Source organism: Scyliorhinus canicula, chromosome 10 (genome assembly GCF_902713615.1).
Source record: "Scyliorhinus canicula chromosome 10, sScyCan1.1, whole genome shotgun sequence".
Classification (NCBI taxonomy): domain Eukaryota; kingdom Metazoa; phylum Chordata; class Chondrichthyes; order Carcharhiniformes; family Scyliorhinidae; genus Scyliorhinus; species Scyliorhinus canicula.
In genome coordinates, this window is record NC_052155.1 from 116,536,044 (window position 1) to 116,824,401 (window position 288,358).

The 288,358-nt window shown below is 45.6% G+C and overlaps 3 protein-coding genes and 1 pseudogene across 11 annotated transcripts; 1 reads left to right on the forward strand and 3 right to left on the reverse strand.

The window, feature by feature from the left end:
* Positions 1–1,257: 1,257 nt before the first annotated feature.
* On the reverse strand, positions 1,258–121,356 carry flj11011l (probable ubiquitin-conjugating enzyme E2 W-B). 7 transcript variants are annotated; one of them, XR_005462119.1, is made up of 7 exons: positions 121,271–121,356; positions 118,091–118,182; positions 72,751–72,895; positions 61,886–62,051; positions 31,895–31,970; positions 7,359–7,461; positions 1,258–5,858 (listed from the first exon to the last, which is right to left on the reverse strand). XR_005462119.1 is itself a non-coding variant. In XM_038809623.1 (7 exons), coding segments are annotated over exons 1-7 (606 nt in total). In that variant the 5' UTR covers positions 121,346–121,356; the 3' UTR covers positions 1,258–5,857. The 7 variants fall into 7 exon arrangements, 5 of the variants coding, with proteins under 5 accessions (XP_038665551.1, XP_038665550.1, XP_038665554.1 ...); XM_038809623.1 differs by having other exon boundaries at positions 61,896–62,051; positions 72,793–72,895; XM_038809622.1 differs by having other exon boundaries at positions 61,896–62,051.
* Positions 121,357–184,693: 63,337 nt separating this feature from the next.
* LOC119972621 (elongin-C) lies at positions 184,694–221,968 on the reverse strand. 2 transcript variants are annotated; one of them, XM_038809628.1, is made up of 4 exons: positions 221,858–221,968; positions 207,435–207,494; positions 190,473–190,616; positions 184,694–188,012 (listed from the first exon to the last, which is right to left on the reverse strand). In XM_038809628.1, the coding sequence occupies exons 2-4, from the start codon at positions 207,436–207,438 to the stop codon at positions 187,822–187,824; spliced, it is 339 nt and encodes a 112-aa protein (XP_038665556.1). In that variant the 5' UTR covers positions 207,439–207,494; positions 221,858–221,968; the 3' UTR covers positions 184,694–187,821. The 2 variants fall into 2 exon arrangements, with proteins under 2 accessions (XP_038665556.1, XP_038665557.1); XM_038809629.1 differs by lacking the exon at positions 207,435–207,494 and having other exon boundaries at positions 221,858–221,918.
* Positions 221,969–245,573: 23,605 nt separating this feature from the next.
* On the forward strand, positions 245,574–252,720 carry tmem70 (transmembrane protein 70). 2 transcript variants are annotated; one of them, XM_038809630.1, is made up of 3 exons: positions 245,574–245,814; positions 251,487–251,619; positions 251,743–252,720. In XM_038809630.1, the coding sequence occupies exons 1-3, from the start codon at positions 245,617–245,619 to the stop codon at positions 252,174–252,176; spliced, it is 765 nt and encodes a 254-aa protein (XP_038665558.1). In that variant the 5' UTR covers positions 245,574–245,616; the 3' UTR covers positions 252,177–252,720. The 2 variants fall into 2 exon arrangements, with proteins under 2 accessions (XP_038665558.1, XP_038665559.1); XM_038809631.1 differs by having other exon boundaries at positions 245,578–245,814; positions 251,517–251,619.
* Positions 252,721–283,372: 30,652 nt separating this feature from the next.
* On the reverse strand, positions 283,373–283,523 carry LOC119972978 (annotated as a pseudogene).
* Between the last annotated feature and the right edge of the window lie 4,835 nt (positions 283,524–288,358).

The window sequence follows — 288,358 nt, forward strand, 5'->3', positions numbered from 1 at the left end:
TATTCTGACTTAAAGAGACAGCAACCATACCTAGATTTAAAGTGGGAAAGTAGACTTCAGAGGTTAATCAAAAGTTTGGTGCCATCTTGACACAGTCCAGGAATCAACAATTAAAGCAATTGTGAAGACTTTGTGCAACAGTTGAGACAAAACAATCCTGGGGAGAGGGGTGTAAAGAATACACCTGGAAGGTAATTTCAACTTGGGCTCGGTTAATTTCCATAGTTCAGTTTTTTATTAAAATATTCCTTCAAATTTAATCCAAGTTTGCTTCAAAACCTCAATTTCCTTTAACTTAGTAAAGGCAAATGGTAAAGTCACCATAGTTCCAGATGGCCACAGGCCCATCAAGAGGGGAGAGCTGACTGGTGATGATTTAACCAGAGGATCAACACACCTCAGGTGAGGGGGAATTTGAGAAGGCAAGGCCTTCATGGATAACCTCAGTTGGTATGGGAATTGAACCCGCGCTGCTGGCCTTGCTCTGCATCACACCAACTGGCGAACCAACTCCGCTAAACTGTCCCCTTTAACTTAGTATGCCTTATTTGAAGTACCTTTCAACCTTCACCATGCAAAATATCCTTCCTATGAATCGTCAATATATCAATCTCTTTTCACCTTATAGTAGTCAATATACTAAATCCTGAGTTTGTGATTAGTATTGCTGCTGACTGGTTTTCTGTGCTTCATCAGCTTGCCTCTCGCACTCGTTTTTCCACCTTGTCGAGGTTCTCAGACAATTTCCCTTTGAGTTTACCAAACAACAATATCTACCGTCAACTTCAATGAGGCAGATGAGAACACATGGTTTTCCTCAGTCTGAAATATCAATTATGGCATTATTATAGCTAACGTGTATATTCTTACACCAGTGAACAAGTAGGGTGATAAGTTATACTGCTGGCTTGATATTACTCTCAAAAGTGAAGCTCTGACCAGATATACTTGTACACATGAACTCGTCACCAGCATTTAAAATAATAATTTGTCCTACCAAAGGTTGACAATTTTCTGCTAATGTCAAAAAGGACATAAAATGAAGATGTCAAGTCTGCAGTTCTTTTGCAATATGACACAAGGTGAGCTTTAAATAGTGCAATGCAAAAACAGTGAGAAACAAGTTCCTTACGTTGTCAAGCATCTTGCCAGAATTAAATTCATCTTGCTGATTTTATTCCTAAATAGTCATTTTCTTTTGCATCAGTGCACTTTACATCAGGTACTCAATAAACAGCACAAGACACCTGGTACCGATAGGATTTTAATGTTAACTTTTATTATTTCAAAACAACTATGTTGAATGTCATTGTCTTTGCATTAGAAATAAACCAAAATTTATTTTAAGGAACACAACTTTGATAGGATTATGAAACTGTCCCAATAGATTGGTGGTGGAAGTGACCAGTAACACAGTTATAAAATATACAGGTGATTAGACATTAGAGAACATGTTCACAGAAGAGATTCTCATGACTGTGTATCACATTTCTTATTTCCACTGAGTAAAAACAGCAAATAACATTTACAGAAATGACAGCATAAAAGATGAAGATTGGAAAATAAACCCAAATCAGAGGAAAGATTGAGCAATATGCAGGAACCAGAGAATGTAGTAATAAAATGGATGCATTCCTTCCCCAACCCAAATTCTCTGCTGTCCTGTTGGGGTCAATTCTACAGTCCCTAATTTTGGGGGCCATCTGAATCAAGCCTCATCCAAAATCGACAGTTTCCAACAGGAGCAATTGATCTGGGAGGGCGCACAGAAACACTATTTATTCCCCTTGCCTCTCCTCAACGAGTACTTAATCTAATTGTTAAATCTCTCCTCCTACAATCCAAAGTGAGATTGGCTAGTTTAGCAGAGATTGGGGATGGAGCCTGGTAGCTTTGCAGTATATATATATTTTTTTTAAATTTTAGAGTACCTAATTCATTTTTTCCAATTAAGGGGCAATTTAGCGTGGCCAATCCACCTAGCTTGCACATTTTTGGTTCGTGGGGGCAAAATCCACGCAAACACAGGGAGAATGTGCAAACTCCATATGGACAGTGACCCAGAGCCGGGATTGAACCTGGGACCTCGGCGCCGTGAGGCCGCAGTGCTAGCCCACTGAGCCACCGTACTGCCCGTCTTCACAGTATATATAGCAAGTTTCACACCAAGCACTGCATTTACCAAGAGTTACATTGGAATATTTAAATGAAAAACACATTTGCAATGCATTTTCATCCTGGAGATCTGCAAGTACTTTGGGAACAGTGTATTTGGGTACATTTGGGCAGCTGGTTTGTACAAAGAACATTAAAAAATATTGCAATTTTAGAATTTTGTGGAAATTACTTCTAATTGAAAGCTTCAGTAATGTGGTGGTAAAGGAGGATTCCCCTATATTGTCAAAATTATTTAATGTTTGAGAAAATTCAGCATTCTTTCTTCTCTTTTGAAGCCAATAACTGATCCTAAAATAGTGTTCATGAACAACCTTTAAAAGCAATTTTGAACATATCTGACAGGTTATTCACCTTTAAAGTCTCATAGCTGGTCCTAATCTGGCTTTGAAAATATCACTAACACCTCTCCATTCGGGGTCACTTGACAGCAAAAAAGGAAGAAGAATCCTCCTGCTAACTTGAAGACAATGACAATCCCTACAGCTTTCCCAACTTAGTGAGTATGATGTTAGAATTTTTAAAAATGATCTTTAGGGTTCCGGACCATGGAGTCACCTGGGATGTTTAGCTGTTGCTAATGAACGAATCAAAGAACCCAAAGCAGAGAAAACAAAATTTAGGCCAGAGATGACAGGGATGTACCGATAGATCCTCAGAGGCACCATATTCAACTTAACACCAATCTCACATCTTCTACTCTTTCTTACATCCAAACAAAACTTAGCAACATTAACACAATATTATAGCTAAAAACTAAACCAAACAGAAGTTGCATAGCAAGAGTCTTGATAAATTATTACATCCAGATTTTCAAAAGCTTGTTAGCATTGGGTAACTGTATTCTGGCACTATTCAGATCATAAGAAATTTAAGTAGCTCAAACACTAACCCAACTTGAAAGTTACATCATTTCTTAGTAGGTACTTTCCTCAGCAGAAAGCAGTGCATTAAATTCTTCAATACTAGGCAAGAAGAACTGGGTCTGATGAATAAAAGGTATCTGAAGAACTAGGTTTCTATAATATGACATGATGAACATTCGACATGCGAAGACCTGCTCAGCACATACTAAGAAATTCCTACTTGATGAAGTTTTCACTAAAAAGTTGTGGAAAATGTGTTCTGAAGTGAAAATAATGCCTAGAAAATCCTTTGCAGAACACTGCAGTTATTTAGAAATAAATGTTAAGTGCTCTACTATATAAAACTAAGAGTTATTTTTACTTTAGCCAATTCATTACCATGTATTTTTCCTCCACGGTACACTCAAATATGGTGCAATTAAACAGTATACAAGTTTGACCTATCACAGTGCCAAACAATCACCGCGAACCATGAGATTATTTCCAGCTCCAATTATGTTAACAGATGGTAAATGCAGCATTTTTAAAAAACTTTTGCAAGTGCAAGATTTGTACAAATATAGACTACATTCAGGCTACATCAAGTCAATTAGCTGGTGTACATTTTAAAAAAGAACATAACATTGGTCCTGCAGAGATTTCAAATCATAAACAGGTGCTTGGGAAATGTTTAGATATTGTATCCTCAGATATTTAAGGTTTTTAGTGACAGAATTTGCTGAGATAAATTTCTCCCTGAATGCTGCAGACTGCAGTGCCCACATCCAAAGACAGTTGGGGAAATACAATGCTTTGATTTAATTAACAGATAAATTGTGGTTTCACACAAAATCATCAATGGTATCTGAAAAACGGTTCTCACAGTGGTCATTTGCGGAGATGTTAAAACTGCTTTAGCTTTAATCCCAGTTTTGTAAATCTATGATGATCAAGCCGTCCCAATTTAAGAAAACTCACAGATGGGTTTGCAAATAATTTAACCCAAAGTTTTAATCATGGGCCTTATTAACATAGCTTTGACTATAATATGGCTAACACCAGGCAATATATAGGCATTTCAGATTGAAGTACAGCAGTGGAAAAATAAATGGAAAGTAGGTCAGTATTTACAAAGTTGTCCAAAATCATCAGGGCTCAGAATCAACTCTGGCTACGCTCTGACTAATCAACTGAACGTGTACATAAACGTTGTTGGTGAATAACTCAATTCAGCCATTGGGAAGTATATGAAAGCTGCCAATCAATGAAACGAAGTTAAAGTATTTGTTTTTCTTTAACATTTTTATATTTTAATAAAATCTGCATATTTTAGAAGGGGATAGCACATACTCATTATTTAACCCTGTAGTTGAGATGCTGCACCACTGAAATTAAAAGTGATCTGACCTATATTGATTGGTCCAATTTATTTGAAGGATACTGCAAATGATAATATGGTTTCTAACATCTCCTAATTTTATATTAAAAATTTACAAAAAGATGTTACCAGTGTTAACAGAAGTCAATTTGTGAATGCTGCTAAGGCAACTCAGTACACAAAAGTTTACATTTCTTACACAGATCAGCATTCCTTTGGAAAAAGTTCACCATCAACTCTGGTCTACCTCAGGTACTTTCTTTGGAGGTTTCAACAGTTGCACCCTGAAATTGTTTTCCACCTAGTTTTCAGCCCTAATTATGCTATTAGGAATATATGTCATAGTGGTGTAGATTATTCAAGTCTCATGTTTTTATAATTACCTTCAAATTCCAACCTACAGAATTTAATTTCATTCATAAATAATGGTATAACAAAGACTAGCTCTATCCTTTTCATAATAATGAGTAGCTAATAAACTATAACACAGCAACATATATGTTAAACACCTTTAAGTAATATGTCAAAACATTAATTGTATCCTTCAAGATGGATAGCAATTTTTATAGCGTAAAGAATTAAAGACAAGGTGTCATTTACAAGTGAAATAATTTACAGGACAATATTATGACAAAACAGCTTTTCATTCAAAATATATTTCATATTAGAAGCTTCAAGTATAACAAAAAAATGTGACATTGGAGAAACAAAAATGAATGCAAAGCAATACATTATGGTTGTGTTCCAGTTCAAATCTGTCTTTTTGGGGTAAAAGGAGCACAAGGGCCCACACTGAAGGCTAGTCAATGACCCTGACAAATACCCACGAAGAATATATTGTTTCGAAGGCAATTTGGCTCAACTCAAGTAAAATAAATTAAATTTATTTTTCTAAAGAGACATTTGGTATTCAAAATTTAATTTAGGATTTTGGAATGCTTCATTGAATGCAATTTGTTGTTGCAGCAAAACATGCCACATTTTTTTGCAGACTTCGTCATGTGACCGCAATGCATTAAATTTAGTACAATAATAAAATTGCAAATGTCAATTAAAAATGGATCCCTTTGCTCTTATTGCACAGATTTATTTTGTTTTAAATCTCCAAGCATGCGTCAATATCCATTTATTGCACAACATAGGAGGGCTTCAAACCTTCTCACAATGTATATCCTCACAGTAAACGAAACAGATGATTTATTGTCGAAACCACAAGATTTTTTCCTAAATGCTGCATTAATACTGTTTAATAAACCAAACAGGGTCAGTTGCAGGAACTTAACCAGCTATCAGCATGTGCCCTGATGTACACTAGTAGAAATGCAGTAAAGGAAGTAGTCTCTAGTGCCTGCAGGCAAGTTTGTGTTAAAGTTCAAAGCTTGACTGATCAAAGTGCTTTTGGACTCAGCAGTACTTTTTCCTCTACTAGGGCCAAAAATCTGAACATCAACATGTATCATCTGCAAAACAAAAACAGAGCTGAATAAGAATACTAGCAGGACTATGGCATATGCAATGTTTTCAGCTATTAGATCACAACTATGACATGGAGGCAGGAAGAGTCTTATGAAGCTAGAAATTATTTTAATTTTTTGGAGTTCAAGAGGCTGATGCAATCAGATCGATGTAGTGATCCATTTATCAGATCGTAAACTATATTCAAATCCATACAACTTTCACATTGTTAAGTTTTCAGGCATAAATACCTCTTTCATTAAACTTTCCTTTATTTTACAATATTACAATGAATGCCAGAACAAAAAAAAAAATCACTTGACAAGAGATTGCAACATCAAAATGTTCATTATGTTTATATTATTGAATTTACTGAATAATTTTACAAGTGTAAAATTCTGCACCTTAAACCATTAATGTGAGCCAAGTGATGGACCGTCACAAAGTTATCAATGATTTCAGTGCTTTACTTTGGCTTGCCCCATGCATCTAGTAGGATGATCCCAACTCAACATAATAGATACAAGATGGCCATTAGATCAATCATGCACTTTAATCATACACTTTGAAAGGAGTAAGGCACTGGAGCTTTTTCGGCTGCCATTTATAATTGTTCAATATTCTCAGATTTCCCATAAGCTTACCTCAGATGAAAAGATTGCTGTCAAAGATAAAGTTGTTGGGTAAATAGTTAACAGTGCCACCAGAGACATTAAAATCTTGGATGGGAAGGGTATGACCAGGCATTTCTAATGGAAAACACCATAGTTGGTAAAATAGTTCCCACTGGGAGCATTTGGCTTTCATCTTACTATTTTACACTGTACATGATTAACTTAAGCCGGTCAATATAGTTAGAAACTTGCAACAAGAACTGACTCAATACCACTGGAGGTGGCTCCCCAGAATAAAGCGGCATGTATCCAGTGATTGACACTAAATAAATATAATAGGTGTGATGTGAAGAAAGCATCATATGGAGCACACTTTAAAAAAAACTTTGAATCAGCAGATAGCAAGGATCCAATTGTTTCTAATTCCTGCCAGTATTTGTATAACCAGCTATCAGTAAAAAGCATTTGTTCAAGGTTTCCAAACTACCATTTCATCTAACCTGTAGAAATAGCTTCTCCAAACATCTCTCAGCTGGCTAAGTTTAGGAAGCTTGCAGGTATGAGAGCAAAACGCTAGTTTTGTTTTATCAACTATGTTCAAAAATAAATTTCTTATGCATAATCTAGTACATTACTCAGTTGCTGTCATTGTATCATAATCCATTAAAAGTATCTAGCTGTTTCAACTGTGTAACAAATGCATGCCACAAACCTAATAAATGCAAGAAGGGCAGCTCGAACAGAGCTGATTGAGAATTTTGTGCTAAAAAAGTATTTACATTTCTTTCCTCCTTTTCTGAAGGTGCTGCACGTTCTATGATATGGAACCAGGAGACAGGTGACTTGCCATTAATTACCGCAATGGCTATCCTGCATCAATGGTTGACTTACCACACATGCACATGCGCAACAGGAATCCTTTGATACCAAGAGTCCGTGCCCCTTATTTTCCCCTTGCTAGTCGACCAGTGCGAGGCCACATGTGTAACTCCAGCTAAGATAAACAAATTCAGCAGCCTGTGTATAAAATTTGCAAAGTTCTCGTCCTTGTAATTCAATATTACCAAAAGGCCATCACAGAATTTGAAGAGAAAAGTTATTATAAGATGCAACGTCAAGATCAAAATGGGACCGTTTCTTGTCCCCTGTCTGAGCTCTTCTTTTGGAACCCTTCTCCGCCCTTTCTCCTTTTGAAATACCCGAGATACTGCTCCTCCATGGCACTCCACTTAGGTTACCTGGTGTGGGTTTTTATGCCATAGCCTTCATGCACAGATGCGCTGGGTCAAAAGAACATAATGATGCAGATCCATTTTGGTCTCATTTTGGCAATCATTGTGCAGGGTAATGTGTTTGACCACAGTTTGCCTGCTAATTCACATATACTCTAACATTCAAGGTTAACATGAGGTAGAAGATAGATATCATAAATTGTTTAATCTTTCTGGCCTTGTATAGTAACATTTATTTTGTTTGTTCAAAACCCGTGGAATCTTGTGGCTTTATTCTATTACCAAGTGTCTTGAATCCCTTTTCACTTCAAATGAAATGTTATTGGTCCCTAACCAGATCCGACCAACAACTTGGGGGTGGTTTGGATAGGATTTGTTTTGTCATGTGTACCGAGGTACAGTGAAAAGTATTGTACATTCACCACACTCTGCATTAAGTCCAGACAGATTGCTCCATTTGGTCAAGGATCATAAGATGTCAAGTTTCCTACACATAATCTAAAGTCATGGGGAGGTTGGTCCTGTGACGATCTTCTGACTGTCTGAAGCAATAATACACATCTTTCCCTTTTATAAACTTTGGAAATGAATCCCATTAGAATGGTCACTTCGCTATGTATTCAAGTAGAAAGATACAAGAGCATATGCAAGAACAATATAGAGAACATTCAAAGTATGAAGTGGATCAAAGAAAGAAGCCAAAAGGGAGGGTCAGTATTCTGACAACCGTGCAAGGAATTCAATACATTCTCCATTATACATGGTACTGAATAGAGAGAATAAATTTACTGCTAAAATCCAAATGCTTTCAATAGGCTGACAGTGAACATTTAAAATTGTAAATCTTGAACGAAAACATCTGATTTGAGTTCATATGTTATTCTATAAAGTTAAGTTAATCCTTATTTTGGTCAATTAGACTTCACCTAATTTGCATGATTGATAAGGCTTAAATAATCAAATTTCACTACACATAATTATTTAATTTGTGTGCGTTATGGAAATGATTTGTGAATTTTGCGGTATGTTGTTAAGAAAAGTCTTAAAGTTGGCATATCTATTGAGCCCAGCTTAGTAAATTGAATTTTGAGCTTGGAAAGCAGGGTCACGGCCGAATTGCAAAGGTGGGCTAGTCTCCCTCTGTCCTTGCCGGCCAGAATTCACTAAAGATGAACATTTTACCACGGTTTCCGTTTTTGTTCCAGTGTTTGCCGGTTTTTCTAATGAAATCCTTCTTTAGGGGAGTTGAGAAATTGATTTTGTCCTTTATTTGAGTGGGTAAAATGTTAGGATTCAGAATACGGTCCTTCAGACGGTGCGTAGTCAGGGGGCTTGGCGGTGCCGAGCTGGATATATTATTACTGGGTGGTGTAGGGATCCTGAGTCTGTCAGGATGCAGATGGAGTCAGGTTCATGTAGGGGGTTGAGGGCATTAGGCAACGGCCTCGCTTCCGTTTTCTCCAGGGAAACACTTGCTGTTGGAATTGGAGGATAGGGTGTGGTGTGAGGCTCTGTAGAGGGTGAATGCTACGTCTTCTTGTGCGAGATTAGGGTTAATATAGTTGAGGTTTGTACATAGGGCTCAATTGAAAAGGTCTTGAGTGAGTAGGTTGTTTGCAAAAGTGGAGGATATGTGTGAGCGTTGTGGGAGGGATCCTGGTCAGCAATTCTGCAAATTGAACTAAAGCCCTGTACCTTGGGAGCCATATTTGAGGTGTCGGACCTGCCGGATCTCCAGATGGGGGCAGGGCTAATGTTCTGGCCTTCACCTCACTGATTGCTCGAAAGCAGCTGCTGATGGTGGAGGCAATTGAGGGGATCTACCGGAAATGGCAGCCATTTATTCTGTACTTTAAGGAGCTGGTTGTTGGGGGGTGGGGGATGATTTTGGGTTGTTTGTTACTGTTCTATTGTTAAGTATAAAATTGAAAATGTTGAATATCTGAGTGCTAAATACTGTGATGTAGCTTTAAGAAAGAATACTTGGGTCCTTTGCGAGAAAACTGAAGTTACAGTAAGGACAATTTTCTCATTCGGGCCCCAGCAATTCTAGCTTAGCAGTAAACAGAAGCCAAAGCTACAATGCTGATTGGCCAGGAAGCTGGCTTGAGGCCTAGATGTTCCAGGATTACCGCAAGAATACAGTACTAGGTATGGTAAGTGACTAAAGTATCTTTTATTATTCATTCAGGGGATGCAGGCTTCACTGGCTTAGGCCAGCATTCATTAACCATCCCTAATCGCTCTTGAAAAGATGGTGCCTTCTTGAACCGCTGCAGTCCATGTGATGTAGGTACACCCACAATGCTGGGGGGGGGGGGGGGGGGGGGGCAGTTCCAGGATTTTGACCCACCAACAGTGGAGGAACGGCAATATATTTCCAAGTTAGGATGGTGAGTGGCTTGGAGAAGAACCTCCAGGTGGTGGTTTTCCCATGTGTCTGCTGACCTTGTCCTTTTAGATGGTAGCGGTTATGGGTTTGTAAGGTGCTGTCGTAAGAGCCTTTGTGAGTTCCTGCAGTGCATCTTATGGATGGAATACATTGCTGCTATCAAGCACAGTGGTGGAGGGAGTAAATATTTGTGGAATAATAATAATAACCGCTTATTGTCATAAGTAGACTTCAATGAAGTTACTGTGAAAAGCCCCTAGTCGCCACATTCCGGCACCTGTCTGGGGAGGCCGGTGCGGGAATTGAACTCGTGCTACTGGCATTGTTCTGCATTGCAAGCCAGCTATTTAGCCCACTGTGCTAAACCAGCCCCGAAGTGTTACCAATGAAGCTGGAGACTTTGTTTTTAATGGTGTCAAGCTTCTTGAGTGTTGTTGGAGCTGCACTTCTCCAGGAAAAGGGAGTGTATTCCATTACACTCCTGACTTGTGCCTTGTAGGTTGTGGACAGGCTTTGGGGAGTTACTTGCTGCAGGGTTTCTAGCCTCTGACCTGTTCCTGTAGCCACAGTATTTATAAGGCTTCCAGTTCAGTTTCTGGTCAATGGCCATCCCCAGGATGTTGCTAGTGGGGGAAATCGGTGATGCTAATGCCACTGAATGTCGAGGAGTGATGTCTTGTTGGAGATGACAACTGCCTGGCTCGTGGCGCAAATGTTACTTGGCACTTGTCAACCCAAGCCTGAATGTTGTCTAGGCCTTGCTGCATTTGGGCATGAACATCTGGACGCAAGTCATCATGAATTGTGCTGAACATTGCAACATCAGCAAATATCCCCACTTTTGACCTTACGATGGAAAGGTCATTGATGATGCAATTGAAGATGGCTGGACTTAGGACAGTGCCGGGAGAAACTCTTGCAGTTATATCCTGAGTTAAAATGACCGACCTCCAACAACCATCATCCTTTGTGCAAGTCCAACAAGCAGAGAGTTTCCCCCTGATTCTCATTTTGCTAGGGCTCCTAAATGTGGCCTTGATACCAAGGGCAGTCACTTCCGCCTCACCTCTGGAGTTCAGCTCTTTTGCCCATGTTTGAACTACACTTGTAACGAGGTCAGGAGCTGAGTGGCCCTGGCAGAACCTAAACTGAGCATCAGTGCGCAGGTTATTGTTAAACAAGTGCTGCTTGATTGCACTTTACTGATGAACCAGAATAAACTGATGGGGCGGTAATTGGCCAGGTTGGATTTAGAACATAGAACATTACAGCGCAGTACGGGCCCTTTGGCCCTCGATGTTGCACCAACCTGTGAAACCATCTGAAGCCTATCTGACCTACACTATTCCATTTTCATCCATATGTCTATTTGTCCTGCTTTTTCTGTACAGGACAGATCTGGGCAATATTTCACATTGCCGGGTATGCTAGTGTTGTAGCTGTACTAGAACAGTTTGGCTTAGGGCACGCCAAGTTCTGGAGGACAAGTCTTCAGTACTATCTTCGGAATATTGTCAAGGCCCATAGCTTTTGTAGTATCCAGTGCCTTGAGCCGTTCTGGAGTGAATCGAATTGACTGAACGCTGGCATCTGATATGCTGGGGAGCTCCGGAGGGAGAGATGGATCATCCATTTGGCACCGCTGGCTGAAGATTGTTGCGTATGTTTCAGCCTGATCTTTTGCACTGATTTGCTGGGCTCCCCCATCATTGAAGATGGGGATTCGTGGAGCCTCCTTTGTGAGTTGTTTAATTGTTCACCACCATTCACAGCTGAATGTAATAACAATAATAATCTTTGTCACAAGTAAGCTAACATTAACACTGCAATGCAGTTACTGTGAAAAGCCCCTTGTCGCCATATTCCAACGCCTGTTCGGGTACACAGAGGGAGAATGCAGAATGTCCAAATTATCTAATAGCACTCTTTCGGGACTTGTGGTAGGAAACCAGAGCACCTGGAAATAACCTACGTAGACACACGGAGAACGTGCAAACTCCGCATAGATAGTGACCCAAGCCAGGAATCGAACCTGGCACCCTGGCGCTGTGAAGTAACAGTGTTAACCACTATGCTACCATGCCTCACAGAAACATGGAATCCCTAAAATGCAAGAGATCATTCACCCTGACCGTGCAGAAGGTGATCATTTGGCCCATCAAGTCTGCACCAACCTTCTGAAAGAGCATCCTACCTTGGCCTACTCTCCTGCCCCTAACCCATAACCCCACCTAACGTTTGGGCACTATGGGGGCAATTTAGGATGGTGAATCCACCTAACCTGCACATCTTTGGTCTGTGGGAGGAAACCGGAGCACCCAGAGGAAACCCATGCAGACACAGGGAGAATGTAAAAACTCCACAGTCACCCAAGGCCAAAATTGAACCCAGGTCCCTGGCGCCATGTTGGAGCAGTGCTAACCACTGCACAGCCACCTGTGGCAGGACTGTAAAACTGATCCGCTGGTTGTGGAATCGCTTAGCTTTGTCTATTACTTGCTGCTTCTGATGTTTGGCATGCAAGTAGTCCTGTGTTGTAGCTTCACCAGATTACCATATTAAGGCATGTCGGATGCTGCGCCTGGCATGCCCTCTTCATTGAACCAGTGTTGATTCCCCGGCTTGGTGGTAATGGTAGCATGGGACATATGCCAGACCTTGAGGTTACAGATTGTGGTGGAGTACAATTTTCTTGCTGCTGATGGCCCACACCACATCATGGAGGCTGTCTTGAATTGTTAAATCTGTTTGAAGTCTATCTCATTTAGCATGGGGGTAGTGGAACCCAACACGATGGACGTTTTCCTCAATATGAAGATGGGACTCATCTCCTCAAGGACTGTGCAATGGTCACTCTTACTGATATTGTCATGAACAGATACATCCACAGCGTGCAGGCTGGTGAGGATGAGGCCATGTATGTTTTCCCCTCCTGTTGGTTCCCTCACCACCTGCTGCAAATCCAGTCCAGTGGCTAGGTCCTTTACAACTTGACGAGCTCAGTTGCAGGTGGTGCTGCTGAGCTACTCTTGGTGGTTCATTGAAGGATCCCAAACAGAGTACATTCTATGCCCGTGCCACCCTTAGTGTTTCCTTCAAGTGGGTTACAATAATCGACAATGATGGAATGTGAAGCATTAATCTTTATTGTACAATAAACCGTGCTAGTTTGCATTCTAAATTAGTTATTGTCCTTTTTGCCAACATGGTTATTCCTCAACAATAGTTTTCCTTTGCTGACAAGTCCAAATTCCTATATCCCTTGTTCATTTCCCTGTACTGTGATGTATTGGCTCTGTAGATCCGTTCTTGGGATGTGGATGTCACTGGCTGGGCCAGCATTGTTACCCATCCCTAATTGCTCTTGAACGGAGTGGCCTGCTTTGCCATTTTAGAGGGCAGTTAAGAGTCAACCACATTGCTGTGGTTCTGGAGTCACATATTGACCTGACCAGGCAAGGACATTGGTGAACCATGTGAGTTTTTATGACATTCAGCAAAGGTTTCCTGGTCTTCATTAAACTTTTAATTCCAGATTTTTATTGAATTCAAATTTCACCATCTGCCGTGGTAAGGTTCAAATCCAGGTCCCAAGAGTACTACCCTGGGTCTTCGAATCACTACTCCAGTGACAATACCACTACGCCACTGCCTCCCTTTACATTTTGTGGATGACTGCCTTAAGGAAACCTGACTGAGGAGTAATGGCACAGTTTCCCTTTATGAGGCCTCCCTGCCTGGCTATATCTTCCATCACTTGCCAACTCAAGACTGTTGCAGTAGCTGTGTGGCAGTTGTCATCTTGGCCTGACCCCCTGCTACTATGACATTTTTCTTCCTTTGATTTTCTCACCTTGTTCTACGCCTCATTCAAAATCACCATTTGTATCACCTACCCAAATAAAATAAAAATGCTCTCCATGATATCTTCACTGCTTTCGTCCTCAGCCTCTCCAAAGACTCCTCAACCTCTTATTCCATCTCAACTCATCATGAGAGTGCACTGCCCTCTCTTGGCCACCCACTTGACCATACCATCTCCTGTGGTCCTGCTCGTCTCACCTTTTTTTGTATGGTTCTCCACCTGCATCCCAACCCTACCTTCTACCGTATCAGTCTTGGAAAAAAAACCTCTAATTCACTTACAACTGCACTTTTAAAATCCCAATTGACAAGTCGTTGGCTCTCTGTTCGTCAAAACATTTCCACAAATACTGATTTTCTCAACCCCATGCGCCTCGAATTTGATGCCTTAGTTCCCAATAAAACCATTACTCTCCCATGCCTTGACCATTACCCCTGGTACGGCCCTCGTATCCATTCTCAAGTTCAAGGTATGCAGACTTGAGGATAGAGTGGACAACTGGTTTATTCATCCATGGATAGATCTGGCTTGCACCACAAAGCACGAATGGGTCCAGGTTTTAACTGCATAAAACTGTTCACTATTCCAGGTTCATCCTGGAATACAATGATAACTCCACTGCAAATATCAAATCTTTCTCCCCCGACCCTGTATCCCCAATCTTTCCCTTCCAACAGCAAGTGTGAGGAGCTCCAGGACTTTTTCTGTCCCTAAGATAGAGGCGTTTGATAAGGTTCCCCACGGTAGGCTATTGCAGGAAATAAGGAAGTATGGGACTGAAGGTGATTTAGCGGTTTGGATCAGTAATTGGCTAGCTGAAAGAAGACAGAGGGTGGTGGTTGATGGCAAATGTTCATCCTGGAGTTCAGTTACTAGTGGTGTACCGCAAGGATCTGTTTTGGGGCCACTGCTGTTTGTCATTTTTATAAATGACCTGGAAGAGGGTGTAGAAGGCTGGGTTAGTAAATTTGCAGATGACACGAAGGTCGGTGGAGTTGTGGATAGTGCTGAAGGATGTTATAGGATACAGAGGGACATAGATAAGCTGCAGAGCTGGGCTGAGAGGTGGCAGATGGAGTTTAATGTGGAAAAGTGTGAGGTGGTTCACTTTGGAAGGAGTAACAGGAATGCAGAGTACTGCGCTAATGGCAAGATTCTTGGTAGTGTAGATGAACAGAGAGATCTCGGCATCCAGGTACATAAATCCCTGAAAGTTGCCACCCAGGTTAATAGGGTTGTTAAGAAGGCATATGGTGTGCTAGCCTTTATCAGTAGGGGGATTGAGTTTTGGAGCCACAAGGTCATGCTGCAGTTGTACAGAACTCTGGTGCGGCCGCACCTGGAGTACTGCGTGCAGTTCTGGTCACCACATTATAGGAAGGATGTGGAAGCTTTGGAAAGGGTTCAGAGGAGATTTACTAGGATGTTGCCTGGTGTGGAGGGAAGGTCTTACGAGGAAAGGCTCAGGGACTTGAGGTTGTTTTCGTTAGAGAGAAGGCTGAGAGGTGACTTAATAGAGACATATAAGATAGTCAGAGGGTTAGATAGGGTGGACAGTGAGAGTCTTCTTCCTCGGATGGTGATGACCAACACGAGGGGACATAGCTTTAAATTGAGGGGTGGTAGATATAGGACAGATGTCAGAGGCAGTTTCTTTACTCAGAGAGTAGTAGGGGTGTGGAACGTCCTGCCTGCAACAGTAGTAGACTCGTCAACTTTAAGGGTATTTAAGTGGTCACTGGATAGACATATGGATGAAAATGGAATAGTGTAGGTCAGATCGGCTTCAGATGGTTTCACAGGTCGGCGCAACATCGAGGGCCGAAGGGCCCGTACTGCGCTGTAATGTTCTATGCTACACAATCTGCTGCCTCTGCCATGTTCCTCCTTTCCACTAGTCCATCAGGATATACTTTCTCTAAAGTAATCCTGCCCTAATCCTGAACCCTTTATCCTTTTCTAGTATCTCTTCTCTCCCTCATGCTCTCTTTGAATTCATCTTGCCCACGAGACCAATCTCCTGCTCACTCAACTTCATTAGCACCAAACTAACTACACAACTTCCTTTCCTGGCCCCACATTATGAAATAACGTTTTTTTTTTTTAAATTCCAACTAAGGGCAATTTAGCATGGCCAATACATTTACCCTGCACATCTTTGGGTTGTGGGGGTGAGACCCATGCAGACGCGGGGAGAATGTGCAAACCCCACATGGACAGTGACCCAGGCGGGATCGAACCCTGGTCCTCAGCACCGTGAGACAGTGGTGCTAACCACTGCGCCACCATGCCACCCACTATGAAATATTGTTAATAATCACATTTGGAGAACCGTGTAGACACAATGGGTCAAATGGCCTCCTGCTGCCCTGTAACAATTCTGTGATTTCTATCACATTTGACCTCAAGTTGAGCTTCCAGCCATATATTTGCACAATCACTAAGACTGCCCAGTTCCACCTATTTAACTTTGTTTCACATCATCTGCTGCCGAAATCCTCATTCCATACTTTGTTACACTAGACTTAATGCTAATATACACCAAGCTAGTCTCCTGTTCGATTCCCGGCTTGGGTCACTGTCTGTGTGAAGTCTGCACGTTCTCCCCATGTGTTCGTGGGTTTCCTCCGGGTGCTCCGGTTTCCTCCCACAGTCCAAATATGTGCAGGTTAGGTGGATTGGCCATGATAAATTGTCCCTTAGTGTCCAAAAAGGTTAGGTGGGGCTGCTGAGTTACGGGGATAGGGTGAAGGTGGGGTGCTCTTCCAAGGGTCGTTGCAGACTTGATGGACCAAATGACCTCCCTCTGCACTGTAAATTCTATGATTCTAGCTATTTGACTAAAATTGCTCTTGGTTAAGCAACATCTTGATTCTAAAATTCTAATCCTGGTTTAATCACTCCACCATTGGTGGCATACCATTAGTTAAACCTCTCTACTTCCTTTGCCTCCCTTAGCATACTCCTGCTGTCTAAGCCTTTGGTTATTTAACCTACTTACGTGGCTTGGCAACCTATTTATATTGAAATGCTTGGGATGTTTTATCATATTAAAGGTGATATACAAATAAATGTTGTTGTTGTTGTTGATTAGGTAGGAGACCTGAGGGGTGAAAGAGCAAGGAGCCCACATACTTCTTTAACAAAGTACAACTAAGATCCAGAACTCTATAGCATGAGAGGATTGAATCAACATCACTGGCATGATGGATTATTCCCCACTTAACCGTACGGGTGCAGCTCAACATCATCCAGGACAAAGCAGCCTTCCTCCAGAATATTCACTCCCTTTGCCACAGGTGCATCATGGCTGCAATGTGCATCATCTACAACAGTAATTTTCAAAGTTGGGGTCACGACCCACAGATGGGTCGTGGGATGTTGTAGAATGGGTCACCAAACAGGATGCCAAAGATCGCCTGACCATTTTTTCCATTTTCTCTCTAGATAAGTTCTCACTGCAGTACAGTGTATGACCACACGAGGCTGATGCAGAAGCTGGTGCCATGGACATCCTTGCATCTCAGGGCCAGTGTAGTTTGCAGCCAGTGACCTGTAAAATTCTCTTTGGGTGGCATTTTCTGCTACTGCGTTCAGCATCAGGATCTATGTTATTTGAGTTCAGTGTGTCACTGGAAAATCCCGTGCGTCCTTTATCATTCTCTCAGTTAACCCTGCCTTTCAGCCTCCTCCACTCCTATAAGCCCCTATTGTCCACTCCTTCCACTTCCGAATTGTCTCTCCACATCGGGGCTCTTGTCCTTAAAGAACGCTTCTTTTTAAAAATCACCTCCCCTCCTCCCTGTTGCTCACAACCTCTTCCTTTGTACTCATCCCAAGCATCCGTCTGTGACCTGTGGCTACATGGACTCCATCAGCTGAATTGGCTCCTGTACCGCAAGGACATTTGCTTCTTGCTTTATCGGGATTTCAATTGTTCACCAACGATGGCATTAGCTGGTGACTAAAGTACAAACTTGTGTATCCAGGAGCCGGTACAATGTTACAGGTGTATGGAATGGAACGTGTCTGCACGCTTTGCAAATTGGTCAGCTGAGTTGAGTCCAACACGGATTTTATTTAAAGCATGTTTTCAGTCTGTTCCATATTTAACTGGGAAACAGTATTGAGAGACATCCAGTGATATTCTGTCTGGCCGTGTTTTTAGTTCATCAGTTATGGCTCCTGTTTCTGAAGTGGAAATTTTAAGTTTAATTTCCTATCTGAGGTCATGTTAGGTTTTGAACAAGTGAACTGTGTCATATTGAGCCTGTTAATCTTTATAGCGCTGCAATGCATGCAATGCTCACAATGGGTCTGAAGATATAAAATAAACAAATAATCCTGAGTTACACCCTTTAAACAAGTGAACTGTGTCATATTGAGCCTGTTAATCTTTACAGCACTGGCATGCAATGTTCAAAATGCTAACAATGGGTGTGAAGATATAAAATAAACAAATAATCCTGAGTTACACCCTTTAGCAAGACGCCAATTTAGAAAAGTCCTTTAAGAACCCCACTTCTTGCTGCATCCAACCCTGGAAAATTAACTATTACCCCAAACTGCACTCTAGAGGTCCTATCTGCCTACCCTTTTACCGGCCATGTCCCATGCAGACACGGGTAGAATGGACAAACTCCACACAGACAATTACCCAAGGCCAGAATTGAACCCGGGTTACACAATTGCTTTGGCCCTTTATCACAAACTGAAAACTAACCTGGAGGACAAAACCAAAGGTAACTTGCAGCTCCTTTACAACCCATTTCTTTGAACCTTTCACCCCTAAAATCCTCCAACAGTTCAAGATGCTTATGGATTTCCTTGTCAATAAGGTGGATTCCATCTGTAATCTGCCTCTTTCTTCCCCTTGCCCACAAACACCTCCCCTCAGGCTCCTCCTTGCCTCAACCACGATGACTACTTTTCCTTCAATGAAGTCCCCGACCTGGCTAAATTTTCGAACATTTGCTCCAGAAAATCACTGGGGGGGGGGGGGGGGGGGGGGGGGTGGATTTGAATAGTATTCTGAACGCGAAGTTGGATCGGTTTAAGCCAAAGTTACTGGCCCCTTTGGGAGTAGCAAGGGAACTGACAGTATTCATCAAGGTGATTGGGGGGGGGGGGGGGGGGGGGGGGGGGGGTCTGCATTTTTTTTTTTTTTTTTTTTTTTTTTTTTGCACCCTGAGGGGCAGGGAATTCTCCTTTTTCTCTCCTGTGTGTGCATAATGTGCATCAACGTTTTGGTGATGGAGAGGTCTACGCTGCCAGGCGTGAGGGAAGCGGAATACTTTGCGAGTCATTTCAGGTCATGCTCCACACCTGGTGGATGTGGCTTTGGAGATGGAATGGCTCAGCGGCCAGCATGGAGCTTGGATGTGGGATTGTTAGCAGATTTGGGATTGCGTGTGAAGATGGCTACGGTGATTGATGAGCATTTGGATTTTGTTTATCGTCATGCGTACCAAGGTACAGTGAAAAGTATTTTTTGCGAGCAGCTCAACAGATCATCAAGTACATGAAAAGAAAAGGAAATAAAAGAAAATACATAATAGGGTAACACAAGGTACAGATAACACCAGCATCGGGTGAAGCATACAGGGGTGTAATGTTAATGAGGTCAGTCCATAAGAGGGTCGTTTAGGAGTCTGGTAACAGCGGGTACGAAGCTGTTTTTGAGTCTGTTCGTGCGTGTTCTCAGACTTTTGTATCTCCTGCCCACTGGAAGAAGCTGGAAGAGTGAGTAAGCAGGGTGGGAGGGGGTCTTTGATTATGCTGCCCGCTTTCCCAGGCAGCAGGAGGTGCAGATGGACTCAATGGATGGGAGGCAGGTTTGTGTGATGGAATGGGCTGTGTTCACGACTCTGAGGTTTCTTGCGGTCTTTGGCCGAGCAGTTGCTATACCGGGCTGTGATGCAGCCAGATAGGATGCTTTCTATGGTTCATCTGTAAACGTTGGTAAGAGTAAATGTGGGCATGCCGAATTTCCTTAGTTTCCTGAGGAAGTATAGGCGCTGCTGTGCTTTCTTGGTGGTAGCACCGACATGGGTAGAGCAGGACAGATTTTTGGAGACGTGTACCCCTACGTAGAGTTGAAGAATAGGGAGGTGTCACCCTTGGTGCTGTGGGAGGTCCTAAAGGCGTTGGTGAAAGGGGAGATAATCTCGCATAAGGTGCAGGTGGATAGGGAAGAGAGGAAAGAGCAGCAAAGGTTGGTGGACAAGAGTTTGGAGGTGGATGGAAGGTACTTACGTGACCCCATTCCCAAGCTTCTGGCTAATAGAAAGAAGTTGAAGATAATTGACTGATAAGTCGGTGCGTCACTGCAGCGCTCGGGGAAGGGGGGGGGGGCTCTTGGCCGGTCATTTGAGATGGGAGGCTGCCTCCCAAGACTTGTTCAGATTCGGGAGGTGGACTGGTGCCTGTGCACTGTGCTTGAGGTGTTTTACAAGAATCTCTCGGTCAGATCAACCTGGGGAGTCAGATATGCGGGAGTTTCGGGACGGGCTAGAGTGTCCTAAGATGGAGGAAGAGGATCAGGAAGGGTTGGAGAAGACTTCCGGTTGCGGCTATGCGGAGCTAAGCCGCACGTTCGGCAGCTCCCGCTACTTAAGGACTTTTGGGCCGATTTGAGGGCCCCAAACGGCGCTGTTTCGACGAATCCCGGTGGGGGAAGGTGTCTAGAGGAGCATTCCCCATAATTTATGGTGCTCACCCGGAGTGGGACAAAGGAAAAAGCTGCAGCAGCTCCCCAAGAAAAGCGGGGGAAGGAGGACAAAATGGCAGCCGGCGGAACACCCGAGGACTGGTGGAAGTGGGCGCAGGAGCAGCAGGCCTCTCTTCTGCGCTGTTTTGCGGAGCTGAAGGCTGAGCTGCTGGACTCCCTGAATGCGACTACCAACAAGCTGCTTGGGACCCAGGCGGCGTCCATTCGGGAGTTGCAGCAGCAGGCCGCTGAAAGGGAGGAGGAGGCCGTGGTCCTCGTGGGGAAAGTGAAGTTCCACGAGGCGAAAGAATTTGAGGATCCTGGGCCTGGCGGAGGGGCTGGAGGGGTCGGATCTCCCGGCGTATGTGACCACGATGTTGAGCTCGTTGATGGGGGCGGGGTCTTTCCATTTGCCCCTGGAGCTTGAGGGAGCTCACAGAGTGCTGGCCAGGAGGCCTAAGGCAAATGAGCCCCCGAGGGCGGTGCTGGTGCGGTTCCATCGATTCAGCGACCGGGAGTGTGTGCTGCGCTGGGCCAAGAAAGAGAGGAGCAGCAAGGGGGAGAATTCGGTAGTGAGAATCTACCAGGACTGGAGTACGGAGGTGGCTAAGCGGCGGGCCGGGTTCAACCGGACGAAGGCGGTGCTGCATGCCAAGCAGGTCAGATTTGGAATGCTGCAGCCTGCGCGCCTGTGGGTGACATACAAGGACCGGCACCACTACTTCGAGTCCCCGGAGGAGGCGTGGGCCTTTGTACAGGCGGAGAAGCTGGACTCGAACTAGGGCCTGGGGACACACTATGGCCGTTGCTGTTTTCGCTGTTGCTGTTCTTTAACTTTGACATGTGTGTTTTTTATGCTGGTTTTCTTTTTGCTCTGTTTCCGGGTGGGTCTGTCTGTTGGGTATGGGTGTGGGGTATGTGGGGAATGTTGGGGGTTTGTATTTTATATGTTCTCTTCAGTACGGGGCTGGGGGTTGGGGTGAAACTGGATTTTGGGGAGCTGCGTCAGAAGGGTGGGGTGTGGCAGTGTGAAAGCGCGGGCGTTCCTCTGGTTTCCCGCGCCGCGGGGCAGGGGGGGCAGAGCTGGAGGTGGGGGCGTGGCCTCTACTGGTTTTCTTTCCCGCGCTGAAGCGGTGCCAAGGAGGTGTGGCAAGAGGGGGATGACCCCATGCCGGGAGGGGATGGGTTTTGGCGGGAGCTGCCGGGGTCAGCAGAAGTCAGCTGACTCACGGAAGTACCATGGAGGGTGCGTCGCAGCTAGGAGGGGTCCTAGCCTGGGGGGGGGATACCGGGTTGCTGCTGGAATGGTCAGGAAGGAGCTGGTGTGGGCCGGGGGTGGTAGAGGAGAGGCGGTATTGCCATGGGGAACGGGTCGGGCGGGGCGAGCTGGCCTGGGGAGAGCAGTCAATAAGCTATGGCTAGCCGGCAGGGGAGGGGGGCGGGTTGCCCTCTGATCCGGCTGATTACCTGGAACGCGAGGGGGCTGAATGGGCCGGTTAAGAGAACTAGGGTATTTTCTCATCTGAAGGGGTTGAAGGCGGACGTGGCTATGCTCCAGGAGACCCACTTGAAGGTGGCGGACCAGGTTCGTCTGAGGAAGGGGTGGGTGGGGCAGGTTTTTCACTCACTATTGGACGCGAAGAACCGGGGGGTGGCGATTCTGGTGGGGAAGATGGTGGCGTTCGCGGCGGCTGAGGTGGTGTCGGACAAGGAGGGCAGATATATTATGGTGAAGGGTAGGCTGCAGGGAGAAGGTGGTGCTGGTTAATGTATGTGCCCCGAATTGGGATGATGCCGGCTTCATGAGGCGCTTGTTGGGCCGCATTCCGGACCTGGAGGCAGGGGGTCTGATCATGGGGGGAGACGTTAACACAGTGCTGGATCCCCCACTGGACCGGTCCAGTTCAAGGACGGGTAGGGACCGGCGGCAACCAAAGTACTGAGGGGATTCATGGACTAGATGGGAGGGGTGGATCCCTGGAGGTTTGGGAGACCGAGAGCGCGGGAGTATTCCTTTTTCTCTCATGTCCATACGGTTTATTCACGAATAGATTTTTTCGTCCTGAGCAGGGGATTGATCCCGAGGGTGCAGGATGCCGAGTATTCGGCCATAGCGATTTCAGACCATGCTCCGCACTGGGTTGATCTGGAGATGGGGGAGGAGCGGGACCAGCGCCCGCCCTGGCGCCTGGATGTGGTGATGTTGGCTGATGAGGTGGTGCATAGGAGGGTCCGGAGAAGTATTGAGGGGTATCTTGATACCAATGACACAGGGGAGGTCCGGGTGGGGATGGTCTGGGAGGGTCTGAAAGCAGTGATCCGGGGGGAGCTGATCTCCATCCGGGCCCATAGGGAAAGGAGGGAGAGGAAGGAGAGGGAGAGGCTGGTGGGGGAGCTTCTGGATGTGGACAGGAGATACGCGGAGGCACCGGAGGAGGGGTTGCTGGGGGAACGGCGTAGTTTGCAGGCCAAATTTGACTTGTTGACCACCAGAAAGGCGGAGACACAGTGGAGGAGGGCGCGGTATATGACTATGGGGAGAAGGCGAGCAGGATGTTGGCGCATCAGCTCCGTAGGCGAGATGCTGCTAGGGAAATTGGTGGAGTGACGGATGGGGGTGGGAATGTAGTGCAGAAGGGGACAGAAGTAAATGGGGTCTTTAGGGACTTCTACGAGGAACTGTACTGGTCGGAACTTCCGATGGGGACGGGGGGATGGAGAGCTTCATGAACAGGCTATGTTTCCCAAGGGTTCAAGAGGAGCTGGTAGAGGGGCTGGGGGCGCCGATAGAGTTGGAGGAGCTAGTCAGGGGATTGGACAAATGCAGTCAGGTAAGGCCCCAGGGCCGGACGGGTTCCCGGTGGAATTTTATAAAAAGTATGCAGATCTGGTGGGCCCCCTGTTGGTGCGAGCCTTCAATGAGGCATGGGAGGGGGGGGCTTTGCCCCTGACGATGTCGCGGGCACTGATCTCTCTGATCTTAAAGCGGGATAAGGACCCCTTGCAGTGTGGATCATACCAGCCTATCTAGCTCCTCAATGTTGACGCCAAGTTGCTGGCGAAGATCCTGGGAACCAGGATAGAGGATTGTGTGCCGGGGTGATACACGAAGATCAGACAGGATTTGTCAAGGGACGGCAGCTCAACACGAATGTGCGGAGACTGCTAAATGTTATCATGATGCCGGCAGTGGAGGGGGAGGTGGAGATAGTCGTGGCGCTGGACGCAGAGAAAGCGTTTGATAGAGTTGAGTGGGGGTACCTGTGGGAGGTGCTGGAGCGGTTCGGATTTGGGGAGGGATTCATCAAATGGGTGAGGCTGCTCTACGCGGCTCCGATGGCGAGTGTAGTTACAAATGGAAGGAGATCGGAGTACTTTAGGCTCTACCGTGGGACCAGGCAGGGGTGCCCCCTGTCCCCCTTGCTCTTTGCACTGGCGATTGAACCTCTGGCTATGGCGTTGAGGGAGTCAGGGAGATGGAGGGGTCTGGTGCGGGGTGGGGAGGAACATCGGGTATCGCTGTATGCGGATGACCTGCTGTTATGTGTGGCGGACCCAGAGGGGGGAATGCCGGGGGTGATGGAGCTGTTGGCGGAATTTGGGGGCTTCTCGGGCTACAAGTTAAATTTAGGCAAGAGCGAGGTATTTGTAGTACACCCGGGAGATCAGGAGGAGGGAATTGGGAGGCTCCCGTTTAAGAGGGCAGTGAAGAGTTTCAGATATCTGGGGGTGCAGGTGGCCAGGAGTTCGGGGACTCTCCATGAGCTTAATTTTACCAGGCTGGTGGAGCAGATGGAGGAGGAATTTAAAAGGTGGGACATGGCGCCGCTATCGTTGGGGGTAGAGTGCAGTCCGTCAAAATGACGGTTCTCCCGAGGTTCTTGTTCCTCTTCCAGTGTTTGCCCATCTTTATCCCTAGGGCCTTTTTTTAGAAGGGTGACCAGCAGCATCATAAGCTTTGTTTGGGCGCATGGGACCCTGAGGGTGAAGAGGGTCTTCTTGGAGCGGAGTAGAGATGGGGGGGGGGGGGCTGCCGTTGCCCAACCTCTCGGGGTACTACTGGGCGGCCAACGTGTCGATGGTGCACAAGTGGGTGATGGAGGGGGGGGGGGGGGGGACAGCATGGAAACGGATGGAGAGAGCGTCCTGTGGGGATACAAGCCTGGGGGCCCTGGTAACGGCGCCGTGGCTGTTCCCTCCTGCGAGGTATACCACGAGTCCGGTGGTGGCGGCTACCCTCAAGATTTGGGGGCAGTGGAGGCGACATAGGGAAGAAGTGGGGGGCTCGATGGATGCTCCGTTAAGGGGGAACCATAGGTTCATCCTGGGGAACATTGATGGGGGATTTCAGGGTTGGCACAGAGCTGGCATCAGACAGCTGAGGGACCTGTTTATTGATGGGAGGTTTGCGAGCCTGGGGGAGTTGGAGGAGACATTTGGGCTCCCCCGGGAAACATGTTCAGGTATCTGCAGGTAAAGGCATTTGCTAGACGGCAGGTGGAGGGATTCCCTTCGCTTCCCACGAGGGGGGTGAGTGACAGGGTGCTTTCGGGGGTCTGGGTCGGAGAGGGGAAGATATCTGATATCTACAAGGTTATGCAGGAGGTGGAGGAGGTGGAGGAGGCGTCAGTAGAGGAGCTGAAAGCTAAGCGGGAGGGGGAACTGGGGGAACAGATCGAAGATGGGACATGGGCTGATGCACTGGAGAGGGTTAATTCTTCCTCCTCGTGTGCGCGGCTTAGCCTCATCCAATTCAAGGTGCTGCACCGGGCCCACATGACTGGGACGAGGATGAGTAGGTTCTTTGGGGGTGAAGACAGGTGTGTCAGGTGCTCGGGGAGTCCAGCGAACCATGCCCATATGTTCTGGGCATGCCCGGTACTGGAGGAGTTCTGGAAGGGGGTGGCGAGGACGGTGTCAAGGGTGGTGGGATCCAGGGTCAAGCCAGGATGGTGACTCGCGATTTTTGGGGTTGGGGTGGAGCCGGGAGTGCAGGAGGCGAAAGAGGCCGGTGTTCTGGCCTTTGCGTCCCTAGTAGCCCGGCGAAGGATTTTGCTACAATGGAAGGATGCGAGGTCCCCAAGCGTGGAGACCTGGATCAATGACATGGCGGGTTTTATTAAGCTAGAGAAGGTCAAATTCGCCCCGAGAGGATCGGTACAAGGGTTCTTTAGGCGGTGGCAACCTTCCCTCGACTTTCTGGCTCAACAATAGGGTACTGGGACAGTAGCAGCAGCAACCCGGGGGGGGGGGGGAAGAGATGATGACTATGTTTGTTTATTTAATTTTAATTTATTTTTAAGTTCTCTTGTTGGGGTTGGGGGGAATATGAGACATGCGTTGATACGGTCTGGGGGGGTGTGACAGTTGTTATGGGTTATTTTGTTGCATTTCATTGTTTGTTGTTATATTTTATATTTTCTGTAAAAAATTCCAATAAAAATTATTTTTTTTTAAAAAGGAAGGGTTGGAGAAGCCATTTGGGGTGGAGCAGGTTTGGACAGCTTTTGCGTGAATGCAGACTGGTAAGGCACCGAGCCAGATGGGTTCCCAGTGGAATTTTATAAAAGGTTTGCTGATTGGCTATTGCTGTTATTGGCTGAGATGTTTGAGGATTCGGTAGCACAGGGGTCTCTTTCATGGACAATAATGCAAGCGTCCATCTCGCTTTTGCTAAAGAAGGACAAGGACCCAGTAGAGCATGGACTGTACAACCCAATATCTTTAAATTTGGATGCAAAGATCTTGGCCAAGATCTTAGCGTTGAGGTTGGAGAAGTGTCTCCTTCAGGTTAATGGGAAGGATCAGACGGGTGAAGGGTCGGCAGTGGTCATTTAACGTGAGGTGGCTTTTAAACATGGCATTGTCCCCGGCAGAAGGGAGAGGTTATTGTGGCATTAGATGCAGAGAAGGCTTTTGATAGGGTAGAATAGAGTGGGGGTATTTCTTTGCGGTTTTGGAGCGGTTTGGGATAGGGCCTAAACTCAAGTGGAGGGCTCGGTTGTTGTACACGGCAGTGTCTGTACAAATAACGCAAGTTCGGGATACTTTTGGCTTCACAGGGGAACAAGGCAGGGGTGCCCCATGTCCCCCCTTTTGTTTGCATTGGCAATTGAGCCTTTGGTCATTGTCCTGAGAGCATCAGATAAGTGGAAAGGGATAATGGGGGGGGGGGGGGGGGGGGGGAAGAGAGAGAAACGCAGGTTCTCCTTGTATTCTGATGATCTTCTTTTGTACATGATGGATCCGATCCGTGCAATGGTTGATATCATGACGCTGCTCAAGTGGTTTGGGGCTTTTTCAGGATATAAATTGAATTGGGAGAAAAGTGACTGTTTTCCGGTCACTTCGCTAGGCAGGGTAGCTGTTCTGGGGGGGTTGCTGACCGTTCTGCTTAACGGGTTCCCATTTTAGGTACCTGGGGGTACAGGTAACTCGGGATTGGGCCCAACTCCAGAAGTTGAATTTTAGGAGTTTGGTGAGCAGGGCACCAGCTGACTTAGAGATTGGATAGTCTCCCTCGGTCATTGGTGGGCAGAATTCAGTCTCAGTAAAGATGAATGTTTTGCCATGGTTCCTCTTTTTGATCCAGGTTACCGGGGTTTCCTGCCGAAATCCTTTTTTTTGGGGGGGGGGGGGGGAGGGAGAAGAGGAGAGAAATTGATTTTGTTCTTTATTTGGGCGAGTAAAGCGGCTGAACTGGATATATTATTATTACTGGGCAGCAGATGCTGAGATTATGTTGGGATCCCGAGGCTGCATCGGTGCAGATATGGTTGGATTTAGCAGGAGATCGGGTTACGAGGTTAATGACTGCGTCGCTGTCATTTTTGCCGGGGAAATACTCAGCGAACCAGGTGGTGGCCTCCACACTTTTGTGGGGTGCGGGCGTCGCAGGCTGCGGCAACATTTACTGCCATCCCTAATTGCTTTTGAGGGGGCAGTTAAGAGTCAACCACATTGCTGTGGGTCTGGAGTCACATGTAGGCCAGATCAGGTAAGGCTGGCAGATTTCCTTCACTAAAGGGCATTAATTATCCAGATGGGTTATTATGGCAATCAACAATGGTTTCATGGTCATCATTAGACTTTTAATTCCAGGCATTTTATTGAGTTTAAATTCCATCACCTGCCACAGTGGGATTCAAACCCTTTTCCCCAGATCATCACCCTAGGTCGCTGGATTACTAGTCCAGCGACAATACCACAATGTCACCGCCTCCCCTACTGAAGATATGGAGATACTTTAGTACGCACTTTAAATTGGGGTGGTAGCGAAGCTGGCGCCGATCTGTGTGAACCACATGTTTGAACTGGAGAGGTTGAATGCTAGATTCAGTGGATGGGATAAGGGGGGTGGAAGGGATGAAGGACTTGTTTTGGAGGGGTGATTTGCGAGCTTGGAGGAGAAATTTGGGCTTTCAGAGGTGGATATTTATAGATGCCTACAGGTTCGCAATTGTGCGAAAAAATCTTTTTGACATTCCCAGTGGTGCTCCCGTCCTCATTGTTGGAGAGGGTTTTGTCACTGGCATCGGGGATTTATAGTAGGATTATGGTGGAAGATGCGGTGTCTGTGGAGGGGGCTAAGGCCAAGTGAGAGGAGAAGTTGGGGTCGGAGCTGGAGGATGCTGTGTGGTGCAAGGCTTCGTGTAGAGTGAATCATAGAATCCCTACAGTGCAGAAAGAGGCCATTCAGCCCATCGAGTCTGCACCGGCCCCTGGAAAGAGGAACCTACTTAAGCCCACGCCTTTACCCTATCCCTGTAACCCAGTAACCCCACCTAACCTTTTAGACACTTAGGGGCAATGTAACATGGCCGATTCACCTAACCTGCACTTCGTTGTACTGTGGGAGTAAACCAGAGCATCCGGAGGAACCCCACGTAGTAACAGGGAGAAAGTGCAAACTCCACACAGACAGTTACCCGAGGCCTGAATTGAACACGGGTCCCTGGAGCTGAGAGGCAGCAGTGCTAACCACTGTGCCACCGTACCGCCCCAAGTCATGTGCGAGGTTAGGGTTGATACAGTTGAAGCTAACGCATAGAGCCCATTTGACCAAATGTAGGATGAACAGGTTGTTTGTGGGAGTGGATAAGGATTGTGAGCGATGTGGGAGAAGTCCGGCTAACCATGTGCACATGTTCTAGTCGTGTCCTCAACTTGCGGGCTTTTGGATCTCCTTCTTTAGCTCCATGCGGCCGATTCTACAAATTGAATTGAAGCCCTTGGGGCCATATATGGGGTGTCATACCTGCCAGAGCTGCAGACACGGATGGTCTGGCCTTCGCCTCACTTGTTTCCTCAAAGGCAGGTGCTGGTGGGGTGGAGGTCAGCATCTCAGTGCGGCTGAGGAATCTTAATGGAGTGAGTTTTTTTATATCTCGAGAAAGTTAAGTACACGGAGGGGGGCAATTGAGGGGTTCTACCGGAGATGGCAGCCATTGATTCTGTACTTTAAAGAGCTAGTTACCATCAGTTGTTAGGTGATGGCTGTTGGGGGCTGTTATTGTTTCACTGTTTATGTATAACATTAAAAAAGTTGAATAGAAATATTTTTTTTAAAATCCTGATGTCTGTGACAAAGGCAAATTAACTCTGCTCACCCTTCGCAAACGATCTGCAGCTTTTGACATGGTGGACTATGTCTTCGCCTTTCAACGCCTCTCCTGTTGTCCAGCTGAGTGGGACTATACTCATCTGGTTCTGTTCTTATCTATCGAATTGTAGCCAGAGTACCTCCTCCATGCTCCTGCACAATTATCTGTGAAGATCGATCCTTTACCCCTTCCTATTTCTCAGCTATATGCTCCTTTACAATCTCCAAAAGCAAATCATTAGTTCTCACTTGCATACAGACAATACCCACCTCATCACTGTCTCTCCTGGCCCCTCCAATTTTGCTAAATTATCAGACTGCTCATCAGACATCCAATACTAGATGAGTGCAAATATCCTCCAATTAAATATTGGAAAGGCTGAAGCCATTGCCTTTGTTCCCCACTCCAAATTCCATTCACTATTTACTAACTCCATGTCACTCCCTGGACACTGTCCAATGTTGAATCAAATTGATGGCAATTTAGGTGTCATATTTGACAGAAGTATGCTTCCAACCACATATCCACACCATCACCAAGAATGCCCATTTCCATAACATTGCATGGGTTTGTCGTGCCATCAGGTCATCTGCTGCTGAAATCCCCATTCATGCCGTCATTACCTCTAATTTTGACGCAATCCTGGTTGCTCTCCTATATTCTACTCCCTGTAAACCTGGTGATCAGAATCTCCACTGCCTGTATCCTTATTTGAGCCAAGGCTCATTCACCTATCACCTTTGCGCTTGCTGACCTACATTGGTTCCTGGTCAAGCAACATTTTGATTTTAAAAATTTCATCCTCGTTTTTAAATCCCTCCACAACCTTATCCTTCCCTATTGTTGTAATCTCCATCTCCACAACTCTGATACGACACCCATCCAATTCTGGTCTCTTAAAATTGTGGATGTTCAATCACTCCACTGTTAGCAGTTGTGCCTTCAGCAATCCAGGCCTCAAATCCTGGAATTCCCTCAACATCCCTCTGACTATCACTCCATTGCTTTCAGATGCTAATTAAAACCTCAGAGCAAACTTTTGGCTACCTTCCTTCATATCACACTCTGTTGTTTGACATTGAATTGTGCTTTTAATGCTCTTGTGAAATATTTCTGGACATATCATTGCTACGTAAAGATATATTTATAATTTAAGACCTAAACTAGATCACCTCTCAACCTTGAAATTAAAGTTCATGTCTTCTATTTTCATTTAATTCTAAGCTTTAGTAGCATTGTGGTGAACATGCATGGCTCTCCCGCCAAACTAAATATATATTCCCTCAGGTTCAGTGCCCAAAACTGAACACTGTATTCGGGATAGGATATGAAAGCCCTCATGGCTCAGCAAGTCTATTTATTCCCTTTTAGATTCAATTACCAGTTTTTAAGGTTAGCTTTGTAATCTATTACATCATCCAACACAAACAAATTTACAAACAAAGTTGTGAAACTGGAAAAGAATTCATTCAAAATTTAGTGTGTCACCTATTTCTACTTAGTCATTTGTTAGTACAAAACTTGAGTATTGCTGAAGAAAGACATGTTGTCAAAGCTTTTTATTTTGCACTCGTCAAGACAATCTCAAGAATATCAATGTCAGAGTAAAAGCAACTTTATCCTGTATGAAAAGAGTACTAATTGGTTGGTAAGTGGACTCAAAGGACTACCATGGAGAGTGCATTGTATGGTGATGACAGTTAACTGCCTAGCATTGTTTGAAAATTTTAACTTGGCTGCTTAACTGATTGGTCAAGGCGTTTCTCTGAAGAATGAATCAGCAAATGGCTATTACTTATTTTGTTTAGCTGAAACAGGTGCAATTTGTGTACATGTTCTTTCTATCTGCAAAAGAACAGGGCCCTGTGTACTAATACATGTAGCTTCCCAGTACACGCAAAGGCAAAACACTACAAGCTTGACTGACAATCTTAAATTGGTTGTCAGCATAACTGTATCAAAATCAAACCAACAGCATATGTCCCTTCTGTTGTTCGCAACAATTATGATACAAACCATACCCAATCAGCCTCTGCCTGCAAAACACAAAACAAGTGCCCAACATTAGGTGTGATTCTGCAATCCTCTGTTCTAAAAATTATTCTGGCAACCAATTTAAGATTGTCAGTCGGGTTCACATGTGTCATATTTGGATGCACTGGGAAGCTACATATTTCAATACAAACGGCCATGCTCTTTGCAGACAGAAATAATATGTACACAGATTGCGTCTATTTCAGCTTAAAAAAAAAGTGATAGCCAATCGCCTCCTGACTTAAATTTTCAAACAATGCTTAACAGTTAACTATCAGTCACCATTAACAGGTGCATTGTCCGTGGCAACGTCTCTACCAATCCGATTCCATTTGTAAACCAATCAGTACTCTCTTCTCATACGGTATAATGCTGTTTGCCCTGACATTGGTATTCTTTAAGAATGTCCTGAGAGGTGCAAGACAAGAAGCTTTAACAAAATATATTTTCCATCAATACTTAAATTCATCTAAACATCATTTAATTTGTATTTAATAGAGCAGAACATTGAGGAAAAACAAATGTTTCACAGAAGAAAAACACAATATTTAACATTTGAACACCAGATCATGCTTCAAGTATCTCTACCTACCATGATACCACCATTTTGTTTTCTTTGGATTTTTATTGCATGTCCTTACATAAAATGAATTATCAGGAGGCCGCCTCTGTAATAAAGCAAATAGGATGTTTTTTTTTTAATGTATTTTATTCCAAACATATTCAAAAGTACAAAAACATAAATAAATCAGACGACATTCTCCATGCCTTCGTTCACCATTTGTGCAAGATTTTTCCCACTTTTCACCCCTCCCCTCCCTCACGACCAACAATTCTTCAAACATGATCATGAACGGTCTCCACCGTATCTCAAAGCCCTCTGCCGATCTCCTCAATTTGAACTTGATTTTTTTCCAGCCAGAGAAAGTCACACAGGTCCCCCAGCCAGGCCGCCACCCCCGGTGGTGATGTCGACCATCATTCCAACAGAATCCTTTGCTGGGAAACAAGAGAGGCGAAGGCCACGTCGGCCTTTCTTCCCTCCGTCATCTCCAGCATTTCCAATACCCCAGAAATCACCACCATAGGGTCCAACCCAGCCTCTACCCTCACAATCTTCGATAAGGTCCCAAACACCCCCTACCAGTATCTCCAACTTCTCACAGCCCCAGAAAATATCTGGGTGATTTGCAGGTCCTCGCGCACCCTTCTGCCATGCCCCGGGAGAACCCACTCATCCTCACACGAATCATGTGCTCCCTATGCACCACCTTAAATTCAATCAAACTCATCCTCGTACACAAGGTTAAATTCACCCTGTGCATCGCCTCTCTCCGCATCCTATACGCCCACCCCCCAGCTCTTCCTCCCATTTCTCCTCGAGCCTTACCACCTGTGCTCTCCCCTGCTCCCCAGCCAACCGTAGGATATGGTTAATACTAAATTCTATCAGACACTTCATTTCACACACTGGATCTGTAATCGCTTTGTCCCAAAGATATTGTCAAGAGCCATACTGCGCAGAAGGAGACTATTGCATCCTTGCTACTCTCAACTGAGTAATCTAGTCAGTTCCATTCCCCCTCTGTCCTCATAGTCCTGTAAATGTATTTCTTTCAAGTGTCCATCCAATTTCCTTTTGAAATAGTTCTTCAAAAGTTAATGTCTGATTGGTGCTCCTTCTACATGTTTTCTAGATTGGGAGATGGCGGCACTAGGTTCTTTATACTGAAGCACATCCCGTGAACCTGGTTTTGTTTATGGTACATTCCTGGCCAAGGACAACCATTTTCACATCATCTCTGCTTCCACTACCCTCATGGACAGCGAGTTCCAGGTCATTAACACTTATAGCATTAAAAAATTCCTCACATTCCACCTCATCGCTTGCCAAAAGGTCCCCCCCCCCCCCCCCCCCCCCCAGTCCTTGTACTATTAGCTAATGGGAACAATTTTTCCTTACCTACCTTCTAATTGTGTCCTCCCTTATCAAATCTCCCCTCAATCTTCTTTGCTCCAAGATAAAATCCAGCTTCTCCAGCCAAACTTGCAGTTAAACTCGCACATCCCTTGAACCATTCTGGTAAATCTCCTGTGAAACCTTTTCAGGATCCAAGCATCCATCCAAACATATGGTGGTCAGATGTGTATGCAACATTCTAGTTATGTCCTAATCAGGACTTTATAAAGGTTCAGTATAATTTCCTTGCTTTTGTACTCAATTTTCTATTTATGAAACCCTAGATCCCATATGCTTTGCTAACCACTCAATATGTCCTATCACCTTCAAAGGTTCATGCATATGCATCTGCTAGATTCCTCTGGTCCTGCACACAATTTAAAACTGTGCTATTGAGTCTACAATATCTTCTCCCTATCCCCCCCCCCCCCCCCCCAAAATGAATCACCTCATACTGCTCTGTTGCACTGCATCTTTCACTTGCCTGTCCATTCTGCCAGCATATCTATGTCCAACTGCAGCTGATTCAATCATCCTCACCGTTTTCCACTCCCAGTTTGGCATAATGGGTAAATGTTGAAGTTTGACTCTATATTCCAATATCCAAGCTATTGATGTGCAACAGAAAAGCAGCAGCAGTTTTAGCACTGGGCCTTGGGGCACAACATTGTTTTTCAGATGGGAGGATGGTAGACAATCATTACCATATCTGTTTTCTATCCATAAACCTTTTGCTTTAAATTTAAGTCGGCACGTACCTTCATGCCATGATCTTACACTGTCAACAAACCTCTTATTTGGAATTTTAAACACTTGCTTAAAATCCATATATATAAATATATATATACACACACACACATCACCCATGCATTACCTTTATCAATCTTCTCTCTTACTTCATTAAACAATCAATTAGATTAGTCAAGCATGATCTGACTTTTACAAATCCCAGGTAGTTATGCTTAAATAACTGCTCATGGACATGTTGATTTTTCCCTGATTATAGGATTGGGGAGCAGGTTTCCACAATGGCTTTGCAATTATTCCAGCAGTTTTGTCACAGAGATAACTTTTTAATTAAATTTTAAGTACTCAATTCTTTCCCCCCCCACCCTCCCCACCAGTCTAGGGTGACTGTTTAGAGTTTGCATGTTCTCTCCATGTCTGCGTGGGTTTCCTCGGAGTCCCACTGTCCAAAGGTGTGCAGGTTAGGTGGGGTTGCAGGGATAAGGGGCATAAATAGGATGCTCTTTCAGAGGGTGAGTCGAGACTCAAAGGGCCGAATGGCCTCCTTCTGCAGTGTAGAGATTCTATTCTATGGATTCACTAGAATAGCCGTTAATCCAAACAGAGAAGATGCAATTATATATTTTAGTCCAAAATCAATTAAATGTGAGGGTGATAGAAAATACATGTTTTATGGTAGGAGAAAATCAATGTTTGAATGCATTTCTACTGTTAAATTTAACTTGGGAAATTTTAACTTTCATTAATGGTGATTAAGCAAGACTCATTGTTCATTTAACTTCATGGCTTTGTAATGCTAGATGCAAGTGACCAGTGTTCCACCAATGCCCCACACTGCTTTTAAGTCTGAGGACGTGTACCTATTTTTTTGAAATATATGTTGACTAAAATTTGCTGTTAGTTCACAGAGAATACAGGCAAACAATTATCAAAGCACTGGACACTGTTACAGAACATAGAATAGTACAGCGCAGTACAGGCCCTTTGGCCCACAATGTTGTGCCAACCATTTATCCCAAACTAAGATCAACATAACACAGAACACAGTACAGAAGGGGGCCATTTGGCCCATCGAGAATGCATTGATCCACGTAAGCCCTCACTTCCAACCTATCTCCGGAACCTAATAACCCCTCCTAACCTTTTTGGTCACTAAGGGCAATTTATCATGGCCAATCCACCTAACCTGAACGTCTTTGGACTGTGGGAGGAAACCGGAGCACCCGGAGGAAACCCATGGCAGACACGGGGAGAACGTGCAGACTCCGCACAGTGACTCAGCAGGGAATTGAACCTGGGACCCTGGAGCTGTGAAGCCACAGTGCTATCCACTTCTGCTACCGTACTGCCCACACGTGCTACTGTGCTAACCTACACCAATTCAATTTACTGCTGTCCACATGCCTGTCCAAGAGTCGCTTAAGTGTCCCAAATGACTGACTCCACCACCTCCGCTGGCAGTGCATTCCACACACCCACCACTCTATTTAAAGAACCTACCTCTGACATCGCCCATTACCTTAGAAATTATGTCCCCTCGTAACAGCCATTTACGCCCTGGGGAAAAGACTCTGGCTATCCACTCTATCCATGCCTCGCATCACCTTGTACACCTCTATTGTTACGTCTCTTCCTTCTTCGTTCCAGTGAGTAAAGCCCTAGCTCCCTCAACCTTTCTTCATAAGACATGCCCTCTGGTGCAGGCAGCATCCTGGTAAATCTCCTCTGCACCCTCTCCAAAGCATCCAAATCCTTCCTATAATGAGGCAACCAGAACTGGACGCAATACTCCAAGTACCGTCTAACCAGGGTTTTAAAAAGCTGCAGCAGAACCTTGCGGCTCTTAAACTCAATCCCCCTGCTAATGAAAGCCAACACACCATACGCCTTCTTAACAATCCTATCAATCTGGGTGGCAACTTTGAGGGATCTATGTACGTGGACCCCAAGATCCCTCTATTCCTCCACACTTCCAAGAATCCTGCCTTTAACCCTGTATTCAGCATTGAAATTCGACCTTCCAAAATGAATCACTTCACATTTATCTAGGTTTAACTCCATCTGCCACTTCCCAGCCCAGCTCTACATCCCGTCAATGTCCTGTTGTAACCTGCAACAGCCTTCAACACTATCTACAACTCCACCACCATCGTGTCGTCGGCAAACTTACTAACCCACCCTTCCACTTCCTTGTCCAAATAATTTATAAAAACCACAAAGAGCAGAGGTCCCAGAACAGATCCCTGCGGACACCACTGGTCACCGACCTCCAGGCGGAATACTTTCCATCCACTACCATTCGCTGTCTTCTTTCGGTCAGCCAATTCTGTATCCAGCCAAATTTCCCCGCATCCCATGCCCCCTAACTTTCTGAATGAGCCTACCATGGGGAACCTTATCAAATGCCTTACTGAAATCTATATACACCACATCCACTGTCCGACCTTCATCAATGTGTCTTGTCACATCCTCAAAGAATTCAATGAGACTTGTGAGGCATGATCTGCCCCTCACAAAGCCATGCTGACTATCTTTAATCAAACTATGTTTTTCTACATAATCATAAATGCTATGTCTCAGAATTCTTTCCAGTATTTTGCTCACCACAGACTAAGACTGATTGGTCTGTAATTCCCAGGGATGTCCCTATTCCCTTTCTTGAACAGGGGAACAGCATTCACCTTCCTCCAATCATCCGGTGGAGAGGGAGGACGCAAGAAACATCGCCAACGACGCAGTAAATGCTTCCCTCGCTTCCTGTAGTAACCTTGGGTATATCCCATCTGGCCAGTGGACTTATCTATCCTAATGCTTTTCAAAATTTCCAGCACATTCTCTTTCTTAATATCAACCTGTTCGAGATTATTAACCTGGTTCATGTTGTTCTCATAAGCAACAAATTCCCTCTCTCGAGTGAATACTGAAGAGAAATATTCATTTAGGGCCTCCCCAACCTCCTCAGACTATAGGCACAACTTCTCTCCACTATCCCTGATCGTCTCTACTCTCACTCCGATCATCCTCTTATTTCTCACATTAGTGTAGAACGCCTTGGGGTTTTCTCTAATCCTTCGCACCAGGGCTTTTTCATGTCCTCTTCTAGCTCTCCTAAGTCAATTTTTGAGTTAATTCCTGGCTATCTTGTAACCCTATAAAGCCGTGCAGGATCCTTGCTTCCTCACCTTGCACTATCTTTCTTAAGGAGGCAACTAATTGATGGATGTTATTTATATGGAGTTCAAGAAGGTATTCATGAGGCTCCACACGAGATTCCTAAAAAATAGAGCACATGGAAATGGAGGCAGCCTACAGACATGATTAAGGAATTACAAGGTAGGAAACATAAGGATAAACAGGTATGTGCTCAAAAAGAAAGGATATAACTAGCGACGTCCACCAGGGATTTGTACTGGAGTCTCAGTTTTTCACTTCAGTTATAAATGACTTGGATTAAAAAATGTAGAACCATCAATCCATGTTTGCTAATTACACTAAGTTAGGTGGCACAGCAAATAGTGTGAATGAGAGCATAATGTTGTAATTAAGTATTACTGATTAAGTGAAAAGGGCAAAACTGTGGCAAGAGGGACAGAAAATTGGTCAATCTAAGCAGCTCAAAATAGATCAGTGAATTGGGACCCAATTTATCAAAATATTCTTCCTATTACAAGTTCAAACTGCTAGTTCCAATAGTTTTTGAAACTCATTCGCTTGTCACTTTTGCAGAGTTTAAAATTCAAAATCTTGGCAATATCTTTCAAGTCAAAGAAAGGTAAAAACTGGGCTGGTGGAAAATTCACTACACGCCAGTTTTGTGCTGCTTGCATTGACCAATTCCCCACACAGTGGGGAAGTGTGTTATGATCCCAGCTGGTGTTATGACTGGACAGTCAGGTCTCAGAATGGAATCCTGGTTCAATAGACGGTATCTTATATTTTTTGTTTAGAGATGTAGATTGATGGGAGTCACAGGGCTGTCGATTAACTTTTACCAAAAGAGTAAAACATAAAGCATGAGAAGATTGACTATAATGTCAGACTCCTACACCCCACCTTTATCTTTACAGCCGTATACAGATTCTTATGGATGATACAAGTTATTAAACATATCTTATACTATAATGTTCTTGTTAAGTACACAGTCCATGTAAACCAACAGGCCAACTGTGCTCAGACACACCACACTCTGAAACGAAGAGCCAGCTGCCACTCAAATGAAACATCTGTAGATTTCTCACCAAATCCCCAGATGCTTGTCACACTGAGGCAACTGGTCTCATGGGACCCTGACTTCCACACTAATGTTTCCAAACGCCACTCTCAAAAAACATGCTGTAGAATTTTCTCTCAAACAAGCTTTCTCTTGGACGCCTTCAACAAGGACTGACTTCCAATCTCTCTTTTTCAGTATTTCTTGCTCTTGGATTATCATGTGCATTCAAGGTACCCAACCATGCCAACTGAACATCATGGCTTCATAGGCTGGATTAAAATGTTGCCAACTTTGGGATTTTTTCCGTTGTCCAGATTCTGCTGGCCGACTTCACCAGGTCTGCACCTACAGCTCTATCTTTAACTTCAGATAACTGAATACTGTTCAAATTCCAGTTCTTTGTCCTGTGACTGTAGTCTTTCTAGGACTTCTCTTTCATTCCCTGGTTTCTAGAACTCTCTGTTCTTTGGCTTCAGGAACTTGTTCTCTGCCCCTTACTATATAGAACATAGAACAGTACAGCACAGAACAGGCCCTTCGGCCCTCAATGTTGTGCCGAGCCATGATCACCCTACTCAAACCCACGTATGCACCCTACACCTGTAACCCAACAACCCCCCCTTAACCTTACTTTTATTAGGACACTACGGGCAATTTAGCATGGCCAATCCACCTAACCCGCACATCTTTGGACTGTGGGAGGAAACCGGAGCACCCGGAGGAAACCCACGCGCACAGGGGGAGGACGTGCAGACTCCACACAGACAGTGACCCAGCCGGGAATCGAACCTGGGACCCTGGAGCTGTGAAGCATTTATGCTAACCACCATGCTACCCTGCTGCCCCTTGGTCTTGCCTCTCTACTCATGGTTTGTGAGATTTGCCTTCTTCTCAGATACCTGGTTCCAATTAACCACAAGTATTTATGCTTTTCAGTATGGGCCCCTGGTTGCTAAGCAGCCAGTTTTTAATCCCTTGATAGTGCTTTTACATCGTAAACTTTTCATTATAATGCAGACACAGTTTGAAATGAAACCAAAACCCATATATTTAACATTAACCCTTTCTTATAAAGAAACACAAATTTAAACTTCCTTTAGCAATCCCAAACCAGACCCCAACAGTGGCTAGAATACTGGACCGAAAACTCTTATTTTATTTTAATTTAATTCTTGGCAACATAAATACCAAACTCAAGGTCCCCTTCTCAAGGAATGCATATTTCTTTTGATGAATATTTAGTTCCGAGAAAATAACCACCAGGCCCTTTCAATTATTTCGTCAGCTTATTCAACAGTACAGAACCAACACCCACATCACTCTGTAGCCACCTGGGTTGGCCACTTCCCGACTCCAAAATGGAAGCCCGCTAAGAATGCAGGGAAAACTGGTCAGGCACAGGGAAACAAGCAGGTACAAGGTTTCCTGTGTATTAAGACTTGCAAAGACCCAGACAGAACCAAAACCAGCAACCATCTGTATATTAATGAGCGATCCCCAGGAACAATTGGAAACATTAAATTAATAGAGACCAAACCAGACACCCTGGCGCCAGCGGGAGCCAGGACAAAGGAAGGCCAACGGACACATAGGAACCGCCCAGCGATCAGGGAACAGCTCCAGTATTGGAGAAATCGATCCAAACGATTGGGACTTGGTCCAATTGATTGGGGCCAGATCCGGGGTCCACCCAAAAGGGCGCGAAACCCCTGGGGACTATAAAATAGAGTCCCCAAGTTCAGTTTGTTCTCTTGGCACTTGGCTCTCAGCGAGGAGAGACCGGCCTAACAGCTTCTTGGCAGGGTCTCTCTTCTTGACCGTGACTCTCAACAACAAGAGACCTGCCTAGCAGCTGCACCAACCAAGTAAGTCTCTAGTCAACGCACACTACGAGATAGGCCCTCCTAGCTACTAGTCTATACCAGCTTGAAGCCTGCAGACTCAGAATCGAACAAAAGGCCATTGTTCCCCATACCTGGTGGGCCATTTCCAAAGCTAAGTATAGGCCTTTTAGTGTTAGAGATAGTCTAGTAAGTAGAGTTTTATGCATGAGTAGTGATTGACTGTGCATATAATAAATGTGTTTTGATTTGAAACTTACTAACTGGTGTATTGAGTTACTGATCAGCACTTGAACCTCGTGGTGGTATCATAAAGATACCTGGTGACTCTAGAGCAAGGTGATTAAACAGAGCAAATTAAGCATAAAACACAATTAGCAACAACTCGCATCAATTGCCACCTTAAATTGCTTGGCATATTAAGTGCCATCAACACTGGTGAAGTGGTCAACAGCTTTCAGACTAATCAAATGCCTTCTGACATTCCGACGGCCACTGAAACGAACAGACTCAAAAACAGCTTCTTCCCCACTGTCACCAGACTCCTAAATGACTCTCTTATGGACTGACCTGATTAACACTACACCCATGCATGCTTCACCCGATGCCGGTGTTATGTAGTTACATTGTGTACCTTGTGTTGCCCCATTGTGTATTTTCATTTCATGTACTTAATGATCTGTTGAGCTGCTCGCAGAAAAATACTTTTCACTGTACCTCGGCACACGTGACAATAAACAAAATCAAAATCCAATCCAACCACACTGCTGAAATTTGGCACTAATTTCTTTCTTTTTTCCCAAGTATTTTATTACAAACTTTTATCAAAGCAGGTTACCGCCAATAATCACCCCGGGAAACATACTTCCCAACAATCAGCTATACAATCTGTACAGATTTTTTCTCTTTTCCAACCCCTCCCCCAACTCCCCATCCGCTGTGACAAACAGCTCCTCAAACATGGTCACAAATATCCCCTACCTTTTCTCAAACTCTCCTGCTGAGCCCCTTAACTCATACCGCAGGAAGTCGTACAGGTCACCCAACCATGCCGCTACCCCCGGTGGCGATGCCGACCACTACTCCAGCAAAATTCACCGGCATGCAATCAGAGAGGCGAAGGCCACGACATCGACCTTCCTCCTCTCCACGAGCTCCGGCTTCTCTGAAACCCCAAATATCGCCATCAAAGGTTCCGGGTCCACCTCCTTCTCCACTATCCTGGCTAAGACCACGAACACTCCCACCCAGAATCTTCCCAAAACATGGGCACGTGATTCGCTGGCCCCCAGCCATACACCTCACACTCATTTGCTACCCCCTGAAAGAACCTACTCATTCTCGCCGAGTCACATGCACCCTGTGCACCACCTTAAACTGTATCAGGCTCACCCTTGCACAAGAGGAGGTCCCGTTTACCCTTCGCAGTGCCTCACTCCATACTCCCCAATTGATCACCCCTCCCAACTCCGCTTCCCATTTCTCCTTGATCTTCACCACCCACTAACCTCCCTGCTCCCACAGCCACTTGTATATATCCCCAATTCTTCCCTCCCCTTCCACAAACGGAAGCAGCAGTCGCTCCAGCAGGGTGTATCCCGGCAACCTAGGGAACCCCCACCAAATCTTTCGCGCAAAGTCTCTAACCTGCAGATACCTGAACTCACTACCTCTCGGCAGCTCTATCCTCCTCCTTTGCTCCTCCAGACTGGCGAATCCTTCCTCTAAATACAAGTCCCTCACCTTGACCAGCCCCACTTCCCTCCACCTCCTGTATACACTAACCAACCCCCCCCCCCCGCGGCTCAAACCCATGATTCTCGCACAGGGGCGACAGCACCGACATCCCTTCCACCCTAAAATGCCTCCTCAGCTGATTCCATATCTTCACCGTGGACTGCACCACTGGGTTCCCTGAATACCTACTTGGAGCCATTGACAATGCTGCCGTCACCATAATCCTTAAACTAGACCCCTTACAAGATTACACCTCTATCCTAACCCACTCTACCCCTTCTCTTTCCCACCACCGCCGCACCTTGTCCACATTCGTCGCCCAATAATCATGAAGCAAGTTCGGCAACGCAACCCCCCCCTGCTGCCTCTGTAGCAGAGTCCTCCCCACCCTCTGCAACTTCACTGTCCATACAAAGTCCATGATGATCGTGTCCACTTTCTGAGAAAAAAAGCCTTTGGCATAAAGATTGGGAGAGCCTGAAAGATGAACAAGAATCTCGGCAGAATATTGATTTTCACCACTTGGGCCCTCCCCACCAACGTTAAGTGCAGTGTATCCCACCTCCTAAGATCCTCCTTCACCAGCTTTAAGTTCCACTTATGGAGTCCCGTCCATTCCCTCGGTACCTGAATCCGCAAACACCTAAAACTATCCCTCACTACCGTAAATGCCATCACCCTAAATTAGCCCGCTGTCCCAGCTCATTCACCGGGAAAACCTCGCTTTTCCCTACATTGTTTGTACCCCAAGAACCCTCCACACCTCCCCAGCAGGCCCATAATCCTTCACATAATCTCCAATGGATATGAAACATACAGCAAGAGGTCATCGGCATAGAGCGACACCCAATGCTCCCTCTGTCCCTTCATAATCCTCCGCCACTCCGCTGACCCCGAGAGCAATCGCCAATGGCTCTATGGACAGCGCAAACAGCAATGGTGACAGTGGGCACCCCTGTGTAAGTCAAAGCTTTGTGAGCTCATATCATCCGCCCTCACCCTCGCCCTTGGTGCCGCATACAGCAACTGCACCTGTGCCACAAATCTTTGCCCAAATCCAAACCGTCCCAAAACTTCAAACAAGTACTGCCACGCCACCCGATCAAATGTCTTCTCCTCGTCCATGGACACCACCACCTCTGGTACCAGAGTCTCCGATGGATTCATAACCACATTCAACAGCCGTCTTATATTACTCACGAGCTGCCTGCCCTTCACGAAGCCTGTTTGATCTTCTGCAACCACCCCCGGGGTAAGTTTTGCAAATTCACTTTTACACCATCTACTATCAATCCAGCCTTCAGTAGTTGATCGAATCATTCCTTAAAACCATTTTTTTTCAGCAACCCATTTTACAGAATGGCCGACTCTCGCGACCCTCGCCATATACACAATGAATCTCGATAGTTACTTTTAAAGACATCTAGTCAATATTGACATTTCTGTATAATTAAATGTAAAAATTGTAAATTGCTTTGCTGGTTCACTTTAAAGAACAGCTCTAATCTGACACTTTCCTAAAGGGTGTAACTCAGGACTATTTGATATCTTCACACCCATTGTTAGCATTTGGAGAATTGCATGCAAGGCTGGCAAGATTAACAGGCTCAATATTACAGTTTTAACAAAGTCATATTCACTCATTCAAAACCTAAAACGACCTCTGATAGGAATTTAAACTTACAACTTCACTTCAGAACTAGAAGTCCTAACTACTGAAATAAAAACATGGTCACACAGAATGTCACTGGACACCTGTCAGTACAACTTCCCAGATAAATTGGTAACAAACTGAAAACATGCTAAAAGAAAACAATGCTGCGCACAACTCAGTTGATCAATATGCATAACGTGCAGACACATTCCATTCCATACATATGCAACTTTTTACCGCCTCCTGTGTACATGACTGTATTTTAGTCACCAGCTAATGCCATCCTTGGCGAATAACTGAAGTCCTGATAAAGCTAGAAGCAAATGTCCTTGTGGTACAGGAGCCAATTCAGCTGATGGAGGCCATGTAGCCACACGGCAGAGACTGATGCTTGGGGATGAGTTCCTGGGAAGAGGGGCTGGATTGCGGTGGGGCAGGTGATGGAATAAAAGTAGTGCTATTGAAGGAACAGAGCCCTGGTCTGCAGAGACAATTCGGAAGTGGAAAAAGTGGACATACGGGCTTGTAGGGGTGGAGGAGTTTGTACGTCCGGGTTAACTCAAGAGAATGATAAAGAACGCTTAGGGTTTGTTAGTGACACTCTGAACTCAAGAAATAATACAGATCCCGATGCTGTACACAGTTGCAGGAAATGCTACCCAAAGAAAATTTTACAGGTCGCTGACTGCACCAACTACATTGTTGCCCAGAGAGGCAAGGAAGTTCATGGCACCGGTTTCTACATCAGCCTCATGTCATCATACACTGTACTGCAGTGAGAATTTACTGAGAGAGAAAATGGAAAAAATTGTCAGCCGATTTTGGGGGTCAATTTTGGTGACCTTTTGGCGACCCATTCTGCAACATCCCGCGACCCATCCGCGGGTCACGATCCCCGCTTTGAAAATTATTGTTTTAAATGGTTCAAAATGCTCCTTCCGTGTTTGACTGCAAACCAAAAAACCTTCAATGTACACTGCACAATTGTTCAGTCTAGAAATTACCTTGTTAGTTAATCTTTGGACTATTGGTGGAGAATCACATTCTTCATTCCAAATGGCATGACTTTAAGACAAAGAGTAGCACGGCGGCATAGTGGTTAGCACTGCTGCCTTACAACAGCAGGAACCCGGGTTCAATTCCAGCCTTAGGTCACTGTATGGAGTTTGCATGTTCTCCCGTATCTGCGTAGGTTTCCTCCGGCTGCTCCAGTTTCCCCCCCCCCCACAGACCAAAGATGTGCAGATTAGGTGGATTGGCCATACTAAATTGCCCCTTTTGTGTCCAAAAATGTGTAGGTTAGATTAAGGGGTTATTGGGATAGGGAGGGGGAGTAAGCTTGGGTGAAGTACTCTTGCGGAGGGTTAACGCAGACACGATGTGCCGAATGACCTCCTTCCGCACCGTAGTGATTCTATGACGATTTCATGATACAGACCATTTGGCATCACAAAAGCCGAAACTCCCCATGCCCGGTCTAATAAAAGTACTTGCCAATATCCTTTAATGAGTCAGGTTTGGTAATAAAATGTGCTTGACCCACCTTTTCAACAGTTTTCCAAATGAAGAATTGGGTACCGAATCCGACTTCGTAGCTACGTCGACTTTTCTATAGTCCACATACAATCGGTGTGTTCCACCCAGTTTGGTACTATCACAACAGGTGAGCTCCAGTCGCTGCAACTCACTTTGATTATATTACTCTTAAACATGTGTCAATCTGCTTTTGCAGATTGAGCCTTGTTTAACTGGAATAGCATTTCCTACATCATGCATAATTAGTTTTGTAGTTCCCAATTTCTTCCCCCATACAGCTCTGTGTGACTGTAATAACTATTTTAGGTCATTCTGATTTTCCTCTGGAAGGTAACTAAATAATTTATCCCAATTTCTTATTACTTCTAGTTAAGGCTAATTACAACAATATTAGGCAGGAACTGAAGAATTTAGATTGGGGGTGGCTGTTTGAGGGTAAATCAGCATCTGACATGTGGCAAGTTTCGGGAACCTTGGATAAAGAGGGATATTGTGATCCTAGTCAATAAGAAAGCATTTGTAATGTCTAGAAGGCTGAGAACAGATGAAGTAGTGAGGAAATTAAACAAGGAGTTAGAAGAGCTAAAAAGGGTCATGAAAAGTCCTTGGCAAACAGGATTAAGGAGAATCCCAAGGCATTTTATACATACAACAGCATGAGCGTAGCCAGGGAAAGGTTGGTCCACTCATGGGTAGAGGAGGGAATCTATGTGTGGAGCCAGAGGAAATGAGCAAGGTACTAAATGAGCACTTTGCATCAATATTCATCAGAGAAGAACTTGGTGACTAGGGGTGGGTATGCAAATATTTGGGATCACGTAGATATCAAAAAGGAGGTGGTGTTGGGCATCTTAAAAAGCATCAAGGAAGATAAGTCCCCAGGGCCTGAATGGATCTACCCCAGAATACGGAGGGATGCAAGGGATGCTGGGGCCTTGACAGAAATCTTTGTATCCTCACTGGCTACTGGAGAGGTCCCAGAGAACTGGAGAATAACCATGTTGTTCCTTTATTTAAGAAGTGTAGAAGAGATAATACAGGAAATTATAGGCCAGTGAGCTTACGTCAGTGGTAGGAAATTATTGGAAAAGATTCTTAGGGACTGGATTTACTCACACTTGGAAACAAATGGACTTATTAGCAACAGGCAGCATGGTTTTGTGAAGGGGAGGTTGTGCCTCACTAACTTTAAAAAAATATATATTTTTATTCTCCTCCTTTTTCATATTTTCTCCCAAATTTACACCCACCGACAATAAACAATAATCAGCAACAAATATGTCAATCCCCATGACAATAACAACAATCCCATCCTCCCACCAACCCACAAACATTAGCCTGCATGTTTACATAAACAACTGACAAAAAAGAATCAGGGATTATCCAGTCATCCTTAATACACACAGCCCCCCTCCCCCAACCCTCCCACCCATCCCCCCCCAAACTAATGTTCGATGCTATCCAATTCTTGAAAGTGCATAATAAATAATGCCCATGACTTGTAGAACCCCTCCGTCCTTCCCCTCAGTTCAAACTTAACCTTCTCAAGGGTCAAGTATTCCAACAGGTCCCCTCGCCACGCCAGGGCACAGGATGGAGAGGCTGCTCTCCATCCCAACAGGATCTGCCTTCGGGCGATCAACGAGGCGAAGGCTACGATATCTGCCTCCGCACCCGTTTCCAACCCTGGCTGGTCTGACACCCCGAGTATGACCTCCCGGGGACCCGGGTCCAGTTTCACATGCACCACCTTGGCGATTACCCTAAAAACCTTCTTCCAGTAATCCTCTAAACTTTGGACAGGACCAAAACATATGAATGTATCTAAACATTTCTCCCTGTTCCAGCCATACTTCGCTTCCAGCTCCTTCAATCCTGCAAACCAACCCCATAGAAACAAATGTTTTAGTGTCTTAATCCCCTTCTCTTCTCATTTCCGGAAATTTCCATCCCACCTCCATGGCTCAAATCTGTGGTTCCCCCGAATCAGCATTTCCCTTGACCCTGCCCCCAACCCGAAGTGTTGGCGAAACTGCCTCCAGATTTTCAATGAAGCTATTATTACCGGACTCCCTGAGTATTTCCCTGGGGCTATCGGAAGCGGCACTGTTGCTAGTGCTTTCAGTCCCGACCCCCTGCACAGACTCTCCTCCATTCTGACCCACTGGGAATCAACCCCTCTGACCTAGCTCCGCACCTTCTCCACATTCACCGCCCAGAAGTAATACATCAGGTTTGGAAGAGCCAAACCCCCTGCCTGCCTTCCCCTCTGTAGCAGCATCTTTTGCATTCTGGCCACCTTCCCTCCCCATATGAACGAGGTAATCCATCCCTCAATCTCTCTGAAAAAAGCCTTTGGCAGGAAAATCGGTAGGCATTGAAAAATAAACAGAAATCGCAGCAACACATTCATTTTAACCACCTGTACCCGACCTGCCAGTGACAGAGGGAGACCATCCCACCTTGCCAGATCGGCTTTCACTCTCCCCACCAAACTAGTGATATTGTACCTGCGAAGCCTCCCCAATTCCCGGGCAACCTGCACCCCCAGATACCTAAAGTGAGTCCCTGCCCTACGGAATGGCAGCTCCCCCACCCCCGGCCGAGACACCACAAAATACTCACTCTTCTCTAGGTTCAGCTTGTATCCAGAGAAAGACCCAAATACTCGCAGTAGCTCCAATATTCCCTCTATCGACACACTTGGTTCCGACACATACCAGCAAGTCGTCGGCATACAAGGGCACCCTATGCTCTATCCCCTCCCCGCACTATTCCTTTCCATGCTACAGAACAGAAATGCTCCCATTTCCATCATTAGCCCAGCCAGCACCTTCGCCCCCCCCCCCCCCCCCCCCCCCCCCTGATGGAACCAGCAAGCGCGGCCGTGATCTGTCCAACCTTGGCTCCTGCACCAAGTTCCAGTCCCCCCCCCACAATCAGTTCATGTGTGTCCAAGTCGGGGATGGCCCCAAACACCTTCTTGATGAATCCCACATCGTCCCAATTGGGACCGTATACACTTAACAGCGCCACTAACCTCCCCTCCAGCGCCCCTGTCACAATCACATATCTACCCCACTGATCTGGCACCACCTTCTCCACCTGGAAGCGCACCCTTCTGCTGACCAGCACCGCTACCCCTCGAGCCCTTCCGTCAAATCCAGAGTGAAACACTTGACTGGCCCAGCCCTTTTTAAGTCTCACCTGGTCCTTCACCCTCAAGTGAGTCTCCTGCAGCATTGCCACATCGGTTTTCAGACTTTTAAGATGCGCAAGCACCCTTGACCTCTTGACTGGACCTCCTAGCCCTCTCGCGTTCCACGTGATTATCCTAACTGCAGGTCTCTCTCCCCCCCCCCCACCCTTCTTATCCACCATCATCATACCACTGGGCCCTGCCCCATAAGCCTGACCCGCCCCTATCCATTGTTAACATCGAACCCCTTCCCTCCCTCCCAAGAACCCCCCCCATACATTTCCCCTTAAAAAAACATCTCCCAGCATTCCCCCCTCTCGCTCGCCTCGTAGTCCCATTAAAGCCTACTATCCAGGCTCCACCGTCCGCAGCCCTCCTCACACCTCACCTCCGTTCACTAGCTAACTTTAGTTAGCTAGCACGAGTGGTGCCCCCTGCCAAGATATATCGTCCCCTTCCACCCAGTCCCAGAGAAAGAAAAAACAAAACTAACAATCCAACCCATACAATTCACCAACATAAGATTTAACCGTCGCAACACAGAAAGCCAATCAACCCAACCATTAACTTGAACTCTGTAGCACTGCAAAGAGAAGTAAATTACAACACACATCAGTAAAAAGAAAGTTGCAGCATTTATTCATTTTCCAGCTGCCCAAACACAGTCCACAATCTCTCTACCAGTTCCGCTCCTCACATCTGTCCCAAGCCTTCTGCCCTCACGAACGCCTCAGTCGCCTCCGCTGTCTCAAAATAAAAGTCTTTGGCGTTACACGTTACCCTCAGCTTTTCCGGGTATACCATAACAAATCGCACCCCCTTCTTGTACAATGCCACCTTCACTCGCCCGAACTCCCCTCGTCTTTTTGCCAACTCCACCATCAAATCCTGGTAGATCCGAACTGCATTACCATCCCACTGCACCTCACGCTTCTGCTTTGCCAAGCTTAATACCTTCTCCTTCATGCAGAACTTATGAAAGCAGATAATTACTGCTCTTGGCGGCTCATTCACTTTGGGCTTCGGCCTTAATGACCGATGAGCTCGGTCTAACTTGTACCGGGAGGGGAACTCACCCTCCCCCATCAGCTCCACCATCTTCTTAGCGAAGTATTGTGTTGGCCTTGGGCCCTCTGTCCCTTCGGGCAAACCCACAATTCTCAAATTGTGCCGCCTTGAGCGGTTCTCCAAGTCCTCGAGCTTTGCTCGGAGTCCTCTGTTGACCTCCACCACCCTCTGCAGCTCGACCCCCATCGAGGTGAACTGGTTGCTGTGCCGTGACACGGCCTCCTCCATCTTCTCCCCTACTCTCTCACCTCAGCCGATGTCTTTGCCACAGCCACCCTCACCGGGGCAATTGCCTCCCCCACCAATGACTTCAATGCGACCGCCGTCTCCTTCCTCAAGGCCTCCATGTGCAAACTGTTTTTCCAGCTCCACCGCCATCACCTCGGTCATCTTCTCCACCGTAAGTCGTGCGGCCCCACCATGCGGTTCAGCTTCCGCCATCTTGTCAGCACTCTTGCTCGTCCTCTCATTCAGCAGCGAACCCGCGTTTCCTCCTTTCTTCGACGCTGCTCTTCGCATCCTTTAGCGGCTTTTTGTTTTTCCTTTCTTTTCTTCCCCCTTTCACCTTCCTATCTGATTTTCAATCAGATTTTTTTGAAAAAAAACAAATTTTCTTCTTTCACACAAAAAAAGGGAAAAAGGAGAGAAAAAAAAACTTTCACCAAACATCTTTAAAATTTCTTTCTCTTCTTCCCCACATTCCCCTAGAGCTCCCCTGGGAGCATACGGCATGCTCACCTTCATCGGTTGGGACATTGAGTATAAAAATTGGCAAGTCGTGCTGCAGCTGTACAGAACCTTAGTTCGGCTACATTTGGAATATTGGGTGCCATCCTGGTTGCCTCACTACCTGAAGGATATGGATGCTTTGGAGAGGGTACAGAGGTTTACAAGGATGTTGCCTGGTCTGGAGGGCATTAGCTACAAGGAGGGGTTGGATAAACTTGGATTATTTTCACTGGAACAACAGAGGTTGAGGGGCGACCTAAAAGAGGTTTACAAAATTATGAGTAGCATGGACAAAGTGGATTGGCAGATGCTTTTTCCCAGGGTGGAAAAGTCAATTACTAAGGAACATAGGTTTACGGTGCAAGGGGATATGTTTGGAGATGTGAGAGGCGAGTTTTTCTTTTTTACACCGAGGGTGCCTGAAATGTGCTGCCTGGGGAGGTAGTGAAAGCAGATAAAATTGAGGCATTTGAGAGGCACCTTGACGAATACATGAATAGGATGAGAATAGAGGAATATGGACCCCGGAAGTGCAGAAAGTTTTAGTTTAGACAGGCATCATAATTAGCGCAGGCTTGAAGGGCCACAGGGCCTGTTCCTGTGCTGTACTGTTCTTTGTTTTTCAATGTCCAATCTAATTTGAGGAATGTGAAATTCAGAATCATCTATCTGGGCTTATCTATTCTCCGAGTTACAAGGACTAACACCTCCTACTTCTTTCCTTCTCTATCAAAATTACTTTTCAGCAGATTAACATGCTGCCTGGCGTTCTTATCAAATAATTCACCTCACTTAATTTTCTCTTAATTTGTTAAGGCCCACTAAATCTAGCTTTTAATGGTTCACCTACAATTGAGAACAATGCTAATACTTTCTACTCACTAACAAAACTACGAATTTTTTATTTCTTATCTGCCTCTTTTCTCATCACATGTTGTAATAATTTTAAATGTTCCCTAGCCAACTCACCAGCCCTATTTAATCTCCCTAAAATTTGACACAGTCCAACAACCTAGTCTCCAAACACTGACTCACCAACTTCTCTTTGATCAATAAGTGGTTCTCTCATCTCATCACCAAAAAGTCAATTCAAATGTACCAAATTCAGTGCATCCCTAATTGCAAATAGCACAAATGGAATTCCTTTATCCTAATCCTCTGGATAATCCTGACTACATGCCCTCAACATTGTCTTTAATGTTTGATGCCATCTTTCTAATGCCCCTTGTGATTCCGAATGATACGCAGTTGAGTTAAATTGCTGCACTCCTAAACTACCCATAACTTCCTTGAATAATTTCAACATAAAATTGGATCCCTGATCTGAAGTCCATATCTAGTAAAATGATTTGTTAATTCCTCTACAACCCACTTAGCTGTAATGTTTCTTAATGGATTGGCCCCCAGATATCTAGTTGACACATCCATTATGGTCAACAAATATGGATTCCCACTTTTTGTTTTGGGCAGGTATTCCACACAATCAATTAGGACCCTAGTAAAAGGTTTCTCAAATGCTGGAATGGGTAGTAACGGTGCTGGCTTGATTACAGCTCAAGGTTTCCCTGATACTGGACAGTGACACATACGGCAAAATTCAACTACATCCTTGTGCAGTCCAGGCCAATAAAAATGTTTTTGTATTTTTGGTTTAATTTTCCTTATTCCTAAATGACTCCCCTATTGGAACCTCATGCGCTACCCGCAAAACCTCCTTTCCATAGCCCACCGTTAGTACCAGCCCATTGTTCATCTGCTTGAATATGTAACGGTCTCCATTTTCTCAGTAATACATTATTTCTATTATAATAACACTCTGGTACACACTCAGATTCTATTTCCGTATATGCTTTCTGATACAACTGCTTTATATCTGAATCTTTCTGTTATAATTCAACCAACTTTCTTAAAGTAAAGATATCGGCTTCATCCACCACCTTGCTCTTGTTCTTAATCAACCATTTGATCAAACATGGTTTCTGACAAGTGAACGTCACACTTGTGATCCAGCTGTATCATTATCCAGGATGAACTGTACCCATGAGAAAGGTAATTTTTCTATTACTCCAACCACTTTTCACCGTAATCTCGAACCTTACCTTGCATAGTGGTGCACTACTCCTCTCACCACCAATTCCACATATCACCACCTTTTCTGGCAATGCTCCTACCAAACTACATATCTCCTCATTTCTCACCATTAAAGACCGACTTGCTCCTGTATCTCTCAAGATTAAATCGCCTTACCTACTCCACACAAAGAGCATACCCTCACAAATAAAATCCTTAAATCTCTGACACTTTATTATTCCCCTACTCACACGAGTAAACCTTACCCTCACAAATAAAATTCTTAAAGTTCTGGCACCTGCTTACCCACCAATCTCTGAACAGGCTGAACACTTTGTTGCACCTTCCCCACTGGGACAATGGTTTTTCTTCCCACTTTAATAAACCCCACTGGCTTCTCATTTTACATACCGTCTTCCCAGTACTTTTCTTAAGCCACTGCGACTTCATGTGTCCAACTTTATTACAATGAAAACACCTTTTTTATTTCCCTTCCACTCTCAACTGTTTAACTTGAGGCAAATTCTCTTTAACATCACCAACTAAACCTTCTTTGCCTTGACTACCTGAGAATTTCTCAGTTCCCCAGTTTCTGTCCTTCACAGATTGAAATTGATGTCAAAAACCATGCTTTGTGAACTAATTCAAAATCATTGGCCATTTCTGCTGCTAGTCTAGTAATTTTAACTCTTCGCTCTCTCACCCGAGTTCTCACTGCGGGAAATAAATCTTAATTACTCCAAAATAATTGTTTCCCCAAGAGCGTCATACTCTCATCTACCTATCAAAATTATTGTGTTTAATTCTTTTGAATTCTATACAAAACTTTGACAAAGAGCCATCGGACTCGAAACGTTAGCTCTTTTCTCTCCCTCCAGATGCTGCCAGACCTGAGATTTTCCAGCATTTTCTCTTTCGTTCCTTGGATCGAATACTGTCCCTAATTTCCCTTGAAAACCATGGATTGGCCACCTTTCCCATTTTACTTCGGTGCCAGATAAGAATAAACAATTGTTGCAGTTCCTCCATGCGCTCTTTGAATGTTTGCCATTGCCTATACACGGTCATCCCTTTAAGTAACATTCCCCAATCGATCATAGCCAACTCACACCTCATTTCATCTTGGTTTCCGTTGCTAAGATTCAGGACCCTAGTCTCAGAATGAACTACTTCACTCTCAATCTTGATGAAAAATTCTATATCATGATCGCTATTCCCAGCATTACCACTGCAATTTCCTTTAATGTTCCTTCACCGGTCACTATTTTTTTTCTTTAAATACAGTGTCATTATGGCTTGATTTCTCTGCGTATCACTTGTCTTATTCTGTTTGTTGTGCTTTTCTTTTGTTATTGATTCCCCTGCACTGAATCCGTACATAGGTTCCCATCTGCCTGTCATATTAGTTTAAACCCTGCCAACCCCGTGTCATATTAATTTAATCTCTAACTCGTCATCGTCCGTCCCCCCCCCCCCCCCCCCCCCAAGTCCTGATCCTGCCCAGGTGCAACCCATCCAGTTTTTACAAGTCCCACCTTCTCCAGAATCTGTCCCAATGCCTCAGGAATCGGGGACACTCCCACTTTGAGGTCCAACTTCTCAAGCCCTATATTCTGTTTTCAGGGTCTCATCCCTTTTTTAAAGACTCATGTCATTTGTACCACAACCACTGGCTGGTCACTCTTCCCATCCAGAATGTGCTGTAACCGCTCAGATTACCTTGGCCCTAGCACTAGGGAGGCAACACATCATCTATTCCCTTACAATTGAATCCCCACACTTTTTACTTCTCCCCTCTGCAGCAGAACCAACAGTGCTTCAACGGATTTGGCTGCTACTACTTTCCCTGGAGAGGTCATTCCCCTCAACAGTATCCAAAGTGGTATATCTGATTTTCAGGGAAATGGCCACAGGAGATTCCTGCACTGCCCAACTAGAACATAGAACATAGAACAGTACAGCACAGAACAGGCCCTTCGGCCCTCGATGTTGTGCCGAGCAATGATCACCCTACTTAAACCCACGTAAACCGTCAACCCGTAACCCAACAACCCCCCCATTAACCTTACACTACGGGCAATTTAGCATGGCCAATCCACCTAACTAGTTCTCTTGCTCTGCCTGGTGATCACCCATACCCTTCCTGCGAAGTCTGAGCCTGCAATGTGACCACATCTCTATATGTGCTAATCATTATATTCTCTGCCTTGCCAATTCCCCAATGGCCCCAGTTGCCACTCCAGCTTTGAAACTCGGGCTTCCAGGAGCTATAGCTGGAGACACTTCCTGCACACATGATGGTCCTGGGAACTGGAAACATTGTTGGTCACCTGCATGGAGCAGGAAGAGCAGACCACGCTTTGGAGCTCCACTGCCATGTTTTACCCTTTAAATTAAATTAATACTTTTATCAAATAATATTAACTAGTATTAACTTAGGCTCTTCTTCTCTGCCCCTTGCTATTATAAATTATCTAAATGTACTCACGCATGCAATCTGCCCTTTTGATTTCCTGGTTCGGCTTTCATATTCACTTCTCCTTTATCCTCCAAGCTTGGTTCCCTCCCTGTTATGTTTTTCAGTTAATTAAGTTGCAGCTATTTAGAGAATCCCCAATATCAGTTACTCACCAACCAGCTCACCACTTTCCTGTGGAATACGGCTGATTTTTATTCTTCAAACACAGAACGCAGCTTGAACAATATAAAAAGGCCCCCCGAGCCTCGAGAAGGCTGTCGCTCGCAGGTCCGGTGCTCTCTCCTGCCTGAAGGCGAGTAAGGGCCCAGTAGGCTGCCCCTCACTGGTCCTGTGCTCTTTGCTGCCTGCACGAGTCCATCAACCAGTTCTCAATCCATGCCAATATATTCCGCCAGTATCATGTGCTCTAATTTAGTTTATTAACCTCTTATGTGGGACCTTATCAAAAATCTTCCTGAAAATCTAAATATACCACATCCACCAATTCCCTCTCATCTATTCTGCTAGCTAAATCCACAAAAAACTTCAACAGCTTTGTTCAAAGTAATTTCCCTTCCAGAAATTCATGTTGACTCTGCTAAATCCTATCATTATTTTCTAAGTGTCCTGTCATAACATCCTTTATAATTTCACTATGACTTATATTAGGGTAACAAGTCTGCAGTTGCCAGTTTCCTCCCTCCTTCCTTAACAGTGGGGTTACAATTGCCACCATCCATCTGCAGGAACCATTCCAGAGTCTACAGAATTTTCAAAGATTAAAAAAAAAATAAATGTAAGAGTACCCAATTATCACGACAACCATCCCTTTCAACACTCTGGGAAGTAGATCATCAGATCCAGGATTTATCTACTTAAGCTCCATTAATTTCACAGGTATTTAAAAAAAATAATTAATATCTTGCAGTTTCTCGTTTACACTCATCCCTTGATTCTCCATTATTTCTGTTTTTCTGTGAGGCTGCACTTGGACTAGGTACAAACACAGTCAAATAAATAATTTGTGGACCTGTACTCATATTGCCAATACGGCAGCTACTTTAAGAAATTACTCACTCAGCCAGATGACTGAAATCATGCGAGTTAACAAAGCAACAAGGTAAATTATCTGCATACAGAAATGTATTGTTGGAAATTTCTGACACGACTCAAGATGCATTTGCATGACAAACACATTATTGTAAAACAAACAGCTATGTCCTTAACCTTAATATTCTAGTTTAATGCCAATACCTGAAGAGAATTGTGACCATTCTAGCTCCGGAGTTGATTTATAAGTAGGATTCATAGGTTTTCAATGACAAACCAAGTGCTTTTTGACCCAAATATTATCCAGTATGTGACAGGGGTGTCTTTTTGTTCCAGTTTACCATTCTGCAGGGTAGGGAAGCTATTTTACAGATCATTTTACAAAGCCATAGAAAACTGCATTGTTCCCATTAATTTTCCCCACTTCTACTCTGAAGAAATATAATCTCTGCTGAGTGTAGACTTCTTAGTGTCTTTCACAAGTAATCATTATCATTGTGCGAACCTCAGCATTGATGTGATGGCAAGTGGTAGCAGAGACAAGATTGATTCTATGCCATCCAATATCCTCTTCTGCATAGGAGCAGAAATCCCAGCTTTTATTTTTCCCAGACCCAAGAGCATCCATGCTAGATACAGTACACCCATGAACATCTTGGTACAGATTGGAGATCAAATCAGTGACCTTCTGCACAGTTCAGCTAGTCACAGCATTCAACAGCTGAGCTACTGCAATAATTAATTGGTTTTGTTTTAAAATAAATTCAATACCACAGATTTCAAACCATTAAATGCTCCTGTCTAAATATTTTAAATCAAGTATTTGGAGGTGGGTATATAGACTTCAAATTATGTTGTCAATTTCTAATCATTAGATTAATTATATACAAGACTTGATTTAAATTGTATTATAATTGGAGGACTCAACAAATTTTAACGATGTACACTAAAGCAATTTGGGATTTCAAGTTCATCCGGAAGATCTGGAAGAAGGAACTGAGCGCGTTGTTGCTAAGTTTGCAGCTGATACTAAGATATGTAGAGGATCAGGTAGTATTGAGGAAGCAGGGGGGCTGCAGAAGGACCTAGATAGGCTAGGAGAGTGGACAAAGTAGTGACAGATGGAATACAGTGGAGAAAAGTGAGAGTTTGTGCACTTTGGTAGGAATAATAGAGGCATTCCCATTTTTTCTAAATGGAAAAAAGCTTTAGAAACCTGAAGCACAATGGGACTTAGGAATCCTTGTTCAAGATTCTCTTAAGGTTAACGTGCAGGTTCAGTCAGCAGTTAAGAAGGCGAATGCAATGTTAGGATTCATGGCGAGAGGGCTAGAATACAAGAGCAGGGATATAATGTTAAGGCTGTATAAGGCCCTGGTCAGACCCGATTCGGAATATTGTGCGCAGGTTTGGGTTCCATACCTACGGAAGGATGTGCTTGCCTTGGAGAGGGACCGAAGGGGGTTCACAAGAGTGATTCCCGGACAGCCTCAGACTGAAGGGACGATCCTTTAAAACTGAGATAAGGGGGAATTTCTTCAGCCAGAGGGTGGTGAATCTGTGGAATATTGCCGCAAAAGGCTGTGGAGGCCAAGTCACCGAGTGTCTTCAAGACAGAGATAGATAGGTTCTTGATTAATAAGCGGATCAGGGGTTATGGGGAGAAGGCAGGAGAATGGGGGTGAGAAACATAGCAACCATGAGTGAATGGCGGTGCAGACTCGATGCGCCAAATGGCCTAATTTAGCTCCGATGTCTTCTAATCTTCTAATTCTGATGGATTGCCTTTCACTCTGGTTTCATTTCGGAAAGTGGATCGCAACTTCATCACTCATCCTGTCACTTAATAAAACAGATTTTCATCTATTTATATCACCATTCATAAGACATGAAGAACATTATAAATCCACAATGTTTAGAGGAATAAATACATAACTACCTGACAACAACAGCTACTTATGGCAAATAATAGATTAAACACAACCTCATGCCAAAATATTCCATTGAATAAAGGAAATTTGATTTGTACAATCACAATTGAAAATTTTCTTCAGAGAATGGTACTTTTAAAATACTTTAAATACGTGAGGAATTTAATTCACATAAATGCTACATGAGATTGACTCAATAGAAATCATACCAAATAAAAGATACTATTCACTAAATACTTCTGTGCCCCTGCTTGACAATAAGCTCAGTGGATATTAGAGCAAAGACTATAGGCCGACAGCAAAGGATGGGCTACAGATTTCTTAAGTGCTGAAATAATGTTTGAAATTGTTCGTTAAGTTTAACACAGAGGGCAAAAAGAGCTGGGTGGATGGGACGCTCTGGATTCTGTGCTCTCCTTCTGCTGCTTAAGCTTGGCCTCCGCATGTTTCACTCTGCGACGCTCAAGGTGATTGGCACCTTCGTGGATGCGTCTCCTCCAGCATTTGTGTTCTCAGGCAAGTGATTCTCACGTGTCAATGGGACTATTGTATTATTTAAGGAAGCTTTCAGGGTGTCCTTGTAACGTTTCCTCTGCCCTCCTATGATCTCTTGCCACTGCGGAGCTCAGAGTACAGCACTTGTTTCAGGAGTCTTGTGTCAGGCATGCAGGTAATGTGGCCGGCCCATCTCAGCTGGTCGAGCGTGACCAGTGCCTTGATAATGGGGATGTTGGTCTGGGAGAGGACGCTCATGTTGGTACACCTATCTTGTCAGTGGATTTGCAGCATTTTGCAGAGGCAACGCTGGTGATATCTCTCCAGGGATTTGAGGTGCCTGTTGTACATCGTCCATGTTTCGGATGTATACAGGGCCAGGGACCACAATTATTCTGTAAACCATAAGCTTGGTGCTAGATTTGAGGCCTCTGCCTTCGAACACTGTTCCTCAGGTGTTCGAGGATTGCACTGGCACGTTGGAGTCGATGCTGGACTTCATTGTCAATGCCTGCTCGCGCCGTTAAAGGGCTGGTTTAGCTCACTAGGCTAAATCGCTGGCTTTTAAAGCAGACCAAGCAGGCCAGCAGCACGGTTCGATTCCCGTACCAGCCTCCCCGAACAGGCACCGGAATGTGGCGACTAGGGGCTTTTCACAGTAACTTCATTGAAGCCTACTCGTGACAATAAGCGATTTTCATTTTCATTTCATTTCAAGAGGCTTTGAGGTTTTGGAAATAATCCACATTGTCCAGGGAATTACCGTGGATCTGGATGGTCGGGGGACAGTTTTGCGCAGCAGAAGCAGGCTGGTAGAGTATCTTTGTTTGCCGGATGTTTAGTCTTTGGCCCATTTTCTCATATGCCTTGGTGAATGTGTCGACAATGGTTTGTAGCTCGGCCTCACACAGGCGGTGCCTGTGCACTGCAGCTCGATGACAGAGGTTGGGGTGGTTTTGGTTCTGGCCTGGAGGCATCGGAGGTCAAACAGTTTCCCACTTGTCCAGTAGGTTAGCTGCAGTCCAGCGGGGAGCTTCAGGGTGATGGGGTGCTGGAGAAGAGTATTAGTGCGATGACACAGCCCTGTTTGACCCCAGTTTGCACGCGTTTTGGGTATGTCAAGGTTCCATTGGTGAGGATCTCAGTTTCATGTTATCATTGAGCAGACAGAGAATGAAGATGAATTTGAGGAGGATGTTTCGCAATCCCCCTTGGTTGACAAAGTTGAAGATCTTAGCGAGATCGAAGGCCATGTACAGAGGCTGGTGCTGCTCCCTGCACTTTTCCTGGATTGTCGCACTCTGAAGATCATGTCCATTGAGCCTCTTGATAAACGGACACCACACAGACTCAGGGAGGAGCTCTTTAACCACAGGCACAAGCACCCTCGACCTCTTCACTGGCCCTCCCAGCCCCACATAACTAACCTAACCGGGGGTCTTTCTTCTTCTTCCACCCCCCCCATCCAATCCACCATCATTTTAGCACTAGGCCCCGCGCAGTAGACCTGACCCACCCCATCCATTGTTATCATCGAACCCCTCTCCCAGTTTCCCCTATCCACTTCCTCTCAAAAACACCTCAACCAGTATCAAAGCTTCCCCCCCCCCCCCCCTCTTTTCATACCTCCTAGGCCCATCAAAACCTGCTCTTCAGGCTCCAATGTCCGCAGCCCCCCCCCAACTAACTTAAGCTTGCGGTGCGGGGTAGCCCCGCCCATGCCTCCCCCCGCCCAGTCCCAGGAAAACAACCAGAAAAAAACATATCCACTTAAACAAACATATCCTGCGCAACATACAAATCTCAGAAAAGCCGTCGCTATATAAACCAAAGACCCATATAACAGCATGAAGTGAAAACATAAAACAAAACTCTGTATACACTCTTCCAACTCACTTTCCCACGGTCCATGACCAATACTCCATCTCATTCCTCACTGTGGTGAATGTATAACCTATAAATCCACACTGTATATTACAGTGTCCCTGTGGGCTCCATCTGTGAGCCGTTGCGCGGCTCTGCCCACAGAGGGAGATGAGGAGCATGTACAGGCGCAGGAAGCATAAAGTGCTGCGGTCTTATGACTCCGCCCTCAGTTCAGTTTAGTCTCAGGCAGGCTCAGTTGTAAGCTGATTAAAGCCACAGTTTACTTCATTCGTGTCTTTGAATGAATGGATGGTCACATCACTCACTTCTGCCCCAAGCCTTCCGCCTTCACAAATGCCTCCGCCGCCTCAAAGTAAAAGGCTCTGGAGTTGTAGGTCACCCTCAACTTCACTGGCTACACCATGCCAAACTGCTCCCCACTGTTACACAGTGCCGTCTTCACTCGGCCGAAAGCCGCTCACCTCCTCGCCAGTTCCACAGTTAGGTCCTGGTAAATGCACACACCAGCTCCAACCCACTGCACCTCCCGTTTCTGCTTCACCCAACTCAGGACCTTCTCCTTCACATGGTACGTATGGAAGCAAACAATCACCGCTCTTGGCGGCTCATTCGCTTCGGTATAGGCCTCAACGACTGATTAGCCCGGTCCAGTTCATACTGAGAGTGATCATCGCCCTCCCCGCCAACATCTTGGCAAAGTACTCCGCCAGCTTTGGGTCCTTCACCCACTCGGGCAGGCCCACAATCCTCAAATTTTGCTGCCTTGATCGATTTTCCAAATCCTCCAACTTGTTAGCAGCCCTTTGTTGGTCTTGACCACCCTCTGCAGCTTCTCCCCCATCGAAGTGGGCTGATCACTGTGCTGCGACATGGCCTCCTCCACTCAATGCATTTTCTCACCCTGCTCCCGCACCTCGGCCGATGCCTTCGACACAGCCACCAACACCTACAACGCCACCGTCATCCCATTCCACAACACCTCCATGTGCTTTGCGAACTGTTTCTCCGATTTCAAAGCCATCACCTCGGTCACCTTTTCTGCCTTAAGCAGTGCGACCCCACCGAGCGAGCCGGCCTCCGCCATCTTGCCATCTTCTGGGCTGGCCCTTTCACTCGACGGTGAATCCTCACTCCACACCGTTCTTAACGTCGGCTTTGTTCTGATTTTTCTGACATTTTCCACCTTCCTTATGCCTTCCAACACTCGATCAAAAAATTGCCCCTGGGACCAGGCTTTAAACTCCAAAACAAGCCTTGAGCAGGAGCCACCAACATGAGACACGCACACACACACACACCCCCCCCCCCCCCCCCCCCCCCCCCCCCCCCCCTATACGCCGCACTGGAAGTCACATTGATCCATTTCTAATCAACTTAATCCTTCAGTAAAGCAATATTTAGTTTTTAAATAGAAGCTGGTTAAGTAATCTGTGACCTTTCACAGCCATCAGGGGTCATGTCTTATGAGACAGAAGGTAGCAAACGTTGGGTCCGGTTGACTCATTGACAAAGCTGCTTTGACAAAGTATCATCCAGACTCGAAATGTTAGCTCCCTTCTCTCCCCACAGCTGCTGTCAGACCTGCTGAGATTGTCTGGTATTTTTGGTTTCAGGATCCAGCATCTACCGTAACTTGCTCTCAACATTTTTTTGAATTAAACTGTCAAGTTGCTCATTTTGTTCGCTGGCCATAGCAATAAATAAGCAGACAATTCCCAGGTTTTAGTCTGCCACTCTCAATCAACCACTATCACCTGCACAAAGAGTGGTTAATGCATTCTCCTGACTTTTCAAGAGGAGAATCTAAAAAAAGATTCACTACTATCTATGATAATGAAGTCAACATGTGCAGCTAAATGCACATCATATCTGCAAAATGCTCTCCTGGTATTCTTCATATATGCACAAGGATAGGTAATTTCTAATCTTTCTTTCTTCGAATTAAAAAAAAAATAGATTTGGAAGGGGAAGAAAATTTTATTTGATAAATTGCAACTTTGACTCTAACCTTGGATTACCTTTTCTTTGCAACTGGAAAGCATGCTGATGATGCTAAGACAGACTGATTGCACAGACAGAGCTGGAGACCAGTCTTCTGTCAGAATGGAGAGACAAATATGTCCGTTGCTGTAAACGTGAGGATGAACTGGAACATTGTCACCAGTGAACATAACCTAAAAAAATAAGGAAAACAATTTCAGTATTTCACAAAATTGAATTACATTTCTGTTTATAACTTTATTACCTGCTGACTCTATTTTCCCATCTTTGTTATTACGTGATTGGCACATTTCCATGTTTTTAAACTGGATTACTTAGTCTATGTATAAAATTTATGAATTTCTTGATGCAAATCGTACTGGAATTTGGCCTGTGAACATATTCTTTGAATAAAATACTATTATAATAACTTTCATGAAAGAAACTTTGGTGATCAGATTACAAAGTTCGAATTAAGAGAATATGCAGCTAATCACATGGAGTTATTGATAGATTGGCAGAACTTTTTTTCTTGTATGTTAGATAGCATAAAAGGTGCAGTTAAGGGAAAACTATAATGCACACAGACTTTGATTTATTCTTTCCTGTTATTTCACTGTACAGATGATGTGACTGGATCATGGGAAAAACGATTATGATCCATCATCTCATGAAACTTACACGGGCTCATCATAAAGCAGTGCTAAAAGTAAAAGCACCCCTGCAACTGCTCAAATGGCAATTGTCTAAACTATTCAAGTCTGTTGGAGCAACCCATTGTGAACCAACACGGCACAGACACAGTGAACTGGTTTTAAATACCCTGACAATGATTCCCTCATCCTTCCCCACTGGACACCCGGCAATACAGATTCAGTATTAACACAAAAGTATAGCAAATGTTAAAATACTGCTTGCCTTTGATCCATGTCATAATTGAAAACTACTTCTTTCATCACTTGGCTACTGCTATATTTCCATTGTACTTTTCAATTTTTCATTGGATGAGCCTCTGACTTGAGTTATTGCTAGCAGCCAAAGAATTTGCAACAGAGCAGCATTCACTGCATCACTAGTCATTTTTCAGACCCCTGCGCATCTAAATTATCCTATCATGACATTTGTAAAGAAAGATAGGGTTGATTACACAAAGATCTGTTTCAGTAATGGGCTCAGAATCAAAGAAACACATAGCAGTGAACTTTAAAGTCAAAGTATTGATGTTTTTACAGCTGTTTAATACCCAAGGACATCCTTTTTGTTCAGGGCAAGAGGGGAGGAGTTTTTTTTGGGGGGTGCAAGGGGAGAGGGAGGCCGAGGGAATCAGAGGTGAGGAAAAGACTGCAAAGGTGAGAAGCTGCCCAAATTACTCACTTGCTCTGGGCTGATTGAGGAGATAGTAAAACATTGCCTCACTGCCTGTTCATCAGGATTGGTGAGTGCGCGGTGCGCTGCCTGCCTGCGCACGAGGTGCTGGCAACAGATGACCAGAGCTTAGGTGCCTGCCACCCCTTTGAACACTCCTGCTGGCCTCTTCATCTCAGGCTCAAAGGAGTTAGAGGAGAGGTTGCAGGCGAAGGAGAGACAGAACACTTTTAAACCAAAAGTATGCTCAGCTAACTGGGAGCCAAGAAAATTTGAAGTCACTGAAGTATAAACACCTTGCAAATTATTGCACAGTTTCTGGCTTAAGGTTGCAAATGTTCAGCAGTTCTTTTTTGCATGTTTGCACAAAGGCTTTAATGAGGTTAGGATCCGAGTGGCCCTGACAGTACCCAAACTGAGCTAGGTTAATGCTAACTCAGTGCTGTTTAATAGTACTGTGGATGATCCCTTCCATCATTTTACTAAGGATCAAGAGTTGACTAATGTGACAATAATTTGCCAGGTTGGATTTGTCCTGCTTTTTGTGTACAAGATATATCTATGATGGTAGATGCCGGTGTTGCAACTGTACTGGAAAAGCTTGGATAGGGGTGCAGCATTTTCTGGTGTACAAGTTTTCAATGCCATTGGTAGTATTTTGTCAAGGTTGCAGTATCAAGTGCCTCAGCCGTTTCTTGATATCACATGAGTGAATGGAATTGGCAGAAGACTGGCATCTGTGATGTTGGAGACATCGATCATCCAGTTGTCACTTCTGGCTGACAATTGTTGCAACTGCTTCACCCTTACCTTTTGCACTGATCATAGATACATAGAAGATGGGAGCAGGAGGAGCCTTATGGCTCTTCGAGCCTGCTCCGCCATTTATCAAGATCATGGTTGATCATCCAACTCAATAGCCTAACCCTGCTTTCTCCCCATAGCCTTTGATCCCATTCTTCCCATAGCCTTTGATCCCATTCTCCCCAAGTGCTATATCTAGCCGCCTCTTGAATATATGCAATGTTTTAGCATCAACTACTTCCTATGGTAATGAATTCCACAGGCTCACCACTCTTTGGGTGAAGAAATGTCTCCTCATCTCTGTCCGATATGGTTTACCCCAAACCAGGCTTACCTTCAGCGACTGGTACACAAGGATACTCGGGTCCCGCTGCACACTCCCCTCTCTCAATTTACAACCATTCAGGTAGTAATCTGCCTTCCTGTTTTTGCTTCCAAAGTGAATAACCTCATACTTATCCAAATTATACTGCAACTGCCATTGATTTGCTCACTCGCCTAAACTGTCCAGATCATGCTGTAGGATCTCTGCATCCTCGTCACAGTTCACCCTCCCACCCAACTTGGTTTGAGATGTTACATTTTGTTCCCTCATCCAAATCATTAATATATATTGTGAATAGCTGGGGCCCCAGCACCGATCCCTGTGGCACCCCACTAGTTACTGACTGCCAATTTGTTTTGTTTGCTCTCTGACAACCAGTTTTCTATCCACCTTAATACACTTCTCCCAATCCCATGCGCTTTAATTTTGGGCAATAATCTCTTATGCGGGACTTTGTCAAACGTCTTCTGAAAGTCCAAATATACCACATCGACTGGCTCCCCCTTGTCAACTGTGCTGGTTACAAAGAATTGATATGCTGGGCCCAACCATCATTTGAGGATGGGGATATTTGTGAAGCCTTTTCCTCTATAAAGCTGCTTAATTATTCATCATCATTCATGACTGGATGTGACACTACTGCATAGTTTGGATCTGATCAGTTAGGTGTTGAAGGACTGCGCTCTGCCTATCATTGGACTACTTGCATGTCAAACAGCATATGTTGTAGCTTCAGCAGGTTGACGCCTCATTTTTAAATATGCCTGCTGCAACCTTTGGCATGACCTCCTTGGTGGTAACGGTTGAGTGGGGGATTTTCTGGAAAATGAGGTTACAGATTGTGGTCAAGCACAGTTCTGTGGTTGCTGATGACCCATAGTGCCTCATGGCTGCCCAGCTTGGCGTTGCTAAATCCATTTGAAATCTATCCCATTTAGCATGATGGGTATGTCTCACAATAAAGCACAACTCTGATTGTGATTGAATATTCTCCACTGACTGGATAATTGCAACGCCAATACTACTCAAGAAGCTCGACACCATGGAAGACAATGCAGCCTGTTTGACTGGTATTCCATCCACCATCTTCAACATTTACTCCCTCCACCACCAAGTGACAGTAGTGTGTATTGCATACAACAGGCTCAGTAGCAACTCACCAAGGCTCCTTCAACAGCACCTCCCAAACCTGCTACCTCTACCACCTAGAAAGACAAGGGCAACAGATGCATGGAAACACCATCACTGCATGTTCCACTCCAAGCCATACTAACTACTATTGCTTGTTCAAAATCCCAGAATTCCCTTCCTAACAATGTGAGTGCATCTACACCACATGGACCGCAGGAGTTCAAGACAACGGCTCACTATCCCCTTCAAGCACAATTACTGATCAGCTATAAATGGCTTAGTCAGCGAGTCCACATCATGTAAAGCAGTAGTCTCCAAACGTTTTTAACAATAAATTTAAGAGTATTCAATCCTTTTTATTCCAATTAAGGGGTAGTTTAGCGTGGCCAATCATTTTGGGTTGTGTGGTTTTGGGGGGGGGGGGGGGGGCACGCAGACATGGGGAGAATGTACAAACTCCACATGGACAGTGACCTCGGGCTGGATCGAACTCGGGTCCTCAGTGCTGTGAGCCAGCAGTGCTAACCACTGTGCTACCGTGCTGCCCTTTGTCTCCAGCCTTTTTAAACAGACGATCACTTTTAGAAGCTAAATGCTGCGCAAGATCCAATCTTAAAAATGTGACTTTACGGTGACTTCCGGTAGCGACATGAAGGTGGAGGTCGCACATTGGGTACCTTGCGCCAGAGTTCTCGTTTTTTTGGCCCTTTCCATCCAATAAAGTCGTGGGAATTAGAGGATGTCGAAAACTCAACAAAAAAATACGGCACGAAAAGAGCACGAGCCCACCTGCAGGCCCAAGTTCGGTACGGTTTTCTGAGAGGTAAGATGGCAGGAGCAAGCTCACAGGGTGGGGTACTGCCCATTACAGTGGACCAGCTAGGTGATGGCGGTGGAGTCTGAGCAGCAGTTTGCCCAGCATTTTGAGCTCGGGAGGAGATTATGGGAACGCTCAAACAGTTGGTGCAAGATACGCTGACCTCGATAAAGGAGGCTCTTGGAAAGACAGTGCGGGTGCATGGTGACGTGTTGAAGGGGGTGGAGGAGGCATCGTCATTGTTGTGGCACAGCCTCCAGCTCGCCTTGCTGGAAGAGGAGCTGTTGAAGGTGGAGGAAAGCAAGAGAGCCCAAGTGGAGGATCTGGAGAATAGGTCACGGTAGTCGAGTCTTGGATTGAGGAGCTGGAGGGCCCAGGGTCGGAGTACTTTTCAGGAATGTTTGCCAAATTGTTGAGGAAGGAGGAGGACATCTCCTTTGAGCTGGATAGGACTAATCGGTCGCTCCAGCCGAAGCCAGAGGCGAATTTTTAACCAAGAACCGGAATAGTCTGTTTTCATAGCTATCAGATGAAGGGGAAGGTCTTGCGATCTTCCGAGCCTTGTGTGGACAGGTTCAGACAGGCCTGGGATGTGTGAATACTGGGAGATAGCAACCTTCAGTTGGAAGGTTTCTGGCTTTTTGGGAGGGGGGGTGGGGGAGATGATGGTGGGCCCAGGAAATTTAAAGAACTTTAGAGTTGATGTGCTGCTGCTGCAAGAGACCCAACTGAGGGTGAAGGACTACACACGGCTTCGGAAGGGCTTATAATATATATTCAAGGATTAATTTCTTTATTATGGGGAAGTCATTGGTGTCGGGGGTGAGGAAAGCAGAATACTCTGTGATTGGTATTTCATATTAAGCTCCACACTTGGTGGATGTGGTCTTGGCATGTACCGAGGCCGGAATGGAGGATGGATGTGGCGTTGCTTGCAGATGGTGTGGGAACATTAAAAGTGATTGTTGCCGATTATGCGGGGTTCAATAAAAATGGAGAGGTCGCGACGTCAGTGGTATGGGAGGCGCTGAAGGTGGTAGTAAGGGGTGAGATGATCCTTTATAAGGCGCAGGTGTACAGGGAAGAGAGAAGTGGCAGGTAGACAACATTGTGTCAGTTGATGGGAGGTTTGCGGAAGATCCCATTCCCATTTTGGCAAGGAGAAAGGAACTGCAGTTTGACATTTTTTCCCAGAGGGAAAGCAGTATGCCAGTTGAGGAGGGAAAAGGGTGTGGTGTATGAGAAGTAGGCCAGTTGCTTCGCTTGCTGGCGGGACAGCTCCGCCAGCAGGTGGCCTGCCAGGATATTGTTTGGGTCCAGGATTTGTTGGGGGGGGGGGGATATGATGTGCTGTGACTGCGACAGAACAAGAGAATAAGGCCTTTGAAGAGTTTTATACTGGTTGTACAGGTCAGAGGTCAGAGTCCCCAGGGGATGAGTCAGATATGAGGGAGTTTTTGGAGAGGCTGGAACGTTCCACAGAGGAAGAGGATAGGGTAGGGTTGGAGGAGCCAGTGGGGGACTGAGGAGGTTCAGACAGCGAAAGGGAAGATGCCTGCAGGTCAACTACCGGGGCCAGATGGGTTCCCAGTGGAATTTTAAAAGAAGCTTTTGGACGTTCTGGCGCCGCTGTTGATGGAGAAGTTTGAGAATGCGGTAGTGTTCCAGATAAGGATCCAGTGGAGTGGGTCGTAAAGGCCAAATGCCTGTTAAATATGGATGCCCAGATTCTTGCCAGTGTTGGAGGAGTGCCCCCCCCCCCCCCCCCCCCCCCCCCCCCCGTAGCTGGAGGGGATCAGACAGGGTTTCTCTTGGTTTCTGTGGCTATGACTCATCTTTCATTCCCCTACCCTACAGTATAAACATCTCCCACTTTCCATGTCTTCTAGCTTTAACAAAGGGTCACCTGGACTCGAATCGTTGGTTCTTTTCTCTCCCTACAGATGCTGCCAGATCTGCTGAGATTTTCCAGCATTTTCCCTTTTGGTTTCAGATTCCAGCATCCGCAGTAATTTGCTTTTACGAGGGGAACAGTAGTGGATGGGGGGGAAACGATATTTTGTTGCATGGTGGGGGATATAATGGGGCTTTTTCGGTATTTAAATTGAATTAGAAGAACGAGTGTTTTTTGGTCTCCCGCCAGGGACAGGAGCTGGCATGGTGTTTCGTGTGGCCACTTCTTCAGCTATCTGGGGGTGCAGGCGGCTTGAGATTGTGCCTGGCTCAATTAAGTGAATTTTACAAGCCTGATGTGCAGGGCCAAGGCGGATTTGTTGAGGTGGAACAACCTCCCCATATCGTTAGCAGGCCGGGTGCACGCAATAAAGATGACCATTTTGCACGTTTTAATTTTTATTCCAGTGTTTAACGGTCTTCTTGCCGACAGCGCTTTTTATGAGGGTGGAACGGTTGATTTAATCGTTTGCCTGGACAGGTAAGGTAGCAAGGAGTCAGAAGATGGTGCTTCAGACATGGTGAGTCAGGGGGTTTGGCTCTGCTGAATCTGATATATTATAATTGGGGGGCAAACGCCCCAGGGCTGGGGTAGGGAGCCCAATTCACAAATTAAAAAGTTAACATGCAAGTAATTAGGCAACAGCATGTTGATATTTATTGCAAGGGTTGGAGTGCAAGAGTCAGCAAGTCTTGCTACAATGATACAGAACTTCAGTGAGAGTACACTTCATGTACAGCACACAGTTTTGTTCTTTGTATCCAAGGAAGGATATACATATTTTAGAGGAGGTAACAAAGGTTAACTAGATTGATTCCTGAGATGAGAAGATTTCCTCTGAAGAGACATGTCTTATGCATAAAATGGGCCTAAACTCTCAGCAGTTTAGAAAAATGAGATGACCTCATTAGTACATAAAGGGCTTGACATAGTGGCTGCCAAGATGCTGTTTCTTCTGGCTAGAAAGCTTCGAATGAGTAGCCAGTTATTAGGACGGAGATAGACATTATCATTCTGAGGGTTCTGAATCTTTGGAATTCTGTGGCCTAGAGCGCAGTAATGTTCAGGCAATGATTATAGTCAAGACTGATACCATTTTTGGACACCAAAGGAAACAAAAAAAAAATGGAAACAGGACGGGAAAGTGCAATTGATGGAGAACGTCAGCCAATATTTTACTTAAAGGCAAAACAGTATGACACATGCTCCTATTATGTTCTTACCTTGTTCTGTAGATTTTTTTCTGTTAAATTATTTCCAATCTGCCATTGAAAATGATTGAATCTGCTTCTACCAGAGTAACAGGCAGTGCAATCCACGGCATAACTAGTTCTGTATTCGTTTGCCTTATCCCACCTCAGATGGTGTCCTCTGCTTAATGTCCCTCGTCCCTGGAAGCCATTCTACAGTGACTACCAAAATCCTTTTTTTGAACACCTCTATCAAATTTCCCTTTCACGTTCCTTGTCCAACAAGAACACATCCAGTTTTTCTAGTCTCTCCACATAAAAATATTTTTAAAAAGCTTTGGCATCCTTCCCGAAATATAGTGCCTAGAATTGGTTACAACACTAACTGGTGTTTTCGAAAGATTTAGCTCAACTCCCTTGCTTTAGTTCCACTATTTACAACAATTCTGTATGCCTTTTAAAAAACAGGTTGCCTTTCAGTCTGTGTTTTCCTCCTCTGCTGGCCTGCTTTGTGGATAGGATTTTCTTTAGGGTTCTGGTGCTTGCACAGGAGGGCAAGAGAGAGGCCGGAGCCAAAGGCCACTCACCTTCACATTACCCACTGGTCCTCCGATCACAGAATGTTTCTCCCCTGCATTTGCTGATGATTGACTTGACTTGCTTGCATAGGCGGGAGGAAATGGCCTGTGAGTGGGTAAGCAGCCCTTGTAGATTTGTCGCTTTCATTTCAGTGCATTTTGAACCGAGATTGCACAGGCCAGATACGGAGGCATGGCAAGCCAGATTCTGGCATGTTAGACAACCCTGTTTTAGATTATATTGCCTCTCATTCTGCCGACATGAATGAATTGTTTCACACTTCGCTGCACTACATTTCACCAGCCACATGTCTGTCCATTTCACCAGTCTATGACCTTATGAAGTAGTCTGTTAGAACCTGCATCACTATTTACTACATTGCAGAGTTTCACATTTTTGGCAAACTTTAAAATTATGCCCTGTATACCAAAGTCCAGATATTTAATAAATACCAAAAAGAGCAACAGTTCCAACGCTGAGTCTGAGAAACACCACTGCATATTTTCCTTGGTTTGAAAAACAACCTTTCCCACAACGTTCTGCCTCTTAGCCAATTTTATATCCCCACTGTCACTGACTCTGATTCAAGGGTTGCAATTTTGCAAAGTATATTATGTGACACTTCATCAATTGCCAAGTCTACATACACATCAGCCCTCTCCATAACTTCAAGAACTCAAAACTAGTCAAATACAATTTGCCTTCAACAATTTTTTTCCAAGTCCCAAATAATTTTACCTTAGATTAATAGAGCATAGAATCCCGACAGTGCAGGAGGCGGCCATTCGGCCCACTGAGTCTGCACCGACCCTCTGATAGAGTACCCTAGCCAGACCCACTCCCCCACCCTATCCCTATAACACCATCTAACCTTTGGACACTAGGGGGAAATTTATGCTACTGCACCCAGGTAGATTTAACAAAATGACATGTTAAATTTCAATTTATTTTATTCCTGAGCTGTTCTGGAATCCTTCATTATGAATGGAATCCACAACTATTCTCTCCTCTGAAAATCATTTGATTTTAACTCAGCTTTAAGGTCCTGTATTATTAATACCATATTACATTTCTCATCTTTCTGGCTTTCAAAATGTGTTTAAATGAATTCCAGATTCACATAGAATTGCATTGTTTTTATTTTTCTTATTCCCAATTGACTTCATCTCACAGTTTCTAATCCTCCTTCCTATTTCTAATAACCTTTCATTATTTTCTGCCCCTGTTCAGTTTATTGGATTTCACTCTCTTCTCAGGTCCGGATATTTCCCACCCTCCAGACACATCAGTTGATGTCTTTCCCACTGCTCCATTCACCTTTTCTGAAAAAACATTGTTGTTGCTGGATTCAGATCATCACCATCCTTTTCTTTCACCCTGAACTCACTAGTGCTTCAAGAGTCACTGACTATCCACATTCCAGTCCCAAATACCAGGAACCTATTGGACAGTTCCAGTATGCAGAGGCTCCCTCCACCTGCAACTGTGATGTTTAAGTGGTCAATCACTTCCCACTATCATCCACTGTTCTGTTCCCTCTTCCTTGCAGGTTCTTGCACAATATTTGGACCCTTCATAAATTATGTGAATATGTCTCTAAGTTTCTCCTTCACCAGCATTAGGCTGAGTGGCCTGTATTTGCTGGATTTATCTTTCATAACAAAAACAGGGGTATAACATTTGCAATCCTCCAACCCCATGACAGCATTCCCAAATCCAAGATGGATCGGAAGATTTTGCCAGAGCCTGTAATTTCCACCCTTAGTTCCCTTGTGATCCTAGGATGGATCCCACCTAGACCAGATGACTTTTTTATTTTCAGCCGTGCCAAATTTCGGTTTTTATTCAATCCACTTTCTTGACATCCTCCTCATGTTTTTACAACATTACATCTGTCTTCGCTAAAGAAGAGAATGCTGTCAAAGTGCTCATTTAGTACCTCAGCCATGCCCCACTGTCTCAAGATAACTTTCATCCTGAATAAGCCACACCCTTCCATTGACTTCAACTGATGTGTCTGGAGGGTGGGAAATATCCAGACCCGAGAAGAGAGTGAAATCCAATAAACTGAACAGGGGCAGAAAATAATGAAAGGTTATTAGAAATAGGAAGGAGGTTTAGAAACTGTGAGATGAAGTCAATTGGGAATAAGAAAAATAAAAACAATGCAATTCTATGTGAATCTGGAATTCATTTAAACACATTTTGAAAGCCAGAAAGATGAGAAATGTAATATGGTATTTATAATACAGGACCTTAAAGCCGAGTTAAAATCAAATGATTTTCAGAGGAGAGAATAGTTGTGGATTCCATTCATAATGAAGGATTCCAGGACAGCTCAGGAATAAAATAAATTGAAATTTAACATGTGTAATTTTGTAAAATCTACATGGGTGCTGTAGCATTATCAATTGCATTTATACAATTGTCTTCCCTGCTATTTTCTTTACCCCTCTTATTTCCTGTACTTTCTGTAATCAGCTTGGCTCTCAACGGAATTAAGAATCAACATTTATCATGGCATTTATCATATATTAGTATAAATTTAACAAAATTTGATAAATAATTTTTATCAGCTACTGATTTCAAGTTAGCTTGGTAATATGTTGGTCACCAAATTGTAGAATACAGATAATAAAGCATGGGGTTATGTGGGTTTCCATATAGCTCTAATTTATTGTTATTTTATATTAATTTTACCAGTTGCCTATCTTAAACATACACTTACAGGAATAATTATTGCAGCCATCAGGTTCTGTGTAAGTATTACCTGAGGTGAATCAAAAGGGTAACGGCCGCTGAACTTGAAGAGAAGCTGAAATTTCTCTCCTTCGTATAATGTACCTGGAGCTCCTTCCATGTCTACAATCCACCTGCAAAAATCAAATAAATTATGTGGTCTGTATAAAAGTGCAACTATTTATCGCATATCCATGTTAACATAGCAACATTGCCACCTAGTTAACTTTCTGTTGAGGAAAATAATGAGATAATTTGCAACATAAAGTGATGGGACATGTAACTCCACCTTTAATAACCCACTTGACCAATACTATTTCTATCATATGCAGAGGGAAGAACGCAGATCTGCAAGAAATAATTAGATATCACTCTTGGGGCAAAAGTAATCAAGGCATTTTTGGCGGGAGGTGGGGGGGAAGAGAGGACGAAGATGTGGGATCAGAGTATTGAACTTGATGATCAGCCGCGATCATAATAAATGATAGAGCAGGCTTGAAGGGCCGAATAGCTTCCTCCTGCTTATTTTCAACTTTATCAATATCCCACAGCAGAGGGGGACAGTAACAGAGTTATCACTAAATGAGTAATCCAGAGACCCAGGATAATCCGTTGGGGGCTGGGTTTGAATCCCCATGAAGGTGGATGGCAAAATTTGAATTCAATAAAAATCTGCAATTTGAAGTCTAATGGTGACCATGAAACCATTGTTGATTGTTGTAAAAAAACCCGTATGGTTCACTAAAGCCCTTTAGGAAAGGAAATCTGCCATCCTTACCTGGTCTGGCCTACATGCGACTCAGGATGCCCTCCGAAATGGTTTAACAAGACACTCAGATGTGTCAAACCTCTAAAATGTCTAAAAAGAGTGAAGCCGGATGGACTACCCTGCATCAACCTCAGCACCAGATATTACAACAGCAAGCTCAGTCCTGTTGATCCTGCAGAGTCCTCCTTACTAACGTGTGACATAGGTGGGAGAACTGTCGCACAAATATGTTAAGTAGCAGCCAGACATAGTGATGCTTATGAAATCATACCTTACAGATAATGTCCTATCCTACCATCAGGATAGACCCAGCAAATTGGCATGCAGTCAGGAGGGATACTCAGCAGACTCTGGTACCAGTGATTCATTAGCAAGGATACCTCCTGTGGACTACCATTTCGGATGAAGAATCAGTAGTTCCCCATGTTGAACAACACTTGGAGAAGCAGGGAACGTGGCAAGAGTGCAGAATGTTGGTGGGAGGGACACCTCAATGTCCATGGTTGCACCACTATTAGCAACTAGACTGGGTCTGCAGCGGATGGTGAGAACACAAAAGGGAAAAACGTATTTGCCCTTCATCCTCACCAACTTGCCTGACGCAGATGTATCTCCTCCAACAGGAGTGACTACCGCACAGACCCGTCTTCACATCAAGGATACCCTCCGTTGTGTTGTATGGCTCTATTATGCTAAATGGGAAAGATTTTGAACAGATCTAGCAACTCAACATTGGGCTTTCATGAAGCACTGTGGGTCATCAGCAGCAACAGAATTGTATTTAATCACAATCTGTAACCTTATGGCTTGTCATTTCCCCATTCTACCATTACCACCAAGCCAGGGGATGAACCCTGGATCAATGAGGACTGCAGGAAAGCATGCCAAGAGCAGGATCAGGCATACCTAAAAATGAGGCTTAACCTGGTGAAGCTATAACACAGGACTACTTGCACGGGATCTCCATCAAAGGGATTATCTAATCACCTCCAATTGACATTTAATAACATAACCATGATCAAATCATTCAGCATTACCATCTTGGAAGTTGCCATGGATTTGAAACTTAACTGAGCTAGCCACATACTAACTAGCAGTTGGGGCTGGGTATTTTGTGGCAAGTGATTCACCAAAGCTGTCAACCACCAAGGCAAAAGACTGCAGTGTGATGGAGTACACTCAACATCAACACGCAAGCATAACAATAGGGTAGCACAGTGGTTAGCACTGCTGCCTCATGGCACCGAGGACCCAGGTTTGATTGCGGCTCCAGGTCACCGTCTGTGAGAAGATTGCACATTCTCCCAGTGTCTGCATGAAACTCACCCCCACAACTGAAAGATGTGCAGGGTAGGTGGATTGGCTACGCTAATAATAATCTTTACTGTCACAAATAGGCTTACATTTACACTGCAATGAAGTTACTATGAAAAGCCCCTAGTCGCCACATTCCGGCACCTGTTCGGGTACACAAAGGGAGAATGCAGCATGTCCAAATTACCCAACCCCACGTCTTTTGGGACTTGTGGGAGGAAACCGGAGAACCCGGTGGAAACCCACGCAAAGGGACAATGTGCAGACTCCGCAAGGAAAGTGACCCAAGACGGGAATCGAACCCGAGACCCTGTTGCTGTGAAGCGACAGTGCCAACCACTGTACTACCCTGCTGCCCCTCGTTACATTGTCGCTTAATTTGGAAAAAACAATTATTTGGTACTCTAAAACTTTTAAAAAAGCATAACAATATCAGGGCAAAGTAGCCTTCTTGATTGACATCCTATCCATTACCCCAAACTCTCGCTCCTTTCACTACCTGCACACTGTGGCTGTAATGCGTACCACTCTACAGCACACGCTGCAGCTTCTTCGGCAACACCTCTTAAACAACGATTTCTACCATCTGGAAGGCCATGGTCAGTGTATACATGGAAAAGGCACCACCTCCAATTCACACATCTTCCGGACTTGGAATTACATCACCGTTCCGCCATCGTCACTGGGTCAACATTCTGGAGCTCCCTACTGAACAACAGTACAAAAGTACTTAATCACAAGGATAGTAAGAAGTCTTACAACACCAGGTTAAAGTCCAACATGTTTGTTTCAAACACTAGCTTTCGGAGCACTGCTCCGAAATTCACCCAAGGAGCACTGCTCCGAAAGCTAGCGTTTGAAACAAACATGTTGGACTTTAACCTGGTGTTGTAAGACTTCTTACTGTGCTCACCCCAGTCCAACGCCCGCATCTCCATATCACCACAAGGATGACAGTGGTTCAAGGACAGTTAGGGATGGGTGATAAACCCTGCCCACATGCCATGAACTAATAAACCTTTTTCAAAAATCTTACAAAGACGTCCATGAGTTCCTTGCATTTGTTGAAGGCTGCGAGAGCCGAAGCTGCATGGGAGTCAGGTTTAAGGAATGGCCAAGAGTGCAAGAAGCCAGGCTAACATTACTAACTTGGGTTTAAAGTAATAGTCGAAATGCATACTCAAATGGACACAAAAATGTCATACTTCAATATGCTGCCTCAGCTTTATAAATATCTCTAGGAAGTGTAATTCATATTATAGAACCATAGAAACCCTACAGTGCAGGAGGCCATTTGGCCCACCGAGTTCACACCGACCCGCTAAAAAAGAGCACCCTACCCTACTCTCCCACCCGAAGTACAAACATCATAACCAAATCTAACCTGTACATCACTGGACACCAAGGTGTAATTTTATCATGGCCAATCCACCCAACCTGCATATCTTTGACAACCTATACGGAACTGAAATGTAAATTAGTTTTCTGGGTAAAGTCCAATCATTTTCAGCATTATTTCTTAAATGTTATAGAATCATAGAAATGTTGCAGCTCAAACAATGATCATTCAGCCATGTCAGCACTGGCAAAAAGAGAATAAAGAAACAAGCCACTCATTTTAATCAGACTTGCCAGTAACTGGTCCATAGTCTTGCAGGTTACAGCACATCAGGTGCAGGATCAAGGATCTTTATAAAGGAGTTGAGTGTTTCAGCTTCAATTTCCAATTCGGGCAGTGAATTCCCGTCACCCTCTGGCCAAAAACCCTTTTATTTATTCCCAGTCTAATCCTTCTACCAATCGCCTTAAATCTATGCCCCTTTCAAAGCGACCTGCGTTAGGGGAAACTGATCTTTTCCGTTTACCCCACCTTACGTCCCTGAAATTTTGACAACTGCTGTTAGTTCATCCCACAGCCTCCTCTTGAGGAAAAACACCCGAGCCTATCCAATCTTTCCTCATTTGCAATTTACGTCCTGGCAACATTCCTGTAAATCTCTTCTGTACTCTCTCCAGAACAATTATGTCCTTCCTGTAATGTGCTGACCAGAACTGTACAATTTCCAGCTGTGGTCTAAGCAGTGTTTTATACAGTTCCAGCATTACATCCTGGCTTTTGCATTCAGTATCACATCCAAAACATGAAAGAATTTCCTATGCTTTCTTCATCACCTTATCCACCTGTCCTGTCAACTGCAGGAACCCAGGATATGCACTTAAGGTCTCCCACTTCCTATACTCCTCTCAATACACTCCCCGGAGTATTCCCTTGCTTTATTTGCCCTCCCCAAATGTATTACCTCACTTCTCTAGATTGAATTCCATTTTCCACCCACTCAACAAACCATTGATATAAATCTGGAGACAATAGACATCCCCTTCAATATCACCTACACAGCCTGTGGTGGTTTAAAATATCTGCTAATTCTCATGAAAATATTAACTAGGAAAGCTGCATGAATAAAACATTAACTTTAACGTTTTGTGGAAACAAATACTCAATGGCAATTCAATATCGAATAGGAATGCCGAGTTACAAGATTCAACTTTGGCAGCACAGTGGTTAGCACTGTGGCTTCACAGCACCAGGATCCCAGGTTTGATTCCCTGCTGGGTCAGTCTGTGCAGAATCTGCATGTTCTCCCAGTGTCCGAGTGGGTTTCCTCCGGGTGCCACAGTCCAAAGACATGCAGGTTAGGTGGATTGGCTATGCTAAATTGCCCTTAGTGTCCAAAAAAGGTTAGATGGGGTTATTGGGTTACATGGATACGGTGGAAGTAAGGGCTTAAGTAGATCGGTGCAGACTCGATGGGCCGAGCGGCCTCCTTCTGCACTGTATGTTCTATGTTCGATCTCGTCACATATACTAAATTCAGTCGTGGCACACAATTTTTAATGAAAACGAATTTCACCTTTCTACCATACTTGTTATTCCTGTATATGGCTCTTTTAATCTTCAAGTATCATGCTTCCCTTCACAGCCTGTGACACAAATTGATCTCTTCCCTCTGCCACAGACTTTTTTATCACTTCTTGGCTGACTGCATCAAGATACTTTTGAGAAGGCTGTCACATTAAGGAACGGACACAAACAGGTTTTATTTAAGTTTAAAAATCAAAAGGAAGGTTAAACATTTATTTCTAGAACATCTGAAATGTATGCAACAAACACCCACTCCACAAACAAGCTGTCACACATAAGGGATTATTTAGAGAGATGTAACATGCACCTAGATTATCAAAGTGACAAGAAACAAGTCAGTTATTCTTAACAAGCCTTTGAACTGGAGGTTGAAAGGCAGTGCAGGCCTGAAACGTTCTCTCTTTGGATTCTTTGAAGACAGATGAAGGTTGAAAGTTTCTGCTCTTTTCGGATAAAAGCTCCCGTAGTGAAGAAAAATAATTTTGCAGATAAAACAAATTAGCCACACTTTCTGCTGCCATGCATGATCCTCTCTAAGGCAGGTTTATTTTCTTCTTCATTGGGTGTGATTCCTCTATGCTGCTGGTCCAAGACTGCCTTGCTGGCTCCCTCTGTGGATTAATAAAGTGTTGACCACTTCTCCAATTAGTTTCTGTCCAGTGATAGCAGTATTACTATCCCATTGGCCACACAATAGGTTGGAGCTTGAGGTGAATGACACACAATGGGGCATGATTGATATCCCATTAACATTCATGTTAAAATCCACTGAAAGACATTATTTGACTCCACTCTTCATGGAGCCAAAAGGTTTAGCAGCCTTAGTCTTAAATCTTTTCCATTGAAATTGTGAGCGGTGGTGAGTTTACACCTAGAAAACCAATCTTCATTTTTAAGTAACTTCCAGACCAATTTTCCAGGAACAGATGTCACCTGACTTTCCGGAATCCATTTTGAGAGGGTACAGTGTCCATTATTTCATGATGTGGAGATGCCGGCGTTGGACTGGGGTGAGCACAGTAAGAAGTCTTACAACACCAGGTTAAAGTCCAACAGGTTTGTTTCAAACACGAGCTTTCGGAGCACGGCTCCTTCTTCAGGACATTATTTCATGGTGCTTTATTTAAATGGTGTCCTCTGTCCAATCATCTTTACAGCCATGACATTACCATCAGATCTCTGCGAAATTAAAATCACCCAGGGTCATCCTGGTTCCATACTTTTGATCAAACTCTTTTGGCATAAGTTAGTTTATTTTATTTTAATAAATATTCTTTATTATTTACACGACTGGACGGTTATAGAACATAGAACAGTACAGCACAGAACAGGCCCTTCGGCCCTCGATGTTGTGCCGAGCAATGATCACCCTACCTAAACCCATGTAACCCGTATACCCGTAACCCAACAATCCCCCCATTAACCTTACACTACGGGCAATTTAGCATGGCCAATCCACCTAACCTGCACATCTTTGGACTGTGGGAGGAAACCGGAGCACCCGGAGGAAACCCACGCACACACGGGGAGGACGTGCAGACTCCACACAGACAGTGACCCAGCCGGGAATCGAACCTGGGACCCTGGAGCTGTGAAGCATTGATGCTAACCACCATGCTTCCAAATAGATACCACTAAGAACCAGTGTTTCAGTTTATTCTTCAGGGTTTTGAGACACTCTCGCAGGTAACATCAGCAGAGTTCTTAACAACAAAGTGTGAAAGTTGCTTTTAATTGTATATTACAATAATGCAATTGAATTAATTCCCCAAAGCATCAGAATTACAGGCAGCCTGTAGAACATAAAGGATTCTTTAAGGGGCTTGACAGGCCAAATGCTTGAGAGGATGTTTCCCCTCATGGAAGCGTCTTAGACCAGAGTGTATAGTCTCAGAATAAAGGAGTACCCCATTTGAGATTGAGATGAGAAAATATTTCTTTCTCTCAGATGGTTAAGAGTCTTTGGAACTCCTTGCCACAGAGAGCTGTGAGGTTGAGACTTTGTGTACATTTACGGCCGAGGTAGATAGATTCTTGATCAGTAAGGGAATCAAGGATTATGGGGAAATGGCAAGAAAGTGGACATAAGGAAATCTCCGAACAGCCATGATCCTATTGAATGGCGGAGCTGGCTCGAGGGGCCGAACCGACTACTTCTGTTCTAATTTCTTATGGTCTAACAGCACATCTGACAGTAATTTCTGGATTCCTACATTTAAATATATGTACGTAAATGCTGGAAGTTGCTGTATGATTTACTCCACAATAACAGCGAGTAAGTACTGTTAGTCTTATTATTAATTTAAAGTCCAGAAAATTGATTAGAAATATTGTAGTCAACAGTTAACTGATGAAATTAATTGAACAAAGTATGAAATAAGATGGGAAATAATGTATCGCACTATTATCTCATTCCTAGAAACACCCAATAACCTGAAGAAAGTCAGAGTGCACACAAGGAAAGTCTGAGTAAGCCAACATGTATTATTTTTACACTTGAACATAATAAATAGAATAAACAAACTTTCATTATTCCCCATTTGCTTAGGAATCACCCCTCAATACTTTCAAGAAGTACTGGTCTTCAGTTTGATTATTTTGTCCCAGTGTGCTCACTAGTTAGTAGTATCTTACATTTAGGCTGAAATATTAAAAGGCTAGAATATCAAAACGATAATTGAAAAGGCAACATATTTTAAAGCTGGAGTTTCAATGATATCACATTCATCAAATTATATCCATTTCAGTTAACATGCTATTAAATGCAAGGAAAGCATGCAATCGATTTTTACTTTGGTCAGCTAACTTCTGATACATGAAAATCCATCATACTTAATAGTCTTTAAATCAAGCAGAGACAAGACTATTTACTAGGGAAATTAGGTGCTGACTGCCAACTCGATTTTAGAGCTCCCAGGGGTACATCTAATACTGATCGATTTTATCTGATTGAACTTCAACTGTCCACTAGCTCATTTACATTTTCCACCATTTGCCCAGCCATGATCATCTCACCCACTTGAGGCACTGGGGAAAATCCGACGTCCCATTAACCAGTCTATTCCTTCAGGTCCCATGGATGGTTTAGTTTCCAATGATCAAGAGAATCTCAGATTTTGCTAAGAATTAATGTGTTAACCAATAAGAGTATATACAGTATTAATATTTTAAAAGTAACACTAGCTTGAAATTTTGATTTTAACACCTTTCTAATTTTGTAAAAGAGAAACTCATATCCTACCCCCTTTAATTCAACTCCACTAATGCACTCTAGGAAAATCTGCAAGCCACAGTTTTTAATGTAGATCTTTTTAGTTAAGAGAAAGTGTCAAAGCCTAATCTTACAAGATTGAGGTTAAGAAATGGAAGGCAATAAAAAGAAGAGACAATTTAAATCTATTACTACAAAATGCATACTTTTAAAGCATTACTTTGGACATATATCCGGCATGTGCAATTCGAAGTTAGACATTTTAATCAGTATTTGGTTCAGTTCAAACCATAGTATTTAAATAATCCTAGGAACAATTTTTGCAGCAAACCATTTGTAGTGGTGAACAAATTTCTATAGTCTAGATAAAATGTGTTCTCATATAATAAACATTCGACATCACATGACACAAATTTTAAGGTTCAAGTTATGAGGCAGGAAAAGTACAAGTCAGGCAAAAGGGAGAAGAGTAGAAAAACTGCCAATGAAGAATTACTGACAACTACTTATATTTATTGTAACAATGAAACATCGCAAGTTCCTGTGTCCCACAGGAACATAAAAAGAAAATAATGACTATATTCAGGAGATTTAGGAGATTTTAGGCAACGTGACATTGGTCAGAGGTAGGTTTTAAAACGTGCTTTAAAGGAAAGAAAATTAAGTAGAAAGGCAAAGAGGTGCAGGGAGGGAACTCCAAAGCTTAGGGCCTAGGCAACTGAAGTGGAGGCCAACAATGGTGAAAAGATTAAAATCAGTGATATTCAAGACCAGAATTGGAGAAGCACAGATCTTTCAAGAGGGGGCTGTGGGACTGGTGAAGATTACAGAGTTAGGGAGGGGTTGAGGCAATGGAGGGATCTGAAAACAGAGTTGCGATTTGCAAAATTATAACAGTGCTTGACTGGGAGCTAATGTCGGTTAGCAACCTAGGAATGATAGGCGAATGCAATTCGGAGGTGTGCTAAGGCTCAGGCAGCAGTTTTGGATTGCGGTGGGTAGAATGCGGGAAGCCAGCCAGGGGTGCATTGGAATAGTCCTGAATAGATAAGGATTGAATGAGGGTTTCCGCAGCAGGTGAGTTGAAACAGGGAGCAAAGTCAAGTGATGGTACAGAGATAGCAAAGCTGGGTCTTTGGTCATGGTGTGAATGTGGTCATAAGCTTATCTTGGTGTCAAATATCATCAGTTGCAAATAGACTGCTTTAGTCTCAGATAGTTCCGAAGGAGAGGGATAGAGTCAGTAATTAGGGAATGGAGTTTGAAGTAGGGACTGAAAACAATGGTTTACAAACAAAGGACACATAGAACAAGGACAATAAAAGCATGCACAGGTTGACAGAACAAAGTACAAAGAGTAGCTGAACAAAACAATGCTCCAGTCAAATCCAAATCTGTTTGGCCATCAACTTTGCTTCACCACTCAGGGAACATGGTGGCACAGTGTTTAGCACTGCTGCCTCACGGCATTGAGGACCCAGATTCGATTCCGGCCACGGGTCACTGTCTGTGTGGAGTTTGCACATTCTCCCAGTATTTGGGTGGGTCTCGCCCTCAACACAATGACAGGCTAGATAGATTGGTCACGCTAAGGATTTCTAAATTTTATTTATTTATTTTTAAAAACTTTGCTTCACCACTCATGGGCATTTATTACTCAAAATAAAACTTCATACCATGATTCATTTTAGAATTATACACACAAATTGATATTTCTGTATTCAAAATATTTTCACAGAGGCCTGTACGTTAGTGAGAAACGTAAAATAAGGGATCAAGGAGGTTCCCAGATAAATCATGATAGCTGGAGATTCAAGTTAATAGACTACAGTCCCCATGCTCCTATGTGTATAATTTCTTCAATATTTTTGCACCCAAATGATGGACAACAAGACTTAGTCAGAAAGCACGTTAAGACAAGCTAATGGAAATTGATGAGAATCAAAATATGAGCAAATTTGTAAGGCAGAAATTAGCCAGAATTTTTTTTTGTATGTAAAAACATCAAAATGTGAACAGTTTGTAGGTATATTCAGAGAATTGTGTAATTCTACATGGCTACAGCTCATTTTTAATATGTTAAGCTGGGAACTCAAAAGCATAACAATGCCAGGGATCCGTGTTCAATTCCGGCCTTGGAGAGAACATGTAAACTCAACACATGGAATTCCTCCGGGTGCTCCAGTCTCCTCCCACAGTCCAAAGATATTCAGGTTAGGTGGAGTTATGGGGATAGTGCGGAGGAGTGGGCCTGGATGGGGTGCTCTTTCATGGGCTTGGTGCAGGCTCGAAGGGCCGAAAGGCCTCCTTCTGCACTGTCAGGATTCTATGAACAGTTGACACAAACATCTGGAAGGACTATACCAACACTAAAATTGAAGGAAGGTTCTGAATAGAGATCTTCGGCTGGATTTTCCGCTCCCCGACACCGAAATAGTGTTCGGAGAATTCGTTTTGATGCTGTCAGGTACGGCACCATTTTTTGTATTCTCTGCCCACTGAAAAGCGGTATACTCTAGGAGTACGCTGCGCCGATTATCCACGGCTTCAGGCCATTACCTGTGGCCCGCCCCGCGATGCTCCGTCCCCGACCTGCCGAGCTCCTGATGACGTGGGTTACATGTGCGCACACCGTCCGGGCGGCTGCGGACTTCATCTGGCGACGCCACAGTTGGGGGGACCTATTCGCGGATGGGGGGGGGCTTCATTCGAGGCTGGGGACACGGTGGGTGAGCGGCCGAAGGGGGGCACTACTTTTGCAGGCCGGGTCTGCAGGCCGATCCGCCGTGACGCAAGGCGCAGCCGCTGCAGGCAGCCACCTTGCGCATGCACGACCACGGAACCAGAAATGCCCATGGCCGAATTGGCAGCTAGAGTGGAGGGCTCTACGCTGCCTCCCTGCTAGCCCCCAGAAAAACAGGGAATTGGTGGGCATTTTGTGCTAGTTTTCTAGCGTAAAAGACCACCATTTTTACACCGGCGTGGGGACTCAAGTCTCCCAAAACAGAGAATCCAGCCCCTTGAGTTTAAACTATTTAATTAAAAGTTTCAGGTAAAATATATTAAGCATTCATGCAGGGACAGGGCAGACCCAAATAGAGAAAATAGCAAATTCTCCTTGGTCTTCTTTATTGTAAGCAAAAACTTACATCAGATAGTAAATCATGTGCTATCAAATTGGGTTTCTAAAGTTTCAGATTTCTGAATGTCTTCATTTACTAATGTGTCATGTGAGAGTACCTTTAAGTTCTGGGTGTTTACCACTGCAGTGATGTCAGAGTGGGTGGAGCTGGGCAGTCGGTCAGCTTTTTACTTTCATTTAAGGCTGTTTGCTGCAGGGTGTGTTTTAGTTTCGTTTTCAGAGCTGGATATCTGCAGTCACAGCCAGAAGATGTATGAATTTCTCCCTGTAATCTAAAGAATGTAAATTGATCCTTTGGTGATTTAAAACTAATCACTGCTCTCAGTAGTGACTTTAACCTGATGTGCTTCTGTTAAAGGTTTTGTTTTTAAGTCTTATGGATGTTGAAAGGAAAGCTTAAAGGATTAGTGTTGTATTCTTTGGGGTTGTATTTGAATTAATGGTTGCTAAGATGTTCACAACATGTTTTAAAAAGGTTAACTTGAGTTCATAGAATAAACATTGTTTTGCTTTAAAAAATACTTTTCCATTTCTGCTGTACCACACCTGTACAGTGGGCCGTGTGCTCTCCATACCACAATCTATTAAAAGTTGTGGGTCAGGTGATACACTTTGGGGTTCTCTAAACACTGGCCCAAAACAAATGCATCATTTAACTTGCCTTTATGCTTTCTGCAACATAAGCTTTTCCTTTGATTAGTTGATGCTACTTTTTGGTAATTTGTCTTGGTATCCTCAGGACGTTGCCAATACTCAGAGAAAGTTTGAAAAGAGTATAAAGAACTTCAATCTCAGAATACATGCAAACATTTACAGTAGATATCAGCTTAAGGCAACCTTTGACATCTTCAAAAACAATTTCATAATACATGCAGAGTTTAAAATGGGAACTACCATTTTGTGATGTGAAAAACACTGGTTCACGTTAAATTAATGTTGCAGTTTATTGAATAAATTATTTGTACAAAATACCTTTAACCACGCAAGACTATTTTAAAACCTGTCAAATTCATAATTTTGAGCATCCTACATAAGAGTTCATGTCTCTTTGGTAAAGGCATCATTGTAGAGATTTCAATCTAGATCAGATGCAACACTTTTGCTTTCAGAATATCTCTGCAAAAAAAATCATCTTTCGCTCCATCCACTGAACTGGATATTCTGCACTTATTGAACGATCAAATGACAGTTTCCACACTTGTAACATCCCATCATTTGATGACAAAACCACACAAAACATCAAGCAGGATAGCGTTCATGCTTTCGCTCTTTATGAAGGTTTTTTCCTTATTCGATAAACCAGCTATTCCATTCGGCTCAAACATGATCCTTCAATAGGATCTGCATGCGCCCCCACAAATAAGTTGCACTCTTCATGTAGGCCACTGGGACACCTATTCCACACATTAGCAATCCATAAAGTCACTCCATCCTCATCCATTCAACTGTTATGGACAGGTACAAAAACCCTGCAGGGAACTTGATTTTCGATATGGTTTTGCATTTGAAAATTACCATCAGCTTTAATTTCATTCCATCAGTAAATGAGGCTAGCACCATGAATCTTGTCTTTGTGCGTACTGCGGTTTTCACTCGAACTAGTTTCGAACCTGTCTACTCAGATTAGAAGATAAAGACTGTGGCGGAAAGGGAAAGCCAGAGAGATCCAACATATACCAACTATCATGACATGAAGCTTTTTTGAAGCTACCTCTCGACCATGCTGAAATGGACAAAATTCCCTTTGCTCACAGAATGGTGCTTCTTTCATTAATAATGAAGATGTCAGTCAATACTGGAAAGAAATGAACTATCCCCCAGCAATCTATGATCAAATCCATGGGTGAACCACCATTATTCGGAGAGCTGCAATAAGCAATCAGATTAAGAACAAAACCCGTGGAGCCAATGGTATTCCAGTTGAAGTCTTCAAAGCTAGCAGATCTTTGCTCAGATCAAGGCTCCATACACTCATCCTATGGATTTGAGAGGGGGGAAAAAAATCCCCCTCCCCGACTTCAGGAATGCAACAATCGAGGTAATTCCCTCTTGTCCATAGAAAGGAGGATGACCAGCATTTTCCTGAATTGCCTACTGCCTGTGGCTGAGAAAATCCTCCTGGAGATTCAGAGCAGCTTTCGACCTTCCACTAGAACCTCTGACGTGGCCTTTGTTGCCTGACAATACCCATCAAAAACGTCAGAAATACCAGGAACCCCTTGTCAGACTTCACTGACCTGACCAAAATATGTGACTCAGTAAACCATGAGGCTTTGTGAACTGTGCTCCAACGATTTGGATGTCCAAGAACTTTTATCACAATCCTTCAATAGCTTCACGATGATATGAATTGCAATTGCCTTGAGTGGGAGATGAAACAGGCATCTTCAAATCTAGACCAGGGTCAACCAAGACTGTGATAGCCCCCACCCTACCTACAATCTACCTGACATTGGTGATTCACCTCAAAGTTCAACTGCCCTCTGGTATGAGTATTAAAGACAGCCTGGAACATTATAACCTCAGTTGCCTCCAGGCCAAAACTATATAAAAGGTATAGATGATTACAGTTTACAGATGACTGCAGCTTCATTGTACAACGGCACCAGATTTACAAGCCATTCTTGACCTCTTATTATACAAGAAAAACAGCCTGTCTTTGAATGTTGCCAAATAAAATTCAGATCAACCCACAGCTAAATACTCCATCCCCCATATGTATTGAAAGAGATGCTTTTGAATCGGTTGAATACTTTCCATACCTCGGCAGTCGCCTCTCTCAAAAAGCAATCACTGATGAGGAAATCCAACACAAGATCAGCTGTGCCACCTCCTTTGTAATGCTCTACCCCAAAGGGTGGTGGATTCCCCACTTGTGGCATTTGTTTAGCAATAACCTGCTCAATTTAGGTTCCGCCAGGCCCACTCGGTTCCTGACCTCATGACAGCCTTAGTTTAAACATAAAGAGCACAGCTTCAGAGTTGAGGCCAGAGTCACCACCCTGGATCTCAAGGAAGATGGTTTTAGTTGTTGGAGGTCAGTCATCCCAGCTCCAAAACACCACTGCAGGCATTCCTCAGGATAGTGTCCTAGAGGCAGCTCGGTGGCGCAGTGGTTAGCACTGCTGCCTCATGCCACCATGATCCCGGGTTTGATCCCAGCCCCAGGTCACTGTCCGTATGGAGGTTCCACATTCTCCCTGTGTCTGCGTGGGTCTCATCCCAAGAGCCCAAAGATGTGCAGGGTAAGTGGATTGGCCAAGCTAAATTGCCTCTTAATTGGATTGTTTTTTTAAAAAGGAAAGTGTCCCAGGCCTAACAATCTACAACTGCTTAATCAATGACCTTTCTTCCATCATAGTCAGAAGTGGGGATGCTTGCTGTTGAGGGAGAACACATAGGAGGGATCTTGTAGTGAGGCATTACGGGTGGAGCTCGGGAATGAAAGGTCAAATCACAATGCAGGAAGTGTACTATAGACCTCCCAACAGCCCGCAGGAGACAGAGGAGTTATGTAGTCAGATACTGAAATGGTGTGAAAAAAGCAAAGTAATTGTGATAGGTGACTTTAACTTCCCCCATACTGACTGGGAATTCCTCACAGCCAGGGGCCGGATGAAGAGCAATTTGTTTGGTGTGTCCAGGAGGGCTTTTTGACACAATATGTTGACAATACAACCAGGGAGGGGGTCATACTAGACTTGGAATTGGGGAATGAACCAGGCCAGGTGACTGATGTTTCCGTGGGGGAGCATTTTGGGCTTAGCGACGATAATTTCAGAAGATTTCGAGTAGCAATGGATAAAGACAATGGCCCACGGGCGAGGGTGCTTAATTGGGCGAGGGCCAATTACATCCAAATTAGACAGGAACTGGGGAATGTGGATTGGGAGCGCCTATTTGAGGGCAAATCCACGTCTGACATGTCGGAGGCTTTTAAAAGCCAGTTGATTGAAGTGCAGGACAGGCATGTCCCCACAAAAATGAAAGATAGAATTGGCAGGATTTGGGAACCATGGATGACATGGGAAATTGTAAGCTTAGTCAAAAGGAAAAAAGCATACGATAGGTCTCGGCATCTAAAAACGGAAGCCCTTGAGGAGTGCAGCAAAAGTAGGAAGGAACTTAAAACGTGGAATTAGGAGGGCTAAAGGGGCCATGAAATGTCTTTAGCAAACATGGTCAAGGAGAAACCCCAAGGCTTTTTATGCATATATTAGGAGCAAGAGGTTAGCAAGAGAAAGAGTAGGCCCACTCAAGGACAATGGAAGGAAGTTATGTGTGGAACCGCAAGAAGTGGGTGAAATCCTCAGAGTACTTTGTATCAATATTCACCAGGGGGAAGGACATGATGGATGTGGACATCAGGTATAAGTGTGTGAACTCTCTGGAGAACATCAATATATCAGAGGAAGTGTTGAGTATCCTAAATTGCATTATGGTAGACAAGTCCCCAGGCCCGGATGGGATCTATCCTAAGTTACTGCAGGAGGCAAGGGGAGAAATAGCTTGGGCATCAACAGATATCTTCACATCCTCTTTGATCATAGGCGAGGTTCCGGAGGACTAGAGAATAGCCAATGTTACTCCCTTGATTAAGAAAGAAGCAGTGAGCTTGACATCAGTGGTAGGGAAGCTTTTGGAAAAGATACTGATGCATGCACATTTGGAGGAAAAGGATTAGTTAGTAGCAGGCAGCATGATTTTGCATGGGGAAGGTCATGTCTCATCAACTTCATTGATTATTTTGAAGAGGTGACAGAGAAAATTGATGAGGGAAGGGCTGTGGATGTAGTTTATATGGAATTTAGTACGGCATTTAACAAGGTTCCACATGGCAGACTGGTACAAAAACTAAAATCACATGGGATTCGGGATGGCTAGATGGATACTGAACTGGTTTGGTTATAGAAGACAGAATAGCGCTGGAAGGGCTTTTTTCTGAATGGAGATCTGTAGCTAGTGATGCTCCACAGGAATCAGTACTGGGACCTCTGTCGCATATATAAATGATCTGGAGGAAAATGTGGGTGGTCCAATTAGTAGGTTTGCTGATGACACAAAGATTGGCAGAGTTGCTGGTAGTGCTGAGGAATGTCAGAGGATACAAGATATAGATAGATTGGAGACGTAGGCACAGAAATGGCAGATGGGAGTTTAATCTGAACAAATGAAAGGTGATGCATTTTTGAGGATCAAATCTAGGTATGCATTATACTGTAAATGGTAGACTTCAGAACATTAACATATAGAGGGATCTGGGTGTGCAGGTCCACAGTTCCCTAAAAATGGCAACAGAGGTGCCCACGGTTATTAAGAAGGCATAGGGCATGCTTGCCTTTATCAGCATGGCCACTGAGTACAGGAGTTCGGAAATCATGTTGCAGCTGCATAAAACCTTGGTTAGGCTGCATTTGGAGTATTGCGTACTGTTCTGGTCACATTATCAGAGGATCATGGTGGTAATTAGGTGATTGGCCATGATAAATTGCCCTTAGTGACCAAAAAGGTTAGGAGGGGTTATTGGGTTACGGGGATAGGGTGTAAGTGAGGGTTTAAGTGGGTTGGTGCAGACTCGATGGTCCGAATGGCCTCCTTCAGCACTGTATGTTCTATGTTCTAATGCAAAGAAGGTTCACCAGGATGTTGCCTGGTCTCGAGGGTGTTAGCTAGGTGGAGAGGTTGAATAAAATTGGATTGTTTCCACTGAAAAGACAGAGGCTGAGGGGAGACTTGATAGAGGTCTACAAAATTATGAGAGGCATAAACAGGGTGGATAGTCAAGAGGCTTTTTCCAAGGGTGGAAGTGTCAATTACAAGGGGGCACAGGTGAGAGGGGGAAAGTTTAAGTGAGCTGCGCGGGTTAGGATTTTCATGCAGAGATGCCTAGAACACACGACCAGAGGACGACATTAGCAACAATTAAGAGGCATCTGGATGGGTACATGTATAGGAAGGAAATAGAGGGATAGGGACCGAGTAAGGGCAGAAGGTTTTGTTTTTAAATTCCGGCATCATGATCGGTACAGGTCTGGAGGGCCGAAGGGCCGGTTCCTGTGCTATACTTTTCTTTGTTCTTTGATAATTGCACGATTACAACACCATCCACGACTCTTCAAATACTGAAGCAGTCCATATCTAAAGCAACACGATCTGAACAATCTCAAGGCCTGCGCAAACAAGTAGTAATATTCGCACCACACAAGTGCCAAGCAATTACCTTCTCCAACGAGAGAATCTAACCATAAGCCCTTAACATTCAATAAAATTGGGCAGCACGGTGGCAGTGGTTAGCACTGGGACTGTGGCACTGAGGACCCGGGTTCGAATCCCGGCCCTGGGTCACTGTCCGTGTGGAATTTGCACATTCTTCCCGTGGCTGCGTGGGTTTCACCCCTACAATCCAAAGATGTGCAGGTTAGGTGGATTGGTCACACTAAATTGGGAAAAAAAAATAATTTATAGAAAAAACATTCAATAAAATTACCATTGCTGAATACCCCACTATCAATATCCTGGGGGTTACCATTGACCATAAACTGAACTGGACCAGCCATATAAACTGTGGCTATGAGAGGTCAGAGGCTAGAATTCCTGCAGCAAAGTAACTCATCTCCTTATCCCCAAAGCCCGTCCACAATCTAAACGGCACAAGTCATTAGTGCAATGGAACACTCTCCCAACCCGCCCTTAAGTTGAGATACAGAAAAACCCTTAATCCAAGTCAGATACCTACCCCTTCCCGGCCTCCCAATAAATCTGAAAAAAGCTTTCCAGAGACATGACTCCATCCCCCCGCCTCCAAACAAATAATCTAGGCTCACTGAACCTTGCCCAAGCAGGTCCAACAAGCTGCAACCCCCCATCACTCCCGTTCACCGGCGGAAACTTTACAGCTCGCAAAAGTAACCCCCCCACCCAGGGTGTATTCTCAAAGAAGAAAAATGACACTGCCCAGCCCATTCCAGCAACAGAAGGTCTAACACCCTTACAATACTTACCCCAGGGGCCATATATTCCCTGACCACTTCCATCCGACAACCATAGCCTCCTCAATCCCAAACATGCAGCAAATACAAACTACAAAACATCTTAAACTAACCTCTCCCAACCATCCCCATTAAAGTCCCAATCGAATCCATCCAATCAAGCCCAACACCATGCTCCTTGACAAAAGGCTCCGCCTCCTCCAACGCATTGCAAAAAATTTTCTCCCAAAAAATCACTCCGTCTCGCTGGGTGCACTACTCCAACCTGACTCCACTCTTCAATAGCGCTGACTTTGCCTTATTAAAAAACGCAGGTCATTTGGCTAATTCCGTTCCAACATCTTGGCGTCCTGATGATGCTTTCTTCCGAGCTCGATTCCCGCTTCACCCTGGCCCATTGTAAAACCCACTTCGTCTGAAAGCTGTGGAATCCAATATTCCCCCGCCCGCGATGGTTCATTCATCCAAGGCTTTCGCTGGATTACCCAGTGGGACCGATGCAACTCTGGAGGTTGAGTACTCAGTGGGATTGATGCAACTCTGGCGGTGCCAGTCGTCCATACCCATCCTCCAAAAGCTTGACGAACATCGCAGAAAAGTACTGTTGGCTTCGGGCCCTCCACCCCTCCGATAACCCCATGATTCTGAGGTTTTGTCTCCTCGACCTGTTTTCCAAGCCATCCATCTTTGTCCTCCAGCAACTTGTTCCTCTCTTCCACCAGCATTATCTCAGCTTCCAATGAGGTGACTCGATCACAATGGCGTGACAAGGCCACTTCCACACTCTTCAGCACCTCTCCATGCTCATTCACTGCCTTTAATGGTTTTTTTCCAGCTTCGCCCGAATCAAGCCAAGTGCCTCCTTAATTGACTGCTTAAAGGTTTTCATCATCACCCTGCCCTGCTCCTCAAAATGTTTCAAAAACTGTTTGAAAAACTCCTCCACCATCACCACAGTCAGTGTTTCCACCATGATACAAGCAGCCACACCCAAGGCCGGGTCCACCACCTTGTCTCCTGCTGAGCTTCGTGGGCTTTCCAGCTCCCAAGGATCACCCTGTTATCTTCTTACCGTCAACCCTCTTCAAAGAATTCAACGTATTTTCACCGACTAATTCCTTACCCCATACGATGGGCTGGTTTTGAAACACAAAATCCCCGGGAGCCGGGTTAAAACCTTCAAAAACCCAAGACCTTGGTGGGAGCTACCTTGAGACCTACTCCCATCTGTCACCACTGGAAGTTCTAGCAGCTCGCTGGATTGGTACCCCAACCATGATCATTCACTCCCTCCACCACTGATGCACGATAGCAGCACGTTGTGGAATCTAGGAATTCACCATGGCTTCTTAGACAGCATCTTCCAAATCCATGATCACTAGCATCTGGAAGGATAAGAGCATCAGATACATGGGAACACAACCACCTGGAAGTTCCCCTCCTAGCCACTCATCATCCTGACTTAGGAAATATTTTGAAATCCTGAAACTCCCTCCCTAATAGCACTCGGTGTACCCTTGCTTCAAGAACTGCAACAGCTTAAGAAAACAGCTTGACACAACCTTTACAAGGGCAATTCATAGAATTTACAGTGCAGAAGGAGGCCATTCGCCCCATCGAGTCTGCACCGACTCTTGGAAAGAGCACCCTACCCAAGGTCAACACCTCCACCCTATCCCTATAACCCAGTAACCCCACCCAACACTAAGGGCAATTTTGGACACAAAGGGCAATTTATCATGGCCAATCCACCTAACCTGCACACATCTTTGGACTGTGGGAGGAAACCGGCGCACCCGGAGGAAACCCACACATACACAGGAAGGATGTGCAGACTCCGCACAGGCAGTGACTCAAGCCGGAATCGAACCTGGGACCCTGGAGCTGTGAAGCAATTGTGCTATCCACAATGCTACCCTGCTGCCCTATGGGCAATAAATGCTGGCCTTGCCTGAGAAGTCCACATCCTTAGAAATAATTTTTCAAATTATCAAATACTCCACAAGCATTCAGGCAAAATTTCCTGCAAAATCAACTGCGATGGACAGTGTCTGAATCCATCTACCCTGCCAGGTCCTGTTTTCTCAAATGTTCAATGTTTCAGGGAGCAGAAAAAAACCTTACAAAAACACTCTGAAGCTCTCCCTTAAGCATGGTAGCACTGACCTTAATGACTGGAAGCAGCTTGCTATCAATCATTAGGAATGGTGATAACTTGTTCACCAAGCTGCATCATGCTTTGAGCCACAATATTTTAATGAGGTAGAGCAATAGCAGAGAAGGAAAGGGAGCAAATCCTGTACTCCGGAATCCACCACTCAATCAGACATATTGCACCATGTGCCCAAAGATCTGTAGGTTGAGAATTGGCATGTTCAATTTCATGAAGCTCCATGGAAAAATTTCATCACCCTGAGTAGATGTTATCCTCAGACGGTTGGTGATACGTAGAAGAGAAATTGAAAAGGATATTGAAGAAAAACAAAATAATATTTCAAAATTATGATCGAGTTAAAGTGTTTATATGCAAAGATGAAAAACATTACCATCAAGCTAGCAAAATCGAGGTATTAAAATAAAGCAAGGGAACAGAAATTGAAGAGCGGGATATGAGTGCTCTTCAGATTAGCATGATATAGATAATAGTGTACTCGATGGAAAGAAAAAAGAAAACCAAGTACTATATAACTTCAGGGTAGCATGGTGGCGCAGTGGTTAGCTTTGCTGCCTCACGGTGCCAAGGTCCCAGGTTCGATCCTGGCTCTTGGCCACTGTCGGTGTGGAGTTTGCACATTCTCCCAGTGTTTGCGTGGGCTTCACACCCACAACCCAAAGATGTGCAGGGTAGGTGGATCGGCCATGCTAAACTGCCCCTTAATTGGAAAAAATGAATTGGGTACACTAAATTTATTTTAAAAATATAATTTGTAAACCCCTTATAGCTAAAGGGACAAACCAAGGCATTTGGCGATTCAAAAATGCTCCTGCTTTTAAAAATCTTTTATCTGTTTAAAAGGCCCAAAATATACTAAATAGGATTCTGTGTTATTGATGGAGGGTCAGCAGGAAATTATGTTGACTTTGTACAATGTTTGACTAGGTCAGCATTAAATTAATGTGCACAGTTCTGGCCATGCTGCTTTTAAAGCCATGCAACAGGGATGATCCACTACATTAGTTTACAGTTTTGAAGATAGGCGCGTGGAAATTTGGAGCATTTTTACAACTGGAACAGAGAAAGTCAAGAGGTTTCCACATTTCTGAAAGAATTCAAAAACTCTCAATAGCCAAGATTGCTTTCACTATCTATCCTCTCATCAACAATTTGTCAATGAGACTTCCGGTGGCTGTGATGAAGTAGGAAGCCACACATTTGGGAGCTCCCGTTTTAAACGGACTTTTCGGCTCTTTTTAGAGCCCAAAACGGAAATTTTTCGAGGTCTCCCAGTGGGGGAAGGTGTGCTGAACTACTTTCCCCGCAGTCCATGACTCGAACTCGGAGTGGAAAGGGGGAAAAAGCAGCAGCAGCTCCCCAGAAAAAACGGGGGAAGGGATCCAAGATGGCCACCGGCAGAGCTCCAGAGGAGTGGAAACAATGGGCCCAGGAGCAACTAGCTGCTCTCCTGCGCTGCTTCACAGACTTCAAGGCTGAGGTACTGAGCTCTCTGCAGGAAACAAACAGAAGGCTGTCGGAGATTCAGACCACCCAGGGTGCTGCCATCAAGGAGTTGCAGATGCAGGCCACTGAACGAGAGGAGGAGGCCGTGGCCCTCGTGAGTAAGGTGGAGGGGCACGAGGCACTCCACAAGAAGTGGCAGGAACGCTTCGAGGAGCTTGATCACCGCATGAGGCGGAAAAACCTGCGGATCTTGGGCCTTGCGGAGGGGCTGGAGGGGTCGGACTTGACAACCTATGTGGCTATAATGCTGAACTCGCTAGTGGGGGCCGGGTCTTTCCATCTGCCCTTGGAGCTGGAGGGAGCACACAGAGTACTGGCCAGGAGACCTAAGGACAATGAACCCCCGCGTGCAGTGCTGGTGAGGTTCCACCGGTTCAGTGATCGGGAGTGTATGCTGCGCTGGGCCAAGAAGGTGAAGAGCAGCAAGTGGGAGAATGGGGTAGTACGGATCTACCAGGATTCGAATGCGGAGGTGGCTAAGCGGCGGTCCGGATTTAATCGGACGAAGGAGGTGCTTTACAGGCAAAAGATAAAGTTCGGAATGTTGCAGCCCGAGCGCCTGTGGGTAACTTATTCGGACCGGCATTATTATTTCGATTCCCTGGAGGAGGCGTGGGCCTTCGTGCGGACGGAGAAACTGGACTTGAACTAGGGGTTTGGGTTGCGGGGACGGTTGTAATATCTTAGCGCTGGATTCTGCTGTTGCTATGTTCTTTTTTTTGTACTTTTGCAATTTTGATATGGTTATTTATGGGGGTGTTGTTCTGCTATGTTTTTTTCTGCTGTGGGGCATTGGTTGAGTTGTGTATCTTGCGGGGAGGGTCGGGGGGGTTTGTTGTATTCTATGCCGGGTTGGGGGTATGGAGTGGGGCTGTTATTTGGGAGCTGCGTCAGAAGGGTGTTGTGGGGCAGTGCAAAAGCGCGGGCTTTCCTCTGGTTTCCCGCGCTGCGGGGCGGAGACGGTGACGGGGGAGGCGGGGCCTTAACTGGTTCTTCCCCGCGCTGGAACGGTGCCTGGAGGAGGGATAGATTGGGGGATGATCCCACTTTGGGAGGGGTCGGGTTATTGGCGGGAGTTTCCGGGGTCAGCAGAAGTTAACTGACCCACGGAAGTACAATGGAGGATGGTTCACGGCTGGGAGGGTTCCTAGCCTGGGGGGGAAGGGAGGGGGGGAAAGGGGAATACCGGGTTGTTGCTGGTAGGGTCAGGAAGGAGCTGGTGGGGGCTGGGGGGACAGAGGAGAGGTGTTGTCGCTGTGGGGACTGGGTCGGGCAGGGGGTGCTGGCCTGGGGCGGGCAGTCGACGGGCTATGGCTAGTCAACGGGGGAGGGGGGCGGGACGCCCTCTGATCCGGTTGGTCACCTGGAATGCGAGAGGGTTGAATGGGCCGGTGAAGCGGTCGAGGGTACTGGCTCACCTGAAGGGGCTAAAGGCAGATGTGGCAATGCTTCAGGAGACCCACCTGAAGGTGGCAGACCAGGTCCGCCTGAGGAAGGGATGGGTGGGGCAGGTTTTCCACTCTGGGTTGGATGTGAAGAACCGGGGAGTGGCGATTCTGGTTGGGAAAAATGTGTTGTTTGAGGCATCGGAGGTGGTGGCGGCTAAGGGGGGTAGGTATGTTATGGTTAGGGGCAGGCTACAAGGAGAGAAGGTGGTACTGGCTAGTGTGTATGCCCCAAATTGGGACGATGCGGGCTTTATGAGGCGTATGTTGGGACGGGTCCCGGATCTAGAGGCGGGAGGTCTGATCATGGGGGGGGGGGGAACTTTAATACGGTGTTGGATCCTTCACTGGATCGGTCCAGCTCTAGGACGGGTAGGAGGCCGGCGGCGGCCAAGGTACTGAGAGGGTTTATGGATCAGATGGGTGGGGTGGATCCATGGAGGTTTGTGAGGCCGAGGGCACGCAAGTACTCTTTCTTCTCCCACGTACATAGGGTCTACTCTCGGATAGATTTCTTCGTGGTGAGTAGGGGACTGATTCCGAGAGTGGAGGAGGCCGAGTATTCGGCCATTGCAATCTCCGACCATGCTCCGCATTGGATAGAGTTGGAGATGGGGGAGGTGCGGGACCAACGTCCGTTGTGGCGGTTGGATGTGGGGTTGTTGGCGGAGGAGGAGGTGTGTAGGAGGGTCCGGGCAGGTATTGAGGGGTACCTCGAGGTGAATGATACGGGGGAGGTTCAGGTGGGGATGGTCTGGGAAGCCCTGAAGGCAGTGATTCGTGGGGAGCTGATATCCATCCGGGCACACAGGGAGAGGAGCGAGAGGAGTGAGAGGTATAGACTGGTGGGAAAGATGCTGGAGGTGGACAGGAGGTATGCAGAGGCACCAGAGGAGGGACTGTTGGGGGGAGAGGCGCAGCCTGCAGGCTGAATTTGATTTGCTGACCACTAGAAAGGCGGAGGCACAGTGGAGGAAGGCACAAGGGGCAGTGTACGAACATGGTGAAAAGGCGAGTAGGATGCTGGCTCATCAGCTCCGCAAGCGGGATGCGGCTAAGGAAATTTCTGGAGTGAGAGACAAGAGTGGGAATGTGGTGCGTAGAGGGGGTAGAGGTGAATGAGGTCTTCAAGGACTTTTACGGGGAACTGTACCGGTCGGAGCCAACGGGGGAAGAGGAGGGGAATGGAGAGGTTCCTTGACGGGCTTTCTTTCCCGAAGGTGCAGGAGGAGAAGGTGGAGGGGTTGGGTGCGCCGATTGAGCTGGAGGAGCTAGTTAAGGGGATCGGGCAGATGCAGTCAGGGAAAGCACCGGGGCCGGATGGATTCCCGGTGGAATTTTATAAAAAGTTTGTGGACCTAGTGGGCCCCTTGCTGGTGCGGACACTCAATGAAGCGTGGGAAGGGGGGACTTTGCCCCCGACGATGTCGCGGGCACTGATCTCGTTAATTTTAAAGAGAGACAAGGACCCCCAGCAGTGTGGTTCATACAGGCCCATATCTCTCCTCAACGTGGATGCTAAGGTCCTGGCAAAAATCCTGGCCACCAGGATAGAGGACTGTGTGCCAGGGGTTGTGCACGAGGACCAGACAGGTTTCGTGAAGGGAAGGCAGCTGAACATGAATGTGCGGAGATTGTTGAATGTCATCATGATGCCGGCGATTGAGGGGGAGGCAGAGATAGTGGTGGCACTAGATGCGGAGAAGGCCTTCGATAGAGTAGAGTGGGGGTACCTATGGGAGGTGTTGGGGAGGTTTGGATTTGGTGAAGGGTTCATTAGATGGCTAAGGCTGCTATATGAGGCCCCAATGGCGTGCGTGGCCACGAATAGGAGGAGGTCGGAGTACTTCCGGCTTTACCGAGGGACCAGGCAGGGCTGCCCCCTGTCCCCCTTGTTGTTTGCACTGGCAATCGAGCCGCTGGCGATGAGGGATTCAGAGAGGTGGAGAGGCTTGGTGCGAGGTGGAGAGGAACATATGGTGTCGTTGTGTGCCGATGACCTGTTACTGTATGTGGCGGACCCGGTGGGAGGGATGCCGGGAGTGATGGAGTTGCTAGCTGAGTTTGGGACCTTTTCAGGTTATAAATTAAATTTAGGCAAGAGCGAGGTGTTTGTGGTGCACCCTGGAGACCAGGAGGAAGGAATTGGTAGGCTCCCGCTTAGGCGGGCAGGGGAGAGCTTTAGGTACCTGGGGGTGCAGGTGGCCAGGGACTGGGGGACTCTTCACGAGCATAACTTCACCAGACTTGTAGATCAGATGGAGGAGGAGTTCAAGAGGTGGGACATGCTGCCATTATCGTTGGCAGGGAGGGTACAGTCCGTCAAAATGACGGTGCTTCCGAGGTTCTTGTTCCTCTTTCAGTGCCTGCCCATCTTTATCCCCAGGGCCTTCTTTAGGAGAGTGACTAGCAGTATTTTGAGCTTTGTGTGGGCACATGGGACTCCGAGAGGGTGTTCCTGGAGCGAGGGAGGGATAGAGGCGGGCTGGCGCTGCCCAACCTTCTGGGGTACTATTGGGCAGCCAATGTGTCAATGGTGCGTAAATGGGTGATGGAGGGGGGAGGGGCGGCGTGGAAAAGAATGGAGATGGCGTCATGTAGAGGTACGAGCCTGGGTGCCATGGTAACGGCACCGTTGCCGCTCTCCCCTAAGAGGTTTACCACGAGCCCGGTGGTGGCGGCGACCCTAAGAATCTGGGGACAGTGGAGACGGCATCGGGGGGAAACAGGGGGGTCGATGGAGGCTCCACTGGGTGGCAACCATCGGTTCATCCCGGGGAACAAGGATGGGGGATTCAGGGGGTGGCAAAGGGCGGGCATCAGCAAATTGAGGGACCTGTTTATTGGCGGGAGGTTTGCGGGCCTGGGGGAACATGTTCAGATACTTGCAGGTAAAGGCGTTTGCTAGGCGACAGGGAGAGGGATTCCCTCTGCTGCCGTCGCGGGGGACGATGGACAGAGTGCTTTCGGGGGTGTGGGTCGGAGAGGGGAAGGTGTCTGGCATCTATAAGGTAATGCAGGAGGTGGAGGAGTTGTCAGTGGAGGAGCTGAAGGCTAAATGGGAGGAGGAACTTGGGGAGCAGATAGAGGACGGGACTTGGGTAGATGCCTTGGAGAGAGTCAACTCTTCCTCCTAATGTGCGAGGCTTAGTCTCATCCAATTTAAGGTGCTGCACCAGGCCCACATGTCCGGGACTAGGATGAGTAGGTTCTTTGGGGGTGAGGACAGGTGCACCAGATGTTCGGGGAGTCCAGCGAACCACGCCCATATGTTCTGGGCATGCCCAGCACTGGAAGAATTCTGGAAGGGGGTGGCGGGGACGGTGTCGAGGGTGGTTGGATCCAGGGTCAAACCATGGTGGGGACTCGCGATTTTTGGAGTTGCGGTAGAGCCGGGAGTGCAGGAGGCGAAAGAGGCCGGTGTCCTGGCCTTTGCGTCCCTAGTAGCCCGTCGAAGGATTCTGTTACAATGGAAGGATGCAAGGCCCCCAAGCGTGGAGACCTGGATCAGTGACATGGCGGGATTTATAAAATTGGAAAAGGTCAAATTTGCCCTGAGAGGATCAATACAAGGGTTCTATAAACGATGGCAGCCTTTTCTGGACTTCCTGGCTCAGAGATAGGTAACTTGGTCAATAGCAGCAGCAACCCGGGGGTGGGGGGGGGGGGGGGGGGGGGGGAGGGGGGGTGTTCCTTATTGTAGTGTCTATTCTGTAACTTTATATTGTGTTAATTTGCGTTGTTGTTAAAATGCTGTGTTGTTCATGGAGGTGGGGTGAATGTTTATGATTGTTAATATTATTGTTATTTTTGGTATTTTACTATGGTGCGTTATTGTTGTATAAATTCAAAAATTTTCAATAAAAATTATCTAAAAAAAAAACAATTTGTCAATGATACATATCAGTAGAAAGTTCCTTTTTTAAATTCACGCGGATCATGGGAACATTGAATGCTTTATTACAAGTGGCTCTGAAGGACAGCATGGTGGCACAGTGGTTAGCACTGCTGCCTCACAGCACCAAGAACCCGGGTTTGATCCCAGCCCTGGGTCACTGTCCATGTGGAGTTTGCACACCTTCACAATCCCAAAAAAAAAGATGCACACGATAGGGTAGGTGGAATGGCCGGGCTAAATTGCCCCTTAATTAGAAAAAAAAGAATCGGCTACTCTAAATTTGAAAAAAGTGGCTCTGAAGCAATAACCTTCGTCTATATGGCATCAAAATATAGAAAACACCCAAAGATACTATAGATGGAGAAACAGAAAGTAGCACAATGGTAACAATATGAATAAAGGAGTAGATGCCAAGCCATGGTATCACCCTTATGAGAAAGGTCCAAAAACTGACTTGAAAAGGTGGATATGAAATGAGGAGAACATTTCTTCCAACTAAATACTGGGATAACCAAAGCTATGGTCTTTGATTCACGCCACATATCCCATTCCCAATCCAGCAAATCCATCCCTCTCCCTGGCAGTTGTCCGAGGTTGAACCAAATCGTTGGAACTTTACTGTCACATCTGACAGAGGCGAGTTTCCAACTGCATATTAGCACCCATCACCAAAATGACCGACACATACCTCTGTAACATCACCCAACTCTGCCCCAGCTTCAACTCAGCTTCTGCTGAATCCCTCATCTGAATTTGTTACCTCTAGACTTGACTACTTTGATATCTACTGGTTCACCTCCAATCTTTAACCCTCCATAAAGTGAGCTCATCCTGCATGCCAACTCACATCAAATTCTATTCACCCATCACCCCGATGACCTACATTGATTTCCGGTTAAGCAACAACTCAATTTTACAGTTTTTTGTCCTGGTTTTCAATTCCTCAATGGTTTCACCCCTACCTCTTTCTGTAACCAGTCCAACTCACTTGGTCTCACCCCTACCTCTTTCTGTAACCTACTCCAACTCACTAATCCTCGGGTCTCTGCATTCCTCCAATTCTGGCCTTTTGTGCATCGTCTACTTTAATAACTACACCATTGGCAGCTGTGATTTAGCTGCCAAAGCCCTTAACTGTGGAATTCCCTCCGTACATTTTTCCATTTTTAAGGAGCATCCTTGAAGATGCTCCTTAAAACCTAACTTTTTACAAATTTGACTGATATTCCCTTGCTTTAGCAAAATACTATGAAAACTAGAAATCGGAAATAAAAATAGAAAATGTTGGAAATACTCAGCAGGCAGACAGCATCTATGGAAAGAAACAGAGTAACATTTCAGGTTGATAACTTTTAATTCTGATTTCTACTTGGATGTGGCACAATATCAAATTTTGTTCAATAACACTTCTGAAATGCCTTGGGAAGTTTTACTACATTAGAAGTGATTTATAAATGCAAAAGTGCAGATGGATATCATCAACGCACATATGGGAAATGATCCTGTGTCTAAAATCAATGTCACTGATGATAGCATGTAAATGAGGAAGAGGTTTGGGCAATGTCGATTTTCATTTATTGGTTAATTTATTTGTGCACCAAAAACAGAGAATATTTAATGCACAGATAGCATAAAATACTAAGTAGAAAAGCAGATTTTCTTTTTAAAAAAAAGATTAAAACCTTTTTAAATGTTGATAGCCAGAGAGACTTGTCTGTAGTCATACGTGGAACACAAAAAATAAACTTGCAGGTACTGCAAGCAATAGGAAAACAAATGGCATGCTGTTGCAAAGGGATTGAATTACAAGAATCGAAAAGTCTTGCTGCAATTGTACAAAGCTTTATTGAGATCAAACCTGGAACAGTGTGTAATTTTGGTCTCCATTTTAAAAGGATATATTTGCATTGAAGGCAGGACAGCAAATGTTCATTACATTGCTCCTTGGGGCTAAAGGGTTGTCTAATGATGAAAGGCTGATTCTATATTCTCTGGAGTTTAGAAGCATGGCAGGTCACCTCATTGAAACATTCAAGATTGAGGGAATTTGACAGGGTAGACACTAAAAAGTGGTTTCCCCTAGTCGGGTCTAGAATCATAGAATTTAGAGAGCATGAGGCCATTTGGCCCATCAAGTCTGCACCGGCTCTTGGGAAGAGCACCCTACTTAAGCCCACACCTCCGCCCTATCCCCGCAACCAAGTAACCCCACCTAACCAAAGGGCAATTTAGCATGGCCAATCCACCTAATCTTTGGACTGTGGGAGGAAACCCACCCAGACACGGGAAGAATGTGCAGACTCCACACAGACAGTGGCCCAAGCCGGGAATCAAACCTGGGATCCTGCAGCTGTGAAGCAACTGTGCTAACCACTGTGCTATCGTGCCAGCCACAACAACCTCTAGAACAAGAAGGCATCTTCAGGATAAGGGGTTGATCATTTAAGATATTTCTTCACTCAAAAGGGTTGCAAATCTGGAATTCTCTACTCCAAAGGATTGTGGATGTTCTATCACTGAATATATTTAAGGTTCAGATGACAGATTTTTGCTCCATCAGGGAATCAAGGGATATGGGGAGTGGGTGGAATAGTGGAGTTGAAACCCAAGTTCAGCCCTGATCATATTGAATGGTACAGCAGACTTGATAGGTTGTGTGATTTTCTCCTGTTCTTATTTCTTTTGTAAAAACAGCAGCAGATTACAGAAAACACTAATCTCTGAAAAGTATAAACATGATTTGAAAAGATCCTACACGACACTTATTATCCCCATGTTTGAAATTCTAGGCCCAATTTATGCACCAAATAGACTCAATCACCAGTCAACTTATATTACCTTCATACTGCAAATGGTGCAGGTGTAGCATGAAATAATAAATACACATCAGTGCCATTCATAAAACAAAATGAAAGAAATGGATCATACGGATTCCATATCTACACCGACTGGAATACTAAACTCACCAAGGTACCCGAGACAGCACCTTCCAAACCCACGACTGCTACAATCTTGAAAGACAAGGGCAACAGCACATACATGGGAACACCACCACTTGGAATTCTCTCTCCTTCTCCTTTCCCTCCCCTCCCCCAAAGTCACTCAACATCTTGACTTGGAAATATATCATTCAATGTCACTGGGTCAAAATCATGGAACTCCCTCCATAACCGCAGGTGGACTGCAGCAGTTCAAGAAGGCTGCTCGCCACCACCTTCCCATGGGAAATTAGGGATCGGAAATAAATGCTTGTCTAGCTAGCAACATCCGATGAACGAATAAAAACTAAAATGCTGGACATTTGCTGTACTCTTCTTTCTGATTAAAAAATGGATATATATATATATATATATAAAATTGGTTTACAGTTATTAAACATCATACCTGAAACAAAGCAGAACTTTGTAAAGATGGGTAAATCTGGCCTCCAAATTTCAGTGAGTGGGTAGTAAGATATGCCAAAGAATTTACATTTTTGTCAGCACCAAGGAATGCAGCCTCTGAATTACAATATACATGCACGTCTTCCAAATTCATTCCTTAAATATAAAAATCTAAATTGTCCAGCTTTCTACAAAATACAGCTGAAAGTATAACATCCAAATTTAATAATCAATGGAGCTACGACTTATAGATGCACACAATAACATGTTATAATGCACAGCAAGGAGGAAATAAAAACATACCTCCAACATGTACTAACTCCTGGTCTTGATTACACAAATTAGGTCTGTTTTTGCTGGAATTTAGATGGTTATGGGGTGATCTGATCAAAGATTTCCAAGATATTAGCAGGAAAAGACAGTGTGGATAAAGATAAACTATTTCCACTGGTTTGAGATTCTAAAACTAGGGCAGAGTCTAAAAAATTAGGACAAGACCATTCAGGATAGATGCTACGAAGCAATTCCGCGCGCAAACGGTTTGGAACTCTCTCCCACAAACAGCAGTTGAAGGTAGAAAAGTTATTAATTTTAAATCGAAGATGGACAGATTTTTGTTCAGCAAAGATATTAAAAGATATGGCCAATGGCAGGTATATGGAGTTCGTCCATTGAATGGCAGGACAGGCTCGAAGGGCTGAATGGCCTACTTCTGTTCCTATGTTCCCAAGTGTTTATAAAGAGTAGCTGTCTATTATACAAAGTGTTACTTTATTGTACTAAAACTCTGCTTTCACATCACTTTCACGAACTGAACACCAAAATCGCGGCCATAACAAAGAAGCTGAAATCAAGTGTACAAACATCACAACTGCCAAAAGTTTAATTGTGTCACTATTAAAAATGTAATTCCCTAAATTTGAAAATCTAAAATTAGAAAGTGAAAATTGGAATTAAGGATTTTATTCAAAAAAAAATACAGCCATCCATTCCAGGGCAACTGCAATTAGAAAATGCAAGGATTAACCCTGTAAAAAGGAAACATGGAAAGCATCAATGTAGCTACAACTTATAGATTCACAAATAGGTAATTTCATAAAATAACACATTATAATACAATGTTCTACAACAATATGCTCTTATTAATAAAAAAAACTTATTTTAGTAAATTCTAGTCTGCAGGTTTAATAAAATTGTACATAACTTGGTAAAATCATGAACAGGTCACAACAAATCACGGGCATCCGAATCAGTATTCAGATGAGGAATGTTCAAAACTGTCTTGCACTTGGGCAACAAACTTGCAAATAAAGATGATAATTAAAATAAATAATTTCTGTGCTCATTCAAAAGTTATAAAGCTTCAGCAGATTAAGAGGCTTTACTTGTCAAGTTCATCGGAAATGCAAATATTATAAAATTACAAATCAATACTTAATTTCTATTAAACCCTTTGGAATATTTAAAAAATCTAAAATACATGTTTCTTAAATTTTCAGACTATTACATAAATTTGTCAAATGCTGATCTAGAACTATCAATTTACCAATTGTGCATTAGTTATGGAATCTATCACCAACAAGAATGAATGCACACTCTGACAACTATGAAGAGTAAGCGTGGATTTGTGAAGGGAAGGTTATGCCTGATTTACATAGTTGATTTTTGAGCAAGTATTTAGATGACGACTAGATTAGCAAAAATGAAAAATTATGGTAGTTGTTGCGCGAGTAGGGATAAAAGGAGTGTCCTTCGATTAGTGGATTGTCACTATTGATGTTTTCCAGGGATTTGAATGGAGACCTCAACATTTCATCATATATATTAATATCTCCATTGAAGGAAAGGAAGTTGTATATTTAAGTTGTATATTTGACACCAAGTTAGGAGGTAAGTTCTGTGAATGGAAGTAAGATAGCACAAAGGCAGACCAAGTGAGTGGCCCAAATTATGGCAAATGGAGTGCAGTGTGGAGTCATCTACTATGGATCAGAGATATAAACCAGAATTTTTTTTAACGGTGAGAGACTAGGAGCTGTCAAGGAGCAAAGGAATTTGGAAGTCCACATGCACAAATCATGAAAAACTTGTTCATAGCACAAAAAATAATCAAGAGGACTAATGGAATTATGGCCCTAATCTCAACAAGGTTGGAATTTAAAAGTGAAGTGATGCTCCAGCTCTTCAGAACAATGGAAAGACCCAATCTGGAGTTTAGCTTTGGGGACCAAATTTCAGAAAAAGGTAGACTGGCCTTGCCAATCATACAGCACAGCTTCATCACGATGACACCAGGATTAAAATTCAAAACAGTTTGCATAAACATGACATATCTTCATGTCTATAGAACGTTGACAGTGAGCCAATCAGGTTTACAAATGATAAAGGGATTTGACAGGGGAGAAAGAGAAATGATAACCTATATCCTCCATTAGGAGAATCCAGAACAAGAGAGCATAATCTTAATTCAGAATTAGGCTATTTAATAAGGAAGCATTTTGTACACTCCCACAAAAGGTTGAGAATACTAGGTTAAGTGAAATTATCAAGGCCAAGATCAATGGATTATTTATTTGTTGGGTAATGTTATCAAGAGGAATGGAACAAAACATGATAAACGGAGTTAAGGCAGAATGGATTTGTCAGGTTGAATGGTATATTCTTGTTCCTATGTCCTCATAAACCCATGATCATTTATAAAATACAATTCAAGGTCAGAATTATTAGTTGATCTGCAATGGACAGCACAGTAGCACAGTGGTTAGCACTGTTGCTTCACAGTGCCAGGGTCCCAGGTTTGATTCGCAGCTTGGGTCACTGTCTGTGTGGAGTCTGCACGCTCTCCCTGTATCTGCGTGGGTTTCCTCCGGGTGCTCTGGTTTCCTCCCACAAGTCCCGAAAGACGTGCTGTGAGGTGAATTGGGCATTGCGAATTCTCCCTGTGTACCCGAACAGATGCCAGAGTGTGGTGACTAGGGGCTTTTCACAGTAACTTCATTGCAGTGTAAATGTAAGCCCACTTGTGACAAAAATAAAGGATTATTAATTAGTTTAAATGGTACTTTTGTTAAATTGCGTATCAAAGTTTCAAAAACAATAATGGCCAATGCGGAATCTTAGACTGCACCATCGTACTTTAAAAACGGTTTTAACTTTGTGAGCTTTAACTCAAAGAAATGATCCAAACCCTCTTTAATTTTCTTATTTTACTTACAACAGCAGCCAAATCATTCAGGTAACACCATTAGCAATTAAGACAACTAGCACATTGGGATATATACGTTAAAAAAAATCATTTTCATTATACATTATGCAAAAAACTCTCGCCACATATGAGACAACAAAAAGTAACGCATTTTTATCATGGAAGAGAAATCTTGATACTCAACACCCTTAATTAATGCTAAGGAACCAATTTTTCCTCTGTATTACAACTAATCTACACGTTTTCTTAGGGGGTTCACAATTGATCACGAGAACCAAGTCGAGGGCCCAAGGCCAACAGAATACTTCGCTAAGAAGTTGGCAGAGCTGATGGATGAGAGTGAGAACCCCTCCCAGTACGAGCTAGACCGAGCTCATCGGTCATTAAGGCCGAAGCCCAAAGTGAACAAGCCGCCAAGAGCAGTAATTATCTGCTTCCATAAGTATTGCATGAAGGAGGTGTTAAGCTGGGCGAAGCAGAAGCGCGAGGTGCAGTGGGATGGTGCGGTAGTTCGGATCGACCAGGACGTGACGGTGGAGTTGGCAAAAAGACGAGCGGTGTTTGGGCGAGTGAAGGCGGCACTGTTCAAAAAGGGAGTACGATTTGGTATGGTATACCCGGCGAAGCTGAGGGTAACGTGTAACGCCAAAGACTTTCATTTTGAGACAGCGGAGGCGGCTGAGGTGTTCGTGAGGGTAGAAGACATGGGACAGACGCATGGTGCAGAGCTGGAAGAGACTGTGGACTGTGATTGGGGAGCTGGAAAATGTATAAATGCAACAGCTTTCTGTTTTCTGATATGTATTGTAATTTACTTATCTTTACATTGTTACAGAGTTCAAGATAATGGTTGGGTTGATTGGCGTTCTGTGTTGCGACGGTTATATCTTATTTTAGTGAATAGTATGGGTTGGATCGTTGTTTTTGTTTTTTCTTGCTCTGGGACTTGTTGGGAGGGGACGATATATCTTGGCGGGGGGAGCCACCCGCGCTAGCTAACTAAAGTCGGCTAGTGAACGGAGGCGAGAGGGGGACTGCGGACATTGGAGTCTGGTTAGCAGGTTTCCATGGGCCTACGAGACGAGGGGGGGGGGGGGGGATTGATGCTGGGAGATGTTTTTTCGAGAGGAAATGTAGGGGGGGCTTCTTGGGAGGGGGGTTGGGGAGGGAAGGGGTTGAATGTTAATAATGGATAGGGGCGGGTCAGGCTTATGGGGCAGGGCCTGGTGGTATGATGATGGTGGATAAGAAGGGTGGTGGGGGGGGGGGGGGGAGAAAAGAGACCCCAGTTAGGATAGTCACATGGAACGTGAGAGGGTTAGGAGGAACGGTCAAGAGTGCCTGCGCATCTTAAAAGTTTGAAAGCCGATGTGGCAAAGCTGCAGGAGACTCACTTGAGGGTGAAGGACCAGGTGAGACTTAAAAAGGGCTGGGTTAGTCAGGTGTTTCACTCTGGATTTGACGGAAGAGCTCGAGGGGTAGTGGTAATGGTCAGCAAAAGGGTACGCTACCAGATGGAGAAGGCGGTGGCAGATCAGGGGGGGTAGATATGCGATTGTGACAGGGAAGCTGGAGGGGAGGTTAGTGGCGCTGTTAAGTGTATACGGTCCCAATTGGGACGATGTGGGATTCGCAACGGTGGTGTTCGGGGCCATCCCCGACTTGGAAACACACAAACTAATTGTTTGGGGGGGGGGGGGGGGGGGGGGGGGGGGGGGGGGGGGGGGGGGGGGACTGGAACTTGGTGCAGGAGCCAAGGTTGGACAGGTCATGGCCACGCTCGCTGGTCCCATCGTGGGGGGGGGCGAAGGCGTTGGCTGGGCTAATGGTGGAAATGGGAGGGGTGGACCCTTGGAGGTTTCTGCACCCAAGGGTACGGGAGTACTCGTTTTTCTCAACAGTCCATAGGGTATACTCGCGGATCGACTTTTTTGTGGTGGGGAAGGCTCTGTTGGCTGGGGTTAAGGGGTCGGAATACTCGGCAATTACAGTGTCAGATCATGCTCCGAATTGGGTGGATATGGTACTGGAGAAGGGGATAGCGCAGAGGCCGGGGTGGAAACTGGATGTGGAGCTTTTGGGGAACCAAGTGTTCTGTGAGAAAATTGAAAAGGTAATCAAGGAATATGTAGGTTTCAACTACGGGTGAGGTGTCGAAGGCAGTTGTCTGGGAGGCTCTAAAGGCGGTGGTGAGGGGTGAGGTATTTTAAGGCCAGGGTGGACAAAGAGGAGAGGTTGGAGCGGCAGAGATTAATAGATGAGACGTTGTAGGTAGATTATGCAGAAGATGGGGACCCAGCGAAGCTGGAAAAGAAGAACTACAGGTGAGCTTCGACCATCTGTCCACCAGGAAGGCGGTGCGCCAACTGAGACGATCAAGGGGTGCAGTTTATGAACATGGAGATAAGGCAGAACATGCAGCTCCGGAGGGAAGCAGCGGCAAGGGAAATTCTCCAGGTGAGGGATAGGGCAGGGAAGTTGGTGGTGGCCCCGGAGCTGATTAATAAGGTTTTTGAGGAGTTTTATGAGAGGTTGTACAGGTCAGAGCCACGCAAGGGAGACCGTGAGATGCAGGAATTTCTAGATGGGTTGGAGTACCCGAGGCTAGGGGAGGGGGACAAGGCTACATTAGAAGCAATAGTGGAGCAGGAGATAAAGGATGCGATTGGGAGGATGCAGTCGGGGAAGGTGGCAGGGCCGGATGGGTTTCCAGTGGAATATTATAAAAAATTCAAGGATAAGCTGGCACCCCTGATGGTGGGGATGTTTGAAGAGGCGATAGGGAAAGGGGTGTTGCCACAAACCTTGGGGCAGGCATCGATTTCACTGTAGCTAAAAAAAGATAAGGATCCGACGAATGTGGGTCGTATAGGCCCGTATCACTTCTGAATGTGGACGCAAAGGTACTGGCGGGTAGGCTGGAGGAGTGCCTCCCGAAGATGATAGGCGAGGATCAGACGGGGTTCATGAGAGGGAGGCAGCTTTTTTCGAACATTAGGAGGGTTTTGAACGTCGTTACGGCACCAGCGGAAGGGAACAGAGGTGGTTGTGGCATTGGATGCCGAGAAGACGTTTGACCGGGTAGAATGGGGGTACTTGGATGGCAGTTCTGGAGCGGTTTGGGATTGGACCAAGATTTGTGAACTGGGTAAAGCTACTATATAAGGAGGCGAGGGAGAGTGTCCACACAAACAACATCAGCTCGAGATACTTTTCTCTCCTCCGTGGGACAAGGCAGGGATGTCGGATGTCCTATGTCCCCCCTGCTGTTTGCACTTGCGATCAAGCCGTTGGCCATCGCATTAAGAAGTTCGGATGCATGGAAAGGGGGGGGGGGGGGGGGAGGGGGGAAATAGAGCATAGGGTGTCCTTATATGTCGACGACTTGCTGCTGTATGTGTCGGAACAGAGTGTGTCGATAGGGGGACTACTGGAGCTACTGCGAGTATTTGGGTCTCTCTCGGGGTACAAGCTAAACCTGGACAAGAGTGAGTATTTTGTGGTGTCTCGGCCGGGGATTTGGGGGGGGGGGGGGGGGGGGGGGGGGGCTCACTTTAGGTATCTGGGGGTGCAGGTTGCCCAGGAGTGGGGGAGGTATCGCAGGTACAATATCACTAGTTTGGAGGGGAGAGTGAAAGCCGATCTGGCAAGGTGGGATGGTCTCCCTCTGTCACTGGCGGGTCGGGTACAGACAATTAAAATGAACGTGTTGCCACGATTTCTTTTATTTCTCAATGCCTACCGATTTTCCTGCCAAAGGCTTTTTTCAGGGAGATTGAGGGAAGGATTACATCGCTCATATGGGGAGGGAAGGTGGCCAGAATGCGAAAGGTGCTGCTGCAGAGGGGAAGGCAGGCCGGGGGTTTGGGTCTCCCGAACCTGATGTACTACTACTGGGCGGCGAATGTGAAGAAGGTGCGGAGCTGGGTCCGAGGGGTTGATTCCCAGTGGGTCAGAATGAAAGAGAGTTTGTGCAGGGGGTCGGGACTAAAAGCACTAGCAACAGCGCCGCTCCAGATAGCTCCAGGGGGAGATACTCGGGGAGTCCGGTTATAATAGCTTCATTGAAAATCTGGAGGCAGTTTCGCCAACACTTCGGGTTGGGGCAGGGTCAAGGGAAATGACAATTCGGGGAACCACAGATTAGAACCCGAGAGGTGGGATGGAAGTTTTCGGAAATGGGAAAAGGGGATTAAGACGCTAAAAGATTTGTTTCTTAGGGGTCGGTTTGCAGGATTGAGGGAGCTGGAATCAAAGTATGGGATGGAGCAGGGAGAAATGTTTAGGTACATGCAGATTCGTATGCGTTCATATGCATTGGTCCTGTCCAAAGCTAGAGGAGTACTGGAAGGAAGTTTTTAGGGTCATTTCCAAGGTGGTGCACGTGAAACTGGACCCGGGTCCCCGGGAGGCCATATTCAGGGTGTCAGATGAGCCAGGGTTGGAAACGGGTGTGGAGGCAGATATCGTAGCCTTCGCCTCGTTGATCGCCCGAAGGCAGATCCTGCTGGGATGGAGAGCAGCCTCTCCACCTTGTGCCCTGGCATGGTGGGGGGACCTGTTGGAATTCTTCACTCTTGAGAAGGTCAAGTTTGAACTGAGGGGAAGGATTGAGGGGTTCTACAAGACATGGGCATTATTCATTATGCACTTTCAAGAACTGGATAACATTGAACATTAGTGGGGGGGGAATGTGTATTAAGGGTGACTATGGATAATCCCGGATTCCTTTTTGTCATTTGTTTATGTAAACACGCGGGCTGATGTTTGGGGGTTGGAGGGTGGATGGGATTGTTGTTATCGTTATGGGGATTGACATATTTGTTGCTGATTATTGTTTATTGTTGGTGGGTGTAAATTCGAGGAAAAATGTGAAAAAGGAGGAGAATAAAAATTTTTTTTTTTTTTAAAAAGAACCAAGTCGAATACACAAACCATGGAGAACTGAAAAAAGAAACCAAGAGCAGCAGAGAGTGTACAAAAAGAGTTCAGCAGGTAAAATAAATAAAAATCCAAAAAGTATGTGTGTATTGGTGGGACATGGGGACCAAAGGAAGATGATATTCTGGAGGCAGAGGGTTTGGCTCAGGTACTAAGTGACCACTAAATTTCACCTATTGTTACTAAAGAAGATGCTGCCATTGTGATATTAAATTAGAAGGTAATAAAGAAATTGGATACGATAAAGACAGAAAAAGTAGTACTAAAAAGGTCGACAATGCTCAAAAGTAGGAGTTTCACATGTTTGGAAGGCAGTGGTCTCATCAGACAAAGTCAGCATGGATTTATGAACGTTAAATTATGCTTGCCAAATCTACTAGAATTCTTTGACAATGTAACTAGTAGAATTGATCAGGAAGGCTTTCAACAAGGTCTCACATAGCAGATTACTGTGTAAATTTAAAGCACATGGGATTGCTGGTAGTGTCTTGAGATGGATAAAAAGCTGGTTAGCTGACAGGAAGGCAAACGTTGGAATAAATGGGTCTTATTCCGATTGGCAGGCAGTGACTAGTGGGGTGCCGCAGGATCTGTGTTGTGACCCCAACTGTTCATATTATATATTAATGACTTGGACGAGGGAACTAAAGGCAGTATCTCCATATTTGCAGAGGATACAAAGTTGGGTGGGAGGGCGAGCTGTGAGGAGGATGCTTCAGCAAATTTGGACAGACCAAGTGAGTGGACATATGCATGGCAGATGCAGTATAATGTGATAAATGTGAGGTTAACCACTTCAGTAGAAAAGAATAGGAAGGCAGATTATTATTTGAATTAATGCAAATTGAGAGGTGGATACTCAGTGAGACCTTGGTGTCCTCATGCATCAGCTGCTGAAAATGCACACGTAGGTACAGCAGGCAGTAAAGAAAGCAAATGATATGTTTGCCTTCATCGCAAGAGGATTTGAGTACAGGAATAGGATGTTTTACTGCAATTGTACAGGGCATTGGTGAGGCCGCACCTGGAGTATTGTGTGCAGTTTTGGTGTCCTTATTGGCGGAAAGATATTCTTACTGTGGCAGGGGTGCAATGAAGGTTTACTAGGCTGACTACCGAATGGCGGGACTGCCATAGGAGGAAAGACTAAGTCGGTTAGGATTATGTTAATTGAAGTTTAGAAGAGCTAGAGGGGATCTCATAGAAACTTACAAAATTCTAACAGGATTAGACAGTGTAGATTCAGAAAGAATGTTCCCAGTGTTGGGGGAGTCCAGAACTAAGGGTCATAGTTTGAGGATATGGGGTAAAACTTTTAGGACTGGAGGCGAGGAGAAATTTCTTCACCCAGAGAGTGGTGAATCTGTGGAATTCACTACCACAAAAAGCAGTTGAGGCCAAAAACTTGCATAACTTCAAGGAGTTTTTATGCAAAAACTCTAGCCACATATCAGACAACAAAAAGTAACCCATTTTTACCATGGAAGAGAAATCTTTATACTCAACAGCCTTAATTGATGCTAAGAAACCAATTTTGCCCCTGTTATTACAACTAGTCTACATGTTTTCTTAGGGGGTTCACAATTGATCCAGAGAACCAAGTCGAATACACAAACCATGGACAACTGAAAAAAGGAACCAAGAGGAGCAGTGTGTATACAAGAAGCTCTTGGGCTAAAGGGATCAAGGGATATGGAGGAGGGGGAGGGTGATCAGAGTATACAACTTGATGGAACAGCCATGATCATAATGAATGGTGGAGCAGGCTCAACAGGCCGAATGGCCTCCTCCTGCTTCTATTTTCTATGTATAAGTCAGGATGCACCCAAAGGTTGATATGGGAACCAAGGTTGGCAATTGAGGGGTCACTGGAGGGAAATGTGTAGTGTTATAAAAATATTCATATATGGTCTGATCTTGCCATCATTTCAAATTTTTCAGATGAACATAAACTGAGAAGTGCACTAAACAGTGAGGAACATACATAGAGGTCACCAGAAAGAGCAGAAAAGTGTGAAAGAATATAAACTAAATGGTGCAATTTTTAAATAAAGGTGCAGGGACAGACTGACCTGGGAGCACAAGCGCACAAAGTCTTTGAAAGTGACAGGACAAGTTGAGAAGGCTTTTAATGGCAGATAGGATTTTTGGTTTTATAAACAGAGGCATAAGCTACAAAATCAAGGAAGTTAGGCTAAATCTTTACGAGTCAGTGGTTGAAGTATAAAGACAATTGTGGGTGCTGCCTTTAGGAAGGATGTCAAGACCTAGAGAGGTGCAGAGGTTATTTCTAAAAATGGTTATCAGGGATGAAAGATTCCAATTATGTGTAGAGACTAGAGAAACTTTATTTTTCTTAGACCCGAGAAGATTTAGTGATTCAATAAAGGTGTTCACTTCATTTTAACAGAGTAATAAGGAGAAACAGCTTCCAGTGACAAAAAAATCTGTAACCAGAGGGCACATTGGCAATAGGTAACGGTAATGGGAAAAATATCCAGCAGTGATAAGAGGAAGAAAAAAGTATGCTAGTTCTTATTTGAAATGCACTGCCTGAAAGGGAGGTGCAAATATTAATAATAATCTTTATTAGTGTCACAAGTAGGCTAACATTAACACTGCAATAAAGTTACTGTGAAAATCCCCTAGTCGCCACACTACAGCTCCTGTTCGGGTGCACGGAAGGAGAATGTTCAATTCAACTTACAAACAAGTCTTTCGGGACTTGTGGGAGGAAACCCGCGTAGACACGGGGAGAACGTGCACACTTCACACACTTTCAAAAGAGAATTAAGTAAATATTTAAAGTTGAAAAGTTTGCATGGATAAGTAGAAAGGGCAGGTTAAGTGTGAATAAGTGGATAATTCTTTGAAAGAGCTGGTACAAAAGCAATGGTTGAATGGCCTCCTTCACCGTACCATTGTATGAATTTTATCAAATGCTTAGTAATATATTCCGAATGTTTCTAGGCTCATCCACAAAAGCATTCACATTTCACAGGTCTTTGCTTCCATTACACTAAAAATGAAAAGTAAAATGTTGAAATCTGAAACAAAAACAAAGTTTTGGGAAAAGGCAGGTCTGACAGCACCTGCGGAGAGAGAAATAGAGTTAACGTTTTGAGTCTGTATGACGCTAAAAATTAAGTTGACTCCTAAAGTTAAACCAGCTACAAACGACTTAACTGGTCCCAATGTAGATTTTTGTTCCCATCAAACACTAACTTAGGTTGCTGTAGTATCACCTACACACGTTATTCACTTTTAATTGAATAATACTCAGTTCCCCTCAGCTGAAAATGGAGAGAAAAAAAATCTAAATATTAAAGCAATCATATTCTTTTCCAGCACACTGAGCATGCACTTCCATATTTGAAATAACTATTTCCAAATTGCATTCAGCTTCTACCGAAAGAAAATTAAAGTTCATTATCAGCACCTGATTTTTTTAAAGCTAATTGGTTACTTTCAAAGTAATTTCCTGTCAAGGTTCCATTTGATCTAGATTCTAGACTCAAATACAGATGTAAAAAAAAAACTGGTTTTGCCAATTTTACTTAAAATGAAATAAAGTCTGGTTTTATGCAAAGCTTTTAAAATAATGACTTTACCAGACATTACCAAAGACAATGGCATACTTTAATTGAGTGTATAGGACATTTTAGTCAATTATTTAATCGACCAAAACAATGTCAAATCATAATATGGTTACTATTTTTCAATTAATTGTAAACATGCTTGTAAAGGTGGCACAGTGGTTAGCACTGCTGCCTCATGGCTCCGAGGACCCGGGTTCGATCCCAGCCCTGGGTCACTGTGTGTTTGCACGCATGTGGAGTTTGCACATTCTCCTGTGCCTGCATGGGTCTCACCCCCACAACCCAATGATGTGCAGGGTAGGTGGATTGGCGACACTAAATTACCCCTTCAGTGGAAAAAAAAGAATTAGATATCTTAAATTTTAAAAAAGTTTCAGAAACTCTCCGCTCCTTCAAATACATGGGAAAGAGGACGAGGCCATTCAGCTCCTTGAGCTTGCTCTGCCAGTTAGATCATGGCTGATCGTCTACCTCAATGCCATTTTTCCCACACTACCCCTATTTCCCTTGGTATCTTCAATATCTCAAAAGCTAGTGATCTTTGGCTTGATTATACACAATGATTGAGCCTCCAGAGCCCTCTGAGCCAGAGAAATCCAAAGATTCACCACCCTCAGTGAAGATATTCTTCCTCATCCCAGCCCTAAATAGCCTACTTCTTATTCAGAGACGGTATCCCCTGGTCCTAGGGTCAACATTCTTCCTCCATCAATCGCTGGCTTTGAAAGCAGACCAAGGCAGGCCAGCAGCATGGTTCGATTCCCATAACAGCCTTCCCGAACAGGCACCGGAATGTGGCGACTAGGGGCTTTTCACAGTAACTTCATTGAAGCCTACTCGTGACAATAAGCGATTTTCATTTCATTTTTTTCATTTCCATCAAACTTGCAAGAATTTTCTTTGCTTCAATGAGACCATCTTTCTTCCTTCTAAACTCTAGCGAATACAGGCCCACTCTCCTTAACCTCTCCTCATAAGACAATGCCATTATATCTCCGATCAGTCTGGTGAACCTCCGCTGCAATCCTCTTTCGCAAGTACATTCCAGGACGGCACAGTGGTTACCACTGATGCCTCACAGCGCCAGGAACTCGGGTTAGATTCCAGCCTTGGGTGACTGTGTGGAGTTTGCACATTCTCCCAGTGTCTGTGTCGGTGCTATGGTTTCCTCCCACAATTCAAAGATGTGCAGGTTCGGTGTGGTTCGGGATAGGGCAGGGGAGTGGGACTAGGCAGGATTCTCTTTCAGAGGGTCGATACAGTGTCGATGGGCCGAATGGCCTCCTTCTCACTGTAGGGATTCAATAGTTTTGAACATAAAGGGACCAATACACCAAGTGCGGTCTCACCAGGGCCCTGTATAATTGCAGCAAGACGTCTTTACTCCTGTACTCAAACCCTCTTGTGTGCTAGCTTTCAGTGACTTATGAACAATGACACTGGGTCCATTTGGATGTCAACTCTTCCCAATCTCCTCATTTAAGAAATATTCTGCATTCTGTTTTCAAATTAATATTCCCACGCAGTTTTGTATCAGAAGCAAACTCTGAAACATTACATTTGGTCCCCCCATCCAAATCATGACCAGCTGGGGCTCAAGCACTGATCCTTGCCGTACCCCACTAATCACAGCCTACCAACCAAAAAATTATGCCCTTCTGTTTTCGACCTGTTAACCAATTGCAATCCAACTACTACCGAACAAAATCAAATTAAAAACAGTGGTGTTTTCTTTACTATTGAACTGATGTCAACAGTCTCTTCTGGAACCAAGTCTGACCATTCAAAATGAATTATTTGTACATACCCTATAAACTTTCTAAATAAACAGGATTGTGGGTTCCATTTCCTTTGAATTATAGTTTTGTAACTGGCTGCATGAGATTAAGTACAACATCTTTAATAGTGTGTACATTCTAGGAAATCTGTATAGTCAGCATTATATACTAAAGTCAATGATCATTTGCAAGACATGAGTTTTCTACATCACAAGAGATTTTTATAAAAGAAATGACCATATACGCCATTGAATGATTGTGCAAGTTAGGTATTTCAGTATTGAAAAGTCAACTCATTTCTTACATATTGTCCAGATGGAGCTGAAATTGATACAAGCACTAGGCAAAACAGGCACAAAGGCGTTACAAATTATAGCGATTATATATAGTTCGAAATAATTTTGCAAAGTGGAGTATTAAAGTGATTTAAACAGCCATGAATGGTACATACATCACAAGAACTGAAATATTTGAGAGCTACTTCTACATAGTCAGACATTGCTAAACTCCCAAGTCAAGGTAAGCAAAAGCACTACCTGTACTGTACCCTTCTTTTTGGAATGGGACATTACAATCACTTCCCTAGTCACATTAGAACTTATTTGAAAGTCTGTCACATCAGGCACTACCCAACAGCCATAAAATAAAAATCACTTCACATTTTGTATGATACTCAAATTTCCAGAAATCTATTCAAAATAGTCATTGTAGAAACAAAGCTTTTTTGAACAGCTCACTTTAAAAATATCTACTTCTTCAGTTTGATTTCTATAAAACACAAATATTCACCTTATTTAAAAACATAGTCCAAGCCAGTGAGCATTTCTTAACCTTCTCAAATAAAGCTTCTTCTAAAAAGTAATATAACATGGATTATCCAACAGAGCGTATATGCGCTGTTCAGGTCTTGATAACCACAAAGTAATGGCATTGGTAATGGCATTGGTAAATGAGTCGCAGTTCCAGTAAAATTGTAGAGTTTTTTTTAATGTACCTGCCTTATACCTGTTTTTCACAGATTAAATTGATGAAAATAGACAAATAAGTACATACTGTGTAATTGAATTTTGTACACTCTTCTCATTTAAAGTCATTCCTGGGGGTGGGTCATTTTGCAAAGCCATCAGCTCCTTCTGTAATCTTTTCTAATAGAGAAAATGCACACAACAGTTAGAAAAAAAATCCAAAATTGTAATATTGTACAAATTGCATTATAACTTTCCAAATTAATTCCCCATTTCTACAAAGGCCCAGTTCAATTGATTATTGCTATGTATCAGAGAATACACCCTGCTGGTGGAACGTTATGTGATCTATAGTGTTGTCAGCAGAGTGTTTTGCGCAGGCTTCCAGTTCTCCATTTTAGATTGTGTGAGCAACATCTCCGAGTAAACCCTCTCATCATGTTTGTAAGAAATCCAAGTGTATGGCACCACCATAGCCTTTCTCTTTGCGGCACGAGAAGATAACAAAAGAAAAATCTGCCAATGAGGATTGAGGCAAGAACACAAAATTGCTGAATTAAAAAATGGTCGACAAGCAGAGACAGCATTGAGAGCAGAGGAAACATTCTGTGGACCGGACTCTCACATTTGGCAAATCAAAAGCCGCAAATGTTGAAGAAAAGAAAAACGGAACACAACCATTAGTAAGCAGAACAACAGTTCAAAATCTTGCTTGTCGTTGGAAGTGGGTAGAGTCTAGGCTGCAGCAACCGCGCACGCAGTGAAATGAAATGGGCTGCGGGGACAGGGATTCAGAAGTCTTCGGGCCTAAACAAGCCATGACTCAGGTAATAGTCAAACCACAGTCAGGCAAAAAGAAAATTTCCAAGTAGCATTGTGGATAAGGGGATCGCTCATTCCATACATCATAAAAATAAGTGGAAGGAAGGAAGCTGATTGAAGTACACCCTAGGAGCTGGTATACGGAATGGCGGGAGAAACATGGATGCATTTGATAAAGGCAGAGAGACTTGGAACTCATATGAAGAGAAATTTCAATTTTATCTCCTAGCGAATCAAATACCGGAGGGCCTGAAGGTTGCACCATTTCAATTCGGTAGGGGATAAAACTTTTATACAGCTGCAAAACTGGAAGACCTATAACAAATTAATGGAAATTCTAGAAGGCCATTTCTCACATAGACCGTTGCAGGAAAGTATTGGTTCCACTGCCGTAGCCAGAATGTGCAAGCATTTTACAATTCGTAGAAGCTTTAAGATTATAAAAATACTGCAAGTTTGTGCAAAACTAGACCACTCTTCATGATCGACTGGTTTGTGGAGTCTGCAGTGAAACTTACTAAGCGACTTAACTCTCAAATTTGCTGTGTGAGTTGCCACATCTATGCAGCTAGCAACAAGAGAGGCTTCACAGATAGGGGATGGAGCAAGGACCCACAAGAGGAAGACCATTAGAAACAAGGTTATAACGGTACAACTATGTCATCGATATACACAGGTTGGACACTCAGCAGGGTAATGCTGGAGTAGAGTAAATAAGTGCAAGAACTGTCGCAAAAAGGGCAATTTTGCCAAAGCATGTTGGGCTCAGCAAACTTCAATACCAAGGATGTGCAAGAAAATAAACACATCTAAGCAGACTAGCCGTGCCTATAAGTTAGTAGACAAAGTTCTTCAGGAAACTTTGGAACCAAACAACTTCAGGAGCTGAAACCATGTGTCTTGTCGGTGTGAGGCAATCAACAATACTTCTGGGCATTACCAAATCTTGATGGTAACCAAGTCAAAATGGAAATGGATACAGGTGCATCTGTATCATTGATGGGCAGCACAATGGCACTTTGGTTAGTACTGTTGCCTCGTGGCACCAAGGACCCGGGTGCGATCCCGGCCCCGGGTCACTGTACAAACTCCACATGGGCATTCTCCCCATGTCTGCTTGGGTCTCTTCCCCACAACCCAAAGATGTGCAGGGGAGGTGAATTTCCCCTTAACTGGAAAAAAAAAGAATTGGGTACTCTAAATTTAAAAAAAATCTGTATCATTAATACCCGAGACAATTTATAACCACATGTTGAGACATCTGCCTTTAAAATCATCAAATGTTATCCCAAGGGCAAACACAGATGTTTTATCATTAAAAAGGATACATTATGGGAAAAGTAGAATTGAATGTACACTTAGAGAATATAACAATTATTCAGAACATCAGAATTATAATAATTATTCACTTGAAAGTTATCTTAAAATGAATGTTCAATGTATAGTCCAAAATTTTATTCCTTTATCCTTCCTAAATTAATGCTGCAGCTACTTTTTTCATGAAGATGGCCAATTATTGTATAAATGCTTAATCATATTCTATATATTTGTTGGACTTTTACAAGAATCACATTTCGTAGTATGAAATACATGCATATGTACAAAAAGTCTACACCAGCTTATCCAATTACAGCTTTCAAAATACGAATATGAATTTTAAAAATGTCAAACGTAACACCGGTTTTAATTTACCGAACTGTTGAAAGTTTTACTCCCGGGAAAACAAACACACTTGAGGAGCCAGTCCACGAATGGCTTCCATTGTTACAAGATAAAAAGTTCGGTAAATTTATTGTGAGGTTGCCTCTGCTTAATTACACGACCTTACCCCTCGTCAGGTTACTCTCACACTGGGAAGGGGAAGTAAGAAAGAAAAAACAAAGCTAAGGTCCCGAAATTGAAGTCGATTCGAGTAAAGCAACTTCTCAAGTCAGGAAAGGAATGAGGATGGCGAAGAGGTGACTCCTGGCGCCTCGGCTGTTCTTGCGGGGGCCACGACAGGTGTCGCTGGCACCTTGGCCGGATGGCAGGATTACCTGGACACACGGAAACAGGGGACGCGACAGGCAAAGAGATGGAGCCCAACTCTCCCCGAGGGGTCACTCCATCAACCACCCGCTGCCTTAGCCTCATCGTTAGCAGGGGTCTGACACCAGCACCCACCAAAAGCCGCCAGCCTTCTGGTTTCACCCCCCGCGGTTTCAGCAGCCGCACAAGAGAGAGAGAGAGAAAAACATTTGTCAATGTACACAAATAACAGCGGGCCGCTCACTCGGATTCCTCGCTTCTCTCAAGGCCCTCGCTGAGGAGGCGGGCTGTAGGTGCCGAGAACCGCCCGAGCCACTCTCCCCTCCACCGCGGGTAGAAAATGGATGCTGTGCCCCGCAAGAAAGCAGCAACAACAACAACCCTCCGTGAAGCGTCGCCGAACAGCTCAGACACTCACCTGCATTGACGCCATGATGCAACCCCTCCTCCCCACCCCCACTACCCCCGCGCCAGAGACTCCGCTCTGCGTCATGCGTCATGACGACACCCGCGGAAAGGGGGCGGCACCGCTCGCGCCTCAGAGAAACAGGCGAGCGGAATTTCATTCAGTTTATTTATTGTCAAACACCATCAATGGAACCTATTCTGGTACATGCCATCATTGTGGAATAAACATTTTCACATTTGTTTCACGCTTACATATTTTCATAAGATTGTCAGTCATATGTTATTTTACTACTACTGGTAACATATTCCTTGCCTTTTCCTCCAAGATAGCCAAATATGTAGTGTTGACAAAGAGTATACAAATAAGAAGATTAAATCAAAACTAATTTATTTTACACTACTAACTAAAATGAAGTTTGCACACTCTACTGAGCTACAGATAATTAACTAATGACACTGAATCTGTAGTATTGTATTCAATATTCTATCTAACTAATAAACTACACTATGACTAGACCTCGTGCTATATTTCTCTATTCAACTCTCACTCTGCTCTCATCATGTTCTCCTCCGCTTTCTCCCAGAATTCCTGGAGATGCTGCCTTATATACAGTGAATTAGTGACACCCTCTAGAGTTTGATTTATACATAGAGTCAGATATTTACCCTTTACTATACTGGTATACTTTTTTTTGATTTGATTTATTATTGTCACATGTATTAGTATACAGTGAAAAGTATTGTTTCTTGCGTGCTGTACAAACAATGCATACCGTACATAGGGAAGGAGTATACTTATCATTACATCCCCTTTTTTTGACATTTAGAACATAGAACATAGAACGATACAGCGCAGTACAGGCCCTTCGGCCCTCGATGTTGCACCGACATGGAAAAAAAACTAAAGGCCATCTAACCTACACTATGCCCTTATCATCCATATGCTTATCCAATAAATTTTTAAATGCCCTCAATGTTGGCGAGTTCACTACTGTTGCAGGTAGGGCACTCCACGGCCTCACCACTCTTTGCGTAAAAAACCCACCTCTGACCTCTGTCCTATATCTATTACCCCTCAATTTAAGGCTATGTCCCCTCGTGCTAGCCACCTCCATCCGCGGGAGAAGGCTCTCGCTGTCCACCCTATCTAACCCTCTGATCATTTTGTATGCCTCTATTAAGTCACCTCTTAACCTTCTTCTCTCTAACGAAAACAACCTCAAGTCCATCAGCCTTTCCTCATAAGATTTTCCCTCCATACCAGGCAACATCCTGGTAAATCTCCTCTGCACCCGTTCCAAAGCTTCCACGTCCTTCCTATAATGAGGCAACCAGAACTGTACGCAATACTCCAAATGCGGCCGTACTAGAGTTTTGTACAACTGCAACATGACCTCATGGCTCCGGAACTCAATCCCTCTACCAATAAAGGCCAACACACCATAGGCCTTCTTCACAACCCTATAAACCTGGGTGGCAACTTTCAGGGATCTGTGTACATGGACACCGAGATCCCTCTGCTCATCCACACTACCAAGAATTTTACCATTAGCCAAATATTCCGCATTCCTGTTATTCTTTCTTTTCTATATGACTAAAAGGAAAAAATGCATAACATTGTTACAGAATATATTATATGTATATATGTATATTATATGTATATTAAATTAAGAGGTGAGTAAGAAAAAAAAATCAAACATTTGTGATTCATCACAAGTTAAGTCCGTCCAGTTTCCGTCTTATCCTGGATGATCTTCTCAATCCAGTAAGAGTGTCAGAAGTCTTGAACGTCTTCTGTGAGTCTTCTGGTATCTTGGAAGATGTCAGTGTACCATGAAAGAGACTTTCATGCATCTGGAGATCAGGAAATATCTTGTTAGAAGGTGGAATTTTTAAGTGCTCTTCAATTTCTTCAAACAATCGAACCTTCACTCATGTGAATGATGTATGAGCGTGGTGCTGCTTGACGAATTCTCCAGACCATCCTCCAGCAGGAATATGAATCCTCACTTGATCACCTGGATTCAGTGGTTCCAGTGGTGTCGCATGTTGATTATATCTTGGAAGATGTCAATGTATGTTATCGGGCATGATTTTGCACGGTATCCCATGTCTTTCAAAAATTTCTTTTGCAGCCTTGATCACGGATTTAACAGTTAATTCAGACAGCTTGATAACTTAAGGATAGTTTGAGAAATAAACAATGATTAGAATGTAATCACGACCATAAAAATGAAATAAGTCAATTCCCACTTTTGACCAAGGAGTCTTTTCCAGATCATGCGGTAGAAGTTTTTCTTTGCATTGAGTTGATTGGTTTCATGGACATGTTTAACACTCAAGAATCAGTTTTGTGGTGTCCTTGTTGATGCCTGGCCAATAGACTGCCTGTTTCACTCTTCTTTTGCATTTCTCTATGCCTAGATGACCTTCATGTATTTGTTGTAGTATCATGGCTCTAAGTGTCATAGGAATCACGATGCCACCAACAACTGTGGGTTCAGCTTGAATGCTTCTGTATTTAGAACAGTGTCCTTCAGGTGAACCATTGTTCAAATGGTTAATGACGCGTTTCAATATTGGATCTTTGTTAGTCTCATCTCTGATGAGTTTCAGTTTGTCGTCTGATGCAGATAAGGTTTCAGCTGAAAGCTGCACTTGAGCTTCAATATGTTGGATAAACTCTGGTTGTCGTTCTTCTAAGTTGACAGAACAAGACAGTGCATTAGCAATGATTAAGTTGATTAAATTAGCAATGATTGTCTGGAGTAAAGGCAAGTTGAAAATAATATCTATGTATCTTCATCAGAATACGTTATAGTCGAGGAACATAGAACAGTACAGCACAGAACAGGCCCTTCGGCCCTCGATGTTGTGCCGAGCAATGATCACCCTACTCAAACCCACGTATCCACCCTATACCCGTAACCCAACAACCCCCCCCCCCCCCCCCTTAACCTTACTTTTTAGGACACTACGGGCAATTTAGCATGGCCAATCCACCTAACCAGCACATCTTTGGACTGTGGGAGGAAACCAGAGCACCCGGAGGAAACCCACACACACACGGGGAGGACGTGCAGACTCCGCACAGACAGTGACCCAGCCGGGAATCGAACCTGGGACCCTGGAGCTGTGAAGCATTTATGCTAACCACCATGCTACCGTGCTGCCCACTGAGGAGTCATGTCATTCAAATCCTTGTGAATAATATGAACCACTGGTCAGTGATCAGTCTCGACCGTGAATGTTGGTAGGCCAAATATATAGTCGTAAAACTTGAGAATTCCAGTCAGTAAGCCGAAACATTAATTTTATATCTGGGCATACCTTTGTTCAGTAGATGCCATTGATCGCAATGCATGAGCAACAGGTGTCCACAAAGAATCATCATCTCTTTGTAGAAGAACTGCTCCAATTCCACTTTGACTTGCATCCGTTAAGATTTTTGTTTCTCTGCCAGGGTCAAAGAAGGAAAGAACAGGTGCAGTAGTCAATTGTGACTTTAGATCCATCATTCTGTTTGATGAGCATCAGTCCATGAGAATGTAGTAGACTTCTTGATGAGATGTCGCAAAGCTGTAGTTATGGAAAAGATTTGGAATAAACTTTCCAAGAAAATGTACAAATGCACAACACCTAGGAATCTCAACACTGCTTTCTTATCCTCTGGGACTGTCATCTTCTGGTACGGCAGCAATCTTGTCATCGTCAGGTTGCACACCATGTTCCGAAATGTGATCTCCCAGGAACTTTAAAGTTGAGATACCAAAATTGCATTTGGCTCTGATTAGTTTTGAACCAAATTTGTGTATCCGTTGGAAGACTTGCAATAGCCTTGCATTATGCTCTTCGCGTGTGGATGACCAGACGATGATATCATCCACGTAAACTTGTACTCCATCAATATCTTCAGTCATTTGTTCCATTATGCGATGAAAAATCAACATTCTGTTGAAACAATATCGACCAAACAGTGCATAGGATGTACACAATTTCTTGCTTGTGTCATCTAATTGCATTTGCCAAAATCCTCTGGAGGCATCAGGTTTGGAAAAGCATTTTTGCATTTGCCATTTCGCTGGTGATCTCTTCAGTCTTGGGTATTGTATAATGTTCACGCTTTATATTTTTATTTAGATCTTTTAGGTCTATGCAGATTCTTAATTACCCAGATGGTTTCTTGATGCACACCATTGAACTGACCCAATCAGTCGGTGCTGTAGTCTTGGAGATTATGCCAAGTGCTTGCATACGTGCAAATTCTTGCTTTAATCTGTCACGAAGTGGCACAGGAACTCTTCTAGGAGGGTGTACCACTGGTTTGGCATCAGGTTTCAATTGTATTTTATATTGAAATGGAAGAGTGCCCATGCCTTCAAAGACGTGAGGAAATCGATCAAGAGTGCCTTGAATATCTTCCTGAACAGGCGGGAGAGGTAAACTTGTACTATAAATTCTTTGAATTGGTGAAAATCCTGACAGGCTTGTGCACCTAAGAGAGAAGATCTGTTGGATTCAACAATCTCAAATCTTAATGAGAGGACAGTGTCGTGATTAGTCACAACAAGATAGCACAATCCCAATGTGATGATTGCATTGCCATTATAATCACGCAATTTACAATCTGTTTTCTTTATTTTAGGAGGTTGACTTAGTTGAGAAAGGTCATTTGTGTTGATAAAGTTCGCGGAAGCTCCTGTGTCAAGCTTGAAAATGATTTCAGAACCATTTACTTGGAGCGGTGTGTTCCATTCCCATTCCATGTTAATAGATTGTATCATTTGAGGAAGAGATAAAACATTTGTAGTAGCATCATATTTTTCAATTATGCCTACAAAGAAGGAATTGTCTAAGCAATAAGAATCAAGCTCATTGTCAGAGTAGGGCATCATGGTGGCGCAATGGTTAGCACTGCTGTCTCATGGGCCGAGGTCTCAGGTTCAATCCTGGCTCTGGGTCACTGTCCGTGTTGAGTTTGCACATTCTCCCCGTGTTTGCGTGGGTTTTGCCCCCACAACCCAAAGATGTGCAGGATAGGTGGATTGGCCACACTAAATTGCCCCTTAATTGGAAAAAATGAATTGCGTCATCTAAATTTATTTTTTAAAAAGATAGTTATCAGAGTTATAATTTTAATAGGTTTCTTCTGTTGTATCTACCCTTCTTCTGTCTTCGGTAGATTTGCAGATTTAAATTGTGTTGCTTTAAGAGAAATTCTGCATTGCACAGCAAAGTGGTTGAGTTTGCAACATTTTGAGCAAGATTTACCAAGTGCAGAATATTTTATATGTGGGTGGGTGTGTCCACAACAACCGCACATCATGACGTTTGTTTCGTTATGAACAAAGTGTCTTTGCAAATGCGCAGAATGGTCTTCTTCCATCTCGCATCTTTTGGTGAAGTGCGCATGTGCAGGTCGGGAATGTGCGTGCGCAATATGGCTGCCGTCCGAAAAGCGCATTTTTCTGAACTGCGCAACAGCTCCAACGCAGTCAGTCTCGAGCCTCGTTTTTGCACCCTTTTCTTTTCTCAGAATCTCAGAATACTGACTTTTAGACAGTTCATACACTCAACACATTTCAATAGCATTTTCCAGCTTAAGGTCTTTTTGTCTCAGCAAACTTTCCCTGAGCTTTTCATCTATGATTCCAAAGACAATCTGGTCTCTGATCATAGAGTCAGAAAATATGGAGAAATTACATGTTTTAAATCAGTTATGAAGCAATCAATTGATTTCCCATCTTTTTGCATCCTTTTCTTAAAGATAAATCTTTCATGTGTTTCATTAATTTGAGTCTTGCAGTGCAGATCAAATTTCTCAATGACAGCATTATATTTGGTTTTATCTTCGGCCGTTGCAAATTGAAAAGAATTATGGACCAGCCAGCATTAAGAATATAGCTAGTTTCCGATTATCACTCACTTTGCCTAAATCAGATGCAGACAGATAAATGCTGAAACTGTTGTTTGAAAACTTTACAGTTAACATCTAGGTTACCAGCTATCCTGAGCTGTCGTAGAAATTGAACTTTCTCCATGAATTCGGGATTCTTCTGTGTTCTGCAGTAACAGGTCTGTAAGCAGTCTGTTCTTTGAAGTCTGGGTCGAGTGCTAGTTTTTGTTAGCTAGAGTCTAACTAATCTATCTAAATAACTTCAGCAGTAACCTGGTACCATGTTATATTACCACTACTGGTAACATATTATATTCTTTGCCTTTTCCTCCAGGATAACCAGATATGTCGCGTTGTCAAAGAATATACAAATAAGAAGATTGAATCAAAACTAATTTATTTTACACTACTAACTAAAATGAAGTTTGTACATTCTACTGAGTTACAGATGATAAACTAATGATGCTGAATCTGTAGTACAGTTCTCCCTGTGTCTGCGTGGGTTTCCTTCGGGTGCTCCAGTTTCCTCCCACAAGTCTCAAAAGACGTGCTGTTAGGTTATTTGGACATTCTGAATTCTCCCTCCATGCACCGGAATGTGGCGACTCGGGGATTTTCACAGTAACTTAATGCTGAGTTAATGTAAGCCTACATGTGACAATAAAGATTATTATTATTGTAAAATTGTGGAAAATTTGCTGAATACAATATTTTTTTAAAAAATAATTAGGAAAGCTAATAGAATGTTATAATTTATTGTGAGGAGAATTGAATACAAAAGCAGGGAGGTTATGCTTCAGTTCTGCAGAGCATTGGTGAGACCACAACTGGAGTTTTGTGTGCAGTACTGGTCTCCTTTTTAGGCAAAGATGTAAATGTGTTAGAAACAGTTCAGAGAAAATTTAGTAGACAAACCACGAATGGGAATACTGTCTAATGAGGAAAGCTGGGAGAGGTTAGGTTTGTATGCACTAGAGTTTAGGAGAGTGAGAGGTGACTTGATCGGAACCTTTAAGATCCTGAGGAGTATTGAAAAGATGGATGCAGAGCAGATGTTTCCTCTTGTCAGATAATCGAGAACTAGGGGTCATTGTTTAAAAATAAGGGGTCATAGGGCAGCACGGTGGCGCAGTGGTTAGCACTCCTGCCTCACGGCGCCAAGGTCCCTGGTTTGATCCCGGCTCTGGGTCACTGCCTTGTGGAGTTTGCACATTCTCCCTGTGTCTGCGTGGATTTTTCCCCCACAACCCAAAGATATGCAGGGTAGGTGGATCAGCTACGCTAAATTGCCCCTTAATTGGAAAAAATGAATTGGGTACTCTAAATTTATTTAAACAATGGGGTAAACCACTGTATTATATTGTACATACTGTTATTACTTATTGTACTTACTGTTCTTACTGTTTGTTACATGGCTGGGTTTGTCCCTGCTGGCTCCGCCCCTCGGGCTCAAGTATAAAGGTAGCTAACCTCCAGCCCTGCCCTCATTCTGGGACCGGCTGCCAGCAGGTATCTTTTAGCTGATTAAAGTCACAGTTTACTCTTCCAACTGTCGTCTGTCGTCATTGATGGTACACCAATTTAATCAGCTAAAATTTTAAGATGGATCCATCGCTCAAGCCTGATCGCCTGGAGCTGGACCCCCAAGCAGCCAACGGCACTGCCGCGTTTGAACACTGGCTAAGCTGCTTCGAATCTTACATCGATTTCTCCGCCGCCGCCATCACTGAGACCCACAAACTGCGAGTCCTCAACTCCCGGGTGAGCCCGCAAGTTTTCGTTCTTATCAGAGAAGCTACTCGTATGAGGATGCGATAACGCAGTTGAAGGGGCAGTATCATATCATAGAATTTACAGTGCAGAAGGAGGCCATTTGGCCCATCGAGTCTGCACCGGCTTTTGGAAAGAGCACCCTACCCAAGGCCAACACCTCCACCATATACCCATAACCCAGTAACCCCACCCAACACTAAGGGCAATTTTGGACACTAAGGGCAATTTATCATGGCCAATCCACCTAACCTGCACATCTTTGGACTGTGGGAAAAAACCGGAGCACCCGGGGGAAACCCACGCACACACGGGGAGAATGTGCAGACTCCGCACAGAGAGTGACCCAAGCCGGAATCGAACCTGAGATCCTGGAGCTGTGAAGCAATTGTGCTAACCACAATGCTACCGTAAGGAAGTCAACGAGGTGTACGTTAGACATCTCCTTGCCACGAGGCGACAGTGCCCCGGAGAATCGCAAGCTTAATTTCTGCGTGCCTTGCGGGTACTCAGCCGGCACGTCCTCCCCCAACTCTGCGCTGCCCTACTACTAGGTCTAGATTTCCAATGCCACCTCAAAAGTCTTACCTTGGAGTTCGATGGACCCCTGCCCCCTCTCACCGACTATAGCCTCTCGACCCCTAAGGTCGCCCCACCCCCGCATTTTGCTAACCTCACCCTGGACTGTAAGCCCGTCGCCACTAGGAGCAGACGATACAGTGCTCGGGACAAGGCCTTTGTCAGGTCGGAGGTCCAGCGACTCCTGCGAGAAGGGATCATGGAGGCCAATACTAGCCCCTGAGAGAGCCCAAGTAGTGGTCGTCAAAACTGGGGAGAAGCACCAGATGGTCATCGACTACAGTCAGACCATCAACTGGTACATGCAGCTCGATGCGTACCCTCTCCCCCGCATATCTGACATGGTCAATCAGATTGTGCAGTACTGAGTCTTCTCCACTATTGACTGTACCGCCTGGAGGACCACGAATACACTGCCTTCGAGGCAGATAGCCACCTCTACCACTTCCTCAGGGTCCCCTTCGGCGTCACCAATGGAGTCTCGGTCTTCCAATGGGAGATGGACCGAATGGTTGACCAGTACGGACTGCGGGCCACGTTCCCGTATCTTGATAATGTCACCATCTGCGGCCATGACCAGCAGGATCATGACGCTAACCTCCAACATTTCCTCCACACTGCCAAGCTCCTTAACCTTTTTTTAAAATAATTTTTATTGGAATTTTTTACAGAAAATATAAAAATATAACAACAAGTATAGCAACAAGCAGTAATATGCAACTAACAGCCCCATAACACCCACAATTCCCCCCATACCATAACATCACATGTATCACACTCCCCCCAGCCCACCCCCAACAAGAGAACTTAACCATAAATTTTAATTAAATAAATCAAATTTAAATAAAATAAGCAAACATAATCAACGTTTGCTGCTACTGTCCCAGTATCCTATCGTTGAGCCAGAAAGTCGAGGAAAGGTTGCCACCGTTTAAAGAACCCTTGCACCGATCCTCTCGGGGCGAATTTAACCTTCTCAAGCTTAATGAAGCCTGCCATGTCATTGATCCAGGTCTCCACGCTTGGGGGTCTCGCGTCCTTCCATTGTAGCAAAATCCTTCGCCGGGCTACTAGGGACGCAAAGGCCAGCACACCGGCCTCTTTTGCCTCCTGCACTCCCGGCTCTACCCCAACCCCAAAGATTGCGAGTCCCCATCCTGGCTTGACCCTGGATCCCACCACCCTTGACACCGTCCTCGCCACCCCCTTCCAGAACTCCTCCAATGCCGGGCATGCCCAGAACAGATGGGCATGGTTCGCTGGACTTCCCGAGCACCTGACACACCTATCTTCACCCCCAAAGAACCTACTCATCCTCGTCCTAGTCATGTGGGCCCTATGCAGCACCTTGAATTGAATGAGGCTAAGCCGCGCACACGAGGAGGAAGAATTTACCCTCTCCAGGGCATCAGCCCATGTCCCGTCTTCGATCTGTTCCCCCAGTTCCCCCTCCCACTTCATTTTCAGCTCCTCTACTGACGCCTCTTCCACCTCCTGCATAAGCTTGTAGATATCGGATATCTTCCCCTCCCCGACCCAGACCCCCGAGAGCACCCTGTCACTCACCCCCCTCGCGGGGAGCGCAGGGAATCCCTCCATCTGCCGTCTAGCAAATGCCTTTACCTGCAGATATCTAAACATGTTTCCCGGCGGGAGCCCAAATTTCTCCTCCAACTCCCCCAGGCTCGCAAACCTTCCGTCAATAAACAGGTCCCTCAGCTGTCTAATGCCCGCTCTATACCATCCCTGAAATCCCCCATCCTGCTCTCCAGGGCAGCAGGGTAGCATGGTGGTTAGCATAAATGCTTCACAGCTCCAGGGTCCCAGGTTCGATTCCCGGCTGGGTCACTGTCTGTGTGGAGTCTGCATGTCCTCCCCTTGTTTGCGTGGGTTTCCTCCGGGTGCTCCGGTTTCCTCCCACAGTCCAAAGATGTGCAGGTTAGGTGGATTGGCCATGCTAAATTGCCTGTAGTGTCCTAATAAAAGTAAGGTTAAGGGGGGGTTGTTGGGTTACGGGTATAGGGTGGATACGTGGGTTTGAGTAGGGTGATCATGGCTCGGCACAACATTGAGGGCCGAAGGGCCTGTTCTGTGCTGTACTGTTCTATGTTCTATGTTCTATGTTCCCCGGGACGAACCTATGGTTCCCCCTTAACGGAGCCTCCATCGAGCCCCCCACTTCTACCCTATGTCGCCTCCACTGCCCCAAATCTTGAGGGTAGCCGCCACCACCGGACTCGTGGTATACCTCGTGGGAGGGAGCGGCCACGGCGCCGTTACCAGGGTCCCCAGGCTTGTATCCCCACATGACGCTCTCTCCATCCATTTCCATGCTGCCCCCTCCCCCTTACTCCATCGAGGAGGTCAGGACCATGACCAGGGACTGCCAGGTCTGCGCAGAGTGCAAACCACACTTCTATTGGCTGGATAGAGCACACCTGGTAAAGGCCTCCCGCCACTTTGAGTGCCTCAGCATCGATTTCAAAGGGCCCCTCCCCTCCACTGACCGTAATGTGTACTTTCTCAACATCATTGATGAGTACTCCCGTTTCCCTATCGCTATCCCGTGCCCTGACATGACCTCTGCCATAGTCATCAAGGCCCTGCACGGCCTCTTCACTTGTTCGGTTTCCTCCTTCATGAGTGATGAGCTGCGTCAGTTCCTGCTTAGCAAGGGCATCGCCTCAAGCAGGACTACCAGCTACAACCCCCGGGGAAATGGACAGGTGGAGAGGGAGAACGCGACGGTCTGGAAGGCCGTCCTTCTTGCCCTACGGTCTAGAAGTCTCCCTGTCTCCCGCTGGCAGGAGGTCCTTCCCGATGCGCTTCACTCCATCCGGTCGCCACCAATGCGACACCTCACGAGAGAATGTTTGTCTTCCCCAGGAAGTCCACTTCAGGGGCCTCGCTCCCATCGTAGTTGACGGTTCCAGGGCCCCTCCTCCTCCAGAAGCATGAGAGGAGTCACAAGTTGGATCCCCTGGTCGAACAGGTCTTTCTCCTCCATGCTAACCCCCAATATGCCTACGTGGCACACCATGACGGGCGGGAGGACACAGTTTCCCTTCGGGACTTGGCACTCGTAGGTTCCCCAGCGGCCATCACCACTACCCTTGACTTTACACTATCTCCGTCCATTGCTACTCACGACTCTACACCGTCTCCCTCCGTTGCTACTTATCCAGAAGACGACAGGCTCCTGGATACGCAGGCCTCAACACTTCATCCGACACCAGTGTCCTCACCACAGCTGGGACTGAGGCGATCACAGCGGAAGGTCAGAGCCCCCGACAGACTCGATCGCTAATTCAACCCGTCCACTTCACCCCTGCCGGACTCTTTTTTAACAAGGGGTGAATGTGGTGAACGACTGTATTATATTGTACATACTGTTCTTACTTATTGTACTTGATGAGACCATCAATTCACGCGACACGTGGTTAGATGTGAACAGTGGTTTTAATCGTCTTACAACAGAGCCTGCCTGTGACAGGATGAACTCGAGATGAACTGGCAACAGGCTCACAGCATTGATCTTTATACTTCCGGGTGGGGGAGGAGCCATGGGCGGAGCCAAGGGTGGAGCCCAGTACAAACTTCCGTACACTCCCAGTGCATCTCCCCTAGTGGCAGAGCAGCGCAGCTGCTCGTGTGTCGAGCTGACAGAGACATAGTAATACAGTGTGAATTACGCTACTGTGATTCACCACATTCACCCCCTGTAAAAAAATCAAGTCCGGCAGGGGTGGTGGCTTACAGATTGAGTCTGTCCGGTGGCCGAGTTGTCCGCTGTGATCGGCGGAGCACCGGGGTTGCAGCCCCTTCTGGTGGCTGGATGAGCACCGTCAGTTGGGGTACGATGGCGGACTCCGGGGGCGATTCCGCCCGAGCTTCGTACCCATCTGGTTCGACTGGGGACTGGGGGCACTGGGAGCTAGCTGGCACGGGCGTACAAAAAAAATGTAGCGAACTGGTAGGTGCGGGGGTGTGGGGGGCGAGTTGGGTGGGATATAGTGTGAGGGGTACCTCGGCGGTGGTAGTGGGGGGGTTGGATCCTGCAGGTGCTAGGTCCCGGAGGGATACAGTGTCCTAACGGCCGTCAGGAAACTTTACGAAGGCGTACTGGGGGTTCGAATGCAGTAGGTGCACTTTCTCTATGAGTGGGTCAGTTTTGTGCGCCCTGACGTGCTTCCGGAGGAGTACTGGGCCCGGTATCTTCAACCATGCCGGGAGCGAAACCCCCGTGGTAGTGCCCCTGGAAAAAATAAAGAGCCGCTCGTGAAGGGTCTGGTTGGTTGTGGTACATAAGAGGGACCTAATAGCGTGGAGCGCGTCGGGGAGGACTTCTTGCCAATGGGAGATCGGGAGATTCCTGGACCGGAGGGTCAGTAGGACAGTCTTCCAGACCATCGCATTCTCCCTCTTCACCTGCCTGTTCCCCCTGGGGTTCTAGCTGGTAGTCCTGCTCGAGGCGATGCCCTTGTCGAGCAGGTACTGACGCAGCTCGTCGCTCATAAAGGACGAACCCCGTTCGCTGTGTACATAGCTGGGGAAACCAAACAGGGTGAAGATACTATGCAGGGCCCTAATGACTGTGTGGGAGGTCATATCGGGGCACAGGATAGCAAAGGGAAAACGGGAGAACTCGTCTATGATGTTCAGGAAGTACACATTCCTGTTAGTCGAGGGGAGTGGCCCTTTGCAATCGATAGCGAGGCATTCAAAGGGCCTAGAAGCCTTTACCAGGTGGGTCCTGTCTGGTCTGTAGAAGTGCGGTTTGCACAGATCGGGCAATCCCTGGTGACCGCTTTTACCTCCTCGGTGGAGAAAGGCAGATTTTGGGCTTTAATGTAGTGGGCGAGCCGGGTGACCCCCGGGTGGCAGAGGTCATTGTGGATGGTTCTTAAGCGGTCGCTCTGTGCGCTGGCACACGCCCCGCGGGACAGGGCATCTGGGGGCTCGTTGAGCTTCCCCGGTCGATACATAATATCGTAATTGTAGGTGGAGACTTCGATCCTCCACCTCAGAATTTTGTCATTTTTAATTTTGCCCCTTTGCGAGTTGTCAAACATGAAGGCGACCGATCTTTGGTCAGTGATGAGGGTGAACCTTCTACCTGCGAGGTAGTGCCTCCAGTGACGAATAGCCTCCACAATGGCTTGTGCTTCCTTTTCGACTGAGGAGTGTCGAAGTTCTGAAGCGGAGAGGGTTCGGGTGAAAAATGCGACTGGTCTCCCTGCCTGATTTAAAGTGGCTGCAAGAGCTACCTCTGAGGCGTCGCTCTCAACCTGGAAAGGGACGGATTCATCCACCACCCGCATGGCTGCTTTGGCGATGTCCTCCTTGATGCAGTTGAAGGCCTGGCGAGCCTCAGCTGACAGGGGATAAAGTGTGGCCTTGAAGAGTGGGCGGGCTTTGTCCGCATATTGAGGGACCCACTGGGCATATTACGAAAATAATCCCAAGCACCGTTTGAGGGCCTTGGGACAATGAGGGAGAGGGAGTTCTAAGAGGGGGCGCATTCGGTCCGGGTTGGAACCCAGGACTCCGTTTTCCACGACATAGCCGAGGATGGCTAGTCTGGTCGTGCGGAAAACGCATTTCTCCTTGTTGTATGTGAGGTTAAGCTTCTGGGCCATCTGGAGAAATCGGTTGATGTTGGCATCGTGGTACTGCTGGTCATAGCCACAGATGGTGACGTTATCCAAGTACGGAAACGTGGCCCGCAGCCCGTACTGGTCCACCATTCGGTCCATTGCTCGTTGGAATACCGAAACCCCATTCGTGACGCCAAAGGGGACCCGGAGGAAGTGGAAGAGGCGGCCATCGGCCTCAAACGCTGTGAAGTGGCGGTCCTCCGGGCTGATTGGGAGTTGGTGGTATGCAGACTTCAGATCCACCATGGAAAAAATCCGATACTGGGCGATCTGATTCACCATGTCTGCAATCCTGGGGAGGGGGTACGCGTCGTGGAGCGTAAACCGATTAATAGTCTGACTATAGTCTATGACTGTGGTGAATGTGATTCACACTATATATGGTTGCCAATATCACTCCATGTATATATGTTCGTTATCTACCCGTTGTAAGATCAATGCTGTATATAGTTGCCAATATAACTCCGTGTATATATGTTCACTATCCACCATTGTAAGTGCAGTTGTACTATCCGACCACCAGGGGGAGTCACTCTGGGAGTACCCGAGGGTTGTACAGGGCTCCTCCCTTGGCTCCGCCCAGGACTCTTCTCCCTAGGACCGATGTATAAAGATCAGTGCCTTAGAGCCAGCCTGCCAAATCAACGACGAATAGGCTGGCTCTGTTGTAAGTGTATTAAAGCCTCTGTTCAGATCCAACTACATGTGTTCGCTGAATTGATGGTTCCATCAATGACCATGCGGAATTTTTACACGACCACCACCTGAGCTCTCCAGGGACTGTTACTGGCCTCTATGATCCCCTCACGTAAAAGCCTCCGAACCTCGGATCGAATGAACACCCTGTCCTGTAGGCTGTACCGCCTGCTGCGAGTGGCTATGGGTTTACAGTCCGGAGTGAGGTTGGCAAAGAGAGGAGGGGGGGGGGATTCGCAGCGTGGCTAGGCTGCAGATAGTGAGTGGGGGTAGGGGTCCGCCGAAGCTGAGGGTGAGACTCTTGAGATTGCATTGAAAGTCAAGTCCCAATAAGAGTGGGGCGCAGAGTTCGGGCAGGACGTATAGTTGGAATTTAGAATAGCTAGCGCCTTGGATTGTTAGAGTTGCGACGGTGCGCCCTTGGATATGGACAGAGTGGGAACCCGAAGCGAGGGAGATAGTTTGCCGTGCAGGGAAAACGGGGAACAAACAGCGTCTTACCAGATCTGGGTGTACGAAGCTCTAAGTGCTCCCGGAGTCGAAAAGTCACGGTGTACTGTACCCGTTGATTTTGACTGTTGTCATAGAGTTGTTGAGATGCTTTGGGCACGATTGTTCCAGTGTGACAGCGTTGAGTTGCGGGTAGTCGGCGGCTCGGTTGGCTGCGCTGGGATGGCCCCGCGATGAGTGCCCGCTGGGGTTGCAGTCTTCAATCGAGTTTTCTGGGTGTGGAGAGGATGGGGCCCAAGATGGCCACTCCTGTGGATCGCACGTGGTGGGTGGCGAGGAAGATGGTGTCCAAGATGGCAGCCCCCATGAGTCGCCCGTGGTGGACTGCGTGGTGGGGGTCCACCAAGATGACGGCCCCCATGGATCGCACTTGGCGGGTGGGGGCGGAGTCGGGGCATAGGCCGCTGCGTTCCGGGACCTGCGGGCCTGTGATTGCAGAGAGCGATTACTTTGTGCCGCTGGAGTTTTAGGGACTGGGGTCTTCTTTGCCAGGCACACTCTGGCGTAGTGGCCTTTTCGCCCGCAGCTGCTGCAGGTTACGTTGCGGGCCGGGCAGTGCTGCCGCAGGTGCTGGGGCTGGCCACAAAAGTGGCAGGCTGGGGCAGCATGGTAGCTTGGTGGCCGTGAGGCGCAGGCCTGGGGTAGTCGCTGGTCGGGGGCCCATGGCGGGGTCGCGCAGTTGGCAGGAAACGAGGTGAGGCTGCGAAATTAGACCTCCATGGTTGTAGCGAGTTCAACAGTATCTTCTAAATTTAGGGCCCCCTTCTCCAGCAGTCGCTGGCGCACGTAATTCGATCTAAGGCCTGCAACAAAGGCATCGCAGACAACAAGTTCTCTATGTTCTGCAGCAGTTACAGCCTGATAATTACAGTCCCAGGATAAGGCTTTTAAGTCTCTGAGGTATTCTTCTAGCGATTCTGCAGGGCGTTGGCGGCGAGTACTAAAAACGTGGCGCGCGTAGACCTCATTGATAGGCCTCACGTACATTCTATCGAGTAGGGCCAGGGCCTCTGTATATGAGCCGGTACAGTTTAGCTGAGTAGATATACGATGGCTCACCCTCGCATGCAGTAGACTGAGTTTCTGCTCCTCCGTCGTTTCTGGGGTGCTTGCTTCAGCCAGGTAGGCGTTAAAACATCGGAGCCAATGCAAAAAGATTTCTTTCGCCTTTGCATCCTGCGGGTCGAGTTCCAGTCGGTTAGGCTTGAGGGCTGATTCCATGGTCATTCCTTACTGTATCTTAAGACGATTAAATTGATGAGACCATCAATTCACGCGACACGTGGTTAGAAGTGAACAGTGGTTTTAATCGTCTTACAACAGAGCCTGCCTGTGACACGATGAACTCCAGATGAACTGGCAGGCAGGCTCTCAGCATCAACCTTTATACTTCCGGTTAGGGGGGAGGAGCTGTGGGTGGAGCCAAGGGTGGAGCCCAGTACAAACTCCCGTACGCTCCCAGTGCATCTCCCCCTAGTGTCAGAGCAGCGCAACTGCTCGTGTGGTGAGCTTACAGAGACATAGTAATACAGTGTGAATTACGCTACTGTGATTCACCACAGTACTTACTGTTCTTATTTTTTGTTACATGTCTGGGTTTGTCCCTGCTGGCTCCGCCCCTCCGGCTCAAGTATAAAGGTAGCTAACCTCCAGCCCTGCCCTCATTCTGGAACCGGCTGCCAGCAGGTATCTTTTAGCTGATTAAAACCACAGTTTACTCTTCCGACTCTCGTCTGTCGTCATTGATGGTACATCAAACAAAGAAAAGTGGTTACTCATTTAAGATGGAGATGCGAAGAATTGTTTTCGCTCAAGGTTGTGAGTCTCTGCAATGCTCTTTCTCAAAAGGTAGTGGAAGCAGAAACTTTGAATATTTTAAGGCAGACCTAGATAGATTCTTATTGAAGAGGTGAAAGGTTATCGGGGGTAGGCAGGAATGTGGGTTTGAGGTTACAATCAGATCAGTCATGATCTTATTGTATGACGAAGCAGGCTCAAGGGGCAGAGTGGCATACTCCTGTTCCTAAATTGTATGTCCATATGTACCTCTTAATGAGACATCAAACAACCTTACAACATGATGACAGCAAGTGAAGGATCCCAGAAGCTGAAAATGTTAAGAAACTGTAGTCTGTCTTAAGCAAACTCCACCTAATTCCAAGATACAGCTGGAAATCGCCTAAAAAGCTGCATTGTAGGCGTGAAGGCTGAAGGCCCAAAGAAAAATCCCCTGTGCATTGCAAAGGTCCATCGCCTGACCTGATTGAATGCTGTGTCAAAGGACCTATCCAGATCACAAAAGCAAAACCTGTCTCAACAGAAGCTGGGATTTTCTGTTGCAGGAAAATTTGACGGACCAGCCAAAAGTCTGTAGACTTTGGGCAAAAATTTCCTGTCCTATGACAGGTGGATCTGGACCAGGAAGTTTTCAAAATTCTAAATTTTCACATCGCTAACTTCTAAAGAGATTGTTTTGAGTACCTCATCCTATATAGGGCACAATGGAAAAGTATTACTCTGAACTGAATCTTAGAGAAAGGCTCTAATACATAATAATGCAGAGCATAAGACTACATTAGTAAAAGCAATGTTTAAAATTAAAGAACCTTCTCTGTACAAAATGCAGTCAATGATTATGAAGGTGTCAATCACAGAGTATACAGCACAGAGGAAGGCCACATTCAGTCCATTGCATCTGTGCTGGCTCTTTGAAAGAACCACCCAACTAATTTCACTTTACTGTTCTTTCCCTGTAGCCCTACATTTTTGTTCTTTTCATGCATATATCCAATTCCCTTTTGAAGGACACTATTAAATCTGCCTTTCAGGCAGGACATTCCTGGTCGTCACAACTTGCAGAGTAAATCTTCTTTTCCTCTTCTCCCTCTTGTTCTTTTATCAATTATTTTAAATCTGTATAATCTGATTATTAAGCATTCTGCCAGTGAAAAGGGTTTAACCTTATTTACAATGTCAAATAGCTTCATAATTTTGAATTAAAAGAGAATGACTTGTATTTATATAGCAATTGTCACAACCACCAGACATCTCAAAGCACTTTACAGTCAAATGAGTACTTTTTGTAGTGTTGTCATGATTGTGATGTATGAAATGTAGCAGCCAATTTGTGCATAGTAAGCTCCCACAAACAGCAGTGTGATAATGGCCAGATAATCTATTTTGGGGATGTTGATTGAGGGATGAATTTAGATCAGGACACTGGCTCTTCTTTCAAATAGGATCATGGGATCATTTAATCCACCCATGAGGGCATACCGAGAAGGAACACCGTTATAAAATCTCCCCTTAACCTCTTTGCTCTCAATATAACAATCTCAGCTTCTCTAATCTCCCCACATAACTAAAGTATCCCTGGTATTCTTGTCGTAGTCAATATTTTCCCCGCTTCTGGACTGTGATAGAAAGATTCAAACATGATTCATTAGGTAAGCAAAACTAAGCTTTATTTACGGACTACAACTGCTAGCAGTATGGCTGAGACTTGAAGTCGGAAGGCAGTCAAGTACAAACTGCTGGTTCCCTTCCAAGTCTGCAATATCACAAAAGAATAAGATGATTTTTATACATTATAGGATCAAGATAACATGAATACAGCTTGGTCAGGAATTTGATCAAAAGTAAAACATAAGTAATAATCATTACATTGGCGTCACCTGCTGACCTTTAGAGGACTCGGGGTCTCACATCATTATCTTGTCTTTTGGTGCATGTTTTAAGAAATGGAGCAAACTTGTTTATGTACCGACAGAGACAAGTTTTTAGCTTATCGTATGTATTTAGACTGCTCTGGTTTTATGACGAACGAGCTTTATCCGAGTTTAGAGTCAGCCAGTTCTCGGGTCAAGTTGACCTTGGCTGCTTGTATTTGTGCCTTAGGTTATGCGAAGTCAGTTTAAATTTAATTGTACCAAGAAAACTTGACTAGTTTTCCCATCATGCCATTATTTGCTTCGCACAATACCACATTCTAGTAAATCTTCTTTGCAAATTCCCCACGTTCTTCACATCCTTCCGAAAGTATAATGCTCAGAATAAGCCGAACCAGATAATTTTAAAGGTTTAGAATAATCTCCATGTTCATCCCTCTCCTTACAATGGCAAACCTATGAGATTTCAATGGCAACAGGCTTGATTGAAAAGCTAGAACCAATAGGAGTAGCCATGCTCCGAACACTGCGACAAATTGTATACCATTCAAAATCTAACTGACAAGCAAAGCTCAAACAGGTGACACAGATTTTGAAAGCCTCAATTAACATCTTGGACACTGAGTGAATGTTACATATGAATGCTGTGTGTTCAACACTAGACCTCAAGGAGAGACAGAAATCATAAATCAGTACGTGACTGTTGTAACACAGTTTGTAGAATTATGTCAATACAGACAGATAAAAATGACCTAATTAAGGATAGATTAGTTGAAGGTGTGCGAGACCCCATGGTGAGAGCAAGTCTACTGAAAAAAGAGAAACGGACGCTAAAGAAAGCATTGACATGTGTTGAATTGTGCAAGTTATGGAATGTCAGAAAGAGTGTGTGTATGGCAGAGCAGACCAGGAAATACCTTATACTGAGATATATTACAGACTGAAAGAGTGGAGCAATCACAAAGGGCAGGATACAAATTTTGAAAAATAAATAAATTAAGAGTATCCAATTATTTGTTTCAATTAAGGAGCAATTTAGCATGGCCAATCCACCTAGTCTGCACATCTCTTTTTGGGTTCTGGGGGTGAGACCCACGCAAACATGGGGAGAATGTGCAAACACCACACAGACAGTGGCCCGGGGCCAGAATCTAACTCGGGTCCTCAGCGCCGTGAGGCAGCAATGCTAACCTTTGCCACCTGGGCAGCAACACAAATACTGTGGAGGACAGTATAGACAGGAAAAGAAGTGCACCCAGTATGGGAAAACTGCAAGATGCAGAGGGTGCAATCTTCCGGCAAAATTTCCAAGTGTTGTAGTGAGTGGGAATTGCCCTGCGTTTCCCGGCGCTCGGCCCAGTGAAACCAGCAAAGCAATTCAACGTTAATTGGTCCACTTAAGGAGACCTCACGGGCTTCTCACCGCAAATAACGCCTCGCCAGATGATTCGCTGGGACCGCGATTGCCAGCTCCCTCCCCCCTGCTAACAAGGTCGAGCGGCACTTAAACTGCACTTGCTCGGCCAACCCAACCAAATCGCAATGATGGCGCCGAGGAGACTGGCCCGAAGATTCGGGGACACTGACCCGGAGAGGCTCCTGGACGCAGTGGAGACCAGGAGGGATGTCCTGTTCACCCGGGGGACCCGGTGAGTGAGCCACAAGGCAGCCAGTGCTGCCTGGGATGAGGTGGCGGCATCCGTTAGTTCCAACAGTATGGCCAGGAGGACTGGCCAGCAGTGCAGGAAGTAGGTCAACGACCTACACTGGGCAGCACGAGTGAGTAGATACCAATGCCCCCTCACCCCCCCACAAGGGAGCATCCACCCCCCAACTCTCCTAGTGACCTCCAGATCTTCCTCCTCCTTCCTACCCCTACCAGTTTTCACTGCCCCACCCCCTCCCCCCAGCCACCACTGAACCACACTTGTGGCTAACCGTACTCTCTCTGTGTCCCGTTAGGAAAAGCTCTCCTACAATCGGCGGGAGAGGGCCCGGACTGGCGGTGGGGTGCCGGACTTGAGAACCCTCACCTTTTTCAAGGAGCGGGCCCTGGAGATGACCAGTGTAGCCGAGGACAGTATGGGCATTGGGGCAGCACGGTAGCATTGTGGATAGCACAATTGCTTCACAGCTCCAGGGTCCCAGGTTCGATTCCGGCTTGGGTCACTGTCTGTGCGGAGTCTGCACGTTCTCCCCGTGTCTGCGTGGGTTTCCTCCGGGTGCTCCGGTTTCCTTCCACAGTCCAAAGATTTGCAGGTTAGGTGGATTGGCTATGATAAATTGCCCTTGGTGTCCAAAATTGCCCTTAGTGTTGGATGGGGTTACTGGGTTATGGGGATAGGGTGGAGGTTCATGTTGGGTAGGGCGCTCTTTCCAAGAGTCGGTACAGACTCGATGGGCCGAATGGCCTCCTTCTGCACTGTAAATTCTATGATATCTATGACAGGGCAGTCACCAACGCAGAGGCTGGCAGATGCCGCAGAGGTGAGGAACCACCAGGGTCCACCCGGAGGGCCTGTCAAACATGAGCTGTTATAACCTTACTGACTGACCCATCCCTCCCACTGACCACATATTCATTCTCCTGCAGGTCCTCCAGCCGACAGCCCATCCCCGGTGGCCCCCTCTCCTGACTTCGAGGAGAAAACCTTGGAGGAGAGCTCCGAGGATGCCACCATAATAGTCGCGGCACAGGTGTCATCCCTACCCTCCACCAGCGCAAATACACACACCTCGATGGGACAGGCTTCTGGGGCGCAATCTGGTGAGCTCCACACTGCTGCTGATGTACATCAGGTGGAGGCAGGAACCGTCAGGCGAGACAGCAGTTGGAGGGCTGCTGGATCCCAGAACCCAGCTGGGTCCCAGCCTGATGCTGAGCCTGTGGAACAGAGTTGCCTTGAGCTGATGGAGATGATAGGGAGCAGCCAGGACATTCAGAGGGAGAAGTCAGCATCAGTCCAGCAGGTCCATAGCAGATTGGAGGAGTCCCAGAGGCTCTGGACACAGAAGATGGCACCGGCAATGAGTGGCACCAAGGCCAACACTGCTAGGGTGGCAACCACAGTAGAGAGCCTGGTGCATGACGTCGGCACCATTAGGGAAGGTGTCCAAGGTGTCGCGCAGTTGGTGACGGCCATGGCTGAGGGTCTCGGCAGCATGTCCGACTCGCTGGGGGATGTCACCCAGGCTAACCTTGATGAGGTTCTGTGGGGCATATGCCGCTCTCAGATAGATATGGCTGAGGCACTGCAGAGCTTGTCCCAGTTTTAGGTGAGCATTGCTGAGGCACTGCAGAGCATCTCCTAGTCACTGAGGAGCATCACTGAGGGCATCAACACCATGATGCAGACTATGGGGAACCGCCAGGGCTGGCAGAGCCAGATGATGCAGGAGCAGCCGAGGCTCGAACAGCTGCCCCTCCATCCCAAGGTAAACCCCAGGACCCAATGGGCACCGATCAGGAGGAGGAGGCACTGGGTGCCAACCCGGTCCCGTGCCATGGAGTGGCAACAGTGGCCACCAGCTCCCCCGAGATCCACCCTTCTGATGAGGCCATGTTTCGCAGGCAGCACACGGGACTGGGTGACACTGCTATGCATGTGCTGCCGACATGTGAGCCACGGCCCTCCCACCTCAGAGCCTCCAGAGGACGCCTGCCAGGGGCATCCAAGGCCATGGGATGAGGTAATCAGCTGGCTGCCTCCACCTCAAATGTGTATCCTGGGGAAACACCAAGACGTAGTGGTCGAGCTCGGAGGGCCAGGCACTGAGGATCACTGAGGGCACCGGAGTAGGGGGGAAGGGGTGGGGTTAGGTACTGGGTTGGGAGGGGTTGGAGTTGGGGGCTGGGGGGGGGGGCGGCACTATCGTGAGTGGAGTATTGTACAGTGCATTAAACAACTTTTTGCACAACCGTTATGATGCCTCTTTCACAATGCGGGTTGACCCACGGACTCTTTGCCCATCTCTCCAGGCAACCCCCTTTCCCCTTGGCTCCCACCCATCCTCTGGCCATGATCATGTCCCTGGAGCTGTGTCCCATCTCCAGATGTTGGCTGCTGCATGTGTGGGGTTGCCCTCCGTGTTGTTCAGGCACAGTGTCCAGTCATCAAGGTGCAATTGGAATGCTAGGCAGACTCCCACATGCTACATGGCTCGCCTCCCAAGGGAATCCTCTTGGGTTGTGTCAAGTGCACACTTAACCACGATTGCCAATTCCCTATCAGCGACAGCCTTCAGCCGGGCAGTCAGAGTCCTCAGCAGTCTTTGGGGATTATGGGTGATCAGTGGGGCAGATGGGCAGGGACAAGGTTTGCCCCCAGAATGAGGTTGTGATCCAGGGTTTGGCATAGTGGTGCCGTGAGCGATTGCCCCACCCGTGCCTCCCCCTCCCTACCCTCCCAGGGCGGCCCACCCCTTCAAAGGGTCCCACACCCCCCGCCGAGCACTGGGGTGACAAGCCCACCACACCCGGGTTCTTTGCCTGTGAGCAAAGATTGCTACTGACCTCCTCGACTCCCCACAGAAGCTCTGCCACCAGGTTCACATTTTTCAAAAGGATTAATAATAATAATAATAATAATAATAACCTTTATTCAAGTCACAAATAGGCTTTCAGTAACACTGCAAGGAGGTTACTGTGAAAAGCCCCTAGTTGCCACACTCCGGCATCTGTTCGGGTACATAAAGGGAGAATTCAGAATGTCCAATTCACCTACCAAGCGCAACGTTCGGGACTTGTGGGAGGATACCGGAGGACCCGGAAGAAATCCACGCAGACACGAGAAGAATGTGCAGTTGGGCAGCACGGTGGTGCAGCGGTTAGCTCTGCTGCCTCAGTGCGCCGAGGTTCGATCCCGGTTCTGGGTCACTATCCGTGTGGAGTTTGCACATTCTCCCCATGTCTGTGTGGAGACAGCGTGTTCTTTTAAAAAAAATAAATTTAGAGTATCCAATTATTTTTTTCCAATTAAGGGGCAATTTAGTGTGGCCAATCCACCTACGCTGTAAATCTAAGGTTGTGAGGGTGTGGCCGGGCCGGTTGCATTGCAACCTGTTTGCCGCCCGGCGCGGATCTCGTTTTTGGCCTCTCCCACTATTCACTGACTTTGTTACGCTTGAGCGCGAATGTAACGAGGCTGGAAGATCGCACCCAGAATCTTTTTGTACACAAGTGTTTGACGAGATAAAAGCAAAACAAGGGCAGCACGGTGGCACAGTGGTTAGCACTGCTGCCTCACGGCACCGAGGTGCCAGGTTCGATCCCGGCTTTTGGTCAAAATCCGTGTGGAGTTTGCACATTCTCCCTGTGTTTGCGTATGTTTCGCCCCCACAACCCAAAGATGTGCAGGGTAGGTGGATTAGCCACGCTAAATTGCTCTTTATTTGGAAAAAATTAATTGGGTAGTCTAAATTTATAAAGAATAAAGCAAAAAAAGCCTCTCCAGATGGCCACTGGAAAGATATCAGCATAAGAACCTGACAAAGAGCTATAACCCATACAAGAGGTTGGTTCAATAAAGTCTCTAAGTGACAAATGGTTTGTGACTGATCAGAGAGAGAATCAATTGAACAAGAAATGCCAAATAGACACTGGTGTGTTATACAACATAGTGATCTTCACAGATCTATTTGAAGTGGTTCAACATGGTGATCCGAAAATGAAATCCTTGAAAGTAAGATTGAGGCAAGAAGATGACATGATACTCATACTGCGAGGACACATTAGTCTGAGAGCCCAATGCAATGGTAAGAAGGAAGATCTAGAGTTCCAGATCATAAGGAGACACAACGGCCACTCATTTCAGCTGAAGTCAGTATAAAGTTTTGAACCTGCCAAAAAAGGTAAAATGTTAATGTCGCCACAGTCCCAGAGGACCATAGACTGGTTTCCCCTTTGAGAACTGACTGGTGGTGCTTTAACGTGAGGGTCACCACATCTCAGGTTAAGGGCAAGCTTAAGAAGGTAGGGCCTTCATGAATAACCTCAGCCGGTAGGGGAATTGAACCTGCGTTGTTGGCATCACCCGCAACACGAACTAGCCAACTGATCAAACCGCCAAGAGGTATACAATGTGTCACAGCACACAAAACCAATGATGGCGGTGCATATCCTAGAAGAGTACAAAGGTGTGTTTACAAAGTTGAGATGTCTACGAGGAGAATACTGGCTGAGGCTATTCATGAATACTTGCCTGAGGTGTGGTGATCCTCAGGTTAAATCACCAGCAGTCAGCTCTCCCCCTCAAACAGGAAAACAGCCTGTGGTTATCTGGGACTGTGGCAACTTTACTTACATCTAGAAGTACATGCGATTGCAAGACCAACTCAGCAACTGCCAAGAAGAGTTCCAGCTGCCCTACGTTAAGCCCAAAAGACAAGTTAGGGGAATAATCACAAAAATTACAACTCCTACAAACTGGATTCGCAGCATGGTAGCAGTAAAACAACCTGGAAAGCTGATAATATGGTTAGACACAAAGGATCGAAAGTGCTGAAGAGATCTCACTACCCCTTGTCAACCAGCAAAGGACTTTTGTCACAACTTTCCACGGTAAAGATCTTTACTACCCTAAATATGAAGGGTGGTTACTGACAACGGAAGCTGGATGAAAGCAACAGCTTTCCACCAACATTCTGGCTGCTGTTTGGGAGATACAGATGGCTGCACATGCATTTGGTATTTCCACAGCTCCAGAAGAGTATCAATGCTGGCAACATGAGGTAGTCAATGATCTTCCGAGAGTGGAAGCCACAATATATGATCTCCTAGTCTATGGATGTGGAGATACAATGGAATAAGCCACATCAGAATTTAATGTGACTGCTGGATAGAGCTCACCAGATGAATCTGAAGCTGAACAAGAACAAAATAGCAACTAAAACTGCCTGAAGTCAAGTACATAAGTCATGTATTGACAGCAAAATGCCAGATCCTGACAAAGTGAGAGTGATGCAGCGACCAACAGGCATGAAACAATGAGACAGACGTGCAACAATTTGTTGGATTTGTGAACTATTTAGCAAAATCATTGTCTAATTTGTCAGCATAGTGTGAACTATTATGCAAGCTCACTGCTGATGATATGCTGTGGTACTGAGGAACAGAACAAGAAACACTAAAATCAAACAACTAGTGATGACGTTGCCACTACTGAAGCAATATGATATCAATGATGAAATCACCTTGCAGTGTGACACCAGCAAGGCTGGTCAGAAAGCAACTCTGATGCAACAAGGACAACCGGTTGCATTTGTGCCCAGGAAATTAACTCAAACGGAACGATGCTATGCTCAGACTGCGAAAGAATTCCTGGCTATTGTTTATGCTTGTGAGTATTTTCATCAGTACCTGCTTAGGAAACACAATGTAACAGCAGACTCCGATCACAAACTCTTCAAAGCATTTTTCACAAGCTCCAAAGTATCTGAAAAGAATGTTACTTTATTTACAAAGATATCATCTGGGCATGACATACATGCAAGGAAAATGGATGTATATCACAGACATGCTGTCAAGAGCAGTACTCCCCATCAAGAATATTGAGGATTCTCCAACTGAATGCAAAATCTTCCAGATTCAATGTGAAGTAGCAGTTAGACATGATCTGGAAGTTATTAACTCAGCAGAGACAATGAGCTGGATTCTCCGATTCAGGGACTATGTCCCCATGCCCTCGTGAAACCTGTGGTCTTTTATGCCAGAAAAACTGGCGTCAAAAGGCCACAGATTCACAACCCTGCAGGGGGCTTGCAGGGAGCCGTTATGAAGCTCACAGCTCCAGCTGCAGATACGGCCTCCCGCACTTCCAGGTCAGAGGCCACGCATGCGCATGGCGGCAGGCTCCAGCGGCTGTGCCGTGCTGCATGGCGGACTCAGACCGTCGACCTGGACCGCAGAAACAGTGCCTCCGATCAGCCGCGCACCCAATCCGGACTGCTCACTCAGAAATACCCCGGTCCCGTATGAGGACACCCTGCTCTCCGATTGGTCTGCTCCCCGACTACTGCGTCCGCAGATGCCACGCGAGTATCCCGAACGGCCGGACCATGAGTGGTCTACGCCATCGGAAATTCGGCCGGTCAGGGGGCGGAGAATCGCCGAACCGGCACCGGTCCCAATTCCATCCGTGAAACTGGATTCTCCGCCCCGGCGCTGAACGCGATTTCGCCGTCGGTGGGCAGAGAATCCAGCGACAAATATCATGTTCAAATTAAGTGAACGGCTACTCCACAAGTTCTATAAGAAGTAGTGATGTAAGAATGGCCTGAGGACCAACAGGACACATCTGTGGTGACAAGAGCATGTTGGGCATTTTAAGATGAATTGACATCTTTTACAAAGGAATTAGAGTCATCATCCCGAAGGAGATGTTTTTTAAAATAAATTTAGAGTACCCAATTTTTTATTTTCTAATTAAGGGCAATTTAGTGTGACCAATCCACCTAACCTGCACATCTTTGGATTGTGGGGGTGAAACCCACGCAGACACGGGAAGAATGTGCAAACTCCACACAGACAGTGACCTGGGGTGGGGATTAAACCAGGGTCCTCAGCGCCATAGGCAGCAATGATAACCACTGGGCTACGGTGCCGCCATCCCTAAACAGATGTGAGGAGAGATGCTGAAGTGCATCCATGTAAGGCATCACTGAATCTGAGAAAGGCAAGAGATGTGCTCTACTGGCCAAAGGTGAATAATGAAATTAAAGACCATATTGGCCAGTGCAGTGTGTGTAACAGGTACCAAATTAAACAAGCTAGAGAGCCTTTGATGATGCATTACATCCCAGCCAGACCATGAATGAAGATGGGAATGGACATTTTCACTTTTGCAGGAACTGATTATCTTGTCACTGAGGCTACTATTCTGACCATTGGGAGTTAGACCAGCTGACTTCAATAGCAATAGGAGAAAACGTAGTATGCCTGAAAGCACACTTAGTCGGTATGGCATTCCAGACATTGTGATGAGTGACAATGGCCCTCAGTTCATAAATGAAGAATTCAGTCAATTCATAAGGATTGGGAAATTCAGCCCTACACAACATCTCTGCATTATCCCCAGTCAAGTAAAAAGGCAGAGTTCGCAGTGAAATTTGTCAATGGAATCATTATGAATTCTAGCAAATCAAGCACAGACCTATACAAGGCAATCCTTGAGTGGAGAAACACATCCACTGAAGGCATGGGAAGTAATCCTGTCCACAGGCTAATGTCATGCTGCATGCAAACTACTCTCCCAATAGCAAAAACGTTACTGAAACCAGAAGTAAGAGAGAAAATATCAAGATGAAATTTCAGAAAGTCAAATTTCAGTTTGACAAGATTGCCAAACCATTACCAGAGCTGAGCATTGGAAAGTCAGTCAATGTGTAACCTTCAACACTCCCAACAGGAGTCAGCTCACTGGAAAAATATGTAGAGCACATATGTGTAGAAATTGTCACCTCAATCATACACAATAGAAGCACATGACCAAATATACAGACGCAAGCGCAGGCATATGTGAACAACTAGTGAGTTTGATTCCTTACCGCTATCGGCCAGTAAGGGAGGAGGAGTCTCATTAGTGATACTGAGTACAGAACTACCATCAATACAAAAGGTCCTCGTGTCCCCAACAAACCCAAAGGAACAACAAATCACCAAGGCAACAAGGGCCATGGGAATGACACTCTCCAGACAAAGAACAAGACCCAGATGAAAAACCAATGTCAACGTGCATGTGTGCCATTCAGAGTCTGGCATGATTTAAAGATTATGGGCTGGATTCTCTGCCCTGCCACATTTCAGGTTCACCCCGCCGGCGGGATTCTCCATTACGCTGGCTGGTCAATGGGGTTTCCCATTGTGGGGCAGCCCCACGCCGTCGTGAAACCCCTGGGCTGCCGGCAAAACAGAGCATCCCGTCGGCGGAAAATCCAGCCTTTTGTGTGCAATGCATGGGCAGTGACTGATTGTATAATAAAAAGTTGTTAATGCATGAGGATAGTGCGTAACTTGGGTAACTTACCATCGCGCATGATTGCCCTTGCAAGGCAGCACGGTGGCGCGGTGGTTAGCACAGCTGCCTCACGGTGCCGAGGACCCAGGTTTGATTCCGGTCCCGGGTCACTGCCGTGTGGAGTTTGTACATTCCCTCCGTGAATGCGTGGGTCTCACCCCCACAACCCAAAGATGTGCAGGGTAGGTGGATTAGCATGCTAAATTGCCCCTTAATTGGAAAATAAATGAATTGGATATCTAAACTTATTTAAAAAATGATTGTGCATGCAAATATGTCTTCTGTTCGTTAAGGGAGATATTTAGGTTTTGAAATGCAATTCGTCAACATGTCACATATGGCTTTCTATAGCCAGCTGACCTCTTCCATGAGGCAGTCTCTGTAAGCAAACACCTTGGGAGGAATTCTCCGACCCTGCAGGGTCGGAGAATCGCTCGGGGCCGACGTAAATCCCGCTCCCGCCGTGGCCGGAATTCTCCGCCACCCGGGAATCGGCGGGGGCGGGAATCGCGCCACGCCAGTCGGCGGGCCCCCCGCGGCAATTCTCCGGCCCGCGATGGGCCAAAGTCCCGCCGCTGTCAGGCCTCTCCCGCCGACATCGTTTAAACCACCTCTGGTGCCGGCGGGAGCTGGCAGCGGGAGCGGGCCTTGGGGTCCTGGTGGGGGCGCGGAGCGATCTGACCCCCGGAGTGCCCCCACGGTGGCCTGGCCCGCGATCGGGGCCCACCGATCGGCGGGCAGGCCTGTGCCGTAGGGGCACTATTTTTCTTCCGCCGCCGCCACGGCCTCCACCATGGCGGAGGCGGAATTGACCCCCTCCACCGCGCATGCGCCGGGGTGACGTCAGCGGCCGCAGACGTCTGGCGCATGCGCGGACTCACGCCGACCGGTGAAGGCCTTTCGGCCAGCCGTGGCGCCGGTCAGCGGGGCGCCAAAGGCCGTTCGCCTCGGTCAGCGGGGCGTCAACCACTCCGGCGCGGGCCTAGCCCCTAAAGATGCGGAGAATTCCGCACCTTTGGGGAGGCCCAACGCCAGAGTGGTTCTTGCCCCTCAGTTACGCCAGGACCCTCCGCCCCGCTGGGTAGGGGAGAATCCCGGCCCTTAAGAGTCAGTTCAATAAACCCTCTCACGGAGAAACACTGATGAAGCACTGCTGTTCTAATACATGAAACACTCGCCACCACCTCTCTCAACTTCTCCTTTGTCTCTAAATTGTCAAACTAACCTCCATATTAGACGAGAATAAATTTTCTCCAATTTAATATTAGGAAGACTGAAGCCATTGTCTTTGCTGCCCAACACAAATACATTCCCTAACCCCTGATTCCATCCCTTTCATCGGCAGCTGTTTGAGATTGAACCAAATTCTTTGCAACTTTGCTGTTATATTTAACACCAAGGTGAGTTTCAATCACATATCCATCTTCATCTTTCCATCTTTATAACATCGTCTGACTCCGCCAATGCCTCAGATTTCTTCAGTAGTATGATTTCAATAAGTTAAATGGAAATTAATCATTAAAAAGTTTAAGGCAAATATTTCAAAGACAAATTCTGAACAGTTGTGCACCATTTATACTTTCAAAATGGAAAACATTTTCCAAAAATATTTTTATTCACATTTTTCACTTTATACAATACAAAATAACAAGAGTAAACACAATTATATACATAAAAAACAAAAATATAAAACAACCCCTCACAAAGACCTAACCCACCCTTCCCCTCTCCCCTTCCCCCCTTCACAACGAACGGTGACCAATTCCTTGAAATAAATGGCTGCAATCTCCAAATAAAACCCCTTGATTGCTCTCCTCACAGTGTAATTGACTTTCTTGAGGTATAGGATCCATCAATCCCCAGCCACACTGAGGCACTGGTGGAGATGACGAGCTCCACCCCAGAATTACTCCCTCTGGGTAATCAGTGAGGCGAAGGCCAGAACATTGGCTCCCACGCCCTTCTGCAGCTCCAGCGAGTCTGACACCACAAAAATGGCCACTAAAGGACAAGGCTCCAGCTCAATCTTCGGAATCGCTGACATGGTGCTAAAGGAGACCCAAAACCCACATGCATGGGACAAGTCCAGAACATGTGTGTGTGTGGCTAGCCGGACCTTCTGAACAGCACTCGCACCTGTCCTCTACCCCTACAAAGAAGTGGCTCATTGTGGACTTGGTCAGGTGCACCCAAAAACTGCCTCAAGTTGGATCAAACCAAGCCTTGTGCACAAGGACTTTGAGTTCACCCTGTGAAGGACCTTACTCCACACCTCATCATCTAATATGGGCCTTAACTTCTCCTCCCCCCTTCACTGACACGAAATCTTCCGACAAAACCCATCCATAAATACTGGAAGTTCCCCCCTCCTCTGCCCCTGCAAGTGAACAAACTCTCTCCATTAGAGATGTTGGTGGCACCGTGGGGAAGCTTGGGAAAATCCATTTCGCCAAGTTGCGAATTTGAAGATATCTGAATGAATTTGAACCCGAACAAATCGGCCACTCTCTCCAGCCCCTTCCCTTCCCAACCCCCGAATGTGGCATCCAATCCCGCAGGCTCTAACAGATGGTTAGTACAGATGAGAGCCAGCTTTGACTCTGACCCAGTTTAAAATGTTGTCGAAATTGTCTCCAAATCTTGAAAGTGGAACCAACCACTGGATTTGGCGAATGCCTTGTCGGTGGGAACAGGATTGATGCCGTGACTAATGCCCCCAGGCCAGACCCCCTGTACGACCTTGATTCTATCTGCACCCACGTAGCCCTCGGATCATTACACCAACCCAACACCTTCTCTGCATTAGCTGCCAAGTAATAAAATATCAGGTTCAGCAATACCAGGACCCACGACTGTCTATCCCTTTGAAGGATTGCCCGATGAATCCTCGAGGTTTGTCCCCATATAAAGGATGATATCAATTTCTCGACCCTCCCAGAAAAAGATTTAGGAAGGAAAACTGACATGCACTTGAACAGAAACAAAAATCATGGCAAACTGTCAATCTTGATCGACTGGACCTTGCCCACCAAGGACAGGGGAAAGTTATCCCACCTTTGCAGGTTGGTCTTGACTCTACCTACTGGACTGGTATAATTCAGTTTACGAAGTCAGGCCCAATCCTGTGCCAGTCTAAAGCTGGAATTGCCATGTGAAATGGTACCACCCCTCGATTTGCTCCCCTGCCAGGGGAGGGGGTGGGGTGGGGTGGGGTGGGGGGATTTAAACCAACGAACACTCACTCTTTTCCAAGTTTAGTTTATATCCTGAAAAGGAGCCAAAGCACCTCAATAGTTCCATTATATCACGCATGGTGGGGACCAGGTCTGTCAAGTAAAGTAAAAGGTCATCAACATACAGGGACACCCTATGCGCCACCTATCCCCTAATTATACCTCTCCACTTACCCAAAGCCATAAAAGCGATGGCCAAAGGCTCTATTGTCAATGCAAACATGAGGGGGGAGCGTAAGGCACCGCTTCTCATTCCCCTATTTAATTGAAAGTACCCCAAACTTGTGGTATTGGCGTGGACACTACCTGAGGGAGCTTTGTACAACAGGCGTATCCATGACACAAACCTGGGCCCAAACCCAAACCTCTCAAAACCTCAGATACCCCCATTCTACCCTATCAAATGCCTTTTTGGTGTCTAACAAGACGATTACCTCTGGATCAGGCCCCTCAGATGGGGAAACCACCACATTTAGCAATCGCCGCACATTGGAAGACAATTGGTGGCCTTTGACAAGTACCGTCTGATCTTCCCAAATACCTGAGGAAGAAATAGTTCCAACCTCAGCACTGGTACTTGGCCAATATCTTGGCATCCACGCTAAGTAATGAAATAGGGCGGTATGACCCATATTCCACGGGCTTCCTGTCCTTTTTTAATTGAAGTGAAATTGATGCCTGCATCAGGGTCATAGGCAAGGATCCCCCATGTTACAGAGTACTCAAACATCCCTACCAATAACAGCACCAACTGTCCAGCAAACTTCTTGTAAACTCCACGGGGCGCCCATCTGGCCTCGGGGCTTTACCAGTTTGCATCCACCCTATCACTGCCAAGACCTCCTCTCGGCCCAATGGCTCCATCAGCTCCTCATGCTCTTCCACCCCCACCTTGAGAAACTCTAAGCCCTCTGTGGTGAATTATAAACCTCAGTAATTCACACTGTATTGTACCACATGTATTGAGCCTGTACTCTGTACCGGATTGTGTGTAATCGCGCGGTCCTGCCCATAGGGGGAGATGAGGAGTTTGTACTGGGCTCCACCCTTGGCTCCGCCCATGGCTCCTCCCCCAGCCGGAAGTATAAAGATCAGTGCTGTGAGCCTGCTGCCAGTTTATACAGCCACTATACTGCACCAGCGTGCCACTTTTGTGGACAGCACCAGCACCAGCGGCAGCACTACCCGGCCCACAACGCGACCTGCAGCAGCTGCGGTCGCAAAGGACACTATGCCCGGGTATGCCTGGCGAAGAAAACTCCTGCCCCAAACTCTCTCGCAGCCCAGAGCACTCGCTCCCCGAACTTGCAGGCCCACAGGCCCCGTAACGCTGCGGCCTGTACGCCGACTCCACCCCCAACCGCCACGTGCGAAACATGGGGGCCGCCATCTTGGCAACCCCCCACCACGCGGCCGGCCACGTGCGACTCATGGGGGCCGCCATCTTGGGCTCCATCCTCTCCAAACTCAGAAACTCAAATCGAAGACTGCGACCTCAGCGGGCATTCATTACGGGGCCACTCCAGCATAGCTGATCGAGCCACCGACTACCCGCAACTCAACGCGGTCACGTTGGACCAGTCGCGTCCAAAACACCTTCGCAACTTGATGATGACCGTTAAAATCAATGGGTACAGGACACCGTGCCTCTTCGACTCCGGGAGCACCGAGAGCTTCGTACACCCTGGTACTGGTAAGACGCTGTTCGCTCCCTGTTTTTCCTGCACGGCAAACTATCTCCCTCGCTTCGGGCTCCCACTCTGTTCACCTCCAAGGGCGCACCGTTGCGACTCTAACGATCCAAGGCGCTAGCTACTCGAATTTTCAGCTATACGTCCTGCCCGAACTCTGCGCCCCAGTCTTACTGGAATTCGATTTCCAGTGTAATCTCAAAAGTCTCACACTCAGCTTCGGCGGACCCCTACCCCCACTCACTATCTGCAGTCTAGCGACGCTAAGAATCTCCCCCCCTCCACTCTTTGCCAATCTCACTCCGGACTGTAAACCCGTAGCCACCCGCAGCAGGCGATACAGCCTGCAGGACAGGGTATTTATCAGAACCGAGGTCCGGAGGCTCCTACGTGAGGGGATCATAGAGGCCAGTAACAGCCCCTGGAGAGCTCAGGTGGTGGTCGTCAAGACTGGGGAAAAATTCCGAATGGTAGTGGACTATAGTCAGACCATTAATCGGTTCACGCTCCTCGATGCGTACCCCCTCCCCAGGATTGCAGACATGGTGAATCAGATCGGCCAGTACCGCATCTTCTCCACGGTGAATCTGAAGTCTGCATACCACCCACTCTGCCTGGAGGACCGCCACTACATGGCGTTCGAGGCCGATGGCCGCCTCTTCAATTTCCTCCGGGTTCCCTTTGGCGTCACGAATGGGGTCTCGGTGTTCCTACGATCAATGGACCTAATGGTGGACCAGTACGGGCTGCGGGCCACGTTTCCGTACTTGGATAACGTCACCATCTGCGGCTATGACCAGCAGGACCACGATGCCAACCTCTATCGATTTCTCCAGACGGCCCAGAAACTCAACTTCACTTACAACACGGAGAAATACGTTTTCCGCATGACCAGACTAGCCATCCGCGGCTATGTCGTGGAAAACGGAGTCCTGGGTTCCAACCCGGACCGTATGCGCCCCCTCTTAGAACTCCCTCTCCCTCATTGTCCCAGGGCCCTCAAAAGGTGCCTGGGATTCTTCTCATATTATGCCCAGTGGGTCCCTCAATACGCGGACAAAGCCCGCTGTAATGAACTCCAATTAGCTTTATTGGTTGGCCAATTGGAGTATGAGCTCCCTCAATGATAGCTCATTGAGGGGGCCCATATAAGCACCTGTGTAGGCTTTGTGAGCCAGTCTTGAGTTGACTGGACTGCTAGCAGCACTGTTTGGAGCTGCTCCTGTAATATCGTTATTGTAAATAAATATTGGTGTGGTGACGGAACTCCTGCCTCCCGTGGATTACTACAGTGGCGACGAGGTAAACTAAGAACTTTGCGGAGAACAGCTGCCGCACTCGGAGGGTAAGCCTTGCCATTTTTAAAATGCCGTTTTTTGGGAGGTTAGAGGCATTCGACCCGGCTATTGAGGACTGGTCCCAGTATGTGGAGAGAATGTGTTACTTCTTCCGGGCCAATGATATAACTACGGACGAAAGGAAACGGATTATCCTGCTGTCAGCGTGCGGACCCTCAGCTTTCGCCATTATACGTAGTCTAACTTATCCCAATGTGCCGGACACGAAAACTTTACAAGAGTTAACGGAATTGGTGAAAGAGCACTACGACCCAAAACCACCCCTCATTTTGCGTAGGTACAGATTCTACACAGCGAAGCGGGAAGACAGGGAGTCAGTCACAAATTTCTTGACCTGCCTGAGAAGGCTGGCGGAAAAATGTGAGATCGGCCAGGCGCTAAATGAAATGCTTCGGGACCGGTTAGTGTGTGGTATAAACGACCTCACAATACAGAAACGCCTGTTGGCGGAAACGGAGCTAGACTGCAGGCAGGCGTTACAGCTCGCACTGTCCCTAGAAAATGCAGCAAGTGGGGCGCAGGAACTACAGGGCACGCCAATGGAGGTAGATACCTGTGAGAGGGACTACCACAACGGGTCCTGCTACCAGATAGCCGCTCTCAGGAAAAGCCTGAGGAATAGAGGGAAAAAGGAAAACCCCAGAACTGCCCCCAAGTGTGCCAGGACTAACTGGAGACAGAGGGAAGTACCAGCTGAGGCTCCCCCAACAGAGAAGGACCTTTTCTGGCATCAGACAGAGTGGGGTAACAGCGACAGAAACCCTAGAAGGAGGTGGCAAAAGAGGAATAGCAGGTGGGGACGCAGGGAAGTACACAACCTAGACGCCCCATCCTCCTCCGAAGGGGAACAATTATATAATATTGCAACAAAGAAAACAGAACCCATTAAGATTACCCCACGGGTGAACGGGCGGCCGACAATAATGGAAATAGACACGGGTGCGGCCGTATCAGTAATGGGAGTGGCAGCATTTAGAAAAATCAAAGATGGACTCCAGTCACTAACCCTAACAAAAACATCGACGAAACTTAAAACCTACACGGGGGAACCCCTGGAAGTTCTAGGCACGACTCATGTACCCGTGGAATATGAGAAACAATTGCTCAGATTACCGTTGACGATAGTAGAGGGCTCCGGACCGAGCGTAATTGGACGAAACTGGCTGAAAGACCTAAAATTAGATTGGATGAAAATTTTCCAGAGTGGAAGCGGGCAGTTGAGTGGAGTACTCCAAAAATACCTGGAGGTCTTCCAGGAAGGTTTGGGGGAAATCATAAGCGCCAAAGCAACTTTGCACGTGGACCCAGAAGCCCTTCCAAAATTTTGTAAGGCCAGGCCGGTACCTTTTGCATTAAGGAAGAAAGTAGATGACGAAATAGAAAGGTTACGGCGCGACGGCATTATCAGACCAGTACAGTTCTCGGAATGGGCAGCGCCGGTGGTACCAATTTTGAAGCCAGATGGCTCGATACGTCTCTGTGGAGATTTCAAATAGACGGTAAACAAATTCTCGCTCATGGACAAATACCCAATCCCGAAAATAGACGACCTATATGCCAAATTGGCAGGTGGGCTTTTGTTCACAAAACTGGACATGAGCCACACCTACCTACAGTTAAAACTGGACAAGGACTCCCAGAAGTTCGCTACGATCAACACCCTGAAGGGCCTTTTTCGTTATACTAGGCTACCTTTCGGAGTGTCATTAGCCTGCGCTATATTCCAGCGTACGATGGAAAATATTCTGCAGGGACTACCGCAGGTGGCGATTTATTTGGACGATGTCTTAATCACGGGTAGGACAAACAGGGACACTTAAGGAACCTGGAGGAAATGCTCAGGCGTTTCGCAAAGGCAGGCGCACGGCTAAAAAGGGAAAAATGTGTTTTTCTGGCCCCACAAGTGACGTACCTGGGATATAAAGTAGACGAGTCAGGCTTACATCCATTAGAAGACAGAGTAAGGGCAATAAAAGAAGCCCCAGCTCCCACCACGGTCCAGGGGTTACGATCATTTCTAGGGCTGGTAACCTATTATGGAAAGTCTATTGAAAATAGGGCATCCATCCGAGAACCCCTCCACCAGCTACTAAAAAAGGGGCAAGAATGGAAATGGTCCGCCTGCCAAAACCGAGCATTTAGGGACATTAAGGAACAGCTGTCATCCGAAAGTGTCCTAGAGCATTATGACCCAAGGAAGGAGTTGGTGGTCACTTCTGATGCATCCCCCTACAGGGTAGGAGCCGTCTTAGCCCATAGAGGAAGGAATGGGGAAGAACGGCCAATAGCCTATGCTTCGAGGACCTTGGCGATGGCTGAGAGGAAGTATGCCCAAATCGAGAAGGAAGGACTGGCAGTGATATTCGCAGTAAAAAAATTTCACCAGTATCTGTACGGGCGGAAATTCACCATAGTGACGGACCATAAGTCGTTATTAGGGTTATTAAAAGAAGACAAGTCAATACCCCCGATTGCATCAGCTAGAATCCAACGCTGGCCGTTGCTACTGGCGGCGTATAGATACGTTCTGGAGCACAGACCGGGAACGCGAGTAGCAAATGCAGATGCTTTGAGCAGACTTCCCCTCCCGAACACTCCGCTGCAAATACCAAAAGTAGAGGAGACAGTAATGACTCTAAAATTTTTGGACACCCTACCAGTAGACGCACAACATATTCGGTTGTGGACGCAAAAAGACCCTGTTTTAGCCAAGATGAAGCATTTACTGCTAACAGGGGAACTGGAAAGACCAGTGGAGCCCCAGATGCACCCATACTGGAGCAGAAGGGACCAAATAACCGTAGAAGACGGTATCTTATTATGGGGAGCCCGGGTAATAGTCCCAGCTCAGGGCCGTCAGGCAATCTTAACCGAGTTACATCACGGACACCCAGGGGTGTCTAAAATGAAGATGCTAGCTCGAAGCTACGTTTGGTGGTCAGGTTTGGACACAGACATAGCAGCCTTGGTACGTCGGTGCCAGGAGTGCCAACAGGGGCAAAAAGTGCCACCAGCGGCACCATTGCACCCGTGGGAATGCCAGGCAGACCGTGGACATACCGCCTGCATATAGACCACGCCGGCCCTTTCATGGGCTCAATGTTTTTGGTGATAGTGGATGCCCACTCCAAATGGTTGGACGTCCACCGGGTAAACGCGGCAAGCACAGCATCGACAATTGAAAAGCTCAGGGCCTCGTTTGCAACACATGGACTTCCGGAGATATTGGTGTCGGACAACGGAACTGCATTCACAAGTGAGGAATTTGGAAAATTCCTGAAGATAAACGGAGTCTGTCACATCAAAACGGCCCCTTACCATCCAGCGACCAATGGCCTGGCAGAGAGAGCGATCCAGATACTTAAAGCGGGACTCAAGAAGCAGCCGGCAACGTCAATGGACACAAAGCTCTACCGCTGGCTGTTTGATTACAGGACCACACCGCGTTCCACAACGGGCATACCGCCAGCTGAACTCTTAATGGGAAGGCGGCTGCGAACGAGGCTGAGTCTCCTTTTCCCAAATTTAACAGGGAAAGTGGAGAAACAACAGAAGGGCCAACGCAGGGGGCATGATAATAGTCGGCAGCAGAGACATTTCCTGGTGGGGGCACTGGTTTGGGTCAAGAATTATGGGAATGGACTAACGTGGGTCAAAGGCACGGTCAAGTCCCAAACAGGGCCCATATCCTATGAGGTTTCGATAGGAGGTAAGGTGCTGAAGAAAAACCTAGACCAAATAAGGGCAGCGGAACCACACCTGGAGGCAGGCGAAGCAGGACCGCCTCAAGCTCGGATAGCCCAGACGGAAAGGATACCCACACCCCAGCCCCGAGCAATTTCTCCAGACACCGTCATCCAGTCGTCAGAGTCGGAGATGGATACGTTCGACGAGGTCGCCGCGACACCTCTCCCCAAGGAGGAGGAAGAACAACTTCCAAGGAGGTCATCAAGGAAAAGACGGGCACCTATAAGGTACACCCCGCCCACGTCGGAGAATGACCCGGCGGACAACACAGAGGTGACAGACCCAGACATGAGGAGTAGGAAGAAGCTCAGGATAATGCCAGCTGGCAGGAATTCCTCGGACCTTGGGGGGGGGGGGGGGGGGGGGGGGGGGGGGGGGGGGGGGGGGGGGGGGGGGGGGGGGGGGGGGGGGGGGGGGGGGGGGCGGGGGGGGGGGCGGGGGGGGGGGGCGGGGGGGGGGGGGGGGGGGGGGGGGGGTTGTAATGAACTCCAATTAGCTTTATTGGTTGGCCAATTGGAGTATGAGCTCCCTCAATGAAAGCTCATTGAGGGGGCCCATATAAGCACCTGTGTAGGCTTTGTGAGCCAGTCTTAAGTTGACTGGACTGCTAGCAGCACTGTTTGGAGCTGCTCCTGTAATATTGTTATTGTAAATAAATATTGGTGTGGTGACGGAACTCCTGCCTCCCGTGGATTACTACACCCGCCCACTATTTAAGGCCACACTCTTCCCTCTATCGGATGAGGCTCGTCAGGCCTTCACGCGGATCAAGGAGGACATTGCCAAAGCGTTCATGCGGGCGGTGGATGAATCCGTCCCCTTTCGGGTAGAGAGCGATGCCTCAGAGGTCGCTCTCGCAGCCACATTGAATCAGGCAGGGAGACCAGTCGCCTTTTTCTCCCGAACCCTCTCCGCTTCGGAACTTCGACACTCCTCGGTCGAAAAGGAAGCACAAGCCATTGTGGAGGCTATACGACACTGGAGGCACTACCTCGCAGGTAGGAGGTTCACCCTCATCACCGACCAAAGATCGGTTGCCTTCATGTTTGACAACTCTCAAAGGGGAAAAATTAAAAATGATAAAATCCTGAGGTGGAGGATCGAACTCTCCACCTACAAATACGATATTTTGTATCGACCGGGGAAGCTCAACGAGCCCCCAGATGCCCTGTCCCGCGGTACGTGTGCCAGCGCGCAAAACGACCGCCTGAAAGCCATCCACAATGACCTCTGCCACCCGGGGGTCACCCGGCTCGCCCATTACGTCAAAGCCCAAAATCTGCCTTTCTCCACTGAGGAGGTAAAAGCCATCACCAGGGATTGCCCGATCTGTGCGGAGTGCAAACCGCACTTCTATAGACCAGATAGGGCCCACCTGGTCAAGGCTTCTCGGCCCTTTGAATGCCTCGCTATCGATTTCAAAGGGCCACACCCCTCGACTAATCGGAATGTGTACTTCCTGAATGTCATCGACGAGTTCTCCCGCTTCCTCTTTGCTATCCCGTGCCCCGATATGACCTCCCACACAGTCATTAGGGCCCTGCATAGTATCTTCTGTTTGGTTTCCCCAGCTACGTACACAGCGACAGGGGTTCATCCTTCATTAGCGACGAGCTGCGTCAGTACCTACTCGACAAGGGCATCGCCTCGAGCAGGACTACCAGCTATAACCCCAGGGGGAATGGGCAGGTGGAGAGGGAGAATGCGACGGTCTGGAAGACCGTCCTACTGACCCTCTGGTCCAGGAAGCTCCCGACCTCCCATTGGCAGGAGGTCCTCCCCGACGCGCTCCATGCTATTAGGTCCCTCCTATGTATCGCCACCAACCAGACCCCTCACGAGCGGCTTTGTTTTTTCCAGGGGCACTACCACGGGGGCTTCGCTCCCAGCATGGTTGAAGACACCGGGCCCAGTACTCCTCCGGAAGCACGTCAGGGCACACAAAACTGACCCACTCGTAGAAAGAGTGCTCCTATTCCACTCAGACCCCCAATACACCTTCATAGAGAACCATGACGGCCGTCAGGACACTGTATACCTCCGGGACCTAGCGCCTGCAGGATCTAATCCTACCACTACCACCGCTGAGGTACCCCTCACACTACACCCCACCCAACTCGCTGCGCCCCACGCCCACGCACCTACCGGTTCGCTACCCATGTTCCGCGCACCCGTGCCCACAAGCTTCCAGTGCTCCCCGTCACCAGTCGAACCAGGCAGGTACGAAGCTCGGACAGAATCACCCCCGGAGTCCGCCATCGTACCCCAACCAACCGTCATCGTCCAGCCACCAGAAGAGGCTGCAACTCCGGTGCTCCGCTGATCACAAAGGACAACTCGGCCACCGGACAGACTCAATTTGTAGACCCATCACCCCCGCCGGACTTGATTTTTTTCACAGGGGGTGAATGTGGTGAATTATAAACCTCAGTAATTCACACTGTATTGTACCACATGTATTGAGCCTGTACTCTGTACCGGATTGTGTGTAATTGCGCAGCCCTGCCCATAGGGGATGAGGAGTTTGTACTGGGCTCCACCCTTGGCTCCGCCCATGGCTCCTCCCCCAGCCGGAAGTATAAAGATCAGTGCTGTGAGCCTGCTGCCAGTTCATCTCGAGTTCATCCCGTCACAGGCAGGCTCTGTTGTAAGACGATTGAAACCACTGTTCACTTCTAACCATGTGTCGCATGAATTGATGGTCTCATCACCCTCCAAAAACAATGACATATCTGCCTCCCTCCCCCGGCGGCTCTGGCCTATAATGTTTCTGACAAAATGTTTCAACCAATCCATGAACTCTGTCCGAAGCAGACACCAGCTGCCACCTGAGTCTCTGACCTGGACAATCTCCCCTGATGCCGCCTCAACTAGCAAGCCATATTCATAAGTAACCCACCTCGAGCGCCACAACCAGCACACCAATATCCGTCCTCAGAACTCCATGTCCGCTGGTAGCCCCACATCCAGCCTCCATATCAGGCACTGAGCCGAATCTACCTCTAATACCAAATCCACTAAATGTGGAGCATGGTCTGAGATGACGATTGCCGAGTACGCAGCTCTCCTCACCCCAGGAAGGAGAGACCTTCCCATTCGGGAAAAATTACATCCCAGAATATATTTATATACTGGGGAAAGAAAATGAAAATTCATTACCACCAGGGTGCATAAAGTGAGACGGATCTGCCCCCCCCCCCCCCCCCCCCCCCCCACCTATCTCCTCCATAAACGCCAACACCTTTGCCACCCTCTAAAGGGCCAATGACTTCTACTTCGACTGGTCAAGTTTTGGGTTCAAAACACAATTCAAATTTCCCCCCAGAATCAACTGATGAGTGTTCAAATCTGGTATTGCGGCCAACAATCTCATCATAAGTGTTATATTGTTCCTATTCGGGACATATACATTCACGAGAACCACCAACTTACCTTCCAGCAACCCAGTGACTAACATATACCTGCCTCCTTGCTCCGACACAACCCTTCCCGCTAGAAAACAAACCCTTTTGTTTATTAAAATTGCAACCCCCCTGGGCCCTGCTATCAAAGCCCAAGTGGAACACCTGACTCACCCAACCCTTTCAGATCCCTCACCAGCAGGAGAGTTTCCTGCAAAAGCACCACATTGGCACTTAAATTCTTTGGATGAGAGAAAACTCTCAATCGTGACACTGGGGCCCCAGACCTCCAGCGTTCCAAGTGATTAATCTGATCGGAGGTCTCTCACCAACCCGCCCCTCTCACGACAGCCATTTCCACCGTGAGGAATTATCCTATCCTTATTCCAAGTTCATAGAGCCAAGGCTCACCCAAGATTGCCACCAACCCATCCATAAGGTGAGACAAAGAAAAACCCCTGGACACCATCAGCATTCTACCCCCCTCCCTACCTCCCAACAATGCCCCCTCCTCGCCATCCCCCTGTCCCCCACGAAATAAACACACTAGGCAAATTGAAACCTGTCCAAACAAATCCAGGGCCGCAGTCCCTCCCCCCACCTCACTCCCATTCACTAGCTAAGACCTAACTGCTAGTGAGGTAGCCCCCTCGTCAGGGCCCACAACCAAAGAACAAAGACAAAAGAGAAGCTCCCCTGCCCGTCCTCTGCTGCAAAAGAATAACCAAAACCAAAGCCTTTACAATTCGCAACATCCCACCATGGGCCTATCGCTTCCTTAACCATTACCCCCGACTACTTTGGCCCCCTATCCCCCCCCCCTCAAACAACATATATACTCCAATACAAAAGATAAACCCCATATAACCAAAATTATATATGTAAATCAGAAACATCCCGAACAATCCCGTCCCATCAACATTCATTAAAGTCCTGTTCAAACCCTTTCAATGAAGTCCAAGTTCTTGGTCCATGACAAAAGTCTCTGCCTCCTCCGACGTCACGAAAAAGTGATCTTTTGAGTTATACGTTACTTCAACCTTGCCAGGTACACCATTGCAAAAAGCACTCCACTTTTATATAGCGCCGCCTTCGCCTTATTAAAGGGCGCATGCCTCTTTGCTAGCTCTGACCCGGTATCTTGATAAATTTAGATGCTGCTTCCTTCCCTCTTCATATCCTGGTTCTCTTTGGCCCATTTCAGGACATGCTCCTTCTTCTGGAAGCTGTGAAAATGAACGATCGCCGCCTGTGGTAACTCATTCGACAAGGCCTCTGCCGGAGTGTTCGGTGGGCCCTATCCAGCTCAGAGGGGACATTTATTTATCCGCCCACAACAACTTGGCAAACATTTGGAAAATGTACTCGGTTGACCAAGGGCCCTCCACCTCCTCTGGCAACTCCACAATCCTGAGGTTCTGTATCCTTGACCTGTTCTCCAGGTCTTTGACCTCTCCCTCAGGCCCTTATTCCTCCTCTCCACCATCAGCACCTCGGCTTCCAGCGAGGCAATCTGGTCGCTGTGCCGCGACAAAATCCCTACCACCCCCTTCAGCACATCTCCATGCTCTTTCCCGGCTTCCGAAGTCCTTCCCAACATCGTTCATATCGGGCCCAGCGCTTCCTCAATAGATGTTGTGAGGATCTTCATCATCTCCCTTCTTTGCCTTTCAATGTGTTTATCAAATTGTTTTTTTGTATTCGAGTGCCACTACCCCAGTCAGCATTTCCACTGTGATAGGAGCGGCCACTCCCGCTGAGGTCGCCTCCGCCATCTTTCCCCCGAAGGAGCCTCGCACTCTCTCTGGCTCCGTCGAAGGACTACCACTCGTAGCCCTTCTTTCCAATAGTCTTTTTTGTGGCTTTCGACATTCTTTCATCAAGAACAATTAGATGAGTTGAGTTTGTCAACCAATTTCTCCCAGGAAATGGGCAAAAAGGACCAAAAATCAAGGACTTTGCCGGGAGCTACCTTACATACGACCTTCTCCTACATGCCGGCACTGGAACTTCCCAAATGGGAAACATTTAATTAAAGTGTCTCACCCAGCTATCCATTTATCAAGTTGCAGTAAGTAGAGAAAATAATAGACAAAACATGAGAAGTACTTTGAGCCAATCCCAGGAACTCCTCTCTCACTGTTAAAGCCCAATGCCCTCCAGCTAGTGTTGCTAAACTTTTAAGATCCCCTCTTCATTAGTACATGGTGCCTATAATCTATTTGTGTATCCTGGGCTTTAAAGAAGGTCAGGGATAAGATAACATGTGCAAAGGAACAGATGATAATAATCAAGGTCACTGATTTAGTTTTGATTTTAAAAATGGATAAACCCAATGAATTTTGTTTTGAAAAGTGTGGCAAAAATGTGATGTTAGAAATTACAATTGATTTATTCAATTACTGTAAATTAAAAGTGTCTAATGTATTGCATATTGCATTACATAATATGTGACTGAATACGGTGATTCAATCACATGTACAAAAATCTTTCAAACGACCATATATATTATCTTAGTGAATATTTAAGAAGCATTATCTTCATCCCTAAAAATCAAACCTCTTTTATACATAATGGAATAGAAATTCAACCTCTATGCTTCCTGGTCTATGACTTCCTACTCACGCACTTTAATGGGGAAAATCATAGGTTGGCAAGTGAAAATGCGGAATTTCTACTGTGGTATATATCATCTAACTTCTCAATCAATTACAATTCCATCTCTATTTATAAGCTCATCTATTTTTAATTTTTCTCTTTTTAACAACATTCAACATATTCTAAACAGTATGAAAAGTATACGAACACATTCTCCATTACATTCTTATAAAACAGTATAGTCCTCCGACTTCTAAATTAATAAAATGGGAGATCTGCATACAATACATATTTTGAGTAAGGAACACCTCAAACATCATTGTTTAAAGTGCAATACAAGGGTGGCATGGTGACATAATGATTAGCACTGCAGCCTCAAAGAGCTGAGGACCCGGGTTCGATTCCAACCCCGTGTTACCGTCCTTATGGAGTTTGCACATTCTCCCCATGTCTGCGTGGGTCTCACCCCCACAACCCACAGCCTGGTAGGTGAATTGGCCACAATACATTGCCCCTTAATTGGGAAAAAAAAAAGAATTGGGTACTCTAAATTTATTTTAAAAAATAAAGTGCAACACACTGCAAAAAAATGAATTAACATGTACGAAAGTGGGAACAAAGTCAGTCATTAATAATGGTTTTCCCCCCTGAGTTTCAGGATGAGCCAAACATTTATAAGCATCTGCTAATCTCCAGATAAATAATTATCCTAATTGACCTCATGATGTACCTTGTAAGCCAGTGCAGTGAAGCGATAGACCAGACATCAGCATTGTAATAGGACATTACATTATGTGTTACTAAAGCTATTCTGTCATTGTACAAGTCTGGCATCCAAATTGCCATGAACTGCTAAGAAGGTATAAAAGCACTCTTAATGACTTCACAGTATGAATGCCATTGGAATAATCTTTCTCAAACCACTATGGAGAGGAATAAGCAGAAATTTGGGGTGGGGAGGTTCATTAGCATAATGTCAACTATTCACAATCTATATTAATGAAGAGACAGAAAGTAGTAAAACAAAGTGGCTGATGATACTAAGCTAAATGGAAAGGTAAGCTGTGGCGAGGATACAGAGGTTTCAAAGAGATCGAGGTAGGTTAAGTGAGTGGGGAACAAGATGGCAGGTGGTGTACAATGCAGGGAAATGTGAGCTATTCACTTTGGTTGTAAGAATAGAAAAGCAAAATATTTTTTTTTTAATTAACATTTTATTGAGGTATTTGTGGATTACAACAACAGCAAAATAAACAATGTACATGAATCTATAAACATACTGCAAAAGACGTTTCCTTCCCTTACAGGTCCCATCTTTATTAACCCCCCTACTCTAAACTAAACTAAGTCCGCCCGCCCCCCCCCCCCCCCCCCCCCCCCCCCCCCCCACTTCTGCTGACGATTAATTTTCCGCAAAGAAATCGACTTACGGCTGCCACCTCCGGGCGAACTTTAACATTGACCCTCTCAAGGCGAACTTGATTTTCTCCAAACAGAGAAAGCTAGCCATGTCCGATAGCCAGGTCTCCGACTTCAGGGGCTTTGAGTCCCTCCAAGCTAATAGTATCCATCTCTGGGCTACCAGGGAAGCAAAGGCCAGAATGTCTGCCTCTTTCTCCTCCTGGATTCCTGGGTGTATGGACACCCGGCAAATCGCCACCTCTGGACTCGGTGCTACCATTGTTTTAACACTGTGGACACGACATCTACAAACCCCTGCCAAAATCCCCTAAGCTTCGGACATGTCCAGAACATGTGGACACTGTTCGCTGGTCCTCCCACATATTTTGCACACTTGTCTTCCACCCCAAAGAATCTGCTCATCCAGGCCACTGTCATGTAAGCCCGATGAATGACCTTGAATTGTATCAGGCTGAGCCTGGCACATGTTGTGGATGCGTTGACTCTACTAAACGCGTCCGCCCATAGACCATCCTCTATCTCTCCTCCCAGCTTCTCCTCTCGCTTGCGCTTCAGCTCCTCGGTCTGCATCTCCTCTGACCCCATAAGTTCCTTGTAAATGTCGGAGACGCTCTCCTCTCCCACCCACCCTCTGGAAACTACCCTGTCCTGAATTCCCCTTAGAGGTAGGAGCGGGACGGTTGACACCAGTCTATGTAGGAAGTGCCGCACCTGCAGGTACTGAATTTGTTTCCCGTCGCCAACCCAAACTTCTCCTCCAGCGCCCCCATACTCGGAAAGCTCCCCTCTATAAACATATCCCCCATCCTCTCAATCCCTGCTCTCTGCCATATCCGGAATCCCCCATCCATACTTCCCGGGGCAAACCGGTGATTATTACAGACTGGGGACTAGACCGATGCTCCATCTGCTCCCACATGTCTCCTGCATTGCCCCCAGACTCTCAGGGCCGCCACCACCACGGGGCTGGTGGCTACGGGAATGGCAGAGGCGCAGTTACCAACCCCCCCAGACTGGTGCCCTTGCATGAAGCCACCTCCATACGCTTCCATGCCAACCCTCCCCCCACCACCCACTTCCTGATCATGGCTATATTCGCTACCCAGAAATCGTTACTAAAATTTGGCAGCGCCAGCCCGCCCTCTCCCCGACTCCGCTCAAGCATGACCTTCCTTACCCGCGGGGTCTTGCCCGCCCAAACAAAGTCAGCGATCACTTTGTTGACCCGTTTAAAAAAGGACCGCAGAATAAAGATGGGGAGACATTGAAACAAGAACAGGAATCTCGGGAGGACCGTCATCTTCACCGTCTGCACCTTCCCAGCGAGTGACAACGGAAGCGCGTCCCATCTCCAAAAATCGTCTTTATTTGGTCTAATAGTCGGGCCAGATTTAATTTATGCAGCTGGTCCCATTCCCGCGCCACTTGGATGCCTAGATACCTAAAACGTCCCCTACTAATCTAAACGGCAGCTCCCCCAATCGCCTCTCCCGTTCCCTCGCCTGGACCGCACACATCTCACTTTTCCCCATATTTAGCTTATACCCCAAAAACCGGCCAAATTCCCCGAGAATCCTCATGATTCTTCCATCCCCTCTATTGGGTCCGGTACATACAGAAGCAGATCGTCTGCATAAAGCGCGACTCTGTGCTCCACCCCCGTAGGGGGTTCCGACCCATACAGCCTACTGTAAAAATCCCTAAACGCCTTATTCACCCCTGCTGAATCTCCAACCAGTTTCCCATCTCCGTCATTTACTTTCCGTACTCCCTGGCTGCCTCCCTGTTTCTAAGCTGCTGTGCAAGCATTCTGCTAGCCTTCTCTCCATGTCGTAGATCGACCCCCTCGCCTTTCTCAGCTGTTCCACCGCCCTCCATGTGGTTAACAAGCCGAACTACGCCTGTAGCTTCCACCTTTCGCTTAAAAGCCCTGCCTCTGGGGTCTCCGCATACCTCCTATTGATCTGTAGTATCTCTTTTACCAGTCTGTCCGTCTCTGCCCTGTCTATCTTCTCCCTGTGGGCCTGTATCGAGATCAGCTCCCCTCTAACAACCACCTTCAGTGCTTCCCAGACCACCGCTGCTGAAATTTCCCCCGTGTCGTTGACCTGCAGGTAGTTCGGAATACATTTCCTCAGCCGCTCGCACACCCTTTCGTCAGCTAAAAGTCCCACATCTAGCCTCCAGTGCGGGCGTTGGTTACTGTCTTTACTAACCTGCAGGTCAACCCAGTGCAGAGTATGGTCTGAGATTGTGATCGCCGAGTAAGCAGGTATAAAGGGTATAAAACTTGTAAGTGTTGATGGTCAAAGAGACTTGGATGTACTTGTGTGAGGAATGCAGAAAGTTAGCATGCAGGTGCAGCAAGCAATTAGGAAGGGGATTGGAGTACAAGAAGAAACAATGGCAGCACAGTGGTTAGCACTGCTGCCTCACAGCACCAGGGACCAGGGTTCAATCCTGACTTTCGGCAATTGCCTGTGTGGAGTTTGTACATTCTCGCCGTGTCTGCGTGGGTTTCCTTTGGGTGCTCTGGTTTCCTCCCACAGTCCACACATGTGCAGGTGAGGTGGATTGGCTATGCTATATTGCCCCTTAGTATCCAAGGGCTGGGTGGGATTGCGGAGATGGGGTGGGGGAATGCGCCTAGGTGGGGTACTCTTTCGGGGCGTCAGTGCAGACTTGATGGGCCGAATCTCCTCCCTCTGCACTGCAGTGATTCGATTATTCTTAATCTCACAACATTTGTACAGCACTTTGGCGAGGCCACATCTGGAATACTGCGTGCAGTTTGGCCTCCACTTGCATTGGAGGTGGTACAGCGAATGTTCACTAGATTGGTCCCTGGGATGAAGGGGGCTGTCCTATGATAAGAGGCTAAGTAATTTATACTTCTAAACTCCAGAGGACATAAGAATGAGAGGCGGTCTCATTGAAAATGACAAAATTCTGACGAGGTTTAAGAGGGTAGATGCTGCGAGAATATTTCTGCCGGTTGGGAACCCTAGAACATGGAGGCATAGTCTGAGGATAAGGAGTCAATCATTTAGGAATGAGATGAGGAAACATTACTTTGCTCCGAGGGTTGGGTCCCTCAGGGAATCAAGGAATACGAAAAGCAGACGGGAAACATAATTGAAACCCACAATCAGCCATGATCATATTGAATTGTGGAACAGGCTCGACCGGCCATATGGTCTACTCCTGCTCCTATTTCTTGCGTTCTTTTGTTCTATTTTAGCAAGCTTATACTGATTCCCGGGGAATCAGGGTAATTCTACATCACGCCACTAAAAGCTCAGGACTACAGAATTATCCTTAGACTGAATAATAAGCACTGGAAAACAAGAAAAGATGTGGGACAATAAAATTCTCAGGGAAAATACTCTTTTTCAAGATAGAATATTTTGAGTTCATATTAGATTCTGACTAAAATATATAAGTGGGAGGAGTGCCAAGATAGCTTAGTTCTATTCTCGGCCAACGTTTAAACATGCAGATTTTCTGGGCCGATGTTGCTGAATAATGATCAAAAGCGGAATCGATGACTGAATTTTCTCTCCATTACCGAAGTCAAATTGCTGCTTTACTGCTATTATAACCAACAGAGATCAGCGATCAAATCTGGAGCCCTCTTGGTCCATGTACAGAATCATAAAATGGGCACAACACAAGGCCACTCGGTTCATTGTGTGCATACGGGCTCTCTGCAAGGACTACTCAGTTAGTCCCACTCCTCTGCCTTTTTCCTGTAATTCTAAATATTTCTTAAACTTCGATAATTACACAATCCCTTTTTGAAAGCAACAATTCCATTAGTCTCCACTACACTCTCAGCAAGCGCATTCCAGATCAGTGAAATATGTTTGTGCTCGTGTAACCTCTGGTTCTTTTGTCCATCACCTTAAATAGTTGACCCCGATTCTTGACCCTGCTGCCAACAGGAGCACTTTTTCCCGATCTACTCTGTCCCGACCCCTCATGATTATGAACATGGCTTTCAGAATTGCATTACCCATGAAACAATTTTTATATTCTATTTCATTATATAACTTGTTTTTACCTCAAAGTGATGAGGTATGGGTTACGCGATAGTTTCCTCATTATTGTTCCTACATGTATGGCAATGCAAAGGTGAATAAAGCTGGTACAGTAGGGCTGCAAATAAATGTAAGCCTTCACGATAGGTATCTGTAAATACCAAAGTTATTTTGTGTTTCAGACTTTACAAAAAAAGCCATGTGAAATGAAAATTTGCTGTTATGCAACTAAACTTTGGAAAGATGCCTTTTTATTGAGCAATCACTTTCCCCATTTTCTGTATATCAGGTTAGCATCTGGCTATTTCTTATGATATTAATTAATTGGACTGAGAGCTGTCACTGCATGAACCAATAAATGTTGAAATAAATACATCTTTTTAAATCAATGTTATGTAGGTCAACTGGATTCAATCTCTAAATCCTCTGCAAAAGAATCTCTGGGATTAAGGAAAAATGGGTTTCTGCAGAGTATGTAATTTATTTGCAGACCTAATGCATTTCAGATGATGAAATAATGTTACATGTGTACCATGATTTTCCACTATGAAATGAATCATATGGCAGAGTAATCCTGAAGTCCAAACTGCATTATTTAACAGGACAAAAGAGGCTTACGGTGAAGCATGTTTGCTGTGTCTTCTAAAGGTTTATGGGACCAGGACTCTTATTCTTATTTTGACTATTAAACGTGCTTAAAGCACATATTTTATATGATTCTATTGTTACTATGTCAAATAAATTCTGGTCCAATTAAGTTTTACATAAATATTTATGCTTTCTTTTTATTTGAAATGACTTCATTTCCCAAACTGTACACTGGATCCTTAGATGATCTCTGCTGAATGTTTCAGTGTAGAAATTATTTGGTGCTAGTACAAATATAAATATAGTAGATAGGAGCAGGAGTACACCATTCATCCCCTCAAGCCTGCTCAGCCATTCAATATGATCATGGTTGATCCTCTATCCCAATGCTGCACTCCCGTGCTCTCCCCATACGGCTTGATGCCTTAAAATGCCTAGAAATCCATCTATTTTCACATAACTAGTGTCATAAATGCATTAAAAGCTTGGTAAACCCTTTCATATTTCTGGAAAAATAAATTAATCAGCAACTAAACAACATTCAGTTAAAACTTCAAATGTGGTTGCCAGTTTGTTAAAGACATTCATGGTTTAAAATTTTAAAAAATACAGTGCAATGCAATGTAATGTTAAAAGAGAAATACAGTTGGTAAACCACAACACTATTTAATGGCCCATATTCTAAAATATTACATGATGCAAGATTAGAATAAGAAAGCTCACCATTTGTAATTTGTTTACATCCAAACTAGGCAAATAAAGAGCGGAAGGCTCATTCCTTTTCCTGAAAGGAGCAAAGAGATGGGACTGTGAACTGAGAGGTAAAGAATTGCTATTGCAAGATACAGGAATTAATTTGAACGTTCTATTATTGGATACAGGAGCCAAAACATATGTAGAGGGGATAATGTTGATGGCATACAGTTGTTAAACTAGGCTGGCGTAACCATTCCATTCTTGCTGGATGGTGTTTTGTAGCACCCCTTCTTGTGAAGCCAGTCCTACTTCTCCATCCTGCTGTTTATCTAGTTCTAGTACTGTTCCTAACTGCTTCAATTTCAAAGTCCAGCTGCACAACATATTTCTGCTCCTGATAGTACCCTAGAGTGGAAGAAGTACCGCACGGTAGCAAGACTTGGTATTGTGAGGTACCATAATTATATTAAATAAGGATATTTGCTACAATTGATTTACAAGTCAAGCAGGAGTTATATTAATGATATAATACTTGCTCTATTGGATACTGATACTTAATATTTTACTTTGAATTGAATGCGACATACAAAAATAATTTTAATAGCTTTCATGCATATTTGAAGACAGACAGTGTGATGCAGGTAGTGCCTGTTTACCATTTGAAATGATAAATTGACTAACAATAGTTCACTTGCAAATCTATTGCTCTATTGAAAAAAATAATGCAACTGAAATCTATTTCTATGCATCCTTCAGTTTAGACAGTTCATACAGTACCTGCAGGTAATGATCAAATAGATCAGTTAAAACATTTTAGATTGCTCAACATTTTTTTCAATTACATTTTGCTGAGTTGACAGTTGTATTGCAACTTTGGAATGAATTTTCCTGGTCTAAAACTGAATGTTTTTCTTGGGAGACTGGGATCTGCTGATGAGCCTTAACAAATGAGAATTATCCTTCAATTATTTTAGAATGAAAACATGTTCTTGTCTCCAATTTGTGAGCAAGTCCATTTCTATTTTATAAATGAATTCTAGTTTTTGGCCACAACTGATTTTACTTCAGAGGGCAATTAAGAGATAAACCACTCCCACTCTCCCTCGCGGGGAGAGTCCAGACGATCAAAATGAACGTACTGCCCAGGTTCCTCTTCCTGTTTAGATCCATTCCAATCTACATTCCCAAGGCCTTTTTCAAAGTGCTGGACAAACTTATCATGGCGTTCGTATGGGGGGGGGGGGGGGGGGGGGGGGAATGCTAGGATCCCAAAGAAGGTCCTACAAAAAACAAAATCCGGGGGGGGGGGGGGGGGGGGGGGGGCTAGCCCTTCCGAATCTACAATTCTACCACTGGGCGGCAACAGCCGAGCGAGTAAGGGGATGGATCCAAGAGCCAGAAGCCGAGTGGGTGCGTGTGGCGGAGGCCTCCTGCATGGGGACCTCCCTCCGGGCCCTCGCCACGGCAGCACTCCCATCCCCACCCAAAAAACACTCAAGCAGCCCAGTGGTGACAGCCACCCTCCAATCCTGGAACCAACTGCGGCAGCAATTTGGCCTGACCAGCACTGACTGACGCCGCCTTCAAAAGGTGGAGGCAGGACGGGGGGACACTGACAGTCAGGGACCTATACATGGACGACAGGATCGCAACACTGGATGAACTGACAGAGAAATTTCGGTTAGCTGGGGGGAACGAGCTACGGTACCTGCTGCTCAAAAACTTCCTATGAAAGGAGACAAGGACGTACCCACAACCGCCACGACAGACACTACTGGAAGACCTACTGGACGCAAGTATCCTAGAGAAAGGGAACTGTAGCGACATGTATGACCGACTGGTAGAAAGGGACGACACCGTACTGGACGCAACAAGAATGAAATGGGAGGACGACCTGGGGATTGAGATAGGGTGGGGACTCTGGAGTGAAGCACTGCATAGGGTCAACTCCACCTCCACAAGGCTCAGCCTGACGCAACTAAAAGTGGTACATAGAGCCCACTTAACAAGAAACCGTACGAGTAGGTTCTTCCCGGAGGTGGAGGACAGATGTGAACGGTGCCAAAGAGGCCCGGCCAACCACACCCACATGTTCTGGTCTTGCCCCAGACTTGTGGAGTACTGGACAGCCTTCTTAGAGGCTATGTCCAAAGTGGTAGGGGTGAGGGTGGAGCCATGCCAGATAGTGGCGGTTCTCGGGGTTCCAGACCAGCCAGGTCTATTCCTGGGGAGGAGGGCGGACGCCCTTGCTTTTGCCTCCCTGATCGCCTGCCGTAGAATCCTGTTTGGCTGGCGGTCAGCAGCACCGCCCAGAGCTGCAGACTGGCTGTCCGACCTCTCAGAATCTCTCCAAATGGAGAAAATCAAATTTGCCATCCGAGGGTCGGACGACGGCTTCCACAGAACGTGGGAGCCAGTCACGCGACTGTTTCGGGACCTGTTTGTGGCCAACGTACAAGAGGAAGAATAGTCGGGTGGCCAAGAATCAGGGGGAAATGGACGGGAATCGGGGGAAGGTAGCCGGGGGGGGGGGGGGGGGGGGGGGGGGTGGGGGGGCTACAGGTTCGTTATGGGGGTTTGATGGCTAGCTAAGGCCCAAAATCAAACTGTAAATAAATGCCTATAAACATGTGCCTCGGCCATATTGGGGAATGTAAAATATGTATGCTGGCTAAAGGGGGCGGCCACAGTTGTTATTACGAAGATGCTTACCTGTAAATATACATGTTAATTTTTGCGTGTTTTTTTTTTTCTCTCTCTAATAATTTGTTATTTGTTCAATATAAAATATGAAAACTCAATAAAAAACATTAAAAAAAATAAAATTAAGAGATAAACATTCAAATGTTGGGCCAGGGTCACAAACACAAGATTGGATAAGGACAACAGATTTTTTTCCCTAACGCATATTAGTGAATAATTTGGAGCTTTACAGCTATCCAACAACTTCATGATCACTTTTATGGGCAATCCTTGCCACTTAATGAATGTTTAAAATGGACAATCATTTATATCAGCCCAAATGTGATAGTAATTTGCTTCAGCATTAATTAAAAATTTTGTTGTTATAGACTCTTAAGTGCTCCATTTATTCCGGGCAGAAACAGTTGTGCCGACAATGTCAGCATGAGTGAAGTACGCATTTATTTTCTTTCTTATTTTTCGAAATGTATAATGTACAAGGAGTCAAGGAAGCACAGAGAGTAAACATTGTACAAAAATAAGGGCGGTACAGTGGCACAGTGGATAGCACAGCTGCCTCACGGTGCCGAGGACCCAAGTTCAATCCTGACCCCAGGTTACTATCCGTGCGGAGTTTGCACATTCTCCCAGTGTCTGCATGGGTCTCACTCCCACAACACAAAAGATGTGCTGGTTAATGCATTGGCTATGCTAAATTTCCCCTTAATTGAAAAAATAATTGTACAAAAATTCAAATAATTAAAAAACATACTGAACATCTGAATTTTAATTACGTCATGCTTGTCAATGAGACACTTCAGTTCCTTTAACCAAGGAAGGACCTGTCGTATTTAGATTATGAAGGATAATCTTTCCTAATTATCACTGTTTGGTACTGAGCAATGGTTCTGGCCTGATCAGATTTTACTTTGGGCTTTAGAGATGGGTTCTTGATCGCTAGATGTGACAATTCTAGAGAATGGAAAAGGAAGCATCTGAAATATGTGTATGTAAAAATAAAAGCTATATGGACTTTAAGAAGACATTCATAAAGTCCCTCATAAAAAGGCAATTAGCTAAAGATGAAGCTCATGGAATTGAAGGCAAATTATTGATCTAGTTCGAAAATGAGCTGAGTAGCAGGAAACATGTGTAGCCACCTAAAATTGCATCTGGCAAGGTATGCTGGGAAAAGTGGCCAACATCGAGGACAAGCAGGCTGCAGCTCAGAATAAATATACGCTGCAGCCCAGACTTTGCAAATAGCACAGGCAAAAGGCCATCTCCAGACAATGGGCTTACATACAAATTGCTTACAAGTATCAGTGACAACTGCGTCTATTTTCCTTATTTGGAAAGGCCTACGTGCCTCAACACTAATGGACATGACTGGCAAGTGCAGACCTTGCCAATCAAGGTTGACAAACCTTGGTTGGACTTTATTGATCAGGGTGATCAAGCTCTGATCAATTTATTGGTAGCTCACCTGGGACCGTCCAAAAGGGCGCAAAATCCCCAGTGATAAAAGGTGCTGTGCAACCCCTTGATCTCTCTCTGAGCAGCAACCAACAATGGTGATCCTTCACCAAAGCCAGGAACGAGGAAGACCAACAATCAACCATTGAGGACTGTAAGTCACAGATAAGAACATAAGAACTAGGAGCAGGAGTAGGCCATCTGGCCCCTCGAGCCTGCTCCGCCATTCAATGAGATCATGGCTGATCTTTTGTGGACTCAGCTCCACTTTCCGGCCCGAACACCATAACCCTTAATCCCTTTATTCTTCAAAAAACTATCTATCTTTACCTTAAAAACATGTAATGAAGGAGCCTCAACTGCTTCACTGGGCAAGGAATTCCATAGATTCACAACCCTTTAGGTGAAGAAGTTCCTCCTAAACTCAGTCCTAAATCTACTTCCCTTATTTTGAGGCTATGTCCCCTAGTTCTGCTTTCACCCGCCAGTGGAAACAACCTGCCCGCATCTATCCTATCTATTCCCTTCATAATTTTAAATGTTTCTATAAGATCCCCCCTCATCCTTCTAAATTCCAACGAGTACAGTCCCAGTCTACTCAACCTCTCCTCATAATCCAACCCCTTCAGCTCTGGGATTAACATAGTGAATCTCCTCTGCACACCCTCCAGTGCCAGTACGTCCTTTCTCAAGTAAGGAGACCAAAACTGAACACAATACTCCAGGTGTGGCCTCACTAACACCTTATACAATTGCAACATAACCTCCCTAGTCTTAAACTCCATCCCTCTAGCAAGGAAGGACAACATTCCATTTGCCTTCTTAATCACCTGTTGCACCTGTAAACCAACCTTCTGTGACTCATGCACTAGCACACCCAAGTCTCTCTGCACAGCGGCATGCTTTAATATTTTATCGTTTAAATAATAATCCCGTTTGCTGTTATTCCTACCAAAATGGATAACCTCACATTTGTCAACATTGTATTCCATCTGCCAGACCCTAGCCCATTCACTTAACCTATCCAAATCCCTCTGCAGACTTCCAGTATCCTCTGCACTTTTCGCTTTACCATTCATCTTAGTGTCATCTACAAACTTGGACACATTGCCCTTGGTCCCCAACTCCAAATCATCTATGTAAATTGTGAACAATTGTGGGCCCAACACGGAGCCCATCACTAACTACTGATTGCCAACCAGAGAAACACCCATTAATCCCCACTCTTTGCTTTCTATTAATTAACCAATCCTCTATCCATGCTACTACTTTACCCGTAATGCCATGCATCTTTATCTTATGCAGCAACCTTTTGTGTGGCACCTTGTCAAAGGCTTTCTGGAAATCCAGATATACCACATCCATCGGCTCCCCGTTATCTACTGCACTGGTAATGTCCTCAAAAAATTCCACTAAATTAGTTAGGCATGACCTGCCCTTTATGAACCCATGCTGCGTCTGCCCAATGGGACAATTTCTATCCAGATGCCTCGCTATTTCTTCCTTGATGATAGATTCCAGCATCTTCCCTACTACCGAAGTTAAGCTCACTGGCCTATAATTTCCTGCTTTCTGCCTACCTCCTTTTTTAAACAGTGGTGTCACGTTTGCTAATTTCCAATCCACCGGGACCACCCCAGAGTCTAGTGAATTTCGGTAAATTATCACTAGTGTATCTGCAATTTCCCTAGCCATCTCTTTAAGCACTCTGGGATGCATTCCATCAGGGCCAGGAGACTTGTCTACCTTTAGCCCCATTAGCTTGCCCATCACTACCTCCTTAGTGATAACAATCCTCTCCAGGTCCTCACCTGTCATAGCCTCATTTCTATCAGTCGCTGGTATGTTATTTGTGTCTTCCACTGTGAAGACCGACCCAAAAAACCTGTTGCCATTTCCTCATTTCCCATTATTAAAACTCCCTTCTCATCCTCTAAAGGACCAATATTTACCTTAGCCACTCTTTTTTGTTTTATATATTTGTAAAAACTTTTACTGCGTTTTTATATTCTGAGCAAGTTTACTCTCATACTCTATCTTACTCTTCTTTATAGCTTTTTTAGTAGCTTTCTGTTGCCCCCTAAAGATTTCCCAGTCCTCTAATCTCCCAGCAATCTTTGCCACTTTATATGCTTTTTCCTTCAATTTGATACTCTCCCTTATTTCCTTAGATATCCACGGTCGATTTTCCCTCTTTCTACCGTTCTTCCTTTTTGTTGATAAAAGCCTTATCTGTCCGGTACTTGCCAGTCATTTGAAGTTGAGGTCTGGGCGAACTTGCTTTATAGTGTAACTTATGCTGCATGTGTGTGTGATTGATTAACCTTAACAATTGTGTGCTAGTAAATAAATATTGAATTGTTTCATGAAACAAGCTTATACGTAGTCATTTGTTCACAGAATACAGGTTAAGACATACTGTGCTTTAGTGCAACACAGAGAAGACAATGGCTTGTACTCTTATTGGGAATGCAACTAGTGGTCTCCTGCAAGGATCCGTATTAACAATTCACATAAGCAAATTTGATGATGGGTTTAAAAAGCCACATATCAAAGTTTGCTGATTGCACAAAGATTGGCAGTTTAGAAGGAAGCATACAGTTACAAGATATTGATAGACATTAAATGGGCAAAACTGTGGAAAATAGATTTCATTGTAGGCAAGCGTGAGGTCACCAACTTCGGACTTAAAGGGTAGAAGAGTACTTTCTAAATGATGAAAAGGTACCAAAAGTAGAATTCCAGGCTTCAAGAGATTAATTTACAAAGGCAGATTACATGAATTATGGTTGTATTCCTTGAAAATTAGAAATTTAAGGGTGATGTGATTGAAGTTTGAGATATTAAGGGGAACTGATAGGAAAGAAATTATTTCCACTGGTTTGGGAGTCTAGGACGGGAACATAGTCTAGAGCTTAGAGCCATATGTTTCAGGAATGAAGTTTAGGAAACATTCTATATGCAAAAGGTGATAAGAGATTTAGAACTCTCTCTGCAAGTGACAATTGATGCCAGATTAATTGTTAATTACCTCTGCCACGCAAGGGGGTGGAGGTAATGTTTTCACCCATTTGTTAGTCTGTAAATACATATAAAAATTTAATGAGGGATTTCAATGTAACGGGTTAAATATTGCCCAAAGAAAAACAGGTTACTTGGCATAATTACAGGTTTGTAATTTCTTAGTCACCATTAACATTGGGAGATGGGGTATATTGGCTTTTTAAAAATAATATTGTGGGTTGTTTTATTTGGAGTGTTGTTGAATGCTTTAGAACATTGCTGATTGTTTCAGCTGTCATGGTGGAAATTGTCACAACTGTGTGAGCAGAGTTTTCAGTGGAGGTTGTTGGATGCCGTTTGGTTTCAAACCTCTTCAGTGAACTGTAAACACTTAGTTTTTGTCAGCTTTGACATTACAGAGCATCAACCAGGCATGGAAAAAAACTAAAGGAAGAGCTGCATTTTAAAATTGTGTTAGCACTTCATGGCAAAAGTATGCACTCTTTTGAGTGCCTTCTTCACTTGTTTTACATTTGAGATTGGTTTAACAATTAATCAAAGATATTAAGGGATATGGCAGAAAGGTGGTATCTGAAATTAGATCTCAGACCAGATATGATCTCACTGCATGCAAGAACAGACTTGAGGATCCCAAGCCTTTAGTCAAGTTTGGGTTCCAGCAGTAGACGTACTACTTTTCAGATAGCAGTCAGGAAGCTGCAGATGTTAATGAGTAATAACATTTTCATATGGCTACCATGTTATACCAAGGTTATACACAATGTGCCCACTGAAATGGGAATTGTATCAGATTTTAATTTTCATAACTTGAGTTTAAATTCTCAAACTGCTATGATTTGAACTACTATCAATATAAGCAATTTTCTTTTCAAAGTCAATTATGTCTACTTCAGCATTGCTTCGCACTTAGCCATGCCACATATTTTTTGTCTTCCAATTTAATGGCTGCCAATGTTGCTTTTTGCATCAATTTTTAGTCAATTGAGAATTTGCATCGTTAATTTACAGGATAAGCTTCTCCATCCATGTCAGAATGGCATACTTCTAGGGTGAAATTATTGGAATTTTATAAAGAAAATTAAAGTATCATCTACAACACAAATATATAAGTAGGCTGAAGATATAAAACTACAAGCAAGTGAATGATGATTACAAAGAGCTGAAATTCATCCAAATGAAAAACCAACTCAGTTTGGAAAATAAGTAATTGAAATCCAATATAGTATATTCAAAGTTTGCAATAGCAAAGGAATGACAATTTCTCAAAGTGGGGAGATGCTACTGGATGCATAACAGCAACTGGAGTGTCCGTATTTTAACATGTTGTTGAGGGAGTTGAAGGAGTCTCTATGGAAACTTATTTTAAAAAAGCAAATGCCACAATACAAAGGTAAATGGAATTAACTGAAAAGCAACTTTTTATGTTCAGTTTGGCACCATTATGCTTTTAAACAAATTTGTTTGATTCAGTACTTTAATCTTTTACAATGCAACCTATCGCTTTCACTTTGTTGCTAACATGAGTCTATTTCAAACACACAAGGCTGTAAATAACAATCAAATTCACTTACATTGTCATAGATTTCGAATAATACTTGAGAAAAGTATAAGAGTTTAAGATAAATTTAATGAGTAATGATTGATCTAAATTTCCTTTGATTTGTTTCCTTTTTAAAAAAAGTAGCAAGACGACCGAAATTTGATTGTTTAGATTTTTTGCCAGCGAAACCTGAAGAAAGGAGGAACAACCACCTCTCGCAAAGGGTGGTAAATTTGTGGAACTCACTGCCCCGTAATGCGATGGAATCGGAATCATTAAATTACTTCATGAAGGAGATAGATATATTTCTGATAATAAAACAGGTTAAAGGGATATGGGTGAGAGGTGGAGTTGAGACCAGGAAGAGATCAGCCATGATCTGATTGAATGGCCGAAAAGGCTGCATCACCGACTTCTGCTCCTAATTCCTATGTTCCTAAAAGTGGAGATAATTAGAGGCTTTGCTTTCAAAATTTAAATTTTCTTTTAAAATACTTAAATGAGGAAAAGCAACACAACTTATTTTTTCTGCCCCACCCATCATTTGGATGCATTTTCAGAGAATGGGAAACGAAACTTGACCTGGCTGCCTTTCTTCTTTCTATCACAGCAAAATACAGAGTTCTGACCTACCAGGCCTGCTGTAGTTTGTGCTGCTGCAAATCAAGATTTAAAAAAACACAGCAGGTAATGAAAAGCAAGCAATTGCACAGATGCAGTCAAACTTTATTCCTTTGCTTTTCACCAACCACACACTGGAGACATGGGCCAAACAAAAATTTACATCCAGCTGGTTTGTACTTGCCTTGTGCATACTGTTTACATCCATCCCTGTATATGAATGGATGCATCCTGTGATAAAAAACACCCTGTAAAATGGAAGGGGGGTGGGAGGGGAGGTAAATGGTGTGCAGAGGTTTGGACAATATAAAAAATACAATACTCAATTTGTGAATTTCTCGGTCCCACAATGTTAGTAATTTGACTACTGAACTGGCAAAGGAGGGGCAGAGCTGGAGGATCTGCCATCAAAATAAGTCCAGAACACATTCTGCTACCTGGAGATCCAAATTGCCCACGGATCCACAAATGGAACCTGACAAGTCTGGTGGAGGAAGTAAAGAAGGACCTGCAGGTGGGACTCACTCCCACTCTCCCTGGCAGAGTGGGTGCCGACGATCAAGATGACCATACCGCCCAGATTCCTCTTCCTGTTCAGATCGATTCCGATCTACATCCCCAAGGCTTTAAAAAAAATATGTAGACAAAATGATCATGACGTTTGTGCACGTGTGTGGGGGGCGGTTCAATCATAGGTTCGCACCAGCCACAGCGACTAGCACCGTCTGACAATTAGGGAGTTCTACATGAACGACAAACTAGCGACATTAGAGGAGCTGATGGAGAGGTTGCAACTGCCTAAAGGGAATCAATATTTACAAATCAAAAACTTCCTCTGTAAAGAGATAACATACCCACGGACGCCAGGACATTCAATGATGGAGGGTCTGTTGGACGTGGGCCACTTAGGAAGGGGGAACTGCAAGGACTTGTATGGGTGACTGTTAGAAGAGGCACGTTTCCCCGCTGGATGAGACAAGGGAAAAATTGAAGAACTCGGGATCAAAATAGGGTGGGGACTCTGGAGCGAAGCACTGAACAAGACTAAGCCTAATGCAGCTGAAAGTGGTGCACAGAGCACACCTAACCAGAACTCAAATGAGAAGGTTATTCTCAGAGGTGGAGGATAAACGTGAATGGTGTTAGGGAGGCCTGGCCAACTACATCTATATGTTCTGGGCATGCCCCACACTTGTCAGGTTCTGGACAGCCTTCTTTGAGGCAATGTCTAAGGTTGTGGGGATGAGGGTTGAACTAAGCCCGAAAGTGGTAGTCTTTGGGGTATCAGACAAGCCAGAGCGCTTCATGGGGAAGGGGGCTGATGGCTTTCATTTACCTCCATAATCGCCCGCCAAAGAATCCTGCTCGGTTGGTGATCAGCAGCACCACCCAAAACTGCAGACTGGCTGTCTGATCTATCGGAATTTCTCCAACCGGGGAAAATCAAGTTCGCCATCCGCGGGTTGGAAGAGGGCGGTCACAAAACATGGAAGCCCGTTACCAATTTGTTCTTGGACCCGTTTGTAGCCAACAGCCAATAGAATGTGGGGGAGGGGGGTGAAATCAGGCGAGCCACAAATAGCAAAGGAAAGGGAAGGGGGAGGAGTAAAAATTCATAAGACTGCGAAACACAGGGGGGCACAGCCATAGGGGACAGAACCAAGGGCAAACGGGGGACCAGCAACAAGCTAGGGCCAACAATAGGCAGGGCAGCTGAGGCAGACTGGCCAAATGAGGCCCACAGCCACCCAAGGGAGATGAAGCAGGCAAATATAAATATGTATAGCAAGCCTCGTTGGTTTGTACTTTGTTGGTTTTTTAATTTTCTCTCTTGCTTTGTATAATTATAACCGCACCTTGATTGCCTTTGTAAAATACTGCACGCTGGTATGACACTTACAACTCAACATTCAAACTGAAGTATGTAATATAAAATGTGAAACCAATCAAAATATTTTTTTTAAAGTAATTTGACTACTGTATTTCCTATCTGTTCACGAAACACAGGTAATAATCATAGGCTTTGATTATAAATATAATCTTTTGAAAAAAACTCAAATTAGAAAGACACATTTTCAGATTGTTTTAAAAAGTATCTCCCAATATTAATTTAATAACTGCAGTGTCATCATTTTCTATTTCTCAGACATTTCTTAACTCAAATTTTATCTGAATAGAGTTTTCAATATTTATCCTTAAATTTTCAAAACAGTAAAATATATTTTGTTAAAGTCAAAGAAACATTGTTACTTGTCTAAATGTAATGGATGCACCTTCAATTTGTGCAGACTGTATATCCGCTCAAGTTGCAGAACCTACCTTCAGCTAACAAAACCACCAATAGGGGCAAAAATATCAAGTCCAATCCACAGCTCTTAGGAGAGGTTGAGGCCAAGGCCTTCAAGTCTTTAATGCAGTTACCAGGTTATGGTAAAATATATGTCTGTTTTTTGTTTGAAATCTTATTTTGGATATTAGATATTTCAACATAGAACAAAATAGCAGAACTTTAAAAAAATAAATAATTGAGTGATTCAATTCCTTTATCAACAAACCATTATGATGATATACATGGAAAATGCTAATATAAAATGGTTAAACACCAATCATGAACAGGAAGTAAAGTTTGCGGACAGGGGGTACACATATGCAGATTTTAATATAGCTGTTATAACTCAAAAGTTTAACTCAAACAATCTTTTTACCATTAACTTTTCAACACTTTCATTATTTTCAAAGATTCTGGACATATTATACCTATTTGAGTCTTTCACCATTGCGTCCTGTAAGACGTGGAACCATTCTTCTGAATATTTTCAATATATCTATTGTTTTTGAGGAACGGTGACCTCAACAGCATACTATACTCCAGAACCTATTTCACCAATAACAAGTTCAGCACTCAAAATAGCAGAGTTTCCTCTGCCACTACCTATTAAAGTTCTTCATCACTGCAGCAAAATACACCAAAACTGGCATGTGGGGAACTCAGTGTTTGGACTTGAAAACAACTGGCAAAATTATACTTAATAAAACAAGCCCTAGAAACAACACTAAAACAAAACACTGGTAGCTGGATGTAAACATTGGAGTGGTAAGTTTTGTAGGAACCCATGTTAAAGTTGACTGATGGCTGAATAGTAATTACAAACAAATCCTCTGGGCAAGGTGCTATGGCACAAGAGAGGAAGGATAAAGTACCCAGGAAAATGTTCTAGTTCCCAACTGATGGCCAGGAACCTGCAGATAAATGCTGACAAACGAAAAAAGGTTTTAAATAATTAGCAGCACATTTTAGAAAGGTCACTTAATTGAAGGACAAACCTCAGGCAGGTTGAGTAGCATCAGAGGTATGAGATAAAATGATTAAGCTGAGAGGATCAGAGGTCAAATAGGAGGAATCAATGAGAAGCAAGTATAAGTGATGGCCGGCTTGATAATAAGTGATTTATAATGTGACAAAAGGTATGCACCAGTACTCTTCTTTAACAAAAAAAGTGAAATGTACAGTTCATATGAAACGTACAGAGGCACTGTGTATGCAAAACTTAGTAAAATTAAAAGTGCACACAAAGAGCCTTTGCAGCAAAACAGCTCTTGAATTAAAATTCCCAGTATTTAATATTTCTTTGTGAGTATGTCAAAGTGTTCAAATAGGATCAGCAGTTTGTTACAAAAAGTTTAGTATGGAAGGAAAACTATGAAACATGGTGCTTTTAATAGGAAAACTAATTTATTGCACAGCACTGCTGGAGATGGAACTAGCGGTTAGAAAGATTTGTCAGAGATATGAGCTCAATTGAATCAGCTCATCTTTAAACAATGACATCCAGATTCAAAGTTGTCAGACTCGAGATCTTGAAGGTTCAATAATCAATTTGCCTATTAAAAATATTTTTCACATATCCAATTATTTACTGGGTGGTGGTGGAAGAAGAGATAGTGGAAGGTGGGGAATGACAGCCACCACTAACTCGTGTGGCTTCAATCTATCCACATATGAATTTCTGAATATCAAATATTAGTATAAAAATAAAAATAGTGCAATGGAAAGTATTTGGTAATGACACAGATTTCATTAGTTTAAAATCAGAGTAGACAGTTAACGACTACCTCCTAAGTATTGAACATTTCCATAACTAAACAATTATTTTTCATCAATTGAGCCTTTAAAAAATATTTTGACAATTTATTTGTTTATATCCTCCTTCATTCCCAGTCGAGGGGTTATCAAAGCTACTCTATAAACAACCAGCAAACAAGAATTAAAGGAATGAAGGGTTTGTTTATCCACTTACTGGTTCTACAATCTTGTGGTACTATCCTAGTGTACACTTGGCATTTGTTGGTATGAATCAATTGTAGTGGAATGGAGTGGTATATCAATTGAAAATCTTTTTGGGGTTGGGAAAGGGAAGGAAGGTAAAGCCAAAAAGGAAATTACAGCAATAGTGACGAGTCTGGGTAAAGTAGCAATCTACCCAATAGTAACTGGATGTTTGGTTTGAATCTCAAGTATAACAGGATGAGCAATTTTTCAGTCTACTGGAAACATTCAACATGGAAGTGAATTTTGGACAGCCTCAACCCAATTCTTGGTGGACATGAGCTCAGTTTGACACCAATTGTTCAGAGTAATTACAAAAAGATAGCTTGTAAAAGAAATAGAAATTTGACATCCGCCCATCCAAAAAAAGTGGCGAGAGCCACAAAAGGGGAGCATTGGTCTTCATTTTGTCTGTTTATTGTTAAATGGAGTGTTACTGGGGGCTAAGATGTAGATGCGTTTCATTACTTAGTAATGACGTCTTTCAGCCTGAACATGAAAGTTGACCACAAGTACATAAATTTCAGAATTATAAAAAAGTAGATTCTCTGAAGAAACTTGAAGTAATGGACAGACACTCATAGGGAACCCCTGGCTCCTTTCAAGTTTGCATTATCCTATATAAAACTTAGTTGTGTAAATTAACTTTTAAAAAAATGAAACTAAGAAGGCATTCAACTTATTCAGACTTAGCTGTAGTCTCCTTTAACTTAAAAAATAATAGGGACAATGCGACCCAGACAGAGGAATTTGAATTTAAGAACAGTTTAGATAATAGTAACTGCGGGTAGGGATAAAGGAATACAAAAACAAACTCCTGACTTATAAATAAACTACTAGAATTTCAGTTTTGATAGAAGCTCCATGATGTGGTGCAGAGCAAATGCAGTTACATACCAATACAATATGGCTACAGTACTTTAAAGACACTTTATTACTAGTCAATTCTATAGGGGTAGCGGATGGAAATTCAGCTGGGAACTGTATCAGCACAGGAACAGTACATCGTGGATACATAGGGCTACAACTATTCATTTTCCATGAAAATTATTTGAGGGAAGTTAACAGCTGCAAACCATCTGCACACCAATATAGAACATTATGGGAGGGAGAAAATGTCTGATTTGTGTAATATACAAGAAACCAAAGTATCCTCATTATTTTTACTTAATGCTTGAAAAAAAAACATCTTGGATAAAAGAAAAGATTTTGTTGTGAATTATCAGACACAGACGCAACACCATTTTGAAGTCACTTATTGATTGTGCAAGTAGTTAAATATAGAAGCTTAACATCTTTTTTTGGGTTATAAGTTACATTTTTATTTTCTAACAATCTAAGAAGTTTGCAGCCATCAGCAGTTCCAGTGCTATCTCTGGTGCAATTGGAAATTCAGGAATCTCTGTAGAACTGTTGGTGTAGCGAACCTTGTAGGTAAAATACATGCACACTTTTGATAGCACATGGGATGGAATCTCACGAAAATTTACTTCATTCGTTTCATTTTCAGCAAACTGTCCTGAAAGATTAAAAACCAAAAACCAACATCAAAATACTGCAATTTAAGATCTTGATTAATCCTCAACATTAAATATTAGATGACAGTACTATGGATAATTTTGCCCTCTTTGAGAACACAAAGTGATTGTCCAGAACGCCTACACCAAATAGTTTTTTTTTTAAATACAAAAACTTTCAACTGTAGACACTTCCAGATATACCAGGAATCAGCAAATTAGGAGGAGGATAATGCTACAATATACACCACTATTGATGCCAACGGCATTATAATTAATTGTAACAGGTTAGCAATTACCAGTATTCATCCTTCCCATGCCGTTGTTGTTCAAACTATGCATCCTGTTCTCTGTATATCTTTCTCATGGGAGATGGGAGGATGCTGCAGTATAAATTGTGCTGCAGTACCCGAAGATTGAAAGAGTAAATGCACACTAACTTCGTTTTAGTTCCAAAACAGTTACCCAGCAGCATTGGTGAGACCATAGGAGCACCATTCAGGACACAGATGCTCTCCCAATCAGTGATCCTGCTGCTTAAGCCAAGTCCTGAACTTGCAGTTTGAAGCTGCAATCCAAAACAAAGCTTAAGAGTAAAGTTTACATTCTTTTCCCTTTTGACCAAAACCCAATTATTTTGTTGCCCAAGCAACTGTATTTAATGTCAGGAAGCTTTATATACAATTCAAATAGGTTTAACCTTGTGCAAAAGCAATAGCTATAGGTTTAATATTTCAAATTTAAGAGAATCAGGACCACGATACTGGCAATGGATAAAGTCAGAAAGGAAGTAGTTAAATTTCATAGGTATAGCAACAGGGGATTAAAAGACATTTGGCATCTTGACCTAACAATTGATAGGTTCTAATCTGCTTCTGAATGCAAAAGCTCTTTTGCACTACGAAACAGTTTAGTTTAGAATTCTGCCAGATGACATTTTAAACATATTCCGATGGAGTATTGGAACATGAAGATAATAGTAATGCTCTAAAATTCTTTTTTCACAATTTCAGAACATAAACCATGGAAAACCTTGCCCACTTTCGGTTTCTACTTCTCAACAGTTAATAATGAAAACCAAACTGCCTGTTGGCTTTTGGCATCATCTGCAATATTAGTTGTCGCCAGCTGAACTCATGTGGCATGTTTATTGGTAATCTGTGGTTCAGAACAAGGTTAGCTGATGTAAAGGAGGTCTGTTTAATCTTTCGCTCTTAAAAAGGTATATATACCCTTCATTCGAACCAAAACCTCAGGGAAGTTTCCAGAGATTGGCAATTTCTCCTGCCAGATCAGATTAACCAGGTTATAGGGCAGAGAAAAAACTCATTTATAAAAACATTTAATAGGATTATCTTGAGCTGTAATTCTGATTAACCATATTTACTGAAACTACACTCGGAAGAGAGCATTATCAATAATAAAACTTAGTCATACTTCATTTTTCTTTTTAAAAAAAGGAACAGAACAAATGGGCAACCAATTATTTCAGTGCTTAGGTTGTTTCTCTTGTTTAAAGCAGGGAGTCCTAAAATTTAAATTATTCTTCAGTCTTTAGATGAATAATGCAGTTCAGCCCAAATTACTCAGAAGGATACCAACAAGTAGATTTAACCTTGTAGACAATATTTGTTCCTCAGATTTAGAAACAAAAGCGTAAACATTTATGGGTACGGATCTTTTTTTTCAAAGCAGTAAATTTACATTTTAGTGGACAACAGTTTGTGTAAATGTGAAAAATTTCACTCCATTCCATAGAACCTAAAAAAAATGTTTTGGTAAAGACAAACTCATCTGTAATCCCAGGGATTTTTTTCCCCATGTTTAAACTGTAGTTTCATTAAACTTACTTATCCTCTTCGTCCCTTCAGGGACATAAGTCTACAGTTTCATTATACCAAGTTTACTTTCATGAAAGATTCATTCGGACATTTTTGTTTAAGCATATAGAGGGAGACAACTCGCATGTGAAATGCTTGCAGTAAACTAAAGCACAGGGATATGAACAGCCTACAAATAGAGCTAAGAAATTTAGTAATGTAGATAATCTGATGCAACTTTAAAGATATCACTTTCTAGCTGTAATGCTTCTGTGGTGCTCAAGATTGACTGTGCATTAAGATAGTACTTTTCTAACCCTAGTAATTATATATTTATATATTTGGGAGCCATCATGCGGACAATTAATGCAGAAACCTTAAATATTGCAGCATGTTAGAAGCCGATCCTGAAAAAGAGGTGCTTTATCTCATAACAGGAGTGGGGTGTTTTTTGTGACAAGGCAAAATACTACAGATGCTGGAGATCTAAAATAAAAACTGAAAATGCTGCAAAAACTCAGCTAGAGGAGAGAGAGGAATAGGACGTTTGGATTAGGGTGGATGAGGTACAGAACTAGAAGCTCCAAAAGTATGGATCCATACATTACTAATTATGGATAACCAAATGACTGTATAACGTACCTGGGCCACTCAACATAGCTTTAATAGTGCCAGAAGTCAATGCATGTTCTCGCTTTACAATAAATTCATGGCCATCAGAGGAGATCAGCTTTACATACATAGCATCAGGGCCTTCACAGCCTCCATAGGTCCTCTCTTCTCCATCTGCCAAATATTAACAGTGTTTAATTAAACTTTCCATAGTTCATTTAATTCAAATCATTTTAAACCTATCCACCATCAACACACAAGGTTTTAATTGTTGAAACATTTGAATTTATATTAGATCCTTAAACAGTGCCGTTACTTAATTTCTACACTCGAGATTACTACAACAGATTGGGTATAACTAACTCCTGCATTTATAAAAACTTGTAACTCAGCTATAAAATACTTGAAAGACATATAGTGACACAACGTCATATTGTCAAACAACGATGATTGAAAGTTTAAAAAACAACAACAAAGTGAATAGATTTTAAATAAATACATCGAAGTGGAATTAGACTGTTGTGTGGCAGGTACCCTCAAATGCCATGAAAGCAGCAATCTAGTTAAAAGTTTAAATTATAACATTATTTGAATTAAAGTTTGGTTTTGTTGGAATGACATTTTAACAGGAAGAGTGTTTTTTATGCTGGTTGAAAAAAGCCAGGTGAAAGCAAGACCTGGACATCACTGTTGTTCCACTACCAAGCAATAGTGCTAGCATTCTTTGAGCTTTGACAAATGGTCATCTGGGCTCAAAACATTACCTCTTTTCTCTCCCTACAGATGCTGCCAGACCTGCTGAGATTTTCCAGCATTTTCTCTCTTTTTTTTTAAACAAACAATATTTAATGAGGTATTTTAGGCATAACAAACAACCACAGTACAAGAAACAATAGAGTACAAAGAACAGTAATAAAAAAAAAAACAGCCGCCGACATCCGTCCCTCCAAGACCCGCCTATCTAACCACCTACCGTGTACTACCCTAGCCCCCCCCCCCCCCCCCGGCTGACGATTAATTCCCCGTGAAGAAGTCAATGAACGGTTGCAACCTCCGGGCGAACCCTGACACCGACCCTCTCAAGGCGAACTTGATCTTTTCCAGGCCGAGAAAGCTCGCCATGTCGGTTAACCAGGCCTCTGACTTTGGAGGCCAAGACTCCCTCCAAGCCAGTAGTATCCGTCGCCGGGCTACTAAGGAGGAATAGGCCAGAACATCTGCCTCTCCCTCCTCCTGAACACCCAGATCCTTCAACACCCCGAAGATCGCTACCCCTGGACTCATTTCCACCATTGTCTTCAATACCCTGGACATGACATCCGCGAACTCCTGCCAATATCCCCTAAGTTTTGGGCATGCCCAGAACATATGGATATGGTTCGCTGGTCCACCCGCACATCTGACACACATCTTCCACTCCAAAAAGTCTACTTATCCAGGTCGCTGTCATGTGCGCCCAGTGCACCACCTTAAACTGGATCAAGCTGAGCCTTGCGCATGTAGCGATCGCATTGACCCTGCTCAGCGCCTCCGCCTATAGGCCGTCCTCCAACTCACCGCCCAGTTCCTCCTCCCACTTACGCTTCAGCTCCTCTGTATGAGTCTACTCCACCCCATTAATTCTTTGTAGATGTCCGAGATGCTCCTCTCCCCCACCCATCCCCTAGATACTACCCTATCTTGAATCCCTCTTTGTGGCAGGAGTGGGAAGGGTGGTAACTGCCTGCGCAGAAAGTTCTGCACCTGTAGATATCTGAAATCATTCCCTGCTGTCAGCCCAAACTTCTCTTCCAGCACCCTTAAGCTAGGAAAGCTCCCTTCCAGAAACAGGTCCCCAATCTTCTCAATCCCTGCCCTTTGCCATACCCGAAATCCCCCATCTAAGCTCCCCGGAGTGAACCGATGATTGTTACATATTGGGGACCAAACCGACGCCCTCACTGCACCAACAGATCTCCTCCATTGACAACAGATCCTCAGGGCCACCGCCACCACGGGGCTGGTGGAATATCTCGCCGGCGAGAATGGCAATGGTGCCGTTATCAGCGCCCCTAAGCTGGTGCCCCTGCATGAGGCCACTTCCATCCGCTCCCAAGCCACTCCCGTCCCTACAACCCACTTCCTTATCACCACAATATTGGCCGCCCAGTCATAATTACTAAAATTTGGCAGGGCAAGCCCCCCCCCCCTCCGATTCCTCTCAAGCATCACCTTTTTCACCCATGGGGACTTACCCACCAAACAAAGCCCAAAATGATTTTGTTGATCCTCTTAAAAAAAGACCGCGGTATGAAAAGCGGGAGGCATTGGAACACAAATATAAATCTCGGCAATATCGTCATCTTAACCGTCTGCACCCTCCCTGCCAGTGATAGCGGGAGTGCATCCCATCTCCGAAACTCGCCCCTCATCTGCTCAACCAGCCGGTGTGGTGATATGCATCACTGTAAATACACAAGGGGTTAATGTAAGTATACGTAGACTAGCTAGACACTAGAGGGAGCACCAGAGACATGACACACAGACATTCAACCAATAGGTCAGTAAGATAGGACACGACCAATGGGCATTCACGATACACACTACCACAGGGGGGGCATTACACCAACCCATATATAAAGGACACAGTACACGTGATCATCCTCTTTCCAGTGGAGACACTCAGTGAGTACAGACACAGGGTTGATTGAACATCACACCCACCACGTGGATTGTAGCAGACCGGTTCGTCAGTCTGAGTAGCTATAGAAGGATTAACAGTAGAATCGAATCAGAGTAGGAGAATTTTTAATAGTTTAATAAACGTGTTGAAGTTATCTCCATGTCTGAACCTTGCTTTGTCAGAGTGCACATCAAGGAAGCAGCTTATGCTAAGTCAAGAGCATAACAAGACAGCCGGGACAAGTTCAACTTGTGCAACCGGCCCCAGTCGCGCGCCACTTGTATCCCCAGATACCTAAAGTTGTCCCTCACTAACCTAAACGGTAGCTCCCCCAACCGACCCTCCTGGCCTCTTGCCTGGACTACATACATCTCACTCTTTGTCATATTCAGTTTGTATCCCGAAAACCGGCCAAATTCCCCCAAGTCGTCATAATCTCCCTCATCCCTGCCCCTGGATCCGCCACATATAGGAGTAAATCATCCCTATACAGCGACACCCTATCCCCCCCCCCCCCCCCCCCTCCCCCAAACCGAACTAGCCCTTTCCAGCCCCTGGAAGCTCTCAGAGCAATTGCCAGCGGCTCTATGGCTAGCGCAAACAGCAGCGGGGAGAGGGGACATCCCTGTCTTGTTCCCCGGTACAGTCTAAAATAGTCCAAGGTCGTCTTGTTTGTCCTTACACTAGCTTCCGGACCCTGGTACAGCAGCCTGACCCAGTCCCAGTCGATAAAGCCCCTACCAAACCCAAAGCTTCCAAACATCTCCCATAAATAGTCCCACTCTACCCGGTCAAACGCCTTCTCTGCATCCATGGCCACAACTACCTCTACCTCCCTCCCCTCCGGCGGCATCATAATCATGTTAAGCAACCTTCTAATATTGACCACCAATTGCCTACCCTTGACAAATCCGGTTTGGTCCTCCATAATCATCTCCGGCGCACAATCTTCAATCCTGAAGGCCAAAACTTTGGCCAGCAGCTTAGCGTCCACATTGAGCAATGAGATCGGCCTGCAGCTCCGGGTTTGTGTCCCGCTTCAAAATTAACGGGATGGTGGCCTGTGACATCGTTGGGGGCAGCACGCCTCTATCCTTTGCCTCGTTAAAAACCTTAACCAGCAACGGCCCTAATATCCCCGAAAATTTCTTGTAAAATTCTACTGGGAACCCATCCGGTCCCGGAGCGTTGCCCGACTGCATTGGCCTCAGAAATTTCTTCGGCCCTAATTGGAGCCCCCAACACACCCACCTGCTCCCTGCCCACCCTTGGGAAAGTCAGCCCGATCAAAAAGCGTTTCATTCCCTTGGGCCCAGGGGGGGCTCCAAGCGGTAAAGTCCGCTATAAAAATCCCTGAACGCCCTATTTAGTCCAGCCGAATCCCCTACCAGGTTCCCATCCCCGTCGACCACCTTATCGATTCCCCTGGCCGCCTCCCTCTTCCTCAACTGCTGAGCCAACATTCCGCTGGCCTTCTCCCCATAATCATACAGGTCCCCCTCGCCTTTCTAAGCTGCTCCACTGCCTTGCCTGTGGACAGTACCCCAAATTCCACCTGCAGCCTCTGACGCTCCCTTAACAGTTCCACCCCTGGGGTCACCGCATACCTCCTATCTACCCGTAGGATCTCTTGATCAGTCAGTCCGTCTCTGCCCTATCCGTCCTGTCCCTATGTGCTCAGATTGAAATCAACTCCCCTCTCACCACTGCCTTCAGCACCTCCCAGACCACCGCTGCTGAGACTTCCCCTGTATCATTGACCTGCAGGTAGTCCAGCACACACTTTCTTACTCTCTCACACACCGCCTCATCCGCCAACATGCCCACGTCCAATTGCCACTGCGGGCACAGGAAGCTCTCCTCACTGACCTGCAGTTCCACCCAATGTGGGGCATGGTCCGAGATAGTGATGGCCGAGTACCCAGTGTCCACCACCCCCGCCAGCAGATCCCTACTCAAAATGAAAAAGTCGATCCGGGAATACACTCGGTGTCCATGCGAGTAGAAAGAAAACTCCTTAGCCATCGGCTGTCTAAATGTCCATGGGTCAATTCCCCCCCCCCCCCCCCCCCCCCCCCCCCCCCCCCCCCCCCCCCCCCCCCCCCCCTTTGCCATCGCTGGCACCTTCCCCGTTCTCGAGCACGACCGGTCCAGGCCGGGGTCAATAACCGTATTAAAATTCCCTCCCATCACCAGCTTGTGCAAGTCCAAATCCGGTATCTTCCCCAGTACCTTCCTAATGAAATCAACATCGCCCCAGTTTGGCGCATAGACGTTGACCAATACCATCTTCCTCCCCTCCAGCTTACCGCTCACCATGACATAACGGCCTCCCTGTCCGAAACAATACGGCCCGCCTGGAATTCCACCCGCTTATTAATTACAATCACCACCCCTCTCGTCTTAGTATCCAGCCCCAAATGGAAGACCTGCCTGACCCAACCCCTCCTCAGCCTAACTTGATTAGTCACTTTCAGGTGCGTCTCTTGCAGCATCACCACGTCAGCCTTCAGAGCCCTCAGGTGCGCGAACACACTAGCCCTCTTGACAGGGGTCTAGGACAACTCATCGCCGCCAAATCAGCGCCAGCCCAACTCATCGCCAGCCCACAATAATAATAAAAACAAATACATAACAAGTAATTACCGACTAATTAGATCCACAAATTACTCAATTACCAACACACCTATTTGTCAACAAATAAATCTGCTCCTCCACATAACAAGTAATAACCGAACTAGATCCACAAATGACCTTCAGGACAGGAACTTCAATTTTATTTCTTCCAATTTTAAACCCTTTACTTCAATTTTAATTCTTCCAATTTTAAACCCTTTACAATGGAGCAAATTTTAAGTCAGCGAGGCAAAGAGAAGTTTTCTCATAATGGATATTTGTTCATTTTTGATAAATTCAGTAAAACCGAAGGCGATTTGATGTTTTGGCGATGTGAACAGCTCAGCAGATGCAAAGCAAGAATTCACACAAGATTTGGAAACGTAGTGAAATTCATAAATACTCACACCCATGACTCTTCACCAATACGAATAGAAGTGGCAAGGACGACTACAAAAATTAAAACCCGAGCCGAGGAGACAATGGAAAACCCAAGTGTATTGATTAATGAAGTTTTGGCGAATGTTTCCCAAGCGGAACAAGGATCACTACCGTGTGCGTCTGCTCTGAAGAAAACAATTCGACGGAAACGGAATCAAATTAGCGTCCCTCTGCCAGACCCAATTGACCTTCATCAATTAGCAATCCCTGATGAATATGCGACCTACGAAACGGAGCCAAACCAGAAGGAAGTTTTTTTACTAAAAGACAGTGGTCCCGGAGAAGACAGAATCTTGCTGTTTGGAAGGAGAAGTTGGTTGCAACAGTTGGCTTCATCAGAAGTTTGATATGTAGATGGAACCTTTAAGATAGCTCCGAAGTTATTTTCCCAGGTTTATATTGTACTGGCTCAAAAATTCAGAGGAGTCATCCCAGTACTTTATGCTCTTTTACCTAACAAGCAAAAAGTTACATATTCAAGGTTATTTGAAATGATAAAAGAAATTGAGCCCACCGTAAACATGAAATTAATTGTATGTGATTTTGAACTCGCGGCATTTAGTGCAATCAAAGAAATATTTCCAAACGTAGAATTAAAAGGGTGCTTCTTTCACCTTAGTCAAAATATGCAGAAGCACATTGCGGCTTCGGGTCTAACTTCTCGTTATAATAACGACAGCAAGTTTTCGTTACAAGTCAAGATGATACTGGCTCTTGCATTTGTCCCTGTCGAACATATAGATTCCTATATTGATGCCTTAGTTGACGAATTATCTACAGAGCATTTGCCAATCCTGAATTGGCTCGAAAACAATTATATAGGTCAGTTAAACAGACGCGGAAATAGCAGACGTGCCCCACTCTTCCCAATGGAAATGTGGAATTTGTATGTTCGAACTTTAAATCATGAAGACAGAACCAACAACCACGCAGAAGCAGCAAACAGAAGACTACAAATGGAATTAGGGATGGAACATTCTACAATATGGAAATTCATTAATGCACTCAGAAAAGTTCAAAAAGGACGAGACTGTTATTTGGAATTGCTTATAGCTGGCAGTGCACCACCAGCAAAATTAAAAAGATACCTAGATACTGATAACCGCATTCTTAGGATAGTCCAAAATTTTAATGAAAGGATTCCTATTGAATATTTACGCGGTATTTCTCATAACACAAGTCTTTTCACCTCCATTAATTTTTATTGAGCACACCATGAATTTCAATTTTAAATAAGTCTTTTCACCTCCACTAATTTTTATTGAGCACACCATGAATTTCAATTTTTAGTTGGGCTGGCGATGAGTTGGGCTGGCGATGAGTCGGCGGCGATGAGTTGTCCCATTCCCCCCCCGACAGGCCCATTCAGCCCTCTAACATTCCAGGTGATCAGCCTGGTTGGGGGGGCACCGTTTCACCCCCTCCCCCACCGATTAGCAATCCTCCTTTCTGCACCCCCCCACCCCTGCGTCGCGCCGCCAACTGCCCGCCACCAGGAAGCCCCCACCCCTGACCTCCTCTCCATCCCCAGACCCAAGTCCCTCCCTCGTCAGCAGAATAGCTCCCCCCCACCCCAGTAACATCACTCTAAAGCCCAACGCCTGCCCTGTATTGAACCAGTATACACCCCCCACCGTGCTTCCGTGAACTAGCTCACTTAACTAGCCTGTTGGCCCTCGCCTCCGGCGCCACAAAGTCTCCCACCTATTGTTCCCTACTCCCCTCCCCCTCGTGCCGCCCATCAAAACCAATTCCCTCATCAAACCAAGACCAAACAATCACCTAATTACCATAGGAGACAGCCCAAGACAGACAGAGACCCCGACCGCGCACCCCTTAATAGTGCAAATTAAAATACGAAATTAAACATAGAAAGCCCCCATCAACCACCCCCATCAAAACACCAAAAACAACCCCAACAACGACCGAATATCTTTTACTTCCCCGTCTTCACCCAAACTTCAAAGACAAACAAAAAAAAAAGGACAACTATCAAACCATATATACATCGTTCAAAAAAGGAAAGAGAGAAAGACGCTGCCGCTTAAGTCCGAAAAGTCCTCAGTTCTGCGCCAGACCCTTCTTCTTGGCAAAGTCCATCGCCTCTTTAGGCGATTCAAAGTAGTGGTGCTGGTCCTTATGGGTGACCCACAGGCGGGCCGGGTAAAGGAGCCCAAATTTCACTTTCCTCTTAAACAGGATCTCCTTCACCTGCCTGAAGCCTGCCCTCCTTCTGGCCACCTCCACACTCAGGTCCTGATTGTCACGCAGTATACTATTGTCCCACTTGCAGCTCCTGGTGCGTTTGGCCCACTGGAGGACACACTTTGTCCAGAAATCTGTGGAACCGCACCACCATCGCCCTTGGGGTGGGGGATCCCACCGGCCGTGGCTCCCTCGCCATTGCCCTGTATGCCCTATCCACCTTCAGCGGCCGGGGGAAAGCCCCTTCCCCCAGAAGCTTCTGGAACATATTTACCACAAAAGCGCCCGCACCAGCCCCCTCAGGGAGACCGACAATTCTCAAATTCTGTCAGCGCACACTGTTCTCCAGCTCTTCCACTTTTTCTAACAGCCTCTTCTGCTGATCTTCAGCATCCCCACCTCCAGCTTGACCACTGTTTGGTGCCCTTCCTGGTCCGGCAGCGCTTTCTCCAACATCTGGATTGTCCGATCCTGGGCATCCAGCCTCCGTTCCATTCGATCAATCGACTCCTTTATTGGGTCGAGACAATCTCGTTTCTGTCTGGCGAAGCCACTTGAATGGCCTGCATCAGCTCCTCCATCGATGGTTGGGCCGTCGCAGCAGGGGTCCGAACCTCGGCAATGTTAACTTCAGCAGCCACTTCTACCCAGCCCTTGCTTATCTTTCTGTTTCTTCCCTTACGGTCCTTTGGGGTTCTCAGTTCCATGCACCACTGTGTGCATCCAGTACTTAAATGTCCGCACTTTCCAAATCAAGACTCAAAACCACAGAAAAGTCGGGGGAAAAGTTCCAAAGGTCCGACCAGAGCAGGAGCCACCAAGTATGCGACCTACTCCCTCATAGCCGCCACCGCAAGTCTCCAGCATTTTCTCTTTGCTTGCATTCGTTGACTTATGCTCACATGAATGGCTTTAACATTTCAACAAACTCCTTTGAAAGAACTATCCAATTAATCCCACTCCCCCGGTTCTTTCCCAATAGAGCTGAAACTCATTTCAGAGGTATTATAAATGAGGTTGGTGGCAAGTCCAGAGGTGGCGATCTTCAGTGTGTTGGAAGACCCGGGAACTCAGGGGGTTAGAGAGGCCGACGTCCTGGTCTTGCCTCCCTGGTGGCCTGGATACGGATTTTACTAGGGTGGAGGGACTCGGAGCCCCCGAAGTCGGGGGTGTGGGTTAGTGACATGGCGGGGTAACATTAAATTCACCTTGAGGGGTTCGCTTACAACTTTTTTTAATTTTTAAAGAGTACCCAATTCATTTTTTCCAATTAAGGGGCAATTTAGCGTGTTCAATCCACCTAGCCTGCACATCTTTTGGGTTGTGGGGGCGAAACCCACGCAAACATGGGGAGAATGTGCAAACTCCACACGGACAGTGACCCAGAGCCGGGATCGAACCTGGGACCTCGGCGCCGTGAGGCAGCAGGGCTAACCCACTGCGCCACCGTGCTGCCCAGTTTACAACTTTTAAGACCTACAACTTTTAATAGATTTGGGTTATGAGGAGCACAAGTGTGCACTTTCCAGGTGTTATGCAACAGAGATCTTAAATATTTTTAAACAAAACAATGTTTATTCTATGAATCCAGTTGACATTTTATAAACACACAGTATCAACTACCAACACAAATACCCCCCCAAGATACAGTACTCATAGGTAACCCTTAGTAACTTTCCTGACAACATCCATAAGCCAAACACCCTTTTTTCATACAAAACAGTAGGTTTGCATTCCTCACAGAAACAGGCATTACTGCGAAGTTATCACATGGTCTGGAGACATTCTTTAGCATGCAGAGAGAGACTAAAATACACCTTCTTGGTTTGAATGCAGCTCCCCAACTGAAAACGAAACCAAAAAAAAAAAATCAGAGCCACAAAGCAGCTTCCAGCTCAAAACGAAAGTAAAAGACAGAATCACAGTCCAGCTCCACCCACATCAGTGACATCACCGCAGTCATTTGATTAAAAAAACCTTTTCTTAAAGGGACCCTCACATGACACCTCCTTCCAAGAAAAATAAAACCCATCAACTTCAAGATGGTTTCATTTTTCACCTTTTCACTTTCCTTTAAGAAATGTTAACATTAAATATACTTTTTTTGTTTAACAAAACAAAACACGCTAACATTTATAATAATAGTCCATTTTTGTTCTTCTTCCTCCACCGAACCTGCTTCTCTTTACCACACTCGTGACAAAGCATCGGCTATCATGTTTTCTCGCTGTGCCACATGTATTATTTTTAAATGAAATGGCTGTAACAATAAACTCCATCGAAACAGTCTGGCATTGTTATTCCGAAATCTCTCCAAAAACGTCAATGGATTATGACCAGTATATATAATTGTTTCAGGCGAATTGCTGGTAATATAAATTTGAAAATGTTGCAAAGCCAGCACCAAGCTCAAAGTCTCCTTTTCAATCGTTGAATACTTCTTCTGGTGCTTATTTAATTTTTTTAAAAAAATAACCAGTAGGCCGTTCTAGTCCTTCGTCGTCTTCTTGTAAGAGCACCGCACCTACGCCCACATCACTCGCATCAACAGCGACTTTGAATGATTTTGAAATTTGGGATGGCCAACACAGGAGCAGTGGTTAACACAGCCTTCAGGTCGTCAAATGCCTGTTGACACTCCGCTGTCCACTGAAATTTGCTACGCTTTTTTAGCAAGTCCGTCAGTGGAGCGACCACACTGCTAAAATTCGGCACAAATTTCTGGTAAAATCCACTCATTCCAAGAAATCCCATTATTTCCCTTTGTGTCGAGGATATTGGAAACTCTCCAATAACTTTTGTTTTAACATCCCGTGTGACCATTCGACCCTGTCCAATTGTATGGCCAAGGAAAGTGACTTGGGCTTTTCCAAATTCACTTTTGGCTAGGTTTACCACCAAACCCGCCTCCTGAAGTCAATCAAATAACTCCATCAGATGCTTCAAATGTTATTTCCATGTCTGACTAAATATTACCAGATCGTCGATGTACCCCGCACAATTGGGTAATCCTGAAACAACTTTGTTAGTTAACCGTTGAAATGTGGCTGGAGCGTTTTTCATGCCAAATGGCATAACTTTGAATTGGTATATACCATCTGGAGTGACAAAAGCTGAAATCTCCTTTGCCCTTTTGGATAAAGGTACCTGCCAGTAACCTTTAAGTAAATCCAGTTTGGAAATAAAATCTGATTGTCTCACCTTCTCAATGCAATCCTCCAAGCGTGGGATAGGATAAGAGCCTGTTCTTGTAACTGCATTAACATTTCTATAGTCCACACACAACTGTTGGGTACTGTCTGGTCTCGGTAGCATCACTATGGGTGAGCTCCATTGGCTGCAACCCACTTCAATTATACCATTTTTAAGCATACTTTCAATTTCTTTTTGAACCTGTGCCAATTTTAAAGGGTTAAGTCTGTATGGATGTTGTTTAATTGGAACAGCATTTCCCACATCTACATCATGTATAGCCATTTAGTACTTCCCAACTTATCTCCACAAACTTGCCCATGTGATATCAATAACTCCTTCAGGTCAGTTCGTTTTTTCCTCTGGAAGGTAACTCAACAATTTATCCCAATTTTAAGAACATCTTCATTTCCCAATTTAATTTGAGGGATGTCAAATTCAAAGTCATCTGGATTCGGTTCTTCACTCTGAGTTAGAATCATTAAAACCACTTCCTTTTGTTCTCCTTCCCTTTCAAAGTACCTTTTAAGCATATTCAGATGACACGCTTGCTGAGTTTTCCTTCTATCTGGCGTTCTTACCACATAATTCACCTCACTTAATTTCCTTTCAATCTGATAAGGTCCACAAAACCTTGCTTTTAAAGGTTCATCTACCACTGGTAACAACAGTAAAACTTTATTTCCACTGGCAAAACTACGAACTTTGGATTTCTTGTCCGCTACCCGGTTCATCACATGTTGTGCAACTTTAAATGTTGTCTAGCCATTTCCCCATCTCTATTTAATTGTTCCCCAAAACTTGACACGTAATCCAATAATGCAAGTTCCGACTGCTCACACCAATTTTTCCTTAAAATCAATTTAAGTGGTCCTCTTGCCTCATGACCAAAAATTAGTTCAAAAGGACGGAATTTGGTTGACTCTTTAGGTGCATCCCTAATTGCAAACAGTACGAATGGAACTCCTTTATCCCAATACTCAGGATAATCTTAACAATAAGCCCTCAACATTGTCTTTAATGTCCAATGCCACCTTTCTGATGCTCCCTGCGATTCTGGATGGTACGCAGTTGATTTAAATTGTTTTATTCCTAAACTATCCATAACTTCTTTGAATAACCTAGAGGTAAAACTTGATCCTTGATCAGATTGTATTTCTGTGGGTAGTCCATATCTAGTAAAGAATTTAAGTAACTCCCTCCACAATCTTTCTATCTGTAATACTGTGTACTGGAATGGCCTCTGGAAACCTAGTAGACACATCCATTACAGTCAAAAGATCTGGATTCCCACTTTTTGTTTTAGGAAGCGGTCCTACGCAATCAATTAAGACCCCTGCAAAAGGTTCCTCAAATGCTGGAATGGGTATGAAAGGTGCTAGTTTTATCACTGCTTGAGGTTTCCCTATCACTTGACATGTGTGACATGATCGACAAAATTTAACTACATCTTTATGTAGTCTAGGCCAATACAAATGTTTTTCTATTTTAGCTTGAGTTTTCCTTGCTCCCAAATGACCTCCCAGTCGTACCTCATTGCTACTCGCAGCACCTCCTTTCTATACCTTACCGGCAATACCACTCGATGAACCTCTGCCCACTCTTCATCCGTCTGCATATGTAAAGGTCTCCATTTTCTCATCAAGACATCATTTTTATGGTAATAACATTCTGGTGTACACTCAGATTCCTTCTCCGTGTATGCTTTCAGATACATCAGTTTTATTTCTATGTCTTTCTGTTGTAACTCCACCAAGCTTACTTAACTAAAAATATCCGCTTCATCCTCCACCTGTTCTTGTTCTTTTCCAACCATCTGATCAAAAATCGTTTCTGATAATTGAACTTCAACTTTATCTTCACTCTTTAAATTCTCCTTGTCTTAACCTGTGACTTTGCGACCTTGTTACTACACAACCCGGAAAAATCACAGGATATTCGTCCTTCAACAGTTCAGTTCTCTGATTTTCTACTGGCTTATCAACAACAGTAGACATCACTCCCACCTGCGATCCAGGCATATCATTACCCAAGATAAACTGTATTCCTGGACAAGATCGTTTCTCTATTACTCCTACTACTTCACCACTCTTCGTTGGACTTTCCAACCTTACCTTAAATCATGGAACACTACTCTTCTCACCCTGAATTCCATATATTACCACCTTTTCTGGCAATATTCCTCCCAAACTATATAACTCCTCATCTCTTACCATCAAAGATTGACTAGCTCCCGTATCTCTTAAAATTGTTACTTCTTTACCTGCTCCTCCTGGTACACATGTGTAAACTTTACCCACACAAGTAAATTCTTTAAAGAGATCTGGCACCTTCGTATCAATCACCTCTTGATCAGGCTGTACAATCTTTTGCACTTCCTTCGTTTCACTTGGGCTTCCCTTTACTACTTTAACAAACCCCACTGGTTTATCTTGTTTTATCACATCAGCCTTCCCAGTAGTTTTCTTCAACCACCAACATTGTGACTTTACATGGCCTAGTTTATTGCAGTGAAAACATTTGAAACTTTTCATTTCTCTTCCACCCTCCTGGATTTCTTTTTTAATCTGAGGTACACTCTCCTTATTATCTCCTGTCAGATCTCCTTCACCTCTACCACTTGAGTATTTCTCTTTTCCCCAGTTTCTATCCCTTCCAGGCTGAACTGATGTCAGAAACCAAAACTTTGATTTATGAATTAATTCATAATCACCTGCCATTTCTGCTGCTAACCTCGCAGTTTTAACCCGCTGCTCTTCCACAGGAGTTCTCACTATATCAGGAATTTAATTTTTAAACTCCTCCAAAAGTATAATTTCTCTGAGAGCTTCATACATTTGGTCTATTTTCAAAGCCCTTATCCACCTATCAAAATTACTCTGTTTGATCCTTTCAAACTCCATGTACGTTTGAGCTAGTTCTTTCCTTAAATTTCTAAAGCTTTGTCTGTAGGCTTCAGGCACTAGTTCATATGCACCTAAGATGGATTTTTTCACCTCCTTATACGTCCCAGATACCTTCTCTGATAGTGATGCAAATACGTCACGCCCTACCTACCAGCTTTGTGTGAATCAGGAATACCCATATGTCCTGTGGTCATCTCATTTGTTTAGCTACCTTCACAAATGAAATGAAAAAGGCTTCTCCCTCCTTCTCATCAAACATTGGCAATGCTTGGACATATTTAAATAGATCCCCACCAAGCCTTTGAATATGACGCTCTTTTTCTTTATCCTCATCACTATCCTCAAACTGCACGCTTCCCTTTACATCTGACAATTTTAACTGACTGTCATGTTTCATTGCCATTTTCTAAAGTTCAAACTCTCTCTCTTTTTCCCTTTCCTTTTTATCTCTTTCTTTTTCTTTTCCCCTGATCTGTATCACCCTTTCTCTTTCTTGTTGTTCTGCTAGGGCTATTCTTTCTTCCCTCTCCTTTTCTTTTTCCATCATTTCGTATTCAAGCTGCTTTAATTCTTTTTCATGTTCAAGGTGCTTAATCTGTAACTGGATTTTTGGCATTTACAATGAGTCCGACTGTATCTCAGGCAATTTTAAATGCTCAGCTACCGCCGCATGTACCTCTTCTTTTCGTATGCTGTCAGGTAACTTTAACTGCAATGTTTTTGCCAAATTTAAAAGCCCTTTTTAAATCTCTGCTCGTAAGGTACTGCGTGTGACCTTCTCCACCCCCAAAACCTTCTGAGCCTCTGAAAGAGCCATTGCCCACAACACAGTCCCTACTTAAACTGGAATACCACGCCTGAAAAGCAAACACAAATATGCTCACCCCTCAATGTCTTTAAGTTCACTAAGCCAACCCAATCACGAAAGATAAGACTTTTACCTCACAAGCTCCCAATTTATCATGGGCCAGGGTTTAGAGAACACCAAAGTATATCATGGAGCTCCCCTGGCCTACAACTTTTAATAGATTTTGGTTATGTGGAGCACAAGGGCCCACTCTACAGGTGTGATGCAACAGAGAACTAAAAGTATTTTCAAACAAAATAATTTTTATTCTATGAATCCATTAACATTTTATAAACATGATGTAGAGATGCCAGTGTTGGACTGGGGTGAGCACAGTAAGAAGTCTTACAACACCAGGTTAAAGTCCAACAGGTTTGTTTCAAACACTAGCTTTCGGAGCACTGCTCCTTCCTCACGTGAATGGATTCACCCGAGGAAGGAGCAGTGCTCCGAAAGCTAGTGTTTGAAACAAACCTGTTGGACTTTAACCTGATTTAATAAACACACAGTAAACATCTTATCAACTATACAGTACTCTATAGGTAACCCTTAGTAACTTTCCTGACAACATCCATAAGCCAAACACCCTTTTTTCATACAAAACAGTAGGCTTGCATTCCTACAGGAACAGGCATTACTGTGAAGTTATCACGTGGTCTGGAGACATTCTTTAGCATGCAGGGAGAGACTAAAATACACCTTCTTGGTTTGAATGCAGCTCCCCAATTGAAAGGGAAACCAAAAAAAAACTCAGAGCCACAAAGCAGCTTCCAGCTCAAAACGAAAGTAAAAGACAGAATCACAGCCCAGCTCCACCCACAAAATGACATGACTGCAGCCATTTGATGAAACACCCTTTTCTTGAAGGGACCCTCACATGATAGATTGAAGCAGCCAGGTGTTGTGGTTCACAAGTTAATTTGTGGCTTGAAGGTGAGCGGAGAAGGTTTCTGAAGAAATACAGCCAGAAATTCTGCATTATTCTGACAGGATGTCAGCTCTTTTTCTTTCTCAAAAGATCTTTCTTTGGAGTATTCATGACATCCCTTTCCAGCAGGTATTCCTGGGTGCTAACTGTATTTAAAAGTGGATTGGGATCAGAGATGGTTTTGTTGTTTGAGTGGACAATGTGTCAATGTACAGTTAGTATTATTTAAGGGATAATTGTAAGCTATATTCTCGTGTGATGTCAAAACATATTTTAAGACTGTGTTCGTAATAGTTTGTTGTAATACATCATATCCCGATTTTGCGTGATATCACTCTTGGAGCAAGGTATTCTTTCCTCACAGCTTACAAAGTAAAATAAAATATTGGCGTTCCTAGCAACTGTTGGGGTCTGGTCCAGGATAGTAATAACACAGTCTAAATTTCAGGAAATTCAACCCTATTTTGTGTAATCTCTCTTTTAATTTAATTGTTGAAGCCTAGATACCAATCTGGTAAATCTATGCTGGACTCCCTCCAAGGCCAATATATCCTTTAGATGGTGTGGTCCTTAGAACTGCCCAGTTGCAGTCTAACCAGGGCTTTGAACAGCTGAAGCATGGCTTCTACTCTTTTGTATTTTAGTCCTATAGGTATACGAACACAATTCTATTCACATTTTGGACTATTTCGATGAAAATGGAATAGTGTAGGTCAGATAGGCTTCGAATGGTTTCACAGGTCGGCGCAACATCGAGGGCCGAAGGGCCCGTACTGCGCTGTAATGTTCTATGTTCTATGTACTTGTTCATGGCATTTTAATGACCAATGTACCTAGACATGCAAGTCTCTTCGAACCTCCAAGCTTTTCATCAATTAAAAAGTACCATGTTCCATTGTTTTAGAGTCCAAAGTGGATGACCTCACACTGCCAACAGTGAAACCCATTCACCTAACCATTGTAATGTTATACTTCCATTTACACTGCATACAATGTTGCTCATCTTTGCATCAGCAGCAGGGTTGGATAAGTGGCTTTCTATTCCATCATCCCATCAACGTCATAATAAACATGGTGAACAACCAACCCTTAATTGGATAAGTTATATTGACAGACCGTATGCAGCATATGCTGATAAAAAAAAGAAATACACACAGCACAACTCATCATCCAAAGGTGCCAGGATAATACTTGCCCATTTTTGCTAAAATGATGAACTACGATTTTTCAAAACAAACTCTTCAAATATTGAGTCCTAAAAGAGGGAAACAAAATAAAGAATTGTGATACCTGTAAATTATAAGTTATAATGGAATAATACTTCTTTGAATTATTTCTCGTGGTTTACAAAAAAGTGACAAGTCTGATAGCATCAGTATCTAGGTAACATTATAGCATAATTAATAATCTTTATTGTCAGAAGTAGGCTTACATCAACACTGCAATGAAGTTAGTATGAAAATCCCCATGTCGCCACATTCCAGCGCCTGTTCAGGTACAGAGGGAGATTTCAGAATGTCCAAATTACCTAACAACACATCTTTCGGGACTTGTGGGGGGGCACCAGGAGGAAACCCACGCAAATATGGGGAGAACGTGCAGACTCCACACAGACAATGACCCAAGACAGGAATCGAAGCTGGGACCCTGTTGCTGTGGAGCAACAGTGCTAACCACTACGCTGTATTACAAACTGGAGAGAACCCTGGATACAATGGAATTGTGACCGTTAATTTTCTTTTTGAAAAATAAGCGTTCGGAATACTCCGAAGCAAACTTGCCCAGGTGCAATAGATGCATTTGCAAAATTTAACTCCTTTTTAGTCAACAGATTTACAAGTAAAGGCTGAAACCGCACATCCTGTGTCACCTTTCCAGGACAAATATTAACAGAGCAGAGGATACTATGAAGTTGGAGCAGGGGACTGAAGCAATAATCCAAGGCATTGCTGAGACGCCATCTAGGCTTTCGCTGTCTCCAACATTGATTATTCCACGGCTTTTCTCCGAGTTGGACTCTCTCCCTTCCTGAACTGCAATGAACTCATTTAAACATCTTCTGCCTGTATTCTATCTCACCCCACAACTTGTCCATCATTGCAATCTGCGCAGACCTACATTGGTTCCCAAATCCCCCAAAACTTAAGACACTCATCCTTCCATTTAAATCCTGCAGTGGATTCAATTTTTCCCATCTCTATAACCTCTTCTAGACCCACAACTCCAACCCCCAGTCAAGCTCATTTATCTTCTGACTCAAATCACTTGTGTACCCCTCTCCTTTCACCCAACATGCCCTTAGTCAGTGCTCTAGAATCGACTTCCTAAATAGGTAAGGCTTATCTCCTAAAGACCCTCAATAAAAATCTACCTTTAGGTTAGCACTGATGCCTCATGGCACTGAGGACCCACGTTCAAGCCCAGCGTCGGGTCACTGTCCTGTGGAGCTTGCGCATTCTCCCCGTGTCTGCGTGGGTCGCACCCCCACAACCCAAAGGTGTGCAGGGTAGCTGAATTGGCCACACTAAATTGCCCCTTAATTGGGAAAAAAGAATTGTGTACTCTAAATTCATTAAAAAAAGATAAATAGGAAATGTTCCGACAAAATTAGTTTCGAAATGTTGATTTCCAAGTTCCGTTTGAACCCAAGAATGGCACGTATAAGATTACAATGCAGAGGAAAACAATCAATGTTGCTACAATACTGTCAACTCACCATCTCAACATAATACTGCACAGATAATCCCAGATTTATTTCATTGTTAGATAACTTGATTTCATATCGGAAGCGTATATGCCTATCATAATGCTTTACTGAAAGTCTAATACCAATATTTTTTAATTACGGATCTAAAGATGAAAGCGGTTCAGCTAGTTACTAAATTACTACCAGTATGAGAGAAAAAACATCTATTTTTTGCAACTGGAATAATTGCAAATCCGTGGCAATTGGAAGCACAGGACAAGATTTTGTCAGAAAGTAGGTAAAACTGGAACAAATGTGCATTATGGATTTGGCTACAATACAGCTGCAAAGAATTTTTGATGCAGGACTGACTCAGAATGGACTTCCTCAAAATGTGGTATGTTCAACTGAGGTACTATAGTCAGCTGAAATTCAATTTATAATTGTTGATGAAACCCAAGTCACGAGCATGGAAACCCCCAAAGTTGTCTCCAAGCTCCAAAACTGGCAAAGCAAAAGCCAGCTCCACTGAAGAGATTGGGTAAGGCCTGTGTCAAGTTGAAACAGTTGATAGAACTGTCATATGGAGCATAAAATCAGTGCTTCCACTTCAGTGCAGGGTTGAAGGAGCGCTGTACTATTAGAGGTGCTGACCTTTAGTTAGGTTGTTGAACTGGAGTTGTGCTTTATATTCCCCTCAAACATCCAAGCCTCTCTATCAGGGCTTTTGGCAAAATGGTTGCTCTATTTATCCACACAACAATAAGTACAAATCCTGTGTGTGAAGTACTTTGGCAGATGTGATAACGATTTATATAATTGCAAATTTTTTCATTCTTAAAATTTGGGGAAGCACTAAAGCTGAAAGATTGCGATCAGAAATGCTGCAGTGAAGTGCCAGCTGAGGTGGTGAGCAGGCTATGAGGCGTGAATGCTACTGGCGATCTCAATGCATCGAAAGTAGTCAGTGAAATAGTTCAGAGGGACACCCCCTTTTCATTCACAAAGTGGCTGGAGTCTACTCTTTCCTCCTCTCCACCCCCAACAACTGTAGAAGAAAGTGGAGAACATGTAATCTACAATTATTGAACATCTGTTTGGAGTCCAATGTGTACATCACACATTAAAAGAAATGCAGACAAAAACAATTACCAGTTCCGTGTTCAGTACTTTTAAAATTGCTTTCCACAACATGTTTTTGTTTTTAAAACAGCATCAGAAAGACGACCTATACTTGCCCCAATTATAATTACTCCGAAAAAAAAAGCAACAAGAGACATCCTCCCCGAAGTCCAAACGCAAGTGGTTTCAATGAAGACTGGAAGAGATATTACCTCACCTGATTTCACATTGCGTGTACCTGAAGAGAACCATTTGACATTTGTCTAAAATCCATACCTTACTCAGTGGATCAATGTTTATTTTAAAAAATAGATTTTCAAGGGGCACATTATTTCCACAAACCTATTAATTAAAAAAACACTGCCATTTGAGTAAATGGGGGGCAACATTTTAACTGTCAGCAATTCATTTACAGGAACAATTGTGTACGAGAATGCATTGTCAACACTCATTTGACACCCAAGAAACATTTGTTTGAATTCCCAAAATTTATTTTAAATCTCCAAATCTATTTGAAATGTATCCATTTGCCGTTTCTCCTCAAGTCAATTTTTCAAATTGATTTGATCAAGACAATACCATGATTGTAAAAACAAAACTCCAGGCTTTACTGTTATGATCCACCGATATTTTTAATGCACATGTTGAATCATAAAAAAGACTTGAAATTATGTAGCACCTTTCATGACCTCAGGGTGTTAGTTACAAAGTACTTTTGGAGTGGACTCTGTTGTAATGTAGGAAAGGTGGTAGCCAATTTTCACACAGAAAACTCCCATAAGCAGCAAAGTGATAATGGTGCAATCATCTGTTTTGGCGATGCTGATTGAGGGATACATATTGGCCAGGCCAGTGGGAATAACTCCCCTGCTCTTCATTAAAATCCATCCGAGAGCACACACAAGACCTTGGTTTAACAGCTCATCCAAAAGATGGCACCAGTGAAATGCTTCACACAATGTGTTAACTTTTCAAGTACTGCTAGTTATATAGCCAAGATAACTAAAATAGCAATTTTACCAGCTTGCCAAAATTTTGTTTGGTACTGTGATACTTAAAATGTTAATTCTTCAGCTTTCAAGATGCTTTTCACCTTTTATTTTCCTATTTCTACGTTTCTCCTTCCTTCTTTAATCAATTCTCTTCCTACCATCCTCTTCCTCCTCTCCGAAAGGCAATAATTCTGACTGGTTTCTTGAACTCCAGTACCTCATCATACAAGCACAGGAAACAGGATATTGGACCTCTGGGAAGACAGTTTAATCACAAACAAAACCTAACTTGTCACATTTTCAGATCTTATTAAATAAATCAGAACTGAGGATCCTAACTAATTTGCTCACCCAGGAGATAAAGTTCAAATCTGGCACCCCAGTTCTGAACCATTAGCTCATCTGATTAGACGAACAATATGGGGTCTTCAATCATATACATTTCTCAGCTAAAGTACTACCCGTAAGTGTAACTTTGAACAAGAGTGCTGGGAGTTAGGCGAGTGGAGGGAAGGAGGTGCTCCTTTGCTTTTTCTAACTTTTTCATCCTGTAGAAATTAGTTCTTATTCTACCACAGGGAAGAAGTTAGCTGTTTGGTGAGTATCTGGTAAGTGGTTCAGGTCCATTCTATTCCCAAGATTTAAAATAGTATACAAACTGGTAGGAAGGTTAATAAATCCCAAGCTGCATAACTAGGGAAGTAGTGGGGCAAGGGATCAAATTTGGTAAGATGTGGTAAATCAAAGAGAAAAGGCAAGAGAGAAAAGTACTAATTTTGGGAAATGATAAATAGACGGTGACATGAAAGAATAGAGAGTACAAATCTACAGTAAACCAGCAGTTAAAGATGGAGGTTACAAAAATAATAAAAGGACAATACTAAAAATTCTGTATCTGAATGCATGTAGCATTCAAAACAAAATAGTTTAACGGATAGCTCAATTAGAAACAAATAAGTATGATCCACGAGGCGTTAGAGACATGGTTGCAGGATGGCATTGATTGCACCTGAACATTGGAGGATATATGATATTTAGAAAGGACAGGAAGCTATGAAAAGGTGGAGGGGATGGCTCGGTTAATTAATGATGGTGTTGGCACAATAGTAGGATGACACCAGTTTAGGAAACCAGGATGTAGGAATGGGTTGATAGAGATGAAAAATAAAGAAATCACTTGTGGGAGTGATGTACAGGCCCCTGAACAGTAGCTACATGGTAGGATAGAGCATAAAGAAAGAAAGAAATAATGGAAGCTTGTCAGAAAGGCATACTGATAATCATGGGGAATTTTCATCCAGATATAGACTGGAAAAGTCAGGTGGGCAAAGGGAGCCTAGATGAGGAGTACGTAGGATGTTTTCAGGATAGTTTCTTAGAACATTCTGAAGCCAACCATAGAGCAGGCTACACCTGACCTGGCATCGTGCAATGGGATAGGACTAATGACCTCATAGTGAAGGCTTCCCCTAGGTAGTAGATATCATGATATGAGTGAATTTTACATTGTTTGAGGGAGAGAAGGGCAATTATGAGGGCATGAAAGCACAGCTAGAACATAGAACATAGAACACTACAGCGCAGTACGGGCCCTTCGGCCCTCGATGTTGCTCCGACCTGTGAAACCATCTGAAGCCTATCTGACCTACACTATTCCATTTTCATCCATATGTCTATCCAGTGACCACTTAAATGCCCTTAAAGTTGGCGAGTCTACTACTGTTGCAGGCAGGGCGTTCCACACCCCTACTACTGAGTAACGAAACTGCCTCTGACATCTGTCCTATATCTACCACCCCTCAATTTAAAGCTATGTCCCCTCGTGTTGGTCATCACCATCCGAGGAAAAAGACTCTCACTGTCCACCCTATCTAACCCTCTGACTATCTTATATGTCTCTATTAAGTCACCTCTCAGCCTTCGCCTCTCTAACGAAAACAACCTCAATTCCCTGAGCCTTTCCTCGTAAGACGTTCCCTCCATACCAGGCAACATCCTAGTAAATCTCCTCTGAACCCTTTCCAAAGCTTCCACATCCTTCCTATAATGTGGTGACCAGAACTGCACGCAGTACTCCAGGTGCGGCCGCACCAGAGTTATGTACAGCTGCAGCATGACCTTGTGGTTCCGAAACTCAATCCCCCTGCTTATAAAGGCTAGCACACCATATGCCTTCTTAACAGCCCCATTAACCTGGGTGGCAACTTTCAGGGATTTATGTACCTGGATGCCGAGATCTCTCTGTTCATCTACACTACCAAGAATCTTGCCATTAGCGCAGTACTCTGCATTCCTGTTACTCCTTCCAAAGTGAACCACCTCACACTTTTCCGCATTAAACTCCATCTGCCACCTCTCAGCCCAGCTCTGCAGCTTATCTATGTTCCTCTGTATCCTATAACATCCTTCAGCACTATCCACAACTCCACCGACCTTCGTGTCATCTGCAAATTTACTAACCCATCCTTCTACACCCTCTTCCAGGTCAAATGACAAACAGCAGTGGCCCCAAAACAGATCCTTGCGGTACACCACTAGTAACTGAACTCCAGGATGAACATTTGCCATCAACCACCACCCTCTGTCTTCTTTCAGCTAGCCAATTACTGATCCAAACCGCTAAATCACCTTCAATTCCATACTTCCTTATTTTCTGCAATAGCCGACCGTGGGGAACCTTATCAAACGCCTTACTGAAATCCATATACACCACATCAACAGCTTTACCCTGATCCACCTGTTTGGTCACCTTCTCAAAAAACTCAATAAGGTTTGTGAGGCATGACCTACCCTTCACAAAACCGTGTTGACTATCGCTAACCAACTTGTTCTTTTCAAGATGATTATAAACCCCATCTCTTATAACCTTTTCCAACATTTTACCCACAACCGAAGTAAGGCTCACAGGTCTATAATTACCAGGGTTGTCTCTACTCCCCTTCCTGAACAAGGGGACAACATTTGCCATCCTCCAGTCTTCCGGCACTATTCCTGTCGACAAAGACGACATAAAGATCAAGGACAAAGGCTCTGCAATCTCCTCCCTGGCTTCCCAGAGAATCCGAGGATAAATCCCATCTGGCCCAGGAGACTTATCTATTTTGACATTTTCCAAAATTGCTAACACCTCCTCCTTTTGCACCTCAATTCCATCTAGCCTGGTCGACTGAACCGGAGTGTTCTCCTCGACAACATTGTCTTTCTCCAGTGTAAACACTGACGAAAAATATCCATTTAACGCTTCCCCTATCTCCTCTGATTCCACACACAACTTTCCACTACTATCCTTGATTGGCCCTAATCTTACTCTAGTCATTCTTTTGTTCCTGATATACCTATAGAAAGCCTTAGGGTTTTCCTTGATCCTATCCGCCAACGACTTTTCGTGTCCTCTCCTCGCTCTTCTTAACTCTCCCTTTAGGTCCTTCCTGGCTAACTTGTAACTCTCAAGTGCCCTAACTGAGCCTTCATGTCTCATCCTAACATAAGCCTTCTTCTTCCTCTTGACAAGTGCTTCAACTTCCTTAGTAAACCATGGTTCGCTTGCTCGACAACTTCCTCCCTGCCTGACAGGTACATACTTATCAAGGACACGCAGTAGCTGTTCCTTGAAAAAGCTCCACATTTCGATTGTACCCATCCCCTGCAGTTTCCTTCCCCATCCTATACATCCTAAATCTTGCCGAATTGCATCATAATTGCCTTTCCCCCAGCTATGATTCTTGCCTTGCGGTATATACCTATCCCTGCCCATTGCTAAAGTAAACATAACCGAGTTGTGATCACTATCACCAAAGTGCTCACCTACATCTAAATCTAACACCTGGCCGGGTTCATTACCCAGTACCAAATCCAATGTGGCCTCGCCCCTTGTTGGCCTGTCTACATACTGTGTCAGAAAACCCTCCTGCACACACTGCACAAAAACTGACCCATCTATAGTACTCGAACTATAGTATTTCCAGTCAATATTTGGAAAGTTAAAGTCCCCCATAACAACTACCCTGTTACTCTCGCTCCTGTCGAGAATCATCTTTGCAATCCTTTCCTCTACATCTCTGGAACTATTCGGAGGTCTATAGACAACTCCCAACAGGGTGACCTCTCCTCTACTGTTCCTAACCTCGGCCCATACTACCTCAGTAGACGAGTCCTCAAGCGTCCTTTCTACCGCCGTAATACTTTCCTTGATTAACAATGCCACACCCCCCCCTCTTTTACCATCTTCTCTGTTCTTACAGAAACATCTAAATCCTGGAACCTGCAACAACCATTCCTGACCCTGCTCTACCCATGTCTCCGAAATCGCCACAACATCGAGATCCCAGGTACCAACCCATGCTGCAAGCTCACCCACCTTATTCCGGATGCTCCTGGCGTTGAAGTAGACACACTTCAAATCCTGTACACTGGGACTACAATTTAGGTTCCCATCCCCCTGCTGAATTAGTTTAAACCCCCCGAAGAGCACTAGCAAATCTCCCCCCCAGGATATTGGTACCCCTCTGGTTCAGGTGAAGACCATCCTGTTTGTAGAGGTCCCACCTACCCCAGAATGAGCCCCAGTTATCCAGGAAACCAAAACCCTCCCTCCTGCACCATCCCTGTAGCCACGTGTTCAACTCCTCTCTCTCCTAATTTCTCACTTCGCTAGCACGTGGCACAGGTAACAACCCAGAGATAACAACTCTGTTTGTTCTAGCTCTCAGCTTCCACCCTAGCTCCCTGAATTTATGTCTCAAATCCCCATCTCTCTTCCTACCTATGTCGTTGGTACCTATGTGGACCACGACTTGGGGCTGCTCCCCCTCCCCCTTAAGGATCCCAAAAACACGATCAGAGACATCACGAACCCTGGCACCTGGGAAGCAACACACCAACCGTGAGTCTCTTTCGTTCCCACAGAACCTCCTGTCTGTTCCTCTAACTATGGAGTCCCCAATGACAAGTGCTCTGTTCCTCTTCTCCCTTCCCTTCTGAGCAACAGGGACAGACTCTGTGCCAGAGACCTGTGCCCTATTGCTTACCCCTGGTAAGTCGTCCCCCGCAACAGTATCCAAAACGGTATGCTTGTTATAGAGGGGAACGACCACAGGGGATCCCTGCACTGCCTGCCGGTTCCCTCTCCCTCCCCTGACGGTAACCCATCTACCTTCTTCTTTTACCTGAGGTGTGACTACCTCCCTATAACTCCTCTCAATAACCTCCTCCGCCTCCCGAATGATCCGAAGTTCATCCAGCTCCAGGTCCCTAACGCGGCTCTTGAGGAGCTGGAGTTGGGTGCACTTCCCGCAGATGTAGTCAGAAGGGACACTAGAGGTGACCCTTTCCTCCCACATTCTGCAGGAGGAACATTCAACTGCCCTAGCCTCCATTCCCACTGAACTAACTTCCCAACTACTGAAAAATAAAAATAAAAAACTTGTTAGTTTAGCAATCCAACTGACAGAACCTTTTTTTTGGTTAGAGGAGGAGGATGGGTGGGAGACACTACGTAAGTAGTGTTTCGGGTAAAGCTGTCACTCGAGAACAGCCCCTTCACAAACCACCTTCAACTTACGCTGACCGCACTGCACGTATGCAAATCTCCCCGGAACAGCCAATCAGAAGCTCTGCTCTGCTGCCCTCTGCTGGATGAACTTGTGGATGGATGAACTGGATGAGCTAGTGAACTTGAAAATTAGGCTAATGGATATGTTAATAGGGATGCAGTGGCAGACAGTTAAAGATATATTTCAGAATAGATACATTCCAACGAGAAAGGAAAGTTCCAACTGGGGGATCCACCATCCTTGGTTAGCTAAAAATGTTTGAAGATATTATTAAAGATGTAATAGCAAGGATAATTAGATAATTCAAGGTAATTAGAAAAAGTCAACATGGTTTTGTGAAAGGGAAATCATGTTTAATCAATTTATTGGGATTCTTTGAAGCAGCGTGTGCTGTGCATAAAGGGGAAATCAGTGGATATAGTGTACCATGATTTCCAGAAATCATTTAATAAGGTGCCACATCCATGATCATTGCCGAAAAATAAAAGCTCATGGTATTGGGGATAACATATTGGCACGGATTAAGATTGTTTCCTACTACCTAGCCAGAATAGGTATATGTGGGTCATTTTTTGTTGGCAGAATGTAATGAGTGGTGTGCCACAGGAATCAATGATGGGACCTTGAGTTTTTGCAATTTACATCAATGACTTGGATGAAAGGACCAAAGGTACTTGCTGATGATACAAAGAAGGAAGAAAAGTAAGTTGTGAAGAGGCACTACAAGGGTGAGCAAAAACTGCCAAATGAGAGTTTGTGGCAAAACATCCATTTTTGACAGGAAGAATAAAAAAAGCATATTATCTAAATGGTGAGTTTGCAGAGCTCTGGAGATGCAGAGGGATTTGGGTGTCTTAGTGTACAAATTGCAAATTGTTTGTACATAATTAAAGCAAGTAATTAGGAAAGCTAATAGAATGCTATTGTTTATTGTGAAAGGAATTAAATACAAAAGTAGGGAGGTTATGCTTCTGTTTTATGGGGCACTGGTGAGACCACATCTGGAGTACTGGGTACAATGTTGTTCTCCTTAATTAAGGAAAGCTGTTGAAAGCAGTTCAGAGATTGCTTACTAGACTAATACCTCCTTAATTAAGGAAAGATGTTGGAAGTAGTTCAGAGATTGAAACAGAGACTTTGAATATTTTGATGGTAGAGATAGATAGATTATTGATAAGCAAGGGGGTAAAAGGTTATTGGGGTAGGTGGGAAAGTGGAGTTGAGATTTATAATCAGACCAGCCATGACCTTATTGAATGATGGAGCAGGCTCGAGGGGCCGAGCGGCCTTCTCCTGATTCATGTGTTCATATCTGACTTCAACCAATCCTAGAAGATTAACTCTTATTTTTTTAGTACAATATTTATGTTTGTCTCCATTTCACTTTTGTACTTTTGCTCTCGTGTCTCTGGCTTTCTGTAGCTGTGATTCCTTGTGGAGACCAAGTCCTGCCTTCATAAGAGGGACACTCTTCATCTTGTGACAAGGTATTATCACTGTGCTAAGTGAGATAGATTAAGAACAGATCTAGCAACTCAAAACTGCTAATCAGGATGAGACCTGGAGGGACACTTGAAAATGATGGTGTTCCTATGCACCTTCTACCCTTGTTCTTTGCATGACCGCTGTTATTCAGTGAGAAGCACACTCTCCCAAGTCAGAAAGTTAAGGATTCAAGATCCACTTTGGAGACTAAAGCATGTAACCTATGCTGACACCATAGTGCAGTATTGAGAAGATGCTGAGTTGACAGGTGCTGTTCTCTGGATGAAACCAGGGCTCTGTCTTCACTTTCAGGTAGACAATAAAAAAAAGGTACCATTATGATATACTGCAGGGATGTTCTCCCCAGTGTTTTGGACAATATTTATCCCTCAATTAGCATAGCTAAAACAGAGTATCTTGTGATTACCACATTGTTGTTTGCTGTGCACAAGTTCACTTCTGCAGTTTCCACATCACAACAGTGCCTACACTTCATTAACAGTACCTACACTTAATTGACTGCAATGAGCTTTGGGACATCTTGAACTTGTAAAATGGTACAATACAAATATTTCAATTTTCATCCACCATGTGATTTACCTATCTTAAGAAAGGAAGTTATAAACTTCTCAGCGGAGCAAATGCAACAAGAAAAATGCAATGCAACTACACACCAGGAAACTTCCAAGCCCCAGTTGGCCAATTTTAGCTTTGCTGAGTCTTCGACAATAGGGTTCAATACATCTGAGCTAAGGACGGGAAAAATAAACTACTGACCAGGGATATCACTTCTGACTAGTATTCACTTACCTCTGTTAGAAGTGCACATGGACTGGAATGGCTTCATATCATGTTTGAATAGCTTATTAATCTCCAGGGTCAGAGACAAAGAACTGCCACCTGGGAAAGGAATCAGATGCCTGCTGGCACCTATCTAAAATTCACAAGTCACCAGCATTAGCAAAAAGGAGGAAATCAAGAAGAGATGGTACCTTTCCTCATAATTACTTAAGGGCTGAGGCCATTGTGGGAGCTTGAATGGAGCCTGATCTTTAAATTCAAAACAACAAAGTCCTTTTAATATTGGTACTGATATTTTTATTTCAGCTCAATCTTTTGGGGTTGAAGGAAGTCAAGGATATCCTGATGACTTATAGTTGCTCTCGATTAAGTAGACATTGACTATTTTACTTGGACAAAACAAACCTGCCCAGGGATATCAGTGCAGCTTATTCATTGCTGCATCTGTTTTGGTATTTTAAATTTTTATTCATGGAATGTTTCTATCAGACAAGTACACATACTGAGTAGTAAAGTGATAGGATCAAAACAGCACAGGAGGCAATCATTTAGCTCATTGCATCTTGTGTTGGGTCTGCAGGGGGGAAAATACAAAAACTAATCCCACTTCCCTGTTCTTTCCTAGAGTTCTGTAGCCTCTGATATAGAAGAAATGCTGATATTTAATATGGAATTTCAAAATGTAATTTCTCTACTAATTTGCAAAATCCACACTCACTTAGTGCTTAAATCCACTGAACATATATTTCCTGGATACCTGGAATTTTTCAAAAAATAACTTTCTTACACAAGTGAATACAAATTGTAAATTGTATGTAAGCAAAACTCCTAATTATTACAAGATTACGATGCTGTACCAGCTGAGGTTATTCATGAAGCCTGCCTTCTCAACCTTTACCGTCGCCTGAGGTGTGGTGATCTTCAAGTTAAACCACCACCAGTCAGCTCTCCCCCTCAAAGGCTAAAGCAGCCTATGGTCATCTGGGACTATGGCAACTTTCCCATACCTTCATTATGCTGTACGATACATTACTGCAGTTTACCAAAAAATTACAATCATGTGAACTAGACTGTACACCATCATTCTCAGAGTTTCACCCATCCCTAGCGTATCAATTGCCAAGTCCTTAGCTTCCTTTTCAAACACCTCCAGTCATGCCCAACCTTAACTGAGCAATTTCTTCCAGCTATACATCCCAACAGTACCATTCACTCCAAATATGGCTCATTTTTCTCCCTCTAATCAACTGTCAATCCTTCTGCCACTCTTTCCATCAAACACTCCATCTTGCCATTTCACTCAAAACTCATCTCTTGATCCCGCATTCCATCCATCTGTACTTTGATTGTCCTCAACAAAAACCGTTAATTGTTTTCTTACATTAGGGACATTTCACAAGTATAAACTGTTGCTTACAAAAAAGAATCAGAAACGCTGTTATGCCTAAACATGGGATTAAGAAGAAAATCAAATAACCGAGCTCCCTACTTCTTCACAGATGGCTGAACACAATTACAGTACACCACACAAAATGGGTCCTCCATTTTCAACTTATTATTAGAATGTTATTCATTTTCCATCACAAAGGATAGAACAGAAACTCCAATGCAATACTGTGTGACATTTAGCTTATAGGATGCACAGACTAAAATGGCATATCACAATGGAACTGGTGTAATGATATGCTTACGGCAATGTTATGTGTTGGACCTAATTTATTTTATCTATTCTCAACATTTTAGTGAATTAATTCAGAGAAAGAATGATAGTGTAGGTTATCACACACTTCAAAATTAGTTACCACCGCAGCCTGTCCTACAAAAGGTATATCTGTAGCTTTCTCATCTCCCCTCAAATGATAATAGTTTGTTGTTTGGTTTCTGGTGTTTTCTCTTAGCTCAAGGATCCCCAGTCTTTTTTTTTTAAACAGAGTATCCAATTAATTTTTTTCCAATTAAGGGGCAATTTAGCATGGCCAACCCTGCACATCTTTGGGTTGTGGGGGTGGAACCTACACAAACACGGGGAGAATGTGCAAACTCCACACGGACAGTGACGCAGAGCCGGGATCGAACCTGGGACCTCGGCGCCATGAGGCAGCAGTGCTATCCACTGCACTACTGTGCTACCCTGCGATCCCCACTCTTACCAATAACTTCCTGCTTACAGTTTGTCTTTCAGTCTACAAATCAACTTCCATCAGATTGCCCTTACTGAGTCCATTCAATTTCTGTACAAAAATTGAATCAATATATCCCAAAGGCTTTCATACTATAAAAAACTTTATAATTGCTTAAAGGTGTTTTTGTAGTTGGTAAAACATTAAGTTACCATCTTCGGTCCTTCAAGCCCAACTGTCTCTCTAAACCTTGCCTAGATTTTCCATCTGAATAGTCAGTTGCTCATGCAAACTCATATTGTAAAAACCCAAAACACCCTAAACTGCAATGAGGAAACCCAAAACTTAAGTGTAAAGTAAATCAATACATCTTTGAATAGGTGAAAGTGGCATTGAGTGAATTAAGTGTACAGTTCCAAGATACTTTCTACATTGGATAAGACACTCATGCATTGATACATTTTGGAAGATAAAATCCACCAATGCTGGTGGGGTTAAGATGGAGCAGTGTCAGGTTCACTGAGTAAACGCCAATGCCCTGACACCACTTCACGGTGACTGAAGTTGTTTCACTCTCACCCACAAGTCACCGAAGGCCATGCGCCCTGAAACTACCCGCTCCCCCGCCAAAATGGGGAAAACAGAAAACGGGGGAGCGATGGTAAAGACCGATTAGTAAAGACCGGCCGGGGCCATGGTCCCGGCTTGGCTCACCACTCGTTAAAGGGACGGGCCCCCGGCAGTAACAGGGTGGCCGGGGCCCGCACTCCTCTGCCGAGAGTCCAAGAGCTGCACCCCTGGCCGGGGCAGTAATAACCACCCGCTCCCCTCACCCAGTGATTTGAAAAGCGGACATTTACCAGTAAACCGCGCCGACCCACGGCCTCCTCGTCTTCAGGATGGGTCCAGATCCCTGACCCGGAAACACACCAACCACTTCCGTTACCGGCACAGTTCAGTGAAGAGAGATTGATTTAATCTGTGAGTTTGCCGACTCCGAGGCTGTGATTGTGTGTTTTTAAAAGAGAAATTCAGCCTACCTTCTCTCTCCCCCCCCCCCCCCCCTCCCCCAAAAGGTGTCCTCGGGCGGGGACATAAGATGTCAATGATGCTAAAATCAGAAGTATGGCCCAGGTGGGGAAGATGTAGACAAGCTGGCGTGAGGAGTTCAGCGGATGCAGCACCTCTTATGAGAAAATCATGCCTTACAATTGGGCTTTGTAAAAGAATTAAACCAAGTATTCAAATTCTGTACCTTTAACACATATCTGTATACGCTCAAACACTATAAACTCTTAAGTGAACCTATGCAATATTTGTTTTGGACGAGCCAGAACCAGTATGAATTGATAAGGTATCCAGATGTGTGAGATACCAAAGACCAGTCGAAAAACAATTATACATTCTCGGAACTGGACAATTGGTTTGTAAAGGACAGGACTCATTTCTTGTTTTGGGTTAAGAAAGGAGGCCAAAGCCATGTTTGTTGTAGCGAAGAGACAACCGATCCAAATGGAGGACTACCTATATTCAGGATCTGAGAATACAAGAAGTCTAAACTGGGTACGGAAGGTGAAGAGACTACACAAGATTAAGAAATCTGAAAGAGAAGAACATGAGACAAATTAATTCTGTTTTTTTGAATGCTTGCTGTCCATGGCTATTGCTCCCTAATTTATTAAGTGGGGGGTTATAGCACCAGGCAGTTGGTGAGCCTGGAGGGGGTAACTAACAGTGATCAGAGACTTCTCTTTATTACACCCTGGGGTGAGAATGTGGCCATCTTAGATGGGCCTGAGACCTAGGAATTTGGGTAGGGACATTGCACGACAGTGTAAATGGCTGACTTGGAGCGGGGTGAAATCCCCAGTGAGATTGATTACTTGGAATGTGTGGGGCCTGGGGGTGATGTGTTAGGCAGGCTGGTTGGATGTGGACTGCACTTGATGCAGGGAAGCTAGAAGCAGACGTCCAACACTGGAGAAAATCCAACACTGTTTTATTCAACGATAGAACAGAGATATACATGTTCAACTGTGGGTCGACACTATACTGAATTGACTGGAGACCTTGTATTAGCCTGACCAGATTTACTAGCTACCGCATGGTGTTTGCACTAGCTAGCTCGTGGACTCTGACTGTCTCAGTGGCTGGGTCCAGAGAGAGCGGCAAACCTAGTGCCCTCTGGCTTTATAGTGGTAGTGTACTGTCTGGTGATTGGCTGCACTGTGTTGTGTGCTTACTGGTCAGTCACTGCCTGTTTGTACCTCATTATACACATGAGTGGATATTATGACAGGGGGAACCTGTAAAGCGAACAAGGGTTTTTTTCCCATTAAAAAGACTGGGGGCTGATGTGGTGTCCCTACAAGAAACGCATCTGCGGGTTCAGGATCAGGTCGGGTTCAGGATCAGGTCAGGTTGCAGAAGGCCTGGGCGAACCACGTTTTTCACTCAGGATGTAATAGATAGTAGGGCATGGGGGTGGCGATCATCATGAGCAAGAAAGTTTGATTTCAAGCAGGCGTAGTGGTGGCTGAGCGGGGGGGGGGGGGTCATTATATGATTGTCACAGGCATGCTGGAGGAGAGGGTGTTGTGTTGGTCAGTGTATATGTCCCAAATTGGGACAATGTCGATTTTATAAAACGGTTGTTGGCTGCCATTCCACAACTGGACACACGGCAGCTAATTTTAGGGGGGGAGATTTCAATTTTGTCTTCGATCCAAAGTAGACCATTCCAAACCCAACTCGCTGATTCCTTCGGAGATGGCAACGGTGCTCATAGTATTTATGGACGAGACAGGTAGATCTGTGGTGGTTTATGTACCTTGGGGGGGGGGGGGTAGTTTTCTTTTTTTCTCGTTGGTACACAAGGAGTATTCACGTATCAATTTTTAAATTATGGATAGGACCTTGTTACCTGGTGTGAAGAATGCGGAGTATTGGTGATGGTGATTTCTGGCCACGCCCCACACCTAGGGGATTTAACATTTGAACGGGGTCGAACACAGAGCGGGGGTTGGAGGCTGGACGTTGATCTGTTATCAAATCTCGTGTTTTGCGCGAAAATTTCAGGGCTCTTTAAGAACTACATCGAACTGAATGAAAATGGGATGGCCTCACTGTCTACTGTGTGGGAGGCATTAAAAGCGGTAATTAGGGGAGAGGTCATCACATATAAGTCGCACTTGGATAGGGTGAACAGATGGGACTGTCAGGAGGTAAAAGACAAAAGTTTAGGGGTGGATAGAGAATATGTGAATGATCTAACGCCAGAGGTTTTAGTATGTAGGAAGAAGCTGCAAATGCAGTTTGACCTACTGTCTACGAACTGGGTGGTGAGACAGCTGCGATGGGTAAGAGAGATTATATGTATGGGGAGAAGAGCAGCCGAATGTTTGCTCATCAGTTAAGGCGGCAAGAGGCTGCCAGGCAGACAGACTTTGCAGATATGGGATTTGGGGGGCTAGGTTGGTCTCTAACCCAGAGAAAGTTCATGAGGTGTTTCACTTTTATGAGGGACTTTACAGATTGGAACCGCCAGAAGGTGAGCAGGAGATGACTGGGTGTTTGGAGGATCTGGAGTTCCCTCAGGTGGGGGGATGAGTTGCAGGTAACAGTACATGCACCTCTGGAGCTGGAGGATGTGGGCAGGGAAGAAGCTGGCCCCTGATGTGTCCCTGGTTTAATTTTACAAGATTTTTATGGATCATCTGGCCCCTTTGGTTCCGAGGATGTTTAATGACTTATTGCACAGTAAGAAGTCTTACAACACCAGGTTAAAGTCCAACAGGTTTGTTTCAAACACGAGCTTTCGGAGCACGGCTCCTTCTTCAGGTGAAGGTGAAGGAGCCGTGCTCCGAAAGCTCGTGTTTGAAACAAACCTGTTGGACTTTAACCTGGTGTTGTAAGACTTCTTACTGTGCTCACCCCAGTCCAACGCCGGCATCTCCACATCATAATGACTTATTGGCATGGGGTTCCCTTCCGGAGACTTCAGAGAGGAACATCTATCTCCCTCCTTCTGAAGAAGGACAAGGTTCCCACAGAATGTGGGTCACGCCGCCCAGTCTCTCTGCTTAACGTAGGCGCAAAACTGTTGGCTAAGGTCCTAGCGCTGAGGCTGGAACCCTGCCTCCCAGAGGTAGTAGGGGAAGTTCAGAGGGGGTTTATAAGGGGCAGGAAACTGTCTTCTAATGTAAGACGGCTACTTAAGTTAGTTCTTGCACCAGCAGAGAGACCTTAACTGGAGATGGAAGTATCTATTCGTGGTTCTGGAAAAGTTTGGGGTCGGCCCTGGGTTTGTGTCATGGGTCTGGATATTGTGTGAAACACCGACTGCTAACGTTCAAATGAACAATATGAATTTGGGGTCGTTTAGACTGCACAGGGGAATGAGACAGGGAGGTCCTATTTCCCCACAGTTGTTCGCACTAGCGATCAAACCATTAGCAATAGCTTTGAGGTCATTGAAGAAGTGGAAAGGAGTTATGAGGGGTGGAATAGAGCACAAGTTATCCTTATATGCAGACGACCTACAACTGTATGTTTGGAATTCAGAGATAGGTATAAGTATTCCAGTATTTTGGATCCTTTTCAGTATATAAATCTAATGTTGGGTGAGTATTTTGTAGTTAGTCTTCCGAGGAGAGGTGTGGGGTTAAGGGGAGTCCCATTCCCGTAACAGCCTCCCCGAACAGGCGCCGGAATGTGGCGACTAGGGGCTTTTCACAGTTACTTCATTGAAGTCTACTCGTGACAATAAGCAATTTTCATTTCATTTTCATTTTCATTTCATCTGGCGGTGACCATTTTTTGCAATTTAGGCGTGCAGGTGGCCCAAGACTTGGCATGATTCCGCAAATTGAATTTCACAAGACTGGTAAACAGAATCAGAGCGCACTCACAAAGATGGGACATCCTTCCACTATCGCTGGCGGGTTGTATTCAGTCTATTAAGATGAACATCTAGACGTGGTTTGTGTTCTTATTTCAATGCCTTCCAGTTTTTCTGCCTAAGTTTTTTTCCGGGAAGTGGAACGACTCATAATGGGCTTAATATGGCAGGATGAACACCTCACATCCGGATAGAGAGAGAGAGGCAGGTGGGAGGGTTGGTGCTGCACAATTTGCTATATTATTACTGGGCAGCCAATACAGAGAAAGTGCTCGGGTGGTTTGGGTACAGATGGAGTCTGTGTCATTTAGAGGAACAGATCTGGAAGTCCTGGTAACAGCACCTTTGTCTTTTTCACCGGCAAAATATTCTGGGAATTTGGTGATAATTGCCATGTTAAAAATATGGCTCCAATTTCATCAGCATTTCAAGCTGAGGGCGATATCAAAATGGGCCTCAATCTATAGGAGTCATTTATTTGAGCCAGCGAAATTGGAGGCTGTATGTCGGGGATGTAAGTATAACGGACTAGAGAGGGTGAAGGATTAATTCTTGGACGGATGATTTGCGAGTTGAGAGGAACTGAAGGAAAAGGCAGAGCTTAGGAGAGTGGACAGGTTTAGATATTTTCAGGTGTGAGACTTTGTCAAACGAGTGCTTCCGACCTTTCCTGAGGCACCATCGTCCACCCTGCTGGAAAGGATCCTCTGATGTATGGGATCAGTAGAGGGCAGTACCTCTGGGATTTATAAGCGGAATAAAGGAGAAGAGCAGGTTTCAGCAGTTGAGGTAAAGGCCAGGTTGGAGGCTAGGGCACATTTTAGAGGAAGACATATGGAGTGAGTCCCTCCCTAGGGTAAATGCTACATCATCCTCTGTGAGGCTAAGTCTGCTACAACTTAGGATACACCTCACTGGGGCCAGGTCAAGTAGATTCTTAGAGGAGGTTGAGGATAAATGGGAGCGGTGCTCATGAAGGCCTGCCCACCATACAGACATTTTCTGGGTCTGCCTCAAATTGGTGGGCTACTGGAGGTCCTTTTTTCAGCACCATATTGGCAGTCCCAAAGCTCGACTTAGAACCCTGCCCATTAGTCACTATTTTTGGAGTGTCAGATCAACCAGAACTGAGGACAGCGACCGATGCTCTATCATTTCCATCACTGTTGGCACGCGACAAATACTGCTGAGCTGGAGGCCGCCAACGCCACTTAGTTCCGCTACGTGGCTGAGTGATCTAATAGAATTCTTGTACCTTGAGAAAGTCAAGTTTACAACCCATTACAATTGATGGGTTGTAGCGTAGATGGTGGGTGTTTATTTTGCACTTTAAAGAGCTGGTCACTGTTAGCTGTTAGTGGAGAGGTAAGGGAGAGGGGGTGGTTGGGGGGGTGATTATTCTGGGTAGTATTATAGCTGTTGGTGTTCATCTGCTTATTTTTTCTGATTTATGTGTGGGAATTGTTGCACTATGTAATGGTTTTTTCTTTGTTATAATAGATTAAAACATCAATTTAAAAACTTTTTAAAAATCTAATGTCCTTTAGTGATGGAAATTTGATGTCCTTACCTGATCTGGCCTACATGTGGCTCCAGACCCACACTAATGTCATTGACTCTTTAAAGCTTGCTGAAATGGCCTAGCAAGCCATTTAGTTGTATCAAACCACGATGAAAATGTATAATAATAAAACTGAATGGATCATCTGGCATTGAACTAGGCACTGGACACAGCAAAGGCACATTCAACCTTGTACGTTGTCTTCATTAATATCTTGGGACACACACCAAAATTAGGTGAGCTAGCCCACAGGTTACGCTAGTGACGGCTTGATAATGTTATAATTACAGAAATATACCAATTAATCAATGTTCAAGACTCATCACCATCCCTTGGGGTGTTTTGTCCCACCGGTAGGATAGACTCAGCAGAGGCACCGAGGTAGACAGTTGCGAGGGAGTGGCCCTTCGAGACCTCAAAATTGACTCCAGATCCATGAAGTCTCATGGCATCAGGTTGAACATGGGCAAGGAGACTTCCTGCTGGTTATCCACTCTGCCTATCTCAGCTGATGAATCAGTTCTGATCTACTTAGAAAAAGCACAGAGGCCAAGAAGAACACAGGGCGAAATTCTCCGCACCCGCTGAAAGTCGCAAAACCGTCGTAAAAATCGGGACCGTTTTACGACGGTCGCGAAGGCTTCATTTCCCGACGGATTCACTTCCTGGAAATGGGCTAGTAGCGCGGCCGCGTCAATTACGTGCGTGATGACGACGGAACGCGACGACGACACGAACCCGCCCATGTGACGCCGCCCGAAGCCGTAAAAAGGCGCGGGCGACCACAGAATCTGTCGGGCAGGATGTCGGAGCCGAGGAGAGCTGCTCCTCGCTTTGTAGATGCAGACGTCGAGGCGCTGCTCGATGCCGTGGAGCAGAGGAGGGGCATCATCCGCCCGCGGAGAGGGCATCGCCAACCTGCCAGCACGGTACGCCAGGCCTGGCGTGACGTGGCTGCTGCCGTCAGTGCTGTGGGGCAGACCCCTCGCTCAGCAGAGCAATGTAGGAAGAAGCTACACGACCTCACCAGGTCTGCCAGGGTAAGTGCCATGAGGGTGCCCCCTAGTCACAACCATCCCTCCCCCTTAACTGCCCGGGGGGGGGGGGGGGGGGGGGGGGGGGGAGAGGGATTGGGGCAGAGTTATTTGAGGGTGGTTCACAAAGTTGTCACAGACCCAGCGCTCTGGCCCCGAGGAGAGATGCAATCGTCTGATGACAACTTGCCCCCCCCAAACTGTGTCAGTATCTGAACGGACTGCTGATACCTACCGTTTTGTAATGATCTACCTATGTTCCCTCCCCCAACAGGCCAAGGCCGGTCATAACCACCGTGAGCGGCACAAGACTGGAGGGGGTTCGCCCAACATGCACCCCCTCAGCACCTTTGAACAGAGGGCACTGGACCTTGTTGGGGGGTCTGCCACCCGCGATATCGCGCAATGCGAGGTTGGCGGAACTGCAGCAAGTGAGACAACCCTCCCTGACAAACACTCACCCCTCCCCCATCCTCTGTCCCTTCACAAACCCTGCCCACTGGGACACCTCCCCCATCCTCTGTCCCTTCACAAACCCTGCCCACTGGGACACCTCCCCCATCCTCTGTCCCTTCACAAACCCTGCCACTGGGACACCTCCCCCATCCTCTGTCCCTTCACAAACCCTGCCCACTGGGACCGTCCAGCGGCCTGCCGAGCAAATCGAAATAACCCGTCTCATTCTCTTCCCTAGGACGTGATGCCGAACGACCAGGGCCGTCTGCCTCCAGACGGAGACAGGAATCTGCCGCCACCTCACCCGGGGCCTCACAACAGAGGGTGCCCGATCAGCGGGCAGCCCTATCCGCCCCAACCCAATCTGCGGACCAGGACGCACAGAGGGTTCGAAGTCCACCACCACCACCAGAAATGGCCAGGGACAACCCTCCTGTCGCTGAGCAGCCCCACACCATGGACGAGGCCCTAAGCATTGAGAGCGTCGGGCTTGCGGCACTGCTTTCTCCCACCACATCCATCATCCCAGAGATACACACCCCGGCGGGCCTATTTAGTGATGAGTCTCCTGGGGCACAGTCTGGTTGGCACATCACAGCTGAGCAGGTACAGCAGGTGGAGGTCGGAGCAACAGAGGGCCCGGACTCGCGGAGGCCAGACCAGGCCCAGGATGCAGCTGGCTCCCAGACGTTTTCAGAGTTCCTGGAGTTTCTCAACCCACCCGCACAGCCGATGCCTCAGGAAACCCAGGGAAACAATGGCGGGAGGAGGGCAGCCTTCCTGGCTCTGCAGACGCTGTTAGAGGAGTCGAACCGCGTCCAAGAGCAGGGAGTGGTGCCGCTCATGGCAGAGACCCAGTCCGACACCGCACGGGTGGCATCCGCGGTGGAGGCAATGGGTCAGGTTATGCAAGACGTTGGGGTTAATGTGCACGCGTCATCCTCGGCCCTGGACAGGGTTGCCCTCTCACAGGCAGCAATGTGCCAGAGCCAAAACGACATTGCCGGCGCCCTGCGGGCCATGGCTGAGTCTCAGCAGGTCATTGGCCAGTCGCAGCACGCCATGGCACAGTCCCAGCAGTCGATAGCACAGTCCCAGCAGTCGGTCGCGGAGACCATCAACCGCCTGACACATGTGCTGGATGGCGTCGTGCACACACAGGTTGAGATCGCACAGTCCCTGGCGGGAATGTCTAACTCCCTGGACTCCGTCTCTGCAAACCTTCGGATCCTGGTGGATACCATTGCAGGCCTCCAGGACTGGCAGCGCCAGGTGTCGGTGGTGCGACGGGGAACCTCCCCGCTCGCACCTCTGTCCCAAAGTGAGGCCCGGGGGCCACCGGGCTCCCCGAGGGAGGAGGAGGTTTCGGGGCCCGTCCCATTAACTCCATCACGGGACGTCCCGGAATTCTCGGCCTCCCCCCGTCCCATCCCTGGCGCATCGGGTGGGCAGCAGGCAGAGCAGGGTGGCACAATGTCACCCGAGACGCCCGCAGAGCAGCCTGGCCCATCAAGGCCGGGTTGCCCCAGGAAACGCATAGCCAAGGAGAAACGAGTCGAGGGGGGCGATTCGCAGCAATCCTCCTCCACTCCTGCTGTATCATCTGGGGATTCACTTAGACGTAGTGGTAGGGCCCGTAAGGCAACTAAGACACTGAGTAAGTTGGCACGGGTGAAGGGCACAGTTTAGTTGTAGGGGCTAGGGCACCTGTAAATAGTTGTTAATATTAAACGCACTGTTCCACCTTACTTGTAATACCGTGTGATTGTTCCACAGCCACAGGAATCGTGATGGTGACCGAGTGTCGCTGGGGGTGACGGGTGGTGAAACCTCGGTGCCGGGTGTGCAGTCCCTGCCCCTACCCCCCTCCCACAGCTAGCCCACGCGGGCACGTGATGGAGTGTCAGTGACGAACTCAGCGGCCACCAAGGTGGATGGTTCAGCTATTGCCATGGGTCAGACTCTCTCTAACGATTCTGAGCTCACAGCTCTTCGCAGAGCGGGCTGTCATCATTCCACATGGCACTGATCACACCCGCTGACACAGCCATCAATGTTGTGCCATTCCGTCTGTACCCAGTGATAAGCGTCATGTCGAAGTGGAGCAGTGTACACTGAGGGGGGGGGGGGGGGGGGGGGGGGGGGTTGTGGTGGTGGCAGTTGTGTGGTGACCCTCTGCATGACTAGCGATGCAGGTGGTGGTTTGGTGTTCATCGGGGACGTCACATGCGATGCGTGAACCGTGCTGCCACCAGGGCGTCGCGTGCCCGCCGTCCTCGCCGGGTCCGTCGTGCCGCCTCCTGGACATCACCAGCACCTGGGTCGTGTCTGCGTGCTGCGCCCGCCACTCCGCCAGCGTCCTCCTCCTCCTCCTCCTCCTCCTCCTCCTCTGTGCTGGCACCACTGCCACTAGCTTCTCCCTCCGCCTCCTGCAACAGGTCATCTCCCCTCTGCATCGCGATGTTGTGCAGCGCACAGCAGACCACTACAATGCGAGCGACCCTGTCGGCCTGGTACTGCAGGGCCCCTCCGGAGCGGTCCAGGCACCTGAATCTCATCTTCAGGAGGCCAAGGCAGCGCTCCACCACACCCCTGGTTGCTGCATGGGCCTCGTTGTATCGTGTTTCCGCATTGGTCTGAGGCCTCCGTATAGGCGTCATCAGCCAAGACCTCAGCGGATAACCCCTGTCACCTAGCAACCAGCCCCTCAGCCGGGGGGGGACGTCCCTCAAACATCGCAGGGATGAACGACTGCGCTAGTATGTAGGAGTCATGCACACTCCCTGGGAACCTTGCACAGACGTTCATGAACCTCATGTGGGGGTCGCATACCACCTGGACATTAATAGAGTATGTCCCCCTCCTGTTTGTGAACACTTCCTTGTCCACAGCAGGCGGGCGCATGGGGACGTGAACACAGTCGATTGACCCCTGAACCCTCGGTATCCCGGCCACACTGGCAAATCCACGGGCTCGTGAGTCTTGACTTGCTTGGTCCTCGGGAAAGGTGATGTAGCGATCGGCGATGGCATAGAGGGCGTCAGTCACATCCCGGATGCACCTGTGCACCGATGACTGGGAGATCCCAGAGACGTCCCCGCTCGGAGACTGGAAGGAGCCGGTAGCATAGAAGTTCAGAGCGACCGTCACCTTGATGGCTACCGGGATCGCGTGTCCTCCCCCCGTTCCACGTGGGGCGAGGTGCGACAGGAGTTCGCAGATATGTATCACCGTCTGCCTACTCAGCCGGAGTCTTCTCCTGCAGGTGATGTCCGGCATTGTTAGGAAAGAGACCCGGACACGGTACACCCTCGGCTTTGGTCGTCGCCTCTGACGCCGTGGCTGCACCCTCACTCTCTCCTCTTCCTCTTCCTCCTCCTCCTCCTCCTCCTCCCCCCCCCCCCCCCATGCTGCTCGACGACTGGCAACTCCTCGGCCCTTCCCTCTGCTGCTGCAGCTGGCCCTGCAGCCACTGCGGGTTGTGGGTGTGGATGCTGCTGCATCTCCAAATCCAGTAGAGCGGCCCCAACCACTGCGCAGAACATAGCCGTTCTGTTCCCATGCATCGTGCTAACCTACAGAAGGGTGGTGGGAGGCAGAGAAACGGGACATGTTAGACGGACGTTAGTCGACACCTCGGCAGCCGCCAGCCATGGGATACCAGTGTGTCCCGGTGGCCTGGTCGCGCTGCTGACACACGGTCAGCCTAACCCCTGGTCACTTTCTGCATCCAACGGCCAGTAAACTATGGCCTCCTCACGGGTGCGTCAGTGGCCTGTGGCCGGAAGCCACAGGGGAACCAGCGGCCGTGTCCTCGTCACCGGCACACCATGGCATGCTGGCAGACATTTTGTTACGGGGTTGGACGGCTCACTCTCTACCTAACCCCCCCCCCTCCGTCGCCCCCCACTGCCTCCCCCGTCTCCCCCACTGCCTCCCCCGTCTCCCCCACTGCCTCCCCCGTCTCCCCCCCACTGCCCCCTCCGTCTCCCCCCCACTGCCCCCTCCGTCTCCCCCACTGCCCCCTCCGTCTCCCCCACTGCCCCCTCCGTCTCCCCCACTGCCCCCTCCGTCGCCCCCACTGCCCCCTCCGTCTCCCCCACTGCCCCCTCCGTCTCCCCCACTGCCCCCTCCGTCTCCCCAAACTGCCCCCTCCGTCTCCCCCACTGCCTCCCCCGTCCCCCACTGCCTCCCCCGTCTCCCCCACTGCCTCCCCCGTCTCCCCCCCACTGCCCCCGCTCTGGACCCCCTCCCGTTCCCAGGGATGCCTTCCCCGTTGTGGCCAGACTCGAGCGGTGCGCTGAACGGTGCGCAGAGTGGTGCCCTGACCTCCTCCAAGCAGTCGTCAGCCAGGCCGACTGGTTGACGAATTTAAAAAGCAGGTGTGTTTCACGACGTCCAAACAGGGCGCCATGACGTCGGGACTTCGGCCCATCCGGGCCGGTGAATAGCGGGGGGGCTATCAGTGGCGATTCTGGTCGTGTCAGGGGCGGGAAGGAGGCGTTTGTCGGGAAACGCGACTCCGACATTTTGCGGGGTTCGGAGAATAGCGGGAGGGCGTCGGAACAGTGTCGCCGTAAAAATTTCCGACGCCCGCTATTCTCCGAACCGTCGTGAGTCCGGAGAATCGCGCCCACAATGTATTCTGGGTGGGAGACTTAATTGTTCACCACTAAAATTAGCATCACTTCTGATCGAACTGGCCAAGTCCTAAGTGACCACCACAGAGTTATTGTAGCGACAAAGTCCTGTTTTCAAATTAAGTATACCCTCCATCATATTGGGTGGCTAAATGGGTTAGATTCAGAATAGATCTGGAAGCACAAAATTCAGCAACAATGAGACCATCAGTAGCAGAAAAATTGTATTTACCACAATTCGTAACCTCATATCCTATTATTACCTTCAAGCCAATAGTCGAAGACTGGCTAAATGAGGAGTGATGCAGAGAATGCAAGGGCATGTCACCAGACATACCTAAAAATGAGGCATCAACCGAGTGAAACTACAATACAGAACAGCATGCAACAGATAGAACTAAGTGTTCCCATAGTCATCTTCAGCCAGAAGTGCTGTGGATAATCCATCTTAGTCTCCAGAGCTCTCCTGTGTAATGGATGCTACTCTTCAGCCAATTCAATTCACTCAATTTGATGTCAAGGAATGGCTGAAGGCTTAGGATACTGTTGTGTTAGTGGCTCTTAATACAAACGCACTGGACACTATGAAATTGTTTGGTAATCAAAATGAAGGGTTCTTTATTGCAGAATAACAGGACTCCAAGAGAGATCTTCATACACATGTTACCTGTTGATCAATACTGCTCCAACTACTGTATCAAATGTTGACTTGCTTCACTTCCTGTGATGATGTATCCCAAACTATTTACATATTCAGCAGTATGTTAATCAGTGTGTTAAACTGCATGTACTACAATGCAATATCATAAACCAATACAGCAAAGACTATGGCTCTCAATGGCATTCTGGCTGTAATGCTAAATACTTCTAAGCTCCACAACTTGGAGCAGCCTGAGGTAAGCTGTTCCAGTACAGTTGCAACACTGGCATTTACTCAACAATGTGGAAAATTTCCAATGACTGTCCTGTCTTCAAGAAGCAGAACAAATCTACTATAGCTAATTACTGTCTAGTATCGATCATCAGCAAAATGATGGAAGGTCAAATTGACAGAGTTAACAAGTGGTACTTATTCAGCAATAATCTGCTCACTGATGTTCAGTTTGTTTCAGACAGGACTGTGCAGCCCTAGACCTTGCTACAGTTTGGTCCAAACATGGACAAACAGGATTTGGTTGAATAATAATAATAATCGCTTATTGTCACAAGTAGGCTTCAATGAAGTTACTGTGAAAAGAATGTGGCATCAAGGAGTCCTCATAAAACTGAAGTCATTGAGAATCAGAAGTAAAGCTCTCCAATGGCTGGAAAAATACCCAGCATAAAGGCTGTTGGAGGCAAATCATCTCAGCTTCAGGACACTGCTACAGGAGTTCCTCAGGGTAGTGTGCTAGACCCAATCATCAGCTACTTCATTAATGACCTTCTCTCCATCATAAGGTCAGAAGTGGGGATGATTGCTGTTGATTGTACTGTGTCCAGCCCATTTGTAATTCAGGCAATGAATCAGTCCATATTTGCATGCAACATTGTGGGAATGCTTTCACCATGTGCACTGCTGTGGTTCAAGACGGCAGCCTACCCCATCACCTTCTTAACGGCAATTAGGAATGGGCAAGGAATGGACAATAAATGCTGACATTGACAGAAACCCCCACATCTTATGGATTGTTAACACAGAATCAATCATGAAATCAGGTTTGCTGAATTACAGTCATTGGGATTGCTCCTGCCACTAAGATTGTTGTAGAATAGCACAAATCGGGTGAGTATACAGGAGTCATAGCAGGAACATATTTCAAGAGGAAACATTGATTTCAAAAATGTTGGAGCAATGGCAGTGGGCACTGAATTGGATGTTTTCTTTCAACCTTCAGGGAGTATTATTTTTGTGGCATGAATAGTTCAAAAAACAAATTGATAATGATGCAGCAAGATCAAAGAGGCAGCTGGCATCTCCTGAACGTCGGATCTAATGGTCTATTTCATTACCAATCCAATATAAGGATACAGAAAGAAACAGGGAATGGTGAAGAAGGACATAGAGTTAAAATAGACAGACAAAGTGAATAAAGAAAGCCTACTAAAAGCTACCTTTCATAATCTGGATGTTAACAGAGCAGAAAGATGTTTAAATATACTTTCAAAAGTACAACAGAGATTGAAAACAGCATCTCATGTTTTCACTTTCCCTACAGGAATGCAAGCTGGCCACAAGAACTTGCATGTCAATGGGATCCAGAATGAAAGATCTATACATTATACTGTACATAACTTAATGAAGTAGGTTTTGTGACCTCGAGTGAGGACCATAAGTTACAATGGGAAAGTGAAAAGAAAGCATCATATAAAGTCATCTCACTGATTACATGGTATAACTACACCCAATTTACACATATATATACATACACCTTCTAGTTTAGATAGATAGTTGAATTCAAAATATGGACATTTAGATTAGAGACTCATAGTCAGAAAGATATAGAAAGTGGCAAATTGGGACAGTGAGTTTAAACTGGGAAGGTTTGAGTTTAAAAGTTGTACATTCGATAGTCTTTTTCTCCCCAAATCAGGTTTGTTTCTTTTGTAAGTATTTTACTTTACTTGGAGGATTAAACTTTTGTTACAATCAAATTGGTTTACTGTCATTGAATATGGAATATGATATTGTAGTGATAATGGAGACCTGGTTCAGAAAAGGACAGGACCGGGTTGTAAATATTCATTCATTTGATGGTGCAGGGCCTGGGCACTGGTTGTGTTTCCCAATAGTAATAGGCATTACCAAACACAATGGGTTGGGGTTGTGGGGGTTGGGGTTACCACCGGCACCAATGAACAAACTGAAATAAAAAGAGAAAATGCTGGAAATACTCAGCAGGTCTGGTAGCTTCCGTGGAGAGAGACGCTTCAGGTCAAGGACCTTTGTTCGGAACTAAAGGAAAATAGAAATATAATAGGCTTTGAGTAAGTGAAAAGGGGGGAGTCGGGAGGAAGAACAAAAGGGAGGCCAGTGAGAGGGCAGAGAACAGATGAAATGCCAAAAGATTTTACGGCATGTAAGGCAAAGGAAGCTGTAATGGTGTAGAAACAAAAATTCTGTCCAGGATGAGTATGAATGACAGGGGAGGAGGTGGCGTAGTGGTATTGTCATTGTATTAATAAACCAGAGACCCAGAGTAATGCTCTGGGGACCCAGGTTCAAATCCCAGCACTGCAGATGGTGAAATTTGAATTCAATACAAATCTGGAATTAGAAGTCTAATGATGACCATGAAACCATTGTTGATTGCCGTTAAAATCCATCTGGTTCACTAGTGTCCTTTAGGGAAGGAAATCTGCCATCTTTACCTGGTCTGGCCTACATGTGACTCCAGACCCACAGTTGACTCTTAAATGTCCCCTCAAGGACAATTAGGGTTGGGAATTAAATTCTTGCACAGCCTGCGACGCCCATGTCCCATGAATGAATAAAAAAATTATAATGAGCAGCTGTTTCTGAAAGCAAAAACATAAAGAGCAATCCAAGAGTAAGACCAGCATTTGCAAAACCAACAGAAATAAATTAGATTATAATCCAAAATTGTTGAATTCAATAATCAATCCAAAAGACTGCAAAATGCCTAAATAAAATATGAGGTGCTATCCCTCAAGCTGCATTGGAACACTGCAGCTGGTAGAGGACGAAGATGTCAGTGTGAGAGCAAGATGGGAGATAAAAATGGCAAGCTCGGAGTTATGCTTCCAGACTGGGCAGACGTGTTCCGCAAAGCGGTGACTCAATCTGTGAACAAACTGATTCTTGGAAAGTTTAAGAAGGAAGGTGAAGTGTTGGCTAGTGTAGACTTGAGAGATGAACAGACACTTCCAACACTGATGAAGGTTCAACTCAATTTTATTAACTACTTCTAACTAACTAACACACGATGACTGTGGGTCTAAATGATGCTAACTTAAACTAGAGACCTAAGCCTTGTCCGAACCAGTTGATTCTCTCAGCACGTGGTGTGAGTCTGTGCTGGGTTGGATGAGTTCTTGTTACACTGAGAGGCAGCACCCAGAATGAGCGGGAACCATGGTTCCCTCTGCCTTTATAGTGTGTGTATTCTAACTGGTGATTGGCTGCGGTGTTTGTACATGTTGATTGGTCCCTGTGTGCGTCCATCAGTGTCTGCACCATGATATACTGGTGTATATTATGACATCCCCACTTTTATAAAAAATGTTGATGTAGGCATGTGATAATAAATAGTGTGGGTGTGTGGAGAATGTACCTAGCTACATGTGAGGTGTGAAGACATATGTACAAAGCTATATACAGGGAACAAGACTATTTACAGAGGAAGGTGCCTGGTGCAGATGACTACCATGAACTGGAACAACCAATGAATCTATTTACAAATCACTGGATAACAAATGCAACAATGAAGGACATAGAAAAAAAACATTTCAGAAAGTCCACATGTGTACAGAGTTCATAAGTTCAGTCTCTGAGGTGGGCGACGAACTCTGGTTGACCGCCTCAAGGGTGGGGCAATGGCTGGCGCATCAGGAGCCGGGAGGGCTGCAGCACTGTCAGGGGCAAGCAGAGTGACCAGAAGCGCCACACAGTCCACGGCGGGATCAGTAGAAGAGCTGGTCAGAGGATCCCGTGACGACCCTGGAACCAGGCGAAGAGCACGCCTGTTGCGACGCCGAATGGATCCATCCGGTAAGCGGACCAGGAAGGAGCGGGGGCACCTGCCTTAGAACGACAGCAGGCGCAGACCAGCCACCATCCGGGAGTGGATGCGAACCTTGTCGCGTGGATGGACGTCGGGAAGGTCAGCAGCCCGTGAGTCGTAGGAAGTTTTCTGCTGCAGTTGAGACATGTGGTGGAGCACAGGGACATAATCGAGGTTGGGAGTGAGAATCGATGGCACCGTCGTCCTGAGGGTGCGGTTCATTAGTAGCTGAGCAGGCGACAGGCTGGTGGAGAGCGGGGCGGAGTGATAGGCTAGCAGAGCAAGATGGAAATCTGAGCCGGCGTCGGTGGCCTTGCTGAGGAGCCACTTGACGGTGTGGACCCCCTTTTCCGCCTTCCCATTGGATTGGGGGTATAGGGGACTGGACGTAACCTGCTCGAAGTTATAGTGTCGGGCGTAGCCGGCCCATTCCTGGCTCGCGAAACAGGGGCCATTGTCTGACATGACCGTCAGCGGAATGCCATGTTGGGCAAATGTCTCCTTACACGCCCTGATCACAGCCGAGGATGTGAGATCGTGCAGCCTGATGACTTCCGGGTAACTGGAGAAGTAGTAGATGATGATGACGTAGTCCCTGCCCAATGCATGGAACAAGTCGATGCCCACTTTGGTCCAAGGCGATGTGACAAGCTCATGGGGCATCAGGTTCTCCCGTGGTTGGGCGGGCTGAAAACGCTGGCAGGTAGAACAGTTGAGCACCACATTGGCGATGTCATCATTAATGCCCAGCCAGTAGACGGCTTCTCTGGCCCTGCGGTGGCATTTCTCGATTCCTGAATGGCCTTCATGGAGTTGCTCCAACACTAGCTGGCGCATGCTTTGTGGAATGATGATGCAATCTAATTTCAGGAGCACCCCGTCGACAACCGGCAGGTCATCGCGGACATTGTAAAATTGCGCGCATTGGCCCTTGAGCCACCCGTCTGACATTAGACGCATCACCCGCTGCAGAAGTGGATCAGCCGCTGTCTCGTGGCAAATTTGCATCAGTCGTGCATCCGAAGCTGGCAAATGGGAGGCTGCAAGCTGAACTTGAGCGTCTATTTGTCAAATGAAGCCGTTGTGATCACACGGAGTTGGGATCGACCTTGAGAGGGCATCGGCAACGGCAAGGTCATTGCCAGGGGTATAGATCAGTTGAAAGTCGTACCTGCGCAGCTTGAGTAGGATACGCTGGAGGCGAGGCGTCATGTCATTCAAGTACTTTTTGATAATATTTACAAGCGGGCGGTGGTCAGTTTCAACCGTGAACTGTGGAAGTCCATATACGTATTCGTGGAACTTCACGACTCCAGTGAGAAGGCCGAGACACTCTTTCTCAATTTGCACATAGTGCTGCTCTGTGGGGGTCATCACCCGCAACGCATATACAACGGGGGCCCATGACGAGGCCTCATCTCGTTGCAGGAGCACGGCACCATTCCCCGACTGACTGGCATCAGTAGAGATTTTGGTCTCTTTGGTGGGGTCGAAAAAGGCCAACACTGGGGCCGTGGAAAGCTTGGCCTTCAGCTCCTGCCATTCACGCTCGTGAGCAGGGAGCCATCGGAAATCTGTGGTTTTGCGAATCAGGTCTCTGAGGGCCGTGGTGTGTTAGGCGAGATTTGGGATGAACTTCCCGAGGAAATTCACCATACCCAGGAACCGGAGGACCGCTTTCTTGTCCTCGGGTGTCTTCATGGACGTGATTGCTGCAATCTTGTCCTCGTCCGGACGCACCCCCTGGTGGGAGATGTGAACTCCCAGAATCTTGATACTCGACTGTCCAAAGGAGCATTTGGCCCTATTGAGGCGGAGGCCGTGTTCGTGGATGCGCCTGAAAACGCGCTTAAGGCGGGCAATGTGTTCCTGCGGGGTGGTTGACCAGATAATAATGTCGTCGACATATACCTGTTGATCCCCTCCATCATCTGCTCCATGATCACATGGAAAACTTCGAACGCAGAAATAATGCCGAATGGCATCCAGTTGTAGCAGAACCTGCCAAAGGGTATGTTGAACAGCTTCCTGCTTGACTCATCTAGTTGGATGTGCCAGAAACCCTTCGAGGCATCCAGTTTTGAGAATAGTTTGGCGTGGGCCATCTCGGACGTGAGCTCCTCACATTTCGGAATCGGATAGTGCTCCTGTATGATATTCTGATTCAGATCTTTAGGATCAATACAGATCCGCAGCTCGCCAGACAGTTTCTTGACGCAGACCATGGAGTTTACCCAGTCTGTGGGTTCCGTGACCCTAGAGATGACTCCTTGGTCCTGGAGGTTCTGGAGCTGTGCTTGAGGCGGTCCCTGAGGGGCGCTGGGACTCTGCGAGGTGCGCGAATGACAGGAGTGGCTTTGGGCTTGAGTAAGATTTTGTACGTGTACGGGAGATTGCCAATGCCTTCCAAGACATCATGGTATTGCTGGATGATGGAGTTGAGTTGCGCCCTGAAGTCTGTGTCAGAGGATGCAGACACATCGCTTGAAGAGAGAGAGTATACTCTCTGCACTAAGTGGAGCAGCTTGCATGCCTGTGCACCAAGCAGGGAGGCTTTTGAGGCAGCAACAATCTCAAACGGGAGAATGGCTGTGTGAGCACAATGTGTCACCTCAAGGCGGCAGGAGCCGCTGGCGGTGATGGCATTGCCATTGTAGTCCAGCAATTTACACGCAGGTGGCAGGACAGCAGGCTGTATGCAGAGCTTGCGAAAATCAGACGACGCGATGAGATTGGCAGAAGCGCCAGTGTCCAGGCGGAACCTGATAGGGGACCGGTTGACCGTAAGGGTGGCACACCACTCATCATCCTGGCCGACGCTTGGAAGCAAGGTCTGGAGTAGGTTCATTGATGGCAGGCTGGATAGCCCTGACGTCTCTGTGGGGCTGGGTGGACCTCCTATAAACAGCAAGCAGCGAAGATCTGCACATTGTAGCGTAGTGGCCTCGTTTGTCACACTGCAGGCAGCGTCAGGACTTCGCGGGACATTGCTGCTTTAACTGGGCGGAGCCGCAGTTGCCGCACGGCGGAGCGTCGGGACGTTCGTCACGCCACTGCGCATGCGCGGGGCGATCCAGCGTAGCGCGCACCTGCGCAAAGTGGTCTGTGACATTAGCACGCTCGCTGCGTGTAAGTGCGGGATTCCGCGAAAAGCGCGTGAAATGGCCGCCATCGTTCAGATCCAGAGCCTGAAAGGATTTAATAATTTGGACCCGTTCTGCCTCGTAAGGGGCTTGCCATGCGTTTCAGCGGCCTGGATGCAGGAGTAGCGCGTGGAGGCATGTTCATGAAGTACACAGGTCTCAATGGCCATAGAGAGAGTGAGCTGCTTTACTTTTAGTAGCTGCTGGCGCAGGGGCTCAGATTGAACACCAAAAACAATCTGGTCACGAAGCATGGAACCAGAGGTGGACCCGTAGTTCCAGGACTGCGCAAGGACGCGGAGCTGGGTAATAAAGGACTGGAAAACCTTGTCCTTACCCTGAATTCGCTGCTGAAACATGTATCTCTTGAAGCTCCCATTGACCTCAACCGCGCAGTCGCTGTCGAACTTTAGAATTACGGTCTTGTCCTCCCCCTCATCGAAGATCAGCGAGTTGAAAATGTGCAGAGCATGGTCCCCGGCTGTGAAGAGGAAGAGAGCAATCTCCGTGCGTCCGAGGCAGCTTCCAGGTCTCTGGCCTCAAGTTACAGCTGGAAGCGCTGTTTGAAAAGTTTCCAGTTTGAGCCCAGATTCCTGGCAATGCGGAGAGGCGGCGGCGGGCGAATGGATTCCATTCTGTAGGATGGCGCGAGACTGGTGGAAGGCAGATCACTGAAAGGTACGTCTCAGAAGTGCGAGCATCCCTTAACTTCTGGTACCATGAAGTGTTGGCTAGTCTAGACTTGAGAGATGAACAGACACTTCCAACACTGATGAAGGTTCAACTCAGTTTTATTAACTACTTCTAACTAACTAACACACGATGACTGGGGGTCTAAATAATGCTAACTTAAACTAGGGACATAAGCCTGGTCCGAACCAGTTGATTCTCTCAGCACGTGGTGAGTCTGTGCTGGGCTGGATGAGTTCTTGTTACACTGAGAGGCAACACCCAGAATGAGCGGGAACCGTGGTTCCCTCTGCCTTTATAGTGTGTGTATTCTAACTAGTGATTGGCTGCGGTGTTGTACATGTTGATTGGTCCCTGTGTGTGTCCATCAGTGTGTGTCTGCACCATGATATACTGGTGTATATTATGACAGAAGGGAATTGAGATCCAATGGAGAGGCAGAGGGATCCAAAGGGGAGGCAGAGACCACAGAATCTCACTCTATGCAGATGACCTGCTCCTCTACATTTCGGACCCACAAAGCAGCATGGATGGAATCATTGCGCTCCTGAAAGAGTTTGGTGCCTTCTCGGGCTACAAACTCAACATGAGCAAAAGCAAGATCTTCCTGCTACATCCACAAAGGGAGGGGAGGGGGGGGGGGGGGGGGGCAGCACTAATGGGACTGTTGTGTAAACAAACCAGACACAAATTTCGCTACCTGGGGATCCAAATAGTCCATGACTGGAAAGGGATCCACAAATGGAACCTCACCAGTCTGACAGAGGAAGTAAAAAAGGACCTGCAAAGTTGGAACACACTCCCACTATACCTCGCGGGGAGAGTCCAAATGATCAAAATGAACGTACTGCCCAAGTACCTCTTTCTACTTAGATCTATCCCGATCTACATCCTCAAGGGCTTTCTAAAAGCACTAGACAAACTAATCATGGCATTCTTATTGAGGGGGGGGGGGGGGAAAGAAGAATGCTAGGATCCCAAAGGGACAAAAACATAATCCAGTGGGGGTTCGGGGGGGGGGGGGGGGGGGGGGTGGGGGGAGAGGGGGGTGGGTTGGGGGGGGGAGGGAGAGGGGGGTGGGGTGGGGGGGGAGGGAGAGGGGGGTGGGGTGGGGGGGGAGGGAGAGGGGGCTAGCCCTCCCAGACCTACAATTCTACCATTGGGCAGCAACAACCGAGTGAATAAGGGGATGGATCAAGGAGCCAGAAGCCAAGTGGGTGCGCATGGAGGAGGCCTTCTGGAAGGGGACCTCCCTCCAGGCCCTCGCCACCCAAAAAACACTCCAGCAGCCCAGTGGTAATAGCCACCCTCCAATCCTGGAACCAACTATGGCAGCAATTTGATCTGACCAAAATATTGGACAAAGCCCCCATCTGCAACAACCACAGGTTCACATCAGTGCTGACTGATACCACCTTTAAATAGTGGTGACAGGATGGAGGGACACTGACAGTCAGGGACCTATATATGGACAGCAGGATCGCAAAACTGGACGAAATTCCAGCTTGCCATGGGTGAACGAGCTAAGGTAGGTACAACTCAAAAACTTCCTACGAAAGGAGACAAGGACGTACCCACAACCGCCATGGCAGCCATTACTGGAAGAATTACTGGATGCAACTATCTTAGATAAAGGAAACTGTAGCGACATGTACGAATGACTGGTAGAAAGGGCTAACACCGTACTGGACGCAACAAGAAAGAAATGGGAGGAAGACCTGGGGATTGAAATAGGATGGGGACTCTGGAGCGAAGCACTGCATAGGGTCAACTCCACCTCCACATGCGCAAGGCTCAACCTGACGCAATTAAAAGTGGTACATAGAGCCCATTTAACAAGAACTCGAATGAGTAGGTTCTTCCCGGAGGTGGAGAACAGATGTGAGCGGTGCCAAGAGGCCCGGCCAACCACGCCCACTTGTTCTGGTCTTGCCCCAGGCTTGATGGGTACTGGACAGCCTTCTTTGAGGCAATGTCCAAAATGGTGGGGATGAGGGTGCAGCCATGCCCGAAAGTGGCAGGCTTCAGGGTATCAGACCAGCCAGATCTATTTATGGGAAGGGGGGGACGTCCTTGCCTTTGCCTCCCTGATCGCCTGCCGTAGTATCAGCAGCATCACCCAAAGCTGTAGACTGGCTGTCCGACCTCTCAGAATCTCTCCAAATGGAGAAAATCAAATTCACCATCTGCGGGTCCGTCGACGGCTTCCACAGGATGTGGGTGCCATTCACCCAACTGTTCCGGGATCTGTTTGTGGCCAACAAACAAGCAGAAGAATAGCTAAGTAGCCAAGAATTAGGGGAAAGTAGCCAAGGCGTGAGATGGAGGGAAAGACCCAGGGAGAGGAGGGGAACAGCTAAACCGACGAGAAAAGAAAGATGAACTACAGGAGAATTGGGGGGGGGGGGGGGGGGGGGGGGGGGGGGGGGGGGGGGGGGGGGGGGGGGGGGGCTGGAGTGGGGCGGAAGAGGAACGAAGGGGACAGGGAACAATAGAGGGGAACAAGAGAGGGGGGGGGGGGGGGGGGGGAGGCCTGGAAATGAAAGCCAGAAGGCGAGCAGGGGAAACGACAACAAACTCGGCAAATACAGTAACAGAGAGCAAGAAAACACGAGAGAAAAAAACAGGACGAACCAATGAAGCAGAGGTGAACGCACAACAGCAGCGAAAACCGTCCTGGGGAAGCAAGTAACAACCCCAACACCAGATCCATTCACGTATTGCCCTCTCTGTACTGGACGTAACTACTGTAATTGTTTCTCCGGCACCCAAATGTATATGTACCTCCCCAGTTCCCCTTCCCCCACAAACATGTGTCTACTTATTTGATAAATGTAATATTGCTAACTGTACAGAGTTGTGGCACAATATCCTACCAGTTTTCTTTATATTTCATTCTGTGTACACAACTGTAAATATACTATGTTCAAAAACCCAGTAAAAACATTTTTTAAAAAAAGGAAGGGAATTGAAACAGTTGAAGAGAATTTCCTGTTGGTAGGAGCATAGTGGACCACTGATGGTGGAACAAAAGGAACTCAGGCAAAGAAAACATTCCATCATCAGAAGACTAGAAAGTTAGACCGTGGTCTAAGATTGGAAATGATCCCTGAAGGTGGAATAGATTCAAATTTAATCAGGCAACAACTCCCTGAAGCCAATTTGGACCAAGATCAGCGAGACATGATCAATAACGCTCCCAATTCCTCTTCTTTCACAGAATATGGGGATCATCAGCATTTGTAACCCATTCCTAATTGCCCGTAAGCTAAAATATAACAGGCAGGAGGATGAGGTTAAGCACTCTTTTCAGGCAGTCACATAAACTTCACTCAACAACCTTCTTTGACTTTCTTGCAGCACGGACGGAAATGGGGGCGGGGATCCTGAAGTAAGCGGCTTTGTGATTGGTGGTTGTCAATGGCCAATGGTGCCTTTGTGTGTTCGGACGTGGAGGCGGCTGGAGTAAAGATGGCGGCGGCCGTGCTGATGCTGAGCGGTCGCTCAGTTGCTCGGAGTAGAGCGAGGGTGACAGTTTCGCGTCCAGCTATCTGGCCTTTCTGCGTCGTTAGTGTCAATAAAAACTGCGACACGTCTCGGCTCCTGGACAGCCAGCGACCGAATAACGCGGGAGGCCCCCGGCTTACAGGCATTTGCAGAAGCGGACAGGTAGAGTGAAAGAGGGCAGCCTCGCCCAGAGAGGGGCTGATGGTATAATTGGCTACTCCGATTGTACAGGAGGTTTAGGTCTCCCATTAGCGTCTCCGAACACAAGGAAGGGGCACCGGTGAATAAACTGACCCTGAAGTTTTTAAAGGCAAGAAATTGAAACTGTTGAAGATACATTTTCGTGGTTAGCAGCACGGCAGTTGCAAGATTGATGGTGGAACAGAGGGAGTAAGGGTGGAGAAAATATTCCACCATCCGAGGACTGTAGTGTTAGACTGACTGTAATACTAGAATAATTCCTAATTGTGGAGTATGATAACTTGTGGTGATGACTGCGACCTGGCTCAGTACGGCAGGACTGGATAGTAGATATTCATGCAGACAATAAGGTGCATCAGGGAAATTGGAAAAATGAGGTAGTAGTGTAAAATTAAGCAGTAATAATCTTTATTAGTGTCACAATTAGGCTTACATTAACACTGCAATGAAATTACTGTGAAAACCCCCTAGTCGCCACTCTGGTGTCTGTTCGGGTACACTGGGGGAGAATTCAGAATGTTGAATTCACCTGACAAGCATTCACTCAGTCCTGAAAGGTTTACCCCATATCCTCAAACTATATCCTCTAGTTCTGCACTCCCCCACCATCGGGAACATTAGAATTTGATGAATAGAATCATTGGATACCTACAGTACAAATAGAGGCCATTTGGCCCATTGAGCCTGCACTGACCCTCTGAAGGAGCACCCCCCCCCCCCCCCATTCTCATAACCACACCCAACCATGGCCATTAAGGGGCAATATAGAATGGCCAATCCATCTAAAATCACATCTTTGGACTGAGGGGAAAACAGAGTGTTACAGTGCTGGGGAAACTAGATGTTGGGAGAGGGAGTAAAGGAGAGAATCTATTTGTTTAGAGCCAAGAAACGACAGAGGTACCATTACACTACTGGATGTATTCTATGGGCCACCCATGTGAAAAAGATCGGCAGGGGAGTGGGGCGGGCTCCCCTGGTCTCACGGTCTCGTGTATCGCGCACCTGAGGAGTCTGAAGGTGGACGTGGCCTTTTTGTAGGAGACGCACTTAAAATATAGGAGACCAGACAAGGTTGAGGAAAGGATGGGTGGGGCAGTTCCATTTGGGACTGGATATGAAGACAAAGAGAGGGGGGGGGGGGGGGGGGGGGGGTGGCGGTGCCGGTGAATAAGAGGGTGACGTTCGAAGTGGGAAACATTGTGGCAAATTTGGGGGGGAGGGGAGTGTGAGAGGTCTGTAATGGTGGGTGGGACGCTGGAGGGGATGCCGGTCATCCTTGTAAATGTTTATGCCCCAAACTGGATGCTGTAGATTTCATGAGGCGGGTATTGGGGGCGATCCCTGACCTGGACTCTCACCGGTTGATCATGGGTGGGGGGGAGGTGTTTAACATGGTCATTGAGCCGAGTTTGGACCGGTAGTGTCCGAGGTCGATGATGGTGTCGGCACTAGTGAAGGAGCTGAAGGGTTTCATTCAGCACATTGGGGGGACGAGCGGTGGACCTGTGGAGGTTTGGGCGGCCGAGGGCAAAGGAATTCTCTTACTTCTCCCATGTGCACCGGGTGCACTCCTCGGTGGACTTTTTGTGCTGAATAAGGCATTGCTGGCAGGGGTGGTTGGTTCGGAGTATTCGGCAATCGTGGTTTCTGACCACATGTCGCACTGGCTGGATCTACGAGCGGTCCATAGTCCATAGATATGCAGGTTAGGTGGATTGGCTATGCTAAATTGCTCCTTAGTGTCCAAAGATGCCTGGTTAGGTGGGGTTACGGGGATCGGGCGGGGGAGTGGGCCTAGGTAGGGTGCTCTTTCAGAGGATTGGTGCAGACTCAATGGGCCAAATCACCGCCTCCTGCACTGTAGGAATTCTGTGGTTCTAAGGACATAGCTAACATGCATTTATGGATGGGAAATCATGTTTGATGAACCTGTTGGAGTTTTTTTTTGAGGGTGTTGCTAACAGGATTGATAAAGTGGAGTTTGCAGAAGTGGTGTAATTAGATTTTCAACACATAGGAAATGAAATAATGTACTGGCATGGATTAAGGATTGGTTAACAGGCAGAAAACAATAGAAAGAAATGGGTAATGTTGGCAGACTGACTAGTGGGATACTGCAAGGATCAGTACTTGGGCCTGACCTGTTCACAATATATATGATTTGGATGGGGGGTGGGGAACCAAATGTAATATTTCCAAGTTTGCGGGTGACACAAAGCCAGGTGGGTCTGTGTTGTGAGGAAGGTGCAAAGCTGTTTCAAGGGGATTTGGATAGACTTAGTGAGTGGGCAAGAGCCTGACACAAACATAATATGGAAAAATGGGAGATGATACAAAGATATGTGGAGGGACAGGTTGTGTTGAGGAAGCAGAGAAGCTGCAGAACGACCTGGACAGGCTAGAAGAATGTGCAAAGAAGGGGCAGATGGATTACAATGTAGAAAAGTGAGAGGTTATGCACTTTGGTAGGAAGAATAGAGATATAGACTATTTTTAAATGGGAAAAGGTTTTGGAAATCCGAGCACAAAGGGACTTGAAAATCTTAGTTCAGGATCCTCTTAAGGTTAACGTGCAGGTTCAGTTGGTAGTTAGGAAGGCAAATGCATTGTTAGCATTCATGTCAAGTGGGCTAGAACAGTGCTTCTCAAAGTGTGGTACGCGTACCGGTGCCGGTATGCGAGCCATCGTCTGCCGGTACTTGGAGTGCTTCCAGAAAAGAAAGAGACAGTAATCCTGGATTGGCTTGTTTCGCTCACCGGTCCCTGGCACATTGAAAAAAAAACTGCCGGTCCCCCGCATCAGATAGTTTGAGATGCACTGGGCTAGAATACAAGAGCAGGGATTTACTGTTGTGGCTGTAAAAGGCTGTGGTCTGACCCCATTTGGAATATTGTGAGCAGTTTTGGGCCCCGTATCTAAGGAAGGATGTGCTGGCCTTGGAGCGGGTCCAGAGGAGGGTCACAAAAATGATCCCTGGAATGAAGGATTTGTCATATGAGGAGCAGTTGAGGACTTTGGGTCTGTGCTCAATGGAGTTTAGAAGCATGAGGAGGGGATCTCCCTGAAACTTACAGAATACTGAGAGGCTTAGATAAAGTGAACATGGAGAGGATGTTTCCGCTAGTTGGAAACACTAAAACCCAAGGGCACGGCCTCCGACTGTTTCATCCCACCGGCAGGATACTCTGTTATGTGGCCGGGTCAATGGGATTTCCCACGGTGGGGCAGCCCCACGCCGGCGGGAAACCCCTGGGCTGCCGGCAAAAAGGAGCATCCTGCCGGCGGAGAATTCAGCCCCTGATTTCAGCTTCTCTCCCTCAGAACACACCCTGCAGTTTATCATATTGTGGCCACTGCTCCCTAAGGGTTCTTTTACCTTAAGTCCCCATATCAAGTCTGCCCTGTTACACATCACCAAATCCGGAATTACTTGTTCCCACGTGGGATCCAACACGAACAGCTCCAAAAAACCATCTCTTAGTCCACCTACATATTGAAATTCCCATGATTATTGTAATATTGCCTTTCTTGTACGCCTTTTCTATGTCCTGATTTATTTTCTGCCCACATCCTGACTACTGCTTGTGGGCCTGAACATAGGGTCTTTTTTTCCTTTGCAATTCCTCAACTCTCCCCACAATGATTCTATGCCTTCCAACCCTGTATCGCTCCTTGCTATCGATTTAACTTCATTCCTTACTAACAATACAACCACGCTCCCTCTCCTTGCCCTTTCAATAGGACACATATCCTTGTATATTTAGATCCTCTTGCAGCCACGTCTCTGTGATGCCCACAATATCATGCCTGCCAATTTCAGTGTGTGTATTTAAAGGCTAGTTACGCGATTTGCTAGGAGTCTGGTCCCCGCTTGAATCAGGTTAAGACCGTCCCATCGAAACAGCTTCCTCCATCCCCAGTACTGGAGCCAATGTCTCATGAATTCAAACCAATTTCTCCCACACTAACCTTTGAGCCACGCATTTACCTCTTTAATCTTATTGACCCTATGCCAATTAGCTCATGGCTTAGGTAGTATTCCAGAGATAATTACCTTTTTTGGTTCTGCTTTTAATCTTAGACCCTAGCTGCTCATATTCCTTCAGCAGAACCTCTATCCTTGTTCTACCTATGCTTTTGTACCTATGTGGACCACGTGTTGCTCGTTCTGGGTGAGTGTGCTTTACACTCAATTTGGCTCTGTTTCGTTCCTTAACTCTAGAGTCACCAGGTATCGTTAAGATACTGCCACAAGTTTCAAGTTCAAGTTCAGACCAATAACTCCATACATCAGTTAGTAAGTTCAAACAAGACACGTTTATTATAATAGTTATCTACTAATTATGCATATAAAACTACAAGACTAGGCTAATCCTACCACTAACAGGCCAAATACTTATCTGGATAAGGGAACTGCCGGATCAGGGAACACTGGCCTCTAGCTTTGTCCTGAATCCGCAGGCTTCCAGTCGGTGTGGACTAAAGGGGTCAGGAGTGTCTACTCTCGTAGCGTGCGTTGTATGACACTTACTTGATGGCGGAGGCCTCCCCTCTCTGTGGTCAAGTTCGAGAGCTGCTACAAAGGTGTTCTTGCTGGGAGGGTCGGCTGAGAGAGCTGGTCAAGGAGAGGCTGGCTAAGAGAACGAGCTGGGGTCGGGGTCTCGCGCCCACCTGGGCGGACCCTCTATACACTCGCAATTGATTGGGTCTCTTCCCAATCGATTGATTTGAATTTCCCCAATAACGGGGCCACTCTTTGATCACTGGACGGTTCTTGGGGCTTATTGTTTTGGACTTCTCTTGGCGCCGAGAAGTCTGGCCTTCTATTCAATGTAGCGATTTGAGTTGACTTGTTTCCATTGTACCTGGGAATCAACGGGTATCGCCTCATTAGTATGCTAACTTGTTTTTTTCACAGTGCTGTCTGGTTTCTGCAGCAGCCAGAATACACAAGCGCTTCTGCAAGCTGCTTGCTTTTGCAACATGTCCATTTTCCCTGCATTCTTTGTAATCTTCCATTTTGTGTTGGGCAGTGGCCACCCCAGGTGGCTACACACGACAACTGGACCTTTACCCTCCCACTCCCAAGTTCCTCTGCAGTCCAGATGAGATATCCCCAATCTGAGCACCAGGCAGGCAACGCAACCTTCGGGACTCTCGATCCAGGTCCCAGAGAACAGTGTACTATCCCAATTATGGCTACATTTCTTTTTTTTGTTCCCCGACTTGAATTACTCCCTTTACAACTGTGCTGTGATCAGTTTGCTCCTCCCTGCAGTCCCCGTTCTTGTCCACACAGGGAGCAAAAATCTCAAACCTGCTGGACGAGGTCAGGGGCTGAGGCTCCTGCAAACCTACCTCCTGGATCCGTCTACCTGCCTCACTCGCAGCCACACCCTCCTGTCCCTGACCACTGGCCGAAATCAAGTTAGTTAGCCTAAGGGGTGTGACTGCCTTTTTGCTTGTCTAACCCGCAAATGTTTTCTGAAGAGGAGAAATGCATCTTTAATAAAGAAAAATTCCATTCCCTAGCGCAAATGTTCCTCAGCTAAATGAGGAGCAGAAATAAAACTGAAGGTGAGGTGCTCGTGATTGAATGTCCGTATCTGATCCCCTTCATTCTGTACAGATACTACAAGCACTTTTCTTGTGTGTGCAGATTAACCTTGCATTCAGTCAACCTTTTCGCTGCTTTCGTTCAGATGGCAACTCTATGGAAGGACGATTGATTTATACTGGGAACTTGGCCAGAGTAGTCCTTGGTAAGAAATTAAATCCTTTCTAATTTTAGCATTATTTCCAAATATTTCTGCACTTTAAATATGAAAACTTTGTTGATTATGCAATGAACACTTTTCTCATGTCAAGTATCTTTCTTTTTGTAGGGGTGAAGTTCTTCTCTTACTCCACCAGTATTTTCAGTTTGTGTGTGATGCCTTACGTCCTCTTGCAGTCTGGCCTTGGAATTCAGAGCCCTGCATTGCAAATAGCTTTCTGCGGCATAATGGGATTCTTTACATTTTTAAGTCCTACGGTATTGCACCTCCTCACCAAAGGTTACGTGGTTCGCCTATATCACGATGAAAAAACTGACAACTATACAGCAATCACTTACAATGTTCTCCTCCAGCAGAAGAAAACTGTTTTCCATCAAAAGGATGTGAAGGTTCCAGGAGTCAGCAAGATGTTCACCACGTTTTATGCAAACAGAAAATCACTGCTAGTAAATCCAGTGCTTTTCTGGCATCCAAATGACTATAGTCACCTAATGGGCTATGATCAGCCCTTCTCCTTTAATTTGGATGAACTAAAAAAGTAATGAAAAGCGAAAGAAATGAACATTGGCAAGGGGAGATTACTTCTACATTTTGGGTTAAACAGTGAAACATGCTTTCTCAGTCTTTGCCGGTAGTCAGCCAAAGGCACCTTTTCATTGTAAAAGCCTTGTTAGAGAAAGAAGAATTGTGATTAAACAAAAAGAAAAAAAAAACTGCAGATTCTGGGAATCTGAAATTAGAGTGGAAAATGTTATATACACTCGGATCAAGCAGGGTCCATGGAGATGTTAGGCTGACATTTCCGATTTATGACCCTTGGAATCCTTGCTGAGGACAGATCTGGTATCTGAGCCTTTTGAGTGTTTCTAAGTGTTTAAACTCCTGTTATGTATTGTTCCAGTAATACGTTACTCGTAGATTAAGTTTAGTAATTATTTTTCTGTGTAAACTCCATCCATTTGAAGCTGCCCAGTGGGGCCTGTGCCTGTGATTATTGAGAACAGTCTTATTGAGCATCTTCTCTAATTTTAATCTTATGTTGACCAGGAATGAGCTGTAATCAAGAGGATATAAAAGTTTTTTTTTACATTTTAGAGTACCCAATTCTTTTCTTTTCCAATTAAGGGGCAGTTTAGTGTTGCCAATCCACCTACCCTGCACATCATTTTGGGTTGTGGGGGCAAGACCCAGACAGACAGAGGGAGAATGTGCAAACTCCACACAAACAGTGACCTTGGTCCTCAGCGCTGTGAGGCTGCAGTGCTAACCACTCCGCCACGGTTGAACCCCCCCCCCCCCCCCCCCCCCCCCCGTAATCAAGAGGATAAGCAACAAACTCGCCCTAGTCCTACCATTATTGCTTTTAACCAATTTTTGGAGGGTGTGGGATCCCTAATAGCAGAGTTAAAACTGGGCATGGGTGCTCGTGTCTGAGATTTTAGTACCCGACCTTTTTTGAATTAAAAGATTTATTACTTGATCCTAGCTGTCCAATTCTGGTGATGATTCTGTCCCATATCCCTTGCTTCTGTAAGGAAATATCTGGCTGAGAACTGGAAAGTAATGAGACATCAGATTTAATGCTCCCATGCTGCCTCATTTTACCTGCTTCTCTTTCCCATCTTTCAGAATTTCAGATGGTGAGAGCCTCAGACTTGTGACCAAAATGGCACCCTAATTTGCTGACCAATGAGACTCTAAGATGTTACTATTCGGTGCATCCAAGAAATATCTATTATTGGCTTTCCTAAATTGTTGGAAATATTCTATACATATTTCTGAAATACCAGTTCATTCAGTTCAGTTTTTGTAAAATATTGACTTGAATGGTGTAATAACCGTGGAAGAAAAAGGTGCCATTTGTTTCTATTGCGCTGCAATCCTGTACAATTATATTTTCCTGAAGACCGGCTATTAAATATGAAAGTGGCAAATAGTTTTTTAATACGGTTTAGAGAAATGTATAGGCCATTTTTTAATTCGGTTTATGAAAATCAATAGATAACTGACACAGATGGGCAATGTTTTACGGTATACCATTGGTCGGTGAATTAAAGATTTATTACCCTCATAATGATGCCTGTTTATTTAGTAAATGTGAAAAGGGAGCCAATTTCATTATTGGGGTAAAAGTTAGACCTGAATTAAGATAGTACCTTTCACAACCCAAGGACACCCCAAAGTTCTCTACAGCCAGTTAAATATACAAAATGTGGCAAGCAATTTGTGCACAGCAAGCTCCCACAAACAAATGTGATAATTACCATATAATCTTTTGATTAAAAATAATCTGGTTTAAAAATAAATGTGGAAGAAGCTGAATAAATAAATAATCTTTATTGTCATAAGTAGGCTTACATTAACACTGCAATGAAATTACTGTGAAAAGCCCCGAGTCACTACATTCCGGCGCCTGTTCGGGTACACCGTGGGAGAATTTGAATTCTCAGATGATACGGGAATTGAACCTACGCTGCTGGCCTTGGTCTGCATCACAATCAGCTGTCCAGTCCACTGAGCTAAACCAGCCCGCATTTATGGATTGACTGTGGACTACAGGTTTAATAGAAACGTCCAGGAATGTTATGTGCATCCAAAAAAAACTTTAAATGTTACTTTAACATGATTTAAAATCTGTGAACTTAACACTTTTGCCAACAATTCCCATCTAATTTCAGTAAAATGAGGTCTATAGATTTGGTAATGACTGATTCATTAAAAGGGCTACTCTATAATTAGCATTCTTGGTTCTTCTAAAATCCTTGCCGATTCGCCATGTTTTTGATGTAGGTCTGGTGTTTATTGTTAAGACACATGACTCCTGCTGTTGAAGACCATGCTAAGATCGGTGGGTAAATGGCTTCATGACCATTATATATTCAACCCAAGCAGGAATGTGCATGGCTTCCAATTTAGTACCTCTGCATTGTAACTCAACTGTATTCCGTTATTTTTTTTATCCTTTGCATTTACAAAAACATGCCTTTGTGCAAGTATCCATTAGTTTTGGGTCAAGAACATTTAAGACAAATGTCAATGTTGATGGAGATTTGAAAGAAGTACATTTCTTTTGGCTACAGTTGATGTAGCATAACCAGAGCAATTAAATTCTGTGGCGGGAATACAGAGGTTGCACATCCAACCTATTCTCTTTGTCAGAAATTTCATATTGGACTCTTGTTTCAAAAGCTTCAGTTCTGCTGGTGCTATTTATCTGGGTATGGGTGGCTATTTATTCATTTCATTTCATTTATCCAAATGAAAGAATCCTTGATCTGAAAGCTGTATTGATATTACCTACAGCAATATGCCTTTGTTGAATGTTGGGGACACATATTACAGACAGGAGGTGAGTCAGTTTGAACAGTACTAATTTTTCCTCGCACCACCCATCTGTAAAAAGAAAAATTATTTTAAATGTTTTTTTTAAATCTGCAGTGGTATATTTCCCAACCCTTGGTTTTTATGTGATCTGATTTTTACTAATAACCCCATAGCAAACCTGAGGATTTTTTTTTAATAAAACATTTTATTGAGGTATTTATGGTTTTATAACAGTAACAGAAGAAACAATGTACATAGAAATATAAACATAGTTCAAAAGCTGTCTTCCTCCCTCACAGGTCCCACCTTTTCTAGCCCCCTATTCTATACTAAACTGCCTCCACCCCTTCTACTGACGGTTAATTCTCCCTAAAGAAGTTGACGAACGGTTGCCACCTCCGGGTGAACCCTAACAGTGACCCTCTCAAGGCGAACTTGATTTTCTCCAGACAGAGAAAGCTAGCCATGTCAGATAGCCAGGTCTCCGACTTCGGGGACTTTGAGTCCCTCCAAGCTAATAATATCCGTCTCTGGGCTACCAGGGAAGCAAAGGCCAGAATGTCTGCCTCTTTCTCCTGGATTCCTGGGTCTTCCGACACTCCAAAAATCGCCACCTCTGGACTCGGTACCACCCTCGTTTTTAATACTTTGGACATTATGTCCGCATACCCCTGCCAGAATCCCCTAAGCTTGAGGCATGCCCAGAACATATGGACATGGTTCGCTGGTCCTCCCGCACACCTTGCACATCTATCTTCCACCCCAAAGAACCTACTCATTCGGGCCACTGTCATGTGAGCACGGTGAACAACCTTAGACTGTATCAGGCTAAGCCTGGCACATGTGGACATGTTGATTCTACTCAACGGGTCCACTCAGAGACCATCCTCCAACTCTCTACCTAACTCCTCTTCCCATTTGTGTTTCAACTCCTCGGTCTGTGTTACCTCTGACCCCATAGCTCCTTATAAATGTCCGAAACCCTCCCTTCTCCCACCCACACTCTGGAAACTACCCTATCCTGTATCCCCCTTGGTGATAGGAGCGGGAAGGTTGTGTCCTGCCTTGGTAGAAGTCCCGTGCCTGCAGATACCCAAATTCATTCCCTCCCGTCAGTTCAAATTTCAACTTCAGCTCCCTCGAGCTGGGAAAGCGCCCCTCTATAAACATATAGCCCATCCTCTCGATCCCAGATCTCTGCCATCTCCGAAACCCTCCATCTAACCTCCCCAGGGCAAACCGGTGATTATTGCAAATTGGGGACCAGACCGATGCTCCCTCTGCTCCCACATGTCTCCTCCATTGCCCTCAGACTCTCAGGGCCACGACCACCACGGGGCTGGTGGAGTAGTGTGCCCTTACAAGATGCGGCCTCTACTCGCTCCCACACCGACGACCCCCCCCCCCAATCCACTTCCTAATCATGGCTATATTCGCCGCCCAGTAATAATTACTAAAGTCGGGAGTGCCAGCCCGCCCTCCCCCCGGCTGGCTCAAACATCCCCTTTTTAACTTGCAGGGTCTTACTCACCCATACAAAGCCCAAGATCACCTTGTTGCCCCGTTTAAAAATGGACCGAGGAATAAAGATGGGGAGACACTGAAGCACAAACAGGAATCTCGGGCGAACCGTCATTTTCACTGTCTGTACCCTCCTAGCCAGTGACAACGGGAGCACGTCCCACCTCTGAAAATTCTCCATCATTTGATCTATTAGTCAGGCCAGATTAAGCTTGTGTAGCCGTTCCCATTCCTGCGCCACCTGTATGCCTAGGTACCGGATACTTCCCCCTACCACTCTAAATGGCAGCTCCCACAATCTCCCCTCCTGCCCCCTTGCCTGGATCGCGAACATCTCGCTTTTCTCCATGTTCAATTTAAACCCCGAAGACCAGTCAGAATCCCCATAATTTCTTCCATCTCTTTCAATGGGTCTGAATAAGAGCAGCCTCCTCACCCGGGGCAGCCTAAAATAGCCCGATGTCAGCCGAACACTTGCCACGGGTGCCTGATACAGCAGCCTGACCCAGTCAATGAAGCCCCGCCCAAATCCAAACCGCCAGCAAACCCGAGGATGAGCTCTGTGTTAGTTTATTGCACACATTCATAAAAACATGAAAAGGAGGGTCCACAACTCCCCCTGCCACTACCAGTCGGATAGTAAAGAGAAGGTTTTACATTATGGAAACAGCAGAGAAAATCAATATTGGTTCACGCGAGGTCCAGAATCAAAGTCCCATGAAGAATCCCTTGGGAGTTCAGTGGGCTGAAAATCGGTGGTTTATGATTTGCTTTTCCTGTGTTGTTGATGCATCACGTGAAATAGGAACACCGAGATGAATCGGTTTGTAGAAAATGGTGTAGAATTTTCAGGAGAGGCATGGTGGATGGGGCCAGTTGTCCAACGTGGCTGGAGCTGCTCCTGTTTGGACTATTTGTCAGATGTTAATGCAGCAGACTGGCTTGCAGTTCAGGGAGACAATAATAACTTGAGCCACAGTCTTGGATCATGTGACCATAATCTCTTCACAAAGTCTTCAACAAAGGATGTTTGTCCAGTGTATTGACATTGGCTTTATGTTCCCAGCTGATAGCATCTCAGCCATTATGGATTCAAAGGGCTGCTATTTGTTGAGGGTCTGGTGTTTGGGAAGTCATAGTCTTCGTAGACTCTCTGACCCAGCTGGCAGGTCTGGTGTATCAAGTACAAATGACCTTCGGGCAGTTCCCTTTGAAGTTGGGCTGTCCAGTCCTTAGGTGGCCCGTTGCTAACTTCTCAGAAATAAAGAGGTGTGACCTTTCCAAAACTGCAAAAAATTAGTTCTGTGACTTGCAGACAACCTGCAGACATGGGGTCAGCTATCTTAATACAAAAAGAGGCCCGTCAGACCATCGTGTCTGCGCCGGCCATCAAGCATTTTCCAACACTTGGTCTGTAGTCTTATAGTCCATGGTATTTCAAGAACTCATCTAACTGCTTCTTACCACCCTTTCAGGCTGAGAATTCCAGATTCCCACCACCCTCTGGATGAAAAAGCTTTTCCTCAAATCCCTTCTAAATCTTATTAAAAATCTGTGGCTCCCTGTTCAATTCCATCAATTTAGCTGTACGTATGCTTTTTAAACTTTCCACTGTGGTATTATCTACTCCCAAACAAGTCTTAGCCATTGCAAGGACCATATTGCAAAGTCATAAATTCCTCTATACCCAGGGAATTATGCTTTTCATAATGCTGCCACAGAGCCCCAAATTTTGTTAAGATGTTAAATGCAAGGGTATCCCAAAACCCAGGGGGGTAACTTGGAACACTGGTTCTCAGGGTGTGTTTTTTCAGTTTGGTATAATGTGAGAAAGATGAGCAAACTAAGGGGAAACAGTCCAGTCTTGTGACCAATTAATGGAAATATTTATTAACTTAAAATAAACCATATGACAAGAAAGACTATAATACACTAAAACAGTACACTAATGGCTATAGACACGCAATATGTCATGAAGTTACGCTTTGTTCCCAAATACCTACATCAGTAGAACTCTTAGAAATGTCCCTTTTCCTCCCAAACAACATTTCATATTATATAACTATATGGGCTCAATCCAACATAGAGTTACAACCCCCCACTGGTTATCTTGAAGGTTTGGGAAAGCTGTCTTCAGTATTCAGCATAGAGATTCTCCTCTGTTCGAGTTTGATTTTAAACAGTTCTTGGTTTCAGGAGAACCTGCTTTCTGGGTGTGGCTATGATGGTAGTTGCTCCTCTACCCTCTTCATCAGTTATCTTACCATGGATATATTTTTCCCTTTGATGTTACCTACCCCATGGACCAGGAATTTTGCATTAGTGCCAATTTGCTTATCCCTTAACTTTGAAGTTACCTTTTCTATACACCGATGTTTTTCCTAGTCACTTGGGTAAACCACTAATTTGTATCTCAAAAAACATCTCTTCAGACAGCTTTACCTATCGGTTCTCCTTTTATCCCATTTCTTTATTATATTTTTATACCAATTTCATTTTTTAATCGGGATTTCCTTTCATTCTTAACACTGTTAGTATATTCCCACTGTTTATGGGCATTGGGAACGCGCAACATCTGTGGGTAAGATGTTTAAAGTGCTGTCTTTGTAATGACATAGGGTAACAGTGCACAGTCTAAGTGGTGGGGGCGAGAATTTAAATCTTGATCAACTGTAGGATCAGTGATTTTGTGGCAATTGGGGAAACTATCCACTGGCTCGAGTCATACCAGGCACAAAGGAAGATGGTTGTGGTTGTTGAAGTCAATCATCTCAGTCCAGGAATTCCTCAGGGTAGCATCCTGGGCCCAACCATCTTCAGCTGCTTCATCAATAATACCTCCATCTAAAGTTGGATGTGAAGGTGTTTGCTAATAATTGCAGTGTTTAAGTGTTTAGTTTCATTCTCAACTCTGATAATCAACGAGTCTGTGTCCGCATGCAGTAAGACCTGAATGACAGAGGCAAGTAACCTTTGTGCCACATGAGTGCCAAACCATCATTGCCAACAAGACTGGTTCTAATGATTTGTTATTTATGTTGGATTACTTAACCATTCTCCACTATAAACATTACCATTGACCAGGAGCTTAACTGGACCAGCCATATAAATTCTTGGTGGCAGAGGAAGCAGGTTTGGAAGCTATGGTGAGTTGCAGCTGTGCATCTTGTACATGGTACATTCAGAAGCTTCTGTGCACCGGAGATGGGAGAATGAATATAAATACACTGGTTACAAAGGGTGACCAGAGCTGGCATTTTACAGTGGGCAACTCAACTCCCGACTCCAAAACCGACCATCACAAAGCACAAGTCAGAAGTGCAATGGAATACTCACCACTTGCCTGGATGAGTGCAGTCCTCATGCCGCAAGAAGCCTGACACCATCCAGGGCAAAACAGCCAATTTGATTGCTATCCCATCCCCTTAAACATTCATTCTCCCATCTCCGGTGCACAGAAGCTTCTGAATGTACCATGTACAAGATGCACAGCTGCAACTCACCATAGCTTCCAAACCTGCTTCCTCTGCCACCAAGAAGAATAAGTAGTGGAGGCAGATCACCATCTGCAAGTTCTCCATGTCACACCATCCTGACTTATAAACATATTGGTGTTCCTTCATGGTCACTGGGTCAATATCCTGGAATTCCTTCCTAATGGCATTGAGGATGTATCTACACCAGATGGGCCATATGATTAGATCATGGCTTGTGTGGCTGTGATCTCAACTCCACTTTCCTGTATGTCCCCCACAACCCTTGACTCAGTTGCCAATCAAAAATCTATCCAACTCAGCCTTGAATGAATTTAATGATGCAGGCTCCACTGTTTTCCGGGGTGGCTTACAATTCTCCAACTAACAACCCTCAGAGAAAAAAAAAGGTCCTCATCTCGGTCTTAGAAGGGAGACTTCTTACTTTCAAAGTGGTTACCTGAAGAGCGAATCTCCCCACAAGAGGGAACACCCTTCCAATATCCGCCCTACCATATTCTCTCGGATTTTATATGTTTCGATAAGATCACCTCTTCTAAGCCCTAATGGGAAAGGGCCAATCTGTTCAACCTTTCTTCAGAAGCTAAGCCCTTCATCCCAGATAGGAGTTGAGTGAGCACTCTGAGCTTCTTCGAATGCAATTAGATATTTTTTCAAATAAAGAGACCAAAACTGCATACAATACTCCAGATGTGACCTCACCAAGTCCCTGTATAGCTGCAGGAAAACTTTCCTACTTTTATATTCCATTCCCCTTGTGATAACCACCAACATTCCATTTGCCTTTTTAATCTTTTGTATTTGTGTAATAATGTTTTGTGGTTCAAGTACTAGAACACCTAGATCCTTTAGTATCAGTGAGTTCTATTTAAATAGTACACTGCTTTTCTATTCTGCGGATAAGTTCACATTTTGCCCCACATACACTCCATCTGCCTTTGTAGAGTCTTTACCTCCACTTAGCAAGTTACTTTTCTACCCATCTGTGTCATCTGTAAATGTAACAACTATACTTTTGGTCCCTTCATCCAGGTCAGTGATATAGATTAGAAATGATTGAGGCCTTGATCGGCGCGGGGGGGCGGGATGCCCTCCGACCAGGCGGATCACATGGAACGTGAGAGGGTTGAATGGGCTAGTCAAGAGGACTCGTGTGTTCACGCATTTCAAGAGTTTGAAGGTGGATGTGGCAACGCGACAGGAGATACACCTGAGGGTAGTGGATCAGACTAGGCCGAGGAAGGGGTGGGCTGAGCAGGTTTTCCATTCAGGGTTAGACTCTAAAACTAGGGGGGTTGCGATCTTGATCAATATGTGGGTGTCATTTGAGGTAGGGAATATGGTGCTGGACTCAGGGGGTAGGTATGTTATGGTGAGTGGGAAGCTAGAGGGTATGCCGTGGTATTAGTGAATATTTAGGCACCAAACTGGAATGACGCAGAGTTTATGAGACGGGTGTTGGGGACTCGCATAGGTTGGTCATGGGGGAGGGGGGAACACATTAATAAGGTTATTGATCCGGGGTTGGATCGGTCGAGTTCATAGACAGGGAGGGTGCCAGCTGCAGTGAAGGAACTAAAAGGGTTTATGGAGCAGATGGGAGGGGTAGATTCGTGGAGGTTCAGACGGCCAAGAGCGAAGGAATTTTCTTTTTTCTCCTATGTTCATGAAGTGTACTCCCGGATTGATTTTTTTCATTTTGAACAGGGCTTTGCTGGCGGGGGTGGCATATCCCGAAGCCCCACACTGGGTGGATTTACGGGTGAGCAATGAGGGGGACCAGCACCCGCAATGGAGATTGAATGTAGGACTGTTAGCAGATGAGGGAGTGTGCGGGCGGGTGTGGGAGGCCAACCAGAATTATTTGGAGATAAATGACACAGGGGAAGTGTCGGCAGCAACGGTGTGGGAGGCGCTGAAGGCTGTGGTTAAGGGGGAGCTAATTTTGATATGGGCTCATAGGGAGAAGGTGTAGAGGGCAGAGATGGACAGGCTGGTTGGGGAGATACTCCAGGTGGACAGAAGATATTCTGAAGCCCCAGAGGCGGGCTTGTTGAAGGAGCGGCAGAAGTTGCAGATGGAGGTTGGTCTGATATCCACAGGCAAGGCGGTGGGGCAGTTGAGGAAGGTGAGAGGGACGATATAAGAGTATGGTGAGAAGGAGAGTAGGATGCTAGCACATCAGTTCAGGAAAAGGGAGGCGGCCAGGGAGATAGGAAGAGTGAAGGATGGAGGGGGAACACGGTATTGGATCCAGCGGGGGTGAATGGGATGTTCAAGGAGTTTTACAGTCGACTATGAGTCAGTGTCCCCAGCTGGGGTGGAGCAGATGAGGCAGTTTTTGGAAGGGTTGAAGTTTATGAAGGTGGAGGAAGGGTTCGAGGAAGGGTTGGTGGAGGGATTGGGAGCTCCGATTGGGATTGAAGAAGTAGTAGAGGGATTGGAGGCCATGTAGTCGGGTAAGGCCCCGGGACCGGATGGCTGTCCAGTGGAATTTTACGAGATGTTTTCTGGGATGGTGGGCCCCCTGCTGGTGAGGGCATTTAATGAGGCAAAGGAGCAGGTGGTCATACAGACCAATCTCTCTACTGAATGTCGAGGCCAAATTGATGGCCAAAATTCTGGCCTCGATGATAGAGGATTGTGTTTCGGGGGTGAGAGAGGAAGACCAGATGGGTTTTTCAAAGGCATGCAGATAACGGTCAATGTTAGAAGGCTGTTGAATGTAATCATGATGCTCTCCGAGGGGAGGGAGGCGGCGGTGGTGGTCACTATGGATGCGGAGAAGGCCTTTGACCGGGTGGAATGGAATCATTTGTGGGAAATCCTGGGATGGTTTGGGTTTGGGAAGGGCTTTATTGACTGGGTTCACTTGCTGCACCAGGCACTGGTGGTGATGGTGCTAAGAGCATCAAAGGACTGGAAGGGGCTAGTCCGGTGGGGGGGGGGGGGGGGGGGGGGGAGAACACAGGGTCTCGCTATATGAAAACAACCTATTCCTATATATTTCCGACCCATTAAGGGAGATGGGGGAGATTATGCGGATCTTAGGGGAATTTGGCCGGTTCTCGGGGTACAAAAAAAAATTGAGTACTCTAAATTTATCAAAAGAAAATTAAATTTGGCCCGGTTAGTTGAACAGATGAAGGAGAACTTTCGGAGGTGGGACATGCTCCCGTTGTCACTGGCGGGGAGGGTACAGACCGTAAAATTGACGGTGCTCCCGAGATTTTTGTTTGTTTTCCAGTGCCTCCCTGTTTTTATACCAAAAATGCGGTGATCTCTGGGTTTGTGTGGGCAGGTGAAACCCTGCAAATAAAGGAAGTGCTTTTGGGGCGGAGCCGGGGGATTTGGGTGGCGGGGTGTGTGGTGGTATTGGCACTGCTGGACTTTAGGAACTACTACAGGGTGCCAAATATAACTATGACTAGGAAGTGGGTAGTGAGGGAGGGATCGGTGTGGGAGCGGGTGGAGGCGGCTTCATGTCAGGGCACAGGTTTGGGGGCATTGGTAACTGCTCCTCTGCCGTTCTCGCTGGCCCGGTACTCCACATCCCAGTGGTAGTGGCGGCTCTGAGAGTTTGGGGGCAGTGGCGGAAGCATATGGGAGTGGAGGGAGCGTTGGTGTGGGCTCCAATTTGTGGTAATCACCGGTTTGTCTCGGGGAGGATGGGGGGGTTTTGGCAGTGGCAGAGAGCAGGGATTGAGAGGCTGGGGGATCTGTTTATTGATGGGAGTTTTCCCTGTTTAGAGGATCTGGAAGAGGAGTTTGAATTGCCGGGAGGGAATGGGTTTCGGTATCTGCAGGTAAGGGATTTTGTGCGAAGGCAGGTTTTGACCTTTCCGAGGGCAGGGTAATTTCTAGAATGAGGGTGGGGGAGGGGAAGATACTGGAAATCTATAAAGAACTTATGGAGTGGGAGGAAACCCAGATAGGTGAGATAAAACCTAAACAGGAAGATGAGCTGGGTAAGGAGTTAGAGGCCGGTCTGTGGGAGGATGCTCTGAACAGTATCAACACGTTCTCATCATGTGCCAGGCTCAGTCTGATACAATTCATGGTGGTTCACTGGGCACACATGACGGTGGCCCGGATGAGCAGGCTTTTGGGGTAGAGAACAAGTGTGCGAGGTGTGCGGGAGGGCCCGCAAATCATGTCTACATGTTTTGGGCATGTCCGAAGCTTAGGGAATTCTGGCAGGGATTTGTGGATGTCATGTCCACGGTGCTAAAAGTGAGGGTGGCGCCGAGTCCAGAGGTGGCGATGTTTGGAGTGTTGGAAGATCCGGGAGTCCAGTGGGTGAGAGAGGCTGACGTTTTGGCTTTTGCTTCCTTGGTAGCTGGGAGACGGATCTTATTGGTGTGGAGGGACTCAAAACTCCTGAAATCAGGGGTATGGGTTAGCAACATGGTTGGGTTTCTCAGGCTTGAGAAAATTAAGTTCGCCTGGAGAGGATCAATGTTAGGGTTCATTCGGAGGTGGCAGCCGTTGATTGACTTCTTCGGGGGAAACTAAACTGTTAGCAGATTCAATAAGGGGGGGGGGTTAGGGACTGAGGGGCGGTAGGGGGAGTTAGGCTATTTTATTTTGTCTAGATTAGGTGGGAACAGAGGGAGATGGAGGGTGTGTTACGCACTGAATTATGTTTACATTTGTATTTGTATCTTTTGCTGTTATAAAACCGTAAATGCCTTAACAAAATATTTGTTGAAAAAAAAGAAATGGTTGAGGCACTAGCACCGATCCCTGTGGCATTCCACTTGTCACTGCTTGCCAACCTGGAAAAGACCCATTTTCCTACTCTCTGCTTCCTGTTGGCTAATCCTTCATTCATATTAATACTGGTCAGCGCAGGCTTGGAGGGCCGAAGGGCCTGTTCCTATGCTGTACTGTTCTTTGTTACCACCCTGCACCATGTGCTCTTATCTTGAGTGTGGAGCCTTATCAAATGCTTTTTAGAAATTGAAATTTTGCTAAAAGACAGGAGAGTGGCAAATGCTCTGGAAAAAGACAAAAGGATCAGCAAAGAACCTCTTGGCTAATGCCTGCAAGGAGCAAAGTTTCAGGCTGCAGTTGATCTGTTGTTGTCCTTGCAATAGCCCTCCACAGCATGGCATCTGTTGACATCCTTGCAGTGGATGTTATCGCTCTATGCTTCTTCAGGTCTTAAGAAATCAATTTTCCATATTAATGTTTTTGTATATAGGTACAAAATTAACCTTTGTGTTTCCAAGCAACTTTTCCTGTAGATTCCCATGCCCACATTTTAATGGAAATTGCCTGGATGACATGCTGCAGTTACATTTCTTTGCCACTGATGGCACTAGTATTTCACTATTGTTCACCCAGCTCCTCTGTATGTCTTTAGGAACATATAAGAATAGGAACATATAAGAATAGATAATTCAATGAGAGCGTGGCTGACCTGTAAAAGAATTCTACGTACCCTCTTAATACTTTTCCTTAATACTTTTAGTTAACAAATACCCATTAATCTAATTTAAAATTAAGTGACATCAATTGCCATTTGTGGAAGAGAGTTCCAAACCTCTACCACCCCTTGTGATCAATGGGGGCGGCAAGGGCCAAGTATGAAGGGCCGAGATTGGCATTGTCAAATTAGATGGTTTAGCTACAATAGGCATCACTATCATCTGGGATCCTGTTGCATCACTCCCTAGAATTAATTGAATTCCTGCAATTTGAATGCCTGGAATTTCTGTCATTTCACCATAAATGCTGCTGACCAGATCCTTTTCCTTCAATTTCCATTCTGGACAATAAAATCTTTATCTCACAACATTAGGGATTGACTCGTGCCTGTATCTCATATAATTAATATTTTTTTCCATTCTATCCTGTTCACTTGGAAGTATTTTCCCATTGCACACAAAACATTTAAACACATTTACCACCTGCTGGCCCCAGTACAAGTTGTGCAGACATTAGCATCCCTAATGTCGGCCCTTTCTCTTGGTGTACCAATCTGACAGGCATCTCTTGTTGTCCAGTTCATTTTCCCTGTTTAAATTTGATAACCCCAACCAGCTAACCTTTTAATCTCCAGTATTGTGATTTTGTGAGGCCCAGTTTATAACACTGAAAACATTTAACCCTTTTCATATCTCTCACCCCTCCAACTGACTGTTTTATTTTGAGGTGAAGACTCCTTGGAATTTCTTTTTAAAAATAAATTTAGAGTACCCAATTACGTTTTTTTCCAATTAAGGGGCAATTTAGCATAGCCAATCTACCTACCCTGCACATCTTTGGGTTGTGGACATGAGACCCACGCAGACACTGGGAGAATGTGCAAACTCCACACAGACATTGACTCAGGGCCGGGATCGAACCCAGGTCCTCAGCGCCATGAGGCAGCAGCGCTAACCACGGTGCCACGTGCCGCCCCGTAAAACAGTAAATATAAAAATGGAATTGAATTCAGTCTTTATTTCAGTGCAGCCCTGATGTTTTGTAATTTGGTTTTTACTTTAGCTGAAGTAAAGGCCTTGAAAATGCAGAGATGTCTCAGTAGTTGTGATGGTCCTGCCATTGATTTGCCCAGTGGTCGTTTTCACAGATAGACTTGAAGATGGAGTAGGCTAGAGGAGAGTGAGGTGCTTCCATAGGTCTGTGAGGCTGGGAGTTCGAGTTTTGACCAAACAACAATGAAGGATTGGTGATATCTTTTCAAATTAGGATAGTGGCAACTTGCAATGGGACTTTGGAGGTAGTGCTGTTCCTGTGTGCGAGCTGTCTTTGTTCTTTTGGTGTTAAAGTTTGCAAATTTAGGAAGTAAATGCTGTGAATGGAGTCTTGCTTTATAGTCCTTTCTTCCTAATTTATCTAGCTTCCCCTTAAGTGCATCAGTGCTATTTGCCTCAACCATTATTAGGGCAAGTTCCACATTCTTACTCTTTAGGTTGAGAAGTTTCTCCTAATTTTCTTATTAGGTTTAATCTTATATTTATGGCCCTGGTTTTGGTCTTCTCCCACAAGTGAAAATATATTCGTGGGCTAAGACAGCTGGCTTGTAATGCAGAACAAGACCAGCAGCGTGGGTTCAATTCCCGTTCCAGCCTCCCCGAACAGGCGGCGGAATGTGGCGACTAGGGGCTTTTCACAGTAACTTTATTGACGCCTACTCGTGACAATAAGCAATTATTATTTTTATATTCTCTACATCTATAATAATAATAATCTTTATTAGTGTCACAAGTAGGCTTACATTAACACTGCAATGAGGTTACTGTGAAAAGCCCCTGGTCGCCACACTCTGGCGCCTGTTCGGGTACACTGAGGGAGAATTCAGAATGTCCAATTCACCTAACAGCATGTTTTTCAGGACCTGTGGGAGGAAACCGGAGCATGCGGAGGAAACCCACGCAGACACGGGGAGAGCGTGCAGACTCCGCAGACAGTGACCCAAGCCGGGAATCGAACTTGGGATCCTGGCGCTATGAAGCAATTGTGCTAACCACTGTGCTACCATGCCAGCCCACTAATTATTTCTGCGATGGCCGGGAATCGAATCCGGGTCAACTGCTTGGAAGGCAGCTATGCTCACCACTATATCACCGTCGCTCACTACACATGGGACATGTCCCGCAGAACCTCATCAAGGTTGGCCTGGTACTGAGTGACATCCCCGATGAGGCAGACATTCTGTTGAGACCCTCAGCCATAGCCGTCACCGACTGTGTGATGCCTTGGACACCTTCACTCATGGTGCCGACGTCGTGCACCAGGCTCTCCACTGCGGTCGCCAGGCTAGCAGTATTGCCCTTGGTGCCACTCATTGCCGGTGCCATCTCCTGCACCCATAGCCTCTATGACTCCTGCAAGTGGCTATGGATCTCCTGGAATGATGCTGCCATCTCCCTCTGAATGTCCCGGCCACACCTTATCATCTCCATCAGCTCCGGGTAACTCACTTCCAGATGCTCAGCATCAGGCTGGGACCTTGCTAGGTCCTGGGATCCAGCAGGCCTCTGACTGCTGTCTCACCTGGGGCTTCCTGCCTCCACCAGATGTGCATTATCAATGGTGTGGTGCTCACCAGATTGTGACCCAGATGCCTGACCACTAACATTTCCCACCGAGGTGTGTGTATCTGCGCTGGTGGAGGGTGGGAATGACAGCTGTGCCGCGACTATAGCAGTTGCATCCTCCGAGTTCCCCTCGGAGGTGTTCTCCTTGGATTCAGATGAAGGGGCCACCTGGCTCAGTCGGCTGGAGGCACCTGCGGTCATTTGGAGGGATGGGTCAGTCAGTAAGGCAATCAGTACTCATGTTGACAGGTCCTCCGGTTGGAGCTAGGTGGTCTCTCACCCCTGTGGCGTCCGCCAGCCTCTGTGTTGATGACTGCCCTGTCCTCGGCCACCCCGGTCACCTTCAGGGCCCGCTTGAAGGAAGTGAGGATTCTGGTGTCTGACACTGCTTCGCCCATCTGGGCCCTCTCCCGCTGATTGTGGGAATGCTTTTCCTGAGGAGACACAGAGGGGGCATTGTTAGCACACATGTGGTTCCCAGTGGTGGGCAGTGGGGTGTGAAGGAAGGGTTGTAGGGGTTTTGAAGGGAGAGCGGGGTAAAGGAAGGGTTGGGGGTCGTGTTGGGGGTTGGATGCTTGCATGGGGCTGGAAAGGTCTCAGCGGTGGGGGGTGAGGGGTGGGGGGTGGGGGGCGGGGGGAAGAAGAGGCGTTGATGTCTATTCACTCTTGCCGTTTGGTGTTGGTTGTTGACATCTTTTTGGCACTGGAGACCACCAGACCTCCTGGTCACACTCCCCGAGCTGACTGCTGCAGCCACCTCATCCCAGGCAGCACTGGTTGCCTTGTGGCTGACTCTCAGAGATCCTCGAGGGAACAGGACATCCCTTCTGGTGGTTTGCCCAGGACGAGGCTAGCTCATTGTTGACGTCTGTGATGTCCCCAAATCTGGAATACTCGACTGCAAACTTTGTGGAGGGTCCTGCACACAGCAGTCCCATACACCCATAAACTGCATCAATTCACAGACTCGCAAAGCGCCTGCCTTTTTTTGCGGCCGCGTGGAGTCCGTGGACAATGCTTAAGTAGGTTGTTATAGACTGCACCCTTTTTTAGTTTTTGAAAATCTTTTATTACAGTTTTGTTTACACTTCAGCCCCACACTCCAAATCTATGGGCACTCTGTGTGGACTGGGAGGAGGGCCTCTTCATGTGGTGGGAGGAGGACCTCCTCATGAACCTGCTCCGGGGCCTGGCCAAACTTGCCATAAACAGGTCCAGGCAGCGGGGAACTGAACGGGTTGGCCGACCTGACTGGCTACCCCTCTACCGCGGCCACATTTGTGGCCGAGTGTCCCTGGAGAGGAACATGCGCACCATTGAGGCCTTCCCAGTGGGCACCTCAGGGTCTGGGGTGCTTAATCTATCCTTTTAATCACATTTTGGTTTGATGTTTCAAGTTTCATTGGCTTTTTTTTACAGCAGTATCCCTTTAAGGGGCTGCCCCTTTTACTTGTTCCCTCAGTTTATTTAATTTAGTTGATTTGTTTTCCATCAAAATAGTTGAGTCCCAAGCATTGAACTCCAAAGCTCAATCAAGAGTTTACATCACACAGATACACTGCTGTGACCCCCAAAGCAAGGCTTCACGGTGAAGTCTATCATCACTCACCCCGTTACATGTCATGATGGGGTTTCTTTGAGCCATCCCATGAGGATGCAGACGCAATCTCATGGATCCACTTAAAGCCTTGTCACCTAATGCAAGGAGAGGGACGGGGGTGGGGGGCGTGGAGTCATCAGTGTCGGAGGTGGCAGTGACATAGCGCTGCTATTCTCACTTGCACAGGAATGAAGCGGTCAGTATACGTGGCGATTTGTAGAACGTGCGCCATGAAATGACAGGATGGAGGGTTTGTTGATGAACAAAGTGATGTTTATTTAAAAGTGCCTATTTACAGTGGTGAGTTATCTTAACTAGGTGCCTATGCTTACCTGTGCCCACTAGGTGCCACAATTTCCCACTCTTCCTCACACTATGCCTAAGTGTCTGCCAGGATGTACAGCTGAGGTTGAGGCGGCCTGCTGCCTTCCATGCCCAGTTGCCTGAGATTACTTTGGCGGGCGTCCCCTGAGGGGCTTGGAACTTGAGGGTCTGGGCATATTCTCGAGCAACACAGATGCTCCTCGGTGTGCCAGCCTCCAGGTGCGTCACCCACAGGGAAGGAGTGTCAGATGGGCTGGACAACCCCGGGCTCCCCTGGATGGAGGGCCCGGGGTTGTGCATCGACTGATCCTGTTCCATTCAGGTGCCTGGGAGTGCCTGTGCTCCTCTGTGGGATAGAGGGCAACTGGAATGAGATCCAGAAGCCTCACTGACCTCTGACGCGGGCACTCGTAGATTTCCAGCAGCGCCTGCAGCATGCAGGTGAAGCCCACAGCCGTGGAGGTTATACCTTCAGCCATGGAGCGGACATCCCCTGCCATGGAGTGCATGTCCTGCATAAAGGTCTCCACTGCGGTTCGTGGGGGGCGTGGGGTGGGTGGCCCGGGGGGGGGACTTGCCCTCCCAAACCTGCAGTACTACCACTGGGCAGCGACAGCAGAAAGAATAAAGGAGTATATAAAGGAGCCTGAAGCCGAGTGGGTGCTCATGGAGGAGGACTCCTGCAAGGGGACTTCCCTCTGGGCCCTAGCCATGTCCGCACTCCCATCCCCACCCAAGAAGTACTCAAACAGCCCAGTGGTGGTGGCAACACTCCTGTCGTGGAACCAGCATCGACAACATTTCGGCCTAACCAAAATGTCCAATAAGGCCATCATCTGCAACAACCACAGGTTCTCGCTGGTGCTCACAGACGCCTCCTTTTAAATGTGGAGGCTGGACTGGGGACACACTGACAGTTAGGGACCTGTACATGGACGATAAGGTCACCACACTGGATGAACTGACGGAAAGATTTCAACTGCGGCATGATAATGAATTCAGGTACCCGCAGCTCAAAAACGTCTTACAAAAAGAGACAAGGACATACCCACGACTGCCGCGACAATCACGATGAACTACTGGACGCAGAAATTTTAGGCAGAGGGAACTGTAGCGACATGTACAGACGACAGATATAGAGGGCTTACTCCAAACGGGACGCGATAAGGGAGAAGTGGGAGGAGGACTTGGGTTTAAAATAGGGTGGGGACTCTGACGCAAAGCACTGCATAAGGTCAACCTAACGCAACTAAAAGTGGTACATAGAGCCCACTTGACCAGAACCCGAATGAGTAGGTTAACATAGAACATAGAACATACAGTGCAGAAGGAGGCCATTCGGCCCATCGAGTCTGCACCGACCCACATTAAGTGCTCACTTCCACCCCATCCCCGTAACCCAATAACCTCTCCTAACCTTTTTGGACACTAAGGGCAATTTAGCACGGCCAATTCACCTAACCTGCACGTCTTTGGTCTGTGGGAGGAAACCGGAGCACCCGGAGGAAACCCACGCAGACATGGGGAGAACATGCAGACTCCGCACAGACAGTGACCCAGTGGCGAATTGAACCTGTGACCCTGACGCTGTGAAGCCACAGTGCTAGCCACTTGTGCTACCGTGCTTCCCAATTTTTCCTGAAGGTGGAGGATAGATGTGAACGGTGCCAAGGAGGCCCGGCCAACCATGCCCACATGTTCTGGTCTTGCCCCAGACTTGCTGGGTACTGGACAGCCTTCTTCGAAGCTATGTCCAAAGTGGTGGGGATGAGGGTGGAGCCATGCCCGAAAGTGGCGGTCTTCGGGTTTCAGACCAGCCAGATCTATTCCTGGGGAGGAGGGCCGATGCCCTTGCCTTTGCCTCCCTGATCACCCGCCAAAGAATCCTACTCGGCTGGTGATCAGCAGCACCACCTACAGCTGCAGACCGGCAGTCCGACCTATCAGAATTCCACCAAATGGAGAAAATCAAATTCACAATCCATGGGAATTCCACAGAACGTGGAAGCCATTCACATGACTGTTCCGGGACCTGCTTGTGGCCAGCAACTAGGTAGCCAATGATGAAGAGAAAGTAGCCAAGTTAAAAAGGAAAGAGGGGGAGAGGGAGGAGGGAGGACCCGGGGAAACAAGAAAGTGCAACCGAACCCAGCAGGAGAGCCAGGGACCATTGGGAGGGGGTGTGTAATGGGGGCGGAGGGAGGGGAGGACGAAACAACAACGATGGGAGCTAGGAGGGAGAAAAGACTGGAGAACACAGGTGGGAAAGGAATCATTGGAGACCACAACGGCCACAGCAAATGTGCAGGGGGGAAAAAACACAAAAGAGCGAAAAGAAGAAACGATGAAATAAACCCATGTAAATAGCAAAAACCGACTGCAATGTCATTTTGCAAGGGTGCCCCCCCTTGCAAAAGTCTTAGCGTTCTGTGTGTATTTATTGTGTTATGTATACAAAAAACACAATAAAAATATTTTTAAAAAAAGGTCTCCGCTGCGGGCGTCACCATCGCAGTGTTGGCCTTCTTGCATTAGAATGATGGCATCATCTCCTCGGATAGAAGACAATTGGACTCCTCCAGTCAGCCTTGCCGTCTGACGAGGGATGCTATCATCCCTTCCTGATTCTCGTGACTCTGCCTTTGCAGTCCATCAGCTTGGGGATGATGTATGATTGAACCCAGAGGCATCTCATTGACCAGGAGCCCAGCAGTGTCTAATGCCCCTTTAATGCCCCTCTAATGCATTCCTCTGAGTGTCGGAGCTCTGAGACGTCTCTGCCTCCACCTGCTGCCTTCAGCACCAGGGAGTGACCCACAAGTCTGGATAACCCCATCGAGGTGTAAGTATCTGTGCTGGTGGAGAGTGCGGGTGACAAATGCAACATCTCTTCAATGGTAATATCAGAGAAGTCTCCCTTTGAGCTGCTCGGGCCCAGTGATTCCAGGAGACACGAAGATGGTCCTGGCTGCTCATCTGATTGCCCTGCAAGGGAAGGGAGATGGCATTAGTACATCACGTGGGATAAATGATGTGACATGTTTATTCACGTGAGGCTTGAGGAATGACAGTGTGTCCTTAAGGTTCTCACATTTTCTCAATGCCATCAGCACAGGCATGTCCAGGCTCCTCAGTGGTTCTTTCCTCCTGCAGGGTCAGGTTCTGGAGCTCTGGCAGGACACCGGGCGGCTGTGTCCTCTCACATGCGTTGTGCTCGAGTTTGTCCTGCAGAAACACAGATGCGAAGTGTGTAGGTGGGAGTCCTGCGCGTTCAGGTGGTTGAGGAGTGGCATAAATGGGACTGGAGTGGGAACAGGGATGTGAGGAGATCATCTTGGAGGTGCGAGGGATGGGTGATCGGGTCCAGTGGGAGACTGGAAGTGGCAGACTTACTGAGGCCGCACGAAGAAGATCATTCATCTTCTTCCTGTACAGCTGCCACTTCCTCTTCTGCAGAGGGCTGGCACTTCCCAAGGCAGCTAATGCCTCCTAGGCGGGGGTGGAAATCCTGCTGGCGGATCGTCTCCCTGGTTGAGGGTACAGGATTTCCCAGCTCAGCTGGACACCATCTAAGGGTCTGGCCAGGGTTCCCTCCGTGAAACGCGGTGCTGGCTTTCATGCTGCCATCTCCTCTCATGGATCTGGAACAAGTGCTGGGGAGGTGTTTATATGGAGCTCACCAGTGATTATGTTTCCCATGGGGCATGTATAGGCAGTGGAGAGAGGAGGAGTTGGGGCGGGTCAGGGACATGTTTTTGGAGTGGAGATTTGCTGGGCTGGAGGAACTGTGGGAGAGGTTTGAGTTACCAAGCAGGAGTGAGTTTAGGTAATAGCAGGTGCGGGACTTAGCGCGTAAGGAGCTACTATCGTTCCCACAGATACCAGAGATAAATTTCTGCTGCCAGATAAAGTGGGGGACAGGATTGGGGATATATATAGGTGGTCGGGAGAGCAGGACAAGACAGTAGTGAAAAGGATGCATCAGAAGTGGGAGGAGGAGCTGGGGGGAGAAATAGAATAGGGACTTTGGTGTGAGGTAATCTGGCCAGTGAACTCAACCTTCTCCTGCACAAGAATGAGTTTAAGGGGTGCACAAGGTCCACGTGACTTGGGCTCAGATGAGTAGGTTTTTTCCAGGTGCAGTGGACGTGTGTAAGAAGTGTGGGAGGGGACCGCCAAATCATGCTCCTATGTTCTGGGGGTGTGAGGAGTTGGAGAACTTTTGGGAGACAGTGTTCGGGTCCCTATCAAAGATTGTAGGGGTTGAGATTAAGCCTGTTATATTATGTGATCGTGATACGTCGTTACTCTTTGCTTTATTCTCAGAATGATCTGATGGTTAGATTTAAATGAAACTACCAATATTCAATTTAAAGCAAGTACCATTTAATGAATAACAAAATAAATACTAATGAGTTTATTCACTCTACAGAACTAGAACTTACGATAGAGTAAATCAATGAATACTAAATGAATACTTTTCGTCAGTATTCACTCAAGAAAAAGATAATATTGTGGAGGAGAATGCTGAGACCCAGGCTATTAGAATAGATGGCATTGAGGTGAGTAGGGAAGAAGTGTTGGCAATTCTGGACAAGGTGAAAATAGATAAGTCCCCGGGGCCGGATGGGATTTATCCTAGGATTCTCTGGGAAGCCAGGGAAGAGATTGCTGAGCCTTTGGCTTTGATTTTTAGGTCATCATTGGCTACAGGAATAGTGCCAGAGGACTGGAGGATAGCAAATGTGGTCCCTTTGTTCAAGAAGGGGAGTAGAGATAACCCCGGTAACTATAGGCCGGTGAGCCTAACGTCTGTGGTGGGTAAAGTCTTGGAGAGGATTATAAAAGATACGATTTATAATCATCTAGATAGGAATAATATGATTAGGGACAGTCAGCATGGTTTTGTGAAGGGTAGGTCATGCCTCACAAACCTTATCGAGTTCTTTGAGAAGGTGACTGAACAGGTAGACGAGGGTAGAGCAGTTGATGTGGTGTATATGGATTTCAGTAAAGCGTTTGATAAGGTTCCCCACGGTCGGCTATTGCAGAAAATACGAAGGCTGGGGATTGAGGGTGATTTAGAGATGTGGATCAGAAATTGGCTAGTTGAAAGAAGACAGAGAGTGGTAGTTGATGGGAAATGTTCAGAATGGAGTTCAGTTACGAGTGGCGTACCACAAGGATCTGTTCTGGGGCCGTTGCTGTTTGTCATTTTTATAAATGACCTAGAGGAGGGCGCAGAAGGATGGGTGAGTAAATTTGCAGACGACACTAAAGTCGGTGGAGTTGTAGACAGTGCGGAAGGATGTTGCAGGTTACAGAGGGACATAGATAAGCTGCAGAGGTGGGCTGAGAGGTGGCAAATGGAGTTTAATGTGGAGAAGTGTGAGGTGATTCACTTTGGAAAGAATAACAGAAATGTGGAATATTTGGCTAATGGTAAAATTCTTGGCAGTGTGGATGAGCAGAGGGATCTCGGTGTCCATGTACATAGATCCCTGAAAGTTGCCACCCAGGTTGATAGGGTTGTGAAGAAGGCCTATGGTGTGTTGGCCTTTATTGGTAGAGGGATTGAGTTCCGGAGCCATGAGGTCATGTTGCAGTTGTACAAAACTCTAGTACGGCCACATTTGGAGTATTGCGTACAGTTCTGGTCGCCTCATTATAGGAAGGACGTGGAAGCTTTGGAACGGGTGCAGAGGAGATTTACCAGGATGTTGCCTGGTATGGAGGGAAAATCGTATGAGGAAAGGCTGATGGACTTGAGGTTGTTTTCGTTAGAGAGAAGAAGGTTAAGAGGTGACTTAATAGAGGCATACAAAATGATCAGAGGGTTAGATAGGGTGGACAGCGAGAGCCTTCTCCCGCGGATGGAGGTGGCTAGCACGAGGGGACATAGCCTTAAATTGAGGGGTAATAGATATAGGACAGAGGTCAGAGGTGGGTTTTTTACGCAAAGAGTGGTGAGGCCGTGGAATGCCCTACCTGCAACAGTAGTGAACTCGCCAACATTGAGGGCATTTAAAAATTTATTGGATAAGCATATGGATGATAAGGGCATAGTGTAGGTTAGATGGCCTTTAGATTTTTTTTCCATGTCGGTGCAACATCGAGGGCCGAAGGGCCTGTACTGCGCTGTATCGTTCTATGTTCTATGTTCTATAAGAAATATTTACTATGTTTAACTACACGCGCTAACTAAGCTATATCTCTCTAACACTCTGCTATCTCGTCACTCCTGGATCGAAGAGAGGGAGGATCTTCCAAGTTCAGTTTATATACCTGAATCTAGTGCTGCCACCTTGTGGTTGTCGAACACTATGATGCAGTTGTTAACCCTTCATATACCATCAGAGATAAAGATCACTACATCCCCCTTTTTTAAAACATATTTTCTGTGTATCAAAAAAAAATGTATAACTATATAACAATAAATTATGAGAAGTATATCTGTACAAAGCAAAAACGAGTAATGGCTATACACAACAATTGATATTTAACAAGTTCAGTCTGTTTGGTTTCTTTCCTCATCTTGTTGATCTTCTGAGTTGATGAGGCGGTGAGGATTAAGTTTTTATTGGCTTGTCCATGTCAGCATTATTTCTGTTATGTGTCAAAGTGTCATGAAAAATTGATTCAGTCAACTTTAAATCAGGAAATATTTGGTGTTGTCAAATTTTCTGTCGTGCACTCCTATTTCTGCAAGAATGGTGCCTTCTGCTGATTTCACAATGTAGGAGCATGGAGCTTGCCTTGTGATTGTTGCAGGAGCAGACCAACCTCCATCTAGAATTTTTATTCTTACAAGGTCACCTGGAGTAAGTGGTTCCCGTTGAGATGCATGCCTGTTATAATATGTCTGTTGTCAAGTATGTTGCTTTTCTATCTTCATTATCACTACCAAGTGATCTGGATTCTGCAGTTGAATGGATGGTAAAGTAGTTCTGAGATCCCTATTCAGCAACATTTGAACTGGTAAAAATCCAGTAGATAGTGGTGTAGCTATAGGATAACAACGCAAGATGGATATCCGACGTTGAATCTATAGCTTTGCTGATTAACTGCTTGACAATGTAAACATCCTTCTCTACCTTGTCGTTGGACTGAGGGTAGTGAGGACTGAATGTCACATGCGTGAAGTTGTACTTCTTTGAGAACTCGGTCCATTCAATACTGTCAAAACATAGACCATTGTCCGACATGACAGTGTCAGGTATTCCATGCCTTGAAAACATTTCCTTGCATGCTTTATTAACAGATTTTGAAGTCAAATTCGGAAGTTTAATTACTTATGGGTAATTAGAGTAGTAATCAATAATTAAAACATAGTCACGACCAGTCAAATGAAATCGGTCAATTCCTACTTTGGCCCAAGGAAAAGTAACTAATTTATGTTTTTGCAGAGTCTCCTTGCATTGCGCACGTTGGTGTTTTTGACAAGTTTCACAGGCGATAACCATATTAGTTATGTCTCTATCAATTCCCTGCCAGTAGGCTGTCTGCCTTGCCCGTTGTTTACACTTCTCGATCCCGAGGTGCCCCTCATGAATCTGATCAAGTATCATAGAACAAAGACATTGTGGAATTACAATTCAGTCGAGTCTCAATAGTAGTCCATCTACGATCATCAGATCTGCCTGAACATTTCTGTACTGAGGACATCGCCCTTTCAGCCACCTATTTTGAAGATGGAGAATGATCCTTTGTAGTGTAGCGTCCTTCTTTGTTTCAGTTCTGATTAGAGTCAACTTCTGATCTGATGCAGGTAGATTTTCTGCACAGAGTTGCACCTGAGCTTCGACATCACGTATGAATTCAAATAGTTTACTGACAGACGTAATAGAGAGAGATAGAGCATCCGCTATAATTAAATCTTTCCCTGGTGTGTAGATTAGGTTAAAATCATACTGGTGTAGTTTCATCATGATCCTTTGGAGTTTTGGCATCATGTCATTGAGATCCTTGTCGATAATGTGGACCAATGGTCTGTGATCCGTCTCAACTGTGTAAGTGGGAAGCTCATTGGCATAATCATGTAATTTGAGTATTCCTATCAATAGACTGAGACATTCCTTCTCAATTTGGGCATATCTGCATACCGTCGCTGTCAATGCTCTTGAAGCATATGCTACAGGAACCCAATTTGAATTGTCATCTCTTTATAAGAGTACTGCGCCTATCCCATCCTGACTAGCATCAGTAGATATTTTGGTTCCTCCTTTATGATGACAGAAAGCTAGTATTGGTGCAGTCATATGTTGAACTTTCAAGTCCTGCCACTCTTTCTGATGGCCCTCTGTCCATTCAAAAGGTGTAGACCTCCTTATTAAGTGTCTTAAAACTGTTGTTCTTGTGGACAAGTTGGAGATGAACTTGCCTAGAAAGTTGACAAAGCCTAAAAATCTGAGTACAGCCTTTTTGTCTTCAGGAACTTTCATGCCCATGTTTTTTTCATGATCAGGTTATACACCATGCTGAGATATGGGCCGGGATTCTTCAAACCTCCGTGCCGAAATGGCTTGGGATCAATGCAAGATGCGAAGATCACCAGACGTTTTTTTTACTCAAACCAATGAACTGACCCAGTCAGTCGGTTTAGTGACTCGTGATATTATCCCTTGGTTCTGAAGTCGGTCTAGTTCTTGCTTCAACCTTTCTCGCAAAGGAGCAAGAATTCTCCTAGGTGGATGTACTAATGGCTTAGCATCCTTCCTTAATAGGATTTTATGTTGGAATGGTACTGTACCCATGCCTCTGAAACCATCAGGGTATTGATTCAAGATGCACTGCATATCATCATCCAATATTGGTGTAGATGCAGTCGCTGCATAAGTATGCTGTATTAGATGCAATTCTTTACATGCTTGCGCACCTAGAAGGGAAGATTTGTCATTCTGGAAAATCTCACATCTTAAGATCTTTTCAGTTTGTTTATTGGAGACTTTTAAATGGCATGATCCTATTGAAGAAATCATGTTGCCATTATAGTCGTTCAGTCTGCAGGCTGCTGGAAGTATCTCAGGTGCATCTTGAAGCTTGTTGAGATCCAGCTTTGAGAGAAGATTAGCTGAAGCACCAGTGTCCAATTTAAACAGAATTGGGCAGTTATTTATTTGTATGACTGTGTTCCATTCATGATTAAAATCTAGTGAATTGATTTGTTTAGGATTGTTTGTTGCTTCACTGGATTCTTCACACTTCTGTATTGTACCAACAAAGGATGTGTTCTCCAGTGAGTAATTGTCAGTATCGGATGAAAAATTCTCTTCTTCTTCTTTGTCTTTTAATTCAACACTATGAACGTTAATCTGCCTGTAGTTTTGTTTAGCAGGTTTAAATGCGAGTGAAGATCTGCACTGTGCAGCAAAATTATTTAATGTACCACATTTAGAGCATTGTTTTCTATTTGCTCGGCATTTCCTCTTTAAATGGGAGGTTCCACATCTACACATCATGACGTTGATGTCGTGACGCAGGGCACATCTTCATGCACGTGCAGATTGTCTTGTGTCCGTCTCGCATCTTTTCACGAAGTGCGCATGTGCAGGGCATGAGTGCGCGCGGGCAAGATGGCTGCTGTTCGAAACGTGCTTCTTCATCGATTGCAACACCATTTTTACACATTCAACCTCGTGGTGGATTTTCATGCCTTTTTCACGGATGTAATACTCCTGGTACTGATTCTTACTTTGCTGACATGCTAGGCATTTTTCAATTGCTATTTCTAATGTTAAATCTTGTTGTTTCAAAAGTCTTTCTCTGAAGTGCTCATCATTTATCCCAAATACAATCTGGTCACGAATTAAAGAACCATGCAGTGCTGCAAAGTTAAGGATTGGGCTAGAAGTTTTAAGTCTGTCCCAAAGCTAGTAAACGATTCCTCTGTTTTTTTTTTTTTAATAAATTTAGCGTACCCAATTATTTTTTCCAATTAAGGGGCAATTTAGTGTGGCCAATCCACCTATCCTGCACATCTTTTGGGTTGTGGGGGTGAATACCCATGCAGACACGGGGAGAATGTGCAAACTCCACACGGACAGTGACCCTGGGCCGGGATTCGAACCCGGGTCCTCAGCGCCGTAGGCAACAATGCTAACCACTGTGCCACCATGCTGCCCCGATTCCTCTGTTTTTTATAGTCTCTTATGGAAAATGAAGTATTCCAATGTCTCATTTGTTTGGATATTACAGTGGTCGTCGAATTTACTTAAAATAACATCAAATTTAGCTTTGTCCTGACCAGCAGAGTACTGAAAGGAGTTATATATTTTGATTGCATGCTGTCCTGCCATTGTTAAGAGCAATGCAATTTTTCGAGCAACAGTTGCATTAGTTAAATCTGTAGCTTCCAGATATATTTGAAATTGCTGTTTAAAATGTTTCCAATTTGCATTCAAATTACCAGTAATCTTGAGGTGATGTGGACCTTGTGTGTGGTCCATCGAGGCGGTTGTCTTCGAAGGATTTGTTTGCTGCGATGCTTCTCCACTCAAATAGCTGTGACAGATTTTTTCTTTTTCTGATCTAGCATTGTGGATAGCACAATCGCTTCACAGCTCCAGGGTCCCAGGTTCGATTCCGGCTTGGGTCACTGTCTGTGCGGAGTCTGCACATCCTCCCCGTGTTTGCGTGGGTTTCCTCCGGGTGCTCCGGTTTCCTCCCACAGTCCAAAGATGTGCAGGTTAGATGGATTAGCCAAGATAAATTGCCCTTAGTGTCCAAAAATTGCCCTTAGTGTTGGGTGGAGTTACTGGGTTATGGGGATAGGGTGGAGTTGTTGACCTTGGGTAGGGTGCTCTTTCCAAGAGCCGGTGCAGACTCGATGGGCTGAATGGCCTCCTTCTGCACTGTAAATTCTATGATAAATCACTGTGGCTAGTTTTCTGAAGCCAAAACCTGTTACCATGTTATATTACGTGATCGTAATATGTTGTTACTCTTTGCTTTACTCCCTGAATGGTCTGATGGTTAGATTTCAATGAAACTACTAATCTTCAATTTAAAGCAAATAACATTTAATGAATAACGAATATAAATACTAATAAGTTTCTTTGCTCCACAGAACCGTAACTTATGATAAAGTAAATCAGAAGGAGTATTTAATATGTTTTACTACACATGCCAACTAAGCTATATTTCTCTAATACTCTACTGTCTAGTCACTCCAGGATCGAAGAGAGGGAGGATCTTCCAGGTTCAGTTTATATACCTGAATCTGGTGCTCCATCTTGTGGTTGTCTAACACTATGATGAAGTTGTTAACCTTTCATATACCATCAGATATATAGATCACTACAAAGCCTGACCCTGTGATAACAATCTTTGGGGTGTCGGAAGTGTTGGAGCTGCTGGAAGGGAAGGGGCCTCTCTGATTGCTCGGTGATGGATACTTTTGAATTGGAGGTCGGCTACGTCACCGGGGGTCAAGGCATGGCTGTGAGAAAATCAAATTTGCATTAAAGGGGTCAGAGGAGGGCTTTGAGATACGGTGGATGTCATTCATGGCTATATGTGAGGAGCTGTTTGTCACGGGTTGGAGGGGGATTAAAAGGGGAAAAATATGCAAACTGTATACTTTGATTGGATGTTAAAATTGTGCTATTTTGTTGAATGTGTTTGGAATAAAATATCCTTTAAGAAAACGTTTTCCAAGGTTGAACAAATAAGCAGGAGAGCGCGAAGAGCGTGATGTTCGTGGGGGGAAAAACTTTTCTTTAAGAGGCTTAAGATTCCATACAAATTCTGACTCCGTTTTTCTCTTTATGACTGACCCTTTGCCACTTTTTTTAGTAAGATTCCGCCCTATCTCATTTTAAAAGTAATTCTGTTTCAATTTCTCACCTCACTGTCACTGACTTCTGGCATACTCATCTTTGAATGTCAGCGTCTCTTCAGCGTTTTATCCAAGCAATCATTTTCTATATGTGTGGATAGGCAGTATTTACAGATGATTCAGTTTTTGAAAAAACATTAAACTAAGCCCAATCCTGTCCCCATCCGCAGTCTACTCACAAGCACTTTCCAGCAGGGGTCACTGGATAACTTGCAACTGTGATTTAAAAAAAAAAATCTTTCCTTAATCAAAGGTTCTAAGACTAATTCTACCCATTCTTTTCCCATTCCATTTACCAACTGCACCTCCACTCTTCCTATGCTCAGCTCATCTGACCAAACCTCATTTTAATCGGACCAATTTTTGTTTTGAGGAAATATAAAATGAGTAATTAGGTCTGTTTTAAAACTGCAATAGTCTTGACGCCAGGAATTATGTTGTGAAGTGCACCACTACATTCTGTCAGATATTAAGCAATTAGCCTTGCTCTTAGCTATGTAAATTTGATTTTCACGGTGAATGCTTAACACTACATTGGATCATGCAGCTAATACAATATTGCTATCAAAATGAGTGCTATTGTACAAGTACCAACACATTTAGAATAACACAATACTGAAATGAGGTCTTTAGTTACTTCCTTGTGTTACTTCAATGTATTCTTCCCACTGAGTGACTCTTTAATTTCACAAATAGAACTTGAATTTGCACCCTGTGATACAGGGTGAAATAGTGCAGGTATATATAAGCTGATTATCTCTGCTAAACCACTTGATTATTTGACTCTCTGACAGAACTGGATTTGGGTTGGATGTCTTTAGAATCAATTGTACAGTGAAGCAAATACTCCAGTATAAGGCCCTGCAGCAATTTAACATTTTATTAGAAAGCCACTCTATCTTAAAATCTCCACAAGGTGGTTAGAATGCCAGTGCTATGTGGTCACCATATGTATCATTTCTGAGGGAGGGCACAAGAATTTACAAAGAGTATCAGAGTAATTTTATAAATTTCTACTGTAAGTGAGGAGTCTCGCCTGTCGCCATTTATGATTTATTTCTATGAACACTCCGTATCCTACTAAAAGAAATCCCTGAGCGTCTTCAACAGACAAACATTTTGTGCAGTCACCACTGATTTCACAACCTGTACAGTTGGTTGACTCGACTTTCCTTTAGCAGCAAGAACTTGGAAAATCAGCCCTTTTCTTCATTAGACTTATTTTCAAGCACCCTCCCCAATACTTGTTACTTGCAATGAACAGCACAGGTTCTGAAAATTCAGTGGGTATTCTGTTTTCCCTAAGAGGAATGTAAGATAGATAAGATAGTAAGCTAGGCAGAAATTTCTTAAAACTTAAAGATTCACTTTTTGCCCAATGTGTTCTTGCTCTTAATATTCAACAGCTTATATTAAATATTAAAGCTATCAGAACTGGTATGTTAATGGGCACAAGTACAGTTGTCTGATTTTCTCATTGGGATACATTGTCCAGTGAGCCTGCCCCTATGAAATGGGCGAAGAAGATCAATCACCTTGTGGACTTCCAGCTGCATTTTTCATGCAACTATTTTGATCTCGTTCAGAAGTAAAATACTGTTGATGTCAGAAATCTGAAATAGAAACAAAAAGTGCTGAAAATACTCAGGCGTTGCCTGGCAGCATATGTGGAATTGGAAAATATTAACAACAAGTCAAATATACTACACTTGATCTTAGCCAAAAGGCCAAGAAGCAATATTTCAAATCAAATATGACTGTTCTTTTTAAGTTTGTTCCTGAAATGCTGGCTCGGCCAGCACTTGCCCATCCAAGTTTTCCTTGAGAAGGTGGTGGTGAGCTGTCTCCTTGGACCGCTGCAGTTTACATGGTACACACACAGTGCTTTGGATGGGAATTCCAGGATTTTAACCCAGTGACAATGAAGGAATTGCAATGTCGTTCCAGGTCAGGATGGCGTGCAACTTGCAGGTGCTGTTGTTCCCGTGTGTCTGCTGCCCTGTGCACAGTTATATTAAGATAACCATTTTGTCATCTCCTTACCTTTCTGTGAGTCCCATCAGCTGTTGCGAGAGTTTTTTGAGTTTGGGAGTTTTGATGCAAAGGATTTAGATATAACTTATGTTAAAGTGTTTTAAAACAATGATTTCACACTGGTTTTTAAAGTCAACAGAATTAAGCTACATAAACAAAAAATATGATTGTTCATGACCCAGGCAATGAAGATAGGCATTAGAACCAAATGAGCCAATATGTGGACCTCTGTGCCTCAGCTAAGACAATGAGGGACAAATGTCCAACCTCAGGCCCATTAATGGTCTATATTTATTTTAAAGAGATCAGGAATTTGTTTCTTTAAATCCACAAATAAAGAACTGGAGGAATAGAGAAGACAGATTTTGTGGTAAACCACTGAGAACGGGGCATGTGGGACTGCTCTCCCAACGGGTAAGATCATCAAAGTTCTCTACAGACGTCCTTAGGGTTATGTTCCAGCATTTGCCCTCTTTTGACTCTTTGCTTTCATCTGCTCCACCTCCACCAATCCACTCCAGCTTTATTACAGTCCTTTCTGCCATTCAGCCTCACATTCCAAAGTTATCTTCCGAAATCACATCTTGTACTATCTCATCCCAAACTTCACAATCTTTTTTAAAAGGGACCATTTTGATCTCACCTTTGACCTTTCCAATCTCATCTCTTTCCACTGCTCAGAATGTATTTTTACTCCTGTACATGTTGTACACTATTGCATTAAAGGCGCCATTCAAATACAGTTCCATAGTTAATGTACTTTTGCTCTCTTATGCTTTTTGAACTTTGACGATACATGCCAGTAGACCATTTGGTGGCAGAACCTTCACAGCAAACAGCAAGGTCTCTCTACATGCTATTTTTCGGTAGTTGTCCCTGAATATTGGGGCAAAACATGTCCCTCAAATGTATTCTCTTAAACAATGTATTGTTGCAGCAGATAGGTTGACAAGACTGCAGCAACAGACCTGGAAAAAGGCTTGAGAAATATTCTGTTGTTTTCATCTCAGTACACACCTTTCTTAGATACCTTTGTAACTATAGGGAGTGATTTTCCAGCTGAATTACACCTGGCACAAATCCCGTTATATCGGGAAAATCTGGCGTGAGGCTCAAAACTGGATTTGCGCTGGGTGCAAATCAGATGTGATCTTCCAAGGCCCTTCATATTGGTGTGATCTGAATCTCACCCAGAAAGAGTGAGAACCTGATTGGCATGCATTACAATTCATTATAATCTGATTCGTGAGATTAAAGTCAGATGTTCCGGCCTCGAGGAGTGTTCTGGCCTACCAGCAGGATATCAAGTCTGCGTCAATTACTGGTATTTTAAAATGGCGACCAGGCACCTTGGACTCAGAGAGGGAGGAAGGAGGTGAGAACCCCTCTCCACGTAGTGTCAGGGTGCACCAGGGCAAAGTAAGCGCTAACCCGGTGCTGGGGGTTTGGGTGGGGGGATCTTTCGAGGGAGCTGGGGATTGGGGGATCTGGCTTGGTTGGAGGGGTCAGGTTAGGGGTCTCCCTTAGGATGGAGGTTGCAGTAGGTCTGTAAAGTCTTGAAGCCTGTTTCCTTTCATGTTTAATACCCCTTAACAGTGCACAGCACAGCTGCTTCCTGTCTGTCCTAATATCCTCCCACAGGACAGAGCCATTCTGCAGCTTATCTCTTGGAGAAGTATTCCACCTCCCTTGAAGTTTCATTAGGCTCTGTGGTTTCAATGTTGCAGTATGCCTGCTTTTATCCCTTTGTACTTGCACTTTGATGAGCCTCTGTGCTTTAGCCAGCTGCTGTCTGCCATGGATACTGTTTGTTTACACTGCATTTCACACCCCATTAACTCTCAAGTGTTTCCTCCATTACACAACTGGGGCCTGACTGAACTCAGTTTTCTTTTCATTCTCTGGTGTGACAGAGCTTTACGGTCTGCTGAGAGGATTTTTTGTTCATCCACGTAGCTGCCTGAACTCAGACATTAGAGAACAAAAGTGTTCTTGATTTGTGACCTTCTTGCAGCTGAGCAGATTCTTCCACATTTTGGCTGCCAATGGCTTGGGGGATAAGGGGCTCCGGATTTGAGTGGAAGGGAGTAATAAGACTGTGGCCGGGATTCTCCCTTCCTCACGCCGGCGGGAAAATGGGTGCCAATGACTCCTATGTCAACGGGCCCCCAACGAGGGGAATTCTCACCTGTCTCGGGGGCTAGGTGGATGGTGGAGGGGTTGGCGCCGCTCCAGCCGGCGCCGAAGGGACTACGAGGGTTTGCGCATGCGCAGAGCAGCCGTTGTTTTCTCGCTCATGCGCGGGGGGGGGGGGTTTCTCTTCTCCGTGCCGGCCATGGCGGAGTTCCACAGGGGCTGGCACGGAAGGAAGAAGTGCCCCCATGGAACAGGCCTGCCCACAGATCGGTGGGCCCCGACTTACCTGCCAAGTCCCACCATGTGGAACCATGCGTAACCCACGCCGCCGGGACTGGCTAAAAATGGACGGCCGCTTGACCCATCGGGGCCTGGAGAATCGCTGGGGGAGCCTCTGCCAACAGCCCCCGACCGGCGTGGCATGAGTCCCGCCCCCACCCAAAAAACGGCACCGGGGAATACGGCAGCCGGTGTTGGGGCAGCGGGGCGGGATTCGCGCCACGCCCCGGGGATTCTCCGACTCGGCGGGGGGCCGGAGAATCCTGCCCCGTAAGTTTCCATCCTAAGGGGTGACTGTATGTAACCCCTTAGCAATGGGCTCCTGAGGCTGTGCCATGCTCTAGAGGCCATCAGCCATGGTTCTCAGAGACTGAGCCATGCCTTGGACTCCACCACTGATGACTTGGACATTCTGCCCTAGGCTTTGCACTGCGGTCGCCACCCTCGCAGTGTTGGCCTAGGTGCCACGCAATACTGGCAACATCTCCTGTGACAGAAGGCATTGGGACGCCTCTAATTGGCCTTGCAGTTGCAGAAATGTCACTGACAGACTATCCTGGATTTTCCGGCTCTGCTTTTGAATCTCCACCAGCTCTGAGAGAAACCTTTCCAGAGGCACAGCATCCCTGTTTCCTGGGATCCGATTCCTGGAACATTACTGCCTTCACCAGATGTGCATCAGGAGCTGTCTAGTGCTCACCAGATAGTGCTCCTGAAGCCTGTCTGCTAAGATCGCCCACCGAGGTGTTTGTCTCTGCGCTGGTGGGTGGTGCAGTTCATGATTGTGATGTCTCTTCATTGTATTGCTCGGAATTCTCCCCCAAGGTCCAGTTGAGGGTTGCAGGGGCATGTTATTATTCCGGATGACCCGGCCTCTTCAGATGGTGATCTTGCAAGACAAGGACATGGGTTCAGTAAATGGGAAGGACAAGGGTCTGGATAACTTGCAACTTACTTAAGACAGCTCAGATGGATAAGGGTGCAGTGTACCTTCACTTCTCTGGTGCAGGCCAATTTCACAGTCAGTCATGCTCTCTCCTGTGGCCCCTTGCAATTTCCATCACCCTTTCCTTATAGAGGTTAGGGGTCATAACTCGAGCATTCCCAGCCCATCCTCTCCCTCTCCCTTTTATTGTGGGCTGTCATCCCCTGCGGGGACACAAAGAGGATATTGTGAGCCTGACGCCTGGCAGGTTGGGGGTCTACAGCAAGTGACATTTGTGGGTACCACGCCTAGACAAGAAGAGGTTGTGCTGAGGAGTGCTGGTGTTTCTGAGGAAGATGCTGAGAGGTTGAATGTTGGGAGGCTACGAGGTGGCACCATGTGGATTAATCCTGACATTCCAGGGGTACAGATGGGACTGACGCCAAGAGGAGACAGGTGGGAAGTCACCCTTGCAGCACGTAGGAGGTCATTTATTTTCTTTCGGCATTGGAGCTCAGTCCTCCTTATTGAGCTGCTGGTGCTGACTACAGGTGCCACCACATCCCAGGCGGGATTAGTCACATTACTTTGGGATCTCCTATCCACACAGGGATACAGAGCCATGGTCTTTCCTCCACGGTGTGCAGAAGCCTCTGGCCTCAGCTGAGTATGGTTTACCCAGTTGAGGGGGCCGTGGCTGCACCACTTTTTCTTAGGACTGCTGGGACAGTAAAACTCTGGCCTGGATGTGGGCTGGGCACAGGAGACTCTTTGGTGGGTAGGAGGTGTCAATAGTAAAGAGAATAAATTTCTACAGTCATCGCTTCAGAATGGCCACTTGCCTGAGACTTTGATTTGATTTGATTTATTATTGTCACATGTATTAGTATACAGTGAAAAATATTGTTTCTTGCATGCTGTATAAACAATGCATACCGTACATAAGGAAGGAAAGATAGACTGCAGAATATAATGTTACAGTTATAGCAAGGTGTAGAGAAAAGATCAACTTAATACGAGGTAGGTCCATTCAAAAGTCTGATGGCAGTAGGGAAGAAGCTGTTCTTGAGTCGGTTGGTACGTGACCTCAAACTTTGGTATCTTTTTCCTGATGGAAGAAGGTGGAAGAGTGTATGTCCGGGATGCATGGGTTCCTTAATTATGCTGGCTGCCTTTCTGAGGCAGCAGGAATTATAGATA

Bases quoted from the DNA above. Each gene is read 5' to 3' on its own strand.
- flj11011l (XM_038809622.1), bottom strand. From the start codon at position 121,345: ATGACGCAGAGCGGAGTCTCTGGCGCGGGGGTAGTGGGGGTGGGGAGG. The intron at 62,052-72,750 runs GTAAGTGTATGT...TTATTTTTTTAG, and splicing joins TGGCTGCAATAATTATTCCT to GTTATGTTCACTGGTGACAA. The intron at 7,462-31,894 runs GTAGGTAGAGAT...TGTTTATCTTAG, and splicing joins AACAAAATGGTGGTATCATG to CTGGAGTTACACATGTGGCC.
- LOC119972621 (XM_038809628.1), bottom strand. The intron at 188,013-190,472 runs GTACGTTATACA...TTAATCTTTCAG, and splicing joins AGCTATGTTGAGTGGCCCAG to GACAGTTTGCTGAAAATGAA.
- tmem70 (XM_038809630.1), top strand. From the start codon at position 245,617: ATGGCGGCGGCCGTGCTGATGCTGAGCGGTCGCTCAGTTGCTCGGAGT. The intron at 245,815-251,486 runs GTAGAGTGAAAG...CATTCTGTACAG, and splicing joins GCATTTGCAGAAGCGGACAG to ATACTACAAGCACTTTTCTT. The intron at 251,620-251,742 runs GTAAGAAATTAA...TTCTTTTTGTAG, and splicing joins CTTGGCCAGAGTAGTCCTTG to GGGTGAAGTTCTTCTCTTAC.